This window comes from Balaenoptera ricei, chromosome 11 (assembly GCF_028023285.1).
Source record: "Balaenoptera ricei isolate mBalRic1 chromosome 11, mBalRic1.hap2, whole genome shotgun sequence".
Classification (NCBI taxonomy): domain Eukaryota; kingdom Metazoa; phylum Chordata; class Mammalia; order Artiodactyla; family Balaenopteridae; genus Balaenoptera; species Balaenoptera ricei.
Genome location: NC_082649.1, coordinates 103,880,843 through 104,156,926, shown reverse-complemented (window position 1 = coordinate 104,156,926; position 276,084 = coordinate 103,880,843). Strand labels below are relative to the sequence as shown.

The window sequence follows — 276,084 nt, the reverse complement described above, 5'->3', positions numbered from 1 at the left end:
GTAGGAAGAAAACTAATAAAATGCATCTATGAAATACACATAGTTACCAACCTGCATAACAGTGAAACGTGGAAAGCTTTCCTTCATATCAGCAACCAGGCAAGGATGTCTAAACTCACCACGTCGATTCAACATTGTATTGGAAGTTCTATCCAGTGAAGCAAAGTAAGGGGAAAAAATAGAACATATTGGGGATTTCCCTGGTGGTGCAGTGGATAAGACTCTATGCTACCTATAGAAACATGGATGAATTTTAAAATATGCTGAGTCAGGAGGGCAGCAAGAAGGGTGGGAAAGAAATCCAAGTGAGGGAGGGTGAGAGGAAGACTGAGTGAGGAAGGTAAGAGGCAGCCCAAGTGAGGGAGGGTGAGAGGGAGCATGAGTGAGAGAGGTTGTGAGGGAGCCTGAGTGAGGGAGAGTGAGTACGAGCCTGAGTGACACACGTTGTGAGGGAGCCTGAGTGAGAGAGGTTGTGAGGGAGCCGGAGTGAGAGAGGTTGTGAGGAAGTGTGAGTGAAAGAGGGTGAGTGGGACCCTGAGTGAGGGGGGTGAGAGCGAGCCTGAGTGAGAGAGGGAGAGAAAGAGGTCACAGAGAGGGTGAGAGCAAGGTCACAATGAGGGAAGGTGAGAGGGAGGCTGAGTGAGAGAGGTTGTGATGGAGCCTGAGTGTGAGAGGTTGTGAGGGAGCCTGAGTGAGAGAGGTTGTGAGGGAGCCTGTGTGAGAGAGGTTGTGAGGGAGTCTGAGTAATAGAGGTTGTGAGGGATCCTGAGTGAGGGAGGGTGAGAGCGAGATCACAATGAGGGAGGTTGAGAGGGATCTTGAGTGAGACAGGTTGTGAGGGAGTCTGAGTGAAAGAGGTTGTGAGGGACCCTGAGAGAGAGAGGTTGTGAGGGATCCTGAGTGAGGGAGGGTGAGAGGGAGGTCACAATAGGGAGTGTGATAGGGAGCCTCAGTGAGAGAAGTTGTGAGGGAGTCTGAGTGAGAGAGATTGTGAGGGAGCCTGAGTGAGAGAAGTTGTTAAGGAGCCTGAGTGAGAGAGGTTGTGAGGGAGCCTGCGTGAGAGAGGTTGTGAGGGAGCCTGCGTGAGAGAGGTTGTGAGGGAGCCTGACTGAGAGAGCTTTTGAGAGAATCTGAGCGAGAGAGGGTGAGAGTGAAGTCACACAGAGGGTGAGAGCGAGGTCACAATGAGGTAGGGTGAGAGGGAGCCTGAGTGAGAGAGGTTGTGAGGGAGTCTGAGTGATAGAGGTTGTGAGGGAACCTGAGTGAGAGGGGTTGTAAGGGAGTCTGAGTGATAGAGGTCGTGAGGGAGCCTGAGTGAGAGAGGTTGTGAGGGAGTCTGAGTGATAGAGGTTGTGAGGGAGCCGGAGTGAGGGAGGGTGAGAGCGAGGTCACAATGAGGGAGGTTGAGAGGGAGCTTGAGTGAGAGAGGTTGTGAGGGAGTCTGAGTGATAGAGGTTGTGAGGGAACCTGAGTGAGAGAGGTTGTAAGGGAGTCTGAGTGATAGAGGTCGTGAGGGAGCCAGAGTGAGAGAGGTTGTGAGGGAGTCTGAGTGATAGAGGTTGTGAGGGAGCCTAAGTGAGGGAGGGTGAGAGCGAGGTCACAATGAGGTAGGGTGAGAGGGAGCCTGAGTGAGAGAGGTTGTGAGGGAGTCTGAGTGATAGAGGTTGTGAGGGAGCCTGAGTGAGAGAGGTTGTGAGGGAGTCTGAGTGATAGAGGTCGTGAGGGAGCCTGAGTGAGAGAGGTTGTGAGCGAGCCTGAGTGAGGGAGGGTGAGAGCGAGGTCACAATGAGGGAGGTTGAGAGGGAGCTTGAGTGAGAGAGGTTGTGAGGGAGTCTGAGTGATAGAGGTTGTGAGGGAACCTGAGTGAGAGAGGTTGTAAGGGAGCCTAAGTGAGAGAAGTGGTGATGGAGCTTGAGTGAGGGAGGGTCAATGGGAGCCAGAGTGAGAGAGGCTGTGAGGGAGCCTGAGTGAGGGAGGTTGTGTTGGAGTCTGAGTGAAAGAGGTTGTGAGAGAGCCCGAGTGAGAGTGAGGTCACAGAGAGAGTGAGAGCGAGGTCACAATGAGAGAGGGTGAGAGGGAGCCTGACTGAGAGAGGTTATGAGGGAGTCTGAGTGATAGGGGGTGTGAGGGAGACTGAGTGAGGGAGGGTGAAAGCGAGGACACAATAGGGAAGGTGAGAGGGAGCCTGAGTGAGAGAGGTCGTGAGGGACCCTGAGTGAGAGAGGTCGTGAGGGAGACTGAGTGAGAGAGGTTGTGAGGGAGCCTGAGTGAGAGAGTTTGTGAGGCAGCTTGAGTGAGGGAGGGTGGGTGAGAGCCTCAGTGATAGACGTTGTGAGGGAGCCTGAGTGAGAGAGGTTGTGAGGGAGCCTGAGTGAGAGAGGTTGTGAGGGAGTCTGAGTGATAGAGGTTGTGAGGGAGTCTGAGTGAGAGACGTTGTGAGAGAGCCTGAGTGAGGGAGGGTGTGTTGGAGTCTGAGTGTGAGACGTTGTGAGGGAGCCCGAGTGAGAGAGGGTGAGAGTTAGGTCACAGAGAGAGTGAGAGGGAGGTCACAATGAGAGAGGGTGAGAGGGAGGCTGAGTGAGAGAGGTTGTGATGGAGTCTGAGTGATAGAGGTTGTGAGGGAGCCTGAGTGAGGGAGGGTGAGAGCGAGGTCACAATGAGGTAGGGTGAGAGGGCGCCTGAGTGACAGATGTTGTGAGGGAGCCTGAGTTAGAGAGATTGTGAGGGAGCCTGAGTGAGAGAGGTCCTGAGGGACCCTGAGTGAGAGAGGTCGTGAGGGAGACTGAGTGAGAGAGGTTGTGAGGGAGCCTGAGTGAGAGAGTTTGTGAGGCAGCTTGAGTGAGGGAGGGTGGGTGAGAGCCTCAGTGATAGACGTTGTGAGGGAGCCTGAGTGAGAGAGGTTGTGAGGGAGCCTGAGTGAGAGAGGTTGTGAGGGAGTCTGAGTGATAGAGGTTGTGAGGGAGTCTGAGTGAGAGACGTTGTGAGAGAGCCTGAGTGAGGGAGGGTGAGAGTGAGGTCACAATGAGAGAGGGTGAGAGGGAGGCTGAGTGAGAGAGGTTGTGATGGAGTCTGAGTGATAGGGGGTATGAGGAAGCCTGAGTGAGGGAGGGTGAGAGCGAGGTCACAATAAGGGAGGTTGAGAGGGAGCCTGAGTGAGAGAGGTTGTGAGGGAGGCTGAGTGAGGGAGGTTGTGAGCGAGAGCCTGAGTGAGAGAGGTTGTGAGGGAGCCTGAGTGAGAGAGGTTGTGTTTTAGTCTGAGTGAGAGAGGTTGTAAGGGAGCCAGAGTGAGAGAGGGTGAGAGTGAGGTCACAATGAGAGAGGGTGACAGGGAGCCTGAGTGAGAGAGGTTGTGAGGGAGTCTGAGTGATAGAGGTTGTGAGGGAGCCTGAGTGAGGGAGGGTGAGAGCGAGGTCAAAATGAGAGAAGGTGAGAGGGAGCCTGAGTGAGAGAGATTGTGAGGGAGTCTGAGTGATAGAGGTTGTGAGGGAGCCTGAGTGAGGGAGGGTGAGAGCGTGGTCACAATGAGGGAGGTTGAGAGGGATCCTGAGTGAGAGAGGTTGTGAGGGATCCTGAGTCAGAGAGGTTGTCAGAAAGCCCGAGTGAGAGAGGTTGTCAGGGAGCCTGAGGGAGACAGCGTGAGAGGGAGTCTGAGTGAGAGAGGCTGTGAGGGAGCCTGAGTGAGAGAGGTTGTGTTTTAGTCTGAGTGAGAGAGGTTGGGAGGGAGCCCGAGTGAGAGAGGGTGAGAGTGAGGTCACAGAGAGAGTGAGAGCGAGGTCACAATGAGAGAGGGTGAGAGGGAGCCTGAGTGAGAGAGGCTGTGTTGGAGTCTGAGAGATAGGGGGTGTGAGGGAGCCTGAGTGAGAGAAGTGGTGAGGGAGCTTGAGTGAGAGAGGGTGAGAGTGAGGTCACAGAGAGAGTGAGAGCGAGGTCAAAATGAGATAGGTTGTCAGGGAGCCTGAGTGAGAGAGGTTGTGAGGGAGCCTGAGTGAGAGAGGTTGTGAGGGAGCCTGAGTGAGAGAGGTTGTGAGGGAGCCTGAGTGAGAGAGGTTGTGAGGGAGTCTGAGTGAGAGACGTTGTGAGAGAGCCTGAGTGAGGGAGGGTGTGTTGGAGTCTGAGTGAGAGACGTTGTGAGGGAGCCCGAGTGAGAGAGGGTGAGAGTTAGGTCACAGAGAGAGTGAGAGGGAGGTCACAATGAGAGAGGGTGAGAGGGAGGCTGAGTGAGAGAGGTTGTGAGGGAGGCTGAGTGAGGGAGGTTGTGAGCGAGAGCCTGAGTGAGAGAGGTTGTGAGGGAGCCCGAGTGAGAAAGGTTGTCAGGGAGCCTGAGTGAGAGAGGGTGAGTGTGAGGTCACAATGAGAGAGGGTGACAGGGAGCCTGAGTGAGAGAGGTTGTGAGGGAGCCTGAGTGAGAGAGGTTGTGAGGGAGCCTGTGTGAGAGAGGTTGTGAGGGAGTCTGAGTAATAGAGGTTGTGAGAGATCCTGAGTGAGGGAGGGTGAGAGCGAGATCACAATGAGGGAGGTTGAGAGGGATCTTGAGTGAGACAGGTTGTGAGGGAGTCTGAGTGAAAGAGGTTGTGAGGGACCCTGAGAGAGAGAGGTTGTGAGGGATCCTGAGTGAGGGAGGGTGAGAGGGAGGTCACAATAGGGAGTGTGATAGGGAGCCTCAGTGAGAGAAGTTGTGAGGGAGTCTGAGTGAGAGAGATTGTGAGGGAGCCTGAGTGAGAGAAGTTGTTAAGGAGCCTGAGTGAGAGAGGTTGTGAGGGAGCCTGACTGAGAGAGCTTTTGAGAGAACCTGAGCGAAAGAGGGTGAGAGTGAAGTCACACAGAGGGTGAGAGCGAGGTCACAATGAGGTAGGGTGAGAGGGAGCCTGAGTGAGAGAGGTTGTGAGGGAGTCTGAGCGAGAGAGGTTGTGATGGAGCCTGAGTGAGGGAGGGTGTGAGGGAGACTGAGTGAGGGAGGGTGAGTGGGAGCCTGAGTAGGAGAGGTTGTGAGGGAGCCCAAGTGAGAGAGGTTGTCCGGGTGCCTGAGTGAGAGAGGGTGAGAGTGATGACACACGGAGGGTGAGAGTTAGGTCAGAATGAGGGAGGGTGAGAGGGAGCCTGAGTGAGAGAGGTTGTGAGGGAGCCTGAGTGAGAGAGGTTGTGAGGGTGCCTGAGTGAGAGAGGTTGTGAGCGAGCCTGAGGGAGAGAGGGTGAGAGGCAGCCTGAATGAGGGAGGTTGTGAGGGAGCTTGAGTGAGGGAGGGTGAATGGGAGCCTGAGTGAGAGAGGTTGTGAGTGAACCTGAGTGAGCGAGGTTGTGAGGGAGCCTGAGTGAGGGAGGGTGTGTTGGATTCTGAGTGAAAGAAGTTGTGAGGGAGCCCGAGTGAGAGAGGGTGAGAGCGAGGTCACAATGAGGGAGGGTGAGAGGGAGCCTGAGAGAGGTTGTGAGGGAGGCTGAGTGAGAGAGGTTGTGAGGGTGTGTGAGTGAGAGAGGTTGTGAGGGTGTGTGAGTGAGAGATGTTGTGAGGAAGCCTGAGTGAGAGAGGTTGTGAGGGAGCCTGAGTGAGAGAGGTTGTGAGGGAACCTGAGTGAGAGAGGTTATGAGGGAGTCTGAGTGAGAGACTTTGTGAGGGAGCCTGAGTGAGGGAGGGTGTATTGGAGTCTGAGTGAGAGAGGGAGAGAGTGAGGTCACAATGAGAGAGGGTAAGAGGGAGCCTGAGTGAGAGAGTTTATAAGGGAGCTTGAGTGAGGGAGGGTGGGTGAGAGCCTCAGTGATAGAGGTTGTGAGGGAGCCTGAGTGAGAGAGGTTGCGAGGGAGCCTGAGCGAGAGAAGTGGTGAGGGAGCTTGAGTGAGGGAGGGTCAATGGGAGCCTGACTGAGAGAGGTTGTGAGGGAGCCTGAGTGAGGGAGGGTGTGTTGGAGTCTGAGTGAAAGAGGTTGTGAGAGAGCCGAGTGAGAGAGGGTGAGAGTGAGGTCACAGAGAGAGTGAGAGTGAGGTCAGAATAAGAGAGGGTGAGAGGGAGCCTGAGTGAGAGAGGTTGTGAGGGAGCCTGAGTGATAGGGGGTGTGAGGGAGCCTGAGTGAGGGAGGGTGAGAGCGTGGTCACAATGAGAGAGGGTGAGAGGGATCCTGAGTGAGAGAGGTTGTGAGGGAGCCTGAGTGAGAGAGGTTGTGAGGGAGCCTCAGTGAGAGAGGTTGTGAAGGAGCCTGAGTGAGGGAGGTGAGTGGGAGCCTGAGTTAGGAGTTTGTGAGGGAGCCCGAGTGAGAGAGGGTGAGAGTTAGGTCACAGAGAGAGTGAGAGGGAGGTCACAATGAGAGAGGGTGAGAGGGAGGCTGAGTGAGAGAGGTTGTGATGGAGTCTGAGTGATAGGGGGTGTGAGGGAGTCTGAGTGAGAGACGTTGTGAGAGAGCCTGAGTGAGGGAGGGTGAGAGTGAGGTCACAATGAGAGAGGGTGAGAGGGAGGCTGAGTGAGAGAGGTTGTGATGGAGAGGGAGGCTGAGTGAGAGAGGTTGTGATGGAGTCTGAGTGATAGGGGGTATGAGGAAGCCTGAGTGAGGAAGGGTGAGAGCGAGGTCACAATAAGGGAGGTTGAGAGGGAGCCTGAGTGAGAGAGGTTGTGAGGGAGGCTGAGTGAGGGAGGTTGTGAGCGAGAGCCTGAGTGAGAGAGGTTGTGAGGGAGCCTGAGTGAGAGAGGTTGTGTTTTAGTCTGAGTGAGAGAGGTTGTAAGGGAGCCAGAGTGAGAGAGGGTGAGAGTGAGGTCACAATGAGAGAGGGTGACAGGGAGCCTGAGTGACAGAGGTTGTGAGGGAGCCTGAGTGAGGGAGGGTGAGAGCGAGGTCAAAATGAGAGAAGGTGAGAGGGAGCCTGAGTGAGAGAGATTGTGAGGGAGTCTGAGTGATAGAGGTTGTGAGGGAGTCTGAGTGAGAGACGTTGTGAGGGAGCCTGAGTGAGGGAGGGGGAGAGTGAGGTCACAGAGAGAGTGAGAGCGAGATCACAATGAGAGAGGGTGAGAGGGAGCCTGAGTGACAGGGGTTGTGATGGAGTCTGAGTGATAGGGGGTGTGAGGGAGCCTGAGTGAGGGAGGGTGAAAGCGAGGTTACAATAGGGAAGGTGACCCGGAGTGAGAGAGGTCGTGAGGGAGCCTGAGTGAGAGAGGTTGTCAGGGAGCCTGAATGAGGGAGGTTGTGAGGGAGCTTGAGTGAGGGAGGGTGAGTGGGAGCCTGACTGAGGGAGGTTGTGAGGGAGCCCAAGTGACAGAGGTTGTCCGGGTGCCTGAGTAAGAGAGGGTGAGAGTGATGTCACACGGAGGGTGAGAGCGAGGCCAGAAAGAGGGAGGGTGAGAGGGAGCCTGAGTGAGGGAGGGTGTGTTGGATTCTGAGTGAGAGAGGTTGTGAGGGAGCCTGAGTGAGAGAGGGTGAGAGCGAGGTCACAATGAGGGAGGGTGACAGGGAGCCTGAGAGAGGTTGTGAGGGAGGCTGAGTGAGAGAGGTTGTGAGGGTGTGTGAGTGAGAGATGTTGTGAGGGAGTCTGAATGAGAGAGGTTGTGAGGGAGCCTGAGTGAGAGAGGTTGTGAGGGAGCCCGAGTGAGAGAGGTTGTGAGGGTGTGTGAGTGAGAGATGTTGTGAGGGAGTCTGAATGAGAGAGGTTGTGAGGGAGCCTGAGTGAGAGAGGTTGTGAGGGAGCATGAGTGAGGGAGGGGGAGAGTGAGGTCACAGAGAGAGTGAGAGTGAGGTCACAATGAGAGAGGGTGAGAGGGAGCCTGAGTGACAGGGGTTGTGATGGAGTCTGAGTGATAGGGGGTGTGAGGGAGCCTGAGTGAGGGAGGGTGAAAGCAAGGTTACAATAGGGAAGGTGACCCGGAGTGAGAGAGGTCGTGAGGGAGCCTGAGTGAGAGAGGTTGTCAGGGAGCCTGAAAGAGGGAGGGTGAAAGCGAGGTCACAGTAGGGAAGGTGAGAGGGAGCCTGAGTGAGACAGGTCGTGAGGGACCCTGAGTGAGAGAGGTCGTGAGGGAGCCTGAGTGACAGATGTTGTGAGGGAGCCTGAGTTACAGAGATTGTGAGGGAGCCTGAGTGAGAGAGGGTGAGAAAGAGGTCACAGAGAGGGTGAGAGCAAGGTCACAATGAGGGAAGTTGAGAGGGAGGCTCAGTGAGAGAGGTTGTGATGGAGCCTGAGTGAGAGAGGTTGTGAGGGAGCCCGAGTGAGAGAGGGTGAGAGTGAGATCACAGAGAGGGTGAGAGCGAGGTCAAAAAGAGGGAGGCTGAGTGAGAGAGGTTGTGAGGGAGCCTCAGTGAGAGAGGTTGTGAAGGATCCTGAGTGAGGGAGGTGAGTGGGAGCCTGAGTTAGGAGTTTGTGAGGGAGCCCGAGTGAGGACACAATGAGAGAGGGTGAGAGGGAGACTGAGTTAGAGAGGTTGTGAGGGAGCTTGAGTGAGAGAGGTTGTCCGGGTGCCTGAGTGAGAGAGGGTGAGACAGATGTCACACGGAGGGTGAGAGCGAGGCCAGAAAGAGGGAGGGTGAGAGGGAGCCTGAGTGAGGGAGGGTGTGTTGGAGTCTGAGTGAGAGAGGTTGTGACGGAGCCCGAGTGAGAGAGGGTGAGAGTGAGGTCACAGAGAGAGTGAGAGCGAGGTCAAAATAAGAGAGGTCGTGAGGGAGCCTGAGTGAGAGAGGTTGTGAGCGAGACTGAGTGAGAGAGGTTGTGAGGGAGCCTGAATGAGAGAGGTTGTGAGGAAGTCTGAGTGAGGGAGGGTGAGTGGGAGCCTGAATGACAGGTGTTGTGAGGGAGCCTGAGTTAGAGAGGTTGTAAGGGAGCCTAAGTGAGAGAGGGTGAGAAAGAGGTCACCGAGAGGATGAGGGCAAGGTCAGAATGAGGGAAGTTGAGAGAGAGGCTGAGTGAGAGAGTTTGTGATGGAGACTGAATATGAGAGTTTGTGATTGAGCATGAGTGAGAGAGGTTGTGAGGGAGTCTGAGTGAGAGACGTTGTGAGGGAGCCCGAGTGAGAGAGGGTGAGAGTTAGGTCACAGAGAGAGTGAGAGGGAGGTCACAATGAGAGAGGGTGAGAGGGAGGCTGAGTGAGAGAGGTTGTGATGGAGTCTGAGTGATAGGGGGTATGAGGAAGCCTGAGTGAGGGAGGGTGAGAGCGAGGTCACAATAAGGGAGGTTGTGAGGGAGTCTGAGTGATAGAGGTTGTGAGGGAGCCTGAGTGAGGGAGGGTGAGAGCGTGGTCACAATGAGGGAGGTTGAGAGGGATCCTGAGTGAGAGAGGTTGTGAGGGATCCTGAGTCAGAGAGGTTGTCAGAAAGCCCGAGTGAGAGAGGTTGTCAGGGAGCCTGAGGGAGAGAGCGTGAGAGGGAGTCTGAGTGACAGAGGCTGTGAGGGAGCCTGAGTGAGAGAAGTTGTGTTTTAGTCTGAGTGAGAGAGGTTGTAAGGGAGCCCGAGTGAGAGAGGGTGAGAGTGAGGTCACAGAGAGAGTGAGAGCGAGGTCACAATGAGAGAGGGTGAGAGGGAGCCTGAGTGAGAGAGGTCGTGAGGGAGCCTGAGTGAGAGAGGTTGTGAGCGAGACTGAGTGAGAGAGGTTGTGAGGGAGCCTGAATGAGAGAGGTTGTGAGGAAGTCTGAGTGAGGGAGGGTGAGTGGGAGCCTGAATGACAGGTGTTGTGAGGGAGCCTGAGTTAGAGAGGTTGTAAGGGAGCCTAAGTGAGAGAGGGTGAGAAAGAGGTCACCGAGAGGATGAGAGCAAGGTCAGAATGAGGGAAGTTGAGAGAGAGGCTGAGTGAGAGAGTTTGTGATGGAGACTGAATGTGAGAGTTTGTGATTGAGCATGAGTGAGAGAGGTTGTGAGGGAGCCCGAGTGAGAGAGGGTGAGAGCGAGGTTACAATGAGGGAGGGTGAGATGGAGCCTGAGAGAGGTTGTGAGGGAGGCTGAGTGAAAGAGGTTGTGAGGGTGTCTGAGTGAGAGATGTTGTGAGGGAGTCTGAATGAGAGAGGTTGTGAGGGAGCCTGAGTGAGAGAGGTTGTGAGGGAGCCTGAGTGAGAGAGGTTGTGAAGGAGCCTGAGTGAGGGAGGTGAGTGGGAGCCTGAGTAAGGAGTTTGTGAGGGAGCCCGAGTGAGGACACGATGAGAGAGGGTGAGAGGGAGCCTGAGTGAGAGAGGTTCTGAGGGAGCCTCAGTGAGGATGGGGGAGAGTGAGGTCACAATAGGGAGGGTGATAGGGAGCCTGAGTGAGAGAGGTTGTGAGCGAGCCTGAGTGAGAGAGGGTTAAAGCGAGGTCACAATAGGGAAGGTGAGAGGGAGCCTCAGTGAGAGATGTTGTGAGGGAGCCAAAGGGAGAGAGGTTGTCCGTGTGCCTGAGTGAGAGAGGGTGAGACAGATGTCACACGGAGGGTGAGAGCGAGGCCAGAATGAGGGAGGGTGAGAGGGAGCCTGAGTGAGGGAGGGTGTGTTGGAGTCTGAGTGAGAGAGGTTGTGACGGAGCCCGAGTTAGAGAGGGTGAGAGTGAGGTCACAGAGAGGGTGACAGCGAGGTCACAATGAGGGAGGGTGAGAGGGAGCCTGAGAGAGGTTGTGAGGGAGGCTGAGTGTGAGAGGTTGTGAGGGTGTCTGAATGAGAGAGGTTGTGAGGGAGCCCGAGTGAGAAAGGTTGTCGGGGAGCCTGAGTGAGAGAGGGTGAGAGTGAGGTCACAATGAGAGAGGGTGAGAGAGAGCCTAAGTGAGAGAGGTCGTTAGGGAGCCTGAGTGAGTGAGGGTGACAGGGAGCCTGAGTGAGAGAGGTTGTGAGGGAGCCTGAGTGAGTGAGGGTGAGAGGGAGCCTGAGTGAGACAGGCTGTGAGGGAGCCTCAGTGAGAGAGGTTGTGAAGGAGCCTGAGTGAGGGAGGTGAGTGGGAGCCTGAGTTAGGAGTTTGTGAGGGAGCCCGAGTGAGGACACAATGAGAGAGGGTTAGAGGGAGACTGAGTGAGAGAGGTTGTGAGGGAGCTTGAGTGAGAGAGGTTGTGAGGGAGCCTAAGTGAGAGAGGTTGTCCGGGTGCCTGAGTGAGAGAGGGTGAGAGAGATGTCACACGGAGGGTGAGAGCGAGGCCAGAAAGAGGGAGGGTGAGAGGGAGCCTGAGTGAGGGAGGGTGTGTTGGAGTCTGAGTGAGAGAGGTTGTGACGGAGCCCGAGTGAGAGAGGGTGAGAGGGAGCTTGAGTGAGAGAGTTTGTGATGGATTCTGAGTGATAGGGGGTGTGAGGGAGTCTGAGTGAGGGAGGGTGAAAGCGAGGTTACAATAGGGAAGGTGACCCTGAGTGAGAGAGGTCATGGGGGAGCCTGAGTGAGAGAGGTTTTGAGGGAGCCTGAGCGAGAGAGGGTGAGTGTGAGCCTGAGGGAGAGAGGTTGTGAGGGAGCCTGAGTGAGAGAGTTTGTGAGGGAGCCTGAGTGAGAGCGGTTGTGAGGGAGCCTGAGTGAGGGAGGGTGAGAGTGAGGTCACAATAGGGAGGGTGATAGGGAGCCTGAGTGAGAGAGGTTGTGTGCGAGCTCGAGTGAGGGAGGGTGAAAGCGAGCTCACAATAGGGAAGGTGAGAGGGAGCCTCAGTGAGAGATGTTGTGAGGGAGCCTGAGTGAGAGAGGTTGTGAGGGAGCCTGAGTGAGAGAGGTTGTGAGGGAGCCTGAGTGAGGGAGGGTGAGAGTGAGGTCACAGAGAGAGTGAGAGCGAGATCACAATGAGGGAGGGTGAGAGGGAGCCTGAGAGAGGTTGTGAGGGTGGCTGAGTGATAGGGGTTGTGAGGGAGCCTCAGTGAGAGATGTTGTGAGGGAGCCTGAGTGACAGAGGTCGTGAGGGAGCCTGAGTGAGAGAGGTCGTGAGGGTGCCTGAGTGAGAGAGGTTGTGAGCGAACCAGAGTGAGAGAGGTTGTGAGGGAGCCTGAGTGAGGGAGGGTGAGAGTGAGGTCACAATAGGGAGGGTGATAGGGAGCCTGAGTGAGAGAGGGTGAGATGGAGCCTGAGTGAGAGAGTTTGTGAGGGAGCCTGTGTGACAGAGGTTGTGAAGGAGCCCGAGTGAGAGAGGTTGTGAGGGAGCTTGAGTGAGGGAGGGTGAGTGGGAGCCTGAGTGAGAGAGGTTGTGAGGGAGCCCAAGTGAGAGAGGTTGTCCGGGTGCTTGAGTGAGAGAGGGTGAGAGTGATGTCACACGGAGGGTGAGAGAGAGTCCAGAATGAGGGAGGGTGAGAGGGAGCCTGAGTGAGAGAGGTTGTGAGGGAGCCTGAGTGAGAGAGTTTGTGAGCGAGACTGAGTGAGAGAGGTTGTGAGGGAGCCTGAGTGACAGATGTTGTGAGGGAGCCTGAGTGAGAGAGGTTGTGATGGAGCCTGACTGTGAGAGTTCGTGATTGAGCCTGAGTGAGAGAGGTTGTGAGGGAGCCCGAGTGAGAGAGGGTGAGAGTGAGGTCACAGAGAGGGTGAGAGCGAGGTCACAATGAGGGAGGGTGAGAGGGAGCCTGAGAGAGGTTGTGAGGGTGGCTGAGTGAAAGGGGTTGTGAGGGAGCCTGAGTGAGCGAGGTTGTGAGGGAGCCTGAGTGAGGGAGGGTGTGTTGGATTCTGAGTGAGAGAGGTTGTGAGGGAGGCTGAGTGAGGGAGGGTGAGTGGGAGCCTGAGTGAGAGAGGTTGTGAGGGAGCCTGAGTGAGAGAGGTTGTAAGGGAACCTGAGTGAGAGAGGTTGTGAGGGAGCCCAAGTGACAGAGGTTGTCCGGATGCCTGAGTGAGAGAGGTTGTCCGGCTGCCTGAGTGAGAGAGGTTCTGAGGGAGTCTGAGTGAGAGACTTTGTGAGGGAGCCTGAGTGAGGGAGGGTGTGTTGGAGTCTGAGTGAGAAACGTTGTGAGGGAGCCCGAGTGAGAGAGGGTGAGAGTTAGGTCACAGAGAGAGTGAGAGTGAGGTCACAATGAGAGAGGGTGTGAGGGAGTCTGAGTGAGGGAGGGTGAAAGCGAGGTTACAATAGGGAAGGTGATCCTGAGTGAGAGAGGTCGTGAGGGAGCCTGAGTGAGAGAGGTTTTGAGGGAGACTGAGCGAGAGAAGGTGAGTGTGAGCCTGAGGGAGAGAGTTTGTGAGGGAGCCTGAGTGAGAGAGTTTGTGAGGGAGCCTGAGTGAGAGCGGTTGTGAGGGAGCCTGAGTGAGGGAGGGTGAGAGTGAGGTCACAATAGGGAAGGTGAGAGGGAGCCTCAGTGAGAGATGTTGTGAGGGAGCCTGAGTGAGCGAGGTTGTGAGGGAGCCTGAGTGAGAGAGGTTGTGAGGGAGCCTGAGTGAGGGAGGGTGAGAGTGAGGTCACAGAGAGAGTGAGAGCGAGATCACAATGAGAGAGGGTGAGAGGGAGCCTGAGTGAGAGAGGTAGTGATGGAGTCTGAGTGATAGGGGGTGTGAGGGAGCCTGAGTGAGGGAGGGTGAAAGCGAGGTTACAATAGGGAAGGTGACCCTGAGTGAGAGAGGTCGTGAGGGAGCCTGAGTGAGAGAGGTTGTGATGGAGTCTGAATGATAGGGGGTGTGAGGGAGCCTGAGTGAGGGAGGGTGAAAGCGAGGTTACAATAGGGAAGGTGACCCTGAGTGAGAGAGGTCGTGAGGGAGCCTGAGTGAGAGAGGTTGTGAGGGTGCCTGAGTGAGAGAGGTTGTGATGGAGTCTGAATGATAGGGGGTGTGAGGGAGCCTGAGTGAGGGAGGGTGACAGGGAGGCTGAGTGAGAGAGGTGGTGAGGGAGTTTGAGTGAGTGAGGGTGTGAGGGAGCCTGAGTGAGGGAGGGTGAAAGCGAGGTCACAGTAGGGAAGGTGAGAGGGAGCCTGAGTGAGAGAGGTCGTGAGGGAGCCTGAGTGACAGATGTTGTGAGGGAGCCTGAGTTAGAGAGATTGTGAGGGAGCCTGAGTGAGAGAGGGTGAGAAAGAGGTCACAGAGAGGGTGAGAGCAAGGTCACAATGAGGGAAGTTGAGAGGGAGGCTGAGTGAGAGAGGTTGTGATGGAGCCTGAATGTGAGAGTTTGTGACTGAGCCTGAGTGAGAGAGGTTGTGAGGGAGCCCGAGTGAGAGAGGGTGAGAGTGACGTCACACGGAGGGTGAGAGTGAGGTCACAATGAGGGAGGGTGAGAAGGAGCCTGAGTGAGAGAGATTGTGATGGAGTCTGAGTGATACGGGGTGTGAGGGAGCCTGAGTGAAGGAGGGTGAAAGCGAGGTTACAATAGGGAAGGTGACCCTGAGTGAGAAAGGTCGTGAGGGAGCCTGAGTGAGAGAGGTTGTGATGGAGTCTGAATGATAGGGGGTGTGAGGGAGCCTGAGTGAGGGAGGGTGAAAGCGAGGTTACAATAGGGAAGGTGACCCTGAGTGAGAGAGGTCGTGAGGGAGCCTGAGTGAGAGAGGTTGTGAGGGTGCCTGAGTGAGAGCGGTTGTGAGCGAACCAGAGTGAGACAGGTTGTGAGGGAGCCTGAGTGAGGGAGGGTGAGAGTGAGGTCACAATAGGGAGGGTGATAGGGAGCCTGAGTGAGAGAGGGTGAGATGGAGCCTGAGTGAGAGAGGTCGTGAGGGACCCTGAGTGATAGAGGTTGTGAGGGAGCCTGAGTGAGAGAGGTTGTAAGGTAGCCTGAGTGAGAGAGGTTGTGAGGGAGCCTTAGTGAGGGAGGGTGTGTTGGAGTCTGAGTGAGAGAGGTTGTGAGGGAGCCCGAGTGAGACAGGGTGAGAGCGAGGTCACAATGAGAGAGGGTGAGAGGGAGCCTGAATGAGAGAGGTTGTGATGGAGTCTGAATGATAGGGGGTGTGAGGGAGCCTGAGTGAGGGAGGGTGACAGGGAGGCTGAGTGATAGAGGTTGTGAGGGAGCTTGAGTGAGGGAGGGTGAGTGGGAGCCTGAGTGAGAGAGGTTGTGAGGGAACCCAAGTGACAGAGGATGTCCGGGTGCCTGAGTAAGAGAGGGTGAGAATGATGTCACACGGAGAGTGAGGTCAGAATGAGGGAGGGTTAGAGGGAGCCTGAGTGAGCGAGGTTGTGAGGGAGCCGGAGTGAGAGAGGGTGAGAGTGAGGTCACAGAAAGAGTGAGAGCGAGATCACAATAAGAGAGGGTGAGAGGGAGCCTCAGTGAGAGAGGTTGTGATGGAGTGTGAGTGATAGGGGGTGTGAGGGAGCCTGAGTGAGAGAGGTCGTGAGGGACCCTGAGGGAGAGAGGTCGTGAGGGAGCCTGAGTGAGAGAGGTTGGGAGGGAGCCTGAGTGAGAGAGGTTGTGAGGGAGCTTGAGTGAGGGAGGGTGGGTGAGAGCCTCAGTGATAGAGGTTGTGAGGGAGCCTAAGTGAAAGAGGTTGTGAGGGAGCCTGAGTGAGAGAGGGTGAGAGTGAGGTCAAAATGAGAGAGGGTGAGAGGGAGCCTGAGTGAGAGAGTTTGTGAGGGAGTCTGAGTGATAGAGGTTGTGTGGGAGTCTGAGTGAGAGACGTTGTGAGGGAGCCTGAGTGAGGGAGGGTGAAAGCGAGGTTACAATAGGGAAGGTGCCCCTGAGTGAGAGAGGTCGTGAGGGAGCCTGAGTGAGAGAACTTGTGAGGGAGCCTGAGTGAGAGAGGTTGTGAGGGAGACTGAGTGAGAGAGGTTTTGAGGGAGCCTGAGCGAGAGAGGGTGAGAGTGAAGTCACAATGAGGGAGGGTGACAGGGAGGCTGAGTAATAGAGGTTGTGAGGGAGCCTGAATGAGAGAGGTTGTCAGGGAGCCTGAGTGAGCGAGGTTGTGAGGGAGCCTGAGTGAGAGAATTTGTGAGGGAGCCTGAGTGAGGGAGGGTGAAAGCGAGGTCACAATAGGGAGGGTGAGAGGGAGCCTGAGTGAGAGAGGTTGTGAGGGAGCTTGAGTGAGAGAGGTCGTGAGGGAGCCTGAGTGAGAGAGGTTGTGAGGGAGCCTGAGTAAGAGAGGTTGTGAGGGAGACTGAGTGAGAGAGGTTGTGAGGGAGCCTCAGTGAGAGAGGGTGAGTAAGAGGTCACAGAGAGGGTGAGAGCAAGGTCAGAATGAGGGAAGTTGAGAGGGAGGCTGAGTGAGAGAGGTTGTGAGGGAGCCTGAGTGAGAGAGGTTGTGAGGGAGCCTGAGTGAGGGAGGGTGAGTGGGAGCCTGAGTGAGAGAGGTTGTGAGGGAGCCCAAGTGAAAGAGTTTGTTCGAGTGCCTGAGTGAGAGAGGGTGAGAGTGAGGTGACAGAGAGGGTGAGAGCGAGGTCACAATGAGGGCGGGTGAGAGGGAGTCTGAGTGAGAGAGGTTGTGAGGGAGCCTGAGTGAGAGAGGGTGAGAGTGAGGTCACTGAGAGGGTGAGAGTGAGGTCACAATGAGTGAGGGTGCCTGAGTGAGAGAGGGTGAGAATGAGGTCACTGAGAGGGTGAGAGTGAGGTCACAATGAGGGAGGGTGAGAGGGAGCCTGAGTGAGAGAGGTTGTGAGGGAACCTGAGTGAGAGAAGTTGTGAGGGAGCCTGAGTGAGAAAGGTTGTGAGGGAGCCTGAGTGAGGGAGGGTGAGTGGGAGCCTGAGTGAGAGAGGTTGTGAGGGAGCCCGAGTGAGCGAGGTTGTGAGGCAGCCTGCGTAAGGGAAAGCAAAGCAAAGAAATAAACAAAATGTTAAAAAAAACAAACCTGAATTAAAGAAGTCAGACAGAAAGGGAGGTCACTGCCTGACTGCAAATATATACAAAGATGTAGACAATGAAAACTTACCTATCGTAACAGAAAACACATCAGTGGGTGTCTGGTTGTGGGTTTCAGGAGAAGGGCCAAGGGTGCAATAGGGAGGAATCACAAAGGGGTATCAGGAAAGCTTTGGCGGTGATGGATACTTTAGTACCTTGATTGTAGTCTTGGTTTTCCTGATGTACATAATTGAAATTTTATTAAATTATACACTTGAAATATGTGCAGTTATTGTAAGTCATTTACACACCAAAGCCATTTTTAAAAGTGAAAAGAAAATTCAGGTAGGCAAAACTGAGAGAAAATATTCAGAATACGTAGGTTCTGGCAAGGGAATTGTTTCCAGAATATCTGGAATATAAAAACAATTCAACAAATTAATACTAAAAACACGAAGAGTCCAATAAAAAAAAGTACGTAGGGCTTCCCTGGTGGCGCAGTGGTTGAGAGTCTGCCTGCCAATGCAGGGGACACGGGTTCGAGCCCTGGTCTGGGAAGATCCCACGTGCCGCGGAGCAACTGGGCCCGTGAGCCACAATTACTGAGCCTGCACGTCTGGAGCCTGTGCTCCGCAACAAGAGAGGCCGTGACAGTGAGCGGCCCACGCACCGCGATGAAAAGTGGCCTCCGCTTGCCACAACTAGAGAAAGCCCTCGCACAGAAACGAAGACCCAACACAGCCATAAATAAATGAATAAATAAATTTAAAAAAAATCTGTTAAAAGAAAAAAAAAGTACTTAAAAATGAAAAGACATTTCATAAAAGATACACAAATGGCCAATAAGTATATGATAAAGAGTCCACTGTCATTAGTCATCAGGAAATACAAGCTAATACCATAGTGAAACAGCACTTCCCACCCACTAGAACAGCAGATCCAAAGGAAAGTGACAATCCCAATGTTCCCAGGGCTATGGATCTACAGAACTCTCATCTGTTGCTGGTGGGAGTTTGAAACGGTACAATGGCTTCCAAGAGTTGTTCGGCAGTTTCTTATAAAATGAAACTAACTCTATGATCCAGCAATTCAAGCTAGATATTACCCAATTAAAGTGATATGTCCACACACACACAAAAATTTTGTATGCAAATGTTCATAGGAGCCATACTTATCATAGCTCCAGACTGGAAGTAACCTAAATGCCCATCAGCAGTAGGACTCATAACTAAATTGTGGTGTATTCATAAAGTGGGTGCCAGTCAGCAGTAAAATAGAACAAACTCGCGCTGCACATGAAGATGGAAACAAATGCTATAGGCATAATGTTGAATGAATGAAGCCAGAGACAAAAACAATATCCAAAATATATAAAGAACTCATACAACTCAATAGCAAAAAACCCCCCAACTAATCCAACTTAAAAAGGGGCAAAATACCTAAGACATTTTTCCAAAGAAGATATACGAATGGCCAATAAGTATATGAAAAATGCTCAGCTTTACTGGTCATTAGGGAAACGCAAAGCAAAACCACAAGATACCACCTCACACCTGTTAGGATGGCCATCATCAAAAAGACAAGGAATGAGAAGCACTGGCCAGGATGTGGAGAAAACGGAACCCTTGTGTACTGCTGGTGAGAGTGTAAAGTGGTGCAGCCACTATGAAAAACAGTATGGAGGTTCCTAAAAAAATTAAAAATAGAACTGCCATATGATCCAGTAATTCCTCTTCTGGGAATAGATCCAAAGGAAATGAGAACACTGACTTGAAAATATATCTGCACCCGCACATTCATAGCAGCATTATTTCCAGTGGCCAAGATATGAAAGCAACCTAAGTGTCCATAGATGGATGAACGGATAAAGAAAATGTGGTTTATACATATATATAAATGATGGAATATTCTTCACCCATATAAAAGAGGAAATCCTGCCATTTGTGACAACATGGATGGACCTTGCAGGCATTATGCTAAGTGAAATAAGTCAGAAAGATAAATACCACATGATCTCACTTATATGTGGAATCTACAACAAGACAAAAACTTACAGAAAAAGAGATCAGATTTGTGGTTGTCACAGGTTGTGGTGTGGGGGAGGTGAAATTGGAGGAAGGTGGTCAAAAGATACAAACTTCTGGTTATAAGATAAATAACTACTAGGGATGTAACATACAGCATGATCACTACAGCGACCACAGCTCTATGGTGTATAGGAAAGTTATTAGGAGAATAAAACATGAGTCCTCTTTATAAGAAGAAAACATTTTTTTCCATTTCTTTTTACTGTATGTATATGAGAGGATGGATGTTAGCTAAACTTATTGTGCTAATCATGTCGCAATCCATGTAAATCAAACCTTTATGCTGCACACCTGAAACTCATCCGTGACACATGTCAATTATATCCCAATAAAACTGGGGTGGGGGTAAAGATTGGGATTCCAAGAGAGTCATTCCACATCTATCTCCTAGATTCCAGATAAGAGTAGGTCTGCTTTCTTCCAGGAATTAGGTGAGAGTTTCACCTGCCCTGTCCCAGATCAGGAGAGACCATGGAACGTGGGGAATGAAACCCTGGGGCAGGCGCTGGGGCCTGATGTACCTGTGAGCAGTTGTTTCACACCTAGCCACCGCCAAACTCCGTGGCTCAGAAAACCATCACTTATTGTTGCTCATGGCTCTGTGGGTCAGTGTGGTGGTTCTGAGCTGAGCCAGGCCTGGCGGATCCTAGCTGTAGTCCATGGGCAGCTCAGCCGGGCTGGCAGGTCTAGGATGGCCTCACATGTGCCTGGCAGCTGGCCAGCTGCTGGCTGGGACGGCGACAGGAGTCACTGGGCCACGGGTCTGTCACCCTCCAGCAGAGCAGCCTGGGCTCCTTCACACGGCAGCTGGGCTTCTTTCAGTGACAGAAGGGAAGCGTGAGGGGCCTCTGGGGCCGAGGCTCGTTACTGGTGCAGCCTTGCTCCAGTGGCGGTATAACCATCAAAGCAAGGGGTAAACCACAGACTCTGCCTCTTGATGGGAAGATCTGCCACATCACCTCGCAACGGGCAGGGATATTAGAGAAATGCACATCAAAACACCACAAGATACCACCTCACACCCACCAGGATGGCTGCAATCAAAGCAACAGAAAACAACAAGTGTTGGCCAGGACATGGAGACATCTGAACCCTTGTGCACTGCTGGTAGGAATGTGAAATGGTGCAGCTGCTGAGGGCAACAGGATGGCGGTTCCTCAAAAAGTTAAGAATGGGGCCTCCCTGGTGGCGCAGTGGTTGAGAGTCCACCTGCCAATGCAGGGGACACGGGTTCGAGCCCTGGTCCGGGAAGATCCCTCATGCCGCGGAGCAACTCAGCCCGCGTGCCACAACTACTGAATCCCGCGTGCCTAGAGCCCATGCTCTGCAACAAGAGAAGCCACCGCAATAAGAAGCCCCCGCACCACAATGAAGAGTAGCCCCCGCTCGCCACAGCTAGAGAAAGCCCCACGTGTAGCAATGAAGACCCAATGCAGCCAAAAATAAAATTTAAAAAAAAAAAAAAAGTTAAGAATAGAATTAACATGATCCAGCAATTCCACCTCTGGGGATATACAGAAAACAATTGAAAGCAGTGTCTTAAAGAGCTATCTGTATATTCATGTTCACAGCAGCACTCTTCCCAAAAGCCAAAAGGTGGAAACAACACAAGTGTCCATTGACGGATTAATGGATAAGCAAAATGTGGCCTGTACATACCGTGGAATATCATTCAACCTTAAAACGGGAGGAATTTCTTCCTGACACACGTAACACCACAGATGAACCTCGAGGACCCTATGCTAAGCGAAAGAAGCCAGTCGCAAAAGGGCAAACATTGTTATGATTCCACTCATATGAGGTCTCTGGAGTAGTCAGATCCCTAGGGACAGGCAGTAGGATGGTGGGGGCCAGGGGCTGGGGGAGGGGGATGGGGAGGTGTCGTTTACTGAGGACAGTTTCAGTTTTGCAAGGTGAAGAGTTCTGGAGGCTGGTTACTCAACGATATGAAGGTACTTAACACCACTAAACTGTACAATTAATAATAGTTCAGATGGTCAACTTTATGTTATGTGTATTTACCAAAATGAAAAAAAAAGAGGTACAGATATTGAGACTAGTGGAGGAGTGGGACTAATTTTGTAAAAGATCCACCACACTTGGGTTCTAAGCTGTCGGACCTTCCCAGGTTACCTCTCTGAGGTTACCTCTGAGGCTGAACTTGCTGGGGCCCAGGGCAGGCTGCCCCCAAATATGCCTCAATGGCATATTGATTATTTTAAATTAAAGTTACTTGAGAAATGGCCGATGCAAGAGGGACACTTTGACCCTCCTCTCTGTCTCCCCAAAAGCAGGAAGTAAATCCCCATGTGGAAGGTGCCCTCCCTATACCAGGACAAAGACATCCTTATTGCCAGATGCAGGGAATTCAGGGCCAAGAAGCCTGTATAAACAAACCCCATTACTTTTTTACTAATTTACTACCCAAGCCCAAACTTAGCTTACATTCCTGACTAGTTAAGCACCCAAACGTGTTTCTTTGTCCTGTCAATTCCTCTCAAATGTATTGTTTCTTTGTCTAAAAAGTATAATAGCTGCCTGCTTTTATGGAGGTCCCATTTCTATGACACCTCCATACGTACAAACGAAACTTCTTTCTTTTCCTCCTGTTAATCTGCCTTGTGTCAATTTTATTATTAGTCCAGCCACAAGAACTCAAGAAGGATAGAGGAGAAATTTCCCCTCCCCGACAAACTTCCTTCTGCGATCTTTATTTCCATTTCACAGAGGTGTGCATGAGACAGCTGAAGGCCTTGCTCCAAGATTAGAAAGCTGGCCTTGGCCTTCCTCTTGGTCATGTGGTCCTTCAGCTGCCTCGGAACGGCAGCTATGGGCATTTGGGGCCACCTCTCACAGTCGGCAAGGGACTTTCTCCCCCGCATTTTGAGAATTCTCTTCCCCAGCCCTCATCTTGCCTGTCTCCTGCTCATCACTCCGGTCCCAGCTCAGACATCACCTCCGCCCTGCCCACTCCAGACAAAGTGGCCCCCCTGACTCGGTCTTCACCTGTCACCCCACCCCGTCTCATCTTTCCCACAGCAGAAATGGCTTATTTACATATTTTCTTAGTGTCTTTTGTGTGTCTCTCCCACCTAGAATATACGTTCCTTGAGGGCAGGAAGCAGTCTGGTTTCTTGTTGGTATTGCTCATTTCTGTATCCCCAGTAGCTAGGATATGCTCACAGAGTATTTGTGGAATGAAGGAATTTGATCCTCAAAGTCCTATGAGATAGGGATAACCATCTTCATTTAATAGACGAGAAAACTGAGTCTCAGAGAGGCCAAGTAACTTCCAAGAATCACACAACAGGGAGCTGAAGAATCTGGGGCTGAAAGACAGACCACTCGATACCCTATCTTGTGACTACCATAGTGCAGGAATTTCAGTCTGGCTCTTGGTGGGGAGGGGATACATTACCAATAAACCAGTCCCACAAATCCAGATGAGTGGGAAGGGTGTGATTCACTTGCAGCCACTCAAGAGCTGGTGGAACACTGCACAGGAGCATGCCCTGACCCTCAGAGACCTGTAGGGCTTCCTCTTGTTCCCCACTCCTGTGCTGTGTTACACCCGGTAAGTCACTGCCCTTCTCTGGGCCTCAGTTCCTCTACCTGTACAATGCGGAGCCAAGGGAAGGAGGGGGACAGTGTCTGGAAATGCTCTGCTAGGTCCATTTCAGATGCCCCATGTTCTTTTGCCTTTCCTGGTGACCTGCTTACCTGTGAGTGAGCAATACCTGAGGTACAAATCACTTCCTGTCTGGAAGCTCGCCTCCTTGATCCCAAGACAAGGCTGCACCCCGTGGCTCCCTGGGCCTCAGAGAGTAGAAGCAGGATGCGTCCTGAGGATTTGGGGCAAACTCTACCCTGAAGTGGTCCCTTCCTATTCACTCTTGTAAAGTCTAAAGCAGAGAGGTGAAGGATTGATCACTCTGACCAGGGGGTGGGGGTGAGGGCAGTGCAAAGAGACCTGTCTGGTCGGGAGGGCCTGCCCTTCTTGAGTCTGGCAATACCTACTCTGGCTCACTTAATCCAAAAGTGGGGCTTATTGAAGGATACTAGGGGCTCCAGGATGACTGGGAGCCTGGAGAAAAAGGCTGGCAATATGGGCCAGAACCCAGGGTGCTAGTGGTAGGGGGTCGGGCAGCAGGATCTTTAGCAGAGGTGCTGCTGCAGGAGCAGGAATGGGCCACTCTGCATGTCCCCATTTCAGGACAGTCAGTATGGCCTCCAGCTGTAACCGAGAAGGACCCTAAGGGACCTTCCCAAAACAGGCCCCCAACCGTGTCCTCTGCCTGCCTCTTTTCTGTAGGAAAACTTCAGTCTCCTAGGCGTTCCCCAAGTTCCAAAGAGTACATTTAATCAGAGAAGTGAGAAAATGCAGAAAGAAAGGAAAACAGTCAAGCAAGACAAAATAATAACTGTTTAGACATTAAACAAAGTCAAGGACCTTTAGTTCCTCCTCAAGGGCTATAGATAATATTCTGAATCATGTCCTTTGAGCTGTTTTGCAGACACTGAGACCCCCACCAGGTGGAAGAAATTAACTGTGTGCTCCCACAAGCCCACAGACCCCAGACCGGTTGGAATCAGAAGATTGATGATGTTGACCCTTGGTTACCTCACCACCAACCAGTCAGAAGAATGTCCATGAGCTGATCACACACCCCACAACATACCTCCCTCACTTCATCTTTAAAAACCTTTTCCTGAAAGCCTTCGAGGAATTTGGGCCTTTTAAGCATTGGTTACCTTGACTCCTTGCTTGGCGCCTGCAATAAACGCTGTGATTTCCTTCACCACAACCCGGTGTCAGCAGATCGGCTTTACTGCGCTCAGGCCAGCGGACCCACGTTTGCTTCAGTAGCACGATCATTCATGACCGTGGCTCCCCGCTGAAGGATCCAACCCTGGGTAATAGCAGTGGGTTGGCCAAACCTACCTCACAAGCCTCTCCACACTCCCCTGGCTGGGCTGGTGAAGGAGGACGTAATGGACGCTGCAGGTTGATGCTCCCCTGTGGGCTGAGATGCTGTTTCTCTGGCTGTCAGAACGCTTGCCCGCTGGCAGCTCATCTGGGCTCCTCCCTCATAGCTTGTCCTGGGTGGAAGTTGGGGGGGGGGGGTGCTTCATCCAAAGCGAATGCAGCACATCCAGTGACCACACCCAATGACAGGAACGGCAGGGTGTTTACAAAGGCCCGCTGTGTGTCCTTTCCCGCCAACCGCTTCAACTTGGCTCATCTCTGAAGGGGCAACTCCGCTCCAGAGCTCCTTCCATCACGAGCTCCTCCATCCCCGCATCCCCTGAGGCCTTTCTGCAACTGTGTAGCAGTTAAGTTGCTTGCTTTGCCCAGTCCTGCTTCCCTTAGTCCAAGACCCCCTTCCCCCTGTTGAGATTGGCTCCCTGGGAACCCAACCTGCAATGGAGAGCATGGCTCTCTGTCCTCTGCCCTTGGCTGCTCTATATACTGCCACCAAAGGTCCACTCCACAGGGGCTCCTGGGCCACTCAGCTCTCCCTGCCCTCCTAACAGAAGCCACGCACTTTAGCAGAGCCCCGGATACCCAGCTAAACACATTCCCCACTCTCGTGCAGCTGCAGTCATGTGACTAAGTTGTGGCCAATAGGATGTAAGCAGAATCATGTGAGTCACTCCTGGCCAATAGGATGTAAGCAGAATCATGTGAGTCATTCCTGGCCAATAGGATGTAAGCAGTCCTATGAGCCGCTCTTGTCCAGTAGCATAAAAGCAGAGTCACAGGAGCAGCTTTTGGGGTTAATCCTCAGGAGGAAGGCATTGGCCCTTCCCTTCCTATTTAGCTGCTTATGGAAAGGGGACAGAGGGCAGGCCGGTGGAAGCTGGGGCAGTTGTTTTAGACCCAAGAAGCCGTGAACAGGAGATGGCAGAGCAACATCCTGGATTATTCCAGAGTTGGATTACCTGTCGTGGGGCACCCACACTGACTTTTATGAGAGAGAGAAATAAAATTCTAGCTGATATAAGCTTGCTGTTATTTCTGGTTTTAGCAGCCAAGCTTTTAACCCAATCAATTCAAAGGATTCTATAAAAGGAAGAATGGGTATTGAAAGGACAGTAAATAAAAGGGAGGGTTCTAACACACTGACAATACAGATGGGGTCCTTAGAGGGCGTCATCTCTTTGCCATCCCCAAGTCTCAAGTTTCCCTCCCCCTGCACAAAGTTCCAGCACAACCAAGGCTTCCTGGGAAACTGACCCATGATTAGAGGGAATTCAGGAGTATTGATCAGCTTGGCGGTCCTGGATGAATGCTGAGGCTGGGAAACAAATTGGAATTAATTGTCTTAGATGCACCTGGTCTAGTTTCCCCTTTCCATTTTAAGTGGGAGGTCATTAAGCCTTATCCAATAATCAAGCCCAGGATTCTGCAATCATAGCTGCAGACCTAGGAGCAAACCAGAAAAGCAAGAAAGAAACCTCAGGAAGGGACTGTGCCTAAAGGGAGAAAAGTTCGTTGAAAAGACAATTTAACAACAAAATTAAGGGTAACTTGTGCTTTATTTAGAAGCTTGGGGGTACAAATAAAGTCCACCTCTAATTTTTCAAATTAAAAGAGATTTGAGCCTGCACATACTAGGTAAGTTGTTTATCTTCCTGAATTTTTGGAGAACTTTGAGGAATTAGTCCAGCAATTCAAAGGAACTCTTGAAAGAGAGCTGGATCCAGCCTCTAGCAGGGCGCGATTTGGTTGGGATTACTTCCGGCCTGCCACACGCTGTTTCTGTGGAGCAGCAGGCCTGTGCAGCCTGGCCGTGGGCCAGTGTTCTCACTGTTCTGGCAGAGTGCCGTCCCACACTGTTGAAGGCTTGTATTCACAATCTCATATTCAGCCATTGTCCCCAAATCATGCCCACCATGCCAGAGTTCCTAGTTTGGGTACAATATATGCTCCCCTCCCCCTACACAACTAGGCCTGGTGTTGAGCCCCAGTCAGAACGCCCCAGTGGTGATTTCTCCATTGGTGGCTCTACATGTCTGTTCTTGCAAGGTGTCTTCGTTCAGGAACACCCCAATCTGTCAGACAGGTTTACTATAGTGGAATCTCAAAAGAGAATGGGCTGGGATCTTGCTTACTTTGTGCCCAAGAGGTAATTTGGTCCCAATGCAAAATTTCTTAACTTTTCCCCAGCCACCAGCTTTGATAGCTAGTGGAGCCCATTATAATCTCCTTCTCCCAAGGTCTTGGGTGCCCCTCCACACTTGCTTTTTGGATAAACTAAGTCAATAACTTAGTTAAGTAGACTAAGGTAAACTAAGAGGAGCCACTTATAATTCTTCTCTAAATAATAACAATTTACTCTAAAGTGACTTTTTGAGTTCATCTAGACAAAGAAATGACATATAACTTCTAAAAAGCAACTTCTCTTACTTCAAAACAGAACCCACACCCTAAGTTCCTGTAGTTGGACACCTGCGGCACAAAGTAAATGACCACCCATCATCACAGCGCCCATCACAGCCGGCAAAAGTGATGTCTGTGTGCTCTCTTCCTGTCCTTGATGCCACACGCAGACTTATCTTTACAGAGCTGCTCAGGTATCTGGGCCAGGAGAGAACCAGCAAGGCAGAAAGCGAGATTCCACTGTACTGACGTTCCAGAGTGAGTCCTGTGGCAGCGACTACAGCAACAAGGCTGTAGATGGGACTTGCCATCTCGTCCTCTCTCTGCCTGGTGTTAGCCTGCAGGACGGGGCCCCTTGGACTAAGTCAGCCCCCAGGGCCCTAGATCCACTGGTTTGGAGGAGGAGACTCAAGGAAGATAAAGGGACTCCTGCCTTCTGTGGACATCAGGTTCTAGAGCCCGCATATAAGACTCAAATGCTTTATAGTCAATTTACGCTTGAAATTTCCTTAAAACACCTGAAATTAACAGAAGTTAAGGCCTTGGGAAGTTCCAAAGCTCATAATTAACTTTTTTCTCTTTTCAATTTGGCCTGGCTTGCCTTGGGACAGTGGAGACCAAGGTCTAATTTAAATGGGGTGGGAACTACAGAAGGCTTAGGGGTTAGAAGAGCTGTCTCTCTCAGGTCGGATTTGTTGTAAGTTCAATGTGCCTATGATATAGCTCCTGAGTGTAAATGGTAACATGGCGTATAGTGGTCATGGAGGTAGTGTGTCATTTAAACTCACAATAGCTCTGTGAGGTGGATATTATTATTTTCCATCCACCCTTTATAGATGTGGAAACTGAAAGTCAGAGATGGCCCATGTGTAGCCTCAGGGCTTGAAAATGGCCACTTGGTGACCCCTCCTCAGTCCCGTTGGCTCATCAGATATGCCTGGATGGCTCTAACCCCAGAGCAAGCGCAGCACAGGCTCAGGCTGGAGCCCTGTTACCCAAAACATCACAGAATACTCTTTGCTCCTGGTTCAGACTGAGGGCTGTGGCAGGCTGTCAGAGTGAGGTCAGTGCCAGTTAGGTGGATGGAAATCGGGGACATGTCTCTGAGGGGCAGTGCTTTGCTTTGCTCCTGTAGATATTCCACCTGTGAAAGATGGGGGTGAACAGAGCAGAAAGGCATGTCGGGCAGAGGAAGAGGAAGAGGCTGGGAAGCAGAGCCTGCTTCCTGGGGATTAGAGAGTGTGGCCGCAGTGTCAAGTGGGTGGGGTGTTCCGGGCTAGAGAGCTGCGGGCGCCAAGTCAGGGGGAGCCTTGAGTGCCGCCATGAGGGGTGAGCTTGGGGGGTGGGGGGGCCTGGGAGATGGCCCACCCCCAAAAGCCCTGCTCAAGATGCCCAGAGGTTGTGGCTGCTGGATCCCAAACACAGGGAGAAGGTGCCACCATGCGAGACATCAGTGCAGTGGGCACTTGATGTATATGAACCCCACACGAGTCCACCAGAAACACCTCGCTGAGCCACTGGGTGGATTTTGTTTTCATTTGAAGCCTCTCTCTGTGCATCTTAGCAGACTGGGGCAGTGTGTCTGTGCGTGGCAGGGACAGAAAATCCAGCTCACACCGGCACAAAGGGACCTTAGGGGAGCTGGTCGTACGGGCACTGACCTGGCTCTGGGCCCGGCTCAAACCCTCTGGGCCTTGTCCCCACAGCTGCCCCGCTTTGCTGCCCCATGAGGATGAGTTGGCCTCCCTCTCAGCCAGGCTCTTCCGAGTTGCCCCAAAGATGGTCCCCAGCACTCCTGATGTAGATTCTTTTTCCATTAACTTAGCAGCCTCAGGGGAGAAACTGCCTTTTCCGAGAGTTCCAGGAACAATCTCAGGAAGGGTTTTCATTGGTCCAGCTCAAGTCACATGTCCTTGACCACGTGAATTAAATGCCCACCCCTGGAGAGCCCATTGGATGGGGGAGGGGTGGGGAGGACGGGTTCCCCAAATAGAAGAGATGAGCCCTTTTTTTTTATAAAGCCCACTTCCTTACCCCTCATTTTTGTATTGTGGTAAAATACACATAACACAATTTACCATTTTAACCATTTTTAAGTATACAATTCAGTGGTATTATGAATATTTACATTGTTGTGCAACCATACTACTATCTCCAGAAGTTTCTCATCATCCCAACCCAAAACCCTGTACCCGTTAAATAATAATTCTTCATTCTCCCTTCCCCCAGCCCCTGGAAACCACCATTCTATCTGCTGTCTCTATGAATTTTAGTGCTCTCGGGACCTCATATAGGTGGGATCTTACGGTATTTGTCCTTTCGTGTCTGGTTTATTTCACTTAGTACAATGACTTCAAGGTTCATCCGTGTTGTAGCATGAGTCAGAATCTCCTTCCCTTTTTTTTTTTATAAATTTATATATTTATTTTTGGCTGCGTTGGGTCTTCATTGCTGTACTTGGGCTTTCTCTATCTGTGGCGAGCTGGGGCTACTCTTCATTGCGGTGCGCGGGCTTCTCATTGTGGTGGCTTCTCTTGTTGCAGAGCATGGGCTCTAGGCATGCGGGCTTCAGTAGTTGTGGCTCATGGACTCTAGAGCACAGGCTCAGTAGTTGTGGCGCACGGGCTTAGTTGCTCTGCGGCACGTGGGATCTTGCCAGACCAGGGATCGAACCTGTGTCCCCTGCATTGGCAGGCAGATTCTTAACCACTATGCCACCAGGGAAGCCCTCCTTCCCTTTTAAGACTGATCAATATTCCATTGTATGGATGGACCACTAGCCCATCTTTGGACATTTGGATTGCTTCCACCTTTTGGCTATGGTGAGCAATGCTGCTAGAAACATGGGTGTCCAAATATCTCTTTGAGACCCTGCTTCTAATTCTCTGGGGTGTACACCCAGAAGTGGAACTGGTTTAATATTTTGAGGAACTGCCCTAATGTTTTCCACAGTGGCCGCACCACCTTACATTCCCACCAACAGACAGTGCATAAGGCTTCCAATGTCTCCAAATCCTCATCAACACTTGTCATTTTCTCTGTGTGTGTGTGTGCTTCATAGCATTCCTAATGAGTGTGAAATTGTATCTCATTGTAGTTTTGATTTCCATTTTTCTAGTGATTACTGATGTTGAACATCTTTTCATGTGCTTATTGGCCATCTGCATATCCTCTTTGGAGAAATATCTATTCAAGTCTTTTGCCATTTTTGAATAGCATTGTTTGGTTTTTTGTTATTGGGCTATAGGAGTTCTTTATATATTCTGGATAGGAATCCATTACCAATATGTAATTTGCAAATATTTTCTCCCATACTCTGGGTGACTGAGATGGGTCCTTTTAACAAGAGGGGGTGCTGGGCAGGCAATTCCACTGACATCCACCCTATTGGTCTAGATTTCTGGAAGGTGGGAATTAGTCTGCTCTTCCATCACAGCAGAGGCACATCCAAGGCCCAAGGGAAAGATGGGAAAGATTCCACCCAAATTGATTAATTCGATCACTTTGAATTAGTCAGATCCCGTCCCAAATGGGAATTTGAAAGCTCAGCGTGTCCAAGGAATTATTCCCACTCTTTCTGGAATCAAGCCCAGGTGTGACTCTTTCCCGAGACTGCACAGATTATTTTTTTCCTGAAGTGTCTAATTCCTTATCGGTTCATAGCAGTCATAATTCAGATTCACGATGGAATTTCCCTTTATGGAAGGATTCTGTGAAAAATAGATAGTCTCAGGCTTTCCTTTTTTTATACAAATGTCTTCCCAATTGCACTGTTATCTCTGTTTCTCATATTTGGTAGAGTGTGTTACATACAGTAGCTTTTTTTTTTTTTAATTGAAATAGTAGCTTCTTAATAAATGTTCGAGATTACAGCACATTTTATAATCTGTAAAGGGGTTTTAATTAATGTCCTTTAATTTATGTGCTGACATCAGTCCTGAGAGAGAACCAACCAGGGATTAACCTGTCCATTTTATAATTCAGAAAACCGAGACTCAGAGAAGTAAAGTGACTTGCCCAAGATCACACAGGAATGGGTGGCAGATATGGGCTGTACATGCAGGCCTGTATTACCCCCAGTCTCTGCTCTGAGTGCTGCATCAGGCTGCCTCCAGAGAGCAGAATGGAACAGAATTTTTCATCTGGAGTAGAGTTCTCAGATAAAATACAAGATACCTAGTTAAATTTGAATTTCAGATAAACAACCAAAATATTTTTGTATAAGTATGTCCCATATTGCATGGATGCACTTAAAAAAACTCTTTGCTGTTTACTGAAATTCAAATGTGAATGAGCATCTTGCATTTTTATTTGCTAAACCTGGTAACCCTAATTTGGGAGACACCTTAAGTGGCCCCTGAGGCCCAGAGAGGGACAGACGTTTGCTCAAGAGCACAAGGGGGTTAGTGGCAAACCCAGGATTGAGGCCAGTCTGCCTGTTTTCAGGTCCTGCCCCTCGAGATGAGGTTGTCAAGTGCTCTCAAGTCCCGGGAGCAGGGGTGATGGTGAGAATAGCTGCTCCCTCTCTGAAGGATGCCTGCACGACCCATCACCTACCCAGCTGTCCTACCCACCAGGCAAAACCAGGAAGCAAATCCCAGTGCAGAGAGATGAGATGAGATGAGAAGAGGGAGGTCGCACCAGTTTAGAGAAGATGGTGTTGACTGAGATTTCCAGGCGGGGAGCACAGTATGCTCAGGAAGCGGCTGCTTAAGCAGGAGACTCCAATTAAGAAGCAATTTGAGTGTTTGCAGCAAACCCTCGCCCCAGCCAGTGCAGCAGAGAGACCCATGGGCCGCTCTTGCCTCCTGCTCAAACAAGGGACCTCAGCAAGGTATTTCTCCCCTCTCGGCTCCGCTTTCTGGGCTGTGAAGTGACAGGGTTGTGCTGGTTGCTATTTACGGACCCTGTTGGTCCCCAGATGGGCAATTCCAAGGCAGTGGGAGGGTTGTTTCCCTCCAACACTAGACCTTTCTTCACAGCGTTCTAAGTGTTTTTTTTCCCCTCTCCATTCCACCTAAGGCCATTATTCTCTTGTTTGTAGTGGATTCAAATGCTAGTCTGTAAACCCAGGTGTGCAAGAATTGTACCTTTCTTTAAGTTGCGGAGCAGCTAAGCCCGTGCGCCACAACTACTGAGCCTACGCACCTAGAGCCCGTGCTCCGCAACAAGGGAAGCCACCGCAATGAGAAGCCCGTGCACCGCAACGAAGAGTAGCCCCCGCTCGCTGCAACTAAAGAAAGCCCGTGTGCAGCAACAAACACCCAACACAGCCAAAATTAAAAAAAAAAAAAAGTTTAAAAGATTATATACGATCCAATCTCATATATTCAAAAAAGTGGGGAATGGTAACAGTGGTTGAGTTTAGATGGTAGAACTATAGCAGATTTTATTTCATTTATATATGTTTCTGGATTTTCCATATTTTGTACAATGAGCACAAATAATTTTTATTATCTGAAAAAAAACCCTCATTTTTATCTATCAGTGTAGGTATCCGTCTGCATGCAGCTGGGAAAACATCAACTACTCAGATGGGACTTAATTCAGGCAATTGGTTACTCAGGTGATGGGGCAGTTGGGAGGAGAAAAGGTGACAGTGAGGTAAAGCACTGACTAGCCCAGCGGGAAGCCACTGTCATTCCTATAGGGCAAAGGGAGGCACTGAGTATTCAGTGGTACCCAGGAGCTGGCCCTGCCTGACAGGAGATAGAACCATGGAGGAGCCTTCCTGGTAGAAGCTGGGACCCAGAGGAAAAAGGGGAGCTGAAGCCACAGAGGGGAGCCCCCTCCCACTGGCAGAGATGTCACAGGGAGCGGAGAAGGAGAAACATGCTGGCTTCTCTCTGCCTCGCTTCTGCTTCCCTGCTGCACCACTGCTGACCATTGGCCGAATGCAAAGCTGGAGGGCAAGAGAAGGGTAGAGACGGATGTGAGCGCACATGAGCAGCTGACCGACATAGGGTAACTGGTTTTCATGTAGCAGAGGTCAGTGGTCATTTATAAACTTGGGTTCCACTTAGTTTTGCTTGGTTAGGAAATACATTTCTGTATCTCCCCAGAGGCATCATGGGACTTGTTTCTCTTAATTGCAAAGTACGCCACTCACTGGCTTAACACTTTCCCCATTGTCTCTTATTTGGGCACATTCCAGGTTTCTGGCTTCTCCAAACAGAAAGCAGCACCTTTATATACAATGATTTAACATTTCTGTTCTTTTTTTTTTTTTAATGAAAGGCTTCTTTCTTTCTTTCTTTATTTTTGGCTGTATTGGGTCTTCATTTCTGTGCGAGGGCTTTCTCTAGTTGCGGCGAGCGGGGGCCACTCTTCATCGTGGTGCGCAGGCCTCTCACTGTCGCGGCCTCTCTTGTTGCGGAGCACAGGCTCCAGACGCGCAGGCTCAGTAGCTGTGGCTCACGGGCCTAGTTGCTCCGCGGCATGTGGGATCTTCCCAGACCAGGGCTCGAACCCGTGTCCCGTGCATTGGCAGGCAGATTCTCAACCACTGCACCACCAGGGAAGCCCACCATTTCATTTCTTTTCTTTTTTCTTTTCTTTTCTTTTCTTTTCTTTTCTTTTTAACATCTTTATTGGAGTATAATTGCTTTACAATGGTGTGTTAGTTTCTGCTGTATAACAAAGTGAATCAGCTATACATATACATATATCCTCATATCTCCTCCCTCTTGTGTCTCCCTCCCACCCTCCCTATCCCACCCCTCTAGGTGGATACAAAGCACCGAGCTGATCTCCCTGTGCTCTGTGGCTGCTTCCCACTAGCTATCTATTTTGCATTTGGTAGTGTATATATGTCCATGCCACTCTCTCACTTCAAATTGCTTCTTTCAGCTCCGTTCTTCCAGGATGGGTCACTGTATGTCAGCCATTTTTAAAATATTCATGGAGAGGAAACTTCCGTGTGGTGGAAAGAGTTCTGTATTTAGAATTCTGCTCGCTAAGTGAGAATACCTATAAGCTTAATTTTTCTCATCTGCAAAAAGAGCATCAGTCCTGGCCTGCCTTCCCGACAGCCTTTGGGAAGATCAAGGTATGGCTGCTGCCTAAATGATGCACGCCTATGTGGGATGCTGGTGGCATTGGTGGTGATGATGATGGGGATGATGAAGATTGGGCAATTGTTGAATGAATGTCCTAAGATGAGGACCGGTGGGCATCACCAGTGGAGCCAGTTCCCACCAAGGCTTCACCAGCCCTGTGATCCAGTAATCTGAAGAGAACCATGTCTGGGCCTGACCATGGCCAAGTGTGAGAACCCCAACAATTTCCCTGCGATGGAATATACATTGTATACAAACACTGGAACATTATTCAGCCTTTAAAAAGAAGGCAGTCCTATCATGCTACAACATGGATGGACCTTGAGGACATGATGCGCAGTGAAATAAGTCAATCACACACACACAGAAAAATACCATATGATTCCACCTATATGAGGTCCGTAGAGCAGTCAAAACCATAGAGATTGAAAGTAGTTGGTGGGTGTCAGGGGTTGGGGGAGTGGGGAGGAGGGGAGTTAGTCGTTAATGGGGATAGAGTTTCAGATTTACAGGATGAAAAGTTTGGAGATCTGTTTCACAGCAATGTGAATATACTTAACACTACTGAACTCTGAACTTCAAAAAGGTTAAGATGGTAAATTTTAGGTTATTTTTAAACCGCAATTAAAAGAAAAACTGAGACAGTGATGGCCAAATCTTGTTCAATTTTAGAACACTTCCACTACCCACCCATGTTGTCAGATTCGTCCCTACCTGTGTATTGGATTTGCAGTGTCAGGAGCGTGGATGGGTTATTTCACAAAGGAGGTGTTGGAGGGAGTCATGTGGCATGTGATGGGGACTCCGAGGAGAGGACGCTGTGCTGGAGGGACACGGCATGGAGGGTTCACAGGGCTGACATCCCTTGAGTGGACACTCCCAGGTGGAGAAGCGGGAGGAGAGGTAGAGGGAAGAGCATGGGCTACTCTTGGATTCCAGGGTCGCCAGGGCCAGGTTCTTTCCCCATTTACATCTACCATTTGTCAGAAATTGAGAACATCATTAAAACTAACCCCCCCAAAAAGTTCCAGGCCCAAATGGCTTCATGGGAGAATTCGTTCAAACTTTGAAGGAGGAGAAAGTGCAGGTACTATTTAAGCTGTTCTAGAACATTAAAAGATTTAATTTATATTTATGAATCCAATTCAACATTGTTACCAAAATTCTACAGAGATAGGTTAAAAATGAAAACTAGAACCAGTCTCATATATCCTGCCAAAATCCTAAATGAAATATTACCAAGCAGAACTCAGCATATCTTTAAATGACCACGTGAAGTTCATCCTAAAACTGCAAGGATAGTTCACTCTACAGCATCTGTTAATATGTCATATTAAAAAGTCAAAGGAGAAAACGATTATCTCAATAGATACAAGAAAATGTCATTTGATAGAATCCAATACCATTTCCTTGATTAAGAAAAAAAGTCCTTAGTAGAATAAGAATAGACAGATTCTTTTCTTTCCCCCAAGGTTTATGCAGATGTAATTGACATATAACATTGTATAAGTTTAAGATGTACAAGGCAATGATTTGATACATGTATATATTGCAAAATGTTTACACAATAAGGTCGTTAATACATCCTTCACCTCACATGATTACCATTTTGTTGTTTTCACCTCACATGATTACCATTTTGTTGTTAGGGTGAGAACATTCAATCTCTACTGTCTTAGCAACTTTCAAGTATGTAATACAGTATTGTTAACTATAGGCACCAAGCTGTACCTCAGATCCCCAGCACTTATTCACCTTATAACTGAAAATTTGTATCCTTTGACCAACATCTCCCCATTTAACAGATACTGTCTGAACACAATGAAATATATCTGTATAAACATACATTTATATACACATCCTTATTTATCATAAACAGACAGCCTAGAAAGCTCTGACATGGGGGTGAGTCGTCACTTGGAGAATATGTGTCCAAAGATCATAAACTGTACGATCTGGGGTGTTTGTCCTCCCAAGTGGTTAGAAGTCCTATTGTTACAAATGTCTCTCATTCTCTCATTTGTAACCTTTGGAAAGAGTGGCAATTGAAAATGAATCTCAGTGCAAACTATTATATAAAGGATGGATAAACCACAAGATCGTACTGTATAGCACAGGGAACTATACTCAATATCCTGTGATAAATCATAATGGAAAAGAATATGAAAAAATATATATGTATAACTGAGTCACTTTGCTGTATGGCGGAAATTAACACAACATTGTAAATCAACTATGCTTCAATAAAATTTTTTTAAAAATGAATCTCAGGATATGTTGTCTGGGATCTGCTTCAAATGGAGGCAAAGATACAGCTGAAACAAGTTTGCCATGAGTTGATCGTTGCTGAGGCCAGATGATGGGGACTTGGGGCTCTTTTGTACTATTCTCTCCACGTTGGTAAATGTGTGAAATTTTCCAATCGGGAAAAAGCCCCTTCAAGTCCTGCTAACCCTGTGGGACCACGAAGTCATGCCCACCCCCGCTGCTGGCATCCAGCTTGGGCTTGGGAAGATGACACACATTGAGTGACAAACTCAGACCCTTGGTGGCAAGCTTAGGGCCAGCATTTAACCAGGAGCGATGAGCCGGAAGTAGAGGATACACATCACATTACGATCCGTAAAGCTCCGTGCCCAGCAGCCCTGGCTGCGTGTGGACCAGCCAGGTGGCAGGTTCCCCATCTTCGGCAGGAGCCTGTGCCACGTGGTCCCCACTTGCTTTCAGGCTGCCAGAGGGGCGTTAGCTGTGATGTGTATGCACTTGTAGGAGTGGGACTGCTTAGCTAGAAATCTCCCCATTAAAGCCAGAGTCTCTTTTAATCTCCATTAAAGCCAGCACATGGATGAGATAAGAGCAGGTATAAGAAGACAGCATACATACTGGAAAGGAAGCCCAAGATAACGAGAGGAAAATGCCTTTACACAATAAGGAAACTCAGTAAGTTCACAAAATTAAGATATAAAAAGTCAATACTGGGCTTCCCTGGTGGCGCAGTGGTTGAGAATCTGCCTGCCAATGCAGGGGACACGGGTTCGAGCCCTGGTCTGGGAAGATCCCACATGCCGCGGAGCAACTAGGCCCATGAGCCACAGCTGCTGAGCCTGCGCGTCTAGAGCCTGTGCTCCGCAACAAGAGAGGCCGCGATAGTGAGAGGCCCGCGCACCGCGATGAAGAGTGGCCCCTGCTTGCCGCAACTAGAGAAAGCCCTTGCACAGAAACGAAGACCCAACACAGCCAAAAATAAATAATAAATAAATTAATTAATTAAAAAAAAAAAGTCAATACTTTCCCTATAAGTAGATCGTCAGCAGAAAGTATAATAGAAGAAAAGGTTCTGCTCACAAAACAACGCTTAGAAGTCGATGGGGTGAGGAGTGTGCAGGACAGACATTTGCAGTAAGACTCCATGGAGGCGTGACAGGAGCCACAGGGAGACACGCTATGGTGACGCTGTCCATTCTCGCGTCCAGCACAGACGAAAATGGGTGCATAGAGTGCTGTCCCCAAGCCCCCCACCCTCCTCCCGGAGACTCACCTTCCCACGGGCCCAGGAACTCGTTTTACATCTTCTTGCCTGTCCCCAGATCTCCCCTTCCTCCTGCTCCGCATCCCCCCTAGCGGATGCCGTGTCCACGCTGTTCGGAGGATGCAGAGGCCAGCACTGCCCGTGTCTTCCCCCTGCCCGCATACTGGGCCCCCCGGCCGTACCGCCTCCTCCACGCAGGCTTCCACCCCTGCCCTCTGGCACCCGTTGCATCAGCAGCTTCCCCATCTCTCCTGAGCATCCCTTTTGCCTTAATAGTTTCATCTCGCAAAGCCTTCCCCTTGGCCCCGCATCTCCTCCACCTACTTCTCCGTCTCACAGCAAACTCCTTCAAACAGTGATCTGCACTGACCGTTCCCACCGCCTCCCCTACCATTCTCCTCTCAGCCCTCTCCAATTCGGCTCTTATTGTCTCCATAACCAAAAGGCTCTCAACACCAGTGACTACTGCCCGGGCGTCATCCTCAGTGACACCTGTCCCTCCTTCAGGAGGTATTCTCTTCTCCAGGCTTCTGTGCCACCCCTGCCCCTCCCCACCTCCATTCCAGCTCTCCCACCTCACTCCCTCTTCCTCCTGCAGCCTCAGCTCAAATGCCACCTCCTCCAAGAAGCTTTCCTGGACTCCACTCACGTATTTATTGTCTGTCCCTTCTCCTAGGTGGTAAGGCCTTTGAAGGTGGGGATTCTTATCTTTCTCATTCACTGCTGTATCCTCACTGCCTACAACAGTGCCTGGCACATAGTAGGTGCTCAGTAAATATCTGTTGGCTGGAGATTAGATCAGTGTGGCTCAAATGAGGGTAACAGGCTTTTTTCCCACCCCGAATTGACAAAATGATAATAAGGTTCATCTGGAAAACTACATCTGTGAAGAATGGCCAAAATAATTCTGAAAAAGAAGAGTAGTGACAGGGGCCAACCCTAAAAAGACACACTCTGGTAGAAAAGAAGTAGCTAGATAGCTCAGTGGAGCGCTACTGAGTGGTGGTTCTCAGCCCTGGCTTCCCGTTAGAATTGCCTAAAGTGTTTCTAAAAAACAAATGAAAAAAAACAATACTTGAGCCCTATTCCCAGAGATTCTGATCCAACAGGGTGGCAACTGGATATTGGTGTTTTCTTCCTTTAAAAAATTTTTAGATTTACAAATTTTTAATTTTGTATTTTCTTAAATGCCTCCAGAGGATTCTGTTATGTAGCCAGTATTGAGAACAACTGGGTTGGCGAGTCCCGGAGCGGGTTTGGCCCACAGGAACACGTAATTTATGGTAAAGTGGCATTTCAAATTGGTGGCAACAAGAAAGCTTCTTCAGTTAGAGATGCTGAGATAATTACTTGATCGTTTGGGAAGACCAGTGGATCTTTACTCCTGGCACTAAAATAAATCCCATATGGATCAAAGTCTTAAATGTTACAAAATAAGAGGGAGGGGAAGGAAAAACCATGACGGTTCTTGGAGAAGTTATGAATAAGTTTATAATCATGGTGGGAAAGACCTTCCAAAGCTGGTTATAAGCCTAAAGAGAAAAAGTAAGTTTAAAAACATAAAAACAGTTGATTTCTGAATGTCACAAAATATGGTAAATGAAGTCAAAAGACGAATGAAGAACTAGAAAAATCTGTTTAGAACATGCGTGCCAGACAATGGACTACATTTTCTTGATTAACAAAGAACTCAAATCAGTAGTATGATTCTGACACCAATTATAATTCTGCCCACCAATTACACTGTGTGGGTTCTTTTCCCCACACCAAGCAATTCTGTGACACCAGCTGGGTGTCCTACAATTCAGTTCTGACGCGTCTACCCAGAGGTAGTGTCAGATCCCACAGGTTAAAGGCTCAGTCCTACAAGGCTGTCCCCTCACCCCACTTCAGATGCCAGTCACATGTTCAGGTGCCCCCCACCTCCGTGCTTCTGACCAACAAGGCTATATATCTGAGGTTCCACACCCCCCCTTTGGGTTTGATTAATTTGGCTCATGGAACTCAGGAAAAGTTTTCTTACTAGATCACCAGTTTATTATAAAAGGATATAAATCAGGAACAGCAAGGTGGAGGAGATGCACGGGGCAAGGTATGTGGGAAGGGGCGGAGCTTCCCTCTCCAGGCGTCCGCTCTTCCTGAATCTCCCCAAGTTCACGAACCAGGAAGTTCCTGAACCAGGAAGTTCCCAAACCAGGAAGTTCCCTGAACCCGGTCCTTTTGTGTTTTTATGGAGGCTTCATTACACAGGCATGAATAATTAAATCATTGGCCATTGGTGATTGAACTCAACCTCCAGCCCCTCTCCCCTCCCTGGAGGTGGTGGGGGGCTGGGACTGAAAGTTCCAACCCTCTAATCAAGGGGTTGGCTCCCCTGGCAACCAGCCCCCGCCCCCTTAGGGGCTGTCCCAAAGCCACATCATTAACATAACAAAAGACACCTTTAAGGCTCAAGTCAGGAAATTCCAAGGGTTTTTGATGAAGACCAACTATATCTTTATTATAAATCACAATATCACAAATAGGAAACATACAAACAACCCAACAGTAAAATAAGCAATGGATTTAAACAGGCAATTCATGAAGATGTTCAGCTTCACTCAGAATTAAAAGGAATGCCTATTAGAACCACACTGAGGCCTAAGTGTCTACCCAAGAGAAATGAAATCACGTGTGCACACAAAAACTTGAACCTTAATGTGCCTAGCAACATTATTCCCAAAAGCCAAGAGGTGGAAACAACCCAAATGTCTATCATCTGGTAAATGGATAAACAAAATGTGGTCTATCCATATAATGGAATATTATCCTGTCATAAAAAGGAATGAAGTACTGAGACCTGCTACGACATGGATGAACCTTGACAACATTATGCTGAGTGAAATGAGTCAGACACAAAAATCCATATATTATATGATTTCATTTTTATGAAACATCCAGAATAGGCCCATCTATAGATGTAGAAAGTGGATTAATGGTTGCCTGGGGCTGGGGGAAATGGGGAAATGGGGCAGTGTCTGTTAGTGGTTACAGAGGGGTTTTTTTGGGCGGGATAAAAAAGTTCTAAAATTGAATATGCTGATGGTTGCACAACACTAAATATACTAAAATGATTAAATTGTGCACTTTAAATGGGTGAATTGTTTAGCATGTGAATTATATCTCAATAAAGCTGTTAAAAAAGCACTGAGAGATGACTTTTCACTCCCCAGATTGGCAAAATTAATGAGTATAGGGAGACAGACTCTCTCTTACATTGTTGATAAAAGTGGAAATTGGTGCCACCTTTTTGAAGAGCATTTTGGCAGTCTCCACCAGAATTAAAAACGCACAGACCTTTCTTCCCAGGGTTTCTACTTCTAACTGACCCTGTGGAAATTCCGTACATCCAGGTACACCAAGGAGCTGCTGTTGGGGCTTTGTAACAGCAAAGAAACTGTAAATAAACATGCAGAGGCAGAGAATGCAATCCTACAATGGGAATAAAGTACAACCATTAAAAAGAAGGTAGAGATCAGGCCGTGTTGATCTGGAGAGCTCGGCAGAGATATAATTTAGGTGCAAAACTTGCAAGGTACAAAATAGTGGGCAGAGTGTGATCCTCTGTTAATCAGTAAAAACGCTGCTATACCAAAGTATTCAGGAAGGAAATGCAAAGAGTGATCATCTCCAGGGAGAGGGACCGTGATAGAAAAGATTTTAGTTTGTATTTTATTATCTTTTTGGAACTGTTTACATTTTCTACATGTGCGTGTACATTGACTTTATTTTTTAAATGCCACTGGGATTATCTGTGCGGTGGCATTACAAGCCATTTTCATTTTCTTTATTTTTTTCTATATTGAAAAAGAAAATCTTGTGAAATCTCTTGCATTCCAGACAAATGTGTGATGGTTGTGTGTGTGTGTGTGTGTGTTTGTGAGAGATGTACAGATGTTCCCCACAAGGACCCGCATAGAACTCACGCCCTCCCTCTCTGGGCCTGTTTGCCATCCTCAGGGGAAGGGCTGGGACAGGTGGGCTGGGGGGGTCCACTTCACTGAGAGCGGGAACCTCTCTCCAGAGGCAGCTCCCATCCCCTCCTCGTCCTGCCCATCTGGTGTGAAGCCAGCTCATATGGGGGAGGTGAGCTTGGAGTTGGGGTCCAGGTGAGGAGGCGGGAGCAGGGTCCGCTCCTCGGAAACAGCAAGAACACAGGTGGGATGGCTCCGAGAGGATGCTCTCTTGGTGTGAAGCAGCTGGGCCGAAGCCCGCTTTCCAAGTGAGGGCTGCAGGGGTCTCTGAAGCAGGTGCCCACAGGGGCCCACCCCTGCTAGCCACCTGGAGCGGGTCTGGAGTCCGGGCACCTGTGTCTGTGCTCCCACATGTGTCTATGGGCTTACTCGTCTGTGTTTGACGCATGTGTTAGAAGTCGCTTTACTGCCAAACTCCAGGGCCCTCACTGACACAGGCCCCTTCCAAGGTCTGTCTCTCATCTGTATTCATAGTTTGAGTCTCTCTTTTTGGAAAAACTTCTCCCTCCCCCAATGAATAAACATCGGGCCCAACAAAACCTGAATCTGCCCCTGACATATTTATATCGTACTATCACACATCTATGTCTCTGTCTCCCTCCCTCCCTCCTGCCCTCCGTCCTTCCTTTCTTCCTTCAAGATCTGTGTTCCAGGAACATCCCGCTCTGGGGCAGAGGCACCTCGATGAAGAGGACATCAGGGATCCGCAGGGGCACACTGAGGGGCATCCCACCTTCATCCTGGGACAATCCGGAAAACTGGTACTGGAAGAACGGAAGAATTGGCCGGGGTGGAGGGTCGCGGGCTGGGCGTGGTGGACCGCGCTGTGGGCGCGTGTGCGTTTGTTGTGTGTATCTGGGTGTGATGTGGTGGGTGTTTGCCTGTGGCTGTGGGGTGTGTGTCCCTCCATGTGTGCGGCTGAGGGACACCCCGAGTGCCTGTGTGCTGTTTGTTGCCGGCCTCCCGGGCCCTCGAGTGACAGAGACTAGGCAGCTGTGGGCTGAGATGCCATGGCTGTGGAGTGAGTTCCCTCAGGGCCAGTCCTCCCTGGCGGAGCAAACTGCCACTAGGAGCCCAGAGATGGGAGCGATGATTTCATCCCACCCAGGACGTCCAAACATCCCTGCTGGTCTCGAAAGGTCCTGCCAACCTGTCTGTCTAAGGCTGAGGCCCGAGGCTCTACCAGATGCGCCACCTGGTCAGCTCTTGGACCAGCTCTTTGATTTGGGGTACGGTTTGGATGGTAGGCAGAGGTGGCCAAGCCGAGTTTCAGGTTTCCATGGTGACAGGCCCTGTGAGTGTTCTGGGTCAACAGTACTGGGGACAGGGTCGATTTTCAAGTCTAACTCACTCCTGTTATAGAGTTGGCTCAGAAAGGGCTGCAGAAATCTCCAAGGTCACCTAGAACACCAGTGGTTATTCTCCGCTTATCCCCATCCCCCAGATCCACTTGCTACAGCTTTCCACTCTGCTTTGTGTCCCCTAATGAAGCTGACCTCTGTGGACATCATCACCGGGCTTCCTTGGCTAGGCTCCAAGTTGGCTTCAACCAATGGGAGGCACCAAAGGAAGATAGCCAATGGGACCTAGCCAATGGGAGGCGCCAGTGGGAGACAGCCAATGGGAAGCATCAGTGGGCATCTGAGGGTGGGAGGAGAGAAAAGTTGGGGTATGTTCCCTACCAACCCCCAGTTTTGGCAGTGGCTGAATCTCTCTAAACGCTGCTCTTCTCAGAGGATCCTTGACTCATACCTGCAGCGCTCACTTCTTCCAGAAAACCACTCCTCCCCCACTCTCTTCAGGTTTAGGGGATGAAGGCTCCCCACTGTTGCCAGCCCAAGGACTGTACCATCCCCTGTTGATTCTCCTACACCCCCCCCAAACACACACTTCAGATAAATCACCCCTTCATTAAACTGTTTTCAATAAACCACTGAGTGGGTCCTCTCTTTTCTGCTGAGGCCCTGCCTAGTACTTACAGTTTCACATTGTGGCAGGAATAAAATATACACTCACCTTTTTCTGTTTCTTGAATACAAGCTCCTTCTGGCATCCATGCCTCTGCACTTGCAGTTTCCTTTGCTTGTTTAAAAAATCATCTCTTCATCAATAAACAAATAGCAAAACACATTTTACATACTTGGCAGTGCTTTGGCCCTGATTCAGGGTTTAACGAATACTAGCTAATATAATTGTTGTTATTGTTGCTGTGGTGTTAAATATGGACAAAATTGCCAAAGTACAGCAGTGGAATGGAAAGAGGGGTGCTTAGGTGAACTTAAAGGGCATGGTTTTAAAACCGTGTCAATTTAACTAGTATTAACTAATACTGAAATATTGGGTCTGTGCCAATTATTACTCACCTTTGGTACATTTCTACAGTTCATGTTGTCCTTTGTATGACTGTATTGTTCAAAAGAAGTGTTATGTTTTGGGGGCTGCTTATTCATTTTCAGTTGAAATATACTCCAAGACTTCATGAAAGGGGGGAAATAATATAATTGTTCGATAATTCCGGGTCTCGTTTTGTCGCACTGACATTTAAAATAAGATATACATGGTTAAAAAGTGAAAAATAATAATCTCTTCCAAGGGGCCTTCCTAATCACTGTCTAAATCAGGGGCCCCGTTATTCTCACTCACCACCGCACCTTGTGCCTTTCACAACACTTCTCGACACTTTGTAATCATGATTATTTGTTTCCTGGGTAGGTTAAGATTTGTCTCTCCCCCTAACCTGTGAGCTTGACAAAACCTTTTAGATCTTGCCTGCTGGGTTCGCTGCTTTGTCCCAGTGTGGTGTGTTGGTGAGCAGATAGACCAGGATTCTGTAACAAAGAGGCCCCCAAACACTCAGCACGAATAACATAGTTTATTTCTCCCAGAAGTAATGGCGTGTGTAGGTGGTCCAGGCTGGCATGGAGGTTTGAAGGTGTTCTCAAGCCCCAGTGCTCCTCAGAACGCCTCTCTCCTCAGCCACACAGGATACAACTTAAAAAACCCTCTTCCCCAGAGCAATCCCACTCGTTTTGACCTCAGCTCCCCCATCCAGTCTGCCCCAGATCTTTGTTCTCTCAACAAGAAGTTCATCCATGTGACTTCCCAAACCACAGAGCAAGCTCCTGAGATGAAGTCAGCCTCTCTCAATGACAGAGGACCACTGTGTGCACTTTCTCCCTTGTTGTTATTAAATATTAACTTTTTCTTTCTGTGGCTATAGTTTATCTGTCCACATCCCTGACCTTTGGGCAAATTACTTCATCCTGTGCCCCAGATTCCTCATCTGTAAAATGGGGATAACCATAGTTATAACTATGGATAACCATAGTTCCACTCCTAGGGGTGCTGTAAGGATCAAATGAGCCTGAAGCTTTTTGAATTGAACCTAACACAAGCTATGTGCTATTTAAATAATAATTAGCATGATTATCTCTTTGGATTCTCTCAGCCTCCCCATGGGTGGAGGGGCAGGCATCGCTTCATTTTCAGACACGGAAATGAAGGACCAGAGAGCCGAAGCCAGTTACCCAAGGCCACAGCGCTGGCAGGCAGGTGGCTGTCTGGGTTTAATCCAGACCTGAACCTCAGTTACCTCATGATAAAATTAGGGTGATGATGGTAACCCTCGTAGGATTAGGTTGTGAGAATCCAGGGTCATCATGCAATCAGGTGGTGGGCACATGGAGGGCACTGTTCAAACGTCTGTGCCCTTCCCCTTCATGGTGCCTCCTCACCTCCACCCCCGTCACACCGACACCCTCACGCAGCCGCCAGGGATCTCAGCTGCCCTGCTCCTGGCAGCCCTGGGGTCAGCTGCTTCTGTTTGGTGGGCGGGGCAGCTGGGCCGACAGAGAAGCCCATTGTCTCTGTCCTCTGGGGCTCCATTGTTGGGGCCTCCTCCCAGGATCCAGCCGCAAGACACTCTCAGCTGTCACCCGGCTCCTCTTGGCTTCCCGGTGCGGGGGAGTGGGGAGTGTGCAGATAAACAACTGTACCCTGAAGACTGGATCACCAGTCTGGTTCTACTGATAAGGTCACTGAGGCTCAGAGAGCCTAAAGAACTGTGTGGAGAGCGCTTGTCTCATGTCAGAGCCGCCAGATGGGGCTGGGCAGTGGGGGGGAGTGGGTGGCCTCAAGTCAGTGTGGTCATGCGTCCCATTAGGTCGGAGATGGCAGGGCCAGAACACACGGCCCCCACTCTCCCATTTTACTCGTGGAAACAGAGACCCCAGAGCCCGGACGCTTGCCCAAGGCCACACAGCGACTCCGCCTCGGAGTCCGCCGGGAAGCCCGGCGTCCCTAACACCCAGGATGTCCAAGCCTTGGGACCGCGCAGAAAGGCCTGCCGGTTGGGGGCGGGTCATAGCCTGGCCCCTCCCCTGGGGTGGGGCGATGCCTCCCGTTCCAACTCTGGGACGAGCGGCCCTCCCCATAAGGGGCGCGGCTTCCGAGCCGGGCGAGATCTCACTGGGTGTTAGTCTGAGGAAGGGGGGTCTTCGCGCTTGAAGGGCGTTGGGGGGCGTGGCCTCCCTCCCGCAGAGGCGCTCTGTGCGGGACTCCAGACCTCTGTGACGCAGGCGCGAGTGGGGCGGGGCGGAGCCGACCCTTCGGAGCTCCGCCCCCAGTGGAGGCGGCCGAGGCCGGGGGCGTGTCCTGGGCGGGGCCGCGCCCCGGCCCGCCCGGTCGCGGAGTGGTGGCAGCGCTGGGAGGGCCCGGCCCCGGCATGTGAGTGCGGCGGTGGCGGGATTGGGGGCGCGGGATGGGGCGCCGGGCCAAGCCCCGGGGGTTCCTGGGAGTCCCGGTGGGCGGGAGCACCAGTGCGCGGGCGGCCGGGCGAGCCCGCCAGGTGCGGGCCCACGTATGGCGGGCGAGGGGCGCTCGGGCCTCTTCTGCCCAGGCCGGCCCCGCGTGCCAGACCAGCCCAGCGCCGCTAATCTGCGGCCCACGGGAAGGGCGCCGGCGCGGGGCGCCGTCCCGGCGGGGGCTCGCTACAAGCGCAGGTCTGACGTCTGCTCTCGGGCCCCACCAGCTAAGCGGAGGCCCCCGCAGTGGCAGCCGGGTTTCTGTTCCCTGTGCGGCAGCTGCGGAGGGGCCCGAGGTGACCCCATTCCCGGCTCCGGGTTGGGTCGCAGCCTGCGTGAGCCCCGACCTGCTGTTTCTGGGAACTGTCACCTCGGCTCTCAGGGAAAGGGCGCTTTCTGTGCTCAGTTGTTAAATGCGTTATCTCATTCCTCTCAACAGCCACACATTTTACAGTTGAGGAAAGCGAGGCCTAAGGCCACAGAGCTGTTGATGTAATTGTTATCATGTGGAGGTGAGGTGCCGAGGCCTTACAGCCAGACACACCTGGGTTCACATCTGCTGTTCCACAGACCCGTGTGGCCTTGGGCGCACCTGGTTCCCTCCCCGAGTCTCCGGTGGGATGGTGGTGCCTACCCCCCAGGGCTGCTGTGTGGATTGGGTTGAATGGTTCAGGGAGCTCAGTAAGGAGCCGCTATTATTACTGTTGTTGCTGTTGGTAAGTGGCCCTTTTTCTGCCACCGAGGGAGCTGGTGGTACTGGGTCAGGGCTGTCTGCTCAATCCAAGCCTGCTGGCGCAGAAGGGGAAGCTGCTTCCCACAGTGAGGCTGTTCCTGTCTGTGCATGTCTGTCCCTGTGCCCATGGAAGGCCACACCCAACCCAGCTGTACCAGCATGTGCCGGAGTCACGCTGGCCCATCGTGTACTCGCCGCGCTACAACATAACCTTCCTGGGCCTGGAGAAGCTGCACCCCTTTGATGCAGGAAAATGGGGCAAAGTGATCAGCTTCCTAAAAGGTATGGAAGGCCCCACTCGGACCCTACGTCTGCTTTCTCCAGCCCACCTGCCACCACCTGCTGCTCTTTCCCTGACACAAGCTTCAGGCCCTCCCACCTCCAGTGTCAGCCCTGAGACAGCCTCCTACCCGTGCTGTCAAAAGGATCTCTCCAACACAGACTTCTAAGCATGATATGCCCCTGTATCACACCTTCACTGGCTCCCCATCGCTGTGGACCTAAGTCCTGTCTCTGCCCCTGGAGACCCAGTAGAAGGGGAGCTGATGCTTGGAGGAATTCATTGTCCAGAGCTCACAAGCTCCGAGAGTCCAGGAAGTGAACAACCTTTGCTCCAACCTCATGGATTACAAATGAAGGAACTTGGGGCCCAGAGAGTTAGAAAATGTGCCCAAAGGCACACAGCTATTGAGTGGGAGAATGGGGCCTGGACCTCAGAGCCCCAGGCTCGTCCGCTTCATGGCTCATCCCCTGAGCGGGGTGGTGCTCTGGGGAGCACGTTGTTTCAACTGTGGTTTGTAATCTAGGGGTCTGGTTCATGTGGAAAATTCAGGCATCACCGTAGGCTGGTGAAAAAAAATAATCTAGTTCCCTGTATTGTGGGTTCTTTAACTGAGGGAAGTAGGAAATATTACCCGAAATGTTACCTGGCATAGGATGAAGCATTGCATATCTTTAAATCGCACAATCCCTCTGATGACACCCTGGGGGAAGTTTCACTTTGGGGCTAGCCCGTCTTTAACACCTAAGCCCATCTCCCTTTTTAACAAATCTAGAGCGAGCCTCAGGCTCTGCACCTTGCAGAAAATAGAGTCAAATTAGAGATTAATAACACTGTTATTTGTTTTTGTATTTTTTGTTTTTATTTTTGGTTAACTTCTGTTTATGGCAAGTGATACTGATTTTCCACTTGCAATAGTGACCAGAGTGCGTATTCAAAGAAAAATATTAAGTAGCAAAGAGTACAAGTGGTGTGCAGCCATGGCAAGAGCTCTGGTGAGGTGAGCGGAGGAGCCATCCTGCCTCTCCCCTGGCTGTTCTCATGCCTTCCTGGATGTGGTCCTTTACGCTCTGCTTCCAGTGGTCCTGAGTCTTTCTGTCCATTGCCCCTTCTTGGGCTCCTGTGTCACCCAGTAGCGCAACATGAGGGTTCCTTGTCCCCCTCACTCTGAGCTGACCATTTTCCTGAGTTCCCTCTGAGGGTATGGGTGGAAAGGAGCCAGGGCCACATGGTGAAGGGCCTTGGGTACCGCCAAGAAAAGAGCTGGTCCCTTGCCGGAAGGCAGTGGGGAGCCATGGAGTGTTTGGGGCGGGGGGGATACCTGCTATATGTGGAGCTCTTTGTGAGAAATGTATGGAACTAGTTGGTTTCTACCAGGGTTGGTTTCTAAGAGTGACACATTAGCACAGGTCCCCTAGATTCTGACCTTGTCCTTCGATTTCTCTAGAACCAGAACATCATGGTCCTGTTGTCACTGTGCCCTAGAGCACCTCCTCCTCTCTGCCTTATTTCTTCTGTTGCAAAAGGGAGCAAGTCTTGTCTTGTGTATGTGTATGTGGTAATGAAATAACACGGTTTTTCCCAAACATCAGTCGTTTGCAAACCACTCTTGGGACCTTGCCATCGCCTCATACCACCTGTTCCATTATTTACTTCATAGTTTTTATTGACTTAGCCTTTGTTTTAAGAAACTTAAATAAGCCTATTTTAAAAGGAAACGTTATGTCATCTAAATGGAAAAAGCCAGTTTCATTTGCCATAAATAGAAGGTCATGGTAAAAAATAAATGCAATGAAAACAACAGTGTTATTTCAGCTCAGGCAGCTTACTGTTGCGGCGGACTGTGAAACTGATTGCTCCTTTTGGGGGGTTAAAAAAAGGGAGATGAGCAAGGGTCAGGCAGGTGTTAAAGAGAAGCCCCCCGTATACCAAACCCCCCATGATGTCATCCCAAGGTGGAGGGAGAATCGATCAGAAGAGCTTTTTCTCACCTTGAGAGTCAGCGTTAATGACCCGTGTGCCACTTGCCTCTAAAAGGTGTCCAGTCACACTTGAGCTCGCCTCCCGGCTGTCAGTGGCCCGGGAAACACGAGGCTCGCTGTGCACAATGTCCGATGTCCCCTGGCCTGAGGGCCTGGCCGCTGTCCCCAGTGGCCTGAGAGGTGGCCCGTTCTCAGACCGCCCACAAGCCAGCAGGGCCCACCTTGTCGTGGGGCAGGGCTGCCAGAGGTCAAGTCTGCAGCCTGTGGGAGGGGCTGGGGCTGGGCCTGGCCTGGAGGCGGCAGGGATGCATGGGGCCCGCTTTGTGGTTTCAGAAGAGAAGCTTCTATCAGACAGCATGCTGGTGGAGGCACGGGAGGCCTCGGACGAAGACCTGCTGGTGGTGCACACGAGACGCTATCTCAACGAGCTGAAGGTACAGGGCCTGGGGGCTGCCAGCCAGAAGGAGGGGCTGGAGGAGGGGGCCGCTCAGCCCGGGGATGCACAGCCTCAAGGGGCTCCATTCCTGTCCCTATGCGGGGGGAGCATGTGAGTCTGTGATCCCCGACAGGAGAGAAGTGTCCTAGAAAGGCAGAGCTAGGCTCCTCCAGGGGGTAGTGAGCTCCCCATCCTTGGGAGTATGAAAGGGATGGCCACTTGGTGGGGATTGAACCTTCATTGGGGTTTTGGGCTTCTGCATCAGTGACTTTCAGTCTGTGCTATGTGGACAGGCCTCAAAGACCCCTGCTGGGATGATGGGTAGGGGGGCCCCAGTCCCTTGTCCCCATTCAACCAAAGCTATTCCACTTTGGCCTATTTTTACCTTGGGCTAAAGTGTAAGATGCTGTTTCAAGGGCTTCTGCAGCTAAAGACGTGTTGGAAACTGTTGGGCTGAAAACGAGTTCTTACGCCCCAGGGCCCAGCAGGGAACATAAACAAGTGGTGGGTGGTGTTTGGGACAACTGGAGCTCCTGCCCTTCCCCAGCTGGTGGCTGCCGCCCAGCCTCCACCGTGGGCCCAGCTTTCAAGCAGAAGCCAGAAGTCCAGATCATTAAGTGACAGTTCCTGATTTCTTAATGTAGCAACCCACTGGAAGATTTTTGAATCCCACCTGCAGACCACCTGGGGTCTGCCCGTGGTGACCCACTTCTAGAGGAGCTGCTTGGCTCCCGTCAGTGTGGTTCTGAGGCTAGAGGCGTTCAGTCCGTCCCCTGTGTGGGAGAAGAAGGCAGACTGGGCTCGGGGTGGCATCAGAACCTGGTGCGTCAGGGATGCCACAGGTTCTCTGTCCCCAAGGGCGTGGAGTCCTGACCCCTGACCGCTAGGCTTCCCAGCAGGACTCATCTTAGACTCAGAGCTAGAGTGGGCGCCAGAGGTCCCCAGGCTCCTCCCTCACAGGTGGAAACACCTAGGCCCAGAAAGAGGCCACACCTACTCAAGGTCACCTGGGAAGTCCAGCAGGCCCGGGGGAGACCCCAGGCAGGGCATCCGGTCAGGTCTTCTGGGTTCCTGGCCACGGCAGCTGCCCCCCGTCCTCCTCCACGCCGGCCCGAGCTGTGAGAATACTAGATGGATCCGTGACAGTGTGAGCTCATGAAAGATTACCAGGAAGAGGTTGAAACCTGGCTCCCGGGAGAGCGAGGTGTGCGAGGCCTTGGCACGAAGCCCAGCACTTGGCTGCTCTGGTTTCCCAGAGCCCGGACATGCGTGGTCACAGCCCACAGCCCAGCAGCTGGGTCAGGAGGACATGCCTGCCAGAGTCCAGAGGGTGAGGGTGGGGGCAGGGAGAGACCAGAACAGAGTGGCGCCAGGCTGGAGCCAGTGCCAGGATAACGCTGGGGATGGGGGATGGGCTCCGGGGCTCCATCCGTTTGAAGGGCTTTTCAGGGAACGGTGTGGGACTGACTGCATGCCTGGCCTTGGGACCCCAGAAGCCTGAAGGCAGCTTACTATGTGATAAGCAATAATGCAAACACGTAGAGCCCCAAATAGAAAATTAAGGTCAAGGACAGGAGGAGATTCCAGATATGCCAACGTAACCAAGATGCTATGGTTGTGCCATGTATTTGGAGCTCCCTGGCAGCCAGAGCAAAAGGAGAAACATGATGATTTCCTCATGACCTACTAAGGTGAAGTATTCAGTCATGCAGCACATCTATATCGAATACTGACTGTGTACTGGGTGCAAAAAAAAAAAAAAAGAATAAGCAAGGTTCCCTGCTCCCATGGATTTGTATTTCATTTTAGAAGACTGAAAATAAAGAAGTAACCGTTTCAGAGAGCACCAAGGGCTATGAAGGGAAAAAAAGAGGGTAATTAGGCAGAGGTATGCTCATTTAGCTTGAGCAGTCAGGGAGGGCCTCACAGAGGAGGTGAGGTGTGAGCAGAGATCAAAGAATGAGGAGTAGGTGATACTCATGTGGGGTCTTAAAAGAAGAATGTTGCAGTCTCAGGCCTGGAGCGGGAGGGGGCTTGGCCTCCCGAAGGGGAGAGGGTTGCTTGAGTGGCCGGGTTGAAGGGAATGAAACGCTGAGGTTGCACGTGATGTGGTCAGGGAGGCCAGCAGCCCTGGTCCACAGGCCCTGCAGGCCTCAGGAGGAGTTTGGATTTTGTTCCAGGTGCCACAGGAGACTGATGTGGGGTCATGTGCCCCAGACGCTCAGGTGAGACCCATGCATGTTCCAGGCATTGTCTGGTGTCTAGGGGCTGCTCTCGGGAACAGCCCCCTGGCCCCCAATGTCCACGACGTTTCTTTCCTCTTTTCTCTGCTGCAGGACCCCCAGGGCTGCTTCTCAGCGGTCCTGTGTGTGCCCCGCCCGTACTGCCCCATACCCGTGTTCCGGGCTCATGCCTGGCCCTGCACTGGTGTGGCCTTCAATGCTTAATACACCGGACGTTGAAGGAGGTGCAGTGGCCTGATGTTTGCCAGATGACGTCCATTCAGGGAAACAAGTGTTTATTGAGCGCCTGCTGTGTGCAAGGCCCAGAGTCGGCCCCACTGAGGGTGGGGTTTGGGTCGGGCCAGGGCCAGGCTCCTGCCTTGTGCTGACCCTGTGACAGTTTGCTGTGGGGCGCCGGGTGGTGGGACGCAGACCCGACATGTAGTCCCTGTGTACCCTGCGCTGGGCAGTGCTCGGGACACCTTTATGTAGCGAGTGGTTAGAGCACCAGGCTCTGCTCTGGGTGCAGAGTGACGGCAGAACAGAAGAGACTGAATCCCTCTCTTGATGGGACGGAGTTGGTGTGTTAAAAGGCGCTCAGTGCCTTGCGGAAAGGGCAGAGGGAAAGGGGGTGGGGAGGACCGCCCTTCAAAACAGGAGGCCGGAGGTCTCACTGCCATGTGACCGTGGACTGAGGGCCCCGAGGGAGTGGACTCGGTGGGCATCTGGGGGTAGGGCATTCCGAGCAGAAGTATCAGCGAGTGCAAAGGCCCTGAGGCAGGAGTGTCTCCAGTGTGTTCCAGTAGCAGCGAGGAAGAAGCGACTGGATCGGAGGGATGGGAGGGAGACGGTAAGAGGTGGGGTCAGAAAATGATCGGGGCCAGACCACGGAGGGTCTGTGGTCGCTGTGGCTTTGCTCTGAAGGAGGTGGGAGCCCAGGAGTGTTTCAAGGAGTGGGACGTGATCTGACCTAGGTTTTAACAGGATTGCTTGGCAGCTGTGATGGGAATGGTTGAGACCAGTCTGTCAGAACAAAAGCAGGGAGCCTGGGAGGGAGCAGGTGGTGGCAATGATCCTGATGAGAGAGCCCGGCCTCTCAGATGAGGCTGGAAGCAGCTGTGGCCTGGGGGGGACGTGGCAGAACTTGGGGTTTGTTATGAAGTTGGAACAATAGGATTTTCTTTTGTTCAGATTGGGTGTGGGGTCTGCAAGCCAAGGAAGCCAAGGATGTCCCAGAAATTGTGGCTGGAGCCCCAGGGAGTCTGGGCACAACTTGGGCCTCGTTGTTGCCCTCACGGCGCCTGGCGTCTGTGGGAGAAGAGGCACAGGCCCCGGTGTGTGCCACGGAGCACCCGGGGGGCGAGCCTCAGAGAGTCCCAGGGAAATGGGACGCCCGGGGTTACAGGATCAGCTTCTCCATTTCTGCAGAGAAAAAAAAAAGGCCATTGGGATTTTGGCAGGGATTGTGCATCTGTAGATGAATTAGGAGAGAACTGACATCTTCACAATGTTAGGTCTTCCAGCCCATGAACACAAGATGTCTTTCCACTTATTTAGATCTTCTTTAAGTTCTTTCAGTGGCGTTTTGTAGTTTTCCGTGTATGAGTCTTATACCTGCTTGGTAACTTTATTCTTTTTGAAGATGTAAATGAGATTGCTTTCTTAATTTCTGTCTGGGGCTATGGCTTCCTTTTCTTTCATTCTCTGTCCCCTGCTGGCTTGCTGAGGGTGGGAGGGGGGCAGCGACTTGGTGTTTTCCTTCAGGGGCTCGTTGCTCACTTACTCGTAGCGAACAGTGGTTCCCTGCCTCACATGTGCCGGACCGGTGCTGGGTGATGGGCTTGGCGGGACAGACGGGTGGAGCTGGCCGTCTTCCCCTCTCTGGGTCTGCCCCCTACCACACACGCATACACATGAATGAATGTGCGTATGCACACCTATGCACGCATGCGTGAACGAACACACACACACACACACACACACACACACGTCTTGCATCTGTCCAGCCAGACCATGTTCTCCCTCTCCCCAGCAAGGCTGTCCCATTGCATATCAGCGCCTCCCCGCTAGGCTGCTATGTGTCCATGAGGCCAGGAGTAGTGCCATCTTGGGACCTGCAGCCTAGCACGCGCTTAGTAAATATCTACCAAGTGCCGGGGCCCCTCCAGGGCTCTGCTTGGGGTCAGTGGAGAGCAGGGTCTGGACCTCGGGCGTTCCCAGGCAGGCAGGAGATGGGCTAGGAACGGGGTGCATGGATGCTTGCCCGGGGCTCGGGAGGTTATAGGGAAGGCTGTGTCCTTATCTTGGTGCAGACGCCTTCTGGGTGCCCCAGACCCTCCTGCCTCAGCAGTGGAGGATGAGGACATCCAGCCCCATTTGAAGGGATGACTGATTCCCAGTGGCTGGAGAGGCTGCGCTGTGCCTGGGGAGCAGGAGCCCTGGGCGTCCAGTCCTGGCTCTGTCAGTGACTCCCTGTGACCCTGGAAAGAACGATCCTCCCCCCAGCCCCCCGCCTCTCCGGGGCCTCGGTGCCCCTCTGTGCAGTGGGCGGGCTGGGCCAGTTCTGGGTGGGCGGGCTCCGTGGTGACCTGGAGTCCGCTGCAGCTCTCCCCTGGGCACAAGAGGGCAGCCGAGGGCCTTGGAGCCCGAGGACCGAGGGCTGACTTAGCTTTAGGGAGAGTGCGGTTGAGAGCATCTCTGTACTGAGCCCAAAGCTCAGCCACGGTGGGAGCTCCCATTTCTCACCCAAGGAGCTGCGCTCGCCCGGAGACCCCCCACCCGCCACCCCGAAGCTGGCCCAGGGGGGATCTGCTTCCCCGCTGCTGCCTCTGGGCTCACCGTGCAGAGGGAGGCCAATGGCCCGCATCTCTTTCCACAGTGGTCCTTTGCTGTCGCAACCATCACAGAAATCCCCCCTGTCATCTTCCTGCCCAACTTCCTGGTACAGAGGAAGGTGCTGAAGCCCCTCCGGACCCAGACGGGAGGAACCATAATGGTAGGTGGGGAGCTGGCGGGGGGAGCAGCGGCTGGGCTGGGCCCTCCACCCCAGGCTCCTTCCCACCCTGGGTCTTTGCCCACCCTGGGCTCTCCGTCTAGAATGCCTTGTGCTGCTGAGTAGTTGAGCAAAATCCTAAATATTCCTCAAGGCAGCAACAAGAACTCTTCTTCCAAAGCCTCTCCTGTCTAGCTGGGACATTAGAATTCACGGTTCTGCCCCCAAGACCACCTGTTAGAGTTACCGTATTTGCTGGCGTATAACATGTATCCTCACCCCCTGGAGAGTATGTCCTAAAACTGTGACTCCGAGCTACTCAAATTTCAGATGGAAACAAACCCCTATGACGTCAGCGATGGATCCTGCCCCTCCCCCCCATCGTGGGTGTGACAATCACAAACACTTGCAGCAAAACTGGGTTTCACATTCTGTGTGTAGTTTTCTCTAAAATTAGCCACAGACTGCTGAGTTGATTGGAGGTAGAGGAGCTGAAATGATTTAAATGTACAATGATCTAACCCAGACATGGATCAATACCTGTTGACCCCTATAGTTTTCCTTTTAGCTTTGCAAATTTGTGCATTTTGAAAGTTTATCAGAATATTACTGCCCACCCCAAATTTATGATTTCCTACAGGATTTCAGTATTAAGGCGACAGTATTTCCGGGACCAAAAATTTGTCCATTTTCCCTTCAAAAGCTGTCTGAGAATCCTTGTCAGCTCACGTTCCATCCTAAGAACTGAACTTTGATTTCCTCCAGTTTCCTCAGCAAATTGCACAGGGGCTTACGCACTGCACGTCTCATAAGCCAGCCACTTCGGGGTTTGCTGGGGGTGGGTGGGTGCTTCCCGTATCCCACCTCCCAGCTCATCCCCACCGTGGAGCTGGCTGGAAATGGTGTTTATGGGGTGAGTGATTCAATGAATATGTAAGTGAAGGAACTGGCCGCCCGCACCCCTCATCCTGTGCTTGTTTCCAAAGGCGGGGAAGCTGGCCATGGAGCGAGGCTGGGCCATCAACGTAGGTGAGTGCCCCGTGGCCTGGCCTGGGTCCTGGGGGCAGCAGCTCTGGTGCCACTGTGGACAGGGCTGGCCATGTGGCAAAGCTGCCTCCTGACCCAGGGATGGTGACGTGCCCAGGCGGGGTCAGCTGGCTTAGGCAGCCTGGAGTCCGGAGCCGTCCCTGGGAGCTGAGCGGGGAGGGGGCACCGGGAGGAAGGTGGGAGGGGGGTGTCTGGGCCTTGAGCCTGGCCCTGGCAACACCTCGGCTGTCCTCGCAGGCGGCGGCTTCCACCACTGCTCCAGCGACCGGGGCGGGGGCTTCTGCGCCTACGCAGACATCACGCTCGCCATCAAGGTGTGCCCGAGAGCATGTGGGGGGGTCGCCTCCGAGAGCCTCCCTAGAATCCCCCAATCTGGTGTGCTCACACCGCATTGTAGAGAAGGGAGCTGAGGCCCAGAAGGTGCGGGAGCTCGCCCGGGTCCCTCAGCCGGGCTGGGACCCAAACCCAGATCTGACACTTGCTTTTTCGTGATACCTGAGATGGTCCAGAGGTGACAGCCTTCAACAGTGGCAGGGGACCGGAGGGGAACAACTTCCATGTCAATATTAAATTATGAGAAGAGTGAGGCCGAGATAGAAATAATGACCCTGATGGTGGTGACAACGGCTGGCATTTACCGCAGGCCCGGCCCTGTGGCCGCCTCCGTCCTCCAGGGCTCGCCCCTGCATCCTCACGTTTTACAGATGAGGAGACGGGGAAACGGGCCCAGAGGGGCGAGGGCACAGCCTGAAGGGGCAGAGCCGGCAGCGGTCTCCACCTCTGTCAGACCGCAGCGCTGCCTCAGCACCCGCGCCTGGCCTCGTGCTGGGGGTCACCATGGGCCCCGTGGCTCCTGTCCCCACGGGGACTAATGGGGAGGAGGGACAAGTCAGCACACCCTGGTCATTCGGAGAGGGGGACGCAAGGAGACCTTCTTGGAGGGTGGGGGAGGGGAAGGAGGGCTTCTCAGAGGAGGAGGCTTTAGGGCTGGGCCTTGTAGGAAGGCAGAGATGGCAGAATGAAGTTCCAGGCACAGCCTTGGGGGGGTTCCCCGCGCTGCACCGCACGCATTTCCCCGGGCATCCTGAGCTGTCGCTGAGGGCCAGCCCTCTTAACGTCCTCACCTCTGGCCCTTCAGGGCACAGCACGGGCCCCTCCAGGGAGCCTTCCCTGAATACGCACACAGGCTTCTCCGGGGCCACACAGCTCCCCAGGGCTCTGCCCGGTGGCCTGTTCTCCCATCAGCATGTACAGGCTTCGGCCCACCCCCTCGCTAACTGGGAGCCCCTGCAGGGCTGTGTCCTCTGGCCTGTGTGGTCCTTACCTCTCCCCTCTCCCGCCCTGGGCAGTTTCTGTTTGAGCGAGTGGAGGGTGTCTCCAGAGCCACCATCGTTGATCTCGATGCCCATCAGGTGAGTGCCTGGTGGGGCCTGGGGTCCCACAGGCCCGCCCCCCAGGCCACCTCCCTGCACCCCCCAGCTGCCTCTGATGCACAACACCGTGCTGTGGGCTCCCCTCCCCCAGGAACATCCCCCGAGCCCCAGGCTGGGCCTCTGCCGCCCGCACCCAGGCACGTGGGGTGTTTCCTGGGGTGTGGTTGGGGGTGCCTTGCCCGGGGCATCTGCCTGTGAGTGGCTTCCATGTGTTCCCCACAGGGCAACGGGCACGAGCGGGACTTCATGGGCGACAAGCGCGTGTACATCCTGGACGTCTACAACCGCCACATCTACCCCGGGGACCGCTTTGCCAAGCGTAAGCTGCCCTGTCCCTCAGCCCCAGGGCCTCTTGCTTGGATGGGGCTCTCTCCGGGGCATTTCCTACGTGCTGGGGACTGCAGAGGTCCCTTCATTTATTTATCCTCAGCATCCCTGTGAGGGGGAGACTGACGAGGAAACGGAGACCTAAAAAGGTCACTTGACCCACCCAAGACCACATAAACCTGGCCAATAAACACTGTGAGTCCTTCTATTGGGGTAACCACCAGAAGACTAAAGTAGACTTTTCTCCTAGGTATGCAGCTGTCTGGTCAAAAACAGGGAAGGCCAAAAAAGAAAAAAGAAGGAAAGATATATAAATAGAAAATATAAAATAAGACGGCAGAAATCAGTTCAAATATAATAGTTACTAAGTAAATGCAGGTGGATTAAACTCATTAATTAAAAGGCAGAGACTCTCAGATGAGCTTTGGAAACACAGGGACCTGCCCACCCTGTGGGGAGGGGACATTTATGCAGTAAGTGCCGGCGGGTCTGCTGTGGGTACATCAGCCACTTTGCGGCCCCAGGGACCCGTTTCTGAACTGAATGTCAGATGTTCTGGATTTGGACCTGAGGGCACATGGGGTGTCCGTGCATCCAGGCAAGGGCTTACGGAGACAGTGGGCTCAGACACCCGACATGGGTCCCTGAATCCCCAGGGCAGTGTTTCATCTGTGATCCCCCTTCTTTCCTTTGGGTCCCCCTTGCAGCTCGTGTGCTCTTTTTAGCTTAGCTTTGGGTGAATGAGAGGTCGAGCACTGGGGAGTCAGATGGGGAAATGGGCCGTCCTCACCCTCCCCAGCCTCAGGTTCCCGTCTCTGCACATTGGGGCTATTGCTGTCTCCCTCGCAGAGGCCATCAGGCGGAAGGTGGAGCTGGAGTGGGGCACGGAAGATGATGAGTACCTGAGGAGGGTGGAGAGGAACCTGGAGAAAGCCCTCCAGGAGCATCAGCCCGACGTGGTGGTGTACAACGCAGGCACTGACGTCCTTGAGGGGGACCGCCTCGGGGGGCTGTCCATCAGTCCGCAGGTACCTCCTGACCCTGGGGCAGGGGAGGGTCCAGGGACACAGCAGCGGCAGGGAAGGTGGGCAGCACTGGTGCTTCTCTTGAAGCCAGAGGAGAAGGGCAAAAGCAGCAGCAGTCTGGAACAGGGTTAGACCTGCAGCAGGACTTTCCGGTACCCTGAGGATCTGGGCCTGCCTGAGCCAGCCTTCCCCATCCCCCACACCAGGGTGTCGTGAAGCGGGATGAGCTGGTGTTCCGGATGGTCCGAGGCCACCAGGTGCCCATCCTCATGGTGACCTCGGGCGGGTACCAGAAGCGTACAGCCCGCATCATTGCCGACTCCATCCTTAATTTGTATGGCCAGGGGCTCATCGGGCCCCAGTCAGCCAACGTCTCAGCACAGAACTCTGACACACCCCTGCTGCCCCTGGAGGTGCCCTGACCACACTGCCCTCTGAGTGGCTCCCTGCCTGCCGCCCACCCGCCCGCCAGCCCACCTGCCCCTCAGTGCTTCTCCTTTTCCAAATGAGGGGGGGGGACCTCGCGCGCAGCTGCACTCTCCCCACTGGGTGTCGCGGTCTCCGGGCCCTTCTGTGGGTGGGGGCAGAGGGCAGGGCGTGAGTCCCAGCAAGACCCACACGGTCACGGTCACGGCCTGTCCAGGCCCTGAGGAGGCGGCAGTTCTCCCAGGAGGGAGGAGGGCAGTTGAAGCTCCCAGGTGCAGGGCGGGCCCCCAGGGGTGTGGTGTTCTGGTTTTCAAAACAGTGTGACCGTTTCAGACCAAGGAAGCTTCCATCTCTTCCACAGTTGGGCCCCCTCCCTCCTCTTCTGCACCCTCTCTTCCTCCCTTCAGGGGTGGGAGACCTGAGAGGGGGCTGGAGCCAGGCCTCTGGGGTCCCTGGATTCCCAGCCAGCAGGCAGGGGCCCTGGTCCTGGATGTGAGGGGGCGGCAGGGAAGGGGATGCAGGTGGGTTTTCCCATCTGGCTTCTCCTTCAATGAAGCGAGGGCTGGACCTGCTGTCCCAGAGCCCCTCCCTGGTGGGGAGGGGAGGGGAGGCCTGAGGAGCCCCAGACCCCTGCTTCAGCAGCATCTTGCCCATCCAGGGAGAGCGCCGGCTTTGGGGGAAAGAACGGCTTTGGGGGAAAGAACGCTTGGCTCAGGGACAGGCCTTAGCTCTGAAGGCTTGAGGGACAGAGGAAGATGAGGCCTGGACCAGGTAATTGGGGAGGGACAGGTGGCCAAGCTGGGTCCCGCAGGCCCCGAGGCCCAGGTGGGGACTGAGGCGCTGGCGAGGCCAGGCTGGCGTTGCTGGAGGGGAGCAGAGGGTCTCCATCCTGGCCTGCAGGTTGTACGGGTAGGGGGCTGGGGCGGGGCCCCGGCGGGGGCTGCAGCCTCCACTGGGCTCATCCAAAATGCCAGGCCCTGACCTTGTTGTCAGCTCTACTCTGAAGGGGATGCTCGGGACCCCCCAGGAAGCTGGGGGTTGGGGGGAGCGTCCACTGCTCCATTGCCTGGGTGTGTTCTTAGTGGTCAAAGCGGGTGGGGAGGGAAAGAGGGCCGTCCCTGATCAACCCCCCCACGGGACTTGTGCTCATTGCCATCTGGGGGTCTCCTGAATTCTCCCACCTTCTCCCTCACACCCCCCTTGCCGCTCCCTCTGCTGGAGGGGGCGGGGCAGGAAGGGTTCCAAGATCACCAAGTGTCAAAGACGCTGAACTCCCGGACCAGACCCGAGGCACTAATTATGGCTTGGACGCCCCACCCGCCCCGCCCTGTCCCTGCCCCGCCCCTGCCCTTGGTCTCTGCATCGGACTCGGACTCGAGGCACCTAACTCCCCTTCACCTCCGACATGGCCTGCAGCCTTGCGGGGCAGGTGGCGACGGGCTTGTCCCCACGGAGCCTCTGCTCCAGAGAACCATAAAGGCTCTTTTGATCCGACCTGGCTGCCGTGTGGTTTTTTTTATTTTAATTAATTAATTAATTTTATTTTTGGCTGCGTTGGGTCTTCGTTGCTGCCTGTGGGCTTTCTCTACTTGCGGCGAGCGGGGGCTACTCTTCATTGCGGTGCACGGGCTTCTCATTGCGGTGGCTTCTCTTGTTGCGGAGCACGGGCTGTAGACGTGCGGGCTTCAGTAGTTGTGGCACGCGGGCTTCGGTAGTTGTGGCTCTCAGGCTCTAGAACGCAGGCTCAGTAGTTGTGACGCACGGGCTTAGTTGCTCCGCGGCATGTGGGATCTTCCCAGACCAGGGCTCGAACCCGTGTCCCCTGCATTGACAGACAGATTCTTAACCACTGCGCCACCAGGGAAGCCTTGCCGTGTATTCTTGAGATGAAGAATCCATACCTCCTAAGGATTAAAGGAAATAAAGATCGAAAGTTCACACAGCAAGAGGCCTGGCGTGGGGTAGCTGCCTGATAAATGCTAGTGTTTTAGTCCATGCACAGAGTCCCATGGAGAAGGTCATTATTCCCATTTTACAGATGAGGGCGCTGAGACTCGGTGAGGAGTTTGCTTCAGGCCACACGTCTCGTGAATGGTAGAGCCAAGTTTGACCTCAGCTCTGCCAGGTTCCAAAGTATGTGTTCTCAGCTGCCTCAGGTTTGGCAAGGGTGAAGGGGGGGGCGGGTGCTCTCCAGACAGAGAGGGGTTCAGGGGCGGGGAAGGGTGGGGATGGGAGGGCAGGCTGGGCTGGGCTCTGCCCAGTGTAGGAGGCAGCTGGGGGCCCTGGCGGGTGGTGGGTGTGTGTGTGGGGGGGTCTTCCAGCCCTGGGCTGGGAGCACAGGTGGGGATGGGCTGGGTGGGGGCAGGGTTGGGGCAGGTGGGGAGCAGGACCTTGTCCTCAGCCTGGCAGGGTGACCAGGGCACCCCCAGGGTTAGTGGCACAGCCTGGGTGGGGAATGGGCCGTTCCACGAGGGTCAGGGCCAGGGCAAGGGCAGGAGATGAAGACATCGGGGTGGTGGGCGGGTGTCCAGATGGGCCCTGTGCTAGGTGTGAGGGGGGTGAAGGCTGGCACGGCCCCGTCATCTCTGTTTTCCAGAGGCAGACACCGAGGCATGGGAGGTTGGTTCCTTGCTCAGAGCACACAGCTGGGAGGTGGAGGAGCAGGATTCCAACCAAGGCCTTGGTTCCAGAACCCGCAGCTCTTTCCTCCTCCATAATATGGGCCTTTAAGGATACCGTAGTCACCTGGAGGGTGGGCCCAGGAGTAAACACCTAGGACGCGGCGAGTGCCCAGGGGGTGTTAGCAATGAGGGTGATTCTCCTGTAGGGCAGAGAGAAGAGCCAAGGCGAGTTCCGGTGAGGTGTTCAGGATCTGTTCTTAAGGTCTGTGCACTTTGTTCTCTTTGCAAATTATTCTCCAAGTTGTCAAAACCCAGGGCGCACACTCCAAGCCCTGGCCGTCCGGGCGGGTGCTGCAGCCCAGGGTGAGACTGGGGCCAGGCTGGGAGCTCTGGGGTCAGACACGTGCTCCGGGGAGAACCTCCAAAAAGGAGCCCGCGTGGGCCAGCCCGATCCTGGCGGGTGTGGGGTTTCTGCAACGGGCAGCTCCAGAGCCTCCTGAACGTCTGAGCTCCGATGAGGCCCCTTCCCCCCACCATGTGCTGGGGAGCGTGCTGGGGAGTGGGCAGACCTGGGACCCCAAGCCCGCCACGTGGGGAGGCCCGCAGGGCCTGGGCCTGGGTGTGGGGCCTCGGGCAAGTGGCAGCCTCTCAGAGCCTCCTTCCTCAGCCCTCCTGGCGGGTCACATCCTGAGCCTGCAAGGCTGAGCAGGGGTGTCGGGTGACCCTGGAGGCAGCTCAGAACCTGGCACCGCGAGAGAGTGCTGTGTGATCGCGGCCGTCCCCCTCCTCCTCCAGACCCCGCACCGTGCCTGGCGCTGGCGGGCGCCTGCTAGGCCTAGGGGAAGGGGGTGCCCTCGCGGAGTCATAGCCCTATTCTCTGCCGGGGGGCCGGTGGCGGGCTGTCAGGCAGCACTGGGGCAGCAGTGTCCCCCCACCTACCCCCTCCTGAGGCTGGTGGGGGCAGAGGCAGGAACGAATGTACCCAGCCTGATGCCTGGGGCATAAACAAAGGCGGCGGCGTTGCCAGGGCCCCCCAGCCTAGCAGGACTCCTGGGCAGAGCTGAAGGAGACGTAGGACGCCTCCCTGGCTCCTCGGCCAAATGCTTGGGGTTTAGGGCGAGGAAATCCTCCAAGGCCGCCTGCCCTTGAGTTGGTTTCATTTAGCTCAGCCAACACTGGCTGGGGACGCTCCTCTCTGAGCCCAGGGCCAACACGGGGAAGCTCGGTGCCACCCTGGGAGCGATGTTGTCCCGTGATTGTTAGCCAGGCTGCAGGGGGCAGTGGTTAATCCATGCCTCACGGGACTGGCCTTGAGTCCTACCTCCTGCCGTTTCTAGCTGGGTGACTTTACCTTTCTGTGCCTTAATGTACTCATCTGTAAAGTGGGATGATACCCCAAATGGGGATGACTGTCATGAGAATTAAATGAGTTAATATTTCTGAAGTGCTTAGAGCAGTCCCAGCATGGAGCATACACTCAGTACAAGTTACCCATCATCGTCATCATTACCATTTTACAGATGATGAGATCGAGACTCAGAGACGTCAAGTGACTTGCCCGAGGTCACACAGTCAGGCAATGGAAAAGCCAGGGAAGGGACCCCTGACTGTAGAACGAGTGCCCTTTTCCCACAACCAGACCCTCTGGCAAAGGTTTGCAATGAGAGTATCTTGGGGGGTATGGCGTCCCCCCGCCCACCTGGACCTCTCAGCCGTTCCCTGGTTCACGCCCTTACCAGCAATCCCGGGAGAGGCAGGTGTCAGACCCCGATGTCCAGATGAGACGGGACCCCAAAGGGAAGGCAGCCCTCCTGGGTCCTGCAGTGTGGTGTCAGGGCCAGGCTGAGGTACATGTGACGGTTTTAAGTGGCTGTCTGCTCAGGCGGCTTCCGCGTCCTGCCCCAGGGCCGCCTGTTCACCTCTCGTGCAGATGGCAGGCGGAGGCCACCTCGTGCATGGCAGCTGGACAGTGGGTGGGCGCACTGCAGGAGAGGGAAGGCTGTCCTCGCGGAGGGCCCGCTGGGGTCCTGGCTCGGTGCTGGTGCTCACCACCGTCAATTTATCAATGGGGAAAGTGAGGCCCAGGGAGGGCTATTAAGGAGCCTGACACCCCTGGCGGCCAACTGGTACCAGAGCCCGGCCTCCTGGCTTCCTCCCATGGGGGGGGCCAAGCATCGCTTCCGCCACCACCCCGGGCGTTTTCCTCTGCACCCCTTGTTGCCACCAGGGTCAAGGCACGGTTGACGGGGCAAGTGGGAGTCCTGAGCTCTGCCGGGACGGCGGGGGGCCTCTGGAGAAAGGACGTGGACTTTGGGGTTGGCCAGCCTTGGTTTGAACCTGCTCTGCCGCTGGCCTGCGAGTGACCCTGGGCAGGTGTGTCCCCGCTCGGAAGCTGGCCCTCCCTCTGCAGAGGCCTGTGTGAGGTGACGGAAGTGGGCTGGCCTATACTTTCTGGGTCACTTGAGGGCAGAATTAGGGTCCAGAGGGTGAGTGTGGGATGCATCCTTCTGGCTTGCTCCCCACCCTCTCGCTGCACAGACAGAAACGGAGACCCGGAGAGACGGGGACCTCGCTGCATGTGGGAGCTCACCCATCGGGAGGCGGTGTACATGGTGGTCGGATCCTGGCTTTTCCGCCACCTGTGCGGCACTGAGGAAGGCAGTCATCTCCCTGAGCCCCGATCTTCCCCTCATAAGGGGCCCTGGCATCAGCAGGTGCTTAGTTAACATTAGCTAATGATGTCATTCAGGTGGGAACGAGGCAGGATGTTCTCAGAGCCGGGGCATCCAAAGATAATCTCATGGCCGGGACACAATGCAGCTTCTGGGTTCACGGCACGGTTCTTGCACAGGCGTGTGTTCAACCGCTTTGTTCTCAACACAACTGTGTCTGTGGAGGAGGAAAGGGGCGCAGGGAGGGTGGGTGTCCACCCGGATACGGCCCCTGCCCACCCCAGAGCCTGGGCCCAGCATGCTGCAGGTACGCCACCTTTGGGTGCCCCATGGCCATGACCTCCCCTCCCAGGGGGTGTGCTAGCGAGGGCTGGTCAGGGATCCAGCTAGGCGGCTGCTGGGACTTCCCACCCCTTTCTGACTCTGAACGTGAGATTCTCGGCAGGTTCCCTGGCCTTGGAGGTGCGGGGAAGGGTCACATCAGAGGGGCGCTCCCGCGGGGCCGGGAGGAGTGGGCAGGGCCCGGCCAGAGACTCCTCCCTGCGGGGACCCCCGAGCCAGTGCTTGCAGCCCGCCGGTCGTCGCGGTAACCGATACCCAGGCGGCCAGACGGAGTTATGGTGTGTGGCTGGGAGGCTATTTTGTCTAATATGTTAAAAGGCCTTTGGAAATTCCTGGAGCCCATCTGGTCCTAGTTACACCACAATATTGCTGTCTCTTCAGCTCGCAGACAAGGCAACACTTTTATTTCTCCTTTCGGAGCTCAGGAATGTGCCGAAAACACAGGCCGGCAAACGCCCATCTGGTTCCCGAGGTCCTCGATCACGTGAGGACCCATCATCCTTTTAAAGGCCGCGGCTCCTTCCCCAGGAGTCCTGAGATGCCGTGGGGGGCTAAGGCCTTGGAGGGGGGTGCCTGGCTGGGTGATGTGCCCCCGGCCTGTGTGCTTCCTCGCCCGTGCAGCGGAGACAGGAGCTCCTGGAGGGGGGCACACTAGCCTGGCATGTGGTGGGTACCTAGTCAGCACCGGTTTCCCAATCAGCTCCATGAACCCGAGAAAGTTCCTTAACCCATCCAAGCGCCAGTAGCCTCTGTCGAACGGGGTCTGCAGCTCTGAGGGAAGTCGATAATCATTCCTGACTCACCTGGCACCTCCGCCCACCCACAGCCATCCCCAGAACCAGAGGAGAAACATGCAGAGCCTCTGCATCTAAAACATCCATGTGGAGTCCAGGCCGGGCCACTCGTGCTCTTCTTCCCGGGGTGCTGGTCCCTGTGGAACCGTCGGGGCTCCTGCTGCGGCAGCGTCCGGAGGCTGGTGTGGCCGCTCGGCGCCCTCTCTCACACACGGCCCTCCCGCCTGGCCTGGCTCATGCTTAGCTGCTGCCCCGGACAATTGTTTAGAGCCGCTGGCACCCTCCTCCCTTCCTGGAGGAACTCCCACCCCTCAGTCCCAGCCTGTAACAGGCACGGTCCCCTGCCCACCCTCAGCCCAGCCCCCGCTGCCCCAAGAGTAGAATGTGATTCAAGGTCAATCATCCTAGAGGGCTGCGCCTCCCCGCCCTCAGAACTTGGATGTGTCCACGGACTTGCTTCATGAACGGTGAGCTCAGTGGCTTGTGTGTCTCCCGGGGGGAAGCTTTCCCAGCCAGTGGGCGTTTCTCCGAGTGCCTCCCCTTGGCTGCAGCAATGGCGCGAGCACATTCTGAGCTGTGGCATCTGTTAGTCTGGGTTTCTGAAAGCCCCCGGTGAGCAGAGCCCCCAGGCAGACGGGGGCAGACATTCAGTGTGAGCGAGAAATGAACTGAGGTTTTACACAGCGTGTTGCACAGCACAACCTTGACGGTTCTGACTGATACCCATCCCCTTCCCCTAACCACGGGGATGGTTCAGTGATGCAGTGTGACTCCAGCTGGACCAGAGTCTTTACCTAGATTTTTAAATTTGGGGGCAGGAAGGGAAGGGACCTTGTCTCACGAGTTACAGAGCAGCCCTACTTCAATCACAAAGATAAAGCCTGTCTAAGGTACAAGAGAGTGAAATGGAGGGAGAAAAAGATAAAACATGATGGAGAAAGAGGGAATCCTGGTGGCGTCAAGACAGGGCTGCCATGGACAGCTGTACAAGTTGTGCACTGCACAACTCTGAAGTGTCCTGTTTGCACAGTAATCAGGGTAGATGTGTGTATTTATCAGGACAGTTTTCCAGCAGGTGGCAGTAGAGTGTCTCAAGGAAGTGGAACCTTGCTCTACTTGGCACAGAACTGTTGTCCAGGATGGCAACCTTGCAGTGTCATGTCCCCAAGTTCAGTCCTGGAGTCCCCAGAGCATCCGGAGCTCGAGCAGGACTTGGTGGCATTTGTTCTCGTGATGAACTCCCTTTGTCGTTAAGAGTCTTTGACTGTCCAGTCGTTGACCAGCAAGATGCATCAAGCTTATTAGCCGCTTTCCAAGCAAACCCTAGGTGCTTCTAGAAGTAACAGTCCAACAATAAGAGAGGAGACAGAACAACCATTAAAAGCAGACACAAGAACAGCATCAACAAAATATCAGTTTGGGGCCTTTTGTGTGGGCGTGAGTAACCATCCCTCTCTCCACAAGCACCCAGTTTCTTGCTCTGCTGTGCTGAGGCCTGAACATGGTTGGCATGGTCGTTTTTCTTTAGGAGCACAGAGGAGACATTGTGTGGGCTTCACTTCCTCTTGGATGGTTAAGTATAACTGTGTTGTTGCTTAAAAGGATAGACCAGAATTATCTGGAGAGGGCACATGTGTGTGTGGCTTAAGCTAGATAAATAATGTATCATTGTGAAAGGATGGTGTTGGCCGAGGTCCAGCCCCCCAGCTGTCCCCCGCACTGGAGGGTCTGCCCAGCGGCCAGCGCCCTGACCCCACTCTGCCCGGCTCAGGAGAGCTCACGACTCGAAATGCCGGGAGTTTCCAGGAAAGGTTTGGGGAAGGCTGGGGGCTCTGGCGTCGGACCATCTGGGGTGGCGTCTTGGTGTGGCCTTTTCCAGCTAGATGACTCCAGGCAAGCGCTCCCCGCTTCGGAGCCGCAGTTGCCACTTCTCAAGAGGCGGGAAGCTGACACCCACCTACCGGGTCGTCGGGAGGGTCAGGTGGGCATGGGAGCACCCTGGCACCTAGAGGGTGCTCAGCGCACGGACTGGCACAGGGCGTGGTGGCAAGTCGCTTCACTGCTTGGAGCCTCGGTTTCCTTATCCGTCAAAGGCAACTTCGCAGGGTGTGAGGAGCAATCGGGCCCTTTCTGCTTCCGTTCTCTGTGCTCCCTGCCGGACAGTAAGCAGTCAGGGATGGGGTCTGCCCCCCAGCACCATCCCCAGAACAGGGCCAGCTGGCGCGTAGTAGGTGCTCCATCAGCACTCCATCCGTGTTCCGGTGGCGAGGGGGACTGGCTGGTGCCCGTCAGGGTGGTCTGCGCCCTGCAACCTGGGGGTGTGGACAGGCCAGGAGCAGTCTCTGCCAGGCAAGCCTAGAGACCACCTCCCCATCCCACGTCTGCGGGGGGAGCCCAACACCCCCTCTGAATCCTGAGCAAGCGCCCCATCACTTGCCCATCCCCAGCCCCTGCCCAGGCCCTTCCCAGGTCTCTCCGTCAGGGCAGCTTGGCATCTGTGGGACATGGAGGAGGGAGCCCTGGGCCCCTCCGGCAGCCCCGGGCCAACACCACAATTGTTTTTCCACCTGGAGCTTCCAAGGAGCTGCTGGCAGCCAAGCTGGGGGGCTCAGGGTGAGACGCTGGTGGGCATGGGAGGAGCCAAGCTTCACCCTCTCCATCCACAGGGGTAAAGTGGATGGTGCTGGTTGGCACTTTCCTTTGACCTTGGGTGAGTGACTTAACCTCTCTGGTCTCAATTTCATCCGTAAAATGGGGATAACATCAGTGCCTACCTCTCAGCCTTGCTGTCGGCCCACGCAAAGCACTTAGAATAACGCCTGGCACAGAATGAATACTCCAGAAATGCGTTGCCTTGATTATTATGATTGTAAGTCATCGTTCTTGCAGGTTCTAGTTTTACGGTGAAGCAGTTCTGTCCGGCCTCGAGCCTCAGTGGACCCGGTGCGTAGGGAAGCTGTGAGCCGATAGACACGGGGTAGGTGGAAGCCCCTTCCCCCTTCCTGCTCCCCTTCCCCTTCTGTCTTCCTTCTTCCTTCTTTTAGCCTGGGAGCTGCCCCGAGAGGCAGGGGACAGCTCCGTTGGCCGTAGAAACGGTGGACCTATGGCCCCGGATATTGCCATGTCCCGGCCCCCTTTGTGCAGAATTAAAAACTGAGGCTGCGGTGGGGACAGGGCCGCCGCCGAGCAGATGTGAGGTCCAGCATAGCTGAGGTGTGGTCAGTCAGGTCCCTTGGGCCCGGCTGTGAGAACAAGCTGTCCCTACCCGCCTGGCCGCCGTCCCTCGCTGTTGTTTGGAGGGGACGGCGGTCATCAGCCCCCGGCGCCCCCCTGTCCCTTGGCTCCCCTGGCTCCTTGGCCTGGGACAGCCCCTGGCTGACAGAGTCGTGCCCTGGGGGGCCAGCGGTAGGCCTGGTGCTCTCTGGCCCTCCATTCCCTGCTTCCACCCGAAAACTAGGGGATGTAGCTGTCGGTCTCCGCGTGCCCTTCCCACTCCAGGCCTGGGGGACAGCGGACGGGGGCGCAGCGGGGCGGGGCACGGCCCCGGGAGCCACCTCCTGATGGCATGTGAGAGGCAGAAAAGGCCGTTGCCCTTTTAGGGAAGAAGATGCCCAGGTGCGCATCTGGGGGTGGGGACAGCTCCCCCAGAGTCCCTGCCTGCCCTCCTCCTCCACCCCCTCCTCCCACCCTGACCCGTCTGGGTCTGGGCTGAGCGGCAGCTCCTCGGCTGTGGAAGGACCACGTAGCCCAGAATGGGACCGGGGCCCTCGGGAAGCGGAGGGGAGGGGAGACTTATAACATTGGCCTGGGGAGCTTGTCCCGGGCCAGATGGATCCTGGGGACGGGCTGGGCCCACGTGGGGCCTTGTTACTGTCTGCTGGAACCAGCAGGGGCAGCAGGGCCCAGCCTTCGGGGCAGCAGGAAAATGGAGGCAGGAGCCCAGTTATAGGACCTGATGAACATGACCCAGCAGGGAGACAGCTACTAAGTGGGCACTCAGGCCCCAGGGTCATGGTCAGGGCAGGGCCCACAGCCCTACCTGCTGATGGGAGAGAGGCTGCTGTCCCCTCCCTCCCTGGTCAGGAAGGCCCGGGCCCCAGGCAGGGAGAGGCCGGCTTGAGGAGCGTTGAGGAGACAGGGCCCTGGTGCTAATCCTGCTGGGTTGCTTCCCGGCCGTGTGACCTTGGCCAGGGCCCTTCTCCTCTCTGAGTCCCCACTCCTCTTCCACAAAGCGGGGAAGTAATGCCCCCAACGTGTGTAACTTGGCCCTCGTGTGTACCCACAGCCCGCGAGCAATTGGGGCTCTGTGCCTCTGGCCACCTCCATCCCCCTTCTCTGTCTGGGGGTGCTGAGGATGCAGGTGTGGGTAGCGTGGGCACCGGCTCTGGTTCCCAAGGCCCTGGGAACCTCCAGGCCAGCCCTCGGCTGCCTCTCCCTGACGACGCCAGCCCAGAGACAGATCCTCTGCCCGTGGGAACTTGGGTCCATCCCAGGAACGGGAGGACAGGGGTCTGCCAAGCTCTCTTGGGCCTGGGACGGAGAGTGGGCACTGCCCGCCAGGTCCAGCGCCAGGGGCTGCCGGCCAGGGTCTAGAGCAAACAGCGGTGCTCCCCACTGAGGGCTGGAAAGGGGAGCCGGGGAAGCCTGCAGGCTGTGAGCAAATACCTCCCCAAAGGATGCTTGCAGCAGGGCTGACTCGGGGAGCTCCCTGTGGCAGCTGGGCACGTGGCCTGGGGGGGCGGAAAGGGGAGCAGCTGCTGAGAGTGAGGGGAGGACGTCTAGCCGGGCTTGGCAGATGGGGTGCGGAGCCAGGGAGCCGGAACCAGGCTTCCAGGCCTGGGGCCAGGACTCCTGGGGTCAGATCTCTGTCCCCGGGAGGGCTGGCAGGAGCCAGCGGGCCCCGCCTGTGTGGCCCCGCAGAGCAGCTGTAGACCTCAGCATGCCTTTGAGTGTGTTGCAAGAAGGTGGCGCTTCAGCAGACACAGCGGGCATGCTGAGGCTTGGTGGGGGGCACGGGTCCCCGTGCCCCGGTGTCCCGGCGTCACTAGACGCAGCAGCCCTGGTCGTCCTCAGAGCTGGTGCTTCCCTTCCCCAGGGCTGGTCCTGGAGGGGCAGCCTCCTTGGTGGGGAAGCTGGATCACGGTGCCCCCACCGAACTTGACCTCGAGTCCCTTCCCCCCTCACCCATGACTCCAGGCCTTGGGGTGGGCTGGGGGTGACCTTTCTCGGACGCCCTGACCCCAGTGTGCTGGGGTCCTTCCCCAGGGTCCTGCACCAGGGCTGGTCCGTTTAGAAAACCCTGTGAAGACTTAGGCACCACCAGAGGGAAGTGAGTCCCCAGAGTGAGACCACGGTGGTCGCCGTGTGTGACCAAAGGGATGCCCGGCTGCCCCCGCAGATACCCGCAAGCTCAGGCTGAGGCTGGCTCCCTCCTGCAGGTGCGTCTTCGCCCCACGCCCTGGGGCGCTGCGGAAGCCCCGTCGCACCTGGCCCGCAGCTCGCCTCCCCACCCCGGGCAGCGCCAGGCTGGGACAGGGCGGCCCTCCCTCCGCGGCACCCCAGGGAGGAGCTCCCTGAGGAGTGTGCCCCCTCCGCAGCCTGAGCGTCCCGGAGACGTGGGGAGATCTCCCTGACCCTTCTGGGCCTCTTGTTTCCCCAACTCCAGCTCCAGCCAGGCTGTCCCTGGATGGATGGAGGCGATTCCGAGGTCAGGGCCAGGGAAAGATGAGGCAGACGACGGTGGCCAGCTGCCCAGGTGGGGACAGTGCTGGGCCCCCCTCAGGGAGGGCCCCGCCCTCTGAGCATTCCGTCCTGCCCAGACGGCTCCACAGGGAAGGGATCCACCCAGAGATAACGCTGCCTGAGCCCAGGCCAAAATCTTTAATGGGGGGAAGCTGGCAGTGTGACCAGGGACACCTGGGCGGCCACCAGTTGGACGATCCCCTAGCAGACCCGGTGCCAGCACCCCTTCCTGACAGCCCCGCAGGACCCTGGGCTGTGGTGGTCTCCGGGTGAGGGCAGACTTGTCCTGGGGTCGGAAGCTCAGGGAGCCTCGCGGTGGGCACCTGGGGTGGTGGTTAAACCGTGCTCTCTACTTCTGCTGGAAATTTGAGGTAGTAAAAAGTCATGAAGCAAATCCTAAAGAATAGCAAAGTGCTTTGTCCATTGTGGTGTGAAATTTCTCACTTTGAATCTGCAGCCCCGGACTATTTTATTTATGACAATGTAGGGAAGTATTCTGCCTTCACGTGGGTGTAGACGGGCCCTATGGTTTACAGTTTCGTGCAAATAAATGTGTGCCCCAAAGTGGAAACAGCTCAAATGTCCATCCATGGATGAACGCGGACACTAAACGTGGTCTGTCCACACAGCAGAATGTTATTTGGCCATAACAAGGCCCAGAGCGCTGGCCCCTGTTACACTGTGGCCGGATCTGGAATGGCATATGGGAATACGCCAGTATTAAACAATGAAGTGTTTTGTATTGAAAATTGTAAAAAAAAAAAAAAAAAAAAAAAAAATCATGGTTTCAGAGTCAGTGTGCCTGTAGCCCCAAGTGTGAGATGTCTTCTCTGAGCCTCAGTTTCCTCGCCTATAAAATGTGGGTAATAATAGCGCTTTCTCACTGGGTGCTCGTGAAGTGATTGGGGCAGTGTGAGCCGGTTAGTGAGAGCTGCCCGGCCCCCCTGCAGCCCCACCCTGAGTTCTGGGCCCTGCTGGCTTGAGGCGGCAAGAGGGGGCTCTGCTCTGGGACCCCTGGGTCCCCTCCTGCCTCCTTCTTGTACAGCTGTGTGCCCTTGGGTGGTTGTGCCTCTGGAAGGTCAGTTTCCCTGTCTGTGAAATGGGAATGAAGCCAGCAAGGCTCTCCTCTTCTTCCTCATGTCACCTCCTCGGGGAGGCCCTCCCTAGCTTCTGTTTTAAAAACAGCAACCCGTCTGTCCTTGTCCTTCTTCCCTGATGGATTTTTTTTTTTACCTACCACTTTCGGACATGTTACCTATTTATTTGTTCATTTATTCTTTCTTACTGTCTCTCTCCTCTTTCTGTGTCTGGCTCCATGAGGGTCTAGAACAGTGCCTGGCAGTCTACTTAGTAAATATCTCAGGGGTGTTGAATGAACCCCGTGTACTGTTGGCTAATAACAGGAAGCCGGCATATTCCCGCCTCAGGGCCTTTGCACGTGCATTCTTTCCCTAAGTATGCACGCAGCTTACTCCATCATTTTATTTGGTTTTTTGCTTAAATGTTACCTTCTCAGAGGAGCCTGACTCCCTGCTAAATATTCACCCTCCAGCAGGTGCCAGCTCTTCCTGCATTTCTCCTGCTGCCCGAGTCACCGCCGGACACACCGTCTTGTCCAGTGGTCTCTTCCACTAAGCCGTCAGCTCCATGAGAGCGGAGAATGTGACTTGTCGATTGCTGGGTCCCCAGTGCCTGGAGCAGTGACGGGCACAGAGTCAGTGCTCAGGAAGTATGTGTTGAATTAATATTACTTATTTCCTAGGGGGGTGTGTTATACATGTATGGAAACCCATAGAGAAATGTCTGAATGTCTATGCAGCAGAGTCGTGGCCATGGGTCCCTCTGGGCAGTGAGGAGAAGCCGTGATGGTCAATCCTGCCTCTTAAGGAGACATCAGCCTCCTCTGTGGTGTGTTAGGGAGCACTGCCTAAGTGCCAGGCACTGGTGGAGGGGCTAAGAGTCCATGCTAACGCAGAGGTTCTCAAAGTGTGGTCCGCACAGCCCTGGCCATCCCCACGACTCTCTTAGAAGATCCACAAGGTCAAAACTACCTTCCTAATAATCCTAAGATATCATTTGCCCTTTTCTCTTGCTGATATTTGCACTGCTGATGCAAAAGATGGCGGGTCCAGCATGGATCAGGGCCACAGCACAGCTGCAGTAGTGGTCTTTGCTCTTCACCACCGTGCCCTTGCGCTATGTCCTTGCGAAAGCGAGGACATAACTAACTGTATTGCTCTTGAGTGCGCATCTTTTTCCTATTCTGTGTGAAGACACGGGAAGCACACAGAAAGCATCCCCAAGTATGATGGTTGTCTCAGGGAAAAGCACGTGTATGACTATTTGAGTTGCCAGCTCAACCACTTGCCTTTTTATGGAAAGGAAAACTGAAAGAAAAACACGGGTTATTCAGACTTGGGCATCTGACAGACATATTCTTGAAAGTGAAGTGAGCTGTCACTTCAAGGGAAGCAGCTGACGGTAATCGTTGCCAGTGATAAAATTTGAGCTAGAAAATTAGAATATGGGAAAACTTCCATGTGCACTAGAAACCAAAACTTTAAGCCTTTCCTGATGAGATAGGCAGTGTTATCAACAAATGTGAAGTTTAGTAGCTAGTTAATGAAATATGTAAACATTAGGAAGACCAGGAAACCTGTATTTCTCAAATGACCAATGCAGGTTGTTATTAATACAAAATCTTGTGTAAATAAAAGACCCATTCAAAGTGCAAGGTAGACCAATGGATTTTTGTGTAACCAAGTATGAAAAGTTCATTCATGTGTTTTCAGATTCCATGTAGCAACTGGAGTTTAAGAAATTACCATTTGTTGAGTTTTGGTGTGAAAGCAAAGACAATTATTCACAGCAATCTGAAAAGGCTATTAGAATACTCCTCCCTTTGCTGACTACATTATCTGTGTGAGGTCAGGTATTCCTCACGTCGTCCAACCAGAATCACATGTCACAGTAAACTGAATGCAGAAGCAGATAACAGAACCCAGCTATCCTCAATTAAGCCAAACATTAAAGAGATTTGCAAAAGTGCAAAACAATGCCACTTTTCTTATTAATTTCTTTTGTTTTGCAAAATGGAGCTCTTTTTCATAAAAATATGTTATTTCTTGTTTTTTAAAAATAAATATTTTAGCAATTTTTCCATTTTAGTTTCTAATACAGTAAATATCAGTGTTTATAATGCCATAAACATAAGCTCTTTGAGGTTTTCAATAATTGTTAAGAGTGTAAAGGAGAGGGTTGCCAGATAAAATGCAAGTATGTCCAATATTTGAGACACACTTATACTAAGAAAATTGCTTGTCATTTATCTGAAATTCAAATTGAACTGGGCATTCTGTATTTTTATTTATGTACTAAACCTGGCAACCCTAGTAAAGGATCCAGAGAGGAAACTATTTGAGGCCCACTGGGTTACACACCTGTAGGTGTTACACCGGGTAAGAATGCAGAGACGGAGGGAGAGCCTGCTTGCTCAGTGTGACCAGGGCCGCGGTGACACCACGGCCCAGACACAGGGCTCCACAGACGCCAGGGCCCGGGGTCCAGGCAGGCTGGGGGGTGGGAGACACAGCGAGGAGCAGGGGACACATGGGGACAGCGGGGACTCCCACTGCCCTGAGATCTGTTTCGGGAGTTAGAACATCTCTTTGTCCGGGAAGCGGGCCTCAGACTTGTGCAGCTGGTGTGTGGCCATCAGGAGCCGGCCCCCTTGGGTGTGACACCAAAGCCCACATTTGACCTTTCTAGCATTTTCCGCAGCTGCAACACAAGGGCTGGCCTGCACAGGGCCTGGCGGTGGTAGATGCTAGGCAGGAAACCTCCTTCCTCCCTGGCCTCAGGGAAGGCTGAGATGGGGGGCCAGGGGCAAGGGCAGCAGAACAAAGGCCTTTTGTGCGTAGGAGGGATTCTGGCTGGCCCCGTCTGCACGTGGGATTAGGGTCATCAGTCTGGCAGAGCAGGCATGGGTTGATCCAGGCTGCCTGCTGGGCGCGTCAGCCCTGCTGGTGTGGGGCTTGGCTGCTGGGTCACGTCTCTGCAGCGGTGGGCTCACGGCCATCTGGGCTGGGAAAACGAGAGCCAGAGAGAGAGAGCCTGACAAGTATCTTTCTGGGGTAACAGGGCAGAGCCGGAAATGTCCGCAACCTCAGAGATTACCCCCCGGGCCAGCCCTGCCACTACTCAGATCAGAGGCCTGGTGGTCGCTCCAGGTGGGACACAGTCAGGGCGAGGACCCTGTTGATCTGATGCCCACCGGGTGGGCCCAGCAAATAAGACAAAGGCTCCAGCCACAGGGCCCGCGTGGTGGCCCCAGGGCGAGGCCTGGGGAGCAGGACCCTTTCTCACAGCTGGCGACTTCCCGGGGCCGTGGGGACCGGGGGGGGAACAGCCCCCCATGCCCCTGACAGCGAACGTGGGGGCCTTGCCTGTACATGATTTGAATCAATACTAAAGGCAGTCTGCTTTTTATTATCACCATGCGCCAAAACGTCTAAAAAGAGGTCAAGGATAAAATACTTCACTGTGCTCAACCACTGCTGTGATACGGTTGTTTTCATAACATAGATGCGTGCTTCAGATGTGCGGATTTTGACGACGTATCTTTTCATAAGCATTATGTCGTATGTGGAATTTAATTAAGTCCCCGTGATCCAGTCACCCCAGCACCTGTGGATTCAGCTCTAGGCATGTGTTTGGGGGGTGAGTTGGTGACGGCTCAGAGTACTCAGGTCACTTACAGGGCATTTGGTGTCTCTACTGCCTGTGGTGCCACCTACTCCTGTGTTTAGGCAGTGATTGGAAATAATCGGTGACTGCACAGTGAGTTTAAAGATGGAAAAGCAGAACTTGAGTTACTTTTGTTCTTTCTATGTGACCACATGGAGCTTTTACTTGGGTTTAAAATCTAAAAACAGTGGGGAAAAAAATGCAAACTCTGAGAGAAATGCTTTCACTTGGTGGGTGCATGGGTTTTTTTGTTTTGTTTTTTTTAATTTTTGGCTGTGTTGGGTCTTTGTTGCCGCATGCGGGCTTCCTCTAGTTGCAGCAAGCAGGGGCTACTCTTCGTTGCGGTGCGTGGGCTTCTCATTGCCGTGTCTTCTCTTGTTGCGGAGCACGGGCTCTAGGGTACGTGGGCTTCAGTAGCTGCAGTGCTTGCGGGCTCTAGAGCGCAGGCTCAGGAGTTGTGGCGCACAGGCTTAGTTGCTCCGTGGTATGTGGGATCTTCCCGGACCAGGGCTCGAACCCGTGTCCCCTGCATTGGCAGGCGGATTCTTAACCACTGTGCCACCAGGGAAGTCCTGGGTGCATGTTTTTGTCCAGACATAAAATATTTCCATTTCATGATTAAAAGTGGGGTCTTGAACAGATATCTGCACACCCATGTTCACAGCAGTAGTCTTCACAATAGCCAAAGGTGGACTGGCTTGGACACCCCAGGGTTGATTCATTTATTCATATAAATGGATAAACAAAATGTGGTCTGTACATATAATGGAATATTATTTGGGCATAAAAGAAAGGAGATTCTGACACCTGCTGCAACATGGATGAACCTTGAGGACATTATGCTCAGTGAAATAAGCCAGTCACAAAAGGACAAATAGCATATGATTCCACTTATATGAGGCCCCTAGAGCAGTCAAATCCGTAGAGACAGAAAGGAGGATGGAGGCGTGTATGTGTGTGTGGACCAGGGAGTGGGGGAGGGAGAGTTAGTGTTAAATGGGGACAGAGTTTCAGTTTGAGAAGATAAGAAAGTTCTGGAGATGGATGGTGGTGATGGCTGCACAACAATGTGAATGTACTTAATGCCACTGAACTGTACTCTTAACAATAGTTTAGATGGTAAATTCTGTGTTATGTGCATTTTACTACAATTATGTGTTATGTATAAATGACTACAATTTAAAGACGGTGGCCGTGATATTCACGTGGGGAGGGGAAAGGCAGGCCAGGGAGGCTGGCATGGTGGCACCAGGGCCAGTGCTGACTGTTCCCAAAGCCCCGGGGCAGCTAGCTCTGCACCAAGGCAAGGGCTCTGCACAGCCCACGGGGTACTTAGTCCACCAGATGGGGACCCAGTGCTGTTGTACGACGTCAGCACAGCGATGGGCCCGGCCCGGGAGGTGCTGAGGGACGCTGTTGTCTGGAAGAGCAATTGGTGTTGAGATGAGACTGGACACTAGGCATGGGCTCGTCCAGCCCTGCCTTCAGTCTTCTGCAGAAGTGGAATTGATATATTTACACACTTTATCAGGTTACTTGCCACCCCAGTCTGTGCGAAGACATTGACTTCATTAAGCACTTTTTCCTGTGCCCATTGAGACGATGGAATGGCCTTTTGCGTCTCTGGTGACCCGGCCCACCTGCCCTCCAGGTGAAGCCAGGCTCCCGAATGGGCCGTGCTTGCACGTGATGCCTTCCCTCTGTAGAGGAGGCTGGATTTGGTTTGTTCGTCTTTGTTCAGGATTTTTGCATCTGTGTCTCTGGATGAGACTGGCCTGTGCTTGTCCTTCCTTGTACTTGGGGGAGTCTTCTATTTTTCAGCTCCCCCTGCCCCGCTATGCTCTCACCAGCTCAGCTGTCTAAGCTGGACGGGGCCCCAAGACCGAGGGCCAGGTCGTCATTGGGGGTGCAACTTCCTGGGTCTGCGTAGACCTGAGCCCATCTGTACAGCCTGGGGGGTTCGGGGGGGGGTCCTGATGTGTGAGGCTGGTGGCCGCTGGCAAAGTCATCAAGCGGGCGGGACCCCCTCAGTCTGCGTGGCAGGTGGGGGCTTGACTTGGTGGATGGGGTCTCCTGCAGCTGGGCCGCAACCTGGTGCCCCGTGAAACCCCCGTCTCTTCCTTCACAAGGCCCAGCTTCCTAATTCACTGCCACCGGTTCACTGAGCAGCCTGCACTCCTGGGGGGACAAAGCAGAAGGTTCTTTTCCTTCCATCCGTGCTGCCCCCAGCTCTGCTGGCCGGCTGTTCCATGATCTCTACCTCCGGCAGATCCCAGAGGGCTCAGTTAGGGAAAGTCGGGTTCCGGCCACTGCAAGTCTCCTCCCCTTTTTCCCCTCCCGGGTTGGACGTGGTCTGTGGCCCGGGACATGGTGGGAGGGTGCGGCTGGCCTTGCACTGCTCCCCGCCCTCCTCTGCCTCCAGCCTGCGGGGGTGGGGGTTTGCAGGGAGGAGGCCGGCGTCCAAGTCTGCTGTCCTCTCTCTGCTGGTCTCTGTAGCCTCCTGGGCTGCACTGAGCGGCTGTCAGTGTCCCCAGTGTGGCCTCCATCCCCACCATCACATTCACGGCACATGTGATTCTTCCAAAAGCGGTTAGGGAGAGGCCCCCTCTGCGGAGAGGCCTGACCTGGGGCACCTGGGCACAGCTGGACTCTTTCCCATCTGCGCGGTTCCTGCCCCAGCAGGGCCCCCTGCTGCTGTAGTCCCCCCATTGCCAGGCGTCCCTCTAGGGTTGGAAACAGACAAGACAGCCCACGCCAGGCCCCTTTATTGTGGTGACCATCGGGCACCAGCGGACAGTCCCTGCAGCCGCTGTCTGCCCTGCCCGCTCTCTCCTGCCCTCCTCTCCCCTGCACACGCAGGCGCAGGATACAGGGCCGCCGGGCCTCTGCAGGACGTGACATCCAAACTGAGAGTGAGGGGCCTGTGTCCTTGCAGATCCACCTGATCTCCCGGAGATTTGGCTTCTGGGGGAGGGAAAGTTCGGCTTATGTCCTGTAAGAACAGTGCACAGCCCTGATGGTTGTTGAATGCACCCCCAGCGCCCCACGTCCTCCTGGTCGGCTACAGATTCAGATGGGTGGGTGGGGCGTGAGGGGTTCCTGGGGGGGGGGGGTGGCCGGAGCTGCAGGCTTCTGACTCTCTTTAGAACGTGGGCTTTGGGACTTCCCTGGGGGTCCAGTGGTTAGGACTCAGCGCTCTCACTGCCGAGGGCCTGGGTGCGATCCCTGGTCGGGGAACGAAGATCCCACAAGCCATGTGGTGCAGCGCCCCCCAGAAAAGAAAATATGTAAGAAAACCATAATCTGAAACTCTCATAGAATGTGGGCTTCGGGGGGCTTCTTTGTCTTTAGCTTTGGGTCCTGGCCACTAGTTCCTGGAAAAGCAAAAGTCTCTTTCAACACCTTGGGCTACTGACAGGCTCAGATAAGGCGGTGACTCAGCCCCGACCCCACAGGGTGTCCTGATTAGATCTGAGGCTGCCTTCCCTCCTCTAGATCCCCAGATAGGGATAATCCCTGCATCACTCCCTCTTGCTCTGACATCTAAAGACACAAGGAACAAGGATTTGGGTACAAGTAGTGACCCCAGAAAGTACAGTGAGGGTGGAGGCAAGAGAAGGAGGAAAGTCACCAGCAGGGGGCGTGTTCATTAGCGAGTCACCACCGGGACAACTGGGGCCCAAGCCAGCTGGGGACCCTGAAGGGCCTGTGCAGCGCACCCCTCAGAACTGCCCTGGCGGGAGCCGAGGAAACCAGGCGTTTGCCCAGCCATCCTGCCCCTCGCTGGCCAAGGTTAACTCCGTGGCACTCGGGTGGCCCTGCACATGTGGGCCAGGTGCACCCCTGCGACCAGAAGCCACGTGTGAGCAAGGCTGACCACGGGGGCTGCGGTGACCTCCCACATGGGCTGAAGGGCGGCGGGCGGGGCACGGACGTTGTCTGCCACTGGACCACTCTGCTACCCTCTGGACACCTAATCAAAACACACATAAACAGACCTGGGGGGACATCGCAGCTCACCGCAGTCCCGTCCTTGGGTAACTTCTCATGCCCCCGGCATAAGTGTGGGCGTGCTGGATTTTCACAGATCACACAGACTCATGCAACTGGCCCCCAGATCAAGAATCAGAACCTGAGCAGACCCCCGAAAGTCCCCTCTGTGCCCCCTCCCAGTCCCAACCACCCTGAGGGTACCCGCTCCCAACTTCTAGCCACACAGATTAGCTTTGCCTGTTGCAGAAGTTGGTAAAAACCGGCCTCCTCTCTGCGTGATCGTTCGCGCCTGACTTCTTGGGCTGAGTTAGTGAGCGATGTCAGTGTTGTCGTGCGTGACCGGGAATTGTTTGTTTTCACTGCGATACCATCTGCAGCTGTGTGGACACACCCTGACTCGCTTGTCCATCCCCGCTGTGGTGGGCATTCGAGTGACTTCCAGTTTGGGGAACTACGGGCAGTGCTGCTGGGGATCTTCTCGTCGGGCCGCTGGAGGACGCCCGCTCACCTCCTCTGGAGGAGAGTTTCCGGGTTATCCAAGTTCAAGTGTTCAGCTTTAGCCAATTCTACCAAACAGTTTTCTGAGATGATCGTACTGTGTGAAGCTCCCAGCAGCGGCGGACACGATTTCCAGCTGCTGTTCCTCCCTGCCCACACTGGAGACTTCCATCCTCTTCCTTCCACAGACCTAGTGGGCGTGGGGCTCGTTCGCATGCACCGTGCCCTTCTGCTCCCCCACGAGCCTCTAGCACACTTCACAGACGACAGGACAGAGGCCCAGAGAGGGAGTCCCTTGCCCCACGTCACACAGCGTGCGGGAGGCGGGATGGGACTTGAGCCAGGCTCTCCGCGGGAGGCCTTCTGCTGGCAGGCGGCGGGTGGAGGGGCCGTGGGTGGACGCTCCGCAGATTTCCTGACACCAAGTGGTGAGTGGGACGGAGACGCTCTCCTCCCCTTGAAGCTGTGCAGCAGGCCGGGTGACGACAGCCGCCCCTGCCTGTCCTCTGATCTGCCGAGGGGAGGCTGTGCTGCACCCCGTCTTCTCAGGGCAGGGTCAGGGGAGGTTGGGTGGGGGACGCCCCCGCCCTGGCTGCTGAGAGCACCGGAGGGCACCATGCTGCGACCCCGGGCAGGGAGCCTCTGGGCGGTGCAGCGACGCTCGGTCCAGCCTCTGCCCCTGCTGGCAGAGTCTGAGGGCCCGTGACCGTGACCTCCAAGCCTCTCAAGTTCCTCATCTGTTAAACGGGACTGGTGGCGGCGCCTGCCTGGAGGGCTGGTGTGAGCCCTGCACGAGCCAAGGGAGGAACATGCTTCGACCGGGACTCTCGGGCCCACGGGAGACTCAGATGGCAGGGCCCGGAGGCTGAGAGGGACGCTGGGATGCTGCCTGCCCGCCACCCCCTCCGCCCACATGTTGGCACGTGGCTTTGTTCAGCTGCAGCCAAGCTGTTGAAAGAGTCCAGAACACGGCCCCTTTGTTCGGTCCCACATCTGCCCACTCCCTTGGCCTGAGATGGTGGGTCAGACCTCAGGCTGGCCACCCAGGGCATGATCTCTGATGGGAAGAAGGCCAGGGCTCCCCTCTGTGAGACGGGGACACAGAGAGGGCTTAGTCCGGCAGGACCAGAACCCAGCTCCCGGATTCCCAGTCCAGTGCTCCCCCCTCCCCCACCCTAACGTCGGCTCCTAGTGGTCCCTGGGTCCCTCCCAGGGTCTGTGTCGGGGCCGCCACTTTTCTTAAACAAGCCCATGCTGCCCCTGTCCATCCCTGTCTTCCACAGAGAGTTGTGTTGATCTGGCTCTGTGCAGCCACATTCCCACTTACGAGGAACATAAGTGTGAGCGAAACAGTCATACTCTTGACCGTCAGGGAGTTTGCAGTCCAGTGGCAAAGGCTGATGAGACTGCTGACAATTATGGCACAGGAGCAGTGCCTGGAGACAGAGCACACAGGCACTGTGGCCCCACAGTCTGGGTTGGGGTGGGGAGAAGCCAGGAGGGCTCCCTGGAGGAAGTGATGTTTCAGCTGAGACCTGAAGGCTGAGAAAGAAGCAGGCAGGCAAGGATGTGGGGCCAGTGGGGAGAGGGAGGGTGTTTCTGGCAGGTGCCACATCACGAGCAGGAGCTGGGAGGTTGCAGAGAGCAGGGTGTGGGCAAGCAAGTGGAAGAAGCCCTGTAGGCGTGGAGGGGAAGGGACACTGTGAGAGGAGAGTCAGAAACACCCTGCTCCTATTGAGGCTAGACGCAGATCAGAGCCCAACCACTGTAGGGCCTTGCCGGCCTGGCCTCCGGGCGTGGGCTTTGCTCCACGGCCCCTGGGAAGCCACAGAAGGGCTTAAAGGCAGGGAGTCACATGGCCAGACTGTGCTTTAGAAATCAGTGATTGCCAAGAAGAAAACAATATCTTCGGGGGCAAAAGACATGAGCAGAAATTTCACTGAAGAGGAAATGCAGATGGCTGGCAAACACACGTCAAGATGCTCATCCTCATTAGTAACAAGGGACATGTAAATTAAAACCACACTGAGATACCATTTCACACCTACTACATGGGCTAACGTTAACAGGGTTGGCAGCAGCTGGCGGGAGCGCATGTTGGTACAAACACGCGGAAACAGCAGTTTGGCTTGAGCTGGTGAACTTGAAAATGTGCACACCCGTGACCCAGTGCTGCCTCTCCTGGACCCTGGCCCTAGAGGACTAGGACAAATGTCACGGGAAGTACTGTGCGAGAGCAGTCAGATTAGCATCACTTGTAATAGGGAAAATCAGACAGCAGCCTAAATATCGATAGACAGGAGATTCACCCAGTGTGTTAGGGGCAGTGGAATATTATACAGCACTGAAAGGAAATGCAAACCAGCTGCAGACTGACATGGGTGCGCTCATCAATGCAAATAGGAACATTTATAGGGTGTTTGTTTAGGTCAAGTTCAAATACAGCCCAAACGACGTAACAGTTTAGGGATGTACCCAGAGGTAGTCACCCTTTTAAGGAAAACTGGAGAGATGCTGCAACTGGGGAGGGGCCTGGGAGAGGACTTCTGGATCTGGAAGGCCCTGTCTTTCACAATCGCCCCTTCTGGCATTTTCACAAAATGGGAATCAGCCACTGGGCTCATGTCACATTCTCTCCTGCTGGCTTAACATTTTTGCAATGGGTGTAACCTGCTTGTTTTATTATTAGTCACCAGCCACAGGCGACAGCATTCCTATCAGGCCCACGTTGCTTCCACGGTGGTGCCGTGGCCTCTGGTACCCAGCCTAGCAGGAGTCAATGACTGTGTGAGATCCGGGAATCTCTGGGCTCTCATTGGCTGGACTGGCTCAGGGCTTCCTCGGCTGAGAGCCAATCACTGATGAGCTTGATGAAGTCCCCTTATGTCTGTTGGGGCTTTTACAGAGAACATGCTTTAAGAATGTGTGCTGTTATCTGACAGTATCTGAGTTGAAAGTAGAAAAAATCAACTTCAAATCCAAGAATGCAAATTTACCCGCCCTGTCGGGGTCATTCATGGATTCCTCTCCAGCATCTGGCAATGGACCCCAGTTTCCAATTAGAGGTTCACCACCCCCAGCCAGGCTTTTGGGAGAGCATATGACCTGGGCTGAGCCAATCAGCACAGCCCATTCCTCTGGCTGCAGTGATTGGTCCAGGCCTGAGCATCTGACTTAAACCCCTCCAACTGGAGAGAACCTTACCACCAGTGGAGTATTGCTTCATTTTGTCTGGACTTGAAGGGTTGTGGGCCAGAGCTGCTGGGAATTTTGGTCACCAGGAGAGGTGCTTTTGGTGGAAAATGGAGGAGAGGGGAGGAGAGCTCAGAGACAAGGGGGGAGAAACTTGTTCCTGGAGACATTTGAGTACGTGGATCCAGCTATGCTTGAAGTCCTCCCTTTTTTGGCTTACGCCTCTTTGAGTCAAGTGTTCTGTGACTTGCAGCAGGAAGTCCAGACCGGCACCCTTCCCCAGCTCATCAGTGACACCTCCCGAGCCAGAAACCCAGGAGTCACCCCTGCCCCTCTCTCCCCAGCTCCCAGCATCACACCAGCCTGTGTGGTCTCTCTCCTCAGTACCTCTGCAATCCTACCACGTCCTCATGTCACCACCCTCATCCGAACTCCATCATCTCCCACCTGGACTCTAGTACCAGCCTCCTCAGCACTTCCCACTAAAATCCTCCAGCAGCTCCCCACAGCTCTCAGAATAAACACTGAATGCTTCTGATAGCCCACCGGGCCTCGTCAAATCCTGTCCTTCCACAGCCCTTCCTTCAAAGGAGTCCTCAGCTTTGTGTGCTCAGCCGGCAGCCGAGGGGCACTGCGGGCCGTGTGTATGGGCAGTTCAACAGTCACCCGAAATAACTACTTCCAGCCTGGGTCACATCGCCTGAGGTCTAAAGGTTGGAACGTGGAAGGTGAAACTTCTCTCTAGGCTGCACAGAGAGCCCCGGGGTCCTGAGCTCAGCCTCTGGCCCAGCCTTGGGAGGGGGACAGGCTGAGTGGGCCACAGGGTGCTGGCCTTGGTCAGTGTGGAAAATAGTCGCCTTGGGGCTCTGACTGAGGGGGAGCAGGGAGGTCTGCAGTTACCAGAGGGCAGGGCCGGAACCCAAGAAGGAGTCGCCTCTCTGTGCGAGGAAGACTTTTCTCTCCACACCTAATAGCCCAGTTTCTGGCTCCTTCTTCCAGGTTCAGCTGGGGCAGGAGGATCCAGGCTCGTCCACTCAGGGAAGGGTGTTCTGGGCCCTGTCCCCTGGCATCGCTATGGCCAAGTGCGGCCCAGGGGTCTCAGAGTTGGATCAGGAAACACAGAGCCTGCTGGGCCGTGGCTCTGGACTGGGAGGCCTAGATTGAAGGGCTTGGGACCCTGGGGTGGGAGTGAGCACGGGGCTCACACAAGCTGCCTGGTGGGACAGAGAGAGCCTGGATTTGGACCCAAGCTCAGCTCTGAGTCTCAGCGGTGTGGTGGAGAGGGCTGCAAGAGACATGGTCGTACCAGAGCTTCATAAAGTGTATGACACCATGACTATTTTAGTCTTTACCATTATTCCAGAAAGCTTCAGCCAGGACGAGGGGGCCCTCAGCCACTTTGCTGCTGGGGGGATACTGGGTCTTGCTGGAGTGATCCTGCATTTGTAGCCACTGTGCTCCGTTGCTGGCTGGGGGGCAGCTCAGATGGAGGGGGTGGGCGGTCACCCGCTCTGCTTAGAGCGGGAGATCTGAGTGATGCGTTCCCATGGCCGCCACGAGCGTCATTACCCTAAACTCCTTGGCACCCAAGGACTGGTCGGGTGGAGCCCTGTCAGGTAACTGGAGGTCATTTGGAGCCTCAGAGGCCAAGGTTCATTATTTAGAGATGTGTTTCCCCTCCCCACATTCCTAGAAGGGGAGGCTTCCAGGAATTATCGGAAATTCCTGTCCCTTAACAAGGCATTGTGCTAAGGGTCCAGCCACCAACTCTGTGGACCCGGGTAACCAGAGGACTTGGGGTTAGATTAAAGGGTAACAATGAATGAAGGATGGATGAATGAATGAACAAAAAAAGAGCTGGAAGAAAACATAGGTAGCTTACTACGTCTATCTTAGAATGGAGAAAGCCTTTCTAAGCACAAAGGAAAATACTGGAAAGTTTTTCTACATCAAACTTTACAAGTTCTACATGTAAAAAATATATATATACAGAAACAAAGTTAAAACAGAGGTGTCTGCTGTATGTACTTGGTAGACAAAGGGCCAGCACTACTACTATACAGAGAAGTCTTAAAAATTATTAAGATGAACGCCTCAAGAATGAAAGTGAATGAAGGACATGTACATGGAGTTCTCAGAAGACACACAAATGGCTGGTAAACATTTACAAAGGCAATCAGCTTCAAACAACAGGACAACATCTTCCCCTGGCAGACATATCATAAGCATTTACAAATGTACACACCCTTCGACCTTGCAACTTCTGTGAGGTGGACAAATGTCCCAAGATACAGATTCAAGAATATTCTTCAAATCATTTTTCATGATAAAAAAATTGGAAATGATCAGTGGAGGATCAGATCAACTGTGGTTATAGCAGATAGTGGAATACTGGGCAGCTCTTGACAGTGATTGTGTAGATACATGTTTTGTTGTAGAAAATGGCCGCAATATATCATATAAAAATGTAGCAGAAAAAGTGTTCATTAGAATTTGATCGTGGGTATACATATATACATTCATTCGTGCAACTACTTATATGTATAAAACAAAAGAGGTTGGAAGAGGTTCTCTTGTGAAGGTGGATTTGCTGGTGCTGAATGTTTTATTATGTGTGTTTCCTAACTTGTTTATTAAAATCAGAGTCAGCCTCTCCCATTTCACAGATGGGAAAACTGAGGCTTGGAGTAAGCAAGAAACCTGCTGGGACCAGGCCTCCCGTCTCTGGGCTGCTCCAGTAGGGAAACGGCTCTGAGACCCTTCAGCCTAGTTTTCCAGCCCGCTAGGGAGGTCCCAGCCCCTGAACGGAGTGCCCCTGGCCTCCTTGCTCTCCCCCCTGCCAGGAGAGCTGGCCTGATTGCAAGGCTGGGCCAAGTCTTGTCTAGGGTGGCCAGAACTTTTCAGAAGTGCCAGAAATTTCATCACACCAAGCGGAGGGATGGGCGGGGGTGAGTCACGAATGAGCTAGGCCACAGGAGGTAGGGGCTGACCATTCCCAGAAGGGAGGCGTTAGGCTGGGCAGCTTTCCTGGAATGAGCAGACAGCTTGGGAAAGTGTGAGTGAGAGAAAAATTGTAATGGCTTCCCCCACCTCCTCTCTCTGCATACCCGACTCCACGTGCATCAGCCCCTCCAGCCACTCTGCCAGGGGGGCGCCCGGTCCCTGTTCATACCCTTGGGGATGGGGAACCCACTGCCTGACTGCAAGGTGCTTCCCTCCTGCCTCGGGAAGGGCAGGGAGAGCGTGTGAACTCGAGTCAGACTGCTCTGGGCTGGGGCCCTAGCTATGCCACCGAGCCTCAGTTTCTTTGTCTGTGAGATGGGGGTAATAATATCTAGTCCCTCTAGGATTGTTTTGAGGATTGAATGAATTAATCAGTGTAGGGTGTCTATTAAAGTGTATGATGAGTTTATTTTTCTTTTATTTCAGGCAAAGCATCCTTGGGGATCATAAAAAACTGATCCCTGATGGCTCAGGGATCCAAAGGGATCCTGGTGGCTAACTAACCCGGCGTCCAAAGTGGGCCTGGGAAATGCCGGTAGGTAATGTCGCCACAGTGAAACTCAGGCTATTAGCCAAGGCTCTTGGGTGCAAGTAATAAAAGACCAATTTAGATTGGCTGAAGCCCCAAAGGGAATTTAGTGGCCCCTGGAACTGAAAGGGGTGGGCTGGCTTCAGGCCTTACAGACTCAGAGCTTACTGCATTTGAGAGCTCCTTTCTCTTTTAGGTGAAGGTCCGGGCCAGGTACAGTGGCTCCATGATGCTCAGGGATGCCTTCCACCCAAGTGTGACTTCCACCTGGTAGTCGAGGCGGTGCTGCAGCTCCGTGCCCACCCCGGGCCGTCGCTTCAGCCAGCAGGAAGCAGAAAGGGAGGGAGGGGCCACACCACTTTTGCTCCCATTCAGTGGTTCACATTTTCACTGTCCTACCTGGGTGCTGGAGAGGCTGGGAATGTAGTCTTTAGCCAGGCAGCCGTGGGTCTGTGTCACGTTTCTGTAGTTGTGTTTCTTACACGAAGAGTGGGGGATGGCTGGTCATGTCTGCCCCGGGTAGCCCAGCATCCACAGGGGATGGGAGGGCCAGGAGGTGGGGACGTTTTCAGTGCACGATCAGCTTTTCATTGGGTTGAAAAGCAGGAGGCCGGGGCTACGGACAGGAGCGTGCGTGGGGTGGGCGAAGAGGCTGGAGAGGTGGGTGGAGTCCAGACCAGAGAGGACCTGAATTGCGTTCCCAGGACTGCCTGTGTGCCCACAGATCTGAGCTCCATTCACGCCACCTGCCAGCTGTTGCCCTCGGCCACCCCTTGGGCCTGGGGCGTGTCTACTGCGGCCCACACCTGGGGGCAGGGCCAGCACAGACCCTGGGACTCAGGGCCGTCTGAGCAGGGGATGCCAGGGCCTGGCACGAGGCATCGTGGGCTCCAGGTGGGAGGGACACAGTTGGAAGAAGGGTAGAGGGAGGCGGGGCTTTCCACACTTGGCAGCAGCTCCAGGCAACTGGGGCTTAAAAAATACTGATGCCCAGCTGCATCCTCTGGAGACTCAGCTTGACCTGTTCTGGAGTCGGGTGTAGATGCCCCCGGGTGATTCTAGAAGACGGACTTGTCCTACAGCTGAGGTCTGGGTGGTGCTGCCCTGGGGCTTGTTGGGCAGAAGTCTGACAGGCAGTGCCACCCCTGGGTGAGGAGCACCTCTGTCTGAAAATCACTGCCCATCCACTCTGAAAATCTGTCCCGTAGTTATGGAATATTCTCGAGTCTGGCTGGGCCCAGACACTCACTTTCCGTGCTGCCCAGCCATGGCGGCTACGTCGGATGCTGAATGTGTGGCCAGAGCGATGATGGAGCCGGCCCAGTGCAGAGCTCACCCCCGGACAAAGGGGGGCCCCTTGGCCCCCAGAAGCAGCAGCAGGCCAAGTCCCGGCAGGGAGGTCAGGCCCACCATTCAAGGAGCTAGCTGCCCCCATGCTGCCGGCACCCAGGTGTGCAGGGAGATGGGGGCTCCACGCTGGCTCAAGTTGGTCTAGGTCGTGTGCCATTAGGAACAACAGACATTTAACTGAGGGCTCATCACCTGCCAGACCCGCTCTAAGCATCTCCAAAACAATCATAGGAGACAGGAAATATTTTATAGATGAGTCCACTGAGGGCAGAGGGCTAAAGCCGCCGTGAACATCACACAGGGGCACGTGGCTTTAAACCAACCATTTGGCTACAGAGCCCATGCGTCTAAACCCTACGCTACTGTCGTGTGGGTTATTATTATTGTCAGTCTCATTTCTCAGATGCCGGAAGAGGCACAGTGACCTCCTCCTGGCTACCCAGCGAGGATGCAGACCCAGGAAGCCCGGCGGGCCTCCTCCGCTCCACCCGGGCTGGCTGGGGGTGCAGGCGGGCCCCGCACCCGCCAGCCCTGGCGCCTCGATGCCCGGGAGGCTGCCGAGATGTCACCGATGTAACCCGGCTGCCCACCCTGAGCATTCTGTCTTGGCCTTATCGGCCCGGAACTCCCTCCAACCGTGTCTTGGCCAGGCCCCCGGCCCCAAATTCCTGGTGGGTGATGTGCACTCCATCTGCGATAACAGCTCTGGCAGGGCTCCGAGGGGGCGGCTGCCTTGGTGCATCTCCAGCTCAGATAACAGGGAAGTATCTCCACTTTCTCTCCTGGAAAGCTGGCCAGGCCTTGGGGGCGGGCTGGAAGGTGAGGCCAAATCTCGGCTTGGACACCTGGGGCAGGAAGGGAGCGCACTGGAGGGCAGAGAGTTGCCCAGGCTCACGTGAGGCAAAGCCTGGTGCCTTCCACAAGTCATGACAGGAGGAAGGATTCAATCTACCACTCACTCAGTCATCAGATGCTTACTGAGCTCGCCCCTGGGGCCAAGCCCTGTTCAAAGTACTCTTGGATTTCAGTTCAGTTAATCTTCCCAACAATCCCACCAGATTGGCCCTGATGTCATTCAGCTCATTTTACAGTTGAGGCAATCAAGACCCAGGGAAGTCAAGCAACTTGCCCAAGGTCACACAGCTGGTGCGTGGTGGTGGAGTTCTTGCCAGGCTATCTTACCTACAGTCACTTATAAATGAATTTTAAAAAGGCCGCTAGTGACAAGTACTCTGAGGAGTAGAGAGGGGAGAGAGTGACCGAGGGAGGGGCAGTTGCTATCTCTGCTGGGGTCTCAGGGAGGGCTCTCTGGGGTGGTGACATTGCACCTGTATCTAATCAAGGATGAGCCAGCCATGGGGACCTGGGGGAAGGGCATTCCAGGCAGAGGGAACAGCAAGTGCAGACGCCCCGAGGGAGAACAAGCTCCAGTGGGGAAAAGGGCCCGGAGAGGAAGGGCCTGGCACAGTTACACAGAAAGCCGGGGTAGCCTGGCCCCAGGCTCTCAGTGCAGGCTTTGCCCCTCCGTCTCATCGTGGCTCCTCCGCGGCCAGCCCTGTCTGAGCCCCTGGGCACTTTGTGGCTTCACCACCTCCCAGCTGTGTGACCCCAGGCAGGTGGCTTCCCCTCTCTTTGCTTTTGCTCTTCACTGCCTCACCCCAGTCCTGGGCTCCGGAGGCCCCCGGCATGGGGGTGGGGCACACTCTGGGCCCACGGCTGCTGCTCTTATGTGAGGTGGCAGCCGCTGGGCCATGTGTCTCCTGGCAGGGATGGAAGGGGCTCCCAGAGGTCCTGGGCTAGGCCTCAGGTCCTGGAGAATGTGGCCCCAGGACTGCGGGAGACACAGAGACTAAGGACAGAGTCGGAGGGAAATGCAGAGACCAAGGACAGAGTAAGACAGAGAGACAGACTGCCGTCAAAACTGAGATGGAGACCCAGAGGGAGACACAGAGCAGGAGAGACAGGGTGGGTGAAGAGTGAGACGCTCCAGAGAGACAGGGAGACATGGGCCATCTGAAGCGGACACCGAGAGCTACAAAGAGATGTCGATTCACAGCAGCAAAGAGAGATCAAGACGGAGTGGCTAAGAGATAACAAGAGAAAAAGTTGTGAGTGCTCTAAATGCCCCTGAATTGTACACTTTCAATGGTGAATTTTACACTATGTGAATTTTACTACATCAAGGAGAGACAGAAGGTGGCAAAGAGAGAGACAGAGATGGAAGGACAGAGTCCTGGGATCCCGACTCTCTTGGGACCCTAAGATGGTGGTGGGGAAGGGACCAGGGTGTGGGTCCCTGTGCCAGAGTCCAGGCTTGCAGGGCCCAGTGGGTTTGGGGTCAGTCCCCCTTTCACCGGGTCTGCTCTGGTGCCAAATGTTTGCCCTGGTCTGGCAGTGCCTGATTTTGGTTGTGTGGGTTTTGGGATGGGGTTCTGAGCCCTTGGCCTGCAGAAAGCATCTGGGAGGTAGCCTGTTCCCTGTAGGTCCTCTTACCAGGCACAGGCTCCAAGGCTGCCAAACCTGGTGAGTGGGGACCCGACGATGACCCATCCTGCCTCTGCTCTGGGGGGTGAGAGTTATGGTACTTAACGTTTTGAGCTGAGAGCCTGGAGTGTTCACTGCCTGTTGGGCCCTGTGCCGAGGGCACAACATGGGGTTCTCCATGGCTCCCCACCAACAGCCCAGGGTTAATATGCCCAAGAGATGAGGAGGCTGGGCTCAGAGAGGTCAAGGGCCTTGGTTGAGGTCACACAGTGGCCACAGGCAGATGTGGAGGTTAAGGAAAGGACAAACCTAGGCTGGAGGCTGGGACCCGGTGCCAGCAGGCCGGGGTCTGGGGGAGGGGTGTGGGAGTCCCCCGGGCAGGCAGCAAGGGGATGGGAGGCGGCCAAGCTGGGATTCCCTCAGGCCAGTGTTACTCCTAAGCCCCTCAGGCCCTCCCAACGTGGCCGGGCCCATCTTCCCGGCGGGGACACTGAGGCCCAGGCTGGCTGAGGTTCCGGGCCAAAGAACGCTGAGGGCAGCAGGGCGGGGGCTGGGGCTCCGCGTTTAGACGGGGCGACGAGGGGGTGCGGCGAGGGGGGCGCGCCACGGGGGCGCGGGGCTCGGGGCGCACGCGCGGCGCGGCCACGTCCGGCCCCGGGTGCGCGGCTGGGCGAGGAGCGTCGGCGCCGGCTCGGCCCCCTCCCCGGCCGCGGCTGAGACCCCGCCCCGGAGGTGGAGGGGGCAGGGCGGGCAGGGGGCCCGGCGCCGGCTCAGCCCGCCCCTCGACCCGCCCCGCCCCGCCTCGCGCCGCCCCGCGCCGCCGCGGGACTCCCGAGCTCTAGGCGCGCCGACGGCGGGGCGGACGGACTAGCGGACAGAAGCGCCCGCGGCGGGACGAGCGGAGCGCAGCGCGGTGAGTGCACGCGGACCTCGGCCCGCGCCGCGGGCTCCACGCCCCCGGGCCGGCCGTGGGGACGGCGCCCCGGCGGGCAGATGCGACACCCTGGCCGGCGCCCGGCGGGGCGCGAGGTGGCGGAGGGCCCCCACCCGCCCGGGTCCCGCCGCCCCCTCCCTCTTCCGCGCCCCCCCCCCCCCCCCGGCAAGTCCCGAGCCCGGGTCACCGTCCCGGTAGGGAACTGGGCCCTCGGTCGGGCACCGCCGCCGCCGCGCGCTCTCCTCCCCCTCGCGTTCGCCCATCGCAGGCGGCAGAAGTTCCTCAGGCTCCGCGGGGCGGCCCCGCGTCTCCGTCCCGCATCCCCCGTCCAGACCCTTTCGCTCTCACGCACGCCCGGCCCCTCACACTCATCTCTCACACGTCGCTGTTGCGCACGCAGGCTTCACACACACGTGCCTGGCACACGGGCGTCTCCCAGACACGCACGCCTCTATCAGCCCGCCGTCTGTGAAACGCGTGTGCCTCGTTAACACACACGCGTGTCTGTCACACACACATATGTCTCTCATGTGTCACACACGTGTCTCTCACATCACTGGGGCGGCAAACAGACCCCCTCACCCCCCCACCGTGAATCGTGCACACAGAGTCGTACACGCCAACAACTTCAGAGTCCAGCGGACCCCGGCCCTCCCCCCTGGGCGGGCACAGTCCTCCGTGCCGTCCTGAGCCGGGTGGGCCCCGAGTCGGGCTGGGGGAGGCTCTGGGCTGAGGCTCCCTTAGGGTGTGGGGCGCACAGGCAGGGGGCTCAGTAGGCAGGGGTGGGCCCAACTCCGGGGACCTCCCCATTCCTCCTCAACCCCTGCCCCCCTGCATTCTCTCCCCCTTCCCACTCTCCCTGCAGGGGTGCCCTCCCTCCCTTTGCTGTCACAAGGTCTCACCCCACCTCGGTTTGTGACCACCACTTGGGCGGGTCCGAGCCAGCAGGTGTCGCCGTGACAGGCCAGAAATGGAAAGAAAATTTGGGGGGTGGTCATCATCCAGAGCCCCTTGAGTAAAGGTGCCGGTCCAGGGCCCTGCCCGAGCAAGCCCTGATGCCTGGTCCTGGCACGTGTTTGTGGCCGAATCACTGGGGCTCTGAGCCTCACCTTCCCCACGTGCAAATGGGGGTGACCATCCCCACCAGGAGAAAGGGAGGGCCTGGGAACTACTGCCCCCACCCTCCCCTCTTGCGTCCAGCGCCCACCCGTGTTAAGAGGAGTGGGCAGGGGAGGGATGAAGTCAAAGGCTGTTACCTCCTGCAGGCGCAAACTTGCCAGCCCCTACCGCAGCTGGCTGTGCATGTTTTGTTTGGCTCTTACCATGTTGTTATTATTTTTAAAAAGTTAATTAGCTGCCAGCATTCACAAATTGGCAGCTTTCACAAATTGGCAGCTTTCACATAAAAGTCCGGATTTCCGTCTTCTGAAAAATCACAAGGTCTGGAGCTCAGGACCCACATCCCTGTGAGGTGCCCTTGGCTAGTGCTGCTTTTCTTCTGCCCCTGGGCTGGGGCAGGAGACCATTTGGCCACATTTCCCACCCGGCCTGCGTAGACCTCTGTGTTGGCTGTGCCTGCTGTGTAAACTGGGCTGTTTTTGCAGCAGTGCCCACCCCAAAGTGGACCTAGGGTAGTCTCCTCGCCCATGGCTGGGGAAGCCTTGAGTGAGCCTTGTATGGCCTTAGTGGTGGGAGCCATGAGGGGACCTGGACCACAGGGCCTCTTTGTGACGGTGGCTGGCACTTTCTGCTGGGCTCTGGGGATGGGGGCTGGGGTCCCTGTGGGAGGGAGGCAGGGATCTCAGAGCCAGGCCTCGTCCTTCGCTTTTCTCCCCAGATCCCATCCATGATCCTGCAAGGTCGCAGTCTTACCTCTTTTGAAAGATGGGGAGACTGAGGCCCAGGAAGGGTCTCCCAGCAAACAAAGGACGCAGCTGGGATTTCAACCTAGGTTTTTCTGACTCTAAAACCAAGCTCTTTGCCAGCCTTTCAGTCCACGAGGGGAGGGACTTGGTCTCATTGACCCTGGGCAAATTCCCCAAACCACGTTCACACCTGACAGGCAGTAGGTGCTTAATAAACGCTTGTGGAAGGACTGAGGGCAGTGAAGCTGCCTTCTCAGCAGGGGTCAAGGTGGAGCTCAATTCAGGGCCTAAGATGACAGTCTCACATGACCTAGAGGACCACTACGGTTCCATTTGATCGGCCCGAAAGCCCAGCACACTTTCCTGCTCTGCTTTCGAGTGACTGTGGCCTCAAGACCACTGTGGTGAAGACCCCAAGTCCCTGCAGGGCCTCAGGAGGACCACGGTGTGTCCTGTTGGGCGTCAGAATTCTGTGTTTGCCTTGCACGTGGGGCTGTGGGTGGGAGCATTTTTTCCTTCACTCCCTGGCTGGCCTTGGTGGAGGAGGCGCTCTGCAGGGTGGGACTCGGGCCGAGGGACAGGCCCAGCTCCCGCTTGTGCTCCTTGGTGGCCTCTCGCTGGGTGGCGTGGGGTGGGGCAGCTGCTGAATTATTTTAAGTCCTGGTTCCTGTGACTCTCTGCTCTCTCTGTTTACCACGTGTATGCGGCTGAATTCATGGGATCTGAATGTCCCTGCGATGTGTGGGCCTCCTGGAAGTTTGTTGACTGACTGAACGAGGACCAACCCTATCGGCGGCACATGGGACTTGGGGATGGTGGGCAGCCCCTGGCCTCATTCGTGTACCTCCTGGAGGTTTTCGTTCCTGCTGGGGAGGAAGGTGCTGGGCCTGGCCGCACAGGTGGTGCAGAGGGCCTCTCCCTCCCATCAGTGAGCCTCAGTCTTCCTTTCTGTAAAGTGGGTGCTGTCTGACCGCTTTCTGGGGCTCACAGTACTGAAGTGGGTGTTGGGGATGGGAGCCGGGGGTCTGTTGCCTAGGAGGTAGGTGGTGTATCCCCTCTCTGGCTTCTTTTTTTTTTTAAAGATTCTTGTCTGGAAAGAGCTGATGCTGGTTGAGATTAAGATGAGCAGGGCAGAGGTGGGGGAAGGTGGAAGGTTTTTTTTTTTTTAGCAGAATTATTTATTTATTTATTTATTTATTTTTGGCTGTGTTGGGTCTTCGTTTCTGTGCGAGGGCTTTCTCTAGTTGCGGCGAGCGGGGGCCACTCTTCATGGCGGTGCGCGGGCCTCTCACTATCGCGGCCTCTCTTGTTGCGGAGCACAGGCTCCAGACGCGCAGGCTCAGCAGTCGTGGCCCACGGGCCTAGCCGCTCCTCGGCATGTGGGATCCTCCCAGACCAGGGCTCGAACCCGTGTTCCCTGCATTAGCAGGCAGATTCTCAACCACTGCGCCACCAGGGAAGCCCCCCCTCTCTGGCTTCTTGAGCTCTGAGCACCTGCCTCCCCACCAACTGAAGGCCCTGCCCTGGGATGTAGTTCCAGCTTGAAGTGGGCAACCCAATCCAGGCAGGAGGGCAGGGCCCTCTGGGAAGGGGATCTCTGAGCTGAGATGGGAGGGTGTGGGCAGAGGGTACAGCTGGTGCAAAGAAAGGACTTTCGGTGGGGCCTGGCTTGGTGTGTGCGAGGGACAGGAAGGGAGGGGGCTGGAGCGGGTGGGGGAGGGGAGGGGGGAGGAGGAGAGGGGTGGGGCAAGACATTTGAAAGCTAAGAGAAGTTTCTCTCCAGGGAGCAATGAGATCTGATTCCCATTTTAAGACACCCTCCCTAGCTGCAGGATCTAGAGGTTGTGGGCCTCCGCAGTGAGGATGTTGGCAGGAGTGTGGAGGCCCCGTCCCGGGCCCTGTGCCGGAGGGCAGATCTCACCCTTGAGAAGCCACAGGTAGGTGGGGAAGCAGGGCTGTGGACAGACGCTTGAGATCCAGGGTGATATGTGCTGGTCAAACAGATGTTGGTGCAGCCGTACAATGGGATATTATGCAGCTGTAAAAAATGAGGAGGCTCTGATCTTCTGGATCTGTTGAGAGAGGAAAACAGGGTGCTCAGTGGTGTGTAAAATACGCTGCCTCGTGTCAAATAAGACGTAAATCCACGTTTGCTTATAGGCTCATAGGCAAGCACTGAGAGGAAGCACTGGGGCGAGTTGCGGTGGTTACCTGTGGTTACCTGGAGGGCGTGTGCAGGTGGGGACAAGGGCACAAGGTGAGGTGACACTCCCATTGTGTGCCTTCTTATATTTTCTGGATTTTAAGCCGTACCACTATATTGCCTGTTCAAATGTTACATTAAATTCAAAAGCAGTTGGGCAGTTGGTGGGTGACTGTTCATTTGTGAGTTTTAAGTGCAGTGTTTAAGGATGGGTTTTAAGTTCCCTTTACCGACCTTGTTGTTGAACAGACTGACTTCTTCCTGGCGTGGTATACAAAGGTTTCCACTGTGATTAAAATTAGATGGGAACAAAGTCACATTTTGCAAAGTTTGGCAATCGGACAAAAGAAAAAATGCCCCCTTTTTGTCTTCCCCCTTTTCCTGTGGGTGTTTCCTTCTGCTGATTTGACTGCTGGCTTTTCCTGGGGTGGGCACCACAGCACTTAGCATCCCATCCTCAGCCTGTTTCCACAGTCTGCCTGCCAGCCGGACCAGAGCTTAGCGGCAGATCCAGACCCCCGGGGGTCTGTGCAGGTGGCAGCTGGGCACAGGGAAGTCCCCGCTTTGGACACCTGCCAGGCTCAGATCCCACCTCTGCCACTCACAGGCCCTGCTTCCTTCGGGCCAGTGACCTTTTCTGAGCCTCAGTTTCCTCATCTGTCAAATGGGTGTCGTAACCCCTCTCTTAGGGTTGTTGGAAGGAGGAAGTAAGTGATACCTACAGGGTGCTGGTCACTGTTCTTGGGATAAAGCAGTACCAATACGACCTCCGCTGCCCCCACAGAGCTTGCTTTCTGTGGGGAGATGCAGACGGATGCTCACCGTAACGTCAGAGCTGGCCGTGCGCGCCTGGGCTAAAAAGCAGATGGAGCTGGCTGAGACCAGGGTGTGGGTGGGGCTGCTTTAGGTAGGGCATCAGAGGAGGCCCGTGGAGTACGGACACTCAGGCAGAGGGCACAGCACGTGCAAATGACCTGGAGCAGCTGGAGGACAGGACCCCTGTGAGCAAGGAAGGTGGTCAGATCTGGGGGTACAGGAGGGCTTTCAGTTTTATCTTGGGTGTGGTGAGGATTCAGTTCGGGGAGGGGTGAGGTCTTCCTGGGATTTCCGGGATCCCCCCACTCCCCACCACAGCTGCTGGGAGGGGAGCAGGCTGGAGGGTGGCAGCAGCCTGGGGCCTCGATCCGGGCCTTGTGGGGCAGTGGGAGTGGAGTTGCAGCCTCCCTCCTTGAGGGTGGGCAACCCTGGGCAGGGGTTGTGTGGGAGCAGCTGGGAGAGGCTGGCTGGACTCGGGGTTCCTTCCACATCAGGGGCCTTGGCCCCTCTCCTTGCACACAGCACTCACAATAGTGTCTGGTGTGGGCCGGCCCATGGTCCCTCCCTGGCCATCCCCAGGGCCCCAGAGACCTATGTAGGCAGTTCTGAAATGCTTCAGTCACGGCTGTCCTGGAGGAGAGCACAGAGGCTCTGGGAGCCTAGGCATGGTCAGGGAGGGCTCCCTGGAGGGGGTGATACTGGCGCTGTGATGTGAAGGTTGAGGGGTGGACAGTGGAAGGAGGATTGGAGGAGGCGGGAAGTAAGGCTGGCCTCGTGCACTGGACCAGACGTGGAGGACCTCATGTCCTGCCCTGAGGGTGGCAGATGGGCAGCCTCGGGGTGTTTCTGAGCAGGGGAGGGGCATGGGCAGAGTGCTGGAGGGGCCCTCTGGCAGCCCAGGTGTGGGGGGTGGGGAGTGGAGGGGCAAGCCGGCAGGCAGGAGGCCTGAGCGGGTGACGGCAGGGAAGCAGGCTCAGAGGGGTGGGCCTGGCTGCAGCTGCACAGCAAGTGAGGAGGAGGGGCTGGGCGGGAGCTAGGTCTGTCCACCTCGAGGTCCTGCCCCGGGCTGGCCGCCCCTGGACTACGGGGTACTGTGGCACGCACGCACCACTAATTCCTCTCCTTTGGGCCGGTCCCTTCCTGGGGCCCATCTGGGGTCAAGCCATGCGTCATTTTGCCCCATTGTCCTCAGGGTTGTTGGAATTTGGAAACATTGCAAAAACGCCTCTGTCTTCTCATATATGGAGATTATTGCAAAGAAAGTGCTGGTTTGGGGAAAGGTTATTTCCTTCCTCGAGGGTGGGGAGCCTGGCTCTTCGGCGGGGGGGAGGGGGGGGAGCTATAATGTGGGCGGCCACGGCGACCCCGCCCGGGTCAGTGTTGGTGAGGAAGTGGTGCCGCCTGCCTGCTGGGGGCGCGGGTGCGGCCGGGGGGTGGGGGGAGCGTCAAGAGCCTCCGCATGGCCAAGAGGGTGGGGGCCGCAGGCACCCATGTGCCCGGGAGTGGATGGCCGCCTGCGGCCACGGGAGGCTTTTGTCTTCAAGCAGACCCTGCTGGCCTCAGGCCATCTCACCTCCCAGGGCCTCAGTTTCCTCATCTGCGCATTGGGGACAGTCCTCCTGGTTCTGCTGTCATTTGGTGCCCAGGAATGGCCTGAAGCGTGGGAAGAGGGTTCTGAGGGGCTGGGTGATGGTGGGGTGAGGACCCCGCCAGGCCAGGGAAGCACCTGCCTGGGCCCAGATGATGGGGGCCTTGGCTTCTCCATCTGTAACATGGGCCTGGTGGTGGTGCCGGCATAGGAGGGGCCTGTGGAAAGCGCCCAGCACGGCTCTTGGCACGTATGCAGTGCTTAGTTAACACGTGTTAGCTCGGTTCTGTCAAGGGTCATGCCCCCCTTCTCCGTGATCACTGAGATGCCGTCGTCTGCATCAGGGCTGGCCCTGGGCCTTGTGCTCCGGGCTCACCCATTGTTGATAAGCCTCCCAGAGTTCTTCCTGCCTCAGCCTGGGTCTCTCATCCAGCTGTGTCTGTGATCACCAAGTGAGCTTTTGGCGCTCCAGAAAATTCTGTTCTTAGAGTCTCCCCACAATGGTCTTGACACACGTGCACAACCACACGGTACCCTCCTTGACCTGAAACACACACAGGCACCTGTAAACACGCACACGCACACATGCTCTCTTTCAAGACCACCATGCTTCACTCTGGTTTCCATGTCAACTTTCCGAGTCCTCATGAGCTCAGAGATTAGCCATCCTCCTGGGGGTTCAGTGCTGGCCGAGCTCCTGGGTCCCTCATCTGTTCCCCAGCATATCCTCAGAGCAGATGAATTCAAATGTTGTCCGAACATGGGCACTGCATAGGGGGTCTTGTGCCCTTTCTTGGGAAAAAAAAAAAAAAAGCCAGAGCGTGTTGGCTTCCGCTTGTGCTCAAGCGACCGTTAGCACAATGCCATCACATTTTCTGCTGGATTGCCCCCACCTCCTGTGCCTTTACATTATAGTTAATAGATTTTAAAAAGTTCCTCCCCTGTTTTGCTTACACTTATACTAAAAGGAGGCCGTTTTTCACAACTGTAGATAGACTCAGGATCGCTCGCTCTAAATCAGCAATACCCGTGAGAACAAAGATGACAGCCCCAGTGCAGGACTGAATCCCAGCCCCTGCTGTTCCCTGCCTCTGTCGGCCTTAAGCCCAGTGCTCCTGCCCCCTCTGTGCTGCGAAGGAAGGTTGGCAAGGGTCAGGGAGACGTTCGCTCCACACACAGGGTTCTCTGCCGTCCTGACTGCGTAAGAGGGTAAAGGGGGATGATTGCTCACCACGGGGCCGCTGGTACTTCTGCCTTCTCCCTGAGGTCTCACCTCACCCCGAGAGGTCATCTCTAGCCCGACGGGGGGGGACCCTCTAGCTGGTCACTGCACACCTTGCATCTTCTGGGGATCCCTTCCTGCTTTCTGGGCCCCCCTTGGCCCCCTTCCTGCTGGGCGGGGCCACGAGAGGAGACTGCTGTCCCTCCAACAGAGATGTCTTCTCTCAGACCAAGTTCCTGGTTCTCAGGCAGCGGCTGGTCCCCATTCCCACGTGGGGGCGGGGGTGTCCCCTACCCCCCAGCTCTGTGCCCTTCTGGCTGCCTGGGCAGAGCCCTGGAGGGTGAAGGCAGCTTAGCCTGGGCCGTCCTGTGGCCTGGGGTCCATGCTAGTGGGGGACAGGCTGGAGCTCAGGGCCAGGGCTCCAGTGCCGAGAAAAGGGGGCGATGGCGCCTGGCAAGGTGAGGCTGGGCCCAGTCCAGGGAGGAGGTGGGGAACTAGGCCTGCCCAGATGGCAGGGTGCCTTGTAAACTGTAAAGTTCGGCGCCCAGCTGAGCAGTCATTAATGTTACTTCTTGCGGGTCACACCACTGACACCACAGTAATGGCTGGTCAGGCCCTACTTAGCCGCGGGACCTAGCGTGGAGGAAAGTTTGCCCCCGACCTCGTACCACCCCCCCACCTAACATGTTTTCTTTTCTCTTTTTAAATTTTATTTATTTATTTATTTATTTTTGGCTGCGTTGGGTCTTCGTTGCTGCATGTGGGCTTTCTCTGGTTGCGGCGAGCGGGGGCTACTCTTCGTTGTGGTGCACGGGCTTGTCCTTGTGGTGGCTTCTCGTTGCGGAGCACAGGCTCTAGGCACGTGGGCTCCAGTAGTTGTGGCACGTGGGCTCAGTAGTTGTGGCACACGGGCTCTAGAACGCAGGCTCAGTAGTTGTGTTTCACGGGCTTAGTTGCTCCGCGGCATGTGGGGTCTTCCTGGACCAGGGCTCAAACCCGTGTCCCCTGCATTGGCAGGCGGACTCCCAACCACTGCGCCACTAGTCCCCTAACGTGTTTTCTGAGTGCCCGACCTTACACTCTCACAAGTGAGAGAGAATCGTTTAAGGGACTGCTGGGGATGGAAAGGTTGTGGTGACATCACCTGCCTGTCCCCAAGGCAGGACATGCCTGACCCAGGTACACCCCCTCTGCGTGGCTGTGGCTTCCCATGCGTGGGGTGGGAGGAGTGACCCTTCCTTGGCTCCAGACCCCGGGGGGTCCCACAGGGATGGTGGAGCCTGAGCACATGGCCAGGTAGCCCACCACGACCTGGACTCAGACCCCCATAGTGCTCTCCCTGCTCCTGGCATCAGGAGGGGCCTTCCCATCGCTGTGGGGGAGGGTCTCCCTCATGTGGGCTTATCTGTGTCTGAGGGGGTCCCCGCATGGTCAGTGCAGGGCTGGGGACCCCATGCCACCAAGGCTGCCTCATGCCCCATCTTTTTTTGTCTCTGCTTTTCTCTGTGAGTCTGGGTCATTCTCTCAAAATGACTTAAATGTGCCCACCCTCAACTCACAGTTTCTTCCCACCAGAGATGGTCTGTGTTTTCTTCTAGTTCCAGTTCAAAATCCTGGGGAAGAGCTCTGATTGGCCCAGTTTGGGGTGGGGGAGCTCTAATTGGCTGAGCTGAGGGTGAAGAACTCTGATTGGCCCAGTTTGTTGGGGGAGAGCTCTGATTGGCCCAGCTTGGGCAAACCTCCACACTGGGCCAGTCAGTTGGCTGTGGCTAGGGGTGGGGTCACTTAGTCCTGACAGTGACTGTAGCTCCAGCTGGTCCCTAAGGATGGGCATTGAATGAAGCCGGCTGCCACCCCAGGAGGTGTCCACTGCAGGGACAAAGTTCAGTAACTCCAGAGACTCAGATGTTCTAGGAATCTAGTCAGTGACACATACAACACAGGTGCTACTCTTGCTTCCTCATCACAGCTGTCAGGAGTGTTCTGGTTGCAGGTGATAGAAAGCATGACTTAAGCAAAAATGTCATGGGACTAAAATGTACAATGGCTGGCTTCAGGCTTGGCTGTATCCGTGGGCTCTAGAGATGCCGTGAGGGCTCTGTCTCCATCCTCCATGTTGCTTATTCTCAGGCGGGCTCTGCCATGTGGCAGTCGGGTGGCCCAGCAGCTCCAGGCTCCCTCCCTTAGGCCCAGGGGCTTCACCGTGGGCCTGCGCAACTGGGTTACGGGACATCCCTCACCAGTCATTGTGAAGGAGGAAGGAGCCTCTGATTGGCCATTCTGTGGGCCACGTAGCCTGAAGAGTGGGAAAGCTGGGGTTCTCTTACCAGGAGGAGGGGGCAGAGAGCCGCACAGCATCGCCAGCCTGCTCTCCATAAATGGCCCCCGCGTTTCCTTCCCCGTCCCCATCTCACATGGTGGACCCAGCCCGAGGGAACGTGAGGATGTCCCAGTGTGAGTAAAGGCAGCTCTTCACCACCTGGGGTAGTTCCTGTTAGAATGGGGAGTTGGAGACTGGGGTTGGGACTGCGGGGTCCTGGCCTCCAGCCCAGCCACACTTAAGTCCAAGTGGTCGGGAACTCCATGTACAGAGCGCGGGGAGGTCAAAAGAGGCAGCCATGAACTCTGAGGAAAGGTTTCCCTGAAGAGGAAATAGTGAGCTGGGTTTTTAGGGATGAACAGGAGTTTGCTCAGGGGCAGAAGGGTGTGCCTGGCAGAGGGAACAAAGGAATGGGCAGACTTGAGCAGCTGTGAAAGATTTAGAGGAGCTAGGGCAGGTCATTTATTTTTTATATTGACTGTGTATTGAATGCTTGTTGTTTGCCCGTTGAGGTGCTGGGGTCTTTACGTGCCCTCCTTGAGTCCTCCCCGTGTTGCTGGGAGGCCATTGTGATTGGGCCCATGAGCAGACGGGAGCGTGTCTGTTCCGGGGTCATGTGCTCTGAGCCGCCCGGCAGCCTGGGGGGAGCTGGGTTCCCATTTGAACCCTGACCTCTGGGGCCAAGGGCTTGATGCCACTTGCTGCCCATCTCTGCTCCGGCTGGGGCGGCTGACGGCCTCGGGGGCCCTACGGTCATGCCACAGCCTGGGCTAGACCCCGCGGTTGGCTGCACACCAGCTGCCCTGCTGGCAGCCTTGAGAAATTCCTAAATTTCAGGGCCGTGCAAATGAAGAGGGGCGCTGGCCTGGCAAAGGCGCGAGAGCGTTGCAGGGCTTCCCCGGCTGAGCAGCGTCCCACGCCTCCGCGAGGCTCCGAGGAGGACACAGAGGGGCTTCTGTCTGAAAGGTGGACGGTGGTGGTTACGGTGTGAGGCTCCCAGCGCAGCCCCTGACTTGCCAGGGGGACCTTAGGCAAGTTTTTCTCCGTCTTTGAAGGCCCTGCGGGGATGAGTGTTGGTGACACTCACATTTATAACTCATCTCATGTCCTGTGTCAGCCCTGTGCTGGGGCCGTACAAGTTAATCAATCCACCCATCCCCACCCTGCCACCCACCAAAAGCATCTGAGTGCCCACGTGGGCCAGCCCCCGGGTCAGGGCTGAGCAGGAGAGCAGGGTCCCTGCCTCAGTCTCATCCGTGTGAGATGTCAGCTCCTAGCGTGGGGAGGGAACCTGCCAGCCTCAGCCCCAGTGAGCGTCCCATCTGGTTAGAGAGGAGGTGGCAGCAGAATGCGCCTCTAAGGGCCCTGCGTGAGCCTCGCTGGGGGGATGTTGGCAGGGCTGCCTGCGCTGAGGCCGGACAGGACACGTGATGCCTTAGGCGCTGACGGGCTCCAGTGCAGCTGTGAACCCGGTGGGAGCAGGAAGCAAGTCCTGGGTTCTAGGAAGCAGCGTGGTCTGGGCAGAAGGTCAGGGTCAGGGGCTTCGGGGACTAGGGACCCCCTGCCCCCTGCTGGGGCTGGAGAAGGGACAGGACCCACCAGGTAAGGGCGGCCCGGCATGCATGTGCATGCACACGCAGGTTCACTCTCACACACACTCACACACACATACATGCCTGAACACGCCTCACGTGCACACACCTGCCCACACTCACACAGACTTAGATTTCACATGCGCACAGGTGCAGTTACACACCCAAACTCCCCCCCCCCCGCCCCCCCGGCCCCCCAGCACTCACACGGACCCGCATGTACACGCACCTCTCCTGCAGGGACCCTTGGTCTTTCAGCTTCCCCTGAAAACACATCTTGTATCCAAAGGAGAAGGAAAAGAGAAAGCAGGAGATGGTCTGCGTGAGCTCAGAGGTAGGGTGAGGATGGGGTCCGCGTCCCGCTCTGGGGACTCCCTCACCTCCTGGAGCGGTTTCTTAGTGTAGATGGACCCCTGGACTCAACTCCAGGATCTGGAGAAGGAGTGAGAAGGGGCCGTGCCATGGTTTGTGAGGCTCTGGAGGAAGGATGGACCCCAAAGTTTATCTCCCACCTTTGTCTTCCTTTCAGGGGAGGAATTAAATCCCCCAAAGGCCAGTTTATTCTGTGAGAGGGGTGATGGGTAAACCCATTCTCAGTGCCTGGAACGGAGGGGCCCCTCCCGTAGGGACCTAGTAGATGATCCCCTTTACCAGGAGAAGCTTACTTTTCTCAGACCTTGTAATTACAAAATGTTGAAGTTTATTGAGTAGCATCTACTGAACTGATCACGTAGATTTGTCTTTTAGTGAATTACATTGATTTGTTGGTATTGCACTACATTTGCATTCCTGAGGTAAACCCTATTTGGACACAATATATTATTATCCCTGTAATATGCTGCCGGGTTCAATTTTCTGCTATTTTACTTAGGGCTTGGCAGCTAGATTCATAAGTGAGCCTGGCCTGTACCTTCCTCTTGTAGTATCCACGTCTGCTTTTGGTATCAGGACTTTCCTAGTCTCATAAAATGGGAGGAGGAGCCACCTTCCTTTTTCTGGGTGTTGGAACAATTTTTTAATAGGGTGGGAATTATTGTCAGCGCTGACTGTACCATGTCTCGGGTTGGCCTCTGTAGATACTTGGAAATTTCATCCCACAGCGCCCTGTGGGGGGTAACGTGATGCTTCTCGTTGAACAGACGGGGAAGATGGGGCTCACAGAGCCGGAGCCCCTGCTCCGTGGTCAGACAGCAGGTGGCGGCTCCACTGGGCTGTGAGCGCGGGCCAGTCTGACTCTCCCTGGGCCTGTGCTTTTCATGCTGCTCGCCACGGCGCAAGGATCGTCTGAGATGCTGGCCTGCAGGAGGGCCGTTGCCCTTGCTCTGGGTGTTCTGGGGAGGCTGGGAAGAGCCCTGATGGAGCACCAGGAGAACTTGCGTCGCCCTGCTCCCCATCCGCTGGCCCACTTGCCATCCATGCGTCCGCTTGTCTGCGCGTCCATTACCTGCCCGGTCGGCCAGCCGTCCTTCAGCCATTTGTCCCCATGCCGATGCACCCACCATTAACCCACCTTCCCATCCTCGCCTCCTCCATCTCCTCACCCACCTTTCCACCCACCCACCTGCCCATCTGTTAGACATTTATCCACAGGCTGGTTACTCATCCAGCCACTTTTCCACCTTCCCGTCCATCTGTCCTCCATCTGCCATCCATTCACTCACCCATTTATCCATGATGGGACCACCACCCATCTGACACCCAACCATCTCTCCATCAACGATCCATCCACGTACCAGTTCACTTAACCATCCGCTGGTCCACCTTCTCCTGCATCTGTCTTCCATGTGATACCCACCCACTCATCTGTCCACTCATCCATGCATCCATTTATCCATCCACCCATCATCCATCCATCCATCCACCCATCGTCCATCCATCCATCCACCCATCATCCATCCGTCCATCCACCCATCATCCATCCATCCATCCACCCATCATCCATCCATCCATCCACCCATCATCCGTCCATCCATCCATCCATCCATCCATCACATCCAGTCGCCCATTCATCCATCTACCTGCCCTTGGGGCTTGGCCTTAAGGTAGGGGGTAGGGTTTGGGTGTGGAGAGATTCAGGAGGGAGGGCACCCTGGTTTGGGAATATGATACAAACCAAGATCAGGAGTTGGGAACCAGAGTCTTCAAGTTTAGCAGGAATTGGGTGTATGGGGGACGACCGAGGGAAATGGAAAGAAAAGGTGGGAGGGAAAGATAGGTGAGAGCTAGATGGTGAAGGACTTAGAATGCCACCCTTAGGAGTTTTCACTTTATCCTTGGTCCAAGGGTATTCAACCTGGGGTCCATGAGTGAGTTCCAGGGAGTCTGTAAGACCCCTAAAATGATAGGCAACAATTTTTTTTTATATAGGCCCATATATCTGTTAAGACTCTTGGTTGCAAGTGACAGAAAACCTGGTCCAAGTTAGCTTGAGCAAAATGGTCGCTTGAGCAAAAAGTTGCTTGAGCAACTTTGTCATTGCAAAGTTCAGCTTTTCAGTTAGCTGCAGGTATGGCTGGATCTAGGTACTCAGCAGCTGTCACTGTGATTCTGTTATCGTGGCTTTTCCTTTTCCCTTTTTTTTTTTTTGAGTTGACTCCAGCCTCAGACAGTCTCCACCTGACAACAAGATGGCTTCAGGGACCCTCAGGGTTAAATCATCTCTTGTCTGATACAGTGGGAACAAGAGGCCATTTGCCTGATGTCTCGCTTGAATTGGGTCTCATGGGCTCAGGTTGGCCTGGTGTCCATCCCTGAGTTAGGCATTGTTGCGAGAGGAATGAGAAACACTGATTGGCCTGACAGTTGAGTGGTGTGGACCCCAGAATGAAATCCAGGGGCCCTTCTTGGAAGGAGGGTGAATGTACGATGGGTGATGAGAAACCACCCCATGTCCACTACTAAGCTTTGTTCACATTTTCCTTTTTTGGTGGACGTGGGTGGATTATCCAAGGGCCAGAGATGGTAGGGAACCATCAGGATTTCGAGCAGGGTGGGAGGACATCAGACGAGAAGTCCTCGGCAGGCAGGACCACGGGCGAGCTGGATGCCTGTCTGGGGCTGGGTGGAGGGTACTGGGGACGCAGGTGGGGAGAACGGTGAACTCAGCCTTGGCCACAGGCAGGACCGTTTCTCATCACTCTGCTCAAAGAGTGTTTCCTCTCTTCAGAGTCATGACTTGTGGGGAAGGAAAATATCAGCTCCCTCCTGTGCCAAAAGCAACATTTTCTTTTCTCAAAGGTTGATTATAAGTCACGGACATTCATCTGTGTAATTTTTCACCTGTTTATGTCGATAATGAGATTAGTGATTATATATGCAGGGTCACCTCTCACCCAGGGTTTAAGGAGCTTTTTATTCATTTTACTTATTTTTTCTTTATTGGCTAAGAGAGGGAAGGGAAGGGAACAAGACCTGGCTGTTGTACTGGAAGGACGATTTTCCCAGTGTTTTCATGAGCTCACCCAGGGAGGGTCCCCAGGGGCCCATGAGCATGAGGGCACGGGCCCCCAGCACCCTCTGTGCATTCCACCTGGGCCTGACTGCTGTCAGCACTTTGCAGCCAGGGTTGGCCTGAGACCCGGTGTCCCTGTGCTCTGGACCCAGCCCCCCACCACCCCCTCGGGGGTCTCAGACCAGCCCCCTGTGCCCTCAGCCTTGGCCGCTCTCCCCAGGCTAGACGTGTCTTTTTGCAAACGATGGCATCAATCATTGAGATTTTTGCCCATGAGGAAATGAAGGAAAATAAGTGTTTAACGGTGGAAGCCAGGCTTGATCATTTTTCTTTCGGTGATTTGTGATTGTTTTTCATATCCCTCCCCTCCTATCCATTTCTTCTGCCAAAAAGTCTCTGGCCTCTGCTCTGTTTCCTTTTTCTGGACTATTATAATAGGCTCTTTTCTTTGAAAAGTCTCTGCTCTTGTGAAAAAATACATATAAAAACATACAAAAAGTACATGGAAGTCAGCGTACACCCGCCCCCCATCGCCCTAACCCCAGCACCCTCCCCCCTCCGCTCGTCTTTTCCCCATCTCCCCCCGCAGGTGCCCTACTCCCTCCGTGATGTTAAGGTGTTACCCAGCTCTGCGCTTCCTGTGGCTGGAATCTTCCTCCGCCTTCCTGAGGACTTCCCAGCGTGCTGTGTGGCCCATTGGTGCCCCGCCCCCGCCCCGTTGGAACAGTGTCTACTAAGTCAAGACACTTTGCTGCATTCCCTGGGGCCCTGGGCGTGGGTGACTGACTGACCAGTGTCCTCTTCTGACCTTGTCTCCTTCCTTAATTTTCACGGCCCGCGCCCCTTTCCCTCTTGCTGCCCACCTCACCTCCTCCCGCTCCCTTCTTTGTTCCTTGCATGCCGGCCACAGTGGGTCCAGCTGGTTCCTGCCTCAGGGCCTTTGCCCGTGCTATTACCTCTGCCTGGGATGCCTTTCCCAGATCTTTGCACGGCTGCCGCATCTGCGCCAGGCAAGTCTCAGCCGAAGCGTCACCTCCTCGATGAGGGCTTCTCTGCCCGCTCTTGCCAGGGGAGGGCCCCAGGCCCTGTCCTTCACAACCTCCTTACTATCTTCTTACTTACTTGTTATTTGTCTCTTCTCTTCACCAGGATGTTGGCCACACAGGGGTAGGGCCTCTGTGGGTCTTGTTCACCGCCACATCGCAGTACCTGTTGTGGGAACTGGCAGGTAGCAGGTGCGCAATGAATATCGACAAACTGAAGGCCTCTGGCTGTACTCCCCTGGCCAGGCAGACCTGGCTTCATGTCCGCGCACCACCTTTTACTGATGGTGTGACCGGAGGCAGGTCGTTTATCCTGTCTGGGCCTGAGTTTCCTTATCTGCAGAGCGTGGTTAAATGAAATCAACATCCCTAGAAGCTCTCAGGCCAGTGCTTGGCGTCGTGTCGGTGCCGAGGAAGTGATAGTTAATGTGAACCTGATCAACAGCTAAAATCCCTCCGAAGTTTCTGTGCCAAGAACACGTTTATTATTTTTCCCAGTGAATTAGATGACTTCCTCTTATCATACAAGGAGCAGCAGGTCATCCTCTAATTTCCCTTTTGGCCTTGGGTGCCAGGAAGCTTACCATGATGGGGAGGTCTCAGGGGCAGCTCTTGTTTCCTGTTGGGTCTTCAGTGCAGCACTGTTTTTCCTTTCCTCTCTCTGCTCTTTGATTATTCACTTTTGGCTCCACAGTGCACGTTTTGTTACTTTTTACTGTAGTAAAATATATATAAAACTGACCCTCTTAGCCATTTTTTAGAAATTTTAATTTATTTTTGACCGCGTTCGGTCTTTGTTGCTGCGCGCAGGCTTTCTCTAGTTTCGGCGAGCGGGGGCTACTCTTGGTTGCGGTGCGCGGGCTTCTCATTGCGGTGGCTTCTCTTGTTGCGGAGCACGGGCTCTAGGCGTGCACGCTTCAGTAGTTGTGGCACGTGGGCTCAGCAGTTGTGGCTCGCGGGCTCTGGATCACAGGCTCAGTAGTTGTGGTGGTGCACGGGCTTCATTGCTCCACGGCATGTGGAATCTTCCCGGACCGGGGCTCGAACCCGTGTCCCCTGCGTTGGCAGGCGGATTCTTAACCACTGTGCCACCAGGGAAGTCCCAGAACGTCCTTTTTAAGGCTGAGTAATATTCCATTGTGTAGAGAGACCACATTTTGTTTATCCATTCATCTGTTGATGGACACCTGGGTTACCTCTGCCTTTTGGCCACTGTGAATGATGCTGCTATGAACATCGGTATGCAAATACTATTTTTAGTACATTACTTTCTTACCTTTCTGAGCCTGGGGTGATCTCAGCCCAGATTATAAATTACAGGTAGGTTTGGAGATTGTTTCTAGGAGCAGACTTTCTGACCTGCTCTTGCGGGGGTGGGTGTATGTGTGTGTGGCAGAGCCTGTGCCCCCCGCTGGTACCCGGGCTGGTTCCTCCTCCTGGTGCACTCGTCCCCCAGCTGCTGCTAGTGGCTCACACCTGCGCGCTTCTCCAGACGCCCTTGGCCAACAGGTGTTGGTTCCCCGCATGGGCCCAGGAGGTGATCCCCCCCTTCGTCCCACTGCCATCTTTGGCCAATGACCCACTGATGTCCCTGAGTGGGATGAGCCCTGGGGTGCCGGTCACGCTGCAGAGCTCCCTGTGGGATCAGGCTGGTGTCGGACTTCAGCTGAGACCACATCTTTGCCATCCTGTTTCCTGTTCCCTTCTCCCAGGGGTTCTCCCAATAAACCACATGCTCAGAACCCCATCTCAGGCTCTACTTCTGGGAGGTCCCGGCTTCAGACAGTGTGTAATTAACTCGAGCGTTCCCTCCCATGGTTGTGCGGCTGTGGGGATGCCACTGGATTCTGATACGATTGACCTTCGAGCCTACCTGGGTAGGAGCGGGCTCCTTGGAGGGGGCACAATTCCCAGTATCTGCCACTTACAGAAGAGACAGATCCTAACCCAGGAAACCAGGCCGTTCAGGCAGTGGCTTTGGGCCAGGGGGAGCAGGAACTCCTACCTCCCCTGGGCCTCCCTCCTTCGTGTGTAGACAGGGGAGGCCCAGGAGGGTTCCGGAGGATAGAGGGGAACCGGGGAGCCCAGTGATGCCGATGGAGAGTGAGCGTGGACCAGTTGCCGTGGACCACTGACACCCCGCCATCAGGCCCAGCTTCTGATTTTCCTAGAGAAGTTGGGAATCCAACTTTGGTGTAAAATGTTCTGATTTTAAGTGTTACGACATTAAATCAATTATAAATTAATAACATTGCAATGTTTTAATAACAGCAACTAATTTCAAAAGCTCCGTGTGGGCCCCCAAACACACTCCATAGACAGACGGCCAGGCGGCTGGTTGGTGACCACCCTCTGGCTGGACTTGGGGGCAGCGGGCAGCCGTCTGGGCAGGCTTCTGGGAGAAGCCGGGAGCGGCACTGCCCTCAGAGGTGGTGGCCGGCGGGCCAGGTGGTCCTGATTACTCGCGTGCTTGTAACTGGTGTGCCTCCAGGGTCCTGAGTGTCTGTTTCCCTTCTGTCATCCCCAGCTGCTTGAGAATCTGTGTTTGGCTGTAGCTGCCTCTTGTTTAAAAGAAAGATCCCCTGCAAACATTTTTGAAGTTTTGAAACCACACCAGCACCAACCTGAGACTTTGTTCTCGTCTGGGGTTGCCCAGTAAAGATGTAGGATGCCCAGTCAAATTGGAATTTCAGAGAAGTGGTGGATAAGTATCTCGCAAATATTGCACAGGACATACTTAATACTAAACCATGATGCATTGTTTATCTGAAATTCCTCTGTAACTGCATGTCTTGTATTTTTATTTGCTAGCTCTGGCAAGCCTATTCTTGTCAGAATCAGAAGGCTCAGAGAACTGGAGAAAAGAAGAATTTCCTTACCTCGTGATTCGGTGTCACATGAGGCCAGACCCCACTTTCGGTAGTGGTGGTGCTGGTGATCAATCAGTACCCCAGGGCCATGAGGGGGGGCACCAGGGTGGCCTTGCCCACTCGGAGAGTTTGCATCTGGGGCCTTCTCTGGATGGCCACTGAGGTTCATTTATCAGGATGGGGTCACTTACTGTAGGGACGTGTATCTGTGTTTGCGGGCGGGTAGCAGTGAGGACGGCAGAGAGAGGAGCTCACAGCGAGGCAAGTGAGGGCGGCAGAGGCGCTGTCAGCTCTGATCGCCAGCCCCCCTTGTCCAGGTGCCCTGGGGTGGGGGAGGGAGGATACGGGACACTGGGCGTGTCTTCCACAGAGCCCTCAGCCTCCTGTCTCCCTGGACGCTCCCGGGAAGAGACCCTTGCTGAGTGTGCCCCTGCCCCGTCCCCCCACATCCTGGTTGTGAGAAGCTGACCCCGGGCTACGTGAGAAGCCCGCTGCCCCCGCCCTAGCAGGGGTCTGGCCAGCCAGGGCCTCCACCACCTCCCCGCTCCTGCCTTGAGCCTGCTTCAGCCCCGCAGAGCTGGATGCACCCGGCGTGGTGCTGGGGGCTCCCATCTTCCTTCCCGTCTAAGGCCTGTTGTCTCCGTCTCTTGGTTATGGAGCGTGAAGCCCGGAGAGGATGCCCAGACGCCCATCACCGGCTTTCACTGCTGGGCACAGTTGGCTGCGTGGCCTTTGTTTCACGCTGAGTGTGTGAGGGCACGTCGCAGGCTTAGTGGTACTCACAGTGTCGGTCTTTCAGAAACACCACCGTCTGCAGCTGTCAGAGCTCACGGAACGATGCTGTTCCTTCCTGGCCCGTGGCCCGTGGCCCGTGGTCCATCTCGGAGCCGCGGGGAGCCCGGTGTCTCTCAGCTGTCTGTTCGCTCCAGGTCCGCGCGGGAATCCCGCACGCGGTGGCTGTCACGTCTCAGGCCAGTGTGAACCCAGCACAGCATCTCCTCTGCCCACGTTTGCTGTGTGCCCAGGACTCGGGGCCTTTGTCCTTTAGAGGGTCCCCCCCTGGACCCTCTGCTGGGGCTGCTGACTTGGGTCCCAGTGCTTGCGGGTCCAGCTGCCGCGTGACCGGCGGCCCGACACCTGGTGGTAGCGGTGTATTTGCTCAGGGGTTTAGGCAGGTGTGGCCGGTCCTTCTCTCAGCTCCATGTGGCATCGCTGGGGACACGGGTGGTGTTTATACTAGTCTCCGGGCTGCCGGGGGTGTCCGAAATGGCCTCACTCACGTGCCAGCGCGTGACCAGCAGGAGTGGACACTGGGCTTGGTCTCCCGGGCAGGGTCCTCACCCGCTTTCCTGGTGGCTCAGGACTCCAGAGACCAGGGCGGAAGCTGCCAGCTCCTGGGGGGCGAGGTCAGCGTCCCTCTGCGTCCCCTGTGGGAGTGGTCACCATTCTGAGTCTCACTGGTTCGTGGTTACAGCCCCCCGCCACCAGTCGCAGCAAAGGGGGGATGGGCTTGTGGGTTGGCTGGATGTGTTCATGCCCTCACCTGAGCCCTCCTGCAGGCTAGTGGCGTTCCAGCGGGAGCTGTGGCCGTGGGGGAGGGGGAGGAGCTACCTCCAAACCCCTGCTCTGGAGGGAAGGAGCAAGGGAGGTGGGGAACCAATACCCCAACCCCTCTCCTGCCCTCTGATCCCCTGTCAGTGGTGGCCCCTGGCACTGCGGGAGCCCGGGAAGGCAGTCTGAGGAGGGCAGCGCCCCCGTCCCTGCCGGTGCAGAGCCGGGTGGAGAAGGGCAGGGCAGGGAGTGGGTCTGCGGGCAGGTCACCAGCCTAGTGGCCTGCACCCGTGTCCTGTGTCCCCTCCACCACTGGACAAATACCCAGCGGCCACACGGTGCAGGGTTCTCAGGGAAATGCATGGGGCAGGAGAGCTCGGCACTCACCCCGCACGCACGTGTGGCCTGCTTGTGTACGTGCCCCTCTCCTGGTGTCCGCTCCAGGGCTCACGGAGGCCAGCTGGCACTGTAACAATCGTAGTCTTGTTAACGTGCGTGCATTACCCAGCTTCGTTCATCTGTGGGTGTCGGGCGATCCTGGGGGTCTTTCTCTGCATCTGCCTGGTCCCCGATGAGCCCCTACCTCGGAGTGTGAGCCCCATGACCCAGCCTCAGGCCCAGCCGCAGGGGTCTTTGTCACCACAGTCTGCCTGCCGGGGCTCCCCACTTCAGGGAGGTCAGGTCCCCTTTTTCAGCCCCTCCCCTCATGACTCCTCTTTTCAGATTGGAGGGGGACCCATTTGCAGAAGCCACACATTCAGGGGGCCACTTCCTGCAGGGGCCGTGGGAGACAGCAGCTGGAGCCCCCCAGGAGGGGCGTGTTTGAGTCTGAGAACCAGCAATGCAGAGATTGTGCCCTCCTACTTCTCACTCGTATGCGTGTTCCCAGCCCCGCTAGCTTATCTCCAGGGACAGGGAGCTCCCTCCGCACCTGCAGCCTGGTCTGACTCTGACCTGGAGAAAGCTTTCCCCACGTGGAGCTGAGGTCTCTTGCCCTCCACCCTCCGTACACACCTGAGGGGCCGTAACGCGTCCTGAGCAGCTGTGGAGATGTGCCAGGCGCCCCTGAGGCTGCTCTTCCCCAGGGCAGCCACCCCAAGGGGCCCAGCCCCTCGCCCCTGGGCCACCTCCTGCGGACACGTCCCAGCCGGCCCCATCCCTCTCGAAGGTGGGCCCACCCCCTTCAGACTGACGGGGGTTCTGAGCAGCATGCAGGGGCCCGGACTTCCATTCTCCCAGCTGGAGACCACAGTGGGAATGACCATGGGGCTCCCAGTTCAGAGGTGAGCCTGGGGGGACCCTGAGCTCAGGCACGTCCAGCCACGTGTGAATGAGCAGAGAGTCCGTGGCGTAGGCTTCGTGGGGAACCGGGAGCCCACACCCTGTGTGACACCTCAGGGTGGCTGGGGTTCAGGAATTTTCCAGAGAAGTAAGAAGCTGGAATTTTCTTTCTTTTCTTTTTTTTAATTAATTTATTTATTTTTGGCTGTGTTGGGTCTTCGTTTCTGTGCGAGGGCTTTCTCTAGTGGCAGTGAGCGGGGGCCACTCTTCATCGCATTGCGTGGGCCTCTCACTATCGCGGCCTCTCTTGTTGCGGAGCACAAGCTCCAGACGCGCAGGCTCAGTAGTTGTGGCTCACGGGCCCAGTTGCTCCACGGCATGTGGGATCTTCCCAGACCAGGGCCCGAACCCGCGCCCCCCGCATTGGCAGGCATACTCTCAACCACTGCTCCACCAGGGAAGCCCCAAGAAGCTGGAATTTTCACATGAGCATTTCCAATTTGTAAGTGCTGGTTACTAATTGAAAGATAAAAGCTCACTGCGTGGGGGACTTCCCTGGTGGCGCAGTGGTTGAGAATCCGCCTTCCAATGCAGGGGACACGGGTTCGACCCCTGGTTGGGGAAGATCCCATGTGCCGCGGAGCAACTAAGCCCGTGCGCCACAACTACTGAATCTGCGCTCTAGAGCCCACGAGCCACAACTACTGAGCCCGTGCGCCACAACTACTGAAGCCCGCGCGCCTAGAGCCCATGCTCCGCAACAAGAGAAGCCACCTCAATGAGAAACCCGCGCACCGCAACGAAGAGTAGCCCCCGCTCACCGCAACTAGAGAAAGCGCATGCACAGCAACGGAGACCCAATGCAGCCAAAAATAAATAAAGTAAATAAATTAAAAAAAAAAAGCTCACTGCGTGGGACACACAATGCATTCGTGGGCTAGGTAGTGCCCATGGGCCCCAACTATGACCTAAGGTGTGGTAGAGCCTCCTCTCCGCTGTGTGCAGGTGAAGAGCCGAGGCTTAGAGGGGGCAAGGGCCTTGCTCAGGGTTGCACAGCCAATGAAAACACCAAGCCGGGGGCTGATGTTCTTTTGTCTTTCCTCCGGGCCTGGGGTGAACCCAAGATCTGGATTCACATGGTTGTGGGCAGTATGTGACGGTAGGGGGTCCAAGGGCCAGGCCCCGCTGGGAGCCGTGCGTGGGCTGTGGTGGGAGTACTGCCTCCTAGATGCAGGGTTCCTGTGAGTGTGTGATGAGGAGGGGCGGAGGTGGGCTGGGGTAGGGGGGACGGGGGGAGGAAGCTTCTTTCTTAAATGACACTGTTGAGGGCAGACTGGAAGGAGGGCCTTCGTCCCTCCCATTTCCGTGGTTTGTCATGGGGATCTTGGGCCCCTGTCCTATGGGGCCCTCCACCCTCCTGAGGCGGCCGTTCAGCTTGGGGGGACATGCGTGTCAGCTCTTGTCCAGAGACCCCACCCCCCACCCCCGGCCTCTTTCTGCGCCCAGCACAGGCTCTCTTCCCTGGAGGCGCCCTTACCATCCTCACCTGGACCATCTCTGGGCTTCTCAAACTCGACAAGGCCCAAACCAGGCTGCCCATCTCCCCTGCAGGCCTGTGGCCCTCCTCCGCAGCTTTCCCTGCCTCAAGAAGCCCCAGCTCTATCCTTCCAGGTGCTCAGGCCCAAACCTCTGCTCATCCTGTACTCCCTTCCTCACCCCAACCCAGGCCATCAGCACATCCCGCCACGTCCTATCCCGCTGCCCATCTCTTCCCCACCTTCCCATTCTCAGCGCGGCAGCAGACGAACCCTTTAAGTAGAGCGTCCCATCAGGTCATTCCAGGCTCCAGGGCTTGTCTTGGCGTTACCACCCTGGCCCTTGCCCATTGGTTCCGCTGTAGTGGCCCCTGCTGCTCCCCACCTCCCTCGTGCAGTCCTGCCTCAGGCCCTTTGCACTTGCTGTTCCTGCCACCTGACATGCTTTGCCTCCAGACATTCATGGGGCTGTGTCCACCGATTGCCTCAGTCCTCAGCTCAAATGCCACTTCCTTAGAGAAGCCTTGCTTGACCACCCTGGCTAAAATAGGCTCTCCCCCACCCCGGCCTCTTCCTGTCCCACTTCCTGGCTTTCATTCATTTATGTCTTCATTGTCCTCATGACTGCCTGGCGTTCAGTAACCTCTGGAATTGCTCCCCGCACTCGAGTGCCAGTGCTGGCAGAATGTCCACGGGGCCTGCCTCATTTGCTGATAAGCCCCAGTTCTGGAGGGTGCCGGCTTGGAGGGCCTGTGCACTCAATCCTGGCTGACTGGCCTCGGAGGCAGACCTCCTCTCCTGCTGCGTGGCAACTGAGTCACTCCGTCACTGCCCCGCCCGACAGGGTCCTTGCGCTGCTGTCATGCTCTCCCCAGCTCAGCCCGGAGGCGGGCAGCACGAGGGCTGCTTCTTTCTCCTCTCTGTTAGAGACTTTTAAGAAGTTCCTATTATTCTATTTTTTAGGTTTGAAACTTACAAACTTAAAACAGTAGAGATCTCACTTTATTGTCTTTTTTTCTAAATCAGACAATCGTTGCAGTGACTGTAAACGATAGCGTAGCTTCGGGGCCGGGAATGGGTGGAGAGGGAGCCCTTGTCTGTGACTGAGGAGCATGCAGCCCGGGGGTGCAGGCCTGGCCCCGAGTCACGCGGGTCCCAGGCCTGTGGGACCGGCGACTTTTGCGAGGATGGAGGTGGGGGGAGAAGCGAGGACAGTGACAGAGAAGGTGACATTCGAGTGGCTTGTAGAGGGTGACAAGGAGGGGCTGCGGGAGTGTCATGCCAGGGCCCCTGGAGGGAGGGTTAGGGCGGCTCGCACAGGGAACCCAGACTGTTGCTTCCTGGTTGGGAAGCCAGGAACCATGCACATTGGGGTCAGCTGCTTTCAGATCACAGCAGCTTTGCAGAGAAAGGGCAGGAGTGGATGGTGGGGAGGGAGGTGGCAGGCGTGTTCCAGGGCAGATGGGGGTGCAGCTCGAGCTGGGGCGGGGCTGCGGTGGTGGAGAGAAGCGGGCAGAGGGCGGAGAGCTGTTCACGCAGCCCAGTGGATGGACGGGACTTGGTGTGTGTGTGTGCGTGTGTGCGTGCGCGCACGTGCGGGGGACAGCGGGTGTCCAGGGTAATTCTGGGAACGGTGGTATTGTTTGCTGAGGCATCTGAGGAGGTTGGCAGGAGGCTCCCCCGCAACGTAACTTGCAGTGCAAGGGGATCTGTTGGGGGGTGTTCCTGGGCCCTGGGGTCCGAGGGCCGTGGCAGGGGGCTTGGCTGTGTGCCGAGGCCTGGGAGGGCCTGGTTCCTGCCCAGCGTCCACCTGGCCATGTCCTCTGGCTGGCAGCCACGGGACTCTGGGTGCATGGCTGGGGATCAAGCTGGGTTTCAGGGGGAGATAAACTGTTTGGGTGCCGGTGACTGTGTGTGTGAGACCACCCGTGGAGTCTCGGCACATGGGTGAGGCTGTGGGTGAGACGGCGTATGTAACTGTGCCTGGAGGGCTGTAACCAGGCCTCTGCGTGCCTGCCACGGAGGGCGTGAGACCGCGATGCCCCAGGCGTGCCAGCCATGTGCCTGGAGAATGCATGTGACGGTGTGCGTGTGTGCGGGGCCGTCGGCTGAGGGTCCCACCCGGGGACACGCGTCAGGTGGCAGGTGAGAGTGGGGGTCAGCGGCCCTGGGCAGGGCCACGCTGGCGACTCTGTCGACGCATCTGAGCAGGTGTGAGAGGGAGCGTGTGCGTAGGGATGTGAGGACGAGCGCACGCGTGTGAGTGACGGTGGGGAGGCCGCCCAGCCATGCACACGTGCGGGCGTGCGTGCCAGGTGTGCACACGTGCCAGGTGTGCACACGTGCTCCCCTGGGGCCGCCACGTGGTGCTGATCCCCGTCCTTTCCGATTCCCCCAGGGCCTCGTGAGAGAGAACGGTTGATCTGGAGGCGACGCGAGGCCGGCCGCGGGGCATGGCACCACTCGGGGAGCCCGTGGGCGCCTGGCTGGCCCTGGCCCTGGCCCTGGCCCTGGGCCCAAGCCCCAGCACGGCGGTCCCGGGGCAGGACTGCACGGGCGTCGAGTGCCCCCTGCTGGAGAACTGCATCGAGGAGGCGCTGGAGCCGGGTGCCTGCTGCGCCACGTGCGTGCAGCAGGGCTGCGCCTGCGAGGGCTACCAGTACTACGACTGCCTGCAGGGCGGCTTCGTGCGCGGCCGCGTGCCCGCCGGCCAGTCCTACTTCGTGGACTTCGGCAGCACCGAGTGCTCCTGCCCGCCGGGCGGCGGCAAGATCAGCTGCCAGTTCATGCCGTGCCCGGAGCTGCCGCCCAACTGCATCGAGGCCGTGGTGGCGGCCGACAGCTGCCCGCAGTGCGGCCAGGTGGGCTGCGTCCACTCTGGCCGCAAGTACGCCGCCGGCCACACCGTCCACCTGTCGCCCTGCCGGGCCTGCCACTGTCCCGACGCCGGCGGCGAGCTCATCTGCTACCGGCTCCCCGACTGCCACGGAGACGCCGCCCCCGGAAACTTCTCAGACGCCGAGGAGGGTGACCCTGAGCGACACTACGAAGACCCCTACAGCTACGACCAGGAGGTGGCCGAGGCGGAGGCCGCGGCGGCCCTGGAGGGCGAGCTCCAGGCGGGCGCCGGGGGCCCGGCTGCTCTGGGAGCTGGGGGTCAGCCACCTTCAGCCCTCCAGGCCACCCGCTGGCCGGCCGCCCTCCCCAGGCCCACGGCAGCTGCCGCCCTGGGTCCCCCAGCCCCCGTGCAGGCCAAGGCCAGGAGCGTGACGGAGGACAGACAGGAGGAGAGAGAGGAATTGACGGTCAGGGAGCAGCCGGCAGCAGGTGGCCCCAGGGGGCTGGATGGACGGCCCACGGCAGGTCCGGCCCCTGGTCTCCCTGTCCAGGAGGAGGCGGCAGAGGCCAGGGCACGGCCCGAAGAGAACCTCATCCCGGACGCCCAGGCCACCCCCCGCAGCGCCGGGCAGGAGGGAGCTGGGCCCATTCCAGCGTCAAGCACGGCCAGTGTCCTCCCATCACAGGCCACGCAGAGCGCTCCCGAGGGCCCAGCAGAGCCCAGCACCCACGCCATCCTGACCACACCTCACCAGGAGGCGGCCCGCGTCCCACCCACCCAGGAAGTGCCCAAGCAGCCACCGGTTCTGCCCCGTTCTCGGCCAGAGGAAGACACAGACCCCAACTCTGTCCATTCTGTCCCCAGAGGTGACCCTGAAGGTAAGACTCTTTCCTGGTTCCTCCAGGGATACTCATCCCAGGGAAGGGCAGCCTCGGGGCTCTGTAGCCTGGCCCAGGTCTGTGCACAGACCAGCTGCCTGGAGCAGGGGAAGCTGGGTCTGCGGGACCAGGCCAGGGACAGCCAGCGCCATCCCCAGAGCTCCGGGCTGGAGGCTCTGAGATGGAGCTTTCTCCTGGCTCAGCTTCTGGGGGGGGCGTGGTGGGTGGATGGGTGGGGTCCCTGTCACGGTCGGTGCTGGGCTACCTGACAGGGCTGTGGCCGAGGGCCTCTCACATGTACCTTATCAGGGCTGGGGGGCCCCTGTGGAGGGGTCCAGGGGTGCCCGGCAGGAAGTGGGAGCTCACAACCCTGATACAGCTGCCTGCTCGCACCTCCCCGACAGTAGCCTCTGGGCATGGCTGCTGTGCTCTTGGCCTCTGCGGTGGCAGCAGAAGGGATGCAGGCTCTCGTGGGGGCTCCTTGCAAGCGCCCAGTACCGGGTCCGTCACCCCTTCCTGCCAGGGGTCCTGTTAACATACAGGTGGTTTCTGTCCCTCCTCTGTCTGCTCAGTACCTGCTGTGGCTCCCACCTGCTCAGAGCAGATACTGAAGTCCTCTCAGGGGCCTCAGGCCCCGCACAGCCTGCCCCTGGGGCCTCCCGGGCCTTCTCTTCTTCACCCTTTTCTTGTCCCTTCTGGCTGCTGTAACAAAAATACATAGACTGGGTGGCTGAACGGCAGACGTTTATGTCCCGTAGCCCTGGAGTCGGGAAGTCTCAGATCGGTTGTCCGGTGAGAGCCTGCTTCCTGGTTTGCAGAGCTGTCTGCTTGTTGTGCCCTTACCTGGCAGAGCAGATGAGGCCACATCTCATCTGGGTTACGTCAGAGGTGGAGCAAGCTCTCCAGCATCTCTTCTTAGAAGGGCACTAATCCCATCATGAGGCTTCCACCCTCAAGACCTAAGTTGTCTCCCCAAACCTCTGTCTCCAGATACCATCCCACTGGGGATTAGGGTTTTAACGCATGAGTTTGGAGGTGGGAGCATAAACACTCAGTGCCTAGCAACCCTCTCCCTCCGCACTGTGCTTAGCTGCACGGGCCTCCTGGCCCCTTCCAGTACTTTCCAGCCCCAGGGCCTTTGCACTTGCCACTGCCTCTTCCTGAAGTGCTCTTCCAGGTGTCCATGAAGTTCGCTTCTTCCCTCCATTTGCTCTCTGTTCAAGGTTACCTGCCTAGAGAGGCCTGCCCTGACCACCCCAGTCAAAGAGCACCCCACCTTCCTCTTACACTGCTTTAATTCCTCCCAGTAATACCTGGCATTGTAGCACGTCGTTACTTGTTTAGTTTTGTCTCCCCCGCTGGCATGTTAGGGCCATGAGTGGAGGGACCCCGTCTGCCATCTTCTCTGCTGTGCACGCAGTTGGTGCTCTGTAAACACTGGGTGAATTAATGAGGGAATGGGGGGGCTCTCTGGCCACCCCTTTGCCAGTCATCCCCCCTCATGCTAGTTCCCTGCCACCCCATGAGCACCCTACACTGTCATCTCCCCTCTGTCCCACCCCTTTGCTCACACTCTTCCCAGTGAGCTCAGGCAGCACCGCTGCCAGGAATCCTTCGCCGGGTCTTTGTGTCTTGTATGACCCTTCCTCCATGCCCCCTCTGCAGCTCCCTGCCCCCCCTCTGAGGGAGCCCGAGGAGTTGTCTGGGTGTCCTGATCTCTCTCTCCACAGCTGCAAGTCCATGTCTTGTTCAGTCCTGTGTCATTCACTCTGTAGACCCTCATTAGGTACCAACTGTGGACAGGCCGTAATGGGCCCCTGGGAGGCAGGAACTGGACAGTGTGGTCTGCAGGCTGTGAGCAGGGGATGCCCGCGTGGCGTCTGGGACGGTTTCCTGGGGGAGGGGGCCCATGCGTCCAGAGCTATGGCCCTTGCTGGGCGTCCGCTGTGGGCTGAGGCCGAGACTGCAGGCTCCCCCAGCCCCCAGGCCCCCGCCCTGACGGCTCCTTCCATCCTGCTCTCGGTGGACGGGCACAGAACTCGCCCTTGCTGAGCACCTACTAGGTGCCCGGCCCCATCTGTGACTCGATCCTCCCACAAGCTGGGAGCTGGGATCCTTCTTATTTTCAGCTGACAAGGTTGAGGGGGAGAGGTGTGGCTCGTGGCGGCAGGTCACGTGAGAGGTGGCACCGGGACCAGGGCAGGGGGCTTCCGGGGGCTCCTCCCCATCCAGCCCTGGGCTCCTCCCCACCCAGCCCCGAGCCTGCAGGGGGCGGGGTGTGTGCGTGGGGCGGGGGTGTAATGAAGTCCACGTGTGCCCGGGCGGGCTTGCAGGCCTGGCGCCGGGGATGGTGCGTGCAGCCTCCAGGGTTTCCAGAATAGACCCGGCCCCGTCCCCATCACCCGCCCCCTTGCTGCCAGAGGCCTCTCTGTGGTGTGGGCCTTGGAACCCTGGAGAGCTGCTTCGTTCTCAGGAGCCCCGGGTTCTTCCCTCTGCCCCAGGCTTTCTCAGATGGATTTTGGGGTGTGGCTGTTGGTGAAGGCCACCTGGGGGTGGGGCCCCTGACTGAGCGCCCCTCATCCCATCAGAGGCCCAGCACGTGCAAAGCCCGGAGCAGGGCACGGACAGGCTGTGCTTCTTGGAGCTCGGGGAAAGGGAGGTGTAGGAAGCTGGGAGTGGTGGGCCGGCGGGGTGAATATAAATGGGACCCAGGAGTTGGCCCAGGCCGTGCAAGCGGAGGCTGGCTGCCGTCCACCACCCCCATCCGTCTTCCCTGCTGCTGCTCAGCCGGTGTCCACCTGACACCCACCAGGGCACGTGCTCTGTAATTCAGGCGAGCGACTCTCCGCCTTGTGCCTCATTTTCTCCATCTGGAAGCGGCAGAGAAGGCCTTGCTTCTTGGGGGTGTTTTGAGGATTAGATGAGCTAACTCATTCAAGCTCGGCATGGGGCCTAGTACTGCCGAGTAATTAAAAACGTTAACCGTCATTATTCACCATCTGTTCCTCGATCCACCCACTTAATTTCTTCAGCAGATAGGTGCGGAGCACCCTGTCTGCACCAGGGGCCGTCCAGTGAACCGGGCGGGCACAGCCTCTCCCCTTTGGGGTCTGACGGGGACGGAGGGCGGCAATGGATGAGCCCACACAGATTTGTCCGTGGTCACAGCCATGCACACGGAGTGGGGAGGGTGGCGGGGGGATGCCTGGTGGGTGGGGGTCAGGGGCCCGATGAGCATCCTTGGGGCAGTGAGGGCCTTAGAGCCTTGTGGCTGCTGTTGTACGGGGAGCCCTGGGGGTTCCCAAGGGATGGAGGGGTCCTGGGTGGGGAGAACTGGGGAGGTGGTAGCTTTGTCCTGCTTGCCGGTGGGGCCGGCTGAGAGGTGGGCCGTGGGGCGGAAATGGCCCCCGGCCGCGTTGCCATGGCAGCCCTGGGGCCTGGCGCAGGAGGTCTCCAGCCATTGCCCCGGGCCCGGCTGCAGCAGGGGTCCTGCCTTAGAGCCGGAGCTGTGCCACGGATCCAGGCTGCCTCTGAGCACGTCCAGACGGAGCCTAATGGAAGCCACATGCCCGGCTCCCTGCCGCGGAGAAGGGCTCTGACGTCTGTCGTCCCTCAGGGGGCTTGTGAGGGCGCCTTCTACCACAGGGCTGGCACGGTGGAGGGAGCCGGGGACCACCCCCCGCCCTCCTGGGCCACAAGGGTCAGGGTGGCCCTCAGAAGCTGGAGGTTCCCGTAGCAGCAGCCCCTCTCCTGGAAAAGGGCTCCAGCAAAACCTGCAGGCCCCAGGACCCCGTGGCAGGAAAGGAGCCCCTTCCTCGGGGCCTCACGTTACCGGATCCTGTGGGGCAGCGGTCCTCGGGCGGTTTGACGTTCCAGTTAATAGAGAAGCTTTAAAATTCAAATAACTGTATATTAATTGCAGACACCATATCGGCTTATGACCTGTGCCTGCACCATCGTAAGCCCTCTGAGATCACTGGCCCCTTTAATCATCACAGCCGCCCCCTTGGTGCACAGCAGAGGAATAGGACCACTTGCCCATGGACACACACGCAGGAAGCGGTGGATCCAGGTGCCCCCGCCATTTCTTCACGTCTTCACCCCTGATAGACATCTCTGGTGCCCGGCGTGTGCAGGGGCTGTGACAGATGCCAGATGGACCGTGTTGCCCCTGCCCTCGGGACCTTACGGTTTAGCGGGGGAGAAAACGTGGTAGTCATAGGCCGAGGGCCGAGGAGTGGGGTGGTTGTGCTCTGTGAGCCTGTCTGGGGGATCGGACTCCCCTGGGGATCAGGGAGGGCTTCCTGGGAAGTGCTGTTGGAGCACAGGGAGTTGCTGACTGGGTGAGAGGTGGGGAGCAGAGAGCAGAGAGTGCGGCCGGCAGAGGACATAGCACGTGCAAAAGCCCTGCAGCTGGAGGGAAGGAGCTGGATTGAAAGGAGGCTGTGCAGCTGGTGTGAGAAGAGTCTGGGGAGTGGTCAGGGGCCAGGCCCAGGGCGACGGCGTTTCCCCTCAGGATGAAGATTTGGGCCTTTCCCCAGGGGCAGTGGGGAGCCACTGCAGGTGTCAGGCAGGAGCTGGCAGGATCTTCTCTGTGTCGTGCAGCACTTCCTCTGGGTGAAGGGAGGAGAGCACGGGAGCAGGCTCTCCCCGCCTCACCCTGCAGCCCCAGGAGCCAGCCGTGGGCCTTCAGTGTCTGGGGGTCTCCAGGGTTCCCCAGAATCACTGGGCTGTGGCTCCAGGGGGCAGAGGGAGACCCGCCCAGCCTCCCCCTATTCCCCAGAGGATTCCTACAGACCCCCCCCCCCCTCTCCAGGCTCAGCTGTGGGAGACTTAAGCTCGTGTGGGGTCTGAGTGGTCCCTGCGCACAGCCGGGGGACCAGAGGGAGCCAGCCTGGGGGTCTGGACACCTGAGCTCATGTTCTGTGTGCCAGAATCAGCCACAGGAGCTCCCGGCTCCCAGAGCGGCCTGGGGAGGGGGCGCCCTGCAAGGAGAGCTTGCAGGTGGGCCAGCCGGCCCTTCCCCTCCTCACCCCCAGCCCACGGGCCTTGACCTGGGACGTCTGACTCTTCCAGGGCAGCGTAGGGCCTGCCGAGGGCAGCGGGACCCGCAAACTAGGGGCCTGGGCTTCCCGCAGCCCCTGCTCCTCCGTGGTGAGTCCCGGGCCGAAGCTCACGCGCGCTCGTTGTGTGACCTGGGGCCTGCGCCGCGATGCCTGTGAGCCCCGGTTTGCTCACGGACCCCGCGTAGCCGGGGTTGGTCCCACCTCTGCCTGCTGTTCTGCTAATGGTGCACGCCCCTGTCACCTGTCAGCTTCTTTCTGCAGAGCACCTTTGTAAGCACTAGAATTTTGTTGCAAACATTTAGAAGCTGGAAGACTTCACGTAAATTCCAGCTTTCTGGCTTTTGTTGAAAATCGGCAGCTGCGGGCACACCAGGCCCATGTGCCCTGGGCCAGCCACTGGGGGAGCTGAGAAGGGGCTGCCTGCCCGTCAGACTTGGGGGGAGGTGGGGGGGCTCTGAAGGTGATGAGGGTGATAAAACCGAGGAGAGCTGGGTCCTCTGCTGGGGGCATCTGTCAGGCACTGAGTTTCACCCTGTGGCGACCTTGAGAGAGTCTGTTTGGTCATTCTGTTTTATGGAAGAGAAATGGCACCCTGAGAGGGGAGGGGGCTTTTCTGGGGGTCATAGTAGAGCTGGGCAGGGGGCCCTCGTCTCCCAGGGGAGGGGCTGGGCTCGTGGCTCCCATGGAGGACTTGGGGCAGGAGTGGGTCTGAGCGGCTTGTAGCTGGGCCCCCTGGGTTTGGCGGCCCCAGAGCTTATGGCACTTGGAGGGAATGGGTGCATTTCACAGCTGCGCCCCATAGTGAGGGTCTGGGGCCAAGGCTCGGCCTGTGGTGGGGTTCTTTAATTTTTAAAAACTGTGTTTCCTTCCTTCCTTCCTAGACAGCTTTATTGAGATATTGTTCATGTACCATAAAGTCCTCCCATTTAAAGTGTACGGTTCAGTAGTTTTTGTCAGGGTCGTGAGAACATCATCAGAATCTAATTCTAGGTCATTCTTGTCACCCTACTGCTATGCCGATAGCAGCCACCTCCCACTCCCTCCTCCCAGCCCCCAGCAGCCTCCAGTCTACTCCCTGTCGCTGTGGATTTGCGTATTCTAGACATTCCTGGACATGGAATCATACAATATGTGGTCTTTATGGACGGTCCTCCGTTACTAAGCATAACGCTTTCAAAGCCCCCTGCACGTTGTAGCATGAATAAGTGCTTCATTCCTTTCCGTGGCGGACATTCCAGTGTGTGGATGGGCCCCATTTTGTTTATTCATTCACCAGGTGGTAGACGCTGTGTTGGCACCTTTTAGCTATTGCGAGCACTGCTGCTGTTAATATTCATGACATATTTTTGTGTGGACGTATGTTTTCATTTCTTTTGGGAATGTACCCAGGAGCAGAATTGCTGGGTCATCTGGAAACTCTGTGTGTGACCATAAGATGAAACACCGAACTGTTATCCTCAGCGGCTGCACCATGTTACATCCCCAGCCACAGCGCACAAGGGCTCCAGCTTCCCTACGTCTTCACCATGTTACATCCCCAGCCACAGCGCACAAGGGCTCCAGCTTCCCTAGGTCTTCACCATGTTACATCCCCAGCCACAGCGCACAAGGGCTCCAGCTTCCCTACGTCTTCACCAACACTTGTTATCGTCTGTCGTTTTGAATGTAGCCGTCCTAGCGTGTGAAGTGTGAAGTGGTAGCTCACTGAAGGTTTAATTTGCACTTCCCTGGCGGCTAATGATGTTGAGCATCTTTTCATGAGTTTACTTTAGAAAATTCTAGAAAACACAGAGTACACAAGTACACATTCCATTGGCCATCAAAGTGGTGACATCATCACTAAGTCATGTAGTGTCTGGAAGATTCCACTGTATGCCCGGAGGAGAAAGGGCGTGAAGGAGGCAACCCGTGTTGCAGTGTTGTTCTGAAAATAACGTTGATCCCGTGGGTCCCTGATTAGGTCCCAGGGACCCTCAGGACCTATAGGACCACACTTGGGAACCACAGGTCCTACGACGGCAAGCGTGTGTGCACTGTTTTTCTCACATATAGCATATTGTGCACACCTTTCTGTTCTGTGCTTTCCTCCGTGAACAGCCCCCCTTGGGACTCTCCCTGTCGGCATGTGGGGAGCTCCCTTTACCAGCCAGGGCTCCGCTGTGTGCACGTCGCAGCTGTTACTGACCATCCTGGCGGAAGGATGCTGCGTTATGTCCATTGCCGCAGTGAATGGCTTCCTGCTGCGCCCGGTGTGGAATCGCTGGGTCCGTGTGCACATGCGTTTCTTTATTTTCTCTTTGTAAGCCATTTATCCAGGTATGACCAGGAGAACCTATTAGAAGCATGCAAATCAGTAATACATTTCACAAAGGAACGCCCCGTGTGCTCGGCACTCAGATCATGAAACATCCCGAGACAACCCCGGTCCCCTCCTCCGTGCGCGTCCCGGGAACCGCTTCCCTGACTGTGGCCAGCTCTCGCACTTCCGTAAATGGGGCCATGCAGTCTGCTCTCACGTGTGGCTTCTCGTGCTCAGCACAGCATTTCTAGGTCCACGTGCTGTGGGCTCCGTGGTTGGTCCTTTTCGTGGCTGAGAGCTGCTCCATGGTATGGTCAGACCCCAGTTTGGTGGCTCCTTCTCCTGCCAAGGGCTGTGGGGCTGTTTCCAGCCTGGACCGTTAGGAAGAGGGTTGCCGTGCACCTGCTGTGCCAGTCTTTTGATGATCGTCTGCACACTTTTCTCTGGGGAGGTGCTGGCTGTCATGGGCTCCACTGTAGAGGCCACAGGATGCCTACTTAAAACCCGGTACTTGCCAGCTCACCTCCACTGATGGTGTACCAGATTTTGCTCACACCTGCCATGTATGGGAAGGCCTGTTTCCCCAGTTTATTTATTCAACAAATATTTATTGAGTGCCTACCGCATAGTTCTAGGTGCCAGGGATACAGCCGTAATCAAAATGGATGAAGTTGGTACCCCTCACGAGGCTTGTGTTCCGTGGGATCGGGGCGGGGGCAGGGGGCACACAGTCATTCATTACGTAAAATCTGCGTTGGATGGTGCAAAGCGCTAGGGAGAAAACTGAGCAGGGGCTGTGAAAACCAAGCAGGAGCAGCCAGACGTTCCCACCTTGGCTGGTGGGAGCTGTCTCGCAGGGGCGTTAGTGTGTGAGTGGGCCCTGCTCCCCCCCACCCCCCTGCCCCCGCCTTGGCCGAGGGCTCCCCAGCGAGTCTGGCCACACCCCCGCCAGCACCACGTGGGCGTGTGGGGTGGTGTTTCTGCCATCTCGCCAAACCCGTGCCAGTCCTTCCTGCTGGGGACACGCCTCGGTCATGGAATGAGTAGTCTCTTGCCTCAATAGTGCGGGTCGCAGGCGGCTGCAGAACCTCTGTGGCGCACAGTAGGCGTTTCTTGTTGATCCCAAGTCCCCGGGTCAGCCGGGCTTGCTGCCCCAGGCTGGGAGTGGCTGCTGGGAGTCGCTGGTCTGGGACAGCCTCTGCCAGGGCGGCTGCCTCTGCAGCACGAGCTCGTTCCCGTCGCAGAAACAGGGCTCCGAGCGAAAGATGAGACGCGCACAGGAACTCTGGACCCGGGCTTAGAACCGGCTCAGCCACTGCTTTCTCCACGTTCTGCTGCCTGCCGGTCAGGAGGCCGGCCCGGGGTCGAGGGCTCCTCTTGATGGGCATTGCCGGGGGTGTGGGAAAGGCAGGGAGGAGGATGGGGTGGTCAAGACAGTGAAGCCACCCCAGGCCCCGGCCGGTGCTCCCCGTGCCTCATCTCAGTCCCCACACGACCTTACCATGAGTCCCTTCCCCTTCCCAGGGGAACATGGGCCCACAGGCCAGCAGTGAGTCAGTGGTGGGCCCGGCTCCGGATCCAGGTCCTTCGGTGCTTCAGGCGTCTCTGGCCTGGTCCAAGGCTCCCCCGGGGTGAGGCTGCTCTGTCCCTCACTATCTGTGAGACTTTAGGCAAATCACTTCACTGCTCTGGGCCTCAGTTTTCTCATCTGTAAAGTGGGCTTACCGAGGGCTCCCTCCTAGAGCGTGTTCTCACTGGGAGAAAGCTGGTGTCGGGCATCAGGCGCTGGGGTCTGCCGCGTAGCAGGGCTCCACTTACAGTGGTGTCCTGGTTGCTGAGGTTTCAGCCCTGGGGACTCTGCTGGGAGGGCGGCGGCCTCTGAGCTCCGGCCTGCTTCCCATTCACATGCCGAGCGGCTCTCCTGAGGCTGAGCCAAGCCGCCCCACCCCAGCCTCCTGCACCCTGAGCCTTCCGGAATCCCGGGTGCCTCCGTGAACTGGAAGTCAGAAGTCTGGGCTGTGAGCTTCCCTGGGGGAGGGTGAACGTCGTCTGCCTGACAGCACCTCCTCCGCGCCGCGCCAGGGGCTGTGTGGCCTCGGGGTCCCTTGTCCTGCAGCATCTGGAGCTTTCAGGAGGAACTTGCATCTAGCCAAGGTCAGCTTTGCGTGGACTGGGGCCCTGCTGGGCCCTCCTTGTGTACTCCGGGGTCTCCACGCAGGGAAAGCGGGCTTGGGGCTGAGAAGTGCTGGGGACGAGCCAGCTTGGTCCTCAGAGGGTGAATCCGTGGGTGTGAGCCCTGCCTCTGCTGCCCTGGCTGTGTGACCTCAGGTGATGGACTCGCGCTCTCTGAGCCTCCGTGTCTGCAAGATGGAAGAGTAATCTCTGTCCCCCCAGGGTTACCGACAGGAGTAGGGAGAGGACGTCCGCTGGCTCAGAGCAGCTGCTGTGACTGTGAGCCCCTTCCTGTCCCTGCCCGAGGGCCCTGCACTCTGGGTGGTGGGGCACGGATTTGTTTTTGCTTAAGTGAACAGATGTGGGTCTTTTCTGGTGGCCAGGAGTTGGCCCGCTGTTGAAACGGCAAAGGGGCCAGGTCTCGTGCGGTTGGGTTGAGGGTGCTCAACTGCTCGCTGGCTGCTCCCACCCCGCCGGTCACTCCATCTCCCTCCAGATGTGCAGGGGGTGCTGCCCCCCCGCTGTTCCGTCCCTGCCCTGCGCCTTTGTTCCAGCGACTGCCCACGGAGTCAGCAAACCCCCGTCCTGAGGTCTCGCCTTCAGTGGCACAGCCTAGCTGCGGGGCTGACGTCCCAGAAACGGGGAGGGTCTCCTCCGTCACCCTCGCAGGGGCAGCGTTTATCACGTGGCTGTGGGTATCCCCGGACGTGAATCGATCGGTGCGTTAAAGCCTCGTGACACCCATGTGCGGGGGGACGGTCATTATGCCCGTTTCAGAGCTGAGGTGACTGAGGCACAGGGAGGTTACGTGAATGTCCAGGGTCACTGAAGGCAGCGAAGCAGATGTTTGTCGACCACTGACTCTCGGCCTTTGCCCCAGCACCTCCCAGGGTTTGCCCAGCTGCCTGGCACGAGTAGGTATTTTCCTGTTGTCAGCAGATCGAGGCTCCAGGGCTGCTCCGTGTCCCCAGTCCAGGAGGGGCAAAGCAGGGCCCAGGGCCGGGCTGGCAGGTCCCCAGCCCCAGAGTCTGAGATTCTGGGGTTCTCTGGGGTCCATATGGTGGAGGGTGAGGGGGGCAGAATGAGCCAGTCTGGCTGGGGGGAGCCTGCCTGCCTGGGTCCAGTGCTCCCAGAAGGTGACGGGGTGGGCGGGGAGAGCAGGAGACAAGCTGTCTTGTCTCCCTTCCAGCCCCCCACTCCCTGCCCCACTCGAGTACTCATTCATGATAGTTCATGGGCCCCGTGCTCTGGACCAGACTGTATCGGGGGCTGGGGATGCAGTGGGAACCAGAGCGGTGGAGACCTCCCCGCCCAGCACACTCCTGCCCGGGGTGGGGGTGTCTGCCGTGACGCGCAGGCCTGGGACGGACGCGAGCAAAGCCAGGTGCCCCCCGTGAGGCAGCTGGTGGAGGGGAGCTGCTGGCCGTGGGGACGAGGACACAGCTGCAGCCGCTCCCCGGCTCCAATTGTCGCCCTGGAGTGGGGGGCCCAGCGTGGCCCATCACTTTAAGTTTTCTGAAAGAAGCCTAGGATCTGGAATTTTATATAAAATCTCCCCGTTTGTAAATGTTGGCAACTAATTCACGTATATCAAAGCCTCAGTAAAGCATGAAGTGGGCACTGGTTTGCTGCCACAGTTGAGACTCACAGAGCGCCAGCTGCTTCTCATTATACGTCTGGGTCGCAGAGGCCCAGAGGCGGGCAGGGGGCCGGCAGAGACTCACAGCGAGCTCCGAGGGTGGGGTCCCCAAAGTTCTGACTCCTAGGCCAGTGTACTCCCCGCCAGACCTCCCTGCCCAGCAGAGTCAAAGCCCAGGAAACAGGTGGCACAGGCTCAAAGCCCCTGGAGAGAGTCACCGAGGGGGCTGCAGGGTGAGGACACAGCAGCAGTGGGAGCTGTCACCCCAGGCCCGGAGGGGAGCTGTGGCCTTAGGTAGAGGTGGCCACGCCTGAGTCGGGGCCAGGCTCCATCAGCAGCGGGCAGGGCGGAAGGTGGATCTGGGGCGGCAGGTTTGGTGGCTGCGGAGGCACCGGGATCTACAGGACCCCACCTCCCAGGCCCAGGTGCGGCAGCATGCTTCCTGAGATGGGCGACCTCAGGTCAGTGGGTGAGGGCGGCTTGTGGTCGGTCCCATCCTGGAAGTGTCGGAGCCACTCGCTGACCCCCAGGGGAGGGGAGGTGCCTCAGGAGTCGGGGCAGAGGTCCGGGCCGGAGGCAGAAAACGATCGGCCAGGCTTTTGTTTTTTTCCCCCCGGTTGGCCTCACTTGGCAGGTGGGCAGCCGGTGGGTGGTGGGTGATCACCTGGGGAAGGTCTCATTATTCCTTGTCCGTCACCGCTTGGCCTCTGAAGCCCGGATGCAGGAACAGAGAGGCCGAGGGTGTTGCCTGAGATGGCTCAGCCAGTGGGAAGCAGAGCAGGGTTCTGGCTTCCTAGCTCTGCTTCCACCTACACCCAGTTTAGGGTCCTCAGTGTGGGGGTGTCTCCTGGGCCCCTTGATTGGGGCTCATTGCTTCACTTTGAATATTCACCAGTCACTCTGCAGGCTGCAGGGGGAGTGGGACAAAGGATGGAGATATTTGGGGCGGGGAGGGGAAGAGATCTGGTCAAGGTCTAGTTAGGGCCGTGGCCCAGGTATGTGGGTTAAGAGAAATGGAAAGTTGCTGGTTGGGGTCACTGGGAATTTGGTCTAGAAGAGCCCCAACCTGGCCCCATGGCATCCCACTTGGGAACGCTAGGACCCTGAGGTCACAGACTTGCCGCCCCCAGACCCCTGGCCAGTACAGCCCTCCCACCCAACCCCCCGCCTCATCTGATGACTGACCCCAGGGTGCCCACTGCCTGTTCCCCAGGCAGGATTTCCATGTTGCCACTGCCCGGCCCAATACTGCCACCTGGGGCTTCGCAGGAAGCCACGCTAGTGACCTGCTTCCTGTTTGCCTTTTAAGAGGAGAAAAAAAACATATCCAGTTTTTTATGTGGTATTTTCAATTTTTGTATTTTTTTAACCAATCACTTTCATTAAGGTGGGAAATAAGGTTATGTTTACGTTTCTCTTATAGTAAATACTGGCCGGGGAAAACCAAAATTGCCTTAAGGTTAAACATCATCTCTTATTAAACTGTGTGCATGTACGATGGACTGGTAATTAAATTAAACTATCTGGAAAGAACAGTAAAATAGAATTAAGTCGTTTACAAGATTCATCTATAAAACAAAGCGCTATCCCAAGAAGCGAAATGCCATCAAACTCTGGTTTGAGCCATAGCATAGTCTGGGGTAGCTGCGATTTCTTCAACGAATAATGAAAGAGAAAATTCGCAGTTCTTTCTGAGGAGGAACAGAATGCGTCCCAAGTGTCTTGGCGAAGTTCTGGAAGTCCACACGTTTGATTTGTGTGAAGTGTGAGTTACATTGGAAGGCTGTGCTGGGTGGGGCTGGGGGTCCGTGGAGGGGTCCGTGGAGGCCTCCGGGCGCACAGCAGGGGGTGGACGTGGCTGGCGGCGGAGGCGAGCGTGGGGGAGGGAGGGACAGCTCTCCTTTTAGGTGAAGGCCAGCCTGATGGGCGTCCAGCCTCGGTCGCACGCTCTGTGCTAGAAGGATGCTTGCAGTGGTGTGATTCTAGACTGATCTCCCGGTGACTCGTTCATTCTTAGGACGTGAGCTGTCCACTCCCGTGTCCAAGTGCTTGGATCTCTTTGTTCTGTCCTTGTGCTGGGAAAGTTATCTTCTCAGAAAATGAGGCTGGTCCCATTCAGTTTTTCAGCATTTGCCTGCAGGTTCCATGTGGCCGGTGACTCTTTCTGGGGCAGCATCCTCTAACCCAGATGCCAGGGCCGCATAGTCCTCTTGAACAGAGCTGAGCTTGTCACAAGTCTTTGCACTGCACCCGATCAGGGCAGCCTGTTTTTGTACAAGCAGCTTTTCTCATTGATTGTGAAAGTACCAACAGACGTAGCCCATTAAAATGCCCATGACAGACGCACATCCCCCGCTCCCTGGGAGGCCATGGAGGGAGGGTAGGGCCTGTGCACGGGTCATCCAACCCTCACACCCCCCACCTCCCAGAGCTTCCCGGGGACCAGCCTGAAGCCAAGCACCGTGGGGCCTCAGGGCCCCTCCACATGAGCAAAGCCCGCTGTCGAGTCCCCTCGTAACTGTGGCTTCACCAGCCGCAGTGCACCAGCATCCCGGAGTCCCACCTGGGACCCCAGCCGCCACCTGGCAGCTGGGACAGACCCTCTAAGGGCAAGGGGCTCAGGGAAGAAGTCTCAGCCCCATAATGGTCCAGTGCTTGCTCTTCTTTCTCTCTGGTTTGAGATACAGTGTGTGCGCGGGCATGTGCGCATGTGTGCGTGATGGAAACATTTCAGCCTTGACACAGTGTGTTGCAACGGAGAAATAAAGACATCTCCTGTAGTACTACACACTGTGGTCCTACACTTGCCACAGTTACCAGTTCCCTTGTGCCATATTTGTATTCTCCACTTGCCCCCAAAGTGTAACGTATAGCCCGTTTAGTAAAGTAATATTTTATCAGGGATGGTGAGATCTTTTTTGGTTCATATTTGGTTGTTTTATCTCTTGAATTTCCTTCTTTCTGAAAGTATTTATTAAAGTATACTGTAGATACTCTTGAATATCTTTTAATCTAGATTAATATAACAGTCCTCCCTTAAAATTTTTTTTATATCTGACTATGTAGTTTTATAAAGTTATTATGTATGTAAAGCACACGCATCTTCATAAAATAGCTCAGTGGGTTCCAGGCAGCTCCTCTCAAGTCAAGATATAAAACATCTCAAGCACTCCAGAAGTTTCCTGGTGTGCCTTCTCAGCCAATTCTACTCTCCCTCCCCCCACTGCCCCCCACCCCTCACGGAAACCACGAGGCTGACTTTTATCACCATCAGTGACTCCTGCCTATTCTTGAATTCATTTTGTGTAGTGGGAACCATATGGTATGATTTTGCTTGCGTTTAACTTCTTTAGCTCAAGATCCTGTGTTTGAGACTCATCCAGTCTCTTGCATGTAACAGTAATTCACTTAAAAAAGTTGCTCTTTATTTTTCCATCGTAGGAATAAATCATAGTTTATTGATCTGTCCTAGTGTGGATGGAGGTTTGGGCTGTTTTCATTGTGGGGCTGTGATGAATACAGTGGCTGTGGACATTCTGTGTGAATTTCCGTCGGGTATTTACCCAGAAGTGGAATTGCTGTATCGGAGGGTTTGGCATCTTTAGCTGACACTGCCAGACAAGTTTTCCGAAGCATCACCAATTTCCGTTCCCCCCCAGCCACGAGTGAAAGTCTGTGCCGACACTGGATGTGGTCTGTCTTTTTCATTGTCGCCAACCTGATGGCTGTGTAGTGGGATCTCACTGTGGTTTTAATTTGCATTCCCTCATAACTTATTACGTTGAACACACTCTCCTGTTACTGTTGGAATCCTGTTGTTCTTTGCCCGTTTCTGAATTAGGTTTCTTTGTCTTGCCGATTTCTAGGAGCTCTTGATAGATTCTGGTGATGCGTCTTTTGTTGGATCGCAAGTTCCTTATCTTGCTCTCTGACATTTCTTTCTGCTCTCGTGAGGACATTTTCTGATGAGCACCTTGCACGTGCTGTCTTCTGAGGAACACAGTTTCCTAGGTTTAAGGAAATACAATTTACTGATCTTTACTTTTCTGTTATTGTGTTTTGTGTCCTTTTCAAGAAATCTTTGTCTACCCCAGAGTCATGAAGATATTTTCCTGTGTTACAGTCTACATATTTTAACTTGTTTCACCTTTCACATTAGATCACATTTAGATTTGTTTCTCTGGACGGTGTGAGTAGGAGTCAGAACCCATTCTTTTTTCAGGTGGACGTTCAATTGCCCCCTTGGCTGGGTGTGGTAAAGACCGTCTTCCCCCACTGCACTGTTACCTTAGGAACCAAGTGCAGACGAGTAGGTCTCTTCTGGCCGCTCTGTTCTGTTCTGTTGTCAAGCCGTCTTTGCACACTGCCTCGATTTGCTGGAGTCCTCCAGTCATTTCTGATATCTGGTCGTGTGGCTGCCCCCGGCTGGGGCATGTGATCTGGGCTGCTGCCTGCTCACCTGTAAAACCGTGGTGGGCATAGGACCCTCTTCCTAGAGCTGGAGGGAAGGTGCCGTGGCTGCAGGTTGGGGCCCGCCAGGCGGCTCGGCCAGGCCAGAGATCCAGCTAGTCAGCCAGGGTGGCCCAGCGTCTCCCAGGCCGGGCTGGGGTGGTGAGCAGGTGGGCGGGGTGCTGACTTGGGCGGGGGGAGGAAGCTAGGCTGGGGGAGGTGCTGCAAAGGGCAGGGGGGGCTAGGGGCTGTCCTGCCCCGGGTGATGGATGAAGGCATCTCTAAGGGGCTAGGTTGGGTGGGCCCAGCAGGTGGGCTCAGCCCAGCAGCTCCTGTTGGTTCTCGGCCGTCGTGTCCGGGATCCTGGGGCAGGAAGGCAACGCTCAGGATCCTTCTTGTTTGTCCATCTTCTAGTCATTGTAAAAGGACTCCCGGCACCACCAGCGTCTGCGGGGGACAACCCTGCCCCCCCCCCCCTCAAGAATACAGAACATCAGAGCTGCAGCACTCCCTGGGCTGTTTGCTCAGGCCCTGCAAACATCCTGTCCAAACAGGGTGCTGGTGGAGGTGGCCGCTCATCACCCCGCAGGTGTAGCATTTTTTGCAGCATTTCCGAAGCCACCATTCTTTCGGGCTCTGATGTCCGGGAGAGGGAACTGTCTAGAGGGGTCATGACCTCCAGGTCGGATTGTTCTGGGCACCCACTGCCTGTGATCAAAGGAGGTTAGATTCCCTGGAATCTCAGGATCTTTTTATAACAGCATGTTTCTTGAATAGGTAGTACCTGCCCACGATAAGGAAAACACATAAAAGATACAAAAGAGGTAAACAGTGGATGTCAGCTTGCTCCCTCCCTCCCCAGGGCCCGGTCCCTCCCTGAGACACCCGCTGCTACCCGTTTCTGGGACCTCCTTCCAGAAATCCTTCACATATGTCCACGTGTTACTTTAAAAAAGATCAACAGTGACTTGTTATACATACTGTTCAGCATTGAGCCTGTCTTCTTCATTCTTTGTGATATATTTGGAAACTGTTCCACAGAAGTGAGTGAAGATCTAACGCGTTCTTTTTAACACTTGCATGAGATTGGGCGGATATAACACCCATCATTTAATCACTGCCCTGTCGATGGGGGTTGGTTGTTTCTGGATCTTTGCTGTCACAAATTCGGATGCAGCCAGGATCCGTGACTTGCATGTCTGTGCCCGCGGCACGTCTGTCAGCCGTTAGATTTCTAGAAGGGGAAGTGCTGGGTCACTTTTTTGTTTTTACACTGCAATGCATTATGTTCTCTTTATTGTGGTAAAATACACATAACATAGATTTGGCCATTTTAACTTTTTTTTTTTTTTTCTTTAAAGCAAGGCAATGCTTTTTTTTTTTTAATTTATTTTTTATTTATTTATTGTTGGCTGTGTTGGGTCTTCGTTTCTGTGCGAGGGCTTTCTCCAGTTGCGGCAAGCGGGGGCCATTCTTCATCGCGGTGCGCGGGCCTCTCACTATCGTGGCCTCTCTTGTTGCGGAGCACAGGCTCCAGACGCGCAGGCTCAGTAGTTGTGGCTCACGGGCCCAGTTGCCCTGCGGCATGTGGGATCTTCCCAGACCAGGGCTCGAACCCGTGTCCCCTGCATTGGCAGGCAGATTCTCAACCACTGCGCCACCAGGGAAGCCCCTTAACTATTTATAAGTGTACTAATCCGTGGCGTTAAGAACATTCACACTGTTGTGCAGCCATCACCACCATCATCTCCAGAACTTTCTCATCTTCCCAAACTGAAGCTCTGTCCCCTTTAAACGCTAACTCCCCATCCCTCTCTCCCTGTCCCTGGTAACCTCTATCTTGCTTTCTGTCTCTGTGAATTGGCCTATTCTAGGGCCCTTATATAAGTAGAATCATATAATAGTTGTCCTTTTGTGTCTGGCTTGTATCACTTTTTGGGTCACATTTTTAAAAGACTCTTTGCCTCTTTAGTCTTAGAATTTTCTAATCATACTACATTTTCCAGTAATATTTTTGTCATGGAGTATTTGTGAGTAGAAGAGCGTAAGGGACTGTCTCAACAGTTAAAGAAGGGCACCCACCAAGGCACCAGCCGTGGGGACAGAAGCCATGGCTGCTGTGACCTCCTCCCTGGTTACCACTGTCCTGGCTTCTGTGAGCACGAGTTCCTTCCTTTTCTTTACAGTTTTACCACCTCAACAGGTGCTTTGCTTTCCTCTGGGTTTGAACTTCACATGAAAGGCAGTGCGCAGTGTCCTTTTGTGACTGCTTCTCCCCTGAGGCCGTGTCCCCGTGGTTCACCGTGTGGTCACCGGGTGCCCACTTGCACAGCGTGGTCATGCCCTAGTATCCACCTTCTCCTGTCCTTGGGCGCTCGGGTTGTTTCCAGTTTGGAGCTACTGTTTGTGGGTCCCCAGGTGGAGACCACGGGCGCCCGTTTCTCCTGAGTGTGGACCTGGGGGTGAAATCACCACGTCATTGCGTTTGCGTGTCTCCGCTTTCCTGGATGATGGTAGATCATTTTCCAAAGTGGATTTATCCTCCCTCCACTCCTCAGGGGTGTCAGAGGCGGGACTCCTGCCAGAGTCAAGGTCGTGCTCTCTGGCTGGCAGGGCCTGGTGTCCTGACTCTGAGGGGCAGCCCGTGGGGACGCATCTGGGAGCCAGGCTGATCCCGGCCCGGGTCACCCACGAAGCTGGTGAGAGCCTGCCAGCCAGCGTGCAGCTGTCACAGTGGGAGGTGGCCTTCACCTCTCTGGCCACGGTGCTCGTGCCTAACCGGCAGGCAAGGAAGGCCATGCTCCCTCTGGCCGAGCGCAGGCAAAGTGGACGGAAATGGGGGAGTCCATGAAAACCCAGAGCAGAGCAGGGAGGGATCGCTGGACGCCCCTCCTGCCTCTTCTGCTGGAGGGATTACTGTCCTGTCCATCCTTCTATCAGCCTGTTCCTCTGTAATTAGTTAATTAACTGAAGAGTAGTCACCAAACACCTTCTGTGTGCCGGGGGCGGGGAGGTACTGCCTACTGAGCTCCTGTTCTTTGCCAGACACTGGCTTCTCCCCTCCCCGCTTTGTGAAATGCGGGCGGGAGGGGTGGTTTGCCCATTTCACCGGCAAGGACACCGTGGCTTGAGGATGAGTGACTTGGCTACGTCCCGCAGGCAGGGAGGGGTGCCCTGGCTGAACGCCTGTGCTCGAGGTGATGGGACAGACACGCCCAGGCTCACCTCTGAGACTCAGTAGAAACTGCTATGTGGAGGTGATGTGTGTGAGTGTAAAGGTCTTCTCCCTCCTTTTCCTAAGTCTGTGCCATTGGGCTGTGTATTTATACATCTGGGAGATCAACGTAATTGTCCGATTTCACGTTGTCAGTGTGAGCTTTGCATGGGATGGTATACACCACGGGCCTGGGGTGCTCCACCCAGCCCCAGGTTTTATCAAGTACCAGGTCTGTGCCGGGCACTGGGGACCCTGAAATGACTGCGACCCGTTCTTGGCCCTCGAGACCCTCTCCCTCTGCTGTCTGAGGCTGGCATGTCCCTGGCAGTGACGTTGTGTATGTACCAAGTGCTGCTGTGAATGAGGCTGGAGGAGGGGCTGTTTGTTCTGCCCGGGACGGAGGTGGTTGCTGGCGGGACCACAGAGGATGGAGAGGCAGGGAGTGGTGTGCAGATTGGCTTGTTAAGGCTGGGTAGTTGGGCAGGGTAGAGGAAGGGCATTCCCAGCTTGGCGCGGCATGTGCAAAGATACGGTGGCACAGAGAAGCCTGCTAGCTGGTGGCATAAGAGCTGAGACGTGAGTCTGGGCTGTGCTGTGAGGGCCCCGATCGTCGCTCCAGACAGGGGTGCTTTATCCTGCAGGGCAGTGGCCTTCCAGTGGGGTCCGTGGACCACAGGGCTCCCCGAGATGACTCTGAGCTGGCGAAGGCCAGGGCGTTATGAGCAAAACTAAGTAGGGTGCTGCAGTGAGGGTTGGGGTGCAGGTTAGTTTAGATTCAAAAGTCAGGGAGATCCTGCCTGAGGAGATGAGAGCCCCCCAAACAAGGACAGCCCTGTAGAGAGTGGGGGTGGGGCAGGGCTCAGGGAAAGGGCAGAGGATTCCAGGCAGAAAGTACAGTGCGTGCAAAGGCCCTGGGGCAGGAAGAGCCTGAGGGGTTCAAGTGGAGAGAGTGAGTGAGAAAGGAGACGCGGTGGGGAGGTCACAGGGCCATACCAGGTAGGTCTTGGTAAAGAAAGGGGGGACTCGGGGGGGCTGTAGACCGTGGAGAGACACAGTCCGATTCATACTTGTGAATGGTCATTCTGACGCCATCTGGAAGATGGACCAGAGGAGGACACAGGGGAGCAGGGTACCTCTCGGGCCCAAGAGATGGTGGCAGAGTGAGGGGCGAGGTGGTGACGGCGGTGACTTTGGAGGTGGCCCTGCAGGTGACGGATGGGAGGAGGGAGGTGAGGAGGAAGGAGAACGGGCCCAGGAGGGTCCTGAGGTTGGCACAGGGAAGACCAGGGGAGAGGTGGTCCAGGGAAAATCGGCTGCTGAACAGATTCTGGCCGTGGGATTGCTGGGGATGCCCGGTGGTGGTCGCTTAGCCAGCTGTGTGTTTGCAGGAGACGGACATGAAGGAGGGCACCCAGGTGCGGTCAGCCAGGCTGGGGCGTGGACGGGGAGGAGAAGAGGCCCTGGGGCTCAAACTCTGAGGGGTTAGAGAGAGACAGAGGCTGGGGCCTCGGAGTGGGTGGTCAGGGAGGGGGCCTGGGGGTGGGCCTCTGGACGAGCAGCAGGGGTACACACCTTGTGGGCTTCACCTGGGCCCCTCTCCCACGCCTTGGACGGTACCGGGCAGCGCCGCGCTTGGCCCCTGTGCTGATTCCCCCTCCCGCTCCAAGTGGGCGGCCCTCCCCAGCATAAGGGGTCACGCCCCTGAGTTCCTTTGTCTGGAAAGAGGGGAAGCCAGGATGGGAAAGGCCAGGAGAGAATGGAGGGCAGGCCGCCAAGTGCAGGCTGAAACCTGCATCTGCTCGGGAGGGGCAGGAAGGGAGCCCCATTCAGTTCACAGGGAAGTAGAGCCTCCTCAGGCTGGTGCTTAGATTCGCAGAGAGGGCTTCCAGGATCGGCTGCATCAAGCTGCCCATGCACAGACAGGAAGCTGAGGCCGGAGAGGAGAAATTAAGGCTTGGGACTTCTGACTCCCCGCCTGATCTAGAGTGAGCCTAGCAACGGTACTCACCATAATACCTGTGGGGATGAAAGTGCCTGGACTCACGCCTGGCTCGTGGCGAGCACCAGTGCATTCCAGCCGTTACTGTTCCCCTGATAGGGCACCCATCTCGCGTCATCTGGCTGAGACCCAGGGGTCTGTTGGAATCTCCTAATCTCTGTAAGACAATCTTGGAGAAGGCTTAGGGAGAAAAAGTCCAGTCCAGTAAAAGAAAGGACGTTCTGAGCTGAGCTATGCAGAAAGGGACAAGCTGCCTGGGCGGAGCTAGATCCCCACCACCAGAGGTATTCAAACAAGGTGAGACCCCCGCGTGCACGGAGTGTGATGAGAGAGGATTAAGCATGGCATGGTGGCGTCACTCTCAGGGGCCACAGAGACTCAAGTCACAACTCTGACATTGTAGGGGAAGAAACAGACAAATGAAAAAGTAAGCTCATAAATAAACACGAGGGTTTCACTTAGTGATAAATGCTGTGTGGAGACTGGAAAGTGAGTGATATGACCAAACTGGGGCTGTCTTTTGCCATACAGGTATTTTAGACTTTTATCCAGTCGATTGTATTAAGGTTTTCCTTTTTGCTTGTGGATTTTATTTCTTTTTTTCCCCCAGCTTCATTGAGATGTAATTGACCTATAGTATTGTGTAAGTTTAAGGTGTACAATGTGATGCTTTGATATACACATGTGTAGTGAAATGATTATTACAATAAAGTTAGTTCCCACACCTGTCACCCCACACAGTTACCATTTTCTCTTGTTCTTGTTTGTGGTGAGAACATTTAAGACCTACTCTCATTGGAACTCTCAAGTTGTTAGCTATAAGCACTGTGCGGTGCATTAGATCTCGGAACTTACTCGTGTTGTAACTGGAAGTGTGTGCCCTTTGACCCACATCTGTCCATTCCTCCAACCTGCTCTCCCCCAGTTCTTGGCAAACATTCTACTCTGTTTCTATGAGTTTGGCTTTTTTAGATTTCACATATAAGTGATATTACAGAATTTGTCTTTCTCTGTCTGAGTTATTTCACTTAGCATAATGACCTCAAGGTCCATCCATGTTGTTACAAAAGGCAAGATTTCCTTCCTTTTTATGGCTGAATAATATTCCATTGTGTGTGTGTGTGTACACCACATTTTCCTTATCCGTTCATCCATTGATGGACACTTAGGTTGTTTCCATGTCTTGGCTATTGGCTATTGTGAATAATTTGATGAACATGGGGATGCAGATATCTTTTTAAGTTAGTATTTTCATTTTCTTCAGATAAATACCCAGAAGTGGGATTGCTGGATCGTACGATAGTTCTAGTTTTAATTTTTTTGAGGAGCCTCCATAATGTTTTCTATAGTGGCTGCACCAATTTACATTCCCATCAACAGTGCATGAGGGTTCCCTTTTTTCTACATCTTCACCAACGCTTGCTATCTCTCGTCTTTTTGATAGTAGCCATTCTAACAGGTGTGAGGTGATATCTCTTTATGGTTTTGATTTACATTTCTCTGATGATTAGTGATGTTGAGCACCTTTTCACATACCTATTGGCCATTTATGTCTTTGGAAAAATGTCTCTTTTGGTCCTTCGCCCATTTTTTAATATATATATATATTTTTTTTTTGCTATTGAGTTTTATGAGTTCCTTATATATTTTGTATGTTAACCCCCTTATCAGATACATGGTTTGAAAATATTTTCTCCCATTCCGTAAATTGTCGTTTAATTTTATTGTTTCTTTTGCCATACAGAAGCTTTTAAGTTTGATGTAGTCCCACCTGTTGATTTTTGCTTTCATTGCTTGTGTTTTTGGTGTCATTACCAAAAATTTGTTGTGAAAACCAATGTTAAGGATCTTTCCCCCCTATGATTTCTTCTAGGAGTTGTATGGTTTCAGTAATTCATTTTGAGTTGATATTTGTATATGGTGTGAGACAAGAGTACAACATCATTCTTTGGTGGATTTTATTTCTGAAGAAGTCTCTCTTTATCCTAAAATTATATTCCTTGGTTTTCTTCTAATATTGACTTCATAGATTTGGAATTTATTTTTGTGTGTGATGTGTGGTAGAGCCCAACATCAGATAGTCAATCCTTTCCCCGTTGAGTGTGAATGCCACTTTTATTATATACTAAATTCCCATATGCACATCATCCTGTTTCTGAATTTTATTCTGTTCCGTTGATCTCCTTGTCTTTTTAATTATTAAAACTTTAAAGTATGCTCTCTTCTTTTCTTTTTGGAAATTTTCTCAGGTATTTTTAGACATTTCCTAGTTGGGATGAATTTTAGAATCAACTTGACAAATTTCATGACGAATTATTTTGGGACTCTGGGATTCCACTTAAGTTGTAGGTTAAATAAAGGAAAATTGACATCTTTACGGTATTGAATCTTCCCATCTAGACACATGGTATATATTTCTAACAAAGTAAACTGTTATATATCTATGAGATAATTTTTTTTCTTCATGTAGATTTAGTGTGTTTACATAGATTGATTTCCAGGTTTATTTCTTTTTTCAGTGGGATTTTTTTGTCTTACCTTTTCTATTTAATTGTTGCTGGTGTATAGGACAGCCACTAATTTGTGTATGTTGATTTTGTTTTTGGCCACCATATGATAATAATAATAAATTAGTATTCATTTAAGTACGGTGTTAATATCGATACCTTTGGATTTTCTAGAAAGATGAACTTGTAACATCTGCAAATAATGACTGTCATCTCTTCTAATACTCCTGCTGCTGCTTTTTTTCTTGCTTTATTGCATCTGCTAGCATCTCTAGGACACTGTTAAACAGTAGTGTCAGTAGGTACTTTTGTCATATTTCTGACTTCAGTGTGGTGTGTGTCTAATGTTTCTCCACTGGGGTGTGATGTTGCTACTTGTTTCTGGTAGACACTGGTTATCAAGAATTTTTTTTTTTCCTCCTGGTGCCTCAGAGCAGCCCTCAGGTTGATACTGAAGCTTATTTCCCTGGTTTTCAGAAGGAAAATTGAAACTCAGAAGAGCTCAATGACTTGAAACGCCCACTAAGCCAGTGAAGAGGATGATTCTTAGTGAGCTCTTTCTGTTCCTAGAATCTTGCAGGCTGCTGACATTTTTTGGTGCATTTCTTCCTCAGCCCTGCCAGGTTATGTGAACTGCTCAAGGACATTTAGAGATCCTTGTAGGCTTCAGCAGCTGTGCAGCTGTAGGTCCTCATAACAGAGCAGGACATTGAGTCTCTAGGGAGGAAAAATGGCTATACATGGTAGTACTAAGATGTGGACCGAGGTTCAAAGTTATTCTGTGACACCCTGGTGCTCCTCAGCATGTATGTAGGTGTCTGAGATGGGCTTCATCTTTGAATGTCGGAGGCAAATGGCTGCATTAATTGCATTCCTTATTTCCTGGTTCCTTATCATCTTAGCAAGACTCTCTTCTTTTTAGTTGATGTATTTATTCCCTTTTATCCCCTTTCCCCATTGCCATTTCTCCCTCCGCCTACCCTAGGCAACCGTTCTCTTCAATCTGTGTGGGTTTCTTTTGTGTGTGTGTGTGTGTGTGTGTGTTCATGCAAATGTGTGTTGTAATTTTGCATGCAATCTTTTCAATTCATGTAATGGATCTCACTTGGTTTTTTCCTGTTTCCCCTCAGCGCTCTGTCCTTTGCTGCTCTGTGTTGCTGTGTGTACATGTGTCCAGCTTCATGATGTTGTGTGTATGTCTCGTCTGCCATTTCCGACGTCTGTGGAGTCCTCCGTGGAGGACGTCCCCGTGTTCTATTCATACTCCTCCAGTGATGGACATCCAGGCTCCCGCCAGCCCACTTCCATAAATCACACTGAAGTGAGCATCCTGGTACTGGTTACACATGGGTCCAGGTAACAACTTCCCTGCCATACACACCCGGGAGCAGGACCACTGGGTCCTGGGCGATGCCTGTGTTTAATTGTGTAAGAGGTGCTGGGTCTGCCTCCAGACTGGCTGCTCCAGTCACCACTCCCACAGCCCAGGGCACGAGGGTTCGCACCTGTGCCTGGCATCTGTCACTCTTTCTCATTTTTCCAGTTTCAGAGGTATTTTACTTTGGGGTTGGTTTTTCTCATGTTAATTTTCAGGAGGTTACTGTATTTCTCAATAGCAATTCTTTGTCAGTTTTAGAACATTCCAAAAACATCTCTTAACCTGTCAGCAGTCTGTTATATTTCTCCACAGAGTTCTTTGTTATACAGAGAATTTTAATTTTGAGGTAGGAAAATTCATCCATTTTTTAACTTACGGTCTGTGCCTTTGAGTTTTAAGACATTCTCCCAACCCCCGACTCCTGCCCTCCCCGGTCACAGGTATTTTCCCCAGGAGCTTTCCTCGATGCTGTCACTATTTCTTAGGTCTTGTCCTGTCTTGGTGTCTTCTCTGGTCCCTTGGAAGCAGAGCCTGAGTTGGGGGTTCTCGTGCACGTGGTTCATTTGGAGGAGCTGCCCAGGGAGGGGGGCAGGGAAGGAGCTGGTAATGCTCCTGGTCGCACGGGGAGCGCTGGAGCGGGAGTGGCCGCACGGGGCTGTCCCCTTTGAGACGGGCTTGGCCCTTGAGGCCCCACTACTCAGTGATTGGCCGTCCTCCTCCCAGCCCTCTCCCCCTGGGTAGACTTGCCCTCCCAGGCAGCTCTGCGGAGAAGGCTGTGCTTGTGAGCTGCTGGGGGGCAACGGGCGCAGGCAGCGGGTCAGTGAGTTCCCGGTCCAATAGTGCGTGGGGATCTGGCCCAGCGCTAGCAGCGTCTACTACCCCCGCTGGGCCTAGACACCTGGGAGCCGTGCACCTCCTCCAGCTGGTGACCCTGCCCGTGTTACCACCCGCAGTGTCCACGAAGGACCTGATCGAGACGTGCTGTGCGGCCGGGCAGCAGTGGGCCATTGACAACGACGAGTGCCTGGACATCCCCGAGAGCGGCGCTGAGAGCGATGTGTGCAGGTAGGGTGGGCGCCGGCTCCATGTCCCTGCGTCCTCCTCCCCACCCCGGGCCCCGCACTGCCAGGTGAGCACCACTCCACCTGCGTCCAGGTGCCCGCAGGTGGCTGGATGGGGCTGCCTGGCCGGCTGGCCGGGCTCTCTCCGGGTGTGGGGAGCCCGAGACGGGCCCCAGGAGTGAACTAACCGTGCAGACTTGTCGCCGGCCTGGCGAGCACGGTCAGAAGAGCACACGTTGGGACCGCTGTCACCTGGGGACAGCCAGGTGCTTCTCTTACCAGGTGCTGCGTTGCTGCTGGGCGGTGCTCAGCCCACTCGAATCTCCTACCTGAGCCTTGAGCCGGGGCCGTCAGCCCTCTTTCTTTCCCCACTTTGCTACCCTGGGGTCTCAGGAAGGCTGGCCTCTCCCCATGCTCTGCTGTCTGTGCTGGCGGCTTCTTCTGACAACAGTGTTCTCCGCAAAGGAAGCGGTTATACCTATGCTCTCCCTGTGCCAGGCCCAGGCGACATCCTGCTCAGCCGTTCACCCCTTCTTTATTCCAGGGATGCCATCTTGTCCAGCCTACTCCTCTTTCCAGATAAGGAAGATAAGGTTCAGAGAGGTGATGTGATTCACCCAAAGCCACACAGCTCGTTGGGAGCTTGGCCAGGATTAGACTCCACGTTTCCTCTTGTCCAGCCCACAATGCCTCCGTTAGAAACATTTAAATTCTAGCCTTGTCCCTTTCCTTTCCCTTTGGTCATCCCACCAGTTTGGGCTGCCTAGGAGTTAGAGCATGCCGCATTCAGGAGGCTTGAACTAGTGCGTGCTTGTATCCCTCTTGTGATGGGACACTCACTACTTCATAGCCAGCCGGTTCCATCACCGGCTGGCCCTTGCTGGGACACGCCCTTCCTCAAGTGAAGCTGAACCCCTTCCTCAAGTGGGACTGAAGCCCACCTTTTCAGCCCCGTTTTGTGTGCTGGCCCATCAGCTGTCTCTGCCCGGGGCAGCCCTACAGTTATTGGAGGCATGACCAGGGACCCTGGCGGTCCCAGGACGACCGCCTAGCCCTTCCTGAGATTGGGTCTCCCTTTCCTTCTCAGCCCTGTCGGGGGGCTTGGAGTACTGACCCCCTCCCTCATCGGTCAGGGACACAGAGCCCAGTGGGACCCAGGCCTGAGTCGTCTTAGTTAAGCTGAGAACAAACCCCATGTCACTTGGTGAAGATGTGCTGGCCTTGCCGATGCCCTGGCGCCAGCAGGGGCCCCACCCGCGGTGGACCTTGGTGGGGGCTTCGCTTCCCTGAGCTGCAGCCTCCTGTGTGAAACGGGGCCTGCGTTGCCTCCTGGCGGGGTCCCTGGGAGGACGGGGCGCTTGGTGGGGCTAAGGCGCACCTCTGTTGCAGGACGGCCCAGAAGCACTGCTGTGTGTCCTACTTGAAGGAGAAGAGCTGCATGGCCGGCGTCATGGGGGCCAAGGAGGGTGAGGCATGCGGGGACGAGGACAACGACACCTGCGGCGTCTCCCTGTACAAGGCAAGCCTGCCCTGGGGCGGTTGTGGCCTGAGCCTGAAGGTCCTTGAGGGCCGAGGGGGTGGGCCGCCCTGTGGGGCTCCTCTGAGGGGAGGGTGCTCACGCCTGGGGGCGGGGGAGCTCTGCATCTGCATAGAAAACATCACCAGTTACCATGTGGACCAATTGATTCGGGAAATACTGTTTGAACACCAGTCTGTGCTGGCCCTGTTTTAGGCATTAAGAATGCAGAAATGAATAACACAAAAATCCCTTCCCTCACGGGGCTTTCTTTTTCTTTGGTCTTTTTGTAACTGGCATTTCAGCTGAGTGTAAGTTATGTCCCCAAGGTTCATCCATGTTGTTGCATGTGGCAGAACTTCCTTCCTTTGTAAGGCTGAGTAATAGTCTGTGTATGGAGAGACCACATTTTGTTTATCCATCATCTGTCGATGGGCACGTGGGTTGATTCTTCCTCTTGGCTACTGTGAATATTGCTGCTGCGAACGTGGCTGTAAGAAAGCGCCTCTCTAGAGGACAGACAGTACGTCCACTTACATCACATTGGCTAGAACTTAGTCTGATGGCTGCCTAGCTGCAAGGAAGGCTGGGAAATGTAGTCCTTATTCTGGAGAGGTCGTGTGCCCACTGCAAATCTGGAAGGAGGGAAAACGGACTTTGGGGGCTAACAGCTGGCTGTCTGTGCTGCAGAGGATGAGGGCAAACTTGGAACAGTTTCGGGAAGTATCACAGAAGGATATTGTGTTTGGGGGAGAGAAAGGGACGGAGTTGAAGAAACCACAAGCCTGGATGACGGTCAAGGGACCTCTGGAGGAGGGCACCATTTGGCAGAGGATTTTGACATCAAATTTTGTCTCATTGGGGTCAATTTTTCCTAAAAACAACTGATATTAGCGAAAGGACCTTGGTGACTGGCGACTTTAGAATTCCGTTTGTGTTTATATGTTTGACCCTGGACCAGTCCTTTTTCCTCCATCTATAAAATGGGGATAATAGTTCATGTCTTTTGGGGTGGTTGTGAGGATCAGAGGTAATGCAGACTGTTTACCAAATATGTGGTTGGTCTTCACTAAGTGGATATGTTCACCATTGGGAGATGCAGTCTGGAGTATCAGTGACCTACTGCTGTGTAACAAACCACCCCAAACCTAGTGGCTGATGACCAGCTCAGGTCATGGGTCAAGGTAGTTGTGCTGTCCTGGGCCATGCCCAGCTGACCTTGGCTGCCACCAGCTAATGGTTCTGCTGGCACTAGATCTAGGATGGCTGTAGCTGGGATGACACTTTCCTGTTCCATGTGGTCTCAACCTCCAGCAGGCTAGCCTGGGCTTGTTTAGGTAGTGGCTGAGCAGGGTTCCAACATGGGGGATAGATGTGTGCAAGGCCTTTTGAGGCCTGGGCTCAGAAGAGGCACACTGTCACTTCTGTCTCCTCCTGTTGGCCGAAACAAGTCATGAGGCACAATCAAGAGGTTGGGAAATGCACCCTCTCTTTCGACAGGAGGAACTGTACTATCAGACTGCAAAGACAGAGAACACGGTGAAGAGTGAACAACTGGGGCTGTTACTGTAATCAGTCTACCACAGTAGTTTAAATGAATCAAAGACTTTATTTTTGGAGGCATGCAGTCTGGGACAGGGGTGAATCTATGTAATATCTTCAGGCACCCAGGCTTCTATACTTCTGCTCGATCATCTTTAGCTTGTAGTTTCCATCTTTAAGGTCACCTCATGACCCAAAATCGCTGCTAGAGCTCCAGCCATCACATCTATTCCAAAAAGGAGGAAGGGGGAGAGCAAAAAAGATGTACTTTCAAGTTGAGTCAGCCCCAGCTAAAAGCTCTCCTGAAAGCTTCACCCAGTGTCCCTTATCTCTAACTTTAAGGGAAGTGCTGCCTTTTAGGTAGCCTGAATAGATTTGCAGTCTGCTGGTAAATATGGGAGCAGTTAGTGGGTGTGGCTGTGGGTTAACTTGTAGTTCTTTTCATAAGAGGCCATTTATGAATTATTGCAAAAAACTTGCACTAGCTGAGCCAGACACGGGAAATGGGGACAGATGACACCTTTGCCCCTGGAGAGCACATCCCGGGCACAATGTGAAGACGAGGGTGAATTCGCTCCCATTTATCAGCCCCTCCCTAGAGCCTGGGGGTCCAGAGTGAGTCCCCCAGGCTCACAGGCCGTGCGGAAGGCCCTGAGCGGCCGGGCTGGGCAGTGACGGCACGTCTCTCTCCAGCAATGCTGTGACTGCTGCGGCCTGGGGCTCCGCGTGCGGGCCGAGGGCCAGTCGTGTGAGTCCAACCCCAACCTCGGCTACCCCTGCAACCACGTCATGCTCTCCTGCTGTGAGGGCGAAGACCCCCTCATCGTGCCCGAGGCCCGCCGGCCTCCGGAGCCTGAGGCTGTACCCCGGAGAGGTGGGTGCTGCTCCCCAGGCCAGGCATGTGGGCAGCTGGGCGACCGGGAGAGCTGCTGGGGCTTCTAGGGCAAGGCTGGGTGTCCCCTGGCCTTCTGTGGGGACCTTGGTCACCTTCGTCTGTGGTTCAAGGCACAAGTTCAGCTCTGGACAGAGTTCTTCTGTGGCCTCCGATGATGGACTCCTGCTATTTTCGAGGTGGTGATCTCATTCAGTTTTCTACTTATCATCCGCTCTGCCCAACTAGTACCACCCATCTCCCTCCACTCTCCACCCACCAACCCTCCTGTTTCTTTGTTCACCTACACATCCATACTTCTTCCTCCCCATCCACCCATCCATTTCACCCATCCCCCTCCCATCCTCTGGTCCATCTTTCCACCACTCCTTCCCCCATCCTGTCATCCATCTATTCACACATCCGTCCACCCCTCCATCCACCCCCCACACCCACCCCTCCATCCACCCACCCACCCCTCCATCCCGTCCATCCATCCACCCACCCCTCCATCCATCCATCCATCCATTCCATCCATCCATCCATCCATCCATCCATCCCTCCATCCATCCATCCATCCACCCACCCATCCACTTACCCATCCATCCATCCATCCACCCACCCCTCCATCCATCTACCCATCCATCCATCCATCCATCCATCTGTCCACCCACCCATCCATCCACCCACCCCTCCATCCACCACCCACACCCACCTCTCCATCCACCTACCCACCCCTCCATCCCGTCCATCCATCCACCTGCCCACGCACGCCCCTCTATCCACCCCTCCGTCCACCCACCCCTCTATCCACCTCTCTGTCCATCCTCCATCCATCCACCCATCCATCCATCCATCCATCTATTCTTCCTTCCATCCACCCACCACTCCATTCATCCATCCATCTATCCTTCATCCATCCATCCATCCACCCATCCACCCACCCATCCGTCCTTCATCGTGCTGTCTCAGCAGAGCACACAGGAGGTTCTGGTGAGGACCTGATCTGATTTCCTGAGGGCCTGTGGTCCCAACCACTTGCTGGGACCAGCCTGGGTCTCATCATGAGCATGGACCCCTGCCCCAGTTTCAGAGGCGGAGTTGACGAGCCGGGAGGCCCTGTCACTGGGCACGGAGACTGAGCTGCCCAACAGCCTGCCCGGTGACGACCAGGATGAGTGCCTGCTCCTCCCGGGGGAGCTGTGCCAACACCTGTGCATCAACACCGTGGGCTCCTACCACTGTGCCTGCTTTCCTGGCTTCTCGCTGCAGGACGATGGCCGTACCTGCCGCCCAGGTGAGGGCCTGGACGGTCGGGGCAGGAGCTGGGGCGGGGCTGATCTTGCCCACAGAGCGTGGTGTTCCTCAGGTGGGGACCGTGGGGGACTTCGCCTCCCGCTACCCCACACTGTGGAACCTGCCGGCGCCGAGGGTCCCCAGCGATGGGTTTGTGAGGCCAGGCAGACGGGCTCCCTCCTGGGGCCCCATCTGCAGGGCTGCCCCAGCGGCCCACCCTGGATTCAAGTGCAGGGCCGGGACCTGGGCCATGGAGGCCCCGCCTACCCAGCCACTTCCCAGTACCGGGCCCGCGGTGGTCAGGCTCCGGCACCTGGTCTGGGAGGACTCTCTCCCTGCCAGCTTCCAGGGGTGGATTCATTGGAGTCCACAGAATGGTCCTCCCCCACCCTCCCTGCCCCTATTAGCTGTGAGACGGATCTGGCCTGAGGTGCGTCCCTCCCTGAGCCTCAGTTCCCTCTCCCGTGGGGAGGATGGGGGTGGGTAAAATGAGCGGCCCCCTGACCTCGAGAGCCCGCATGGCGCCTGTTAGGGCCTGAGGCCGCCTGAAGACGCGAGACGCCCCTCCTGTCTGCTCTGTCCGTGACAGACGGTGACCGCCCCAAGCCGGAGGCCGCCGAGGAGTCCGCGCTGAGGCCCGAATCCTCCCAGGTGGCCCCCAACACCATCGCGCTGCCCGTGCCGCAGCCCAACACCTGCAAAGGTAAGCTGGCCGTGGGCAGGCGGGGAGCCCTCGGGGCTGGGCGTGTGCGGGGTGGCCCCCCCAGGGCGTGCTGCTGCTCGGGGTCGGGGGTCGGTTGGCCTCGCCGTCGGAGGTTGGGTGAGGAGCTGCGAGAGGTGAGAATGGGGGGCGCAGCCTGGGCCAGGCGTGTGTGACCCCAGGATGGCCCATGAGCCGCTTTCAGTCTCGCTTTCTGTAAAACTGAGAGAGTACAATCCTTGCCCGCCCAGGCATCACGGAGCCTGCGTTCAGACACGTGCGGGACGTTCTCTGCGCCCTTCCTCTCCTCCCCTCCGTCTTCCTTCTGCCTCCTCCTCACCCGCCTCCCTGTTACTTGAGGGAGGGGTGTGTTGGGGGAGGTCGCAGACCCCAGCCGGTGTGTGAGCGGGTGGAAGGGGTGACCTTGTGAAAGGGGCAGGAGCGGGGTTCCCTGGCTCCCAGCCCCTCTGCCTGTAGGCCGGAGCCGCGTGGTCTCTGACTTCCGTGCGGTTTCCTCGCAGACAACGGGCCCTGCAAGCAGGTGTGCAGCGTGGTCGGGGACACCGCCATGTGCTCCTGCTTCCCCGGCTATGCCATCATGGCGGACGGCGTGTCCTGTGAAGGTGAGTGTCCCCCCCGCCGTGGGCCCCGCACACCTGAGTGGGCCCGGAGCGGGGGAGGTGTTCCAGGGCCAAACCTCGCTGTGCTGGTGAGCGGGGAGCCGGTGTGGCTGCCATGACGACCAGCTGCAAATTGAGCAGCTGAAACAGCCGCGTCCGCCCACATCACGTGCCAGGTGTGCGTGTAGCCCAGGTGGGCACACGGGCTGGCCGCGGCCCCACCGCTCCCTGGAGCACGGCTCCGCAAACTTCAGTGTGCAACAGGGTCACCTGGGGGCCTGGGACCACAGGGTCCTGAGAAGTCCACATGGCCTCAGGGGTCTGACCTAGTAGGTCTTGGGGCAGGGGGGAGGCCCGAGACTCCCTGGGTCACACTCTGACTAGCTCTGTCCTCGAGGGTCACCCCATCTGAGTGGCCTGACTTGGTTTGTGACCGCCTTGCCCCCGTTCCAGCCACGGGTGGAGCCGACAGAGGGCAGTGCCTGCCCTATTGTCCTGCGGCAGGACATCGCTCCGGCTGGCCTCCATGGGGAACGAGGCTGGGGAGAGGCAGCCCCAGCTGGAGGGCACATTCTCAGTTCTGAAATCAAGGAGGGACGGTGGATGTTGGTGACTCTGCCTTCACAGAAGGGCCGAAGAGGGTTTAAAAGCACGGGCCTCCCTTACTTACGAACCCGCTCAGTCTGGGTCTTGTCCCGGTGGGGTCTCTGTGGGCTGGGACCTCCGCCTGTGAACTGGGGGGCATCGGATCCGACACCTGCTGGGGTGGTTCCCACAGTGAATGGGAATCCGACACCTGCTGGGGTGGTTCCCACAGTGAATGACACCTTGGGCACCTCCTCGTGTGTGGAGGCAGGGCAGGCAGAGAGTATGCAGATGGTCTAGGAAATGCTTTAGTTCAGGTTCAAGTTCAGGAGACATGAACCTGGTTGGTTTGGGTCCATGGGTAACAGGGTTAAGTCTGCCTGGGAAGAGACCCACATCCCTGTCAGAAGCCGAAACCCACCTCTAGCCGATTGCCCAGGACTGTTCTGGTGTGGATGAAAACCAACCTCATGCCCAGAGAGGACAGGACACTTGCCCAGAGCACACAGCATGGTGGTGACTGACAGGCCTTTCTCTCAGATGGTGGGGGCAGATCTGGCTTTGCTCCTCATCTCCCAGGACCCTGAAGACATGAGGACTGTGTCTCTTCTGGGTTGGGACTCCTTCAGGCCATGGGCCCGTGTCCCTATCCCTCCAGGCCTCCCTTTCTCTCTGCAGCGCCCCCAGTGGTAGAGGCTGTGGGCTCCAGGCCAGAGGATGCAGAGGGCGTTTTGTGGGTGTAGCCTGCCCTGCAGGGGGGTCCTGCAGGTGATACTTAAACAGGTGATGTTTTATCATCTGTTTAAAATAATCAAACAAGTTACCAACAATGACAGCTCAAGAATTTTTTTTAAATGTCCAAATTTCAGGTTTTTCTTGAAACTTTGTAACATCTGTCCACAAGGAGCCCACAGCCTTGGTCTCCCTTTCGACAGAGCACAGGCTCCGCAGTGCCCTAGAGCCCCCTTGGCCCCTTCTCCTGTTTATGTCTCCAGCCCGGCCCCCTAAGCACTTAGGTTTGCAACTCCTGCCGTTGTGTGGCTCCCGTGGCTGCCCGTGGAGGTGGCGGGTCTCCAGAGCATGGGTGGGAGACGGCCTCTGGTCCCGCCCGCTGTGTGACCCCGCACAGGCTGTCTACCCTCTCTGAGCTTCACTTTGCCACCTGTCTCTGCTAGGGCTCCCGCTCTGACGTGTTTCAACTGGACAAACTCAGACTTGGGCCCAAAGCCCAGAGGGACCACTGATGGGCTGGGAGGTCCTGGGCACGTCCCTGCCTGTCTGGGTCTGTTTCCCCATCTGTCACTGGAGGCTCCATGTCACTGGAGGCCACGCCTCTCTAACGGCCCTTCTGTTTTTCCTCCCGCGGCCGTCACTAGACCAAGACGAGTGCCTGCTGGGCACTCACGATTGTAGCTGGCGACAGTTCTGTGTGAACACCCTGGGATCCTTCTACTGTGTCAACCACACAGTGGTCTGTGCCGAGGGCTTTATCCTCAACGCACACAGGAAGTGCGTGGGTAAGCCAGAGCCCCGCTTGCCGCCACCGTCACGGCTCCCCGCTCCGCTCCACGCCAAGCCCGCCACACTGCAGCCACATGCTAAAGGGCCTGCCCTTTGCATGTGAGCTCTCAGCACGGCCCCCCACCCCACGCTCCGTGTCATGCCCCTCGTGTCCTGGTTCCTGTCCTGCTTCTCCACCCACGCCACCGGGAAGCTGCTTTCCCCAGGGACGTGCCTGAGTCAGAACTTCATCTGAGGTGTGACCTGGCTGGTCATTGAAATGAGGTCATTGAGACATGTGGGCAGCAGGATAGGGAGGCCTGGGTTCGAAGCAGGACCCCCTAGTATCTCTGTGGGCTTGAACTTCCTCCCAAGCCTCTGTTTTATCATCTGTAAAAAGGGGGCACCGAGGGCACTGCTCCCGGTTTGGAGATTATGTGACATGTGTATGGCGTAGCCAGAGCCCGGGGCACTGTGTGCCTGTGACCTCAGCTGCTGAGATTGTCCTTAGATGCGGCCAGAGCCCCTTCAGAGGCAAATACCCCAGCGAGGCGTCCATTTGCTGTGTGACCCTGAGCAGTAGTGCTCGCCTCTCTGAGCCTGTTTCCTCACCTCTAACCTCGGGGCTCGGAGGCCTGGCAAGGGCTGGTACCCAGGTCCCGGCCTGTGCGTGGATGGGCTGGTGCTCAGTAATGCGTCTACCCTCCTGCCTCTTGGTGCCCTTGTGGGCCAGGGCTGGGGCTCCAGGCCTGCTCTGTGGGCAGCAAGGACTTGCTGTTCTCCCATGGCTGGGGGTCTGATGTTTTCATGGAGGAAACATCATGGACCTGAACAGAGATAGACCCAGGGTAGCGGGGGCTCGGGGCAGACTGGGAAGTGCTGTGGCAGGGACACAAGGAGAGGCCGAGGGAGAGCCCATTCCAGCTGGCAGCGTCTGGACACACTCCCTGGAGAAGGTGGCGTGTGCACGTGTCTCCAAGGACGATGGGGATTTGGGAGTTGGGAGGGGCATGAGGGAGGAAGGAATGGCTGCGACAAACATGTGGAGGTGGGAACTGCACCGCACGTGCCCAGACCCCCGTGTGTCGTCCTTGTGCTTGGGGACCATGCCCAACCTGGACATGTCCTCTTCCTCACCCTCCGCCGCCAGGCAGCGGAGTGGCCGCTGCAGACATGTGTGCCCCTGGCCTCCAGCCGCCGGCCCAACATGCGCCCTCTGGAGCCTGCTTGTCAGTGGCAGGGCAGCTCCTCCCGTCTGGGTCGTGTCTGTGTGTGTCTGGGAAAAGGCGTCCACCCTGTGAGCACCCTCCCAGGACGCGGGTGTGCAGGCTTCCCTGGCGGCCTGGAGAGAAGACCTTGTCCTAAAAGGGGTCGCCGGGCAGCTGGAAAACAGGTTCTGGGATGAAAGAGCAGAGGTGCATTCCATTCAGCTAAGTTTATGGTCATTCTTTCAGCCTTTCCCTCCTTATCGTCTGGCACGGACCCCAGTCTCCTCTTCGTCCTTGTGTTCCACTTATGTGTTCATCTCATCTGTGAGCACTCGTTCTTTCCATCACTTGCTCATCCACAGACGTGTCTTCTGCGGTGCGTTTGTGAGCTCCAGGCATGTTCTATTAACCCTGGCTGGTGAGATGGGAGACAGGTGCCCGGGTTAAGAGTGTGGCCTCTGCAGCCAGACTGCCTGGGTTCAAATCCTGGCTGTGCCGCTTTCTAGTTGTAGGACCTGAGATCAGTCATTTGATCTCTCTGAACCTCAGTTTCCTCCCCTGTGAAAACAGAGGACTAATGTCTATCTCAGAGGGTCACTGTGGCGGTTACATGAGTCCATGTAAAGAACTTGCTAGTGTTTGATGCCGTAATTGTGATTCAACAAATGTGTTATACTGAGGCAGCCTGCAGAGATAGTGAGCTCCCCATCACTGGAGGTATGTAAGCCGAAGTGGGACAGTATTGGGCGGTGCCAAGTCCACAGGACTTCTAACAGACAGGTGACCTCTGTGGGGAATCCCCTGTGCTTTGCTGTTGGCCTTTTGTGCCCTGTCCTTTGAGGAACATCTTGGGCCCTGGGAACAGTGTTCCAGGTGGGCTTGGCTTTGAGACGATGGGAGCCCCGTCTCTGGGGCCCACTCTGCAGCAGTGGGGAAAGGGCTGGGCGCTCTGGGTTCTGTTCTTGCTGTGGTCCCGTGCAGGCTGGGAGACTTCAGTCACATCCCCTGTGTGAGACCTAGTTCCTTATCTGCGAAGCAGTATCTCTGGGGGATCGAGGGCAGTTCCTGTAAGCCGCCCGATCCCTAGTGAGCCACACAGTCAGTGGTGTCTGCTGTCATCTCTCACCATGATTCCTCCCAGGCTAGGGGGGGCTCCTGGCCCATGACGTTTCTGGGCTCCTGAGAATGTGTCTCTCTCTGTCAATCCAGCTTATAAATCAGAAGTCTCTATCTGGCCCAGCCAACCCTTCCTTGGAAACCACGGGCCAGAACTCTCCCTTTTCCTCCTCCTCATCCCCACCCAACCAGCCTTGGCCGGGCCTGTACACCAGTTGGTTCACCTGTGAGTCTGGGACAGTCTCTTGCCTCACAGCCCTGCACCCCTCCTCTCCACCTGGTCCTTGTCATCCTGGTAGGCGCAGCTGAGACATTACTGTCCTTGAGAGCAGCTCTGACAGCGCAGGACCCAGAGCGGGCAGTGCTCTGGCCTGAGCCCAGGACCGTGCAGCTTTCCTCCCCAGCGTCTCCACCCGACCCGTCCTCTCTCCCTGCCTGCCGACTGGCAGTTCCTTGGGGGCAGAGGCTGTGACACACCGCTAGGCCACCTGGGCTTAGCACAGAATAGGTGCTCGTTAAGGTGCGTCCAGTGAATGAACGAATCCGCAACGACTGCTGTACCTCCCCTGCCAGGTGGAGCGTGGCGGAGACATGGGGTGTCCTCTGCCCACCTGCAGGGACGTCTGACTTGGCCACCTCTCTGGGTCTCCTCCGCCCTCCCTGATGCTACTTATTTCCCTCCTTTGCTGGCTTCTCCCCTCCCCACCTGCGCATCCCAGGGGTCAGTACTCGGCCCCCAGGTGACCTCAGCAGTGACCACTCCCAAGTTAATGTCTCCCCTCAGCCCCCTTCCGTGAACTCCGAGGCAGGTCTCTGGCTGCCCTTGATCCTCAAGCTCAGTGTGACGTCGAGGGCTCCCAACCTTCCCCTGTCAGCCTGCTCCTCCCAGCCGGCCGTTCCCTCTGCCTGGGAGGGCCGTTCCCACATGCCCACAGGGCTCCCAGGTGCCGGGCCCCCACCTGCAGGGCTGCTCGTCCAGAAAGCTTTGCCGAGACCAGCGGGCTCCTCTTTTTCTCTCTGCTTCGTCACATCCATCATAGATGCTGTCGGTTTGACCTTCACAGTACTTCCAGAACCCGACTGCTTCTCCTCGCCTCCATGGGTGGCAGCCTGAGCCCCATCATCTCCTCTTCTAACATACCCTCACCCCTGGAGTATTTGCGCTCAGCCAGGGGACCCTGTTACCGATAGGTCAGCCCACTTCCCTCGTCTGCTGGAGCCCTCGATGGCTGCCGCCTGCCCCGCATCTCCTAACGCTCTCCTCTCCCCGCAGTCACACCCCTCTGGGCCAGACCCTGAACCTGCCTGAGATACGAGCTCGGCTCATTCTGGCACCTCCTCCAATGCTTTGCTCTGTGTCCTCTGCCCTGAGGATCCTTCGTGCCTCCACCCCCTGCACCTCCCACTCCTGGTCTCCTTCACTCTCTCTTCCACAACACTCAGGACCACCCTCCCTCTTAGGTTTGTCTGTCTGCTGGTCCTCCCGCTCTGAGTGTCCTGTGCCATGGCAGACTTTCTGTCTGTCTTGTTCACCATGTACTCCTGGGGCCATGGCACGTGCTCCATAAATCTTTGTTGAATGGGTGGTTGCACAGACCGTGCTGCTCTCTGGGAAGTGAGCACCTTGAGGGCAGGGCCGGCTGGCCGGCGGCGCCGTACCGGGAGCGCCCCGCAGCCTCTGACGGCCTCACCCTCCCCGCAGACATCAACGAGTGCGTGACGGACCTGCACACGTGCAGCCGGGGCGAGCACTGCATGAACACGGTGGGCTCCTTCCGCTGCTACAAGGCTCTCACCTGTGAGTCCGGCTACATGCTCAAGGACGGCGAGTGCACAGGTGAGGCGAGCTGGCTGGAGGCCCCGCCCACCTCCCCACCCCCGCCCCGCCTTCTGATCCGCCCCCAGCCCGCCCCCAGCCCACCTCCTGGCCCGCCCAGAGCCTTCTCCCTGCTGGCAAGCTCCGAGCCCTGGGGTTTCCTGCCTGTGGGAAGACCCCACAGATGATGGTTTGGGGGCAGAGGCGGGGCGGGGGGGCCCCGAGGTAAGTGTGTCTGGGTCAGTTATTCCCCTCCCTATGCCTCAGTTCCCACAGAAGGGTCACTTCTGTCCTTTTTACCAGAAAATTCTAGCCGCCTCAGAAGAGAGAGAGGTTCCATTGAACCGTTTCAGCAGATGCTTCCCCAGCGTCATTTGTGGGCTTGGCAGGGTTCTGGGTGGTAGGGGTACCGGTGGGGGCGTGTTCTTGTCTCTGGCCTCCTGATGGGGGGGCGGGGGGCCCACAGGCGCACGGGGCTGGGTGTTGCTTTTAGGTGGGGTCCAAAGAGGCCGGCCCCCTGTGGCCTGTGTGATGTCCGGGCGGAGACCTGCAGGATGAGAGGCCCCTGGGAAGGGTGTTCCAGGCAGAGGGAACAGCAGGTGCCATGCCCTTAGGGAGGGGAGGAGTCTTGGCGCAAAGAACAGAAAGGGCGTCTTGGGTGGGAGCACGCTGCCAGTGGAAGGAGGCTGCGGGGTTGGCAGGCCCAGGTAGGCGGGCACTTGGGAGTTTGTTTCACCCGTGACGGGAAGCGTTGTATTTTAACTGGAAACGTTTGGAAGAAAGTCACCCAGGAGGTGAGACCCAGAGCAGTGCTCCAGTGTTGCAAGCCCGGAAAATGGCGGTGGGAAGCGGCTCTGAGGTCGGCGGGAGCTCAGGCAGGTGCTGTTCGCACTCCATGCCGGGCCCTGAGCTGGGCGCGGAGCAGGGGTGGGGTGAGCTGGAAGGAGATGAGCCCAGGCCCCTCGGCGCACACCTGTGCGCACCACGCATGCCCACAGGGCTCACACAGATCCAGGGTGAGCCCCCTTTAGAGAACCCTGGCACCTGGGGAGGGGGCCGTCTCCCTGGACGCCCCACCACCCCCGCCCCTCTCATCCCAGGGCCTCCTTCCTAGACCAGAGTGGCTGGGCAGGGGCTGTGTTCTCAGCCTCCCGGGGGTCCTTGGAGGGGGTTCTAGAACCCAGCACAGGGCCGCCTAGAGGCTGGGCTCCTGTGGGAAAGTGGTGGAAACCTTGGAAACTGGAGGGGGTGGATGGATGAACAACAGACAGACAGACACACATGGTTGGTCAGGCCGTCAGGAGGCCGAGGGAGTCTCGGCTGTGCCACTAGCCCTCTGTGTCCCCTTTCTGCTCCGTGCCTCGGTTTCCTCGTCTGTGGGAAGAGCCCGACGTGCCTGCTGTGCGGGAAGCGTGGGGCCGGCACTTTGTAAACTGGGTGCTGCACAGCGGGGAGGGGCCCCCGTGACCTGCTGGCGCCACACCGCAGGTGGGGACGGCGGTGCCATCCAGGTCTGGCAGTTCCATCGTTGGAAGCTCCAAGCCTGGCCGCCCAGAGGCAGTGCCGCAGCTATGGAACCCTGCCTGTGCCTCAGTGTCCCCCGTGGGGGAGGGGGCTCGTCATAGCCTGCTTCTGGTGCATGCGAGCGCTGAGTGAATAAGTTCGTCTCAGAGCCCTTGGGGCAACGCCTGGTAGCACGGCACAGTTCAGTGAGGGGGGGGACGTTGTTGTTCCTGCTGGCGTGGGCCACGGCAGCTCCCTGTGACGCAGAAGACCTTTGTAGCCGTCAAGGTCACCGGGGGGTGTGCGGGCAGGGGCCTGCCAGCCCGCCGGCCCCTGACCCCCGGCCTGGTCTGTGTGGCAGACGTGGACGAGTGTGAGCTGGGCACACACAACTGCCAGGCGGGCTCCGCGTGCCGTAACACCAAGGGCTCCTTCTACTGCCAGGCGCGGCAGCGCTGCATGGAGGGCTTCCTGCAGGACCCCGAGGGCAACTGCGTGGGTGAGTGGGGCTTGGAGGGGCTGTGTCTGCCTGGCCCTGGGGGTCTTCAGGGGGGGTCGTTGCGGGGATAGGCTCTGAGGGCTTTACAGATCGGGGAGGCCTGGCTTGCCGCACTTTCCCTCTCCCGGCCTCAGTGTCCCCCTGTGAACGGATGTGTCAGTGCCTGGGCCCCACGAGGCGCTTGCAAAATGGAAGCTCTCATTATCCTGAACTGTCTGATCGCGGCTGAGTTACTTCTCTTGTGGCCTCAGTTTACCCATCTGTGGGATTGGACTGGATGAAGGTGTATCACGTTTTTTTTAACCTACCCAACAGCGCTTGGGTTCTGGGAGGGAAAGCCCTCGGCTCCTGGCATGCAGGGACCGGACAGTCTGACCTGCCAGCCCGACCTGGGCTGGTCTGGGGCCCAGGACCGGCCGCCTCCCAGTGCAGCCCTGGACTCAGATGCTGGGGCTCGGGGAGGGGCTACAGCAGGCTCCCTGTCACCCGCACCCCCCTCCGCAGACATCAACGAGTGCACGTCACTCTCCGAGCCATGTCGGCCAGGCTTCAGCTGCATCAACACGGTGGGCTCCTACACGTGCCAGAGGAACCCAGTGATCTGCGGGCGTGGCTACCACGCCAGCCAGGACGGGACCAAGTGTGTGGGTAAGGCCCGCCTCCCCCCTAGCCTCTGGCTTCCCGGGTGCCCTGGGCTTGGGCGGCTGGTGCAGGGGGAGAGTCCGGGCCTCAGGGTGCCCTGCTCGCCTCCCCCTGCAGACGTGAACGAGTGTGAGTCGGGCGTGCACCGCTGCGGCGAGGGGCAGGTATGCCACAACCTCCCCGGCTCCTACCGCTGTGACTGCAAGCCTGGCTTCCAGCGGGACGCCTTCGGCCGCGCCTGCGTCGGTAGGTGGGACTGGTGGCCGGGACCCTGTCCGGCTCCCCTGAGAGGTGCCCGCCTGCCCCAGGCCCTCCCCCCGGCCAGCCTTGCTCCGACCACGTGCCCGGCCCTCTCTGGGCTGGACTGCCTTCCTGCCGTCCTGGCCAGCTGAGGCTCTGCTCTCAGTCCCCATCGTGCTCTTCTCTTGCCCTTCGCTGTGCCATCTGTCTCTCCACGTCTGCCTCTGGTCTCCGTCCAACACCTCCTCTGCCTTCTTCCCCTGCTCCCTCTTCCCCCTCGCTCCTTCTGGGTTCCTGGGTCCCTCTCCTCCCCGGGGGTGGAGGGGGCTGGCGTCCAGGCCACCTCCGCCCTCCCTGAGGCCCTGCGCCTGCCGCCCGCCCCGCAGACGTGAACGAGTGCTGGACCTCGCCCAGCCGCCTGTGCCAGCACACGTGCGAGAACACGCTCGGCTCCTACCGCTGCTCCTGCGCCTCCGGCTTCCTGCTGGCGGCCGATGGCAAGCGTTGCGAAGGTACGGCCGACCTGGCCTCTGCCCCGTGGCCCACTGTGCAGGGCCCCAGGTCTCAGCTGCAGGCTGTTTCCTGCCAGGGGCCCCCACTGCCATCTCAGACCCAAGGGCTGGGCGTCTGTGCTGTCTGCACCCCTGGGCGGGAGCTCCCTGCAGGCAGGGGGCAGCCCAGCCTCTGCCCCTTGGTAGGTGCTGGTCCTGGCCATGACTGCGGCGCCCTGGGGTCCAGGCAGGCAGCAGAGGGAGTGAGAGGTAGGCCCGTGGCCAGGCGGACGGCTCGGCGGCCACACAGCACCTGGCAGTGCCATGCAGAGTGACCCCATCTTGGTTTTCCAGATCCCAGGAGTCTAGATATTCATGCAAAGTCTGCTGGGTTTTACACGTCGCTGGTGGATCTAAACTTAAACACACTGTGTGTTAAACCAAGCACGTGAACTGGACCTGCGGTCCAGTCCTCACCCATGTGGGATGCGCCCGGGGCTGACGGAGGGGACGCGTGAGGGACCGTCACACTGTTCCCACCTGTGTCCATGGTGTGGTTGGGCCAGGTCTGGTGGGATTGGTGCCGAGGGGTGCGGGGGTCCGAGGCTGCTCGGTGAAGTGGGGAGGGGTCCCGTGAGTAAAGGGGATGTGGGGTCTCTGGCCCCATTTAGCTGGCACCGTCTTTCCCAGCACCTCCCCTGGAGGTGCTTTCCTCATTTCCCTCCTGGGGAGGTGAGTCTGCTGAGTCCCCTGGGAAGGCCATGCACCTCTCTCTGATTGCCTGACCTGGCCAAAGAGCCGGCCTCCTGTGGGACGGGACCAGCCCAGGGACAGGGGAGCGACCCCAGGCCTGGCTGTGTCAGACGGCACTTGGATGGGCTCCCCAAACAGACCCTGGCACTCCCTTTCACTCACGGGGGTTACAGCCACCTGTGAGCCCGCCCCCCGGCCAGGCTGGGTGCAGACAGCCGTGGGGATGGAGCGTCCTTCCCACCCTAGTTGTAGTTCATTCGTTCACTTCTTGGCCCTTCTGCCTTCCCCCCCACCACCCCTACTTCAGGCCACTTCTCTCCAGCTCCATCTGTGGCTAGACGGTAGAGACTCAGAGATGGAACCAGCATGGCCCCTGGCCCCCGGGAGCTCAGAGCCTGGTAGAGGAGAGAAGCCACTCATTCATTCATTCATGCCGTCCATCATTTTGTGTGAAACCTGTGTATGTTGTGAGGTCCCGAGGGTCATGCGGCAGACGGTGGCCTCAAGGCCATGTGTGAGCTGACCCCCTCCCCCCCACTCTGCTCTGACCACGCCGGCCTCCTTGCTCTTCTGTGCGTGCACAGGGCACACCCTCACCTCAGGGCCTGTGCTCTCACCGTGCCTTCTGCCTGGAACGCTTCCCCAGGTGCCCGCACGACTCCAACACTGCAGCCCTCCCACACACACCCCTGCCCCTTCTCTGCTCTTTTCCCATAGCACGCGCCACCTTCTGACGTACTAGGTATTCCACTCATTTAATCCCCCCGTTTCCTCCCCAGCACACACGTGAACGTCACCTCCACGATGGGGAGGTGGCTGTCCGTCTTGCTCGTGGCCGTGTCCCCACGCTCACACAGGCCTGGCGCTGGTCGGAGCCCGGCAGGTCTTGGTTGGATGAATGAGAGACAAGTCCCTGCCCACAGGGAGCTCAGAGTCCAGCAGATGCCCCATCTCACCCGTCCTCCACCCACACCGCTCACCCGCTGCCTCGCAGGCCCGCTCTCACCCCTCCCCCACCCCCATGCATGGCCGGCCCTGGGGGTCAAGGGCAGGTCCTTGTTAGCACCTGGGTGACATCTCCCACAGCCGTCTCTACCCAGTGCTGTGCACCCTCAGTAGGGCAGCATCTAGCTCCCCGTGCGGGGATCTGAGCCCCACCTGTGGCTGCTTCCTCTAGGCAGTAGGCCGGGACTGCGCCAGCAAGCTATAATACATTGCTGCCCCTGCCTCACTGCATGTCTCAGGCAGGCGCCTTGCCTTTTTCTGGGCCTCTGGTTCCCCATCGGCCCGAAGGGGAGGCTGGAACTGATGGTCTGTCAAGATAAGGCTCCAGGTGAGCCGGACCTGGGCCCTCTGGGCTGGAGGACACCTCGGTGACCGCCGGCTGGTCTGTCTGCAGACGTGAACGAGTGTGAGGCCCAGCGCTGCAGCCAGGAGTGCGCCAACATCTATGGCTCCTATCAGTGCTACTGCCGCCAGGGCTACCAGCTGGCTGAGGACGGGCACACCTGCACAGGTACCTCTCCTGCCCAGGGCCCCCTTCCTGAGAGACACCGCTTCCCGTGTGCCAGGCTCCTAGAGTCCCCACCGGGCCGGGACACAGGGCACACGGAGGCCTTAGCGTCGTATCAGAGCTTGAGTCCCAGCCGTGCGTTTCCTGGCTGTGCCACCTTGGACAGATGCTTCCCACGTCTGACCTCAGTGGGATGAAGGATTAAGTTAATTACAGCTGACCCTTGAACGACACGGGGGTTAGGGCCTCCCTCACCCGATAGTCAAAAATCCACATATAACTTTACAGTCGGCCCTCTGTATCCGCGGTTCCGCATGTGTGGTTGAACCAAGGACAGATTGCGTAGTACTGTAGTATTTATTGAAAAAAGTCCTCGTGTAAGTGGGCCTGTGCAGTTCAAACCTGTGTGGTTCAGGGGTCGGCGGTACCTTGTCCACGCCCTGTCTGGTGCCTGACCGGCCCTCAGCTGGCAGTAGCAAGTATGGAGCGGCCCCGGGAAGCAAGCCCTGGAATGCGGGTCCTGTGTGCTCTGTGGCCTCGGGCAGCTCTCTTCCTCTCTCAGCCCTGTCATCCTCATCTGTAAAATGGGCCCCCAGGCTCCATGGCTGTGGCAGGATGACCCAGGGTTCACGAGGGGCTGAAACTCTCTCTGGCAGACATTGACGAGTGCGCTCAGGGCGCCGGCATCCTCTGCACCTTCCGCTGCATCAACGTGCCAGGGAGCTACCAGTGCGCGTGCCCAGAGCGCGGCTACACCATGACGGCCAACGGGAGGTCCTGCAAGGGTGAGTGAGGGGTCCGCGCCACCGGGGCCTCAGGCAGCCTCCAAGCAGGCGCAGAAAGCCTCATGCAGCTGGCTGTGTTCCCAGAGCTCTGACACCAAGTGCATAGGCAGAGAATGGCCCATGCCACTGGTGGCCACGTTCACCGAGCTCTACGCCTGGGATGAGGAAGGTGGCAGTCTTTCTGCTGCTTGACCCAGCTTAGAGTCTTCAAGGCTTGGACTCTGCTCTGGGCCCTGCCCTGCGAGCGGGACGGGAGTCCTGTGGGGTGGTCCTAAAGACAGGAGCCCTACCCAGTGAGGAGCCCATACAAGAGGAGCCTCAGGGGTCCCAGAAGCTGGCCAGGGCTTCCCGGCTGCAGAGCTATCTGCTTTTTAATTTAAAAAATAATCAGCCTGGACTCCGTAAAAGGTGAGGATCTTACCTGCCGTAAACAGCTGTGCGGGAACGATGACTTTATGTGCCTAGAGCGTGATTTCAGTTTTGAGCCTGAGGCCCTGTTCTGCTTGATGGTGGGAACACAGCGTGGGCTTCTTGGACAGCTCAGACGCCGCAGTGATTTTGGCTCTTGAAGGGGCTTCAGGCCGGAAACCTGTTCGCGTTCAGGACATCTCCCCCGACCCCTCCTCCCTGGCCATCCCGGCGCGGGGGCTGGGGAATGGCCTGTGCTGGCAGCACAGAGGCTCCCAGGCCCTTGGCTGCTGTACAGAGTGGAAGAGACGGGAGTATGTGACGCTCGGGTGGCATGTGAGCTGTGTGCCCACAGGACGAGCTGCCCTGAGACCCAGGCGCCCGGGGCGGGCTGGGGTGGCTCGGACGAGGGTCTCCAGCTCTGGGCATCCCTCCCATCGCCCTCCTCTGCTCCCCCCAGACCTGGACGAGTGTGCACTGGGCACCCACAACTGCTCTGAGGCTGAGACCTGCCATAACATCCAGGGCGGCTTCCGCTGCCTGCGTTTCGAGTGTCCTCCAAACTACGTCCGAGTCTCTGAAACGTGAGTGCCCCCACCCCGGCCTCGGGCCCGGGGACCCTGCACCGATGCACACTGCCCCGGGCGGAGGCCAGGTGACCGGTGGCGCGTGCCTTCACCACCCCCTGCTCTTCACAGGCCCCACTGCCAGGTCTGTGGTCTGATGACCATAAATGGTATAAAACAGCACCTTGCAGAAAGCTTGGTGCGTAGAGTATGAAAGGAAGAAGACTCACAAAAAGAATCTTCTCTTTCTCTCTCTCACACACACACACTAGTTGTCTTTTGCTGTGTAACGAGATTTTTGCACCACTTCGCATCTTAACATGACAAGTAGTTACCATCTCACACGGTTTTGGAGGGTCACGAGCCAAGGAGCCGCTTAGCTGGGTGGTCCTGGCTGAGGGTCGCATAGGGCTGGGTGCTCCGAAGCCTTGACCAGGGCTGCAGGATCCCGCTGCCCACTCATGGCTCTGGGCGGGAGGCCTCAGCGCCTCACCATGTGGCCTCTCCACGGGGCCGGAGCTCCCCCAGCACGGGTCATCAAGAAGGCAAGTGATGGTCCTTTGTAACCTAACCTAACCCTAAAAGTGACATATCATCACTTCTGCCACTGGCCACACAGTCCAGCACTGCACGGGGTACCCTGGGAGGCAACATTCGAAGTGTGACTGACAGGAGGGGAGACACCGGGACCATCTCGCAGGCTGGTGACCACACTCCCTAGTGATGCCTCTTGTTGTTTCGCCGTATTTCCTATCCTTTCCTTACTAAACATACATTTCCGTAGAGTACTTGCTGGGGTGTCCATCTTTTCTCTGCGTGGTGCTGTCACGTGGATGTGCTCCGTTGTTCGAAGCTTGCTTTCTCTGCTTGGTCGCCGTCTTTTGCGTCTGTGCGTGCAGCCCGCCTGGGGTGGCACTTCCTAGCATGTATGTGCTCGTGATTTACTTGCCGGCTGCCCTGCTGACTCTGTGACATGCTTGCTAATACACACAGTGCCGGGGAGTGTCTACGTGCAGGTGTGTTGGGACACGCTTGGGTGAGTGTGTCTGGGTGACCCTGGGCAGGTGACCTCCCTTCCCTGGGTCTCAGCTGCTCCGCCTGCAACATGGGTGACGGTAGCGCCAGCCCCAGGGTGGGTGTGAGCACGGCATGAGTGAAAACACGTCATGAGTTTACACAGCGTATGGCATGGCCTGGTGCTGCATTAGTGCCATGTGTTGGCGACGTCATACCCCAACCCTGCGTGGCTGTGCGCTGTGGTCCCCCAGTTGGGGAACTCTGCTCACAACATCCTCTAGACCTCCTGAGCCCTGGTGCCCATTTTGGAAGCACTGAGCTTTGAGACAGGGATTTAGTGATGGAGGAGACAGGGATTTAGTGATGGAGGTGACAGGGTCTCATTGCACCCAGAAGAGACCAGATTGTTGCTGGGCTTAGAAATCGAGGCCTTGGGCCCCGTGGAGTTTGGTGCAGGTTCTGTCATCATGGTCCTGTAGCGTGGCCGAGTTCCCAGGCGTCCTCTGGAGCAGGTGTGACTCGGAGCTCTCTGATACTCGGAGAGGGGAAAGGGCAGGCCATCCCAAGTCAGAAGAGGAAATGGCTCAGAAGGAGAGTCATTTATGGAAGAAAAGGGAATCTGAGAAAAGATTGCAACAATAAAAACACCATGGCCAGGGAATCCATGCAAATAGGCAGTGTGCGAGGGGGAAAATGCAGGCAGGGAGGTAAGAATGAAGGAAGGTAGGAAGGAGCACTGGGACGAGAGAGAGCTGCTAACAAGCTACCTGGCGCTGTGCTGAGAGCCGCATGTTTGTAAACTCACCCCTTCCCGCCAGTGAAACCGCAAGGCCGTTAACCCGTCCTACGGACAAGGAAGCTGAGGTCCAGGGAGGTCAGGTGACCCGGCAGAGGCTGCGAGGCTGCCGAGGGCGGAGCTGGGCTGGGGGCCTGCGCCCGGTCGGTCGGGCTGGGTGAGTGTCGGGTGGGAGCGAGCCCGCCGCTGACGCCCCCGCCGTGCGCCCTGCAGGAAGTGCGAGCGCGCGCTGTGCCACGACTTCATGGAGTGCCAGAACGCGCCGGCGCGCATCACGTACTACCGGCTCAACTTCCAGACCGGGCTGCTGGTGCCGGCGCACATCTTCCGCATCAGCCCGGTGCCCGCCTTCGCCGGCGACACCATCGCGCTGACCATCACTAAGGGCAACGAGGAGGGCTACTTCGGCACGCGCCGCCTCAACGCCTACACGGGCGTCGTCTTCCTGCAGCGGTCCGTGCGCGAGCCGCGGGACTTCGCCCTGGACGTGGAGATGAAGCTCTGGCGGCAGGGCTCTGTCACCACCTTCCTGGCCAAGATGCACATCTTCTTCACCACCTTCGCCCTGTGAGGCGCGGCCGCGGACGAGCGCGTGGAGCCCCGGGTCCCCCGCTGGTCCGGCGCCCCGGCCGCACGCCTCTTTCCGCGCTCCCTGCCGGCCGCGTGGGGGGCGGGCGCTGTGGCCAGTTTACTCTGACCCTGTAAATTAACTTAATTTTGCTGACTTGTTCCTCGCGTTTCGGCCTCTCCTGTGCCCCCGGAGGGAGCTTTGCGCAGGCCAGTGCTGGTGCCCCGTGGATGGGGTCGGAGGATCCGAGGCTGGACGTGACCAAGACTGGAATCAGCGACCACGTTGGAGATTTTGGACTCAGCTGGGTGACCTGTCCCCAATGATGATATTCTGTTTCATGTTCCACTGTGATTAGCTCTTCACTTTTTTTTTTACATCATTTTTAAGTGTTTTTGTTTAATTATAAAAGTAGTACATGTATATTGCAAATATATATATATTCAAATAGTACAAAAGGGTTATAAAGTAAAAAAGTGAAAACAGAAGACCCGCTTCCTTTTGTGCAGTGTTTGCGCGTGCCAGCGGTGCCTGAGTGTCTTGGGGCCCCGCCTTGGGCCTTACCTTGGGTTGCTGAAAGGGCGGAAGTGGGAGCGTGCTCGCTTCTGATCCTACTTTTCCTCCTCCCGCGTTTCCCTCTTCCCTCCTCTCCTTCTCCAATTGTGGGCCTCACCTGGCTTGTCACTGTGGGCACTGTCCAGAAACTGGACATCTACGTTTAGTGTTACTTTTCTCACCTCCTGACCGACTGCTGTTCGCACCTAATGACGAACGTGTGTGAGACTGTTTAGCATAGAAATGAGCTAATGGGTAGCTAAATCCAGTTCTCTCTCGGGCCAGCCGTTTTCCGTTGGTGTTCCGTCCTGCGGAGGCTGTAACTCCGTGTCCCAGTGTACTTGGCCGTTGTCGGTATTATAGCTTCACCAATGGTGCCAGGGCTGTGGGGACACATCACGGGAGGTAGGAGTAACCTGCAAAATGAGACTGGAGTGCCAGCCAGTCATTAGCAGTTCATCCAGCGAATCGTCTCTCATGTGACTACATGTCTTCCAGGACAAGGCCACTCAGGTTTGCAGCGTCCATTTCACTTTGTCAGGTTCCAAAGGCAGGAGTGAGCTCGGCTTCACCCTTTCAGCCGTCTGGTATAATGGAGCTGAGAGATGGTATTGCCTGTTTCTCCAAGCCTCATGAGATATTAATGTACTGGACAAACGTAGTCGTTGCGTAACCCATTCATCCTTTCCCCTCAGCTACGATTCCCTTTCTCTCCATTTGTACCCCAGTTCTTCCACGTTGGGAACGGACGTTAGGTTTGGCCGTCGTGCTGGTCTAGATGAAAGGCAGCAATGGTCGTCCGGCGAGCACCCCCCCCTCCGTCCCCCGGCCCACTCCGTTCCTATAGGTAGAGGTAAGCAGGGGGCCATCTCAACCAGCAGGCGACACACAGCTGCAACCCTGAGTTTGCCAGATGGGGTGAAGGCGTCGTCCACCCCATCAGGCCCTTAGGAATTCTGACACCAAGGTTTAAAAGTCTAGTTACGGTTTCTTGCTTAGGAATCAGCCCTGCTTCCTGCATGCACAGTTGAAGCCTTGCTCCTGGGACAGCTGCATCAGATACAAAAGAAGAAAGTAGAGATGATGTCATGCCAGCATCCTCCCCCTGTGTGAAGAATGGTGCGGTCACAACAGAATCCTACCCCCACCCCCCGTCCCAGATCACCTAGAAAAGCAGAGGAATCTTCCTAGTGGGGACCTGCCTTGGCTTCCTGGTGTTGAGGGTGAACATACACTCAGGAAGGCTTGAAAGCCAGCTCTTCGCGCCTTTATCTCCCCCCGCCCCCCATGTTAGACAACTGGTGTCTCAGATGCCATTCTAACTCTCTGCCTAAACGTCATTCCAAGGAGGAGGTCTGTCTGCCCGCTGTTGACGCGGTGGGGTGTAACGTGTGATCCTTGGTTTGAAGAAATGTGATTTGGTGGTCCAGACTGGCACACTGTCTCTCGTGCCCACACTCTTACAGTATCTTGAGCATTTGCATCTACCACTGGGCTGGATGTGCAAAGCCCCTTCCAGAGTAGATGTCTCTTCCTGTCAGGACCCGTTTGTAGCCTCCTGGGGCCTCCATAATCAGTCCATCCGGCCAGCTGTGGGCAGGCCTTCCCCCCGGGGATTCTACCCCATAGCTGTCCATGGTGTCAATATCTCCAGTTGGTACAACAATTCTGTTGACGTATCGTGCCTCAGAGGGTGTGAGAGGAGTCTGTCTAGGTCCAGCCCGTCCCTGTGTTGCTGCGGCCCCCGGATGTCCACTTACTCCCTGGACCCAGGCGGCCACTTGCAAGGAGTGCCCCAGTGTACCTCCTTGCCGATTCTAATCCCTTTCTGATCCTGGAAGGGGGTTCTTCTGAAGGGCGTCAGCGTGTCCCACTTTAAGGCACCTCTCCAGTCCCCATAGTGATTTCCATAGGGTGTGCCCATATGGACATGCCTGTAATAGGCCAGGTTTTCATTGCCCTCTGCCTGACTGTAGGACCAGGCCATTGGCCACCACCTGTAAGTCAATGAAAAACCAAACGTAGGGGCAAACAGCATGCAGTTCAGCCTACCAAGCTCGTTTGTTTTTACCTTCTTCCAGCCTTCCAAACAGGATGTTGTCCGTACACCTTGGTCAGTCAAGGGCTTTCATAGGGCCCCATGCAAGTGACTGTAGGATCTGGCAGCTCCTCGGTTAGAACCTCATGTGATTCCAGAGTCAGCTGTAGGGGAGAAATCTACCTGCTTGTGATTCTGCTGAGTACCTCATTGCATTCCCCTTGGGGCATCTTCCTGCACAAACCATTTCCATTTTATTATGGAACTCTTCCGGACACTGCCCTCCCTTTTAGTGTTTCTCTAACATCACCCAAGACATTATGGGTATTTCAGGTTTCAAGATTATTTTATGGTCCTCAGTCATGAGGGCAGTCTCAATCAAAGTAGCCAGCCAGTAATTGTCTCTGAAATGGAAAGCTGGTCCCAAATCCACGTTTGGCAAATTGCACAGCTTGAGGAAATAATCCTCTCACAGCTGCCCTTGTGTATCAGTCAGGGTTCTCTAGAGAAACAGAACCAATAGTGTATATATATGCATATGTGTGTGTGTGTGTGTGTGTGTGTAGATAGATAGATAGGTAGATAAAATAAGGAATTGGCTTACACAGTTATGGAGCCGAGAAGTCCCACGATCTGACCCAGGAAAGCTGGTGGAGTGATTCAGTGCAAGTCTGAGAAGTGCAAGGCCTGAGAACCAGCAGTACCGAGGACAGAAGATCAGTGTCCCAGCTCAAGCCATCAGGCAGGAAGGGCTGAATTCTTCCTTCCTCTGTCACTTAGTCCTATTCAGACCCTCAACAGATTGGGTGATGCCCAGCCACACTGAAGAGGGCAGGCTACTTTACTGAATCCACCAATTCAAACGCTGATTTCTTCCAGAAACACCCTCACAGATACACTCAGAAATAACGTTTAACCAAATATCTGGGCACCCCATGATCCAGTCAAGTTGGTACATGAAGTCAACCATCACGTCTTACTTCAGACCACCTACGATTTCCAAGGACCGCGCTCACTTAAGATCAGCTGGCTGCTGATTCCATGACCACCCTCAGGTTCAGTAATTCACTAGAATGACTCACGGAACTCAGAAAAGTGCTATACTTATTTTTACAGTTTTATTATAGCAAAAGGATGCACATCAAAATCAGCCGAGGGAAGAGACACATAGGGCAGGGTCCAGGAGGCGTCCCAACACAGTTTCTGGCTATGCCCTCCCCGTGGAGTCCCAGGTGGCATCACCTCCTCCCAGCCTTCATGTGTGAGCACTGCCCACCAGGGAAGCTCCCCTGAGCCTTTGGTATCCAGAGTTTTTATTGGAGCTGGTTGGTGGTTGGGGCACACCTATTCCCTGACACAAGGGAGCAGCACAATTGCTAGTGATTTTACCAGTGGTGACCCGGGAGCATGTCCTGGTGGAGGGGACGCTGCAGCAGATGCAACAATGCAAGCATCTGAAAAATACAACAGCAGAATGGGCTGGTTGCCACTAAGCTGTATTGCCCTGCAGAGGGACAGTGAGAAAGTTGGAGCTGTTAACAGGCAGGTATTGGCTAAGGGTGAGAGGCAGGGGCCTTCAGTGGCAGCTCCCAAAGAGGCACCTGGCTCCTGCAGTTGAAGGGCAGACTGAGCTGTGTGGCAGGCTGAAGACCTGCGTGTGAGAGTCACAGAGATCCAGGGACGTTTGACTGTTCAGCCAAGGTCTGCCACGGGACGTTAAGGGCTGGTGTGGAAACCTGGGGTCCTCAAAATGGAGGAGACCCTCTGGAGGTGCAGAGGAGGCCGGCCCTTTCAGTAAGAGCCAGCGCTGCTGTGCCTGAAGAGACTGCTGTTAGCTACCTTCCCTCACCACCACCAGGCAGCAGGTGCCCCCGCAGAAGCTGCCCTCACCTCCTCTGCTGGCTGCCAGGCTGATAACAGATTCAGTCTGTTTGGGAATTTTCCCTCCTGCACAGTGGAGTTCATATGTGATGGGCCTGAGCCGATGACACCCGTGTTTCCTGACACTGTGATTGGTTCCAGGATGGGCCCCGGATATACCCGAGGTCTTTGCGGGGATACTGAGATGGAGGTGCTTCTCTTGACCCTTGCCCTTGAACCTGAGGTGCTGTCGGGCCTGGAGCGGCCACCCCCACGTGGCAGCAGGTGAAAGCTGAGACTGAAGGCTGGGTGGAGCCCCCGAGGTGGCAGCGCGGACCGCAGAGCCTGAGCTCTGAAACCTACCAGGCCTGAGGCCACCCGACCTTTGAATTTTCTGCCTTTATCTTCTCTTTTGCGTAAGCTAGCTTGATTGTTTTCTGTCAAATGCAACAGGCAAAGTCCAACAGAATGCAGTAACAAGTGAGGAAGGGTGTGCCAGGCAAAGGGAATGGCATGTGCAAAGCTTCTGAGCTGGGGAAGAAGACTGGTGTGCTGGAGACTTGAGGAGTGAGGGGCGTGGTTGGAGGGTGGGGGGGCGGGGGGGGCGGAGTCACAGCAGACCTCAGATGCGACCCTAATTAATTCTCAGGGCAGTGGGGGTCTGTTGAAGCACTGGGGGGCCACCTTTGCAGTTTACAAACGTCCCTCTGGCTGCAGTCTGGAGGGTAGATGGTAGGCATGAGGGCAAGCCCTGTAGGGGGCTTTTTTTTTTTTTTTTTTTTTGGTAGTATTTTTCGTTCTGTAATGGTCTTGTTATAGGTGTCATTCAGTCTCTTGCTTTGCACCGCTTTAAACTCGTGTCGTTGTCACTGTGGGTCTGGTCTGTTGCTGCAGAGCCCTCCGTGGGGTGCCCCCCTACAGTAAACCCTGTGATGCCTCCCAGGCTGCCCTCCAGAAAGGCAGCACCAGTCAGCCTCCTGTGCCCTGTGGCCCATGGGTGGTCTCACTTGCTGACACGTGCCAAGCGGAGGAGCGGGCGGGGCCGTTGGCCTGTGTGCGGGGAAGGGGGTGGTGGTGGTCCTGAGCATGGTACGTGGGTGCCCAGGCCTGCTTTATCCAAGTCACTGAGCTCCCCCAACATCAGGGCCCCTCCTGGCGAGCTGAGGGCCCGCGGGCTCCATTGCATGGCTGGCACAGTGTTTAGAAGAGTTTTGAGCCAACATGTAAACATGGAGAATTTTCACCCAAACTTGTAGGTTTTCGGCTTTTCTGGAAACCCCAGGCCTCTTCCTTCCTGTGGTTTCCCAAGGTAAAGCTATTCTTTTAAATTGTATCGATTTGGTAGCCCCCGTGGCCCCTTAGAACCTCACAGCCCCTGCGAAACAGACCATGGCAGAGCGATGACAGCCTGGCTGGAGATGGTGAGCGTCCCGTCACGGGAAGTGTGCAAGTTGGGCCCAGAAGGTCCGCTGGACATGGGATGGGGCCCTGGAGTTTCTGTCTTGCCCATGTTCTGTGAGGAAGGCATTGTCCCCTCCTGCTCTTCTGCGAGCCAGTGGGATGGAGGAGGTTCTTTCCAGCAGGCTGGACTTTCCAGGCACACGAGCCGGGCAACGGTGCCCCCTCGTGGCTGCAGCCCAGCCCGGGAGCTCTACCTGTGACCAATGCAGAGGGATGGATTTGGGCAGGTGGGATGGGGGAGGGTGTTCCTGGTGGCAAGGAGGGCCGTGGTACCTCATGGCGGCGCACGAGAGACCCTGACCATGGCCCAGTGTGGCTGGAGGGAAGGCTGTAGTGGGAGCAGAGGCTGGAGGTCTGGGGGAGGCCAGATGGGGAGGGCACCAGATGCAGAGTGAGGAGTGGTCCTCGAGGGGACATGGGCCTGAGTGGTGCCCTGACGTTGGCAGCGTGATCGCCCCTCCCTTGAACAGCAGGTGTGTCCGTGGCCCCAGTGCTGAGGTCTCCCGGGCTCTGCTCCTCTGCCCTATCTGTGGGACCAAGAATTCCCACCCATAAGAATCTTCCTGGCAAGTGGATTTACTGACCTGGCCTTGCCTGCCCTGCCATGGATGGGACCACTATTGACGGCCAGGTGCTTTAATGGTGGAACTGAGGGCAAATGGTGCCACCCAGAGAACTGACATGCCTGGGCTCCACCAACATCTACCAGGAGACACCACAGGGGTTCAGCCGCTGTGCTTGGGGCTCTGCATCGCTAAGATTGCTTTTCATCCTGCTGTGACCTGTGAGGGAGGGCTTCTGTTCCCATTCTACAGAAGTGGAAACTGAGGCTCAGAGAGAGCATGTGACTTGCCCAAGGTCATACAGAGACTCAAACCCAGATGTGCCTGACTGCAAAAGCTCATGGCTCAAGGGAATGGGAGGACAAGGGACAAAACACGTGCAAAAGACACAGCTGATAAAGGGCAGTTATCAGTTAAAAACACAAAGAACTCAAAATTCAACAATAAGAAAATGAATAACCTAATCTTAAAATGGGCGAAAGATCTGAACACACACTTCACCAGAGAAGATCTACAGATGGCAAAGAAGCAGGTGCAAAGATGCTCCACATCATATGTCATTAGGGAATTATAGATTAAAACAGGGAAATATCACCACACACCTCTTAGAATGGCCAAAATCTTGAATGCTGGTAACACCAAATTCTGGTGAGGATGGGGATCAGCAGGCCTTCTTATTCACTGCTGGTGAGAACACAGAATTGTACAGCTACTCTGGAAGATACTTGGCAGTTTCTTACAAAATTTAAAATACTTTTTTTAAAAAATATAAATTTATTTATTTATTTTTGGCTGTGTTGGGTCTTCGTTGTGGTGCGTGGACTTCTCACCGCGGTGGCTTCTCCTGCTGTGGAGCACTGACTCCCGGTGTGTGGGCTTCAGTAGTTGTGGCACGCAGGCTTCAGTAGTTGTGGCCCACGGGCTCCAGAGCGCAGGCTCAGTGGTTGTGGCACACGGGCTCAGTTGCTCCACGGCATGTGGGATCCTCCCAGATCAGGGCTCGAACCCGTGTCCCCCTCATTGGCAAGCTGACTCTTAACCACTGCGCCACCAGGGAAGCCCTAAAAATACTCTTTAACATACAATTCAGCAGTTGCCATCGTTGGTATTTACCCAAGTGAGCTGAAAACTTATGTGCACCCAAAAACGAGAACATGGATGTTTATAGCAGCTTTATTCATATTCGCCAAAACTAGGAAGCAATCAAGCTGTCCTTCAGTAGGTGAATGGATAAATAAACTGTGGTACCTCCAGACAATGGGATAGTATTCAGCACTAAGAAGAAGTGAGCTATCAAGTCATGAAAAGACAGGAGGAACCTTAAATGCGTATTACTAAGTGAAAGAAGCCAATCTGAAAAGGCTGAAACTGTATGATTCCAACTTTTATGACATTCTAGAAAAGCCAGAACTATGGAGACAGTAAAAAGATGAGAAGTCGCCAGGAGTTTGGGGGGAGGGAGGGATGAATAGGTGGAGACCAGAGGCTGTTTAAGGGAGTGAAACTATTCTTTATGTATTATAATGGTGGACAGATGTCATTATACGTTTTCTAAACCCATAGGATGTGCACCACCAAGAGTGAACCCTCGTATAAATGATGGACTTTTGTTACTAACAGTGCAACAATAGGGCTCATCAGTTGTAACAAATGCAGCACTGTGATGGGGGATGCTGATGGTTAGGCAGACTGTACATGTGTGCAAGTAGGGGGTATGTGGGAACTCTGCACTTCCCACACAATATTGCTGTGAACCTAAAACTGCTCAGAAAAATAAGAAGTCACTGAGTTGCCCTAACCAGCCTCTGGAAACTCACAGTCTGGTGGGGTTTGGACACAAACAGGTACAACTATTTGGACAGTCACTGCAATGATGAGGAAGCCACGGGGGCTGTGGACACTCAGAGGAGCTATTACACTGGCATCAGGGAAGGCTCCCTGGAGGAAGTGTCTCCAGTGGGCTTTCACGGCCCAGGTGGAGTAGCAGGGCAGGCATTAGAGGCAGAGGAACCAGCACGAAGAAAGGCACGGAGGTGTGAGGCTCTGGGGGAACAGCGGAAGTTCGAGGTGCAGAGTGGGGTTTCGAGAGCAGAGATGAGTCGCAGGAGGTCGGCTAGGCTGGAGGCGAGGTCTGGGTTTGCGCGGGCTCCTCTGGGCGCGGGGTGGAGGTGGGGGTGCGCGGCGACACCTTGCGGTAGCGCGTGGAACTGCGGGCGGCCGCGCAGGCGCAGACCGGGGAGAAGCTGTGCTCGCTTGGGCGGGCAGGGCTGGGCAGAGTGCCAGCCCGGTCCTGGAGCAGAAATCAGGGGGTCCGTGAATATAGATGCGCAAAATATGACATCTTTTGTTTGTCACTAACCTCTAATGGAAATGAAGCGTTTCCTTTCATTATGAGCGCAGGCAACAAACCGCAGTAGCATTAGCTGTGTTCCCATCACATCTCAGGAATCTCAAAACAGCGCTTAGGCTCGTCAGTACTTTGAAATTACCACCTGCCGCTGGATCGTGTTAGGAAGCATGGTGTTAGGAAGCAGGCCCATGTTGTGCCGTAGTATAGACTTCTTTTTAGTATTTTGATAACTATAATTTCAATCTAATTGGCAGTTAAAAACCTACAGTGTCTTCCAAACTGCCAAAGGTGCCTCTGGCACACACACGTGCACACAGATATGCACACACAAACACACATGCCCACGCAGACATGCACATGCACACAGTGTTTGCGACCCCCTCCCAGGAGGCATGACGACACCAACGAGTGCCCCGTGTAAGGTGCTGACCATATAATTTATTGTCTGCATCTGCACACTTGGGTGCAAAAGGGGCAGCAGGTGTGCACAGACTCTCCCTCGCATCGGGGGCCTGTGGGGCGTCAGTGGTTGTGTCTGTGGGTGAGTGAGCCTGAGTGTGGAGGAAACAGTGGAGTGCATCTGATGTGGGGGGTGCTGTGTGTGTGCATGTGTGTGTGTGTGTGTGTATGTGTGTGTAGGGGGTCTGTCTCTGGTGTTTGGGTTCTGGCAGCCGCCTGACCTACAGCCCCGTGTTCAGCCTGGTCATTCTGGCCCTCAGAGGAGATTTTGCTCAGGTGTTTCCAGGGGTGGCACGTGGTATTGTGGTGGGGCCTGCCCTGCCTCGTCTGAGGGAGACAGGTAGGCTCCGTGTTGCCTTCTTGCATCACCAAACTCATCCTCCCTCCCGTGATCACCCCCATTTTACAGATGCAGAAACTGAGGCCCAGAGAGGTTGAGTATTTTGCCCAGGACACACAGGGAGTGCAGCCATGGATGATGAGGGGCAGGATTCCTGGTCTTTCTGAACCTCGGCGTCCTTGCCTGTCATTTCAGGAGAGGAAGATGCCTGAGGCCGAGATAGAAGGGGGGTCTCAGCGTTGGCCCCTCTCCTGTGCAATTCCCATCCCGACTCCTCATCCTTCCTGGCTTCAAATCCAAGTTCCACGGCCTGGTATTACTCCCAATCCGTCCTGGTGCTCCAGCCACCGCAGCACTAGCCCTTCCTGGCTCCCTTGAGCGCCTTCACACCTCCAGGCCTCTGCCCATTCTGTTCCCTGTGTTGGGAGTGCCTGGCAGACTCACTCATCCTGCAGACCTCTGCTCTGACCACCCCACATAGAGTTGGTACGTCCCGCTCTGCTCCCCACCGCCTCCACACAGCCCTGGGGGCAGCCCTTCTCAGGATTTACCCAGATAAACATCATCTCTGTTTCCCCAGCACTTAGCACCAGGCACAGCATAAAGTAGGCACTAATAAATGTTTATTGAATGAATAAACAAATGTGTTTGCACACCCCCTGCACCCACCCGTGAGCTGCTCGAGAGAAAAGTTGGGTCCTTTCCAGCTATTCAGGTGGTAATCAGAGTTTGTTCAACTGTCTAGGCTGGGCCCAGAGCTGCAGGAGGAGCAGGGCTGGCTGGTGGTGACGGCAGCGTTGGGCGGGGTCCCAGGCTGGGGTCTGGGAGCTGCACACCCGCCGCGTGCTCCTTGGGGGGGGTCCCCCCGAGGGTCCCCCATGGGCTCAGCCCTTTGTGGTTCTTTCACTCTCGGCCCTAAAAGGTCAGTGCTGGGCCACACCTTATCCTCTCCTCTGTCCATTTATCAGGTCGGAAGCTCAAGGCTGGTCCGGCCCAGCTGGGGCCAAGGTTTATGTGCTTGTCCTCCCTACCCCAGCCACTGTGACCCTGTGAAACACACCAGGAAGGGCGGGGACAGGAAGGGGACAGTGGGTCTCTGCGCCGGCCCCGGGACACTGTCAGCCACGTCAGGATTTATGCTTCGATGCCCCCACCCTGAGAGCTGGTCACCGGGCTGACGCCCTTGGGCTGACGCTGGGCCATCCCTGCAGGGGGCCTGGCCAGGCCTGAGGGCCGGAGCTGGCCAGGAGGCGGCAGGAAGAGCAGAGGCATGCTGAGATCCCGGCTGCCCTCACAGATCGGGCCCAGGGTGAACACAGGTCCCCCTGTCACTGATGGGGGACGGGAGCTCCCGTGGTGAGGGCGAGCATCTGAGTGCGGGCCTGAGCTGAGCCCAGCCTGGTCCAGCTGAGACACTGGCTAGGGCTTCGGTTTCCTCAACTGTCAATGGGCATAAATCTTAGTAGCCACCCCTTGGGCCCCTCGGACAGTGTACGTCCACGTTGGTTAACGTGGGGACACCGGCTGTTTGTGTCTGTCTGGGGGGCTCTTCCCTACTTGTTGTACCAGCCACCCCAACCCCATATTCTTTTGGGGAGCTCCCCTCCCCCATCCACGTGGTCTTCGCCGAACGCCTTCCCGTCCATCCCTCCAGGCATTGGGGTCGAAGAGGGAGCCTCCTCAGGCACTGGCCGTGGCTCAGATGTTCAAGAAGTCAAGGGAGAGGTGGTGTTAGGGGGGTTGCTGGCTGCAGACTGAGTTCCAGAAGTCACAGTGGACAGGGTTGGGGGGAAGGGGAAGGTGAGCCAGAGTTGGATCAAGGGGTGCACGGAGGTGGCGTCTAAGGTCACCCAGTTGCTCAGTTAGAAATCTGGAGTGGCTGGACTCCTCTCAGTCCCCACATCCAAACCATCAGTGAGCCCTGCCTGCTGGACCCTCAGAACATTCCAGAACCCGACCTCTTCCCCGGCCTCTCCGCCTCCCTAACCCTCAGAACACTTGAGAACCCAGCCAGCTCCTCTTCCTCTCCCGTCAGCAGCCCGGCTCCAGCCGCCAGCATCTCTCACCTGGGTCCTGGCAGCGGCCTCAGCCTCATCCCTGAGCCACAGCCCTCCCGTCTGCACAGCCCTTTCTCCTCACTGCCTGAGCAGTTGTGTTAAGTAACTTGCCTGTTCTCAATCTCTCCCGCAGCCCCCCTCCCCGCCCCCATGGTTTGCCATCACACCCAGGATAAATGTCAGTTCCTTACTGCAGCCTGTTAAGACCCTCCTAGTTCTGGCTCCTGCCCACCCCCTGACCTGACCTCACATCCTTCACTCCCACATCCACCGACAGCGGCTCACTGTTCCTGATCCCGCCTAGTGCGTCATGGTCTTTGCACTGCTGTTTCCTCTGACTGGAACGCTTGATTCCCAGGTACTCATAAGACTCCTGTCCTCCCTTCGTGCGGGTCTTTCCTCAATTGTCACCTCCCCACAGAGGTCTTCCCTGACCCCACATCTACAATAAACCCCCGACCCACTGCCTAGCATTCCTGGTCTTCTTAGCCATTTTTATTTACCTTTAAAGCACATGCACTGGTAATATTTTGTATATTTAGTTGTGTGATTACCGTCTGGAGTCCCTGCTAGACGGACCCAGTGGTGTGATGCGTGCTACGCTGGGGGCGACTCGGGGCCCTGGGGGGGGACTCGGAGCATGGCGCTGCCCCTCTCGGCCTCAGTTTCTCCTCTGTACCCTGAGGCCTGGGCCCTCCCTCTGGCACCGCCTGCTAATGTGATGTGGGTAATTCTGAGTCCTCGCTTTGTCCTGGAAGAGAGGTTGCCATGGAAACAGAGGCTGAGGCTCCAGCGGAGGAGCATCCACCTCCCTTTGTTAGATCCAGGGAAGGCTGCCTTCTGGGGGCCCCGCTGCCTGGTTTTGGGGAAGAATGCCGCCTGAGGTCTGTGCTTGTTGAGGGGCAAGGCCGGCCATCCTCCTCACCGTCCAGCCTGCCATTCGCTCCATCGGTTTGTGAGACACTTGTTGGAAGGGCAGAAGTCACCGGGTGGGGTGGAGGATCAGGGGCCCAGGGACCCAAGGCATCTGGACCCAACCCTGTGTTTAGGCAAGTCCGCTGCCCTTCTCTGCACCCCCAGCCCTGGCATTTCCATCAGCTCACAGCTGTGCTTTGAGAAGATCGATGCTGAGCCCCCTTCACAGTGCCCAGGCCTACGGGGCAGTATGCAGCTCTGCTGGGGGTGGGTGGGGTCCCCGCTAGGTTCCACCATAGACGTGCCCTGAGAGGTCAGGGCGCCGGCGCTGCAGGAAGCCCTGCTCTGCCTCCCGGCCAATCGCGGCCGGAAGGTCCCTGACCCGGGGCTGGGGTGTGGCCGCTCTCTTCCCGTCCTGTTGCTGCCCGGTCTGGAGGGGTAGGAAGCCCGGGCCCCCCGGAAGGGCCGCCCTTCGCACAGGTGGCAGGGCCTGGCCGTGCGGAGTCGCTCCCTCCCGCCGCCCCGCGCCCCATCCCCGCTCCCCTGCCACCTGGCGCCCCGTTGGGCTCCCCGCTGGGCTCCCCGGGTACCGCAGGAAGGTCGGAGCCGCACCGCAAGACGCCGCCAGGGGGCGCTGCGGCGCTGCGGGTCTCCCGGCTGCTCCCCAGGCCCAGGCGATGGACCGCCCGCCTCACCCCTCGGTCTGGCTGCTCATCGCTGCCCCGGGAGGCGGGCCGGCGGCTCAGACCCCGACGTCGCCGCGGCTCACGCTTGAGCGCCCACCGACAGGTGCCCCTGGCGGAAGCCGCCCCCTCAAGGCATCCTGGGCCGCTTCTCCGAAGGGCACGGGTGCGCAGAGATCTCTGGGCACCGATGTTTTCCTGGAGAGCCGAAGGCTGAGTTCTCGAAAACGTTCCATGAAGGAGCTTGCAGTCTCTTCGGTGTCTGTAATACTGCGTTTTCCAAATTCTAGTACCAGAATTCTGGGCTCCATGCGCTCTAAATTTTAGCACAGAGCCTGGAGCCGGATGTCTTGGCTTCAAATCCCCCCTCTGCCACTAAGCAGCTAGTGCCGGTGGGCAAGCCCTTAACTTCTCTGTGCCTTGTTTCCTCACCTGAGAGATGGCTGCACATCACCATCTCTGTGAAGTGGGGATTATTATCACTCATCACAGCGTGTTTGACTCATGGGCTCAGAAACCCAGAGACACAACTGGAGGTGCAGAGTCAGGAAGCTGAGAGACGCAGTTTGTGTGAACCCTGTTGGCTGGGGGCGTCCACAGACATTTGGCCCAGACTTTTCTGTTGCTGGGAAGAAAAGGACCAGGGGCCCTAGGAGGTTGAGCTGTAGAAGCTGAAGTCTGTGTGGGGTCCAGACCGTGGCCTGGGAGACGCCGGCCAGCTGGGTGCTGTGTGCACGTCGTGGGGTGCTCCGAACCTGTCTCCCCACCCGTGAACGGGATGCAGACGCCTCTCACGTAGGGCTGAGGAGGCGCATCCAGGATGCCGCGTGGCACACAGTAGGTGCTCAGTAAACGTGGGTGGCTGCCTCGTCTAGTTCCGTCACACAGTAGGAGAGGGGCTTGTATGGGGAGGCCTGGGGCAAGCCAGCCCATTCACCCGGAAGAGGGCAATGGCAGCTGCTGTCGGGCCATCTTGGAAGGGTGCTGGGCAGGTGGATGGCAGCCCTCACTTCCACTGGCTGTCCCCCTGGCCTGGGCACAGCCCCCTGCTGAGGCTGCCATCCCCTGAGCAGCAGGGCACCATGGGCAGTCGCTGCAGGACCAGGAAAGCACATCAGGGGCAGGTTCTTGTGAAAGGCACAGATTCAGCATGGGGACAGGATCGTTGGCAATGAGGTGGGGGCTACCAGGGTCCTAGGGAACTTCGTGACTATCTCACTAGCCCCACACTGTGCCTAAGAGGAGCTGAAGCCAGCGAGGATAAAGGACTTGCCCAGGGTCACGTGGCTAGACAGAGGAGGGTGGGACGAAGCAGGGCTGAGCCCGTATGCCTCTCCTGCAAACAATATCCAGGCCAGGTTCACTTCTGCAGACCTTTCGGCATGAAGATTTGCTTGCTGTGTGAATGACTGTGTCCGTCAAGCCACATTACCAAAGGCCTATGCTTGCAGTGAGGGAGGGGATGTCCAGTTCTGCTTTGCTCTTCTCTGAGCTCCTTGGTTCCTGTGCTCAGCTCCAGATCCTTCAGCGGACTCTGAGATGGAGAGCAACTCCTGGAGACTCCTTCCTGTGAACAGATGGAGTGGCTCGGCCAGGAGAAGCACAGCCTCAGGGGTTCCAGCTGCTGTCCCTAATTCTCTGCAGGGTTGTCCTGGGGCAGGAGGGCCTGGGAGGCCTCTGGGTTGGCACCCTTGGGCTGGGACTCTTGGGAAGATAGGGCCCAAACCTGTGAGGAAGTGCCCCCATTTTACTCATAGCTGCCCCATAATGGGGGTTAGCAGGTTGGGATGGCCATTTGACAGGAATGCTCATGCAGCTGTTTGTTCAAAAGTCATTATTGAGCACCTACTGTATGCCAGACACTGGAGCTGACATTATTTTGCTGGAGAAAGGGACAGTGAACAAATAAAATTAGAATGTGATGGCAGGTGGTGACAAGTATGAAGAGGGACAACAGAGCAGAGTCTGGGCAGAGGGAACACGGGGGCCTGGGTTGCAGAGCAGAGGTGTCACAGGACCAGACACCTGGATGATGGGAAGGTGGCTGCCATGTGAAAGGCCGGAAGGGTCCCAGGCGGAGGGATCTGCAAGGGCAAAAGCCGGGAAGTAAGAATGTGCCGGTATGGCTGGAGTGGGGTGGGTGAGACTCCAGAGAAGGGCTGTGCCTCATGCCCGAGGGCCCCCTTGCCTCCTGCCCAGTGCAGACACCCCTTCCTCACTCAAGCTGGCTCCAAGACCCCAAAGCTGTCTGCAAGAGGCTGTGTTGACTCCTTTGGCCACATGGGGGCAACAGAGAACACCACTGGGAAGGACTGGGGAGGCTGGGCTGGATCTGAGCGCCTTGCGGGCTCTCGGGACCCCCGTCGGGAACCAGGGCTGAATACTGGACCCCTCCCTCTCCGCTCCTCTGCATCCATCCTGCTACTCTCTTCTCAAGCTCCTCCCTTCTAACCAGCAGGGACACATGCTACAGTCCTGGCTCCAGCTCTTGAGGTAAGGTGGGTCCCCCTGGAGACTGGAATCTGCATCTGTGAGGTGGGAACAGAGTTCCATCTCGAGGAGCGCGTAGGTCCCAGTAACAGTGTCTGTTTGCCGTCTTGTGTGCCTCGGCCAATTAGCTATGTGGCCTGGGGCCACCTGCTTACACTCTTTGAGCCTCAGTTTCCCGCCTGTAAAATGGGGATGATGGGAGAACAATGGCGGGGAATCTTGTGCGAGAAAACTGACAAAATGCATCATGCACACCAGGGACTCAGCACAGAACCTGGCCCTTAGTAAATGCTCCATGGTGATACTCGGTCACGACAAGCGCATTCATGACGGGGGGCGCAGAGCCGAGAGAGACCTGCAGTTCAGATGAGAAGCTGAAGCTTATGAAGAGGGAGGGTGGTTTGCCCAACTTTACTCGCCAGGAACCAGGCGGAGAGCCCCGCCAAGACTGCCTGTCAACCCGGCCACGGCCATCCTGCAGCTGACACGGGACTGGAATCCAGGACGCCCGCTTTGTGGCCGCAGCTTATCCTGCCCTTCCAGAGAGCCTCCGCCTTCAAGGCCCCTGTCCCCAGCCTATCACCCAGCTGTGGACACTCCTCCCCGCGGTGGCTGTCCAGGCCCTGCTTGCACACCCCCAGGGAGGTCACCTCTCTCCCTGACAGGCCGGTGCTGGGCCTCTGTAGAACTCCAGGAAGGAGCTTGCGAGGGCGGGCACTTTTCAGGCTGTGGCGCCTGGGTTCCTTTTTCTCCCCAGCGTCCCCTGTGCCAGACTGTGGAGGACTAGAGACCTGGAAATCTTGGAATGCCACATTCTTGGAAACCTGGTCCCTTCCCGCCTTTGAATTCTTAGAGCTTCCTCTTGGAGCTGGGGCCCCTCGTTTCCGATGGAGCCTGTGGGAGCGCCCCTTGATTTTGATGTCCTTTGGGGTGAAGGAGGTGTTTCTGGAGGGTGGGCCGTAGGGGTGGGGCAGCTGGAGGTGATGGCGGGGGTGGGAGTTGGGACAAGAGAAGGAGGGGGTTTGGGGGAGCAGCGTGTGGACCCCTGTGGGGTAAACCCTTCTCCCAGTGGGTGCACCTCTCCCTGTGGTGTTTTGTGGGCAGTCTTCCGAGCCCCTTTTTTTCCACGTCCTTGTGAAACACCACAGCCCTCTTGGAGTAATTCCTCCGAAACCTCGAATACCTCCAGCGTCTCCCAGGGTATTTTTCTTGTGGTTAAGGTGGTATTTACAGTGAAAACAGCTATTGAAGCGAATCGTGAAAATAATGTCAGTGTTTCCACTTTTGACAAAAATGGGAAGGCAGGTGGTTTCTTGTCTGCGATAAGCGCATCTGCTCCTGCAATAATTACTATTTGAGATAATTATGAAAAAGAATTTAAATACTTAAGGCATGCACAGGGGCCAGGACAACTTTCTTTCGCCTTATTCATAATTTCTCCTACAAGTCGGAGTCTTGTCCCGACGTGGGCCGAGGGAGGGGCCCTGGGAGGCCGTGGGCCAGCGCCCAGACCCCACCGCTGGGGCTGGGTCAGGAAGAGCGTGGGTCTTGGAATAAGACACACCTGGGTTGCATCTGGATTTGTCAGGGGAGTGACTGTGGACAGTTTCCTCCGCGCCTCAGTTTCCTTATCTGTGAAATGGGGTTAATACTTGAGTGTGCCTTAGAGGATTGTGATGAAGCAGCGCTCTGTACAGTGCACAGCGGGGCTCAGTATGGGCCGGGTCCCGTCGCATGCCGTGCGAGGCCTGGGCCGGCTCCTGCAGCTCCCTTGCCCATGGAGATAGACACCCAGTCCTCGAGAAGCCCAGTGAGTTTGAGTTCCCTCCCTCCCTCCAATCTCCTGCAGGACATCTTCCTGGGATGCAGACTTCAGAAGCGGCAGGTCAGCAAATACCCGTGAGCTTGGAGAGGAGTAGCCTCAGGGAGTCCTGGTCCCCGTCCCCAGGTGAGCCCAGAGAGTGCCTCAGGTGTCCCAGTCAGAGCTCAGCAGGGCTGGGCTGAGCTAGGATGTCGGGAAAGAAGTGTTCTTTCTGTCACCTGAGGTGTCTCAGCCGGACCTGAGTGACCATGTGCGAGGGATGCCAGGGGAGGGACAGGGTTTGGGTCAGAGGACTCCTGAGGACCTCTGGTCTTAAGATTTAAGGGCAAATCAGAACCCAGGAATCCTGGGTCCTGGGGGGGGCTAGGGAAAGCAGATGTGGAGGGCGGTGCCAGGGCTGATGAAGCACACATGCGGCCCAGAGAGGGGAAGGGCCTTGCCCAGGCTCACGTAGACGCCCTGGCAGAGCCCAGGCCTCCAGTGCCTCCACCCAGGGCTGCCTCTAGGGATCTTGGGATCACCGTGGGTGAGAATGAGGCAGCGGGCTGGCCTGGGCGACCTTGGGCGAAGAAGGTCCTGTGACCCACTGGAGCAGAAATCAGAGGAGCTGGCCCAAGGCTCACAAGAAGACAAGGCAGGTGCCTCAGTTCCACGCTGGCCCTGCCCTGACTCATCATCTGGCGCACAGGTCCATGCCTCACTCCATTCCACTTGCCCCGTCTAGGCAGTAAGAGGGTTGGACTGTAAATGAAAACCCCAAAGAGCAATGGCTTAAACAAGAGAGAAATTTCTCTCTCTTTCACATCTAAACCTAGGGGTATGTGTAGGGGTCGTGTGAGGACCAGCCTCCCTCTATCTCCTGGCCCTACCAAACAGAGGTGGAGATCTGGTCCTTGGGGTCCAAGATGGCTGCCAGAGTTCCAGCTATCACATCTGATTTCTAAGCAGCAGAAAGGAGGAAGGAGGAAAGAAGAAAAGGGGGCAAAGTGTGGGTATCAGATGTCTTTTAAGAAAGGCTCATGGAAGTTGATGCTTGACACTGTTTCTTACATCCTGCTGGTCAGAGCTGAGTCACATGACCAGTCCTAGATGTGCAGAGACTGGGAATGAGGTCTTCATACCGGGAGCCCAGCTGAAAATCAGAGAAAGAAGGGGAGGGTGGTGCTGGGGGCCACCAGCTGACTCTGCCATAGCGTGATCTCGTGGGGCCTTTCTGCTTTGACTCTTGAGGGGACTGAGGGTCTGGAATTGTGCAATCTGCCATGTCCAGACTTTCAAGAAAAGAACGTGGGCTAAATTGAAATAAGTTTTCAAATTTCTGAGATTCTAGCATTTCCAAATGGAGTGCCTGTGTGTGTGTGTGCCCAGGTGCTGAGGAGCAGTGCTCAGGTAGCAGATTCGGGGAGCTTGGGGACGGGGGCTGGTGGTGCCCCACGGCGGGCTGCTCCCTCGGCTCCTGGAATCCCCTCGTGCCGGCCTGTCTGCACATGTGCCTCGTGCACCGGAGGCCCGGGGCAGGGGCGGCAGGAGGGGGCCGCCCAGGAATGCCTGCTCTTTTTAAGGCAGAGTTGTCCGTGCAGACTCCGGAGGTCTGGCGCCATGGCCGGCTCGGGCGCTAGGGGGCGCCCGAGAGCGGGCTCCAGGCGCTGGGTGGGGTGGGGGTGGGGTCAGAGCCAGAGCTTCTACCTGGAGCCCTCCTGGTTTTGATTCAGGTATGTTTTGCAGCTATTCTGAGTAAGATTCTGTTCTAGGCACTGGGCACTCAGCAGAGAAGCTCCCGGCCCGCGGGGAGCTGCCGTCAGTTAACAAAAGATATAAGTGAATAAACGGGAGCAAAACCAAGCAGGAAAGGGGGTTGGGGTGATGGCAGGGATTGCAGTTTTAGATCTGGGTGGTCACGGAAGGACTTGCTGGGAGGGTGACACTTGGGCAAAAAGACTTGAAATAGAGGAGGGAGTGAGCCAAGTAAGCATCTGTAGAAGGCGTGCTGGGCACAGGGCACAGCCCAAGTAAAGGCCCTGAGGCAGGTGTGTGCCTGGTGCATTTGAGTTACAGAGCAGGGCCAGGGTGGAGCGGGCTGGGCAGAGGGGAAGGCGGCAGGAGGCAAGGTCAGGGAGGTCACGGAGCCTGGTCGTGTGGGCCTTGCAACCATTGTAAGGACTTTGGCTCTTGCTGGGCGTGAGGCGGGAGCCGGCGGTCTGAGCGGTGGAGGGTCACAATCTGACCTAGGTCTTCATGGGGTGCCCCTTGCTGCTGTGGGCAGAACGTAGCTGAGATGCTGGCGGCTGGTTTCCTGCAGGCTGTCCCCCTGCCCCAGCAGCATGGAGCTCCAACTTCCCATCCCGTCTCCTGAGTCTTCCTCCTTCTGGCCCCTCTGCCTTCTTCACAGCCACTATTCCAGCTCAGGCCTCAGCTTCTCTCACTGTGATTCTCTTGCTTCCGCTGCCTCTGGTTTTTCACCCCCTCAAGACGGCAAAGTGGCTGCAGAGGTTCCAGGCCTCACGTGTGGGATTTTTAGCAGAGTCAGCGGAGGCTCTGGCCTTTGCAGGGATTTGGTCATTTCTGTGCCAATTCCTGGGGCAGGAGGACGCCATGCTCTGATTGTTCTGGGTTACCTGGACCGATTGTTGAGGCAAGTGCCTGTGACTCTGACCTATCTCTTTTTTCTGCCTTTTCAGAACCCTTGTGATTATGTGGGGCCTACTTGGATAGCCTGGGTCGTCTCCCCATCTTAACATCCTTAATTTAACCACATCTGCAAAGTCTCTTTTGCTGTGAGTGATAACACATTCAGGGGTCCCAGGGTTGGGACGTGGACATCTCGGGGTGGGGGGCATGATTTGCCTCTTGCAGCGGCCATGCCCTCTCAAGGCCAACATGCGGCCCCTGCCCACCGCCAGGTGTGGCCCTCGGGGGAGTCAGGGCTAGTGGGAGTGACGTGTGTGGTGAGGGGTGTGCCCTGACCAGAATGCACAGGACCGGACCTGGGACTTGCTCTGTGATCTTCGGCGCTCCCTCGACCTTGCTGGGCCTTGGTTGGTTTTCCCACCTGTGAACGAGGAGGGGGCTGGTGACATGTTCTTTCACAGGCTTTCCAGCCTGGGCACTTAAATGCAGCCTTGAGCTGCAGTTTGAAGTCATAAAGTGCTGGATTCCAAATCTGTTTCCATATGTCCCTCCCTGAACCTCCACTTTCCCATCTGTAAAGTGGAGTCCTTTGTCCCCACCCTGCCTCCTTCTCATGGTTGCTGCCAAGAGTGATAATGGCCCTGAACATGCTTTATTAAGCTCCAGGCTGAAGGGAGCATTTATTGAGCACCTGCTGTTTGCCAGGCACTGTAAGCCACTCTGTAAGCTGGATTCATCACCGGCTTTCACGTACGAAGAAACTGAGCCCCAGGGCGGCCGTGTGAGCTGCCTGATGGGGCGGCAAGTGTGGGAGGGATCTGGATTTGAACAGACAGCGCAGCCTGGGGGAGCTGCTGGGCAGGAGGATCAGTAGGAACCCCTTGAAGGTCTCCGGGTCACCTCCAACCTGCGGTGAGCGGTGGCAGCTCTGACCTGACTCCCTGCCTGGGAGCAGGAGGTGGGCGGAAGGCTGATGTGCTTCTGGGTAGGGCCGCCCGGGAGGGGCCGGCAGGAAGACAAGGGGGCCTCAGGCCCTGCCAAGGGGTATTGATTCCAGGCACCAGGCGCTGCGCTGGGGCCCAGCCAAGAGATGAGGTCATGAAGGACGGGGACGGAGACTCCGGGGGCCGGCGTCCCGGCCGATGACGTGATCGCCAGACGTGAGGAATCTCTCTCTGCCTGGAAGACGCAGCCCCTCTCCTTCCTTCTCCTTGACAACCCCCTTACTCCAGCCTGTGGTGCCCGGGGAGGGGGCCCACCTTGCTGTTGTGCTTTGTGACCTTGGGCAAGTCACTGCCCCCTCTGGGCTTCCTCCTGGGACCCCATGGCTCTGAGGGCACCTCCAATGGATACTTTGATCAGTTCCCTGATCCTCAGGCTGGCATGGGAGGCTGGCATGCCCAAGAAGGGGGTCATCAGCAGCTCCCAAGACTCACCCACAACTGCCTCAGTTTCCCCACCAAGTCCTTAGGGACAGGAGGTGGCTGTCTTGCCAGCTCCCTCTGGCCTGTTCCCATTGTGGAAGCCAAAGTGTGCAGTGGGGGTTGGAGCCCCAGGTCCTGCCACTTACAGGCTGTGTGGCCTCTGGTAAGTTACTTGACCTCTCTGTACCTGGTCTCCCATCGTGAGGCCGTGGCAGTAGCTGAGAGATGGTGAATGGGCAGGTGGACACCGGCTGTAAGTTGACCCTCTCATCCAATCACACGTCCTCACAGCTTGAGTTTGGGTCCTGGCTTTGGTGCTGCTGAGCTGTGAGACCCAGGGTAGTTTGGTGCCTTTCTCTGAACCTCAGTTTCCCCATCTGTAAAGTGGGGACCACAGGATCCGCCAGATTGGGTTGCTGGGGACGTGAAGGAAGGCTGTGTGGGGCAAGCTTTGACACGGGGCTGGACACCCAAGGTCACCGCCCCATGGATGCTCGCCACTGACGTCCTGGCAGGCCCAGCCCTGCCGCCACACCCCCCCTCCCCTTGGGCTGGTCCAGGGTCGTGTCGGCGCCCCCGGGTGCCCCAAGAGTGTCCTGTTTGAGAACTCAGCTGGCGGTCAGCACATCACCAGCCAGGGCTGAGGATGGCAGATTTACGCATGGAGGTGACAACCGTATCTGTCACATCTCCCAGAGCCACGGCCCAGCACCCACCAGCTATAGAACCACAAAGCCATGCGGCTCTTTGAAGTTCCCATTTTAACTCAGGGGAATTGAAGTAACTTTTGAGGGAAAACCCCCAGATAAACAAAAGGAAAACAAGAAAACTTGCCTGCAGTTTCCTCCCCCAGAGATGGCCATTGGCATTTCCAGTCTCTTCTGCTATGCCTGTGTGTATCTATATTTAGATAAAAGGGAAAAAAACGCCGTTTTTCCTTTTAATGGAACATAGTGCACGTCTTTCCATGCTGGGAATCATTTCTCTGCAGCATCATTTCACACGGCCACCACTTAACACTGAGGCCTTGATACAGTGTAATGATCCACCCAGCCAAACCCTCCATTGACACAAAGTGTTTACTAGATTCCATACGCTTCCCCCCACCACCACCTCGCACCCGCTGTAATTAAATGCATCTGATCACTCTTTTTCTTTTTCTTTTTTTTAAATATTTATTTATTTATTTAATTTATTTATTTTTGGCTGAGTTGGGTCTTCGTTGCTGCGCGCGGGCTTTCTCCAGTTGCGGCGAGCGGGGGCTACTCTTTGTTGCGGTGCGTGGGCTTCTCGTTGCGGTGGCTTCACTTGTTGCGGAGCACGGGCTGTAGGCGTGCGGGCTTCAGTAGTTGGGGCATGAGGACTCAGTAGTTGTGGCTTTTGGACCCTAGAGCGCAGGCTCAGTAGTTGTGGCGCATGGGCTTCATTGCTCTGCAGCATGTGGGAACTTCCCGGACCAGGGCTTGAACCCTTGTCCCCTGCATTGGCAGGCGGATTCTTAACCACTGCGCCACCAGGGAAGCCCCATCTGATCACTCCTGCAGCTAAAATTGCCTGGTCAAAGGATGTGCATTTTTCAAAAAATAAATAAATATTTAAAAAATTTATTGAGCTGCACCGGGTCTTACTTGTGGCACGCAGGAGCTTCGTTGCCACACGTGGGATCTTTAGTTGCTGCATGTGAACTATTAGTTGTGGCATGTGGACTCTTAGTTGCGGCGTGCATGCGGGATCTAGTTCCCTGACCAGGGATCGAACCCGGGCCCCCTGCATTGGGAGCGTGGAGTCTGACCCACTGGACCACCAGGGAAGTCCCAGGATGTGCATTTTTAATGTTTGATTCTTGATACCCGTTCATATTCCCAGCAGCTGTGTGCTGGTTTTTATGCAGAATGTCCTGGATTAAAAGTGATTGTGTCTTGTTTGTTTTCTCCTTCAAACACGATCTCCCCTGCTCTGGGAGAATTGATACCTCCTGAGAGGCAGACTTCATTCCTAGGGATCCTTCGTGTCAGCCTCACACTGTCTGCCTCTTCTAGTTCATTCTAGCCGGGCTGGCCACCTCACTGTTCCTCCAACTTGCCAGACACATGCCTGCCTCGGGGCCTTTGCACCTGCTGTTTCCTCTTTCTGGAATCCTTCCCTCAGACAGCCAATTTGAGTTGTTGTTTCCTCAACAACTCAAATTGTATTTCCTGAGAGGTCTTCCTTGGCTGTCCTAGCTAATAAATACCTGCCCACCCTCATCTCTTTATTCTTCTATTTATTCTCATCATAGCACTTTCACTTTTGGAATTTGTCTTTTTTAGGTATTTGTTTACTTGCATAAGGGGTACCGGGGGCACTAAAGGAAGGCAGTGGACTGGCTGAAGGTCAGCCCAGGTCTCTGCACGACAGAAGAAGAAGCAGGGCCTCCCCTGTGCCCTTCCTTGCACAGACCCCTCTGGTCTCCCGAGAGCCCAGTGCCTGGAAATGTGAATGAGAATGACCATGCGCTGGGAGGCAGGTGGGCAGTGACCTGAGAGTGGGCACTCTGGCCTCTTGTTCAACAGAACACATGGGGCAGTTTGAGGGGCAGGGAGGGCAGCAGGCCTGGTTCCTTCTCCGAATCTCAGTTTCCTCAGCTGTAAAATGGGAATAATGCTTTCTAACTAGCATGTGCGTTGTGAGGAAGAAAGGTGGTGATGTATGTCAGGTGCCCGGTGCCATGTCTGGTACCCAGTAGTGGAAATAGGCAGAGTTTCATCTTGGCCGTTTCCATGTCTGGGGCTCTGTTCTTTGCACCTGCATAGGGTACCTCATGTAATCCTCATAGCACCTGGGTGGTATGTGGTAAGTCCTATAGCACAGCGGCGGTCCCCAGCCTTTTTGGCATCAGGGACCGGTTTCACTGAAGACAATTTTTCCACGGACAGAGGAGGGGGATGCTTTAGGTGGTAATGTGAGCGATGGTTCAGGCGGTAACGCGAGCAATGGGGAGTGGCAGATGAAGCTTCGCTTGCTCGCCCGCCCACCGCTCACCTCCTGCTGTGTGGCCCGGTTCCTAACAGAATAAACATCCCTATTTTACAACAAGGTGGACTGAGCCCAGAGAGGTCATTGGCCAAGGTCATGGAGGCTGGAGCTAGGATTCCACTGCAGAAACTCACCCCCTTGTATAGCCACTGTGTGGCCCTGCCTGTTTTGTTTGTTTGTTTTACTTTCAATTTTTAATTTTAATTTTTAAATTTTTATTAATTAGTTTACTTTTATTTTTATTTATTTATTTAAACAATTTTTATTGAATTATAGTTGATTTCCAATGTTGTGTCAACTTCTGCTGTACAGCAAAGAGATTCAGTTATACCTATGTATACATTCTTTTTTTTAATATTCTTTTTCATTATGGTTTATCATAGGATATTGAATATAGTTCCCTGTGCTATACAGTAGGACTTTGTTGTTTATCTATTCTATATATAATAGCTTACATCTGCTAACCCCAAGCTCCCAATCCATCCCTCCTCCAATCTCCTCCCCCTTGGCAACCACCAGTCTGTTCTCTATGTCCGTGATTCTGTTTCCATTTCATAAATAGGTTCATTTGTGTCATATTTTAGATTCCACATATAAGTGATACCATATGGTATTTGTCTTTCTCTTTCTGACTTAATTCACTTAGTATGATAATCTCTAGTTGCATCCACGTTGCTGCAAATGGCATTATTTTGTTCTTTTTTATGGCTGAGTAGTATTCCATCATATATATGTACCACACCTTCTTTATCCATTCATCTGTTGGTGGACCTTTAGGTTGTTTCCGTATCTTGGCTATTGTAAATAGTGCTGCTGTGAACATAGGAGTGCATGTTTCTTTTTGAATTATAGTTTTGTCTGGATATATGCCCAGGAGTGGGATTGCTAGATCATATGGTAGTTCTATTTTTAGTTTTTTGAGGAACCTCCATACTGTTTTCCATAGTGGCTGCACCAATCTACATTCCCACCAGCAGTGTAGGAGGGTTCCCTTTCCTCCACACCCTCTCCAGCATTTGTTATTTGTAGACTTTTTAATGATGGCCATTCTGACCGTGTGAGGTAGTACCTCATTGTAGTTTTGATTTGCATTTCTCTAATAATTAGCGATGTTGATCATCTTTTCATGTGCCTGTTGGCCATCTGTATTTCTTCTTTGGAGAAATGTCTATTTAGGTCTTTTGCCTATTTTTTTTAATCGGGTTGTCTGTTTTTTTGTTGTTGAGTTTTATGAACCGTTTGTATATTTTGGAAATTAAGCCCTGTTGGTCGCATCATTTGCAAATATCTTCTCCCATTCTGTAGGTTGTCTTTTTGTTTTGTTTATGGTTTCCTTTGCTGTGCAAAAGCTTGTAAGTTTGATTAGGTGCCATTTGTTTATCTTTGTTTTTATTTCTACAGCCTTGTCTGTTAAGTGGTGGGGATGTCTTAGCAGAGGTGGGATCTGGTCTGGCTCCCAAAGCTCTGGGAGACCTTGGGCAAGGTGCATCTTCTCCAAAGACCTCAGTTTCCCTATCTGCCCACATTTGTCAGTGATTCTCGTGGGGGAAAGTAGGGTTGAGTCTTTGGGAAGCTTCTGGCAGATGGGGCACTGCAGCCGCAAGTGTGGGATAAAGGAAAAGCAGAGGAGGGAAAAGGAAACACTTAGGGGACGGTCGAGGATCAGGGTCCAACTCCTGCACTCGCCACGAGGACACTGCCCTGCCCTCCACTCTCCAGCTCCCTGTCAGCTGTGGTCCCTCCAGGGAAAATGCCACCATGTCCTGCCTGTGGCTGGGCCACAGGTGGAGATGGCCCAGAGCCATGGGCAGGCCACACACGGATTCAGGAATTGGAATGGTTTTGTCACATTAGCAGGAATGATGCAAAGTGAATTTAGTTAGAAATAAATGTCAATTCCAGCACTTGGGTCCCCAAAGCAAGCGGCATGTGGCCAGAGTCAGAGGCTGTGGCTTAGCACTGTCCCTGGCGGTCAGGAGCTCAGTCCCTGTGTGGTATAGACAAGCAAATGTGCCCCAGGCCTTATTACTTAAGGCACAGAGCCTGGAAGGAGGAAGGTGGCTGCTGCCTTCACCCTTGTGCTCTGCAGAATCCCTTAAATGCTGCAGCTGGGACCCTCGGGACAAGGACACGTGCAGGCTGGGGGTGTCCGGCGGCGCAGCCAGGCAGCAGAGACATCACTTCGGGGGGAACAGTTGGAGGAGGTGGGCCACTCAGCTTAGAGAGGCGAACCCAGGGTCCCAGTCACTGCCTGCTCCGGTGTCTGTAGGGCTTTCCTGAAATGAAGGGGGGTGGGGGGCTGGGGAGCAGGTAGGTCTGTGGGTCAGAGCGCAGGGTCAGGGCCCTCTGTGTGTGTGACACTGAGGGAGGCTGGTAGCTCTGTCTGAGAAGTGCTTTTTCCCAGTCCCAGTTTCTGGGGAAGAGATGGGCTATCTTCAGAGATACGTTTTCCTTTCATCCATCTTTCCGTCCGTCCGTCCATCCATCCATCCATCTATCCATCCATCCATCTGTCCTTCTATCTGACGATCCATCTGTCCAGCCACCACCCATCCATCCATCCATCCATCCATCCATCCATCCATCCATCCACCCATCCATCCATCCACCCATCCATCCATCCACCCATCCATCCATCCATCCATCTATCCATCCATCCACCCATCCATCCATCCATCCATCCATCCATCCACCCATCCATCCATCCATCCATCCACCCATCCATCCATCCATCCACCCATCCATCCATCCATCCATCCACCCATCCATCCATCCATCCATCCATCTGTCCATCCATCTATCCATTCATCCGTCCATCCCTCTATCCATCCATCCATCCATCCATCCACCCATCCATCCATCCACCCATCCATCCATCCACCCATCCATCCATCCATCCACCCACCCATCCATCCATCCATCTATCCATCCATCCACCCATCCATCCATCCATCCATCCATCCACCCATCCATCCATCCATCCATCCACCCATCCATCCATCCATCCATCTATCCATCCATCCATCCATCCATCCATCTGTCCATCCATTTATCCATTCATCTGTCCATCCCTCTATCCATCCACCCATCCATCCATCCACCCATCCATCCATCCAATATTTATCGATCCTCCTTGCATTAGGCTTGTCACAGCAATGGAAACAGGCTCCATTTCTGTGCTTGCAAAGCTCACAGTCTGGAGTGAAGACTAAACAGGCAACAACACCTAGAGGGGTGAGAGTGAGGAGAGAGAGTGGGTGCTCTGACCCTGGAGGTGTGAAGGAGGGTGGAGAGACCGTTTGCTGGGGAGGGATTTAGCTGTCACATGGGAGGTGGGGTAGGATGACCTTGGGGTCTGTCAGCGGGAATGCGCGGGTTGGCGGGTTGGCGCGGTTGCCCTGATCTCAGGCTGTTGTTGGCGGTACAGACCGCGAGTCCTAGCCCCTGAGGCCATGGAAGCATCTCTTCTAGGGAGCTGGATGGGTCTTTGAACATCCCTGCTGGGATGCACGGAGGAGGGGAAGGCAGCGTGTGAGCAGGTCTTGGACCACCCAATTCCCTCCACCAAAGCGACCTGAGCTTTCTCGTGCGTTGGGTGTTGAGGTCAGGGTTTCGTGCTTACACGAGCTGGACCCCACGTCTCTCTAGGGTCCTCTGTGGATGTGGTCTTCCCAGCACCCACTTTGCCTTCTGGGGGAACATTTATTATCTCTGGGATGTATGGGTTGCTGGGGGAGTGGATTGTCACTCCAGGCGGCAGACTTGAGCTATGACTCAGACCTGGCCATTCAGAGAAGAGCATGTCCTGACCACACTGAATGTGGCTCAGGGATAGTCACATGACATTAGACACATGAGGTCACATGACAGGCCAGTCAGCACCAGTGCTGAGATTGGCTCCATCAGGGGGCCACCTTCTAGGGACTTGGGGCTGCTGGCCGGCATCTTGCTGCCGCAGGAGAGATCCTGCCTGAGGATGAGCCGCAGAGATCAAAACAGTGCTGAAAGAGGCAAAGAGATAGTCCTGAGGACACGTTTGGAAGATGTCCAGCCTTGCCTGAGTCCAAATCCATCACTAAGCTTTTCATTTACGTGCGCCAATATTCCCTGCTTCTCCATTTCTTATTTATTTTTCCAGCTTTATTGAGGTATAATTGGCAAATAAAATTGTGAGATACTTAAAAGTGTACATCATGATGATTTGCTGTACGTATACATGGTGCCTCCCATCTGGTTGATTTACACATGGTCACCTCACATGTGTATGTTTGTGTTCTGTGTGTGTGTGGTGAGAACATTTAAATTCTACCGTGTTAGCAAATTTTAATTATACAACACAGTGCTGTCGACATAGGCACTATGTTATACATTAGGTTCTTATTGATCTTATCACTAAAGGTTTGTACCCTTTAACCAAGCTCTCCCTAATCCCCCCATGCTCAGCCCCAGGCAACCACTTGTCTACTCTCTGATTCTACGAGTTTGACTTCTTTTTTTAAAGATTCCCCATATAAGTGAGATCATACAACACTTGTCTTTCTCTGTCTGGCCTATTTCACTTAACATAATGCCTTTAAGGTCCATCCATGGTGTTGCAAATGGTAGGATTTCCTTCATTATAATGACTGAGTAATATTCCATTGTATGTACATACACCGCGTCTTCTTTATCCGTTCATCCATCGATGGACACTTGCGTTGTTTCCGTATATTGGCTATTGTAAATAATGCTGCTGTGAACATGGAGTGAAGCTATCTCTTTGAGATCCTGTTTTCATGTCCTTTGGATAAATACCCAAGAGTGGGATTGCTGAGTTGTATGGTAGCTCTAATTCTGATTTTCTGAGGGACTTCCTTACTGTTTTCCATAGTGGCTGCACCAGTTTACATTCCCACCAACGGTACACAAGGGTTCCTATTTCTCCATTTTTTTAAAAGCCAGTTTGCATTGGCTGCCCTTTGCACCTGAAGTAATCCTGCCCAATATACCTTCTGGCATTGTACTTGTAGAGAAACCAGGAAGGGAGACCCAGAGAGGGAGACCTTGCCTAAAGTCACCCAGTGAGCTGGTAACTGGCATGGGAGCTGACCCAAGGCCCCGCCTCTCCGAGCCTCTTTGCCCTGCTTAGAATGGCCTCTGGGAGGGTAAGCTGGTAGGGGGCTGGGAGCCCCCAGAATCAGGCAAGGTGGGTGGGCCAGTTCTTTTGCCTCCCAGCAGGGCCCCATCTCTGTACTGGGGACCCTGGGGCAGTACGTGAAGCTCGAGCTGGGGAGGGTTGCTGTGCTATTGCCGAGGACCAGCACAGGAGGAATTCAGCTCAGGGGCAAAGGAATAGCTTCCCACAAACAGAGAACCAGATTCCACATCGGAAGAGCCTCAGTCTCAACTCATGCCTGAAGCTCAAACAAGCTTCTGTGTAGCCCAGAGTTTCTGGGGTCCCTCGGCCTTGATGGTTGATGGGCCAGGAGGAAAATGACAGCATTTTTCATCTTTTGTTTTGTTTTATGTTTTGGGGATTCTTTAATGGTTTCACTTGAAAAATAAATAGGAGTTCAACCACTAAAAAAGTTTGAAAGACGCTGAACTCATGTCCACAGCCATTTTACAGATGGAAAAACAGGCTCCAAGCAGAGTCAGAACTTTGCCAGGGACCTTCATGGGGGCGGCACTGGCCCGGGACTCTGGTTTTCTGCCGCCCCACCCCCAACCTTGGGCCATAGGCTTGCTGTGTGATGACTGCCAGGCTCCACGCCCTCTCTGAGCCTCCGTGGGATCAGGTGGTCTCTGGGAGCTCTCCAGCCTCGTCCTCTGCACCCCCAGCCACCTCCAGGGTTCTCCAGTCCTCACGGCCACCTTCAGTGAAACAAAAAGTCATTTCTGCCTTTACAGAAAGGACGGATGAATCAGAGGGTTGATCAGTGAGGGGACTAATGCAGCGCCCCAGCCAACTTCGTCACTCCTGTGTGCCTTGAATGAAATTCCTCTTCCGTATGTGCCTTTCAGAAAAAGAAAAAAACAGAAGAACATAGAGTAAAGAATTCAGAGAGATGAATTGACCCTGATAATATCAAAGAGTTAATTTCTGAGCTCATTCCTGAGCTGTCAGGGATCTGGAAGACTTTCTGTAAGCCATAAATAATGCATTTTAATAACGGGGACTTTGATTCCTCTCTGGGGGCTGAAACTGTATTGTGATTCGGGTGGCAGCTTGTCAGGGCTCCGGCACAGGGTTTCTCCAGCGCTTCTTAAGGGATTACATATTTTGGGTATGTTCAGGTCTTCATGGTCTACTGGAAACCCATCCTGCTGAAATGCCTTTGACCCAAGGAAATGGACTTGTAGTGGAAAACATTTTTTTCCAACTCTCAAGTTCATTGTTTAGCAGTTTCACCCTGCATTTGGTTGAAAGTTTTGATTAATTATTTTCCCCATTCCCTTGACCTTACAGCAGCTGCAGGATGCAAAGGTGACTCTGGTCTCCCACCTCACTGGGACCCATGTCTAAGGCTACTGTGGGTAGTGGAATTTCAGCAACTCAGGGAGTAAGAAACCCTGCCTTGGACAACCTTCAGGGCTAAGATCTGTCCAGACCAGGTTCAATCTGAAATGTATCTTCAAAGATCTGGGCTCTAGTCTTTGCCATGGATGTGCTGTGTGATCCTGAGCAAGTCACTTAATGTCTCTGGGCCATGTCTCCTCCTCTGTGGAATAATAACTTTAAGCCCAGTGATTCTGTGGTTTGGTGTTCTGTGAGTTCTGGAGAAGAGCTGTTTCCTCTCCTATGAAGGGATAATGACACCTCCATGCAAGAGGCACTTGGTTCCTTTTCAAGGAGCTGAAGACAGAGCTACAGACACAGAGCTTATAGCTACCCTAAAAACTGTCAGGCTTTAATGCTCCATTCCAACCTTTGTATATTTTTTAATTCTGTAAAGGATGAGAGAGAAAAATATAGATAACCATGATAGGTACTGCCATTTACCTAACCAATAGCCATATCCCCCTTTTCTCAATAATAGGAATGTGATTTTGTTCAGAGCAGCACTATGCCAAGGCAAAGAACTACTTTTCTCGGTTTCCCTTGCAGCTAGGAGTGGTCATGGGAAACAGTCCTAGCCAGTGGGTTCTAAGCAGGTGCTGTTGGGAGGGACTTCTGGGAAACTCATTTTGCTGCTCATCCTCTGGCAATTCTTTTCCTTTCTGTTTGGGATTTGGATGTAATGGCTGGAACTCTACAGCTACCTTGTGAGCATGAGGACAAGGGGCATACCTGAAGGAAGGTAGAGGATAGTGTGGAGTAGCTGCCTAGGCCTGGTCTATATTCCTCCTGGTTTTTAGTTATAAGAGAGAAAAACAAATCAGCATCATGTTTTAAGCCACAGTTATTTAGATTTTCTATCAAGTGCAGCCCCACAAACAAAAGCAATGACAACCAGGAACTTCCAGGCAAGGCAAAATGAAAACCTTTCTAGAGATCAAGTCTGGGAAGAAAGTAAGAATGCAGCTGTATGGGCCACAGAATTCTACACAGTTTTAGAAGCTGACCTTAAAATTTGGCTTGAGCTTCCTAGTAGCCAAGTAAAGGAGGAAACACTGCCACTGACATGATTCTCATTATTCTCTGGCAGCCTCTGTGAGTTACCCCCTCTCCTGTGTCTTGAACCCCTCTTTCTCTGCTGGCTCACTTCCTTCCCTGGCGGGCTGTTTCTTTTCTCCCTTTCTCCACACTTCCTGAATGAGTCCTCTACACCCCAGTCTCTGCTCCCCATCCTCCACTTTCTGGATTCATGGCCAAAAAAGACTGTTGCAGACCTCTCACACTTGATCCTCATTCATTCATTCATTCTACAGATTTTCACTGACCACTTACTGTAGCCCAAGGGTAACCGTGGTGAAGAGAATCTCAGACCCTAATCCCCGCCCCTGCTTCAAGCTGATGGACACAGCAGCACTTAAAGTCTGTGCACATGTCTGGTGTCCTGCACGTGCCCGCGGAGGAGGATGACATTACAGGGTGAGGGTGCAGAGCACGGCGGGAGGGACCAGATCATATAAATATAAGGTAGCCAGGGAAGACCTCGCCCAAGGAGGGGAGGGAATGATCTCCAGGAAATGTGTTCGGTTAGTGAGCACAGCAAGTGCAAAGGCCCAGAGGCAGAGATACGTTTGGCTTGTTTGAGGACCAACACAGAGGCAGAGTGGCTGAAGTTCAAGAGGGAGAGAGTAGTTGGAGATGAGGTTGGAGTGGGGGGGTGGGTGTCTCTGGAACATCAGAGGTGGCTGTGGGCCAAGGGAGGGTGTGGAGCAGGGGAGGGCTGTGACCTGGCTTGGGCTTTGTCAGGCACCCAGCCTCCTCCTGGAAACCCTCTTTGCATTTTCCTCCTGCCTTTCCTCTGACCCCTCTCTGTTCCCTCTGGGCTGATTTCCTTCCTCTCTCAGGTGTCGAGGTTCCAAGGGCTCTGTCCTCGGTTCTCCTCTGCCTCTGACTCCTTCCCCTTGCGTCACCTCAAGACTGCCTGCTTCTCCCTTCTTCCCTCTCTATCGTCTCACCTCCTGTCACCCTGTCACTCCCCGGCTCTCACACTCTCAGCTCTCAGTCAGCCTCCTCCCTGGCCTCCCTGCCTCCAGTCTCTCCCTGCCAGCCTGTCCATACCCACAGTTCACCCTGTAACTCAAAACCAACTGTTCCTTTAAAAATGCTGCAATGTTCCACCTCCCCTGCCCCCTACGACCTTCCTGCAGGTGGAGACCCAACTCCAGCACTTGTCCTTGGGTGCCAACCCAACCCTCGACCCTTGTCAGCTCCAGTATCAGCTATAGCCACCCCCCCCCCCACAACCAGGAGATTCTCTCACTTCCCTGCAGGGGGCATCCCCTCCCACACCTCTGCACCCTCACACACCGCGTCCTCTCTGCTCGGAATGTACCTGGGCCTCTTGCTGACCTGAAAACTCTGACTCACTCTTGAATGAGAGTCAATCAGGATGATTCTGACTGCATGAAAGCTATCCATCAGGGACATTTATTTTTACCTTACAGAGAGTCTGGAGGTGAGGGAGGCAGTGTGTATGTTCAGGGGTTCAACACAGACATCAGGGTCCTAGTTCTTGCCATCCTTCCAACTGGACTCCTCTGCACGTTCACTTTCCCTTCAGGGTTGTGCCTCATGGTCCCAACATGGCTGCCAAAACACCAGCCAGGCACCGTAGACCGAAAGCAGGAAGTGAGAGAGCAGGGTACCAAGGGACTTTCTCCTCATGTGCTAGTCCCTTATCAGGGAGGAAACATTTTCCCAGAAGCCTCCAGCGTAATTCTCCTGGTGTCACATGGTCACCCCTTGGCCAGTCACAGGCAAATGATGATAAGAATGTCATGATTAGCATGGAGCAATCATCCTTTGTTCTCTGGGTCGATATGTTTTAGCCCCACTGAGAAATGAGGGTCTTGTTACTAAACAGAGAGGAGGAATGACTGTTGTGTGGACACCCAGCCAAATCTGCCTTGTGAAGTCTGCTCAGATGCCCCCTCCCCTGTCACATTTCTTCCCCCAACCCCCCAGCCTTGGAGTTGGAGAGAGCCTAAACTCCGGACCATGTTCCAGTGACTACTGGCCCTGGATTCAGTATTTCCTAGCCCTTGTCTCACGCATCGATTTCTATAAGCTCTATTTCTATAAGCCCTGTTACCCCCATTTTACAGAGGAGGAAGCTGAGGCTCGGAGCTGGAAAGGGCAGGTAGGCATTGAGGGTCAGAGGAGAGGAGGGACTGGCCTGAGGTCTCCCATCGAATTTCTACTGGAGATAGGCTGGACAGTGGAGCTTTCTGCAGTGATGGAGCTGTTACATGTCTGCACTGTCCAGTATGGTAGCCACTAGCCACATGGCTGCAGAGAGCTTGAATTAGGGCTAGTGTGACAGAAGACAGAATTTTTTATTGAAACAGACGTGTGGCTAGCGACTGCTCTACGGGATGGTGCGGTGCTGGAACCAGGCCTGGAACTTCAGTGCAGCTGCAGACAGGAGGTAGGCGGACCACAGACAGACAGATGGCCTCAAAACGTGTGAACTGGAGTTCGCCACATCCTGGCCCTCGCTGGGGGCTCCAGTTGAGAATGTGTCACTAGAAATGCAATTATAGTCTTGGAAAGGGCTTGGCAGGGTGAGGAAATCATTCACCCACCCTAATAAGCTCTGGAAATCATTTACCCTGAGGCGAATGAGAAACAAGGCCCTGAATTTGTTCTGCTCAGAGCATTTGCCTGTGGAGTTCAGTCCGCCCCACGAGTGGCAGGCAGTGGGCTCCAGTCTCCCACCTAAGATGCAAACTCGTTCATCAGGACCTGAGCGCCAGGAGTTGGGGGGGGGGGGGTGGAGGTCTAGAGATGCCATCCAGGCAGCCCCTCTTATCATTGCAGGGAAAGTGAGGCCCAGACAGGGGTATGCTCGTGATGGAGTTGGTGGTACCTTACCCATCTGTCATAGGACTGGGCACTTGCCAAGGTCCTCATTGCGGCCACCTCAGCATCCACCCCTCCCTCCTTCCCACTAAGCAGTGGTCATGAGATGTGGGAGGTCACTGTCTCCACCTTAGCTCTACCATGGACACTCCAAGCCAGTAGGCACAATCCCATCTCTTTTACCATAGTGATGGACCACTAATGGGTGCCTAAACCAACCAGTGAACAGGAACAAGTCACCCTGAGGGCAAAGCCAGCATCCAAAGGACTGTGGAGAAGAAAGAGTCACAGAGAAACAAAGCTGGAGCCTTGATCAAGCCATGCTTGAAGTCATCTGTTTTTGGAATTTTCCATTACGTGATCTAGTAAACCCGCCTTATAGGTTAGATAAGTTAAAATTGGGTTTTCAGTTACTTGCCACCAAAAGCATCCTTCCTGACGCCACATCTGACATCCGTTCTGTCATCACTCCACAAATTCTCCTGAAGTAGTAGTGAGTAATCCCAAACTATAGGTGAAGAGGTCTGGAAAGTGACAGGTGCTTGTCCCAGGTTACTCAGTCCATGAGGTAGTGGACCTGAAAGACATCACCTGTGTGGTGTCCTGTTCTTTCATTTAATTCTCACAAAATGTTGGTGCATTAGGGATTAGTGCCCTATTTTACAGACAGGAATATTGAGACTCAGAGACAGAAAGGGACTTGCCTACTTCTCATGATGACATGATGATACCTGAGGAGAGCTGGGACAACATATCAGTTATTCCGAGCCCCGGTTTAGAGATGTTATGTGAAGCGCTCTGATGACACTTTTTTCTTTTTTTGCGTGAGAATGCCCTAACTGTCTTCGCGTGGCTACTTTGGTATTGTGTGTTCCTTCTCTCCATCTTGGAGAAGTTGTATCTAAGGAGCTGGATGGATGTTTTTTAGTTGGGAGCTGCACTGAGGTGGCCGTCTGGATCAGTGATTGCCTTTCCATCTTTGCCAAGATTTGGATACTGCAAAAACCTGTGTTTTTGGAAGATTCTGTCTAAGCTGTTTTATTCAAGGAACTACTACCATGAACCTACACTCTGTTGCTCACACTGTGGTCTTAGTAGATAATGTGGGTGGTACTGAAGCAGCTGTTGTCTCTTACTTCTGTTCTCTAGCCTGTTATGTAAATTCCTGTGATATGTTAAAGTAATAAGTGATACCACAAAAAGAAATTCCATTTAATTACAGGCCAATTTGGGACTCACTTATTGTTTAAATGTCAAATTGGAGAAAGGGAAGCTTTTCGTGGGTTTTGTATACTTGCTTGAGGGGAAGAATGTCTGTTAGTGTAACATTTTCGATTATTTGACTGTAATATCTTAATTTCATTAAAACCTAATTTTGTTGTGGTGTTAAAAAAAAAAAAAAAACCACCCCAGATTTAAGTTAGCAACTTAAATCTGCACCCATTTACTCTTGCTCTCAAGTCTGTGGTCAGCTGGTTGGTTCTCATCTAGACCAGGCTCCACTCTGGGTGACTTGAGAGAAGGGAGTTTACTGAAGGGCCAGTGAAGCTCACAGAATCACTGGAGTCAGGAGGACCTAGTTTGGAATGTGGGCCAGAATATCCAGGAAAGTTGATGGTGCTCAAACTCTACTCCCTAACTGACACCACCTCTGAGGGAATTTCTCAGAGTTGCTCATATTAGTGGACACTGTGAGACACATAGGACTGGATTCTGCTCTGCTGCCCATGGTGGTGAAATGCAAAGGCACCTGCGCCGGTATCAGTCAGCTGTTGCAGTGTAACAAAATGAGCCCAAACTCAGCTTCTTCAAACATAAGCCTGTGTTATTGCTCTCGAGTCTCTGGTTCAGCTGGGCAGTTCTGACATACTCACATTTTGGAATAATCATATAGCTGTTAAAACGACAGATGTCACCATGGATAAATGTAATGTTGAGCCAGAGAAGCAAGTACAGGAAGGATACTTACAGTGATACATTTGTATAAAATGCAAGAACAGTGTTTATAAAAAGGGAGGTATCTGGAGGGCTCTCTGGAGAGCTGGCAGAAACCGTGTTGTCACCTGACCGCTTGCCTGCCAGCTCCTCCTTGTTCAGACTTCGTCAGCCTGTGGGGCTGCCCTGGGCAGGAGAGGGGGAAGCTGGTGGTGAGAGGTGGGCATCCCCTTCTGCCTAAGGGGACCTCCAGAATGGGGAAGGGGGGCTCTGAAGGACATCTGGGAGCATTAGGGGAGAGCCTGGACACTGCCTGCCCCAAATGACAGCCCTGCGCTCCCTGACACCCAGCTCCCCTCCCCGTGTCGCCCCTCTCCTCCCAAAGCCTTCTCCACCTGCCTTGCCATCTGACTCAGTACCGCCCTCTTCTGGGCTATTCTAGAGCTCTTTGTCCTCTCTGCCTCTCTTAGGGTCCCCAGAACTTTCCGCTGTTCTGTGTGCGTCAAATCTACTGTAAACAGGATCTGGAAGGATGGAGGGGCTGAGAGATGGTCTGGAAAGAGAGGACAGATGGAAGGAGGGAAGGAAGGAGGGAGGGGAAGGAGGGAGAAAGGAGGGGCGGGAGGGAGGGAAGGGCTGAAGGGCTGAAACCTCCCGGCCACATGTGTACCCTACAGCATCCCAGCCCACAGGAGGCCTGCCTAATTTTGGTGACTGGCTGGCTGTGGGATTTCTTAGGGAAAATGGTGATGATGACTGTCCCCCAAGTTTTCTCCATGTTGACACCGAATGTCCTTTGACTTGGTGTCTTGGGACACTATGGAGAGTGAAGGACACTCCTCCCTGGGGGCGCCCCCCACCCACGCTCCCAGCAGCTTCCTTCTCCGTCACCCGTCTCCTTCCTCTTGGCTCAGATGTGCTCAGACCGCTGTTGTCTGTGGCCAGCAGGTCCCTCTGCCCTTGTCTCCACCTGCGTTCCTGCTGCCAGCCTCCCTGCTCCCTGCAGGCAGAGCCTGAGGCGAGGGTTGGGTGCCTGGGGTTTCTTGAGAGAGCTCGCAGGGGAACCTGGGAGGGAGAGGAGCAGGGTCAGACGGCGGAAGAGACAGAGCAAGGATGCGTCTCAGGAGAGGTGTGGCCTCAGCCTGACCCATGGAGAGCTCTGCAGAGGAGAGGGTGCTGAGGAGCTGCCCCCTTGGGGGGAATGGACCTCGTAAGGTCCATCACTGGTCAATCGCCGCTCCTGAGGGCGCGTGTGGGATGGGCAGAAATCTCCCTGGTATTTATTTCCAGATTCTTCGGGTACTTTCTCAGTAAAGGCATGGCTATGTTAGTAGGGCCCTCGCAGTAGCTGGGGCATGGGTGCCGCCCGGTCAGGGGATCTGGGCACCAGCAGCGCCCACGACCTCACCAGCCTGGCTGCACCTGCTCCCTGGCACCCGGGCTGTGCAGCAGGTGGAGCGCTGCCCCGACTTCTGCCTCCTCTGGGCACTGCTGGGCCACTACTTTTGCTGGGGCCTCCAGCAGAAGGAGCGCCTTGGTCTGGATGAGAGGCTCTCAGTGTGAGCCCATTGAGGGGATTTTAACAGTTGGGAAATGTCACACACTGCCCTGGATTTCTGGCCTCTCTTGGAATCGGGGAGATCCAGCCCCTTGGGTCCACACTCCTGCAGGGCCGTATGTCAGCTGGTGCCGGGCACGGAGCCGCCAGATCTGGGTCACTGGCTCCCCGCCCCGCACAGCCCCCTGGCCCACTCCCCTCATTTATGGCGGCTACTGGGCCCCTGTGGGCCTCTGAGGTTTGCACTCATGGCCTAACTGACCCTGCGGGCCTCTGAGCTCAGACATTCTGTGTCTGTGTTTTCACTGACGTTCTCCTTACTGAGAGCCTACGGTGTGTGGCACTGCAGCTACTTTATGTCCAGAGGTGGCAAGCAATTCTCAGTCTCTTACCCCAAAAAAAAAAAAAAAGAAAAAGAAAAAGCTTTCACTCTGCTGGAGGCGAGCACAGGACTAGATGGGGAGGGACACAGAACCTGGCTTGAGCAGGGCCACAGTGAGGCTGGCTTGGGAAGGGGTAGGTGAGTGCCTGTTGAAGGCCTGGTGGGCACACGTGTCTGTGGGTGTGTGTTTGTCAGCGGGCAGGACTGGGTAGGAGCCCAGGAAGGAGGATGCTGTGTCGTCCAGGTGGGGAGGTGATGGTGGCTTTAACTCCAGCGGTTGCCATGGCAACAGAGAGACCAAGAGGGCTTGGCGGTGGTTGGATGGGGGGCCAGAGGAGGTGGGCAGGACAGGATGGCTTCCAGGTGTTGGCCGGTGTCCCAGGCTGACTCACAGATAAGCAGGTGAGGGTTCTAGAGGGAGCAGGCCTCGCCCCAACTGCCCTCTTGGCCGGTTGGCCATGTCCAGCCCCGCAGGGAGAGAGCTCGCTGACCCAGACCAGGCAGCCGGGCGGCGAGCCCTTGCTGTGCCGGACAGGGTGTGAACAGCCCACTTCTGGGGCGCAGAGGTGCTGAGGCCTGTCTGGGGTCATGCAGTCAGGCTCAGGGTCTGAGCCCTACTGCTACCCTCTGTGCTGTCTCCCCCGGCCCAAGAGCCCCGGGATCCTGGGGGGTCAGGAGCCAGGCCCTCCCCTCTGCCCTCGAGGCCCTGGTGGTCCCCGGGCTGAGATACATGTGCGCCCTCCCCGCAGCCCGGCCGTCACCCTCCCGAGCCGGCTTCTCGGATCCGCCTCCAGGAGATGAGCTCAGGGGCTATTCCTGCCCAGTGACGTCACCTGGCCCGGGGCTGTCCCCTGGGGCTGGGGACCACAGCCCTCAGACACCCCCTAGCCGCTCCCCATCACACTCACACTCACACACACTCCCACACCTGTGCTTTCCCCCCTCGACACACCCTGTACTCACTGTCCTGCCCCGCTGGCCACAGAGCACGCTCTCCCCAGTCTCACACACACGCACCCCCGACACGCACTCCCACGCGCGCACGTGCCCTGCTGCACGCTCTCCCTCAGGTCCGTGTTCTCACGTGCCAGGGGCCACGCTGGAGTCACACACACCACGCTCGCTTCTACCCCTCCCCGCCCCCGACGTGCACCCTCCCCATCCCTGATCCGCGAGCCCACCCATGAGTCCACGGCCCCGAGTGCAGATCGCCACGTGCACCCTCGTCCCCAGGTTCACACCTTCAAACCCGTAGGTTCCCCGTGACCACCCCCGGTACCTCTGAGACAACGAGAGCCAGCCGAGGGGGCCCTGTCGTCTCCCATCTCCGCAGGGAGGAGGAGGCCTGTGACCCAGAGCATGGGGCCAGCCCACAGGAGCAGAGATGGGGAAGCCAACCCCAAGCCTGTGGAAGGGATAGCTTTGTCTGGGTCGAGGCTGGCTAAGGGTGGGAGTGAGCGCCCCATCACAGGAGGTGTGCAAACATGGGCTAAACTACTCCTGATGGAGAAGGCGTGGACGGGCCTCAACCCAGAGACCCTGGGAGGCGGAGGGGATGGAGGAGCTGGGTCGGGCAGCGGGCTCTGGGGTGATGAAGGGGCCGGCCGGGGCAGGAAGGGGGCAGGAGGGGGCTGGAGGGGCAGGTAAGGGTGGGGCCGGCTGGCCCAGAGGGTGAGGGCTGTCTCGCCATGGCCACCATAACTCAGCTGGGGTGGACAGTTTCCTTTCTCCTGCCTGATTTACTGCCTGCTTCGGAGGGGCGAGGCCCATTCTTTGAACTTCAAAGGGAGCAGTGAGGGAAGCCGGGGCAGTGGTGACAGCCCACTGAGCCCGGGGGCCTGTCCGCAGTCGGCCAGGAGGCTCCCGGGCCTGCGTCTGCTGGCCACTCACCAGGGCTTGCTGAGCCGCAGCCTCTCGGCCTGTGAATGTGGTCCCAGGGAGGAGGAAGAAAGGTCTAGTCCTGCACGTGTTTTCAGTGCCGAGGGCTGTGACACCGGGGTCACGGGGGTCCGTTCCACAGGGGTCCGTTCCAGCATCTCAGGCCTGGAAGGTCTGTCCAGGACCGAGAGGGGACCTGTCCCTTCTTAGGTTGTTAGCCCACTGCTCTGTTGTCATCTTTACGAAGACAGAAACGAGGAGAGACATTCTTAGGTTTTCCTTTCCGCATTTTCAGGTGGGTAAATCAAGGCCCAGAGACATTAGGTCTGCCTTCCAGCCACACAGGAAGGCCTCTGGCCCCAGTCCCTGGTCTCTCCCACACACTGCCCCACGGCTTGTGCACCTGGGTCCAGAGTCAGGCAGCATTTGTCTGTCGGGTTTTTCATCCCTTTTGCTGAAGGCCTGGCTGGCCTGGGCTCTGCCGCGGTGACTGTGGAACGTCTTGGCTGCCGGCAGCTGGGCTGCCGGGGCCTGTAGGAGAGCTCAGGGCTTCCCCCTCGCAGTGCACACAGGAGGTGAGCGGCAATGCAGGAAACGTCACGGGGGGGGCAGTGGGCACGGGAACAGCTTGGCAGAGGGACCTGGATTTGAGTCCTGCTTCCAGCACTTTCTAGCTAAGTGACCTTGGGAAAGTTACTTAGCCTCTCGGGCCCCTGCTTCTGTGGGCTCCTCTTCCCTGGAGGCCTCACATCAGTGTGGTTGTGGGGAGGTCGGGGGTTAGTGTGGGAAAGTGCCTGGCATGTAGCTGGTGCTTCGTGATCCAGGGCAGTCACGGCCCCAAGAGGCACCGCTGAGGAGAGTGCCAGGCATCGAGAGAAGCTTCTGGAAGACCAGGGAGTTGAGGGTCTGGACAGGAGGTCTAAAGATGGGGGGAGGGGAGTATGGGAAAGAGCGAGGGGCACCTCGGAAGACTGCAGCTAGTCTGGGAAGGGCCGTAGGGGTGACTGGGGGCTGGCAAAGGGCCGAGGAAGTGGCCTCAGGTGCCCAGGCCACACCATGGCGTGTGGGGAGCCATGCGGGGTCTGTCTCTCTGTGACGTCAGTTGTGACATAAAAGAATGCACTTACCCTCGTGCCCCTCCTGTTGAGGTGGATACACATACTGTCCTCAAAGTTCCTACCCTGGGGCCGTGGAGAGAGCAGGGCCACTGCAGCCTGGGTCTGGGTCCTTGGACTCAAATCCCTGCCTGCTATCCGGCCTGACCCTGGGTGTCAAGCACTTCCTGAAGACCTGCTGGGGTGAAATGAGCCAGGCCTTTGGGTTCAAGTGAGCAGGGCCCAGACCCCAGCTTCACCCTGTGTGGCCATGGCAGGATTCCTCGACACCTTGAGCCTGTGTTTCCTCATCTGTGCAACTCAGGGATGAAGCTTCTAGAAGTTTAGAAGTTCCCTTTCAGTGTAGGCATGTTCGAAGGCAAAAACGTTTTTTGTAGGGGAGGGAGATGGTGCAGGTCCCTCCTCCCCTGCGGGTGACCATGCGTCTTGGGCTGGGATCCCATTTGTGTGGCAGGTAGGGGCGGGAGAAGGGGACCCTCCCACACTGTCCTCTGGTGCTGCCCCTGGACAGACACACAGGAAGACAGACGTTTGTCGAGTGCTTACTGTGTGCAGGGGCTTCCCCAGGGCCCCACCGGACAGACACTTCAGGCAGAAATGCGTAACTGGCACCCAGAACGCAGCTGCGTGGAGAGAGAGGTTGGTCGTGCAGAGGAAAACCCTCAGCTGGGAATGCGCACTGTCTTTCAGGAATGATTTGGGGGCCATAAATTTTCGGTAGCACGGCAATCTGCAGAGTTTTCATAACGCTGAAGAGTTTAGACTTGTCTCGAGGGGTAACAATTTCACCCAAGTAATACACCAGCTCCAACTATTTGTTATTGCAAAGGTGGATTTTTTTTTTTTTCCCCTTAAGGTGGAATCCTCCTCAGATTTCATGCTCTGCTTTAACATGTTTTCTTTCACCCGAAATATGAATTAAAATAGCCCACGAGATGTACAGATGGAGGAGGAAAGAAACGGCAGAACGTGTGCTGAGCGCGTGCTCTGCGTCGGCGCCTGGCCGAGCACACACTTCGGCCGGGCCCCTGGCCTTGACCGTCCCCCCGCCTTGGCAGCCCCTCCTGCGCTGGGTGGGGCAGGACGGACCCCCCCCTTTCCGGCCCCGTGGTCCTCACGACAGCTGCCTTAGGTGCAGCCGTGTGACATACCAGGAAAGGGAGCCTCGGCCATCCAGCAGGCTGCCCAGGGTCTCACAGGTGGGCCTTTGGGAGCGAGATTCACACTCAGGGCTGTGTGACTTGAAAGTGTGTTTTGGGGGAGCAGAAATCTCTTTGGGGGCAAATCTCTTGAATCCCCGCTTATCTCCAGTGGCCTAGAGAGTGCTCTCTCCGGCTGGAGTGCCTACTTCGGAGTGTGGACGAGATTGCAGGGAGGGGATGTTTTACATAGTTGATTCCGGGGTGATTTGACGGCTCCTCGAGCACCCTAGAAGCCCCGTTTCCATGGCGACTGTTGCTGTGCCGCTCACGGGCATTTTGATCCACTCAGTAAAGCGGGCCCTGAAAGGATGCCAAAGAGGACACTTTCTGCTTAGAAGCGGGTCATTTGCATGGCATTTGCATATTTGGGGGGTGTTCTTCCCAAACTGGGGCCAGCTGACACAGGGAGTGCGTTGTCTGCAGAGCCTGACTTGACAGAATAAAAAGGGTCAGAATTCTGCTTTGTGTTGACAGAGGGGCTGAGGCTGAGCTGGAGAAGGGCAGGCTCGGGGCCCCACTGTGGAGCCCAGGTCCCTACAGGCCGTCCCGTCCTGCAGGGCTGGGTCCACTGGTGGGGGGTTGAGGGGGCACCCCAGGAAGGCAGAGTCCCACTCAGCCAGCCAGAAGGTTCTCTGAGCAGGGCTGTCGAGAGGAAGCCCTTTGCTTTTGCCTTTATTAGAACACTGGGTGCTTTATATGCGTTAGCTCCGTTCTCTAGTGAGTAGGGAGGGTTTATGCTGTTCTCCAGGTGCAGAAAGGGGCCGCCACTTGCTCCACGCCAGGTAAGAGGACCAAGTAGAGATGGGTATGTGAACGCTGGGGGAAGGCAGGATCTGGTGAGCTCAGGAGGCACGCAGAGGGTGTTCCAGGATGGGGACAAAGCCGTGGAGGCGGGTGTATTGGTCAGCTTGGGCTGCGTGACAAATACCACACGTTGGGCAGTCTCAATAACAGACAGTTATTTTCTCACAGTTCCAGAGGCAGGGAGTCCGGGATAAGGTATCCGCAGAGCCGGCCCCTCCTGAGGCCTCCCTTCTTGGCATGTAGACGGCCGTCTTCTCCCTGTGTCCTCACGTGCTCATCCCCCTGGGCTGTCAGTGTCTTCCTCTTTTGTAATAAGGACACCAGTCAGATTGGAGTAGGGCCCACCCACATGACCCCATTTTAACTTCATTACCTCTTAAAGAGCCCCATCTCCAAATACAGTCCCATTCTGAGGTCCTGGGGGGTCAGGACTTCAACATGTGAATTTGGGGGGACACAGCTCACCCGCAAATGGTGGAGGTTGTTATGGGGGTGTCCGTGGGCACACTGAGAAGGGAACGAAGAAGTAAGAGGGTGGGTGAGTGAGAGCGTGGCTCGGGGAGCTTTGGATGCCTGGCTGAGGGTCTGTGTGGTGGACACATGCCACAGTCCCCAGAGCAGGGGGCTTCAGGATGCAGTGGACATTTGGAGCCAGCTGGGCTGGTGCGGCTGGGTTGGCCTGGGGGACTGACATCCCTTCCAGCACACAGCTCAGGTGTGAGGTCCTCCTGTGCAGGCCAGCTTTCTGCGGGCTGATGGGCCTTCCAGGGCAGGGAGAGTCCCTTGGTCTTTTAGCCTGGCTTTCCCCCCAAAGGGTGAGCCTCAAGCAAGGGTTTAGGACCTGGTAGTTTATTTTGGGGTGGGATCCCAGGGACCAGGAGTAGAAGACTGGGGTGAGAGATGCAGGGAAGGGGACAGGCCATCCAAGGGGTGCGCTGAGCTGCTCTGGGCACCAGGGGCCCATCCTGCTGGGGCCCCTCGGGATTGTGCCCGAGGGTGAAGAGGGGCTCCCGCCACTCGTGGTCAGGTCCACAGCGGTGGGGGGCAGTGCTCCCTGCCCTCCCAGGTTTGCCCTGTGCCAGCGTGGCTCTGGGTTGGCCGTGCCCCACGTGGTAGCTTCAGGAAAGCCCACGAGAGTGAAGCCGGGACAGCATGTGAGGGACTCCGGTTACACCTTTACGGAGCTGGTGGTCATGCCGCGGCCGGAGCGAACGTGTGGCCAGAGCATGAGGTGGGGGCCGGAGGGTCCGAGGCACCTTCCAAACTGGCAAGAAGGTCTAAGCAATGGAACCACCTGCTTCAGGGAGCCAGAGTCCCTGCCAATGTTCAGTTTTTGGACAGAGGCTGACGAGTGCGTCTCCCGGGCCAGGCTCCGTGCCGTGCCATGTTGGGCACCAGGCGATGATAGGGGCTGTGGGAGACCACCCAGGGGACCCTGCTCCCCTCAGTGAGGAGGGGGCAGAAGTGATGCCTGCCGGAAAAGGCGTCCTCCTCCACGTGGTTCATCTCCACTCACTGGCTGGATGATGCCAGGGCAGCCACCAGGCTGCACCGCTGCTGGTGCCCAAGATGGGTCCCCAAGTGAGTGCGTGAAGCTGAGCTCCTTGGCCAATGACAAGAGTGAGAAAAGGCCTTTGTCACGATGAGCCACTGAAACTTCGGGGCTGTTTGTTACAGCTGTCAGTCTTCCCTGACTAACACAGAGACTGCTTATCGGAAGCGCAGTGTCACTGTAAAGACCTCAAGGATGCGGCATTGGCTTGGCCATTGAATGACTGACCGTGTGGAAACTGATCAGAGTCTTTGAAATCTGGCATCCGTGTGACGAAGTGGTGAACCCTTTGGGAGCACTGCCGCCCGGGATAACTTGGAAGGCCGAGCACGTGGGCGCTGAGCCTATAGCTCTGGGGGAAGTGATTGAAAAGAATTAACGGATTAGTGTGTCTTGGCCACTATTGGCTGCACTTGGCAAGATGTTACAGGAAAGGAGCTCAGGATAGCAACAGCTGGTTTGAAGCCGAAACAAAAGGGAATAGACAGGAGGTTTTCAGTGCTGGAAAAGCCAACGGCTTCTGGATCTGAAACACGAGGAAATCAGGTTGAGAAAAACTTCAGGCTGCCTGAAGATTAGCTGAAAGATGTGACATTTCCACTCAATTACGTGGCCTCGGGATTGTCATGAGGAAGGGGAGAGGGAGAGACAGGAAGACAAGGAGGCAGGAGAGAAATGACCAGGGCTTGACAGTTACGTCTAGGAGAGAACTTGGGCCTGGTTGTGGGCACGTAGAATTGACTGCAAGCAGATGGGTCAGAAACCTAGGTTTGGAGGGAATTGTGTTGCTAAAGAAACATTGATCCTGGACTAAAAAGAGTTTTCACTGAAGCTTAAAACAGCCCTCATGCCCCCCACTCTCTGGAAACTCATGGAGGAAAAGGGATGAGGAGTTCTCCAGGAGAGCAGAGCCGGGGTCTGGGCAAGGACTGTCCTGCGTGACCCCTGCCCCATGAGCTCCCACTAGACTGTCTTCTGTCCTTCCCTCTGCCCAGTCAGAGCTTTCACTGTTATCTTAGCATCATGCACTGTGTGTGTGTGTGTGTGTGTGTGTGTGTGTGTGTGTGTGTGTGTAGGGGGGCAGCAGACATGTTTCCTCTCTAGTGCAGAGGCCACCAGGCCATGCGGTGACTGGACGGGACGTTGGGTACGGAGACATCTCTGTTACTTTCTGTCCCCCTGGGTGCTCCATGAGGCCATGTTCCCTTGCAGTTAGCCAGGGTCGTGTGACTGAGTTATGGCCAAAGGAATGTGGGCAGAGGGGTGCACGCCACCTCCAGGCCTGGCCCCCAGACCCTGCATTATCCTCTGTATCCAGGCCCAAGCTGGATGAGGCCAAGCTGACCTTGGTGACCACATGTTGAAGGGGGAGGTGCACAGAACGGAAGGAGCCTGCCTGGGTTCCTGGGTGACCACGTGGAGCTGAGCCCTGGACCCCCTGCGTGAGCTGACGTGATGGACAAGGGTGTGACTTGGAGGCTCTCTGTTACAGAGTTGACTCATCCTGACTAATGTACACACCTATCTTGCACGTCTCCAAACCTGGCTGGTCTGTAAAAGCCACACTCTTCTCCTGCGGAAACCTCGGGGATAGTTCCATTGCTCACAGGGCCATCACGTCCCCTCGCCACAGGCCCCGGGGCCCGCACGCCGGCCCTCTCCTGTCTTTCTGAGCCTTTGTCCCCTCTCGCTGCCCCTTGCCTTCTCTTCGGGTCACATTTTCTTTTCCTCAAATATCCTGTGCTGTCTTCTCCCTCAGGCCTTCCTCCTGTGCCTCCTGCCTGGAAACCTCCAGCACTGCTTTATTGTGTTCACCCCGCTACCCGTCAGATCGTACCTCGGATCTGACGCCCGCAGGGGAGGGTTCCTGGCACTCGCAGACTGGATTAGGTCCCCCTCCCCACCCATACGTCAGTTGTGGATCTGAGTTACAATCTCCCAGAAGCCACCCTGGCTCGGGCAGAAGAGGAATGTTCTGGAAGTTGTGCTAATTAGATGCTGCTAATTGTCTCCCCCGTCGTTCCCCTCCTCCCGCCCTACAACGGAGCCCCAGTTTGGTTCAGAGGGACCGTGTACCCTTGCAGCTCCTTTCCCAGACTCTCTGGCCATGAGTCCCAGTTCTGGCCAATGTGATGTAAGTGGGAGTCTACTTGGTGGGTTCTTAAAAGGCTATTGTTTTCCTAAAATTGCCAGCCAGGCCTTGCCCCTTCCCCTCCCGTCTTCCTCCTGCGGCCTCTGCGAGGATGCCGGTCCAGGAGCTGGCAGGAGCCCGTGCCCTTGCGGGCGTCCTCCAGCGACTATCCTCCCTGCAAAGGAACACAAACCCTGTCTAGTCCTGCATGCAAAATGGGACTTTGTTACATGCAGCCGAACACATCGTACCTAATGCAGCAGGCTTTTAGAGGTCCAACAGAATGGATGGGAAGTCCAGAGAACCATGTCTGGGACACGTGGTACCCAAGGCCGCTGCTGCCAGAGAACACAGCCTCCGTCAGGGCCTCAGGGACCATGTGAGGACGCTGCTCCTAGGTGCTTGGGATGAATCCAAAACCTCCTGCCTCTCAAGACATGTTTCAGATCCAGAGCCCTGGGCAGGGCAGTCCAGTCCTGCCTCTGTCAGGGCAGGGGGAGGGGACACCTGGGCCGCTGGTTCCTCCAGTGGGAGGTCAGGGCCTGGCGACCACCTGCTTTGTACTCTGCTAACTTCCCCTGCTTTCATCATGGTGATTCTAAGCCAGATCGTGAGGCAGGGGGATGGGCACAATATACAATATACAGTACAGTATTATTATACTGTAGTATAGTCACCGTGCTGTGCATCACATCTCCAGGACTTATTCATCTTATAACTGGAAATCTGTACCTTTTGACCCCCTTCACCCATTTTGCCCACCCTCCCATCCCTCACCTCTGGCAACCATCATCAGTCTGTTCTCTGTTTCCATGAGCTCAGCTTTTTTGTTGATTCTATATATAAGAAAGATCACATGGTAATTGTCTTTCTCTGTCTGACTTATTTCACTTAGCACAGTGCCCTCAAGGTCCATCCATGTTGTCACAAATGGCAAGATTTCATTCTTTTTAATGGTGGAGTAATATTCCATTGTGTGTGTGTATGTGTATACACACACACATATATCTATACAAACACACACACACACATATACACACACACATACTTATATCTCCACAACTTCTTTATCCATTTATTTGTTGGTGAACTCTGAGGTTGTTTCCATGTCTTAGCTATTGTAAATAACGCCATGATGAACATAGGAGTGCAGGTATCTTTTTGAGTTAGTTTTTTTTTGTTTCCTTAAGATAAATACCCAGAAGTGGAATTGCTGGATCATTTGATAGTTCTCTTTTTAGTTTTTTGAGGAACCTCTGTACTGTTTTCCACAGTGGCTGCACCAATTTACACTCCCACCAACAGTGCACGAGGGTTCCCTTTTCTCCACGTCGTCACCAACACTTGTTATCTGTTGTTTTTTGATGATAGTGGTTCTAACAGGTGTGAGGTTATATCTCGTTCTGGTTTTCTTTTGCATTTCACTGATGATTAGTGACGTTGAGCATCTTTTCATGTACCTGTTGGCCATCTGTATGTCTTCTTTGAGAAAATGTCTATTCAGATCCTCTGCCCATTTTTTAATTGGGTTGTTCAGTTTTTTTGCTATTGGGTTGTCCGAGCTCTTACATATTTTGGATATTAGCCCCTTATCAGATATGTGATTTGCAAGTATCTTCTCTCATTAGGTGGTTTGCCTTTTTATGTCATTGAGGGTTCCTTCGCTGTACAGAAGCTTTTGAGTTTGATCTGGGGGGCACACCTTGAACGCCCACCTGCCGCTTGGGCTGCTGCCATGTCCCTGAGACCACTCGGGGGACGCCACCCTCCCTGGAGCCGGCTTTCCTCACTTACCTGCCGGCCTCCGGACCCCAGCAGCCCCGCAGGCTCGCCCAGCCTGCACACAGAGGTTCAGGCTGGGGGCGCTGGATTCGGAGATGGGTTTGCCCAGCCCCCCCCCCCCCCCCCCCCGTTCTCAGAAGCTGAAGTGGGGGAGCCGAGAGCCGTCGGGCAGGGAGGCTGGCGGTGAGGTGTGTGGTCCAGGCGCCGTGCTGGCGTGCATCCCGGCCTCAAGTCCTGGCTCTGCAGTGTGAGCGCCACACAAGTAGCGCTGCGCACGCAGAGGGAGCCCGGCGTCCCCAGCAGCCTCGCCCGACCCGCAGCGAGGTTTCCCGACTCGGGGAGCTCAGGCCCCGGCTCGAGGTGGGCTGCTGGGCCCTGATAGCAGGCGGCCTGCCAGCCCCTGCGAGCAGTGGCTGGCGGGGCGTCCCCGTGCAGGCGAGTGCTGGTGTGGCAAGGGGACGGGAGCGGGCACGTGGGGCGGTGCAGGAGAGGTGCTGGCCCGTGGGCCCTGGAGGTGGCCCGGAGGGGCCTCCCGAAGACAGGACCGGATTGAAGCGTGCACGTCTCCGGGCTCCTGGGAAAGGGGGGCGTCCCCACGTTGACTGTGATTCAACTTCTGTCAGAGGAGGACTCAAAAGTGAATTTGAGATATCGAAAAGTCTTTTAAAAAGTGTCTTGAACATTGGGGTTGTGGATTAGGTATCATCCAAGCTCCACGCTCAGTTGTGGCCACGGTTATTTTCTCATTGCTGTTTCTGTTCAGCTCTGGAGGAGGCAAAATGGGATTGTGTGTGTGTGTGTGTCCCCCATGCATGTGTGTGCCTTTGTGTGTGCGTGTCCCATGCATGTGTGTGCCTCTGTGTGTGTGTGTTTGTGTTTGCTTTTAATGTGCATCTGCAGGTGTGCATGTCTGTGCCTGTATGTCTTTGGGTGTGCGTGTATGTGTGTATACACCCTCCTATGTGTGTGCATGTGTTTGTGTGCCTTCCCGGTGAGTGTGTGGCCTACACCCAGCCTGGCTGTGCACAGCTGCCCTCCCTCCATCCCCAGCCCCCAGAATGCTGTTTTGTTTCTCACCCTTTCATATTCAAATGCCAGCCTGGCTCCCAGCATCCCGGGGGATTTATGGGCTGATTGTGTATTGTTGAGCAGGGTGAGTGGGTGAGCTCATCACTGGCTTGTGATGGTAATTCCTGCCTCGACCGGGGACCAGGGCCCCCATCTGCTTCAGAGGGGCCTGCCTGGGTCCTGGCCCCCCCATGCCCCTCATTGCCTGGGTGCCCGAGCTGTTCATTCAGTCCAGAAACAGGGAATAAGACAAGTGACAACAGCAAGAGCAGCGACATTTATTTATTGGGGCTAACTGTGCTGGAAGTGGTTCTCCGGCCTTTCAAGGTTCACCTCGCTTCAGGTCGATTTGAATGTGTGAGGAAGCAGAGGCAGAAGGAGATGCCCACAGGCAGACAGCTACCACCACACTGGGTGCCTGGCTAGTGGCAGGTGGGAAGGGCAGAGCCTCTGGGCGGCGGGGTGCCCTCCTCCCTGCTCCCCACCAGCCCCATCTTCTGCCCAGACTCTCTCCCTCATCCGCACCATTCTTCTTTATCATGTGGCTTACCTTAGTCCTGGTCTCATCTCCTGTGTCCTGGACGCCGTCCTCTCTGCCTCCTGGAAGCTCCCCCATCCTCAGCACAGCCGCTGGGGTGTCTTTCCTGAAACCTCCTGCACTCCTGGCCTTATGCCTTCCGTGCCTCCCCACTGTGCTTCAGCCGAAGCTCAAATTTCTCCTGGCATTTAGAACCCACTGGCATCTGGTCCTATCGCCCAGCTTCGGCAGGCCTGTTCTGGGGCGGGTGGAGCAGGCAGAGGGCAGAGCCGGGGCCGGTACTGAGCTCCTCAGTGGGAGAGGCGTGTGAGTGGGGCTTCGACTGGACTTGGATCTGACCCGGGTGTCCGTGGTGGGAGGTGGGCACTCAGGCAGGCGTAGCTGGGAACAGCTGCCCCCACCCTCAGCAGCAGGATGGCCCAGCCAGAGGCTGCTCGGGCACTGACCCTCCATATCCTGGGCTTGTCTGGCCTCAGATGCCCCTGCTCCACCCCTGTCTGCAGGGGAAGGAGAGGAGAGAGGCTCTCCTTAGGTCCAGACTGTGGGCCACACAGAGGAAGCCAGAGATTCATGGACGCAAGGGGCTGGGGGGCATTTTACCATGGGGTGGATGGAAAGATGGATTGGGGTGGAGCTTTGGAGTCAGATTCTCCCGGGTTCGTCTCCCTTCTCTGCCAGCTGCCAAGTCAGCAAACCTCTTGCCTCCTCAGTTTCCCCATCTGAGAAGTGGGACAACACCACTGAAACACAGAGTTGCTGCTAATGCCAAGGGTTCCATCAGAGAAGGGTCTGCATTTAAGGACTATTGTTTTAAAAAATAAAAATGGCATTTCTACAGCAGGCAGCTGTGCATTTGGGACCCCCATTTTCCTCAGTGGAGTCCTGGGACACTGTCGTTTTCTGCCTTTGTATCTCTCTGAGCCTCAGCTTCCCCATCCGTGAAAAAGGCATAATGATGGCCCCAGCCTTCTTACGGGGCTCTGAGCGTTAGCCAGCCAGCTTGCCCACCTCCACCTGCCCGATCCTGAGGCGTGAGTGTCCGAGGGCTGGGAAGAGGGGTTGGGGATCCTGTTACTGCCGGCGGGTCCAGCTCCCAGACAATGGGAATCGTATTAACCTTGGCCAGGGAGATCACCATCTGTCCAAACAGTGGGCACTAGGCAGCCCGCTGCCTGAGCGTCTGAAGCACCAGGCAGCGTCGCCTGCTCCCTCCCAAGTACTTACTCAACAGACCCGCCTGGGGTCCACCCTCCCTGGGGTCCACCCTCCCTGGCCTCAGTCCTCCTCTCTGCACAAAGGGTCTCGACTGGTCTACGCCAGGTGGCAGCCCCGAACAGTTCCTCCCAGGCCCTTCAGATCTGATTATTTACTACTTCATTCATGTGGACCTGTTTTCTGCCTATCCCAGTGCCATAGGCTGAGGATCCAGGGACGGACCCCCAGCCTCTACCCTGAAGTGCTCCCCATCTCATTAGGAAGACAGACAGAAAAGCCATCAATGACAGTGTGAGGCGGTGAGGGCTGTGAGGATGGTTATGAGGATAATAATCAATAAAATATGATGATAATAATAATAATGTTACATGCCCACCATGTCCCAAGACGTTTCTAAGCACTTTACATGTACTGTCCCATATAATTCTCACAACAGCCCTGGGAGGAGAGTCTTGTTATTTTCCATTCTCATTTTGCAGACGAGGAAACTGAGGCACAGAGAGGTTAGGAAACTTTCCTTGGGTCAGAAAGCCGGTAAGTGGTGGATCTCAGAGCAGTGAGGGAGCCCAGAAAGGGGGTGATTATATCCTTCAGGGGGAAGGGGAAGGCTTTTCTTAGGAGGAGCCATTTGACCTGGCCTTTGAAGGATGTATAGGAGTCCACCAGGCAGAGAAGCAGTGGGAACAATGTGTGCAAGCCTGAGGCAACATAAAGAAGCCAGAGTTGGCCCGACCAGGGCCATCATTCTGGAAACCACAGGGCATCACGGGAACCAGGCAAGGAAGGAACCACAGCCTGAGAGACAGAAGTGGAGCAGGACCCAGGAGGGCCGTGCATGGGCTGAGAAACCATCTCTGTAAATGAACCATGGTCTAAGAGGGAAGTAACGGTGAGGGTGCTCAGATACACCCCTCCCCAGCCACCCCAGGATCCTGGTCCTCTGTGAGGGACAGCCCCACCCCAGGAGAGACACAGGGGCGGGGTGGAGGGTGGTCCTGTGCAGAAGAGCAGCACAGGGGGATGAGGCTTTGGGAGAGCATGGCTCTTGTATATTCACTAGTTCCTTATTTAATATTTTGATATAGGGCATATATCGTTTTTCCTCCAAACTAGGATAGTTTGAGAACAAATGGGACCCCATTAATCGGTTGCCCCAGGATGAAGGTTGTAAATCAGGACATATGGTCCCACAGCCCAGATGTGATCTACCATGCGCTTTACAACTGCTAACTCATGTAATCCTGACAAACCTTATAAAGGGGGTTGCTATTACCCCCCCTTTCCAGATGAGGAAACTGAGGCACAGAAAAAAAGAAATTCGTCTACATTAGTACCCACTATGTGTTAGAACTGAGCTGGGCCGTTTCACATAAATCCATCTAACCCTGACAACAGCTCTGTGAAGGATGTTTTGGGAACCCCATTTACAGATGAAGAAACTGAGGCTCTGAGACCCAACCCGAGTCCAGGAGATACCAAGTCTCAGCCCCTCTCACTGCCTGACAGAGTCTCCTTGCTCAACATTCCAACCCAAATCTCTTGCGTGCTTTTTTCTTTTCTTTTCCATTTCCCCCGGGTGGATTGCAGCAGGGAGAGAGGTGTGGCGCCAGCAGAAAAATGCGTGTATTCTTTTAGGTGAGACGGGAACAATGAGGGGTGGAGGGGCTTGGCTGCATGGGCCGGGGCTCTGGGTGGGCTGGGGAGTGGAGAGTTGGCAGCGGAACTGCCGAGCTGGAAATCTGGGCTCAGTGCGCATTCTCTCTCTCTCTCTCTCTCTCTCTCTCTCTCTGAGGGAAGCAGGTGCACAGAGAGCGCCCCTGTGGATGGGGCAGTCTTTTCTGAGCAATCCCATCACCCAGGGCTGAGTTCTGGCCTCGTGTCTGTCCTGCCCATCACTGACTTGCTGTGTGACTTCGGGCAGGACCCTTCCCTCTCTGGGCCTCGATGTCCCATTTTAACTCCAGGGACTGAGATTCAAGGGCCTCTTAGAGCCTTGGGCTCTGTAGCTGGCTCTGTAGTGATTAGGGACTCTGGATTCAGGGTTAGGTGGCCTGGGTTCAAATGCAGGCTCTGCCTTTTCAGATGTGTGTCCTTGGGTGAGTTATTTAAGCCGCGTCTGTGTTCTGCCCTGGAAAATGGGCCAGTGATGGCGATGACGATAACCATGATGATGGTGATGTCGTCTCACTGGGCTGCAGTGCCTGGCCCAGAGCAGGGGCTGGGCTGGGTTTGTTATTTCTACCTTCCAGGGTAAACGTGAGAACAGAGGCTCCAGCAGAGGAGGCGGGCTGCCCTGGATGGGGTCTCGCATCGAATGCTGCGCACAGGAACTGGGGTTGGCGGGGAGGTGGAGGTCTGGGGGTAAGGGCAGGAGGGAGTGCCTGGCCAGGGGCAGGCCCAAGCTGACCAGGCACTGGACAGACAAGACATTGTGCAGCGACAGGAGGCCTGCCAGTTGAGGGAGCCTCGCCCAGCCCCCTCCTGGGACCCAGTGCCTCCCCTCCGCGCCCCAGTGGAGGTGGGGCGTGGGCCCTGTGGCCAGAGCTGGAGGGGACCGCCGCCCCCGACCAGCCCGGCGACTCTCCACCCTCAGCCATTTGGGCGCCACCTTGGAGATTTTTGCCCCGTGAGTGAGCATTACTATAATTTATTTCATGCTTGTCTTAATTTTAAATTTATTTTTTCATTTAATTTTGGGGGGATCTGAGTTATGCTCACATGGTTCAAAAATCAAAAAAGTTTCATGAACGCTTTCGGGACAGTCCGCCTCTGGCCCCGTCTCCCACCACCTGGCCCCTCCCCACGGGCCAAGGCTATTACTCTACATCAGTAAATACAATACAAAGTGGGTATTTGATATATTTTCCCCACTTTAAAGACAATTCAAAGCATGCAATGCACACCGTCCTACAAGGTGATTTTTTTCTCTTAATACGATTTTGTAAATCAACTTTTCTACTTAAATGAATTTAAATGAAAAATATATCCCGCCACTTCCTATAAGCAGAAGGTAGCCATGCCACGTGGGAACAGAACAAGACTAATACATCCCGGTGGGGTCCCGTTGTTGGTGAGGACGCTGCACTCGAGATCTACCTTCTTTATGTTCCAGAAGGACCAGCAAATGTTAGAGGGAAGCTGAGACATCCATCACCAGGCTGGGTTTTTTGTGAGATAATCAAAAGGACTAAAAAGATTTGGATGGCAAATATCTTTCCCACCGTGGAATTCGGGGTATTTAATGCAGCATTTTCATCCCGTCAGTGGTGTAAGCTCACACTTCGGGAAAATTTCATCTAGTCCGCCAATGTAGTCATCTGAAACCAGGAGTAAACTGAGACTCAGAAGGTGGGGAGGACTTAAAATGACCCAGTCCGTTTGTGGCAAAGCCAGGAAGAGACCTTAGATCTCCAGCGCCCCGGCTATACTCCCTGGGACAGGATGAATGGGGTTTTCTTGGAAAAACTATGCCTATTCCCTGCCCTACCCCCCAGCTCCTCCCTCACCTCACAACTTCATTTAGCCAACCTCTGCTGTTTAATCTAAGTCATATAATTTGCTGGTGTACAATTATTCATAGTATTCCATTTTGTTTCTCTGAGGTTGGTAATAATGTCCCATCTTTCATTTCTGATTCTGGTAATTGAAGTCTTCTCTATTTTTTTTCTGGTCCATCAGTCCAGCAGTTTGTCAATTTTGTTGATTTCTTTTTCAGAGAACCAGCTTTTGGTTTCATTGATTTTCCCTATTTTTCTGTTCTCCATTTCATTAATTTCCTTTTTAATCTTTATTATTTCCTTCCTTCTGCTTACTTCAGAAGAGTTTGTTCTTCTTTTATCAGTGTCTTAAGGTAGAAGATTAGAGTATTGATTTGACAGCCCCCTTTTCAAAATCTAGGCATTTACAACTATAATTTTTTTTCCTTCTAAGCACTGCATTAGCTGCATCTCACAAGTTTAAGAATGTTGTGTCTTTGTTTTCATTCATTTGAAGTATTTTTCATTTCATTCAAAGTATTTTCTAATTTCCCCTATGATTTCTTCTTTGGTAAATTGGTTATTAAGGAGTGTGTTGTTTCATTCCCAAATTTATTTCTGTTATTGATATCTAATTTCAGTCCATTGTGGTTGGAGAGCATAGTTTGTATTATTTCTATCCTCTTAAATTTATTGAGGTCTGTTTTGTGGCCTAACATATAGTCTATCCTGGAAAATATTCCATGTATACTTGAGAAAAATGCATATTATGCTGTTGTTGGGTGGAGTGTTCCATAGGTGTCTTTTAGGTCTAGTTGGTTTATAGTGTCGTTCAAATAATTTATTTCCTTTTTGCTCTTCTAACTTGTTGTAGTATCCATTTTGAATACAACACTTTTTATTGAAATTTCCAATTTTTATTGACTCGTCTATTTTTTTCCTTCATGTACTTTGGGGCTCTGTCGTTAGGTGCACATATCTTTATTTATAATTATTATATCTTCCTGATGGATTGACTTTTTAAAAATCCCTGTTTATTTCTAGTACTGTTTTGTTTTAAAGTCTATTTTTTTCTGATATTAGTGTACCCATTTCAGCTTTCTTGTGATTGCTTGTTACATGATATATCTTTTTCCTGCCTTTCACTTTCCATCTTTTTGTGTCTTTAAACCTAAGGTGTTTTTCTTGTAGATAGCATGGAGTTGGAACTCATTTTTAAAATCCAATCTAACAACCCTTGCCTTTTGATTGGATTATCTCAATCACATTTAACGGTATAATTGATACACTTGGATTTCCAGTCTGCCACTTTACTTTTTGTTTTCTGTATGTCTCATGTCTTCCCTGTTCCTCTATTCCTCCTTTACTGGTTTCTTTTTAAGTGAATATTTTCTTATGTAGTATCTATGTTTCTTTGATAATTTTACTATATGTTTTTAAATTATTTCCTTAGTGGTTATTCTAGGGCTTACTAAATACATATTATCTTTTCAAAATCAGCTTCATATTTATACTAACTTAATTCCAGTGAGAAATAGAAATGTTACTTTATGTAGTTCTACTCACTGTTTTCCCTTTTTGTGATATTGTTATACATATTCATCTAAAACTATTACAAGCCCAAGAATATATTGTTATAATTGTTAATTTATAGAATTTTATGTCTTTTAAAGAAGTGAAGAGAAAAAAGAGGGTAAGTATATGTTTGTAGCTTTTGTTATGTTAACTTTCTTATTTATCGTTTCTAGTTCTTTTCATTTGTTGTGGTGGATATTATTTACTATTTGGAGTCATTTTCTTAGACCAGTACAGTTTTGCTTCCACCCACCTTCTTGTACTTTTATTGGCATTTCTACATTTAGAAATAAATAAATACATTTATTGACATTGACGTTTCTATATTTTATAGGCCCAACAATACAGTATATACATATTACTTTATATAATTGCTTTTAAAATCAATTAATAGAAGAAAGGAGAATAAATATGAACTTATACTACCTTTGATAATTACACAATTAGTTTTATCAGTCCTTTTTTTAAAATGTGAATATAGGATTCTTGGTTAACAGTTTTTTCTTTGAGCACTTTGAATATATTATCCCATTGCCTTCTGGCTTCCATTATTTCTGATGAGAAATCAGGTGTTAATCTTATTGGGATTCCTTTGTATATGATGAGTCATTTTTCTATTGCTGCTTTCAAGATTTTCTCTTTGTCTTTGGATTTCAGCATTTTTACTATAATGTGCCTGCTTGTGGATTTCTTTGTGTTTATCCTGTTTGGAGTTTAATGAGATTCCTGGATATATAGCTTAATGTTTTTCAATAAATTTGGGCACTTTTCAGCTATTTTTTTTTTGAAAATTTCTTTGTTCCTTTCTGACTCTCCTTTCCTTCTGATACTCCTATTACATGTATGTTGTGCTTAATATGATGTCCCATATTTCTCTGAAGCTCTGTTCATTCTTTGTTAGTCTTTTTTCCTTTCTGCTCTTCAGATTTCATGATCTCTATCAGTTTATCTTCAAGTTCACTAATTCTTCCTTGTGCATGTTCAAATACATGGTTGAGCCCCTGTAGTGAATTTTTCATTTCAATTATTGTACTTTTCAACTCCAGAATTTCTACTTGGTTCTTTTTTTTTTTTTTTTATAATTTCTATCTCTACTGAAATTCTCAGTTGGATGTGGCATTGTCATGATACCTTCCTTTACTGCTTTAATCATGGTTTCCTTTAGTTCTTTGAACACATTTGCCATTGCTATTTTGAAGTCTTTGTGAGGTTCAACATCTGGTCATTCTCACAGGCAGTTATAGTCACTTATTTTTTCCTTTCTCTGCTATATGAGTCATCAGGTCCTATTTCTTAGATGTCTCATGATTTTTTTGTTGTTGTTAGAAACTAGACATCTTAAATAATGTATTGTAGCAAATCTGAATGCTAGTCCTAACTTTAAGGGCTTGTTATTGTTATTTCCTTGTTTACTTGTGATTTGCTGTATTATCTCATTGAAGTTTATTTCTCCCAACTCCAACAGTGTGTAACCTCTGATGTCATTCCTCATAGGGCACAGCCTTGGGTATGCCAGGGTCATCCTGGGATGACATGGTTTTTATAGGACTCTCTTTGACTGTCCGTTTCCCTGGCCACACCCAGCTGTTAAGCTCCACTAATTGCTGGCTGATTGCCCTATTGTCTTCAGCAATGCCCTGGGGCATACATTTCTTCACAGACTGATCCAATCAAAACCAGGCTCCTTCGAAGAGATAGTTCCTGAGATCAGTGTTGGAGTTTTGTTGTAACACCCAGGAGGGCTCTTCCCAGCTTTCTCTTTCCATGGTTCTCTTCAGCAAAATGGCTGGTTTACCATTTAACCTATATCACCAATGAATTTATCAGTTGCCTCCCAATTGCCGTTCACCACAACTTCCACTGTTTCTGAATGTGCTCTTAGGCTTGAGCTTCTCCACATTGATTGCAAATTAAATCAGTTCCTTTGAAAGAAATTTGGAGCTCTCTTTTCTATGGCCTGCTTCTTCCTCCAAGCAGAATCTCTTGAGGCATAGTTCTGGTGCTAGGAGTGGGGCAATGCTGAACTTCTCTTTGAATGACACCCCAAATTTAGGGCCTGAGTGCTTAGTGTATGCAGGGAAGCAGTCCAAGGTCTTGGCTTACCTCTCTTGGTGTGGAACCCTTGCCCCATGAGCTGGAGCAAGGGTAAGTGGGTCTCCGTGGATCTGTGCCCAAGGCAGAGCCTCCATGCCATGAGTGGGGACTGAGTGAAAGAAGGAAGAAGGAGTCCTTCCCTCTCGACTGCACTTGCCTGGAACTTAGACTCAGCAACAGGTAGCTGGGGCAAAACGAGAAATGCTGATGTCGTTCTCCTCTTGGGAAGATAGCCGCTGACTCGGAGCTGGGGAAAGAGGAAACCCTGTGTTCTTGGCTGTACCAGTTTGTCTCACTGAGCTGGGAGTAGGATGGGATGGAGTGGATCTTGGTTTAAATACTACAGATTCTTGCTGTTCTTACTAAATCTTAGTATATTTTCTTGAATAAATGTTACTCATTTCCAGATACTTTAAATGGTTTTTTTTTTGTTTTTTTTTTAAATTTTCACCTATTTCTCTGGCGAGTGGTCCGTGGAAACACTCACGCTGTCAAGCTAGAAGTGGAACTCACAAAGATATTGTCTTAAAATAGTTTCTAGAAGCTATATTGCTTTGCCTTTCATATTTAGGTCCATAGGTCACCTGACTTTGATTTTTGTATATGATGTGAGGAAGGGGTCGAATTTCTTCTTATCCCATATTGAGTAAACCGGTCTTTTCCTCATTGTTCAGATGAGTCTTCTTTGTCATAACTCAAATGTCCAAATATGGCTGCTCTACTTATCTGTTCATCTGTTCTTGTGCCAGTACTACACTGTGTTGATTACCGAGGCTTTGTGATTAGTTTTTATATCTCTCTTGGCTGTTCTAAGCCTCTTGTATATCCATACACATATTACAATTATCTTGTCAATTTCCACCAAATAATCCTCTTGTACTTTGGAACTACATTGATTGATTCTTTAGGAATTAAGAGTGAACTCCTGAACATGGTTATTTAGATCAAGAGTTGGCAGACTGTGACTAGCCGGCCATATCTGCCCACAGCCTGTTTTTGTAGGATCCTCAAGCTACAAATGGGTTTTACATGTTTAAAAAGTTGTTTTAAAATAATATGCAAAGGAGGCCAAATTGCTCAGTTTTGATTGCTATTCTTTTGTTTAAGAATTTTGCATTTATGTTCATGAGTACTACTGGCCTATAATTTTTCTTTTCTTATGATGCCCTTGTTAAATCCAGGGTGCTGGTATCAAGATTATGTTGACTTCGTACAACTAAATTGGTGAGTTTTCTCTCTTTTTCTGTTTTCTGGAACATTAGTGGAAAGTAAACTTTGCTTCTTTCTTATGTATTTGGTAGAATTTTTCTGGGTTTTCAGGGTGGAAAATATTTAAATACAGATAGACTTTCTATAATAGTTATAGGTCTACTCACATTTCTGTTTCTTCTTATCTCAATTTGACATTTTGCACTTTTCTAGGAATTTTTCCATTTTACCTATATTTTCAAATTTATAGCTATAAAATTGTCCATAACATCACCTTATCGTTTTTGAATGTCTGCAGGATCTGTAGAGATGTCCCTTTTTTATTCCCAATATTAATAATTTGTGTCTTCATTCTCTCATTTCCTTGATCAGTCTTATAAGGAGTTTATTGGCTTTATTATTAGGCTTTTCAAAAATATAACTTTTGGCATTATTGATCCTCTTTATCATATGTTTCTTGTTTTATTAACTTCTGATATTTTCTCTATTATTTTCCTTCTATTTACTTTCTTTGGATTTGTTTTGTCGTTTTTCATCGAACTTCTTATAATAGTTCACTGATTTCTTTTCAGACTTTCTTCTTTTTAAATGCTAAAAAATTTTAATTCATGTTTAAGCATTGCATTAGCTTTGGTCAAAAGTTTTGATATGTAACATTTTCATTATCTTGTAGTTAAATATGTTTTCTGATTTTCTTCATGATTTCTTTATTCACCTATTTGTTATTTGGAACTATATATTTTAACTTCCAAAAAATGAGAATTTCCTAGTTATTGATTTCTATCCTAATTGTATTGTGGTCAGAGAGTGTACTCTAGGTGATTTCAGATCTTTTATACGTGTCAAAACTTGCCTTACAGCCTAGAGTATGGTCAATTTTTTGTCCAACTGTGCTAGAAGAAAGAGAAACATCTTGTACTTGTGTGTGTGTGGTGTTCTATATGTGTTAATTAGGTCATGTCTGTTTGCCATGTTGTTCACATCTTATGTATTCTCACTGATTTTTGTGTTTTTGTTTTATCAGTTATGGAGAAAGGCACAATCTGCCAATATGATCATGGACTTTTCTGCTTCTCCTTGTATTTCTGACAATTTTTGCTTTATATATTTTGAGGCCAGATTATTAGATGTTTTCAAATTTAGAATTGCTATGGAGTTCTGGTATATTGAATTTTTAATAGTGTAAAGTGCCCTACTTTATATGTCTACTAATGCTTTTTGCTTTAATGTCTACTTTGCTTGGTATTAACATAATTGTACCTGCTGACTTTTTGTCTTATTGTTTGCCTGCATATGCTCCATTGTTAATTTTCAATCTATTAATTATCTTTTATTTCCTTTATATCTTTTGAAAATAGCATATAGTAATAGTTTTAAAAATCCAATCTGACAATGTTTTTCTTATAGTAGGAGGTTTTTAGTCAACTTACATTTTATGTAATTGTTGCTACATTATTGATTTATTTTTGGCCATGCCATGTGACATTCAGGATCTTAGTTCCCAGACCAGGGATTGAACCCGTGCCCCCTGCATTGGGAGTGCCAAGTCTTAACCACTGGACTGCCAGGGAAGTCCCTACATTTAGGTTTAAATTTAACATCTTACCAAGTGCTTTTTAATTGTCCAACATGTGCCATTTTCCTTATTCTCTACTTCAATGACACTTTCATTTATTTAAGAATTCATAAATTCTTATTTATTTAAGAACTTAAAAAATTATCCCTTGTTAATTTGGAAAGTATATACTGTTTTAATATTCTTTTAGTAGTTACCCTAGAGATTACAATAGGCATCCTTCATTTATCAAAGTCTAATGTTAATTGGTACTTTACCCTTTCCTGGACCATGCAAGAACTTTGGCATATTTGAATTTAAATTAGCGTCTTGACTTTTATGCTGTTGCTGTCATTTATTTTAATTCCATATATATTTTAACACTGTAATATTAATTGTAGTAGTATTAATATTATCAGTATTCATTTAGACTTATCTGCATATTTTAAAAGTTTTTGTTTTGAGGTATTTTTAGAGTTACGTAGTAGTTGCAAAAATAGTTCAGAGAGCTCCCCTGTACCCTTCACCCAGCTATTCCCAATGATGATATCTTTATAACCACAGTACAGTGAACCAGACCAGGTGATTAACAGTGATGCAGTGCAATGAACTAAACTATAGACCTTATTCACATTCACCAGTTTTTACATGCACTCCTTTTATATAGGGGGTGGGAAGGAATGTACTTATAGTTCTGTGAAATTTTATCACATATGTAAATTCATGTAACCATCATCACAATAAGAATACAGAAATATTATATTATCTCAAAGAAACTCTCATGCTACCCCTTTATAGTCACACTCTTCCCTCAACCCTAACCCCTGGCAACCACTGATCTTTTCTCCTTAATTATAGTTTTGTCACTTTGAGAATGTTATTTAAATGGAATCATATAGTATGTTACCTGGGATTGGCTTTTTCCTCCCTCAGTGTAATGTCTTTGAAATCTATCCAAGTTGTTGCATGTAACAGTAGTTCATTTCTTTTTATTTCTGAGTAGTATTCCATGATATGAATGTATCATTGTTTGTTTAATCATTCACCTGTTGAGGAACATTCTGGTTGTTTCCAGTTTTTGCCTGTTACTTATAAGGCTGCTATGAACATTTGTGTAAGGTTTTTATGTGGACATAAGTTTTTATTTCTCTGAGGTAAATACCCAGGCGTGTGGTTGTTGAGTTGTATTGTAGTTTCAAAAGAAAGTGCCAAACTGTTTTCCAGAGTAACTACAGTATTTTACACTTCCATGAGCAATGTATGGGAGATCCAATTTCTCTATATCCTCACCAGCACCTTTCCTTATTTTTAATTTTAGCTGCTATAATAGGTGTGTAGAGATATTTCATCCTGATCTTAGTTTGCTTTTCCCTAATGATAATGATATTGAATAACTTTTCATGTGTTTATTCACCATCCATATATACTCTTTGGTAAAATGTCCCTTTGTGTCTTTTGCCCTTTAAAATTTGATTGCTTGCTTTTCTGTTTTTTTAATGTGGAGTTTTGAGAATTTATATATTCTAGATATGAGTCCTTTGCCAGATACATGGTTGCAAATACTCTCTCCTGGTCTGTTAATTTTCTTTTCATCCTCTTAACAAGGTTTTGCAGAGCAAGAGCTTTAAATTTTGATGAAATTCAGTATATTGATTTCTTTTCCTTTTATGGGTCATGCTTTTGGTGTCATTTTAAGTACTATTCACAAAGCCAAGGCTTTCTCCTAGGTTTTCTTCCATAAGCTTTATAGTTTTATGTTTTGCATTTAAACCTATGATCTGTTTTTGCATTAAGATGTGAGGCTTAGGTCTAGATTCATTTTTTCACCTATGGATATCCAGCTGCTGTAGCATTTGTTGAGAAGACTAGCCTTCCTCCATCAAATTGCTTTTTGCGTATTTGTCAAAAATCAGTTGGCTATACTTGTGTGGCTCTATTTCTGAGTTCTCTGTTTTGTTCCATTGATCGATGTGTCCACCTCTTCACCAAATACCACACAGTCTTGCTTACTGTAGTGGTATGGTAATACTTCATCTGATATTAAATAGCTATTCCTGCCTTCTTTTGTTTAGTGTTTGCATAATATAACTTTCTCATCCTTTTACTTTACCTGTGTCTTTAAGTGAGGTCCTTGGAGAAAAGCATATAGTTGGGGTCGTATTTTTATTTACTCTGCCAATCTGTCCTTTAATTTACACTTAATGTAATGCCGTTTCATTTTCTGTTTATTCCCTCTGTTTTTCGTTTCACCATTTCTTTTTCCTGCTTTCCTGTGGGTTACTTGAACAGCTGTTAGAATCCCATTTTGATTTATCTGCAGTGTGCTTGTATCTTCTTGTATAAACTTTTATTGGTTGCTATAGATATTACATTATACATACATAACTTATCAGCACCTGCTGGTGCTGACATTTGACTAGTCTGAGCAAAGTGTAGAAACTTTATCTCTCTTTACATTCCTGTACCCTCCCTTGTTTATAATACAATGGCCTTAAATATTTCCTCTAGGTTCACTGAGAACTACATCAGACAATATTATAGTTTTGCTTCAACCATGTAACGTAATTTAAAAACCTCAAGAAGAGAAAGACCGTCTTTTGTATTTACCCATATTTTTACTCTCTGTTCCTCTTTCCTGATGTTCCAAAAGTTCCTTCTTTTATCATTTCTTTTTTCTTCAAGAACTTCCATAAGCCATCCTTTTAAACAATTTCTCTTATTTTTCTTCTGAGAATGCCTTGATTTTCCCTTTATTCCTGCAGGCTAATTTTGCTGGATACAGGATTCTAGGTTAAGGGTTTTGTTCTTTGAGTGCTTTGAAAAATGTGCTACTTCTTCCTTCTGATCTCTGTGGTTTCTGATGAGAAACCCACTGTCATTTGCATTGTTTTTCTCTTATAGGGAAGGTGATGTATTTATCCTACTGCTTTCAAGATTTTTTTTTTGCCTTTAAGTTGAAGCAGTTTCATTGTGGTGTGTCTTGGTGTGAATATCTTTGAGATAATCTTATTTGGGATTTGTTCAGCTTCTTGAATCTGTAGGTTTATGTCTTTACCAAATGTGGGGATTTTTTAGCTGTTATTTGAATGCTTTTTCAATCCCACTGTCTTTCTCCTCTCTTCCTGGGACTTTGATGATGTCAATGTAAGATTTTTTTTTTTAATAGTCTCATAAATCTTTTTTTCCCCCAGTTTATTTTCTCTGTTGTTCAGATATGGCAGTGTCTACTGCTCTGTCTTCAAGTTCACTGATTATTTCCTCTGTCTTATCCATTCTGCTGTTGAGCCCATCCATAGGGTCTTTACAATTTCAGTTATAAAATTTCCATTTTCTTCTTTTATATCTCTTCTATTTCTTTGTTGAGACTTTGTATTTCTTCAGTGAAGCTTTGTGTTTTTTCATTTGTTTCAAGTGTGTTCACAATTGCTTGTTGAAACACTTTTATAATGGCTACTTTAAAATGCTTGTCAGGTCATTCTAACATCTGTGTCATGTTGCTATTGGAATCTGCTATTGTCTTTTCTCATTCAAGTTGAGATTTTTCTGGTTGAGATTTTCTAGGTATGGTGAGTTATTTTCAGTGGTATCTGGGACATTTGTGTGTTATGTTAGGAGTCTTTGGACCTCATTTAACTATTTTGTTTCAGCAGGGCTCCTCTGACACTGCACTGCTAGGGTAGGAACAGTCATCTCAGTGCTGTCAGGTGGGAAAGGAATCCAGGTTTTCTAATAGGCTTCCATTGATAACTTCGAGGCTCATGCCTTGTTATTGCTGGGCATTGAAGTTTCCCAGTAGACCTCTGCTGACATATGTGGATGTGAGGGAGAGGGAAACTTTGTTACTGCTCCTCACATGGTCCCTTTCACATTGAGGGGGGGGTCTCATCACACCTAGGCAATGGTGAAGATCCTGACTCCTACTTTTCCACCTCTGACACCTCCTCAGAGGGGTGGGGGTGAATGCTCTGGCCTCCCACTCAACCTTTGCTGATAGGAATGGGGATGGGGGCACAGTTTTTTCCACGAAGCAGTAGGCTGGTTTGGCTAGAGGAAGGCAGTTGCCTAACAATTTTCTGCCTGGCTAGGTTTGTTCTTTCTTGGTTCTGTCGCTAGAAAAATCAGACTTTTTGAAGTACTTTTAAATTTCTGTACCCCTTGGTATTTCTGCTGGCTTTTCCAGCACCCAGTCTGAGATCTAGAAGACAACAAAGAAGACTCGGGAAACTCACTGCCACGTCTTCTGGAGCCTCGAGGTCTCTAGCTGGTCTGCTTTCTTCTCTCCAACTTTCAGAGTATTTATTCTCTATATGAAAGAGTGTTTTTAGTTGTACTTAGAGGTGTAGGCAGAAGTGCATCTACTCCATCTTGTCCTGTGTGAAATTTTAATTATTAACTCATTTATTTACTTGTTATAATTCTTTCAGATTTTTATTTTTCTTTAATTAGTTTTTGGTAATTTGTGTCTTTTGATAATTTACTCTAAATTGTCTAATTTGTTGGCAAAAAATTGTTCATAATCTTCCCTTATTATCCTTTTAATTATTAAAGGATGAGTAAGAATATCTCTTCTTTCATTCCTGATTTTGTTAATTTGTATCATTATCTTCCATCTTTTTTTCTTAGTCAATCTAGCTGAAGTTTTGTCAGTTTTGTTGATCTTTTCAAAGATAAAAATTTTAGATTCATTGGTTTTTCTCTATTGTCTGCCTATTTTCTATTCCATTGATTCTGCTCTAATCTTTATTATTTTATTTCTTCTGCTTGCTTTGCATTTAACATGGTCTTCATTTTCTAGTTTCTTAAGACAGAAACTTACGTTATTTATTTGAGATCTTTATGCTTTCCTGATATAGGTGTTTAAAGCTTTCAACATCCCTGGAAGCACTAGTTTAACTGCATCCCATAAATTTTGATATGTTTTGGTTTTGTTTAATTCAGGTCAAATATTTTTGAACTTCCTTTGTTGCTTCTTCTTTGGCTCATAGGTTATTTAGAAGTGTGTCATTTAATTACTAAATAGTTAGGGATTTCCCATATTTCTTTCTGTGGCTGTTTTCTAATTTAATTTTGTGTTTGGAGAGCATATTTTGTATGATTTTCATTTTGAAAGATGTATTGAGACTTGTTTTGTGTCTTAACATGTGTTCTATCCTGAAGACTATGCCATGTGCACTTGAGAAGAATGAGTATTGTTTTGTTGTTGGGTGGAGTATTCCGTAGATGTCTGTTAGGGCTAGTTGGTTTATAGTGTTTAGTGTTCTATTTCCTTTTTGCTTGGCTTCCTAGTTGTTCTTTCTGTTATTGGAAGAGGGTATTGAAGTCCACCTACTATCGCTGAATTTCTATTGCTCCATTCATTTCTTTTAACCTTGTGTATTTTAGGGGTCTACTCTTAGATGCAAACATGTTTGTTTGTTTGTTTTTGATCTGGACCATTTTTAAAGGCTTTATTGCATTTGTTACAATATTGCTTCTGCTTTTTATGTTTTTGGTATTTTGTCCCTGAGGCATGTGGGATCTTAACTCCCCAACCAGGGATCGAACCCATACCCCCTGCATTGGAAGTCAAAGTCTTAACCACTGGACGGCCAGGGAAGTCTCTGCAAACGTGTTTTTGATTGTAGTGTCTTCCTGATGGACTGGCCCTTCTACCGTCATTAAAATGTTCTTGTTTTTCTCTAGTAAGAAGTTTTGTCTCCAACTATTATTGTTGAATTGCCCATTTTTCTTCCAATTATGTCAGTTTTTGCTTCATGTATTTTGAAGCAATACTGTTTTGAGGCTCTTGTTAGGTATCTATATATTTATAATTGGTATATCTTTAGTTGATCATTTTATTATTCTGACATGTTCCTCTTTGTTCCTTTAGTAATATTTTTTGGCTTTAAGTCTATTTAGTCTGATTTTAACATAGCCACTCTAGCTTTCTATGGTTGCTGTTTGTAGAGTATATATATTTCCATCCTTTTTCTTTTCAACTTGTCTCTCTGCATCTAAGGTTTGTCTCTTGTCAACAGTTTATAATTGGATCTCACCTTTTTATCCAGTATGACAATCCCTGTCTTTAGATTGGGATGTTTAAACCATTCACATTTAATATAATTATCAACATAGTTGGATTTACATTTGCCATTTTGCTATTTGTTTTCCATGCCTCTTATCTTTCCTGTTTCTCTGTTTTCCTTGACTGCTGTCATTTGTGTTAAGTAAATATTTTTTAATGAACCATTTTAATTTTTCTGTAGACTTTTCCCCTACATTTCTGAGGGTATTTTATAATGCTTGTTCTAGGGATTTTAATATGCATCTTAACTTATAACAGTCTCCTTCAAATTAATACTAATTTAATGCTAGTAAAATATAAAAGATTTGCTCCAGTATAGCTCTATTCTCCTCCCCCTACTTTATGCTGGTATTTCCATATATATTACATCTAGATATGTTGTAAAGCCAAGAATACAGCATTATAATTATTACTTCATGCATTATTTTGTATTTCAAAGGCATTAAAAGAAGACATGAGAAATATATATTAATATTAAATTATTAAATTATGTATTTACTATTCCAAGTGTTTTTCATTTCTTCCTGTGGATTTGAATTACTCTCTGCAGTTATTTCCTTTCAGCCTGGAAGGCTTCTTTCAGAATTTCTTTCAAGGTAGGCCAGTCGGCAGTGAATTCTGTCAGTTTTTGCTTATCTGGGAATGTTTAAATTTTGCCTTAATTTTTGAAGGGTAGGTTTGCTGGACATAGTAATTTTGGTTGACAACATTTTCCTTTTATCACTTGGAATAGGGCATACGACTGCCTCATGGTTTCCATCATTTTCTGATGAGAAGTCAGCCATTAATCCTATAGTTGCTCCTCTGTACATAATGAGTCAATTTTCTCTTACTGTTTTCAAGATTTTTGCTTTCTCCTTGGCTTTCAGCAGCTTTAATGTGATGTGTCTATGTGTGAATATTTTTGTGTTTTCCAACTTGGAATTTGTTGAGCTTCCTGGATGTGTAGTTTAATGTTTTTCATTAAATTTGGGAAGTTTTGGCCACTATTATTTCAAAAAAAATTTTCCTACCTCCTTCTCTTTCTTTGCTTCTTTTGGTGCTCCTATTACACATATGTTGGTATGCTTCATATTGCCTTATGCAGGGGTCCCCAACCCCTGGGCTGTGGACCGGTTCCGGTCTGTGGCCTGTTGGGAACCGGGCAGCACAGCAGGAGGTAAGCGGCAGGCGAGCAAGCAAAGCTTCGTCTGCCGCTCACCATCATTCGCATTACCGCCTGAACCATCCCCGCCCCACCCCCGGTCCATGGAAAAATTGTCTTCCACAAAACTGGTCCCTGGTGCCAAAGAGGTTGTGGACCACTGGCCTTATGGGTCTCTGAGGTTCTCTTTATTTTTCTTCAATCTTTTTTACTCTCAGTTCTTCAGACTGGATAATTTCTTTCGATATATCTTCAAGTTCACAGATTTTCCTGCCCCCTCAAATCTGCTGTTGAACTCTTACAGGGATTTTTTTCATTTCAAATGTTGTGCTCTTCAACTCCACAATTTGATTTTGATTTTTTCCTATAATTTGTATCTCCTAATCAATAATCTTTTTGTTGATTCATTGTTGTCATACTTTCCTTTAGTTCTTTAAATATGGTTTCTTTAGTGATTTGAACATTTTTGTAATAGTTTCTTTCGAGGACTTTTCTGCTAAATCCAACATCATTTGGCACAGAGGGTCTTCCAGGGTGGGCCAGGGTTTTAAGGAGGCTCCCTCAGTCTGGAGCTGTGGGTGATGCCCGTGCCAACGGGTACTGGTGATGGAAGTGATGATCTCAGAATTGCAAAAACAGGGAGAGCCAAGGAGTCTATTATCCTGAGTTGTGGTTGTTGGTGGGGTAAAGATATCCCTGACTGAGGCTGCAAATGTGAAGCAAAGAATGGAGAAGCTCCAAGCTATTGGACAGACTCCTGGTCACCTGATTTGAGGAAACAGGAAATGGCCCAAACACAAAGGCCACACAGCCTTCCACTGTTCTTCTCTGAATCTCAGCAGTTTTTCAAGCATAAGAGCTTCTTGGGTTTGGGGCAGTGAATGGAGGTAGGAGAGGCAGGGAAGTAGGTTCCCTTAAAGACCTACGTGATCCCGCTGTCCTGGAAGAAAGAATTCCAGGTGATTTGTCTAGAAGGTCCCTCAGGCTGCCCCTTAGGACCACAGATGCCATTTGTGTACCCACAGGACTGAAACCATAGCCGTGGAAACTGAGGCCCAGGGTGGAGAAGGGGATTGTGAGTGGGGCACAGAGCTAGGATGCTGGCTGTTCCCCCAGGCCACAGACCACCTCGGTGGCAACTTCTGTGACCCTTGAAGGGTCTGATCCATGAGAAGAGCAGATGCCCCTCCTAGCCTGGCATCCCCCTGCAGCATGGATGGCACTGCCCCCACCCAGCTCCTCGCAGCTTTCTCTCTGACCCCCGCACGTGTTGGGCTTGTCCAACGCCAGGGCCTCTGCACCTGCCCACTTCCCTGCAGGCCTCACCTCCCATGTCATCCTCTTCGGAAGCTCTCCTGACCACCCAGCGTAAAGCGCGTCTCCCTTGTTCTCCATCACAAATCTGATTTTTCTTCTTTTTAAGTCTCTAATCCCCATCTGCAGTTACTGAAATTATTTACATATTTGTTTCTGGTTTGCCTCTCTCTGTATGGAAGGAAGTTCCCTAAGCTCAGGAACCCGGTACTGGGGCTGGTGAGGAGACAACAGTCACACCAATGGATGTGGGGTGAAGGCTCAAAGGGGGGAGAGTGAGTGAATGCCATGATCCCCGGGCCCTTAGTGTGAAACTCCTCTGTGAGGGGTCAGCCCTGTGTGGCAGGAGGACAGTGGCGGGGCCGTACCTTGCTGAGAATAGGGAGGTGGCTCTGTGTCTGTATAATCCCAGGCCATTTAATTACCCAGCGAAGCTCTACTTACTGGGGGCCTATAATATGCTAGGAGTGAATACAACCAATAACATTTCCTGCCATTCTGTACACACAGGATGAATAGCTCCATTATATAATATCATTTAATATCTGATATGACAACAGCTGTTAGAAATAAAACAGGGAGATGGAGAAAGAGTTGGGGGGACCAGCTGCAATTTAAGGCAACATATATACAATGGCATAATCTCCAGCCAAGGGAAAGAAGGAAACCCTGCCATTTGTGACGGCGTGGGTGGACCTGGAAGGTGTCATGCTAAGTGAGAGAAGCCAGACAGAGAAAGACAGCTACTGTGATATCTCTTATACATGGAATCTAAAAAAGCCTAACTCATAAAAACAGAGAGTAGAAGGGTGGTTACCAGGGGCTGGGGGTGGGGGAAACGGGAGACATTGTTTAAGGTACAAACTTGCAACCAGTGGGTAAATAAGACCCGAGAACTAATGCACAATAGAGTGATGATTTTAGTCAACAATACTCTATTATAAACTTGAGAGTTGCTAAGACACTAGGTCTTAGTAGTTCTCAGTACAAAAAAGAAATGATAATTATGTGACTTGATAGAGGTGTTGGCTAAGACTACTACTGTTGTGATCCTATTGCAAAATGGAAATGTACCAAATCAACACTGGTACACCTCAAACTTACACAGGGTTTATGTTGATTACATCTCAATTAAAAACCATAACTTAATGCATATACCTCCCTGAGGTTATTACATACAAATATGGTAATATATAATCATAGAATATCGCATTCATTGTATCTAATGTTATATAAAGTATATTACATCGTATCTATATATGTTATAGTGTTGTATCTAGTATATGATACCATGTACGTAATCATAATATAAAATTATATCATATGATAAATTATGTGATGATTGCACATACGTGGTTATCACATATAACAATATAGGGTATTGTGTGTAAAGAGTACTCAGAATTAGAGAGATGGCATAATAGTGACACAATAGTATCCCCTCTCACACCTCATCAGAGTCAACCAGCATCAAACTCTGTGATCTTATTTTATGCTAATGTCTGTATCTGTGTGTGTGTGTGTGTGTGTGTGTGTGTGTGTTGGAAGTGGGTGGGGGGCGGGGGGTTACCTGGCATAATTTCAAGGAAAGGAAATCCCAAACTTTACACATACGGATTTTTAAAAAGTAACCACAAAACCATCATTGTGTCTGAAAGAATGACAATAATTTCTTAATATTTTCTAACTTGGAATGTATTCAGTCCTTCCTGTTCATGTTAAGTGTTTTTTTTCCCCCACACCTGATTTAATCAAATCAGGATCCAAGCAAGACTCACATATTCCATTTGGTTTATAAGTCTCCTGTGTGTCTTTGAATGCATAACATATTCTCCCTTTTTATTTTCATGCCATTTATTTCTTAAGCAAACCAGGTTATTTGTCCTTTAGACCAGTACGTGCTTTAGAATGAATGAATGAGTTAGTGAACAAATGATCACTCGCATCCTCTCAGGCATTTTTTCAGGAAAAGTGGGAGAGTACTGAATTCAAACTCAGGCTTTGGAGGGTGTGTACGTACAGCCCATGGGGCTTGCATTTACTTATTGGTTGTTTTTTCCGGAAATCCTTATTTCCCGAAACTTGTCTAAGCAGCTGACCTCTGGCAGGAAATGTGGAAATGGCAGCATCTCCCGGAGCATCTGCAGCTCCCTGGACTGAGCGGCGATCCTCTGAGGGGCTGGGCATTATTTATGGAGATGTCCGAGTGACAGGGGGAACTTCTGGCCAGGGACTGCCCGTGGTGTCACATCCTTAACCCGCTGACATCGGAACGCCCTGGAGGGAGCATTTCTCCAGGAAAGGGTGGTGGGTCAGGAGCCCCCATGGCATCTTTTCAGAGCGATAATAGAGATATCAAAAGAGCAATCTGTCAGGTGCGGTCGGCGGCAGGGAGCACTGCGGCCGGGCAGGTGGTGCAGAGGAGAGGGATGGGGCCCGGAACCAGATGTTATGTTTCCTGAAAATAGACATGTCAGGTCTTCGGGGCTGTCAGGTGCCCCCTCATTAGCCCATCAGCCTGAACGGAGCCACGGAGCGCTGACATCTCACTCAGCCGTGGCACCTGGCGGGGACCTGGGTCCAGCCTGGGACCCAGGCCTGGGCTTTGAAGAGGCTGGGGAGGTAGGGCTCCGATGGCCAGTCCTTTCCCCTTGGGGGAAACTGAGGCTGAGACCCCAGCAGAAGGTACTGCAGAGCCCGATGGGCCAGGGTTCAGCTCGAGGGACCCGGAGGGATGATTCTCTCTGTGACTCGGGACCCATGTGGGAGGGTTTCTAGTGCCCAGTTGTTCAAGGGTCTCCTGAGCCGTCCCTGAGCTGCACGGCCCCTCCCCATTTTTGCCATATTATGGAGCACTCGTCCTTGGACTGACCTTTCTTTAAGCACATTCAATTTTTTTTTTAATTCAAACAAGTGGAAACTTGATAGACTATCTTAAAAACCCACACAAACCACCACCCCAGCCTCACGTACTAAAAATGAAAGGTAAGGGTAGAAATAAACTCAGTGACTCTTAAGCGACAGTGGTGCCTGAGCCAGCAGGTCGGTCTCAGGACGCCTGGCCTGAGGTCTCCTCTCGGTTCTGACAGCAGAGGGAGGCGTGGAGGGTGCCGATGACAGGCAGGCACCAGGCTCCCCACGGAGCCGCCGGGGGAAGGAAAAGCCACGGGGGCAACCTGCTCGCCATGCACGACGCCAGCGACACCTAATAGCCAGGTCCCACCCAATGCCACGGTCCGGACGGGAAGCTCCAAGGTCGGCGAGGCGCCCACTCAAGGCCGCACAGCCACAGTGCTGCTGCTGAGAGTCTCGTGTCCAGGAAGGTCCCTCTGCTTCCCTGCGACCAGCCGGGCTGTGTGACTGCTGTGTGGCCGTGACCCTGGGAGGACTGCCCGCCCTCTCTGGGCCTCGGTTTTCTCTTCTGTCCAGTGGGAACAAGAACCCTCCCTTTTCCAGGTTGGTTGTGAGATGTTAAGAGGAACCCATTCATTCAGCAGATACTGACTCAGCATCATGTGTCTGGCACCTAGTAGGTGCTCAATACACAGAACCGCTTCACTTGTAAAAAGTGACTTTGTGGCATAATAAACACCAAGTACCAGCACCTACTCCACGCCAGCACCTGCCTTGGGGCATCACCCATGCTCCACTCAACAGGTATCATGGAACCATTTAACTGACGAGGAAGTGGAGGTTCCGCCTGGCACAGAGCAGCACTGGGACTCGGACCCTGACACAGGCCGAGGGAGACCAGACCCGCCCGCGGCCTTGATTCGAACATCCAAGCTGCCTGCCAGCGGTTGCAGAGGCAGGTTCTGAATTTCCAGACCCCAGAGAAGAGCGAGCCTGTCTCCAGACTCTTGGGGGAGAAGATGTGTAATTATTTCGGGCAGATTGAATGCTTCTGACAGAAAGAAGGAGGGAGGAGGGAACGCTTAGCCCCGCGTTGCAGGTCGCCGGTATTTCTCTTGCAACGAGCACTGCAGCCCGAGACGCTGTAATTAGGACCTGGTAATAACAGGCTCGGTATCTCCTGCACCCTGTCAGGGAGAAGAATCCATCTTATCGGTAATTGTAGGGTTGGCGGTTTCTGAACGTCTCTTTCCGCTAGGCCGGGCCTTTCCCGGGGGGGAGCTGGCAGGGCTTTCTGAGCAAACGCTGCCTGGGCTGGGGTGCAGGAGGGTGGGGGGAGGAACCTCCCTCTGAGCTGAGCTGAGGGCCCCGAAGCCACTGCCTGAATCCTGGCCCCGGCCTCCCAGTCTGGGTTCTCTGTCCCCCACCCTCCCACTACCCACCCTCCACAAGCAGCCAGAAGGCTGCAGCTGCACTGGGAGTCACACCACGTCCCTCCTCTGCCCTGCGCCCTCCCTCAGAGGCAGCCACAAAGCCCTCCAGTGGTCTGCAGGCCTGCATCATCCGGCCCGGCCCTCTCTGTCTCCTACCTTCCGCTGGCTCACTCTGCCCTGGGCCACTGGCCTGCTTCCTGGGCTCGTGCCTACACAGTCCTGCCTCAGGGCCTTTGCACGTGCTGTTCCCGCCTCCTGGAACACTTTTCCTCTAGACACGTGCCCCCTCACCTCCTTCAGATCCTGGCTTGGATGCTCCCGTCTCAGGATCATCCACTCCAGGGCCTCCAGTGCCTCCTTTATTTTTCGTCCTCTGTGTTTCTCCTTACTCTCTGTTTCCCCACAAGCCTCTCAGCTCCAGGAGGCCAAGGGGTTTTGTCTGGCCGGCTCACTGCTGTGCCCCGAGTGGCTGAAACAGTGCCTGTCACACAGTGGGTGCCCGATAAGTGGCTCACAGCTGGCTTGGCTCTCGGCCCAGGTGTTCTCTGCTTCACATGAAGTTCTGATCATCACCGAGGAAGCACCCACAGGCCCCCTCCTCTAGGAAGGCTCCCTGGAATCCCCTCTAGGAAGGCACACCCTCCCTGCCCAGGCCTGTCGAAGACACTTGACCTCCCCGCACTCAGTCACCGTCTTTTCTTGAATCGGTCGCCATGGACTCCCCGGGGCCGGGGCCAAGGCTGATGTCCTCTGGGTCTCTAGGGACTGGCCTTGGCCCTGGATCCTAGCAGGTGCTAAATAGATGTTTCTGACGAACTGTGGGCATGAAGGGGGTGAGTGGCTGGGGAGGTGGGTGACCAGGGAGAACAAACAGTAATGACCACTGAAATTAATCGAGAACGTCCCATGGCCACGCGCTGTGCTGTGCGCCCTGCCTGCACCTGCTCGCTCCTCAAAATAGCCCCGTGAAGCAGCTATGGTTAGCATCTTGCCCATTTTACCAAGAACAGAGGTTATTTTAACAGGTGAGGTCCAAACTTTTGGTAGCACACCCTTACTGGTTAAAAAAAAAATGCGTATAGATCTCTATTTTTGCCATCTTTTCATTTATAAATTATATATTAATATTTATACATACGCGTGCACAAAAATAGAAATATTAAAGAGATGGATGTTGATAAAGAGATTTTTTTTTTTAATTATTTATTTATTTTTGGCTGTGTTGGGTCTTCGCTTCTGTGCGAGGTCTTTCTCTAGTTGGGGCAAGTGGGGGCCATTGTTCATCGCGGTGCGCAGGCCTCTCACTATCGCGGCCTCTCTTGTTGCGGAGCACAGGCTCCAGATGCGCAGGCTCAGTAGTTGTGGCGCACGGGCCTAGTTGCTCCGCGGCATGTAGGATCTTCTCAGACCAGGGCTCGAACCCGTGTCCCCTGCATTGGCAGGCAGATTCTCAACCACTGCGCCACCAGGGAAGCCCAAGAGATGTTTTTATGTGTTCTTCCTTTCCACAATGGATCTTGCACAACCTCTGGGTCTGCGCATCCCATTTTGGAACCGAATATGCCACAGATGCGTGATGCAATGAACGAGGGAATGAGTGAATGCCCATGAACCATGGTGTTCAAGAGCCGAGGCTCTGGGCTCAGATTGTTTGGTTGCCTTCTTCACTTATTAACTGTGTGTCCTTGGGCAAGTTACTTAACCTCTCTGAGCCATAGTTTTCTTATCTATAAAGCGGAGATGGAAATAGTCTTGGCTTCACAGGGCTGTGGTAAGGACTAAATGAAAGCTCATCATCAAGTCCCCTCTGCTCTTTGTCTACACTGACATGGGCTGGAGTTGAAATCCCTCTTTGCAAACAGCACGTGAGGGAAGAGTGTGGAGATTGGGGAAGACTCAGCCCCGCCTCTAACTTGTGTGCGGCCAGATCGGGCTCTCGTCTGCAGTGCACAGCGGCTGGATGACTTAGTGGCGTGAATGTGCTCTGCCAGTCGGAGGAGAGTGCGCTGGGCTCTGGGTTGCTTGACGGGGTCATAACTCGTTCATCTTCTGCCCAAATTGGCATCCTCAATTCCTGGTTTACAGGGATAATTTTTCCTCAGCCCAACTGTGGACAGAGTACATCAGAATCACCTGGAAGCCTATACACATATAAAACCAGCAACCCTGGCCTTATTACAAAGGGTAGACTCAGAACTCTGAATTTATAACAAGTTCCTCAGGAATGTACAGCACAGCCGATTTGGAAATGGTTGTATTACATAATCCACATTGCCTGCTTTATAATGTTTAAGGGACTCAGGATTTCTCTCTGTGAGGGGTTATAGACCAGTAGGCAGGATCAGACAGGGCTAGGGTTCAAATTTACCAGCAATGTGGCTTTGGATGATTTGCTTTTTGGCTGAGCCTTGGTTTTCTCATCTGTAAACAGGGATAGTAAGAGCACTTGTTTTCCTAAAGCCTCTAGCAGAGGCCTGCCTGGTAAGGGCTCAACAAGTAGTAAGTATGATTATTGCTATAATAATAATAATAAATTGTTATTTGATGTAAGTATATATAAAATATAATTTTTTAATTATAACAATTATATATAATTGCTATAATTAATAATAAATTAGTTGCTATAATTAATACAGCAGAATCGACCCCTCCTCTGTCTTCAGGCACCTCTAAGAGTGTAACGTACTGTGCGTGCGTTAACCACTCTGTCTTTCTGTTCAGTAAGGGAATGACTGCATACCCAACAGCTGAAGCTGAAAAAATAATACAGCAAATTATTAAAACAGACACTTTTCAGTGCAAATACACTCAAAATTTTTCACATTAAAATCGTTTTCTTTAATTACTTTAAAAGACAGCAGTGCTCTGTAGTTCACATAGTATTTTTTAAAAAGCAGTTAAAAAGCCCTCTAATAAGTACTTAATGAAAATAAATTGACTGAAGGGTAGCAATGATGGCTTTTGCATTAACAATAATATATGGAGGGTAGGTGGAGAAAATATCAAACAAGAATATAGACATCTAAAACTGCGTTTTATCCAGCCTTCATCTGTTTACTAAATCTTGTGTGTATTAGAAGAGGTAATTCAAGATACTCAGCTTCAGTCGTACTTCAAACGCCCAATAGACTTTGGCATCATTTGACATAAGCAAAATCATCGATTGACACATATAATAGGAACTCTTAGATGTTTAGGTTTTTGATTGGCTAGAGTCTCTCAGCTGAGGACTCTGGCCTTGTAAACCTTTTTTTTTGGTCCTCATTGGTGTGTTATAATTTTTAATTAGATAAAAGGGCATCTTATTGTGGGTACTGTGATGGCAGTTGTTAATGATAAAATAAGAACACACTTAAAAATTGGAACGTACGACTCACTATCACAAGAACACTCTAAGCAGACTCAAGGGTGGTTTGAAGTTTCTCTATGTGATTTTTTAAATGTTTCATGCAAAGCGGTCATTGCCTTTGTAATTACCCTGATAGTTCATTTGAAAATTTTCTTGTGCTTTCAAAGCTAATACAATTGGAGTGAAATTGCAAAAAGAATACTTAGCCCTTGAAATCTTGTTCAAATGAGTGTATTTACAAAATCAAATGTTCAGTGAAAAATGCCTTGAAAACTTAGCCTAAGACCAGGGATTTGGCATCTGGGCTTTCCCCGGGTTAATGCGCAGAATTAGATGATGCAAGACATTTCTGTGGGCATTTTATCTTGAAGGGTGTTTGCTGGTTTCTGTAGTGAAAGAGCTGCATTTAATACCAGATGAGACTCATCATGATCTCAGCTACCCAAACTGATAATCAGAGAACCTGGTTTTAAAGAACAATGCAGGAAGGATGGTCAAGTAGAATCTGCAGACATTTCGTGATTATTTCTGGTACTGCATTTTTCATCGTTCATGGACTGAGGGTCATTTATGAAAGATGCTGGGAGTCATAGGAAATCACCGCCACCAACTAGAAGAATTATCAGGGTGTATGATTAACCAGGATTAAATCGAGCCTTTAGCAACGGAGGGACCAACAGATACCACCTCAGTGTGACCTTTTATTAGACCCGAACATCTTTGGGCCCTTTTAAAGTGACTTGAGCATTTAAAAATAGAAATAAATTCCGGCCTTAAAGACTAACCGAAAAAAAAAAAAAAGAAAAAATTCCTGTGACATCATCAGAGCTTATCAAAATTTTGACCAAGGGAATTTGGGCTGTGGGAAACACAAATTTAAAAAGCTATTTTCCACATGTTTCTTATAAAGGCAATGCTATTGTTCTTCAGGTGTCCATGATTTCACCAAGTCCTGTCCATCCCTTTAGCGAAATGTCTATTGGCTTTCAACATCCTTGGATCAGTTTGTCTTTTCCAATATTTTTAAAGCGTTCTAAATCCTTTAGGCCTTCAACATGCTGGAGAAATACACATCCCAACTCTTTGCATCTTAAAGAAATGCAGGCAGGCTACTTTCCTCTCGAATGATCTTCAGAGGAGTTGGAGCCCTAGACTGAGTAGGATGAACTTGATCAGTGCAGCACCCACCGTCATAACCTTCACAGCGCGGTCCTGAAACCTCACCCCACAGGAGACTCCCAGTGCAGGAGGCCACGGACCCCACTTTGAGAAACAGCCATTTACAGCTCTTGTCTGTTTTTCCTTCGGTGCTAGGTGCGCCACTGACAGCATGATTTATTACCTTGTGGGTCACTGGAATGAGAGGCACACAGACATTTGTGGAATGTCATCGGTGGTATTTTCACGGAGGCTCATCACTAACGTGGTAACGCTGGCGCCAGATTTCACTGAAACCCCAGGCATCCCTGTCTTGATCACTGGAGTTCTTAACACATCCTGGTATCTGATAAGGCAGGTCCTTGACCCTCTTCTTCAGGCATGTCCTGATTCTTCTTGCATTCTACGTAATTTTTGTGTGTGTTATTTATTCATGTTTTAAATTGATATATAATTCACATATAATAAAAATCTATCATCTTAAAGTGTTCAATTCAGGGTTTTGTATTATATTCACAGGGTTATGCTTCCATCACCGTTATCTACTTCCAGAGTGTCGTCACCCCCAAAATAAACCCTGAGCCCTTTAGCAGTCACTGCCTATTGCCCCTCTCCCCAGGCAACTGCAAATCCACTTTCTGTCCCTATGGATTTACCTATTCTGGACATTTCATATAAAAGGAATCACACAGTACATGGCCTTGGTGGCTGATCTCTTTCACTGAGCATAGAGTTTTCCAGGTTCATTCCTGTTGTAGCAGGTGCCAGTACTTCGTTCCTTTTTTATGGCTGAATAATATTCCACTGCATGGATAGACTACATCTTGTTTATCTGTTCATCAGTTGTTGGACATTTGGGTTGTTTCCACCATTTGACTGCTGTGAATAGTGCTGTAATGACATCCATGTACAAGCTTTTGTGTGAACATATGTTTTCAATATATACCCAGGAGTGGAATTGCTGGGACGTACGGTAACTTATGTTTAATTTTGTGAGGCCCCCTCCAAACTTTTTACCACAGTAGCTGCACCATTTTGCATTCCCACTAGCAATGTCTGAGGTTTTCAGTTTCTCCACATCCTCGCCAGCACTTCTCATTGTCTGTCCTGGTGGGTGTGAAGTGGAATCTTCTTGTGATTTTGATTTACTTTGCCTTATGACCAAGGATGTTGAGCATCTTTCATGTGCTGTTGACCCTCTGTACATCTTCTCTGGAGAAATGTCTGTTTAGATCCTTTGCACGTTTTTAATTGGGTCGTCTTTTTATTGTAAGAGTTCTTTATAAGTTCTGAATACTAGACCCTTGCCCGTCTGTTTGTGGATTGCCTCTTCTCCTGTATCAGTTATTTGTACCAGGGTTTATCTTCCTGACTACATAAGAAGCTTCAGTAAAGACTTAGAGTGGCCACATGATCTGCTGGAGCAGGGAGGTTGACTTTGAACTTACACAGCTGGGGGATATCGGGAAAGTCATGTATGGTCTCTGTGTTCAGTTTCCCCTCTCTGTAAAATGGAGATGATAATAATAGTGCCGACCCCCATCTGTGGCCGAGGGAATGGCACGAGATAAGGAATGTGAGAATGCCCGGAGGAGTACCTGGCCGGTGGCAAGGTCTCAGTCACTGTTGGGGTGGAGTTGCCATCCTCCTCCTCCTAGTCACCTCCAACCTTCTCCACAGTGTGAAACAAACGACTGTGGATTCAGCGGATATGTGTCTGAATAGTGGACAGACCTCTCTGTAGCCCCCCCTTACCCCGTCTCTGCTAAGTGCCAATCTTCACTTGTGAATTCACGCCTCTCCAGGGGTCAGCCCCGTGGTCCTGGTGGGTCCACCCTAGCTCCAACCCTGCCACATGTCAGTCTGTGCCTCACTGTCTCAGCCACAGCAATTGGGTCCCGGGTTATCACATGACCGAGGCCTGGCCAATCAGAAATAACCAGGCTCGACTCTAGGTCTTTGAGTTCTCTTGCCCCCAAGGACCTAAAGCTGGAAGGGGTGGGGTCTTGACACGTCTGCATCCCTCTCTTCACCACAACAGGGGACCTGCCTGGGCAAAGAGCCAGTGCAGAGTGGGTGACCCCACAGAGGACGTGAGAGAAATCAGTAGCAGGGACATACCTTGACCCCTGCATTAAGCCTTACCTGAAGGCGAATCTACTCTTTGCCTTTTCAGTTAGTGAGAAAAAAAATCCCCCTTATGCTTAAGGCAGCTTGGGATAAGCACCTGAAAGTTTCCTAAACCATAGTTATTCCAAGCCTGCGTGACACACAAATTTACATGTATTGCTACTTGCGTTTTTAAAAAGAATTTATTCCGCAAATGTAAAATACAGTGCATGCTGAAATCACAAGGTACTTGGCCTTTGACGAGCTTTTGAATGCCTGTCTCCGCACCTCGCCCCTTCTGAAAACCGTTGGGTTACCTGCTTCCCTCCACACCCTCCTTGCATCCTGAGCTGCAACCAAGCTGTCTTGTGCCAGCACTGCCACCCTATGGCCAGGCAGTGTCGGACTCAGTGTTTTCCTATACCTTTTTCCTGTCCCAGGAAGGAATTATTATCACCTCTCCCCTTGTATCTCTTTTTATTAATAATCAATTCAGCTCACTTCAGGCAGTTTCCTTCTGACCCACACACTGCCCTTCTCCTTGTCGAATCCCTTCTGGAAATCACACCCCCCAAACCCTTGATCTGTCCCTCTGTTTCTCTATCCACTTGTGTGTCTCCCCTCACCCCAGAGATGCTCTACTTTCCTCATTATGACCAGGGAGCCTCGAAGATGCTAGTGATGTTGGCAGAGATGTGATTTCTTTTAGGAGCTCACCACACCTCCCCCAGTCTGTGATTAACCGTCTGTGTACCCCCTCCCTCACGGGCAGAAGGTCTGATCCAGAGGAGACCCTAAAAGTGTTTGTTGAGGGAACACGCCGCAAGGCTCTACCTGAGGCATATACAGTGAGCCTTCCTCTGGGCCAAGGCCCCGTGGCTTGGAGCTGAGACCCGCGCTGCCCTTCCCCTTCCACTTATAAGTATATTGCAGTGGTTCCTCTTCTCTCCTGAAATCGAATTCATAGATATTATTAACTACTTGCAACCCACAATCTAAACAAATCAATATAATGCCCCAGTTGTAATATTAAAGAGAAATAAAAGGAAAATCATTTGTAACAAAATTACACATATTTCATCACATGAATGCTCGGGCAGGACTACACCAGAAGAGAGGATAAAGTTGTCAAGTGATTGTGCCTATTTGTAATGAACGTGTTTAGATTTAAGAGAAATAGGACGCTCTTTAACTGAAAAATGTAATGCTTTCAAACAAGGGCTAACACATGTATTTACACATATGCATAGAATGTACCATGTATACAACAGCTGCAGATGCAGACGGACACAGGTGTGGTTTATAGTAACTGGGGAATGCAAGTGATGTTATGAAACAGTGAACAACTCTTGGCAAAGTCCTGGGAGATAGAAAGCATCGCCTTCCCTTGATTTACACAGTGGTTCCACCCCTGGCAAGACCATATGTATTAAAAAAAAAAAAACCTTGCAAAAAATAATAAAACTGCTTTGTGTTTAAATGCAAAATAGAGTGAGATTCTAGACTCTGGGAATCACAAAGAGGGGTGCCGACAGCTCTTCCTGGTGGGACAGTCCTGTGTCTTGAGACGTCCAGCTTCTGGGATTCTGTCTGCTAAGTGGGAGTAGCTCCACCCCCCAACTACCGGGATGAACATAAACACCCCATAAAAGTCCACATGCCCCTGGGAGATAAAACTCACTCTGAGAAATCCTAGTTTAGAAAAAAGTCTGGCAGCTGCAGGGGCCAGAGTTGACTCTGTACAGCCTCGGGTAAAGGGCTCCCTGAGCCTCGGTTTTGTCCTCTGTTGAATGGGTTTTTTTTTTAATTATTAGCACCTTTAATTATTATTTATTTATTTATTTATTTTGGCTATGTTGGGTCTTCGTTTCTGTGCGAGGGCTTCCTCTAGTTGCGCCAAGCAGGGGCCACTCTTCATCGCAGTGCGCGGGCCTCTCACTATCGCGGCCTCTCTTGTTGCGGAGCACAGGCTCCAGACGCGCAGGCTCAGTAGTTGTGGCTCACAGGCCCAGTTGTTCCGCGGCATGTGGGATCTTCCCAGACCAGGGCTCGAACCCGTGTCCCCTGCATTGGCAGGCAGATTCTTAACCACTGCGCCGCCAGGGAAGCCCGAATGGGGCTTTTTGATGTGAGATAAGATGGTGAGTTGGCGCGTGACAGGTACTCAGCAGGTAGGAGCTCTCTCTTCCCTCCCCTGTAGTCCTCGGCCAGGCCTCGAAGCCCTCACTCTTACTCCCACTCCGGGAAGCTGGGCTGCAGGCCCACCTAGCTCTGTGTGCTTCCAGAAGCTTCTGTGGGTTGGCCTTGCATTGCATCTGAGATCCCTTGCCCTCCTAAAGCCTCTGCCAGCCAGAAGCCTGAATCTCTATAGCCCTCTGATTCCTTCACTCAAATATTGCTAGAGCACCTGCTTGCTGTGGGCATGGGAAAGCCCGGGGAGGGTATGAAAGGAGCACAGACTGGGGCTCAGATTTAAGGCGCGGCCGAAGCCCTGTGCTGTCCGAAGGCAGCACAGAGGGCTTCCTGGAGGAGGGGGTACCTGAGCAGGGCCCAGCAGGTGGGGAAGGTTTGGACATGGAGCTCTGAGGACAAGAGCATCGTGGGTAGAGGAAGTGTTGGGGTCAGTGGCTGAGAGGCCAGGACATGGGAGGTGGTCAGAAAGTCACTCAGTTTGTCAGGGGCCGAGTTCAGGTGTGCTGTGCTCTGGCCTGTGCCATGGCACCACACCTCCCTGGTCTCCTGGCTTCCAGCGTGCTCCTCCAATCCTCCTCTGATGCCTCTGCTAAGAGCAAGCTTCCCCAGTTTGCTGTTAACCTTGTGTAGCCCTGCTCAGACCCTCCATGGCTCCCATCTCCCGCAGGGTATTCAGGTCCTTGGTGACTTGGACCCACCTCCATACTTGTTCATACCCTTTAGTTTATTTGTTTCTTCATTCAGTACATACTGAGCACCTACTATGTGCCAGATCCTGCCCTAGAGGCCAGGCAATTAGTAAAACCCCAACACAAAGGTTCCTGATCTGATGGGACTGACATTTTGGTAGGGAAACAGACAATAAAGAAAACAAAAATATAAGATGATGGAGTTAAGAGCACGTAAGAAACATATAGCAGGGTCAGGAAACAGAGAGCAAGGAAGGAGTTTTCTTAAATATGTATATTTTAAATGTTAAGCGTTGATCAGATACCATTTTGTCATCTGTGGTTTTTTTAAAAAATCCATATTTTGTTCCTGTGAAAGTTTTGTGTCTAATTCTGAGGATGAATTCTGACTGGACTTGGTTGATCTTGGCTGTCCCACTCCCCTTGGCCAGGGATTTGTTCAGGGGTGGGCACAGGTCCATTTTGGCCAATAGTATTTAATGGAAGGACTGCCAGGGGCTTCTGGGAACAATTTTACTAGAAAGAGATATGCATGGAGAAAGCCTTTTGGCCATAGCTTCCCTTACTTTTTGCTTGAGCTGCTGTCATGAGAGGATGTGATACTGGGAACTGTGGCAGCCATCTTGTGACCATGAGTAGAGATAGCATGGCATGCAAAGAGTGGCAGAGTGGCAAAGTAGAAAAACTTCTGACTTCAGTGACATCACTGAACCCCTGAACAAGAGCAAGGCCCTTATTCAGTCAACACTAATGTTTTAGATAACACTTTTTTATTAGTGGGTGTTACTGGTTATAGGTGTGCTGAATTATGGCTTCCCGCAGACCTCAGGCAGTAGAGCAGGCTGAGTGGCTGGAGTCCCAGGCTGGTAGCTTCTGACCTCAAAAGTGCCTTCTATTTCCCCCGGTAGCCAACCCACAGTATCATCCCTCTGCACACCCTAGAGGGATGGGGCGAAGGTTGGGAAGCCCTGCTTGAGGCCCAGCAAGTCCAACATCCTACTGTTGTCAACCATGCCCATCTTCAGTGATCGCCCTCTGCTCCAGTTGTTTGGAATTACTCATGCTTCCCCAGACAACCCCAGGCCCTGTCTAGCTCCATGCTTTTGCACTTGCTGTTCTCTCCTCCTGAATTCCCTATTTGCTCAGCTCTTTCTGGCAAACTCCTACTCACCCTTCAAAGCCCAGTTGAGATTCAGTGTTGCCTCTTGTGTGAAACTTCTCCAGACCTCTGCTCCAGTGTCTCTTTTGTGCTGCCCTGCCACTCCCTCCCATTGGTGGATGGTCTCTCCAGTTGAGGGCCTTCCAGGGACTGTGTTTCACTTCTACCTGTGGTCCCTGTTCCTAATTCAAGGACCAGAGGGCTCAGACCAGAAGCTAATGGTTTTTGTTGGTGAGTGAGTGAGCGAGTGAATGAATGTTCTCAGCTGCCAGACTGAGGGCAGAGGCTGGGTTGGCCAGAGGTGGTGCTGGCACCGTGGTTGTTCCGATGATCTGGAGGTTATGCCCCAGGAAGGCGGGGCAGGTGGAGGCCTGCCTGCTCCCAGCCCTCCTGCTTTCTCTAATCTCCGCTCTCTCCCTGCATCTCTGGCGGGCAGCTTCACAGGGGCCAGTTCCACCCTAGTTCTTCCCCAGGCCTCTGCCAGCTGAGTTATCTTCTCTGCCATCTCTGGGATTCCGGGAGCAGCCCCCCCTTCCTTCGGGTGTGCTTGGGGGGTGGAGTGGGGCACTGGAGAGGAGACAGGTGACAGTCCTTGCTGCTCTGGGGAAAATTAATTAGCCTGGGTTCCGCAAAGCACTTTGAAGACAAAAAAAAAAAAAGAAAGAAAGAAAGGAAATTCACGCAGTAGTCCCTTATCGGGACAGTTATTACCTGGAGGCTTACCTCTCCCCTCTGCTAGGGCAGGCTGTGTCCCCATTCCCCTACATACCTGTTTTTCTAGAAAATCCAACTTCTGAAATCCAGGCACTTTGGTGCACAGAGCAAGGAGAGGCGCATCTGGGTTCCCTCTAGGTGGGGCCCCGGCTGCTGAAAACCGATTCCCAGTTGCCGCTGGGATGCTGGGCTTCAGATAGGATTTAGGATTCCAAGACCAGCGACCCTGGCGGGGCCTCGCCTATTTGAGCCTCCGGATTTCAGCAAAATGAGGGTGGTGATGCGTCCCTTGGAACCAGCATATGACAAGTACTCAGTCCACCGAGCTCCCGGCCTCTCCTGTCAGGACAGGGCAGACGGAGTCCACGCAGCCCGCAGGTAAAGGCTGGGCCTGGTGTCTGGGCTTCGTTCCCCCAGACCACCCAGCCAGCCTGCCCGCTACAGGGAGGCTCCAGCTCAGAACCGCAGAGCCAGCTGCCAGCTGCCGGGATGCCTGCTTCCTCCACACAGTCGGAAAGGCCTCGCCGGGCCACAGGCAGGCGACATAGTGGACTCTGGGTGACCGGAGTCATCTCCTTGAGATACCCTGGAATGTTCCCTCTGCCCTTTCCTGAATTGGAAGCAGAGGCTCAGAGAGGTCCAGTCTCTGGTGACTGGATCCCCAGCTGGGCTTCCCGGCTTCACACCCCAGCTGGGCTGGGGGAGGGAGTGGCCGACAGGCAGGCAGGTGAGGTTTGGCAGAGGGAAGCTCTGTGAGCTTTTATGGGGCTTCAGAGGTTTGGCACGGTTCAGCTCAAGGTGGGTGACGCTTCCTTCTTGGGGACCCCTCCCCTTCTCGGGTCCTGGCATACCTGTCAGGCAACAGGTGGGCCTCAGAACCAGCTCATTTATGGTTCCAGGTGAGCGATGGGGGGCCCCCCACTGAGGACTGGGGAGGAGGGGCCTCGGGCTCCGGATGAAAGGCCAGAGGTGCCCCCCATCTCCGCCCCTCCCCACCTGGAGCTCAGGACCCAAGAGCGTTCTGGGAAACCAAAGTGCTTCTCTTTCATTCTGTGCCCCCGGGGGCCCGCCTCTCCAGCTGGGTCCCTTCTGCCGTGGAAGGGGCATCACAGGTGCCTGGTGGGTGCAGGCCTGCACAGGGCGCTCCAGGGGCCCCTGGAGAGGATGCACTGCTGGCGGACGTGGTCTAGAGCAGGTCCCTCACCTCGCTGAGCCTCAGTGTCCTCTTCTGTAAAATGGGGGTAAGAGCGAACGTCCCCCGGCCCCCCAGCAGCGTCACTGAGAAGATTAAGTGAGATGAGAAGTGGCTGAATCGGGCTCCCCGGCACTGGCCCAGCTTGTGCAGGCACAGGGGATGGAGAGAGAGCGAGCACGGGGACGCCACGTCCTGAGGGCAGGCGACAGGGCGGCTGTTGTTGGCGTCTGCCTGCTGACAGACTCTGAGCCCGTCTTTGCCCCCAAGGAAGCCTGGAAGCAATGTGGGAGATTAAGGCAGGGAGGATGACGGTGATGGGGTGATAGCAGGGACCAGGTTTTTCGAGCGCTCTCGATGTGCCAGCCCCGGTTTTAAATGCTTCACCTGTTCTGAGTCATCTAATGCCTCCACCACACCACCCAGGAGGCTGGTATTTTATGGCCATTCTCAACCCTGGGGTGAGGGACTGAAGCCCAGGGAGGTTGGGTCGTGGCCTGAGGATGCCACACGCAGCTGCAGAGTGCAGCCCTAGGATCCGAACCTGTCAGGCTCTGAAGCCACCACTTCTACCCATGGAATCACTCTGCCTTCCAGAGAACAAATGCTCAGGATCTTTATATAGCAAAGAAGTATAGGATCAATGTCATAAAGCAGAGGGAAGAAGAATCTAGGAGATGCCCATTGTTCTTCCCAAACTACAGCTTCTCTTGCTCACACACCATCAGCGGCTCCCCAGTGCCTATGGGACCAGTGCAGGGCCCTGGGTCCCCTGAGCCCTATGTCCTCCTCACCCTCCACCGCCCACGTCACCTGCTGGCCACTCCTTGTCCGGCTGGTCTTGCTGACCCCGTTGCTCCACCGACACTGCTCTCTGCCCAGCCCCCCGCTCCCTTTGCACAGGCCCAGCTCCCCGGCTGCCTCGGCTCCCGGGTCGCTGTTGCCCCCCATCCCTCCTTGGCTGGTGGGTTCCTGGTCCTGCCAGCGAGACACAGTCGCTGCAGGAGGTTCTCAGACGTGCCAGGTTTAATACTGTGAGTGTTTTATCACATTTTTGTTTCTTCTTTTTAAACCCTTGAGGGTACCGTAGACACGTTAAGTATCATAGAAAGTCAGGAAAATAGAAAAGCAGAAAGCAGAGAAGGGCTCTTAAACTGTACCCCTCCCCAGGAGATGGCTGCTATTACTGTACCTGGGGTGTGGCCAGCAGGCCTCCTCTCTTTTTTCTACTCCTGTGTGGTTTCGCAGGCAATGGGAAGTCCCACCTTTTCCTTTATTTCAGGGCCTGTCCCCAGGGGATGAGTAAGTCCTCCTGCATCTAACCTACATCCCTCTTATGGGGTTCACTGCGGGGTCCTGCCCTCCAAAGCAGGGGACCCCCGAGAAGCTGCCGTCCTGGGTTGCAGTGGTGGGCAAGAAAGAGGGTCTTCACTGGAATCTGGTCAGAGGGTCAGGGGCTCCAGGAGCCCCATAAAATGAGGGATGGAGGGTCACTAAGTAACCTTGGCAACCTGGAAGACCAGCTCCAGGGAGGCAGGTGCCTCTGCCTGTCCTGTCCGCTCCGCATCCCCATGGCCTGCAGCAGGGCTCCCAGGGCAGGCGCTCCTGCTTGTGGAATGAAAGAGGCAAGAAGTGCCATGTGGAGCGGCGGGGAGATGGACCAGACCAGGGAGGAGGAGGCCTCGCCCACCGTCTAAGGCTTGGCCATCAGAGGATGGTCAGTCCCTGCAGGGTCGGGGGCCAGGGTGGAGTGGAGGGGCTTCCTGGAAGCCCCCCAGCCATCGTCGCAGAGGAAGTGGAGGCCACCAAGTCAGAATGCCTGAGGGCAGCCTGGCTTTGGAGCCATTTATCACCTGCAGCAATTCCAAGAATGCGGAGCCAGAGGAGGGAGGGAGGCTGGGGGAGCGGGGATGCCCCGCCTTTCTCCAAGAAGCAGAGAACCCAGACCCTTGGCATCTGGAGAAGGCAAGTCTCGCCCGAAGACTCAGACTCACAGAGCAGTGGGGGGCGCTGGCTTTTAGGGGGTGCCCACCGCACGCCAGGCACTGTCGTGACCCTTACGGCACTAAGTGCTGCCACAAGACCCGAAGGTCACACCCCTGGGGCCTGGCAGAGCCAGGACTCACACCCAGAGCTCACACATTGATGGAGAGTGCTCCGCTGGAACCCAAGCCAGGCAGGGCCTGCTGTCTGCTCAACTCCCTGCATGGCTCCCACCTGCTCAGAGGAGAAGCCAAAGCCCTCACAGTGGCCACGGCGCCCATGTACTGCCTCAGGGCCTTTGCACTTGCTGGCCCCACTGCCTGGGATGCTCCTCTCCTGTTACCTGCTTGGCTCACTCCCTCTCCTCCAAGTCCCTGCTCAGAAATCACCTCCTCCAAGAGGCCTTCCTTGACCACCGTGATGTGACCTGCTCTCAGACAGCAGCCACCAGTTACTTAAAATGTGCGACTCAGAGTCCACGCGTGTCACGAGTGTCAAATAGGCACCCGATTTCCGAGACCTGGTGTTTAAAAAAAATGTAAAACAAATCACTAATAATTTTCTGTATTGATTACATGTTGCCATGATACTGTTTTGGATCTATTGGATTAAATTAAATATATTATTAGTATTAATTTTGTCTTTCTTTTCACTTTTTTCCAAGTGGCTGTGAGAAAATTGAGAATGACATGGCGCTGCCTTCACTCTGACCTCTTTTCTCCCAGCGCTCACCCGCCTGCCCGTTACAGGTGCCCCTGCCTGTCTATCTACGATCTGGGCCTCCCAGGAGGAGGACAGATCCGCTCCTGTTCCCTCGGCTGTAGCCCAGCACACGGGGCAGTAGCTGTCGTTGAACGAGGTGCCTGCTCTGTGTCTGGCGTTGCCCTGGGCTTTGTTCCTGAGCATCTGAACTTGGGGTAGGGGTGGAGAGTCACGGGAGGAGGGCTGGGGTCCACAGGGGTGGGGGGACAGAGCACGACGGGGATTGGGGTCCAAGCAGTCAGTGCCTCTGGCTCGCTTTGTCCCTCTGCATTTTGCTGCCTGTCCTCTGAGGCCCTCGTTCTGCGCAGAGGTTCTGATGGGCTCCATGGGGTTGTGCCGTGAGCTCCGGCGGGCCAGAGGGGCTGGGGAAGCTGCCGTCTCTGCTGATTTGCACCTGAACCGGGCAGCATGGTTGAGTGAACTGTGCCCTGGGGGACCGCCACCTTTACTGTGGCCCCGCGGCGGGCAGTGGGAATGGAGGAGCCAGCGATTTGGGCAGGCGGTCCCCGCACCTTCTGGGATGGGGACAGGGGCCAGGCAGAGGGGCCTGGGGACACACACAGGTGGACATGGCCTGGTCCTCCTCCTTGACAGGGGTCTCGAGAATTCCAAAGAAGTGAGGCAAGGGCAGGGGTTCCGCAGAGAGGGGCTGCGGGATTCCAGAGGCGAGTGTGGCCTCTGCCTGGCTTGAGCAGAGGATTCCCAGAGGAAGTGACGTTTCCCCTGGGAGGGGAAGGCTGGGTGGCGCCTGAGGGCAGCTGAGCAAAGGCATGGAGGGCTGTGGGTGGGCAAGGAGGTGGTGACGCTGGAGCCGCAGCCCCTGGTGGTGGTGGGAGCCCGGCCAGAGGGGTTGTCAGGGGCCCGGGTGCCCTCGAGGGGACCCCGGCCTGCCCCGGGGCGCCGTGGCAGCTGCTGCTCGGGGTCCGCTGAGAGTCGACCAGAGGGCCCAGGCATCCCTGCTGAGAGGATGCCGGGAAGTCGGCCAGCCCGCAGTGTCTCTGGTACCCAGATGCCCGTCCAGCCACAGCTCGCACACCTCCACTCCCTCCAGGGCGGCCATGGCTGGGAGAAACGTCTCCTCGGGTGTTTTAGGGGGATCTCAGGGGGAGGGGAGAATGCTTAGACTCTGTACAACTTCTCAGTGTCTTGATTTTTAAAGAACCGTTCAAACCCTAGAGTGTTCAGATGCCTTAGAGCAGGGTTTTTCAAATGTCTCCTTTGTCTCTACCAATTTGGTATTGTTCTTTGGTCTTTGGTCATTTATATTTTGTTTTATGTTGTGAAAGAATGCCCGTCAGTTATTTTGTTGACGGACCTTCAGCGTGAATCTGTCTGGTGTTTTCTCATGATTAGAAGGAGGTGACGCATTACTGGCAAAGATGCTGCAGACATGCTTCTTGGAGCATCTTATCAGGGGTCTCCGCCTCTGCTGTCATTTGTATTTTTATCGAAATGGATCCCCTTTTTAAATTCACTGCCTGACTTAATCTAACCATAGGAAACACTGTCCCCCGAATTATGATGGGTTTGATATGCGATAGCTGTTGAAATAGAAAAGCTTTTTTCCTGTTCCACCTAAAATCAACTCGATGCCCTCCAGGGCGACGTGCACCACTTTTGACAAACGTTGCTTTAGATTGTGTGGGATCTTTGGAACTGCGCAATTTTGATCTGGTTTATTTTGTTATTGTTTTCAAAGAGTCCTCATAGCCGTCAGAACTGTTTGCCTCCTTGATCCCTCTTAGATTCAGTGTGTTGAGAACTTTTAGGAGTTCAGGCCCGAGTCCTCCGTCTCTGCTCCCACCCGGCCTCCTCAGCTTCCCAGTTGCCTGGAGGGGCGTGGCTTGTTCAAACTGCACATTTCTTGACCCTGAGAAACCTTGGCCAGTGTAGTAGCTTTGAGGTGAGGCCCTGGACTCTTGATCAAGCCCCCACCCACGGGGGTGAGATTCCCACACTGCCCCCTCAGCACCCTGCAGAGGCGTTTATCACACCTCGGCTGGTATCGAAATTCCCATCAGGAAAAGCAGAGAAGTCTGGGGAGCTCTGAGGTCTGGCTTCCCAGAGTCAACCACGCACGACCCGGGAGCTTGTGTGGATGTCTGTGGAAGCTGCCACGTGAGCCCAGGCTACGCCAGAGCCACGTCCACTCTGCCACCCCATCTCATGGGAATTCCGCTCCCAGGAAACTCTTCCTCCAACGGGATGAGGAAGGGACCCTGGGAAACGCTGTTCCCAGGCTGTGTGGGGTTTGAGGCTGGGCGACAGCCATGTTTCGTCCCGTCGGCTTCCCCAGACGTGCGTAACGTGTTCCCTTCTGTTTAGCGATGTGACAGCACCATGCTTATACGTACCCTTCCACCAGCGGAAGGCAAAGTGCCCCCCACCCCTGAAGAGGAAGCGTGGCATCTGTCACTGGGTCTCTTCCAGCCAAGCCATGAGCCCTTTGACACTGCAACTTGAATGCTGAGATTCGTGTGCCTTGTATCTCGACAGGATGGAGTTGGGGGGGCGGGGAGGAGAAAAATCATGGGTTAATATATACAAGGATATTCATATGAAAGCAAGAAAAATGCACATAAATCCTAGTCCTCGTTTCTGCCATTAGCCCTGTGGCCTCAGCCGCGTCCGGAGCTTCCTTTTGCCCTCGCCGTCCCGTGTCCCGTTGGCTCTCATCTGAGCGTGGCTCCTGGCCTCGTGGCTGTGTCCCTGAGGGGGCTGTGCCCCTCGTGCTCCTGCCTGTGCTGGCTGGGCTGCTGTAGTTTCCTCTTAGCCACAGGGCACGGGTGTACCTACAGGCGGCCCTGCGTCCGGGGGCCTGCCCTGTCGCTCTGCCGCCAGCACCCCACAAACCTCCGCTTTAGGAGTGCCAGGCTGCCCCCCTGCTGAGCCCCGTGACTAGGAAGGGGGGGTCCAGTGGGGAGCAGAAGACGGGGCATGTCCTGGTGGGTGCCGGACAGCTGCCCCCCCACCCCCGTGCCCGGTTTGAGCCCAGCTGCTCCAGGCGCTTCAGGAGGCGGGCTGAGGTCTCTGGGGACTCGCTTGGGCCTCTTTTATCTTGCCCTGCCCCTGAGCCCTGCCGTCTGCCACCCAGGAAGCCGGGCCAATTCTGGGCTTGGAGCGTGGGGAGGGCAGCCTGGCAGGGCCGCCGGAGATGTTCTATCTCTCGGGGATGTGGAAGGATGCACCGTGGGGTTCGGGCGGAGCCAGGGTGCGAGCAGTGCAGGCCGCGGTGGGTGCATAAAGCGCCCTTTCACTGCCTTGCGGTGTGGTGGCAACTCGGGGGATCCCTCAGCAGCCTTGGGGTGCGGGGAAGCCAGTTCCCAGGAGACAGCTTCAGGCTCGTGTGGCATGACATCTCGGTGGTGACACTCCTCCAAGATGCGTACACACAGAGCCTGAAGCCCAGGCCTCAGGAAGACTTCCTCTGGGCACCACGTCTGAAACTTCTCACCATCTTCCAGGACATGTTGCATCTTCCTTCCCAGGTTCATTGTCACTCTTTAGCCTTTTTTTGTGCTCTAACGCACCAGACACCCCAATTACATTACTCATCTTCATGGTTACTGTTTGTCCACAAGGACAGGGGTTTTTTTGTTTTTTATCCAATACATCCACTGCCATAACTTCAGCAGCTGGTGAGTGCTTTGCACGTAGAAGGTTCTCATTAAAGACTTAACGGAAGGAACACATGCTGTGTGCTTAGAGTAGGGATGTGGGAAACTGTCTCTGTCCTCAAGGAGCTGACATTCTTGTGGTGACAACAGATGCAGGAACTGGTGACTGCCATCTGGGAGGTGGCAGAGCCTCTGGCTAAAGCCAGCCCAGGGCTCAGAAGAGCTGAAGGGGGCGCTGGGCCCCTGGCTGGCAGGGGAAGGACATGGGAGTCGGGGGAGGGGCAGAACATGGAAATTTAACATTAATACCGCAGGACCTAATTCATGAAAACATCTAATTACAGGATGCCGGTGTTTAATTGTCATTTTGGCAATGACCTGCAACTGCACACAGATTATAGGGTAATCAACTCAAACGTGCTTACAGTTGCTGTAAATGCCATTTAATCGAACGTGGGGCGCAGACAAGGGCAGGGTGCTAGGGACGTCCTCCATTTGGCTTGTAACGTCACAGCCAAGGAGGTGACTAGCATGGTGCTGGGCTGCAAACGCCAGCTGCCGTGCATTCCCCCCTCCCCCATGCATGAAGAGTGGCCTGCACATAGGCCCCAGTTTAAACTGCAGCAAGAGAGACTTAGGTCAAACCCAGGCTGATCCAGAAGGGCTTGGAGGAAGAGGAGGAAGGTCGGCCTGCTGGTTGGTTTGGGCAGGTGGGAGCCAGGAGACAGGGGCTTGGCCGGGTTGGCTTTCTTCGTACTCGCACGGGGTGGACCAGTTAGAGGTTGGAAACCAGTGGCCACGGAGGTGTTTTATTTGGGCTGCGCAGCGTTCTGAAGGAGCGGATCTGAGAGCCTTGGACGGGACACCCGCTCTCTTGTAACCGCATCCCATCTTGCCCCCTGTGGTCACCCTGCAGCCCACTGTCTTTCACCCTCACTTGCACCTTTACTGCCCGGGCCCTGGCGGCACTGAATCACCCGCACGCTTCCAGAGGCAGAGACTCTGGTAAGAGGAACATGGGCTTTGGGGCTGGACACCCAACGATTGAAACCCACACTCTGCCCCTTGCCGGCTGAGTGGCCTTGGGCAAGGAAAGGGATCTATGAGCCTCTCCGTGTGTGAGAGAGATTATGCACATGTATAAAATGCCCAGCTTTCAGGGTCAGCCAACATGTTCTCCAGCTGCAAGAGGCAGTCTAGCGTCGTGGATAAGAGCGTGGGCTCTGGTGCCAGCTACCCGGGTTCCCATCCCAGCCCTGGCACCTGTGGGCTTTCCAAACTTGCATACCCTTGGACACCCTTATTTCTCTATCTGTAAAATGGGGATGGTTGTAAAGAGTGCTGTCTAGCTCAGAGGGTTTATGGAATGAGTTCATGAATAGGAAGGGCTTAAAATAGTGCCTGGCACACAGTAGGCACTCAAGAAATGTTAGCTATGAATACCTACCGTGTGCGGGGAGCTGTGGGTAAAGTGGAAGACAGGATAGCTCAAGTTCCTGCACGGGCGCATGAGTCTCCACTCCCTCTCCTTGAAAACTTTCCCTGGCTGATCTGCCTGGAGAACTTTTATTCATCCCTCAACACCCAGCTGTTTTTTCCCTCGTCTGTCCAGTCTTGGCTGCTCCCCTCCTCCTCTGGGGTAATATCTGTTGGATGCTGGCTGCTCTGGTGGCATCCAGTTCAGGGGGCCATTGGCTTGTGTCTGTCTCCGAGTGGAAGTGTTCGGGAGCGTTTTGGCGGCTGGCATCATAACCACACTGGGCGCGGCACCCAGGAGAGCTTGCTAAGTGTTGGTTGAACTGGTCCTATTGAATTAGCAAGGAAGGAGGCCCCTCAGAGGACTCAGTGCCAGGGTAGATGCTTTTTAATTAACTTTTTTTTCTTAAAGGAAACATGTTTGTAAGGAAAAATGTATGTATTAACAGTAACTAATTATATAGGGTAAAAGTAAAATTTCTCAACCTCTTGAATTCTCTAGGGGCGGCCAATGTTTATAGTTTCTAGTACTTCACTGCAGACGTTTTCTATACATCTACACGCCGTGTATATTTCTCTACAAATGGACCCTCAAAACACACGTGTCTGCATCTCCCGTTTCCACTTGCTAATATTTCTTGACCATCCTTCAATTTCAGATTTCACAGACCACCCCCATTTGTTTTAGTGGTGCGTGGAGTTCCAAGGTACGGATGCCTCATGATTTATTTAGCTGGCCCCCTGTTCACAGACATTGGGCTGTTTCTGATTTTTGCTCCCCCAAGCCAGGCTGTACAGGCCTCTCTGTACATACCCCTCGGCATGCGGATCTGCTGGTGGTGAGGCAGTGGACAGCGGTGAGGTCTCCTGCCTGGCCCGGGCTGCACCCCCCCTGCTGGGCCTTGCCGTTGCTTTCAGTCCTTTGCTGTTGCGTGGGTCTTTTAGCGGCTTAGTGCTCGTTCTGCATTGCTTTAGAAAGAGCCTTATTCCCGCCACCGTTCAGGAGCTCCGAGGTTCTGATGGGAAACACCCTCGAGGGTGAGAAGATGGACAGACAGGTACATCTCTGCCATCTCCGTCCCCTATCGCCACCAGCCAACTGGGGCGACTCTGCTTTGCCCAGTTTTATGTGGATTTTTTTTACTATAAATGTGGAGTTTCTCAGCTACGGAACCATGTCCAAAGGCTCTTCTCTCTCCATGTTTTAGACCCAGGGAAACTGAGGCCCAGGGAGAGGGGCATGGAGGCTGAGGCCCTGCTCAGGCCTGGGGCGGGGGGGGGGTTGGGGCCCTTTGCCGGAGCAGCCCCCCCGTCGGGGCCCTGCAGCCCTGTCCCCCGGCCTAATCCCGTTTTCTGCCCAGCTGAACAGCGGAGAGGGCTTATTTCTCATCCCATTTTAATGCAAAGGAGGCTGCCAGGCCTGGCTTGTTCTGAGCTCGGTGACAGTGGCCGTGAATGGGGACCCCAGTAACCGGGACAAAAATGTGACAGGGCCCTCCATCATGGCATTGTCCGACAATCAGGACATTATAGTTGCTCCTGGAACCCTCTCCGGGAAGGGCGGGGGCCTCCGCCTCATATGCTAAGCAGACAGGGGCCGGCCCGCCTCGGGCCACCCGGCCTTGGCCTGGTCAGTACTTCCATTGTGTCAGGAGCTTGGACCTGAGCAATTCAGAGGGTCCCCCAGCTGGCCCCTCCCTCCCTCCCTCCTCCCGCCACGAGGCCTGGACGTGTGCACGCGGTGGAGGGGCTCCCAGACCGCCACTCCGGGGAGGCTGCGGCTCCCCCTGCCCTGCTGCCCGGCGGCAGGACAGGTGCTCCCCTCTCTGGGCCTCAGCGACAACAGTAACGATCACCACCCAACAGCCAGCGTTTCTGAGTGGCATGGAGGGGCGCGGGAGGCGTGGCTGGGGGGCCCCCAGAGTGCGGGGTGCAAAGCGGGGCAGTGCTCTCCAGCAGAAAAGGGGCCCAGACCACACGTCATCTCCGACTTTCGGGTAGGCACGTTAGAAGAAAGTAAAAAGAAACAGGCAAGATGAATTTTAATAGTATAGTTTATGGAACTCCACCCAAAATAGCATTTCAGCACTTACTCTATATTGAAAATACCGTTAACAAGACATTTCACACGACTTTTTTCATACCGAGCCTTTGAAATCTGGTGGGTATTGGACCCACACTGCACATCTCAGTCCCCTTGCAAGTGCCCAGGGTCCACACGTGGCTGCTGGCTGTCGTGCTGGATGGCTCAGCTCTAAAGGGGACCAGCGGGCACGCGCACACTCTGCCAGGGCTGCTCACCTACTCTGTGACCCTGGGCAGGGTGCTCCGCCTCTCTCGGGATCAGTTCCCCCTCTGGATCTCCCTTCACAGCCGGGTGATAGAGAGGAGCAAGGCGATCCCCGGGGCCTTGGCTCGTGGCACCTCGTGCGTAGGCCCTCTGCCAGGCCCTCTCTGGGCCCCCTGATCATTCTGCAGCCACGCCCCCCCACCACGGGCCTTCCCCCCAGACCCTCCCCTCTCCAGGCACCAGCAGAGCCCACGCAGCTTCTGTCCCACTCCTCTGGGGGGCTGGGATGGGAGCGCTGGGGTAATGCAGGTTGGGGTGAACTAGATGGGTATCTCCTAAGCCAGGCGGCAGTCCCAAGATGGTTTCCCTTTGCTAAACCTCCCCTTACTGAACCCATTTTGCAGATGTGGAAACAGAGGCCCACTCGCACAGAGACACAGGGGGAGGGCGTGGCTGAGCCACTCTTTGACCTGCCTCTTGCAAGACGTTTAGCTAGGACAGTGGTCCCCACTCCAGTTTCTTCAACGATTGGTGAACCTCCTTCACTTACAGATGCAAATGCCACTACTGCCCAGGGTGAAAACCCAGGGTGGGGCAACTGGGAGGGGCCTGCGATCAGGAATCAGGAGGCCTCCGTGTGTGTGATCAACAACTGTAGGTAAGTCATTGCCCGCCCCACCCGGTTTCCCATGGGCAAGTCCAGGGTCTTTGCATCCAGGGCAGGGGGGGACAACGTTTGCAAGCTGTGATGGGCAGTTCCCAGGCCAGGGGTGGAAGGGCAAAGGGAGCAGGTGTGGACACAGCACCTCTCTCTCCTCCCCCACCACCCTCGCCAGACCCCATTGATCGCAGGAGGCTCCTGTCCTCAGAACCACAGGCTCGCCTGCTCTCGGCTCCCTTCCATTTGCGACTGGACAACTTCCAGGGCCGGAGTGGGGCAGGCAGTAATGGACCACAGAGTGAGTTATGCAGCCATGGGTGGGGGGGCACCTCGGAGGAGGTGATGGGGGCTGGGGGCACTCAGGTGTGAAATGCCTGCGCCCTCCGCCTCCCTGCCTGGCTCCTCCCCGACGCCCCAGTCTCTTCTGAGCCTCTCTCCCGTCCTCTCCCCCCTCCACCCCAGGTGGGCTGGGCGGCTCCGTTATCCAGAATTGGAGACTGAGGCCTGGAAGAGGGGAGGGGCTTGTCCAAGGTCACAGAATAAGTGACCTCTAGAGTCTGAGGTCCTTTGTCCTGGTGCAGAGGTGCCTGGGGACCCTCCCAGCAGCCTGAGCCGTGAGCCCTCCCCCTACCTGCTCCAGTGGTGCGGGGTCCAGCCCTGAGGCTCCCAAGTCTGCTCTGTCCCTGGCCTTGGATTGGGTCTGCCTGCTGGGGGGTGCTGGGCCCATTGCTTCACCTTTACGTGCTGTGCGACATTAACCAAATCACTTCCCAAGTGAGTCTTTCCTCATGTGTAAAATGGAGAATGATTTTTACACCTGGTCACAGAGCAATTGGGGACAATGTGAGAAAGCCTATTAGGGCCTCTGCCCTTCGGGGCACGCTTGCCTGAGCCTTGACACCTGGCATGCTGGATCCTGGAGCCCAGATTCAAGCGGGGGTCCTGACAGCCCTGGGATAGCCCCGAGAAGGGTGGACCTCTGTCCCCCTGCCCCCCTGGAGCTTCTGGGGCCCAGACCCTGGAGTTGCCCCCTGACCACAGAGGCGGCCTGGGCTCTGCTGGTGCCTGAAGGGAGGAGAGGATGCCCAGACACAGTCTGGGGGAAAGGCCCCAGGTGGGGTGCTGCAGAGTGATCCGGGGTCCCAGGGAAGCCTGCCCAGGGTCACCGAGCGGCTGAGCAGCCCAGGCGGAGCGTGAGCGCATCCCTAGATCCTGAAGCTGTGGTCCGTCACCTGCCTGCAGCGCACGGTGGGCACATGGGAGCCACGCACTCATTCCTGGAGCATTTATTGAGCACTTGCTGTGTACTGAGCACCAGGTGTTGTAGACCAGTCCCAGCCCCCAGGAGCTCCCAGCCCACCGGGGACCCCATCAACCGAGCAGGGACAAAGGGACAAATGAAAACCTGTACCGGTGAAAACCTGTACCGGTGATGGAGGAAATGAGAAAGTCATCGGTGGGGAGCCAGGGGCTCAAGGAGCGCCCTCTGAGAGGAGACTGGAGCTGAGGCTGGACAGCAGAGTTGGGAGAAGGGCATCCTGGGCAGAGGGACCACACGTGCCAGGGGCCTGAGTGGGAGCAGAGCCCAGGAACAGAAAGGGCCTGTGTGGCTGGGAGCAGGGGGGAGGGGGAAGGGCAGGAGTCAATGCCAGAGACAGGCCACGGTGAGGAGTCACTTTGCTCCCAGTGGGGTGGGGAGCCCTGGGCTGTTTTAAGCAGGGCCATAACCTGGACGAGAGATGGTGGTGGTGCGTCCACGTGGCAGTGGACGGGGAGGGAGAAGTAGATGGATTCCAGATCTGTTAGGAGCGGGGAAGGGCAGGCTCAAGGATCAGACGTGGGAGCTGAGGGAGAAGTGAGGAACAATGCTGAAGTTGGTCTGAGCAGGAAGATCTGGGGGGGTAATCAGCATTTCCACACTGGCCTCATCAGGTTGCCTGTGAGACCTTCAAATGGACAGGACACGCAGGCAGTGGGAGGCCTGATCTCACTGGGGTGGGTGTCTCACAGCAGTGGATGAGATCACTTGGAAACAAACACAGAGCGAGCAGGGAGGATGGGCTCTTAGGCGGGCCAACTTGAGCTCGGGTCCCATTAATCAAGGTCTATACCTAGAATGAGGGAGGTGTAGTTGTGCTTTAGGCTGCTCAGACCCCTCCTGGATCCTGTGCCTGGGGCTGGTTGAGAGGAACCAACCAGCTTTGGGAGGAGTCTGCAGACACCATTCTATAAGTGGGGCTGGGGAGATGCCGAGCTCCGTCTGGAGTCTCTGCCGGCTGCCCCAGGAGGGGGAGGAGGTGGGCCGTGGGCCCAGAGGGCCAAGCTGGGCTCCAGCGGCCAGAGCACAGAGTCAGGCTCCAGCTTGGTGTGAAGGAGAGCATCATCCCAGGCAGACTCAGCAGGGATGGGGCGGGCTGACCAGTAAGGGGTCAGTTCCCTGTTCAGGGAGCCTCACCTGGAGGGTGATGAAAGTGGTCTCCAGCATTGGGTGGGGGCTGGACTCCGGGATCCGCAGGGCCCCTCCTGCCCAAAGATGCGGCCGCCAGCGGGGAACAATGTTCCCAGGAAGCAGCAGGAACCACCACTGATTACAAATTGCTCTGTGATTTTTCTCCCGTTACCAGGGCGACAGCAGGCTGAGCATCTTAAGCAGCAGCGGGATCTTTTAAAGCCGTAGATGATTTCTCTTCAGGGTTCTACACCTCCTTTCTCCACTTCCCAGCCTCCCCTTCCCCCTGTACCACCCTGTCTCCTTAACACTGTTCGCTCCCTCCCTCCCTCCCTCCCTCCCTCCTTCCCTCTCTCCCTCCCTCTTTCCCTCTCTCCCTCCCTCTCACCAACCCTGTACTTGGCAGTAGGGATCATACCTGTTCCCTACTCACCTTCTAAATACTGTGCCTTCTCTCTGCAATTCATGCCAAGGCTTCTTGCTCTCAGATTCTCTGGGCCTCAGTTTCTCCATCTTTAGAACGGGAAGGGCATGAGCCTGGGCGACCCTCCCCATCTCCACATGTCCAAATCAGCTCACCCTGCATATCCAGCGCCAATACTTCCTCCTACAGGAAGTCTCTTGAGTGTCCTAGCCTGAAGCAAACACCCATTCATTCATTCATTCATTCATGTTCGCAGGCATTCATTAGCCTGCACTGTCCAGTGAAGTAGCCACAGGCCACATGTGGCTACTGAGTCCTTAAAATGTGGCTGGTACCATGTTTTGAATTAATATTGAGTTAAATAACATATATTATTAGAGTTACTTGCATCGGTTTCTTTTCACTTTTTATTTTATTTATCTTTTTTAACATCTTTATTGGAGTATAATTGCTTTACAATGTTGTGTTAGTTTCTGTTGTTTAACAAAGTGAATCAGTTATACGTACACATATGTCCCCATATCCCCTCCCTCTTTTCACTTTTTAGAAAATTTTAAACGAACTATGTGGCTTGCCTTGTATTTCTACTGGAAATGACATTAAACTAACATGTGTGACCACAGAGTAGCAAGGACAGTAGCAGCTGCTGTGGACAGAGCATGGGGACTCATTTCAGCCGACAAAACCCCGTGACATGATGTCCATACCGTTAGTCTGACTGACAGGGAGAAGGGGCTTGCTGAAGGCGCCCTGCTGGGTGGTTGTGCTAGGACCCCGTCTCGGTGCGGGGGCTCTAGAAAACAAAGCCCCCAGACGCGGGGGTTTAAGGCAGAGACCAGGAGCCGTCAGAGCTGGGTGGAGGCTTCAGAGCTGGGTTGCAGCTTCAGGGCGTTCAGGTTGGTAGCAATGCCAGTGGCCACCCCTGTCTCCAGGATGTCAGGTCGTGGTAAGCCCCAAGGGGGTCCTCACCAAGCTTGGAGCCCCTCCTCAACCTCATCGCCCTGAAACTCTGGCATCATCACCTCATCCGGTTGGATCTAACACCCAGGTCCCACCCGCTGTTCTGTCCTGGCCCCGCACGTGTGCAGCTTTGTAGCAGCTTGTGTGATACCCTCGTCCGTGAGTAAGCTTGGTATATACAAGCTTGTGTATATGCACACATGTATGCACACGCATATACACATACATATATCCAGTGTGTGTGCGCATATATGTACGCACATGTACATATAATCCTATACATACATATGTGGCGTATAGGTGCGCGTATATACATATACACATATGTACACATTCACATAATACGTGTATACCTGTATATACATATGTATGTATGTACGTGTATAAAATCTGTAAAAGTCATTAAAAAATGCCATGTAAGTGTCCAGACTGTGCCCTGCAGATGCCAGTTGGATGCCTGGGTGAGCCGGCTTCCATCCTTGGATGGAGGATGGAATGCTTTCTGCCGCCTCCACGGCTTACCTGGTTCACTCTGTGTCCAGCTAGCATCTGACTCGGTGCCTCCAGTCCCCTGGACAGAAAGAAACGGAGACACCATATTCCTGGGACTTTGCGTCATCTCTGTGGCCAGTGCCAGGGCTGAGCACTGGTGAGGCGAGCTGGGGACCAATGGCAAGTGTGCGTGCGGGCAGGTGCTTGCGCCCTGCGGGAGCCCAAGCTCTGGCCTTCGCCAGCTCTGTGGAGACAGCTGGGCTGGCTCTTCTCCATCAGCCCCTCCAGACCCCCTCGCGTCCTGGGGCTGGCCCTGGGGCTGTCCACAGGCTCCCAGCTGCCAGTCAGAGCGTGAGTGGGGCTCCCTGGCCCTCCTGCAGGGCGGCAGGTGGCTGCGTCCACCAAGGCCTGTGGCTCCTGTGCGGCAGCTCACTCCTCTGCTGTCTCTGGTCCCAGGAGCAGCTTTTCTGCGCCTCAGGCCTCGAGGGAACAGCTCCCCGCTGCTGCCAGCCCCCAGGTGCCTCACCATCCCTGCTGATTTCTCTAGCCACTGCCCACGCCTCTGTAACTGTCCCCTGTGTTAATTACCCACTTGACGTTGCTGTCTGTTTCCTGCCAGGACCTTGCCTGGTGCACCAGGCACACCCCTTCCCATAGCTGAGTCTTGGTTTCTGTAAAATGGGAGTGATCACAGGAGCTACACCTGGTTGAACAGGTTAAGTGAGAGAATTCATCCAGCGGCGTGGCCAGCCCATCACCAGTGCACGGTAAATGGCTGTTATTTAACTGGGCTATGGGGGTGGGGAGGGTACAGCAGTGGTCAACAGCATGGACTCTGGAGCCAGATGGTCTGGACTCAAATTCCATCTCGGCCATGTCACAGCCGTGTGACCTTGGGCAAATGACTCAGCTTCTCTGCGCCTCACCTGTAAAATGGGGGTGGTAATTATTAGAACACCTATCACATGAGGACTAAGCACGCTTACCAACTGGGCTGTGACTGCCATTCCCTAGTGGCCATGGATGCCCATGTGTGCTGGTGAGAGGCTGAGTGCCCGTGGTCTGTGGGGTGCAGTGGGCGCCTGCTTTCATTTACACCGTAGAAGCTGACAAACACGGCACATGGGGCCTCTTCCATTTCCCCAAATTCTCCTCGACTTCCTCTTCCACGCTGATGGTCGGGTGGATGTGGCCATGCGGTCCTGGAGGGTGCGTTCATGTCCTCTCCTCTCTGGGTGAGGGGTCTTGGGTGAGGGCTCTGTGGCCTCGAGGCTCTCCCCCTTCCCTCCCTCGCGTGGATGTGCGGGGCCTCCCGCAGGGCCAGCAGCACCGTGGCCCTTCCTGGGGCGGGCGCCCCCCTCCCCTGTCCCGGCCGTGTAACCGGAGCCGCAGCCCGGAGAGCCAGTCCCGCGCCGGATCGCACAGGTATCAGCTGACCACCTGTGTCCCGTTTTCCTTCACACGAGGGCAGCTAACAATGGCTGACAGTCCTCACGGGGGGCCCGGCCCCCCCAGGGAGGAGGCCCCTGCGAGCTATCGGGCCACACGATCTCGCCCCTTAGAAGGCCAGCCCTCCCTGCTGACACGGCGCACAAACGGGGCCTTCACCGGCTGCCAGCGCCCGGGGAGCGGCCGGAACCCGGGCCCCCGTGCCAGCCGGGCCCGCACGGCGGCCTCTTCCCCTCCATGTGAACCTGCCTCTCCACACACCTGACCATTCTTCTCCCCTCGGCCTGGATTACACCCCGTGAAAGCCCTTTGTTCCCGGCCCTGGACGAAACAGGGCCCGGCCCGGCGAGGGCCCGCCCTGCCTCTGCCCGTGGAGCCTCCTGCCCCCCGCGGCCCTCGGGCTGTGACCGGCTCGGTGGGACACCAGGCCCAGACCCAGGAGGCAGGTCGGGGGTGGGGGGGCGGTGAGGCAGGGTGCTGCGGTCGCCTCAGGTGGCCCTGATTTTGTCTCTTTCCTGCCCCCAAGATGCTGGGCTCCTTTGCTGGAGGAATTTCTCCGCAGCAGCACCTGGGAGACTGGGATTTGCGGTCCAGGGGGGCCCAGCTCTCCTGGATGAACGGGGGAAGCCTCCGGCCCTCGCTGGACCCTCTCTTCTTCACCTGCAGGTCGGTGATGATGGCGGCTGCCTGCGTCATGGCTGCAGGCCTGCCTGTTCACGCCCGCGCACAGTAGGCCCTCAGCTCACACTGGCAGCGGCGGCCACAGGCCTGGCAGCCGCACAGTCAGCTGTGAGGGTGTTCACACGGGGCAGCGAGAAGGCCAAGCTCAGCTCCAAGCACTGCGCTTGAGACCTTCAAAGCCACACCTTTCAGGGCAGTGGGGAGGGTGGCCTGAAGAGGCCCAGTTTCAGGCCAGGACTGGGGTTTCTTGAGAGAATTCCGCCTAAGCGGTGGCCTGTCCCCGAAACAGGCTCTCAGTCTGTGGGAGAGCCAGGTCCTGGGAGAGCCAGACCATCCAATGCAGGAGCTGCTTGTCACGCGCGGCTACTCACATTTAAGAAAGATAAAATAAAAACTAGTTCCTCACTCGCACTGGCCGCATTGCAAGAGCTCAGCAGCCAGGCATGGTTGTCGCTGGCACCCTGGACACTGCAGAACATTCTCTGGGGTGGCGCTGCTTTAGAGCCTGCGGAGAGTGAACCAACACACACTTGCTGGGCACCTGCCGTGTGCCAGGCCCCAGCCAGGCTGTCCGTGAGCTGGCCGGTCACAGGCGCCCTCCAGCCTCGCGGCTGCTCTTCCCACGCGCACGTGTGGGGCACGCACCGCGCTAGCACCGGAGGGAGGGGATGCCGGCTGGGCCCTGGGCAGGCTCGCAGCAGGCAGCGGATGCATGTGGGGTAACATGGCCCTGGGGTGTGATGATCCCTGAGGGAGGTGCCGGCCGAGGGCTGGGGGCCTGGTGGGGAGGAGTCACCCCCACTGGGGCAAAAGGGATGCTTCAGTTTCTCCATCCCGAAATGTGCAGGATGGGCTGAGAGTGAGTTCCAAGGTTTCAGGTCTGAGTTAAGCACCCATGACTCCCACCACCAGGGTTCTGAGTGGGCCTAAGATGTGCTTCCATACCTCTGGGGACGGGGAGATCACTACCTTTACTTTGGCAAGACACAGCCCAACCTAGCTGTGGGAGACAGGATAACGGCCCCCAAAAACTCCTGTGTCCCAATACCTGGACCCGAATATGTTACCTTGTATGGCAAAAGGACTTTGAATATGTGAATAGATTAAGGGTCTTGAGATGCGGGGGGGTTGACCCTCAACTGCACAGGTGGGCCTGATGTTATCTTAATGGCTTTCTGAGGAAGGCAGGGAGTGATGTGCTCTGAAGACAGAGGGAGGAGCCAGGAGCCAAGAAATGCAAGCGGCCACTAGAAGCTGAAAAAGCAAGGGAATGGATTCTCTTCTCAGAACCTCCAGAAGGAACCAGCCAGCTGGCACCTTGCCTTCAGCCCAGTAAAAGTGATTCCAGACTTCTGACCTCCAGAGCTGTAAGGGGGTAAGTCTGTGTTGTTTTAAACCGCTAAGTTTGTGATCATTTGTTAACAGCAGCAAGAAGAAACTAATACGCTAGCGTAGTGGTCGGTATCATGGGTTTTGACACTGGACAGAAATAGGTTTGAATACAGCTACTACCTTTTTTTTTCTTTTTTAAAAATATTTATTTATTTATTTGGCTGCACTGGGTCTTAGTTGCGGCACGCGGGACCTTCGTTGCGGCACGTGAGATCTTTAGTTGCAGTACGTGGGATCTAGTTCCCTGACCAGGGATCGAACCTGGGCCCCCTGCATTGGGAGCATGGAATCTTAACCGCTGGACCTCCAGGGAAGTCCCCCAGCTACTAAGTGGATACTCTTGGGCAAGTGGCTCCATTTCTCTGTTCCTCAGTTTACTGTAGCTGGAAAATGGGTCTCATAATGATACCCACCTAATAGGGTATCGTGCAAGCAGACTATTCGGTAAATGTCCCCTGTTGGCATCATTCTCATTATCTCTTGAAAGGCAATATGTGGTTTCTTGAGCGTGTAGTGCCCAGAACTGGACCATCTGGGCTGTAAAATTACTCATAAGGATTTCTTTATCTGTAAAATTGCACTGGTGATGGGATGTTATTAAGATTAAATGAGGGACTTCCCTGGTGGCACAGTGGTTAGGAATCCACCTGCCAACGTGCGGGACACGGGTCCGATCCCTGGTCTGGGAAGATCCCACATGCCGTGGAGCAACTAAGCCCGTGCGCCACAACTACTGAGCCCGCGTGCCACAACTACTGAAGCCCGTGTGCCTAGAGCCCGTGCTCTGCAACAAGAGAAGCCACCGCAATGAGAAGCCCTTGCACCACAACGAAGACCCAATGCAGCCAAAAATAAATAAATAAAAATAAATAAACTAAAAAAAAAAAAAAAGATTAAATGAAATAGTCTGCATACCTCACTAAGAATAGTGCCTGGCCCCTGGTAAGCAGTAAATCAACGCTAATTATTATTATTGATGTTATTGTAGTCCCAGCCCCAGCACCCCATCCTGGGGGCCCCGTGGGCGTAGCTGAGCGTGCGGCCAGGAAGGCTGCTGGGCAGTGCCCTGCCCGGCGGACAGGCAGGGTGAGGGTCTGGCCGGGCCTGGCTGTCTGCATCTCTGCTTGCTCTGCCCCGCGCCCCTCAAGCTGTCCAAACACGGGCCGGGCGCCCGAGGAGGACTCCCAAGGAGCAGCCCTGGGAAAGGCTGGCTGTCCACAGGGCACGGCTGGAGGAAGTGGCCCTTGTTTGCTTTCCTGCAGCCCCGGGAGCTTCCTTCCCTCTGCGTGTTTGCTTTACTTCCCAGCAGCTGTCTGCTGTGGAGGGCTGGCCACCCAGTGGACCCGGGACCTGGAGCCCCAGATGCTTCCAGAGCCGCAGAGGCCGCTCGGGACGGCTCAGCCCCTGGTCTCAGCTCCCAGACTCGGCTCTTGGATTCCTGGCCATTGAGACGAGTTGTAAAGCGGCTGAAGCCAGCATTGCCGAGCACCCACTGTGTGCCCGGCCCCCTTTGCAGCGGTCCACGTAGGTGAGCTCCTTGAACCCTCCCTGGGACACTTTGAGCTGGTACCTTCTGTCCCCATCGGCAAGCCAGGAAACCGAGGCACAGAGCCACCAGGCAGAGCACCCAAGTTCTCACCACCCCTGGGAGGTGGATGTGACCTCCAGGAACCTCGACCCAAAGCCGCCCGCTCTGTGTGGCCCCCCTGGAGCTTTCACATAGACTCAGAGGCTCAGAATGACGTTATCAGAGCATTTTAAAGCAGAGTCGTAAGATACAGGAATCCGATGATGGAAATCCTCAATGGTATATTACAAGATCTTGTAGTAAAATCAGAGATCCTTATCCACAGGCTCCTTACATCTCACTACCGGGAGCCCCTGAATGTCCTGCGGTCCCCCTCCTGCTCAGTCCCTCCTAGGATGCATTTTCTTGCACGGCCCCACTGTGAGGCTCTCCCACCTCCCCAGCCCGCATGTCCTCCTAGCAGCCTCCCTCCCATCTCCCCTTCCTACTTGCCTGCAGAAATTAGCACCCCTGCCTCTGAACATCTGGTGACAAACAGTGGCACGGATTCTACAAGGCTGTGCATTTCTTGTGTGGATTTCACAGGGCCGTCCCCGGGGAGGATGGGGGGAGTGTCATCCTGAGGCTGAGCCTGCTCTAGTTCTCTCAGCAGACCCCACCCCCCCCTTCAGATCATGGCTGTGAAGGAACCTCATGCAGGTCTCAGCCAGGATCAGCCTGCAGTAGGTTGGTACAAAAATAAAAGCTGCTAGTGGGGACACATGAAAGGTCGTCCAGGGCAACTCAGACGTTGATGGAGGAGCCCCCGGCTGCGGCACCCTGTCGAGTGGCGGTTTAAAAATCCCTTGAATTCCTCCAGCAAAGGAAAGCTCACTACCTCAGGGGCTCTCCAGGGCTGATCCAGGGTCATCCTAGGGGATGATCAACCCCCTTCCTGGGAGGTCCATCAAAATGTAAAAGCCACCACCATTTGACCCAGAAACCCCACTTCTAGGAGGCAACCTTACAGCAAGGCTCACACCAGCGTAGAAAGGTAAACGTTCAGGGGTCTTTGTCACCGTGTTGTTTGTGATGGTGGAAAAGTGCACAGAGCCCTTTCCCGTGTCCATCATCAGGCGGCTGATGAAATCATTTGGGTCCCTCCGTGCTGTGAGACACTCTACGACTGGTAAAAAGAAGGAGGTAAGTCTACGTACATGGATGGTGCAGTTAGCGGAACAGCCTGGGAAACGGGCCCGGGGCGGAGATGAGGATGTGCACGTCCGTGTTCACAGAGACACGGTGCGGTCCTGGGGCTTCCCTCCCGGGAGTAGGATTTTGGAGGAGACATGCATATTTCCACCTTTCACTTTAGACACTTCTGTGGGGTTTTAAACCAGGGAACAAGTATTAACTTTTGTTACTGAAGATATAAAGAAAGAGGGTGTCCCTCCTGTGCCTGGAGCGAGCACAGGAGAGGGAAGGGCTGCTTGATTCATCCCATCTGTCAGCGCTGTCACCAGACTTAGGGCCAGGCCTCAAGCTGCTGAGATGGACACGGCCCCAGTCCCACTGTTCCAGCTGGTCATTCCTGCTGCTCTAATAGCGAAACCTCGGCATCTTGGTGGTTTCATGCAGTCGAGGCCAGCCCCTTGCTTTTCTTAAGTCTGCAGAGGGCACATGTTGGGGTGGGTGGGGGGCGCCTCTGGGAACAGGGACCTGCCTGGAGGGGAGGACGGACAGAGTCCCCAGAGTGGGGATGAGCGTGGC

At 54.0% G+C, this 276,084-nt stretch overlaps 2 protein-coding genes across 4 annotated transcripts; both read left to right on the top strand.

Annotated features, from left to right (window-relative positions):
• Positions 1-45,176: 45,176 nt before the first annotated feature.
• On the top strand, positions 45,177-59,817 carry HDAC11 (histone deacetylase 11). Its single transcript, XM_059940469.1, has 10 exons — positions 45,177-45,343; positions 46,287-46,435; positions 48,749-48,849; positions 53,952-54,068; positions 55,052-55,094; positions 55,350-55,426; positions 56,462-56,524; positions 56,768-56,864; positions 57,722-57,900; positions 58,104-59,817. Coding segments are annotated over exons 1-10 (1,044 nt in total). The 5' UTR covers positions 45,177-45,341; the 3' UTR covers positions 58,320-59,817.
• A 1,370-nt stretch (positions 59,818-61,187) lies between these two features.
• FBLN2 (fibulin 2) lies at positions 61,188-167,103 on the top strand. 3 transcript variants are annotated; one of them, XM_059940467.1, is made up of 18 exons: positions 61,188-61,206; positions 116,959-118,277; positions 143,957-144,068; positions 145,454-145,583; positions 147,816-147,996; positions 149,081-149,290; positions 149,879-149,992; positions 150,511-150,612; positions 152,571-152,711; positions 156,721-156,855; positions 158,699-158,836; positions 159,341-159,484; positions 159,596-159,724; positions 160,105-160,230; positions 162,362-162,478; positions 163,132-163,260; positions 164,129-164,252; positions 166,261-167,103. In XM_059940467.1, exons 2-18 carry the CDS (start codon positions 117,014-117,016, stop codon positions 166,616-166,618), a joined length of 3,654 nt encoding a protein of 1,217 aa, XP_059796450.1. In that variant the 5' UTR covers positions 61,188-61,206; positions 116,959-117,013; the 3' UTR covers positions 166,619-167,103. The 3 variants fall into 3 exon arrangements, with proteins under 3 accessions (XP_059796450.1, XP_059796449.1, XP_059796451.1); XM_059940466.1 differs by lacking the exon at positions 61,188-61,206 and adding an exon at positions 91,096-91,202; XM_059940468.1 differs by lacking the exons at positions 61,188-61,206; positions 152,571-152,711 and adding an exon at positions 91,096-91,202.
• The last annotated feature ends 108,981 nt before the right edge of the window (positions 167,104-276,084 follow it).

Coding starts and splice junctions, on each gene's coding strand:
- HDAC11 (XM_059940469.1), top strand. Junction 55,095..55,349: donor AGGCTGGGCCATCAACGTAG/GTGAGTGCCCCG, acceptor CTGTCCTCGCAG/GCGGCGGCTTCCACCACTGC. Junction 57,901..58,103: donor GGCTGTCCATCAGTCCGCAG/GTACCTCCTGAC, acceptor CCCCCACACCAG/GGTGTCGTGAAGCGGGATGA.
- FBLN2 (XM_059940467.1), top strand. CDS start 117,014: ATGGCACCACTCGGGGAGCCCGTGGGCGCCTGGCTGGCCCTGGCCCTG. Junction 159,485..159,595: donor GGACGGGACCAAGTGTGTGG/GTAAGGCCCGCC, acceptor CTCCCCCTGCAG/ACGTGAACGAGTGTGAGTCG. Junction 163,261..164,128: donor CAACGGGAGGTCCTGCAAGG/GTGAGTGAGGGG, acceptor TGCTCCCCCCAG/ACCTGGACGAGTGTGCACTG.